Here is a 288,358-nt window from a genome sequence, read left to right as displayed (position 1 = left end):
TCCAGAGACAGTAGTGTGATTCTCTTCTACAGGCAGTGGTGGTATTCTCTTCCACATTGAGTGGTGGGATTCTCTTCTACTGAGAGTGGTGCGATTTTCTTCCACTGGGTTTGATGTGATTCTCTTCTACAGAAATTGTTGGGATTCTCTTCCACAGAGCGTAGTGGGATTCTCTTCTACAGTGAGTGGTAGGATTCTCTTCTATTGGGAGTGGTGGGATTCTCTTCTACAGAGAGTGGTGGGATTCTCTTCCACTGGACGTGGTGGGATTATCTTCCATAGTGAGTGCGTGGGACTCTCGTCCACTGGGAGTGGTGAGATTCTCTGCCACAGGAAATGGTGGGATTCTCTTCTACAGACAGTGGTTGGATTATCTTCTGCAAAGCAAGGTTGGATTCTCTTCCACTGGGAGTGGTGGGATTCTCTTCTACAGAGGGTGGTGGGATTCTCTTCCACTGGGAGCACATGGAACTCTCTTCCACTGGGAGTGGTGTGATTATTTTCTACGGAGACTGGTGGGATACTCTTCCAGAGGAAGTGTATGGAATTCTTTTGCACTGGGAATGGTGGGAATCTTTTCCTGAGAGAGTACTCTGATTCTCTTCTACAGAGAGCGGTGGAATTCTCTTCGACAGGGAGTGCATGGAATTCTCTTCCACTGGGAGTGATTTGATTCTTTTCTATGGAGAGTGGTGTGATTCTCTTCCACAGGGAGTGTATGGAATTCTCTTGAACAGGGAGTGGTGGGATTCTCTTCCACAGAGAGTTGTGTGATTCTCTTCTACAGAGAGTGGTGGGATTCTCTTCCACAGGGAGTGTATGGAATTCTCATCCACTGGGTGTGTTGAGATTCTCTTCCACACGGATTGTTTGGAATTCTCTTCCACTGGAGCGGTGTAATTCTCTTCCACAGAGAGTGGAGGGATTCTCTTCCACTGGGAGTGGTGGGATTCTCTTCCACAAGGAGTGTATGGAATTATCTTCTGCTATGAGTGTGTGGGATTCTCTTCCACAGGGAGTGCATGGAATTCTCTACAATTGGGAGCATGTGGGATTCTCTTCCACTGGGAGTGGTGGGATTCTCTTCCACAGAGAGTGGTGGGATTTTCTTCCACAGAGAATGGTGGGATTCTCTTGTACTGAGAGCATTGGGATTCTCTTCCATTGAGAGTGGTGGGATTCTCTTCCACAGGGAGTGGTGTGATTCTCTTCTCCTGAGAGTGGTGGGATTCTCTTCCATTGCAAACGGTGGGATTATCTTCTACAGAGAGTGGTTGGATTATCCTCTGCAAAGCATGGTGGGATTCTCTTCCACTGGGAGTGGTGGGAATCTCTTCCACACGGATTATATGGAATTCTCTTCCACTGAGAGTGGTGGTATTCTCTTCCACATAGAGTGTATGGAATTCTCTTCTACAGGGAATGTGTGGGATGCTCTTCCACTAGGAGTGGTGGGTTTCTCTTCTACAGGGAGTGGTGGGATTCTCTTCCACAGGGAATGTATGGAATTCTCTTCCACTGGGAGTGGACGGGATTCTCTTCCAGTGGGAGTGGTGGGATTCTCTTCCACTGAGAGTGGTGGGATTGTCTTCTACAGAGAGTGGTGGGATTCACTTCCACAGGGAATGACGGGTTTCTCTTCTACAGAAACTGTTGGGATTCTCTTCCACAGAGCGTGGTGGGATTCTCTTCTACAGTGAGTGGTAGGATTCTCTTCTATTGGGAGTGGTGGGATTCTCTTCTACAGAGAGTGGTAGGATTCTCTTCTATTGGGAGTGGTGGGATTCTCTTCCACACGGAGTGTATGGAATTATCTTCCACATGGAGTGTGTGGGATGCTCTTCCACTATGAGTGTATGGAATTCTCTTCCACAGGGAATGTGTGGGATTCTCTTCCACTGCGAGTGTGTGGGATGCTCTTTCACTAGGAGTGGTGGGTTTCTCTTCTAAAGGGAGTGGTGGGATTCTCTTTCACAGGAAACGTATGGACTTCTCTTCCACTGGGAGTGGTGGGATTCTCTTCCAGTGGGAGTGGTGGGATTCTCTTCCACTGAGAATGGTGGGATTCTCTTCTACAGAGAGTGGTGGGATTCACTTCCACTGGGAATGGTGAGTTTCTCGGAGTGTATGGAATTATCTTCCACTGGGAGTGTGTGGGATGCCCTTCCACTATGAGTGTATGGAATTCTCTTCCACTGCGAGTGGTGGGATTCTCTTCCACTGGGAGTGGTGGGAGTCTCTTCTACAGAGAGTGGTGGATTTCTCTTCCGCTGGGAGTGCATGGAATACTCTTCCACTGGGAGTGGTGGGATTCTCTTCCATAGAGAGTGGTGGGATTCTCTTCTACAGTGAGTGATGGGATTCTCTACCACAGTGAGTGGTGGGATTCTCTTCCACTGGGAGTGTGTGGGATTCTCTTCCACTGGGAGTGGTGGGATTCTCTTCCACAGAGAGTGATGGGATTCTCTTCCACAGTGAGTGATGGGATTCTCTCCTATAGAGAGTGGTGGGATTCTCTACCCCTAGGAGTGGTGGGATTCTCATCCACTGGGAATGTTTGGGATTCTCTTCTACAGAGACTGGTGGGATTCTCTTCCACTGGGAGTGCATGGAATTCTCTTCCACTGGGAGTGGTGTTATTCTTTTCTATGGAGAGTGTAAGGATACTCTTTCACGGGGAGCATATGGAATTCTCTTCAACTGGGAGTGGTGGGATTCTCATCCACTGGGAGTGTTTGGGATTCTCTTCCACTGGGAGTGGTGGGATTCTCTTCCACAGAGAGTGGTGGGATTCTCTTCTACAGTGAGTGATGGGATTCTCTACCACAGTGAGTGGTGGGATTCTCTTCCACTGGGAGTGGTAGGATTCTCTTCCACTGGGAGTGTGTGGGATTCTCTTCCACTGGGAGTGATGGGATTCTCTTCTACAGAGACTGGTGGGATTCTCTACCTCTAGTAGTGGTGGGATTCTCATCCACTGGGAATGTTTTGGATTCTCTTCCACTGGGAGTGGTGGGAATCACTTCTACAGAGAGTGGTGGGATTCTCTTCCACTGGGAGTGCATGGAATTCTCTTCCTCTGGGAGTGGTGGGATCCTCTTCTACAGAGAGTGGTGGGATACTCTTCCACTAGGAGTGGTGGGATTCTCTTCCACAGGGAATGGTGGGATTCTCTACCACTGGGAGTGCATGGAATCCTCTTCCACTGGGATTGGTGTGATTCTTTGCTCCGGAGTGTGGTGGGATACTCTTCCACAGGGACCGTATGGAATTGTCTTTGACTTGGAGTGGTGGGATTCTCTTCTACAGAGAGTGGTGGGATACTCTTACAAACGGAGTGGTGGGATTCTCTTCCACAGGTAATAATGGGATTTTTTCCAGTGGGAGTGTTTGGACTCTCTTCTACAGAGAGTGATGGGATTCTCTTCTGCAGAGAGTGGTGGGATTCTCTTTTACAGGGAATGGTGAGATTCCTTTCTACAGAGAGTGGTGGGATTATCTTCCACAGGGAGTGGCAGGATACTCTTCCACAGGGAATCCTGTGATTCTCTTCTACAGAGCGTGGTGGGACTCTCTTCCACAGGGAATGGTGGGATTCTCTTCCACAGAGTGTGGTGGGATTCTCTTCCACTGTGAGTGTGTGGGACTCTCTTCTATCGAGCATGGTGGGACTCTCTTTGACTGGGAGTTGTGGGATTCTTTTCTACGGAGAGTGGTGGGATACTCTTCCAGAGGGAGCATATGGATTTCTCTTCGACTGGGAGTAGTGGGATTCTCATCCACTGGGAGTGTTTGGGATTCTCTTCCACTGGGAGTGGTGGGATTCTTTTCTACAGAGAGTGGTGGGTTTCTCTTCCGCTGGGAGTGCATGGAATACTCTTCCACAGGAAATGGTGGGATTCTCTTCTACAGTGAGTGGTGGGATTCTCTTCCACTGGGAGTGTGTGGGATTCTCTTCCACTGGGAGTGGTGGGATTCTCTTCCACAGAGAGTGGTGGGATTCTCTTCCACAGTGAGTGATGGGATTCCCTCCTATAGAGAGTGGTGGGATTCTCTACCTCTAGGAGTGGTGGGATTCTCATCCACTGGGAATGTTTGGGATTCTCTTCTACAGAGACTGGTGGGATTCTCTTCCACTGGGAGTGCATGGAATTCTCTTCCACTGGGAGTGGTGTTATTCTTTTCTACGGAGAGTGGTAGGATACTCTTTCACGGGGAGCGTATGGAATTCTCTTCGACTTGGAGTGGTGGGATTCTCTTTTACAGAAAGTGGTGGGATTCTCTTACAAAGGGAGTGGTGGGATTCTCTTCCACAGGTAATAGCGGGATTTGTTTCCAGTGGGAGTGGTTGGATTCTCTTCTAAAGAGAGTGATGGGATTCTCTTCCACTGGGAATGATGGGATTCTCTTCCACAGAGAGTGGTGGGATTCTCTTCTACAGAGAGTGGTGGGATACTCTTCCACTGGGAGTGTGTGGGATTCTCTTCCACTGGGAGCGGTGGGATTCTCTTCCACAGTGGGTGATGGGATTCTCTTCTACAGAGAGTGGTGGGATTCTCTACCACTGGGAGTGCATGGAATCCTCTTCAACTGGGATTGGTGTGATTCTTTTCTCAGGAGAGTGGTGGGATACTCTTCCGCAGGGACTGATTGGAATTGTCTTTGACTTGGAGTGGTGGGATTCTCTTCTACAGGTAATCATGGGATTTTTTTCCAGTGGGAGTGATGGGATTCTCTTTTACAAAGAGTGATGGGATTCTCTTCTGCAGAGAGTGGTGGAATTCTCTTTTACAGGGAATGGTGGGATTCCCTTCCACAGAGCGTGGTAGGATTCTCTTCCACAGGGAATCGTGTGATTCTCTTCTACAGTGTGTGGTTGGATTCTTTTCCAGTGGGAGTGTGTGGGATTTTCTTCTACAGAGAGTGGTGGGATTCTCTTCCAGTGGGAGTGGTAGGATTCTTTTCTACAGAGAGTGGTGGGATACTCTTCCACAGGGAGCATATGGATTTCTCTTCAACTGGGAGTGGTGGGATTCTCATCCACTGGGAGTGTTTGGGATTCTCTTCCACTGGGAGTGGTGGGATTCTCTTCCACTGGGAGTGTTTGGGATTCTCTTCCACTGGGAGTGGTGGGATTCTCTTCCACAGAGAGTGGTGGGATTCTCTTCCACTGGGAGTGGTGGGATTCTCTACCTCTAGTAGTGGTGGGATTCTTATCCGCTGGGAGTGTTTGGGATTCTCTTCCATTGGGAGTGATGGGATTCTCTACCACAGTGAGTGGTGGGATTCTCTTCCACTGGGAGTGGTGGGATTCTCTTCCACTGGGAGTGTGTGGGATTCTCTACCTCTAGTAGTGGTGGGATTCTCATCCGCTGGGAGTGTTTGGGATTCTCTTCCACTGGGAGTGATGGGATTCTCTTCTACAGAGAGTGATGGGATTCTCTTCCACTGGGAGTGGTGTTATTCTTTTCTATGGAGAGTGGTGGGATACTCTTCCACGGGGAGTGTATGGAATTCTCTTCGACTTGGAGTGGTGGGATTCTCTTCTACAGAGAGTGATGGGATTCTCTTACAAAGGGAGTGGTGGGATACTCTTCCACAGGGAATGGTGGGATTTTTTTTCCAGTAGGAGTGGTGGGATTCTCCTCTGCAGTGAGTGATGTGATGCTCTTCTACAGAGAGTGGTGGGAATCTCTTCCACAGGGAATGATGGAATTCTGTTCCACAGAGAGTGGTGGGATTCTCTTTCACAGAGAGTGGTGGGATTCTCTACCACTGGGAGTGCATGGAATCATCTTTCATTGGAATTGGTGTGACTCTTTTCTCCAGACAGTGGTGGGATACTCTTCCATTGGGACCGTATGGAATTGTCTTTGACTTGGAGTGGTGGGATTTTCTTCTACAGCGAGTGGTGGGATACTCTTACAAAGGGAGTGGAGGGATTCTCTTCCACAGGTAATAGTGGGTTTTTTTTCCAGTGGGAGTGGTGGGATTCTCTTTTACAGGGAATGGTGGGATTCGCTTCTGCAGAGAGTGGTGGGATTATCTTCCACAGGGAGTGGCGGGATACTCTTCCACAGGGAATCATGTGATTCTCTTCTACAGTGTGTGGTTGGATTCTTTTCCAGTGGGAGTGTGTGGGATATTCTTCTACAGAGAGTGGTGGGACTCTCTTCCACTGGGAGTGGTGGGATTCTTTTCTACAGTGAGTGGTGGGATACTCTTCCACAGTGAGCGTATGGAATTCTTTTCGACTGGGAGTGGTGGGATTCTCTTCTACAGAGGGTGGTGGAATGCTCTTCTATAGAGAGTGGTGGGATTCTCTTCCACTGGGTCTGTTAATATATTCAAAGTTGAACATGACAGAGTGTTTGATTACCAGGGGAGTCAGAGATTGTGAAGAAAATGCGTTTAATATAATAATCACAAAGGTTCAAGGTATATTTGATGTGCCTGGACTGGAAACCAGATTAATGCAAACTGATGAACATTTAGTAATTATTTGCCCAATTTCCAGGAACATGGTTTACTAGGATTCCATTTGAAATAGCTTTCCTCAGGTTCCAGTTCCATGTGATCCAATATCATCTGACATCCCTCTTGCTTTTAGCATAACAGCAATTAATCCTTTACAGTACAGGGTTGATTGAATGATGGAGAAGGCTGGAGGAGCTGAATAGCTTCATTTTGTTCCTGATTCACATTTTTGTAAATAGTGATACCATTAGTTGGTGGTACAATGACTAAGGCACACAGATTTAAGGCTTTGGGCTGGAAATGCATGAAGGACTGTGAGGAAGAACCTCTGTGATGTAGCAAGTTGTAATGACCTGGAATCTGTAACCAACGTCACTGGTGGAAACTGTGACAATCAATGATTTCCTGAAAGAAAATGGATGGGTATTTCAAGGAAGTAGACATGCAGAGATGTAAACATTTGGTTGCACTATGTAGTGTAACAGGATGAACATCAGAAACAATCTTGTCATGAGGTTATGAGGATAAAACGATGATGTCCGAGACACATTGAATGGGAAGCTCCGACCTTGCGTGTAGGGAATGTTTGAATAAACAAAGCTGTAGAGAAAGAATTATTGCTGTGGACTCCAGCAGCGATAGCTTGGGGGACTGAATAGAGTTAGGCTTCAAACAACATAATATGATAGGGGTGAAAAAGACATCAGTAAACATCCAAACCACTGAAATGAAACTCATACTGAAGAGGAATGGAGAAAACTTTGCCATGACTCACCAGGAGGTCAGGGAGTTTATGAGAGTAGCAGACACTTGGAAAATGGACCCAGACACCAGGTTGCATCAGGCACCAGCATGAGGAGTGGGACAGCATGAGGGGTGGCACAGTAGCTCAGTGGTTAGCACTGCTGTCTCACAACATCGGGGACCTGGGTTCGATTCCAGCCTCACGTGAATGTCTTAGAAGCGAAATTTAGGAGAGCTTTGGGCAGCACGGTGGCTCAGTGGTTAGCACTGCTGCCTCACAGCACAGGGTCCCAGGTTCAATTCCAGCCTTGGGTGACTGTCTGTGTGGAGTTTGCACATTCTTCCCGTGTCTGCGTGGGTTTCCTCTGGGTGCTCCACTTTCCTCCCATAGTCCAAAGATGTGCAGGTCAGGTGAATTGGCCATGTTAAATTGCCCATAGCGTTAGGTGCATTAGTCAGAGGGAAATGGGTCTGGGTGGGTTTCTCTTCGGAGGGTCGGTGTGGACTGGTTGGGCTGAAGGACCTGTTTCCCTGTAGGTAATCTAATCTAATCTAAAAGGTGATATGAAAGGATACGGACAAAATCCTTTGGACAAGAGGAAGGATGCTAATCTTCTTAGCAAACCATACAAGACACAGAGCCATCTTAAAAACAACCTGGCTCAAATCATATTATACAATCTGCAACTCTTTTCTTTTACTTGAAGAAGTAAAATGGATTAGTATGATTTTGACCAAGAAAATTGACTGCAGTCAAAACGGCGCCAAGTAGCAGTTAATGTGAGTCTTCTGACACAATTAGATTTAATGGAATTTTCAGGTTTGTTCCTTGGCAGATGGACTTTGCTTTTGTCTCGACTCTAGTCTCAGCAATTCAGCTAGACTCTTTTTGATACATCTCCATTGACACCAAACTCATCTTGATCTTTTCAGCAAGAATTCTTATGGTAAGTTCAATTATGCAATAATATAAGATGAACTATAGTATATTCTTTATGAAAATTCTGCCAGTTTGCATCATTCTGTTCCAAAAGTAAGCTCCTGTTTCTTTTTTTCTCAACAGGCACGAAAGTAGCAAGAGTTACGAGAGGAGAACAGTGAGAAATCTATCAACGATCCAAATTAAGCAGGTATTAAATATTCTAATGTTCTAGGTGTGCCTGTCACAATCTTGTGTCATAGAGTCATAGAGATGTACAGCATGGAAACAGACCCTTTGGTCCAACCCGTCCATGCTGACCAGATATCCCAACCCAATCTAGTCCCACCTGCCAGCACCCGGCCCATATCCCTCCAAACCCTTCCTATTCATATGCCCATCCAAATGCCTCTTAAATGTTGCAATTCTACCAGTCTCCACCACTTCCTCTGGCAGCTCATTCCATGCATAGTTCAGAACTGTGGAAACCATTGGAGGGTAATGCAGTGTTCATTTCTTGGTTAAGTTAAATAGCCAGTTATGTGTGTTATGGAGAATCAACAGGTAAAATATACGAAATTCCTAAATTGCTCTACATTAAGAGCAAAAGGATTATGAGGGCTTATTTAGGCCCATTAAAAACCAGTGTGGTAATTTGTGTGTGGAGGTAGAGGATATAGGTAGGGTTCAAAATTAATACTTGGGTCAGTGACCCTAGTGAGAGAGACAATATGAGTATATAGAAATCAATAAAGGGGAGAGAGGTCTGAGAAACAATTAAAGAAATAGCATAGACAGGAAATTCTGAATGTTCTGACAGGCTTAAAAGTAGAGAAATCTCAAGGGTGCATGAAATGTGTCCCAATGTTGTTGAGTGAGGCATGGGGCGTTTGTAAAGATTTTCAATTCTTCTCTGGCCAGAAAAGAGGTGAGGGAAAACTAGAGGACAGCCAATGTAGAACTAATATTCAAGAAGGGAGCAAAGGATTAACCAGGACAACACAGGCCAATTAGTCTAAACTCAGTAGTGGGCAGACTATTGGAAGCAATTCTGAGGGACAGAATTAATCTGCTCTGGGAAAAGCAAGAATTAATCAAGTCGGCCTGGTTTGCTAAAGGGAGTCGAAAAGTGTGGCACTGGAAAAGCACAGCAGGTCAGGCGGCATCCGAGGAGCAGGAGAATCACCGTCACTGGCATAAGCCCTTCATCAGGAATGAGCATCTGCGGTCCTCACTTTCTCCTTTATTAAAGGAAGATCATATCTGACTGACGACTGAATTTTTCAAAGCTGTGATCAGGTATGTAAATGAGGGCAGTGCTATTGATGTAATCTCCTTGGACTTCAGCAAGGCTTTTCGTAAGGCATTGCCTTGGAAACTGATAACAAAGGTAAGAGCCCATGGGATTCAAGGAAATTTGGCAAATTGGATCTAGAATTGACTGAGTGACAGGAAGGAGAGGGTTGAGGAATGTTTTTCCAATGTCTGTGTCCACTCAGGTTATTTGTGGGGGTCTTTGTTGTTTATGTAAATGATTTAGACTTAAATATAGGAGGGTTGTTCAGTAAGCGCGTAGATAATCTAATTTTTTTTTGATAAATAGTAAGGAGGATATAGATGGGTTGGTCAGATGGGCTGTTCAGTGCTAAATGGAATTCAATTTGGATAAATGTTAGGTGGTGCACTAGGGCTGGACAAACAAGGCGAGAGAATATGTGACGAACAATAGGACCAAAGCACAAGAGGAATTATGGACCCCCTTTCGCGGATTACATGAGACATTCCTTGTTCAATCATACTTGGGCTCCTCTGCACAACTCTTTCTCCAGAGTGCATCATCAGTGCAGCTTTCCCTGTTCATAGAAAGATCATGGAACCCCAACAGTGTGAAAGGAGGCCATTCAGTTTGCACCGAACCTCCAAAGACTCTCCCACCCATACCCACCCCCTGACCATATCCCATAACCCCCCACGTTTCCCATGGCAAACCCACCTAGCTTACACATCCCTGAACACTATGAACAATCTACCTAACTTGCACATCTGTGGTCTAAGGGAGGAAACTGCTAGACTCAGAGGAAGCCCGCACAGACACAGAGAGAACACACCAACAGTCACCCGAGGTAGAATCGAACGTGGATCCCTGGCGCTGTGAGGCAGCAGTGCTAACCATTGAGCCACCATGCCACCTCTTGTTTGGAATTGATAAAGATATTCAATTTTGCTTCCAATTTCCACCCTGCTCTCACCTTCACCTGCTGCATCTCTACTATCTTCCCACAAATTCTGCCAGACCCACTGAGTTTCTCCAGAAATTTATGTTTTTTGTTCGAGGAGAATGGGATGTATACCACAACATGCATGTCCACCAGTCCCTTAAAGTATCAAGACAAGAAGATAAAGTAGTCAAAAAGGCATTTAATACTTTATTGGTCAAATCATACAGTTGAAGAGCAGGGATATTATGCTGGAACTGTGTAAATGTTGTTTAGGCTACAGCTAGAGTACTGTGTGCAGTTCTGGAATTCACATTATAGGAGGAATGTGATTGTACTGGGGAGGATGCAGAGGAGATTTACCAGGATGATGTCTGGGCTTTTCCCTGTGCTTTTCCAGCACCACACTTTTTGATTCTGATCTCCAGCAAATACAGTCCTCACTTTCCCCTAGCCGCTGTAACCTTACTGTGACACCTCTTCCAAGGATGCCCACCTTGGAAAAGTTCTCCTCTTCCCTATACAAGGATCTCAGAGAGTCTCTCTCTCTCACTGCACCCCCCAGGTCATCTTCCCTTGCCCCCCGGCCATATTCCCAATGAAGAGCTTATGCTCAAAACATCGATTCTCCTGCCCCTCAGATGCTGCCTGACCAGCTGTGCTTTCCCAGCGCCACACTTTTTGACTGCCCTAACCTGTCCACCTTCCTTCTCCCCATCCACTCTACCCTCCACTCCAACTTATCTCCATCACCCCTCATCTTCATCTACCTTTCACAATCCCACATACCAACCCCCAGCCCCATCTCCTTCTCAGTTATCTCTCAGCCCCCTTGGCCTCCACTACCCCCCCCCCCCCCCTCCCCACCCCCACATTCCTGATAAAGGGCTTATGCCCAAAACATCGGCTCTCCTGCTCCTCGGATGCTGCCTGACTGGCTGTGCTTTTCCGACACCAGTGCTTTTTGACTCTGATCTCCAGCATCTCTAGCAATCCTCACTTTCTTCCTGATGTCTGGGCTAGACTGTTTCAGTTATGAAGAGAGGTTGAACAGAATGTAGTTGCTTTCATTAGAATAGAGGAGATTGAGAAAGGTCATGATTGAGACGTACAAAATTAGAGGGGGCGGCAGAAAGAAACTTTTCCCTTTGATGTGGGGGGGAATCAGTGACCAGGGGTCATAGATTCATGGTGAAGGGAAGAAGGTTCAGAGGAAATGTGAGGAGAAACTTTTCCATGCAGAGTGCAGTAGGAATCTGGAACCTATTGCATGTACAGTGGCAGAGGCAGAAATCCTCATTAGATTTAAGAAGTATTTAATGTGCACTTGCGATATCAAGGCTATGGACCAAGTGCCCAAAAATGGGATAAGATTAGGTAGGCATTTGTTTTTGACAATCACAGATATGATGAGCCAAAGGTCCTTTTTCTGTGCTTTATGATATTGCCCAGTTGAATTCCCGAATTTGTCACAATTCAAGACAGGATGTCCCAAGATTGTCCAAGATCCAGGCTGAGAAGAGAAGAATGCCCGGCAGAGATGCTCACCACTACAGCTGTGAAAAAAAACAGGTTATTTCAGAGGAAACCGTCAGCTTAAAATGCAGGCAACTGGAAAGCAAAAAGGCAAATCCTTAAATTAATAGAATGTTCAGGAAGTTGAAAAATGACAGACACGAAATAAACCATTTTTGGGAGATATCGGATAATCCTGAACAAATGACTAAAGTGTTGATCTGTAAGTGAATGCCCCAAAGAGTTTGAACTCAATCCAGAGGCTAGTGTTATGGTGTTATCAAAACAACCAAAGTTAAATTGCAACCAACTATCCATGAAATTGCAAGGTCCTGGAGGAACATCATTGGAAGTAAAAGGCCACTTCATGATGAAGCCTAGGCTGAAAGGTACAGGAGTGCTGGAATATCTTGATATCATTCAGAATTATGAATTATTAAACTAGAAGGTCTTCTTCCAGTTGAAACTAATCTGGAAGCTTGACAAGATTATAGATACTATAATATAATATACTATTATAGGCATGGTGGCACAGTGGTTAGCACTGCTGCCTCACAGCGCCAGAGACCCGGGTTCATTTCCCGCCTCAGGCGACTGACTGTGTGGAGTTTGCACATTCTCCCCGTGTCTGCATGGGTTTCCTCCGGGTGCTCCGGTTTCCTCCCACATTCCAAAGATGTGCAGGGCAGGTGAATTGGCCATGCTAAATTGTCCGTAGTGTTAGGTAAGGGACAGATGTAGGGGTATGGGTGGGTTGCGCTTCGGCGGGGCGGTGTGGACTTGTTGGGCCGAAGGGCCTGTTTCCACACTGTAAGTAATCTAATCTAATCTAATCAAACAAATCAGTTTCAAAGTGAGTTTGGGTTTGGGGAAAGGAATGACTTAACCCAACAGTATGGTGATAAACCAACCTGATGCTACCTACTAAGCAAAGGGCTTCACCCCGTCTTGGATATCAGAATTCAACAGTTTAGTTTAAGGCTCATGAGACATGACTCCACCCCTGAACACGTACTGGTAGTTCTCTAAGAACTAAGTAGTTGTGTTCCAGCCAAACCTCATTTAATGGAAAACTGTTCAATAGAAATAATGGGACCTATAGGAAAAGTGGGCTTCGGGGCAGACCGGCAGAAAATACCACTCATAAATCACCCAAAGTCGAACGCAAAGTATAGCACAGTGTGAATGAAGGCTTCAATCATATCTATTAACAAAACAAAAGTAAATGTAACACATTACTTTGAAAAAATATTGTTAATGCAGGGACAGAGGGTCAAGACCATCATCACCTTCAGGTGCAATTGTGGTTGCAGAGGTAGATGGCTGTGGTTGATTGTCTTCTGACTGTTTCTTGGGGGTCGGTTCAGATTGCGTGATAGGCAGCTAGTTATTACTGAAGACTTTCTGGTACCTCCACATGAGGGAGAGACACGCAGAGAGAGATTTTTTGAAGTGCTCTGTTTGTAGGTTTGGTGGCTCCCTGGTACATTAGTGCCATGCCAACCATGGTCAGCTGGTCATGTGTCAATTGAAATGTTATTGCCAAACAAATTTGACGTTATGGTGTCTGCTTTTCTCTTACTGTTCCAGTAATGTAACAATATTTATAAATCACAATTTGCTCCAGTGAACATTAATTTTAAAACAGCAGCCAACTCTTTGCATTGCCTCTTGGTTGAAAACAGTATCTTTTTTTTTATTTTACAGTTCAAAACCAAAGCAAAGGAAAATTTGTGGTTCTTTCCATGACTCCACCCTTAGGAACAATGAAATATTATTTCAGAAATTCTTTCTGCAGTATGTGACACACAGACAACAAAACATGAGAATATATCTGTTCATCCTTTGCCCCCTTAAACAAATCTTATAGAACCTTGAGACATCACTTAAATACCTTCCTTATTTCAAGATTGTATAAAGAACATATGATCTTGAAGCAGGTGGAGGTAATTCAGCCCCTTGAAGTTCTCTACCATCTCAGCAACAACTCCATTTTCCTTCCCACTCTCCATAACCCTTCAACCCATTACTAATAGAAATCTGTCTCCTCCTCCTTAAATTTAAGGAGCTAATTTAAATTAAATTCAATTTAATTTAATTTAAATTCTAGCAACGTCTCAGCATCCACTGGGGAAGTGAGTTCCTCAGATTCATGGCCCTTTGAGGGAAGCAATTCCTCCTCATGTCTGTTTTCGGTCCCCTCATCCTAAAACAATGACCTCTCATTTTAGATTGCCCCAGAAGGGGAAACATTCTCTCCACTTTTGGCATGTGACATCTGCAATCGCATTTTCTTCACCCGCAACGTGAATAATCTTTCCATTGGATGGTTGAAGCAATGGGCTCCATTTGAACAGGCTCACATTTTGAGTTTGAAACTTTTCTTGAATGTTAGTGGGTTATAGCTAGTATGGGTTAATATATCATTATAGCCATGTTGAACAGCCAGCAATAATTCCAAAGATTTTTTTTCCCACTGTACAGTGCTTCTTTCAATATTGGTTTGATTACTTTGAAGTCTACATCACTGGATTTTTCTATTCCTAACTCATTATGTTGAAATAAAACTGCAGCATCAACTGACATTTTTAAAAGGTTTGTAAAATTTAGGCAGCCAACATTGTTAGGATTTCCTTCAGCTGCTCAAAAGTTATTTGGTACTCTATTGATCATACCACCTTTGCCTGGTTCTGTAACGAATTTGTTAATTTTATGCCTATTGTGGTGAAGTTGGGCACAAATTTCCAATAAACACGTATTTTCCTAGAAATCTCATGATTTCGCATTTAGTTTTAGGATGAGCAATACTATCAGAGGATTAATTTTGCTGTCCTTGGTCTCACATGCCCCTATTGTACAATATGTTCTAAATAAGTTAATCTTTTATGAATTTACTTTTGGCCAGATTCTTTACTAGGACAGTTTAAATGGCTTTTGTATTTGCATTGCATGTTCTTCCTATGTCTTACCAGGTATTGTGATATCTAAATAACCTACACAGTTATGTACTTTAGCTATGACTTGATTCATCTGTCTTTGTAGCTGGTTTGTAGCTGGGGCATTGTGAAATACAATGGTACAACTCAACATTTATATAATCCATTCACTGTAACAAAAGCAGATATCTCCTCAGCCTCTGATGTTAATGGCACTTGACAGTCCCCCCCCCTCAATACATTAATTTTAGACATTGAGGCATTATCAATCCTGTTGATACAATCTTAAAACTAACGAATCGGGTACAAATCCATTTTTAAAACTACATTTACCTTTCTGTAGTCTTTGCAAAATCTGGGTTTATCCATCTGGGTTTAGGAACTAGCATTATTGGTGAACTCCAGCTGCTATAACCAGGTTAAATCAAAGGGTTTTCCATCAGGTATTAAATCCCTATTTCCAACAAAGCTTGTTTCTCTGGGCTTGGTCAGTAAGGGTATTGTTTTATCTTAGTCTCCTATACCCACATCATGTCCTGTTAATATCAGTTCTGGTGTATCTCTGTGGATTTCCTTATATTACCTAACCTTGCCAGATCATCTTGTTGTCCTACCTTTAAATATGAGTACACAGTGTATCACTGTCCCAGTCTCATTGCCTAGTCAAACTGTAATGATGTGGAAGTGCTGGTGTTGGACTGAGGTGAACAAAGTCAGAGGTCTTATGATTTCAAATAAACCTGTTGGACTATAACCTGGTGTTTGTGCAACTTCTGACTTAGTCAAATTGCAGGCAACTTGCTTTAAGAATGGAATAACTCTCCTCCCCTCTACTGTCTCCATCATCTTCCACTTCTCTCACCACCTGATGCACTTGTTCAGCCTTAACCTCTTCCCAAAGATGACATCTTTTCAGCATGTTCATGTGACATAACTGATTCTTATTCCTATGATCAGAAATGTTTATCAGATAAGTCACTTTACTGAACTTCTAACTACTTTCTATGAACCACAGAATTTCACTTTCAGAGGTTCACCTTATGAGAACATCAATTTCAATAATTTATCTCCTGCACAAAATGTTCTAATCACAGAATATGTGTCCATTCTTCCATGATTGCTTGTGATGTTTCTAAGTGATTTTGAATTCCTTTATGTACCTCTGTGAGTCTCTACAAACATTGAGACATAACCCAACATTGAGGATTCGACATCCTGATTACTATTTAATCAATTTTATTGGCCCTCATATCTCGCAGCAATAGAGTAATTTGAATGACCCAATCCCAGTGGATTCATTTGGGGAGTCTCTGACAGGAAATAATAAGAAATCAAATCCTTTACCACAATCCTGCAGGTATTTGTGGCAGCACACCTGAATTATGTTTCTGAGAGTTTGATGGTATCTCTGCAGAGCTACCTATCTTTTGGGATAATGTGCTATTGACTTCAATTATTTTATAGCCAAACTGCTAATTATGTCCTGGAAAACTTCATATATAAAGTTGTACATTTGGTCAAGGTATATCACAATTAGTGAGCCATAGAAAGTAAAAAAATTGAGTGACTTTTCCACTGCTATTATAGATGTAATTGTCTTTCGAGGAGTAACATTGGAAGTCTCATTGTGTTATCAATAATTATAATGATACACTAGTGACCTGCTTTTGCTTTAGGTAATGGTCCTGCACAACGTATTAATACTCGATAGGATCATTCCCCAAAAACTGGCCAATCTGATTACATGCTGAGGTCTAATTACTGTTTTTTTATTCACTTGTGAGATGTGGTCATCACTAGCTATTGATTGTTCTTATCTACTATCGAGAAGGTGGGGGCAGCTGCCTTCTTGAAACAGTATAGTCCATGTGCTGTAGGTTGACCCACAATTCCCTTAGAAAGGGAGTTCCAAGATTCTGAGCCAGTGACAGAATGGTGATATATTTTCATGTCAAAATGCTAAGTGGCTTGGAGGGAAACTTGCTTTTGGTGGCATTCCCATGCATCTTCAGCCCTTGTCCTTCTAGATGGAAGTGGTCATGGATTTGGAAGGTGCTGTCTAAGGACCTTTCTGCAGTGCATCATGTAGATGGCACACACTGCTGCCACTGAGCATCGGTGGTGAAGGAAATGGATGTTTGTGGATGTGGTGCCAGTCAAGTGGGCTGCTTTGTCCTGGATAGTGTCAAGCTTCTTCAGTGTTGTTGGAGCTGCACCCACCTGTTACTAGCTGCAGCCTCTGACCTACTCTTGTTGCCACTGTGTTTATGTGGTGAGTGCAGTTGAGTTTCTAGTCAATACTAACACCCAGAAAGTTGATAACTGGGGGATTCCCTGATGGTAACAGATTGACACTTTTAGATTTTTAGATTACTTACAGTGTGGAAACAGGCCCTTCGGCCCAACAAGTCCACACCGACCCACCGAAGCACAACCCACCCAGACCCCTACATTTACCCCTTACCTAACACTACGGGCAACTTATTGAAGAAGATCGTTGCCTGGCCATTTGTTTGGCATGAATGTTACTTTGCATTTGCTAACCCCAGCTTGGATGTTGTCCAGATCTTGTTGCATTTAGAGTCGTAGCGTCGTAGAGATGTACAGCACAGAAACAGACCCTTCGGTCCCACTCATCCATGCCGACCAGATATCCTAACCTAATCCAGAGCCACCTGCCAGCATTTGGCCCATATTCCTCCAACCTATTTATATACCCATTCAGATGCCTTTTAAATGTTGTAATTGTACCAACCTCCACCACTTCCTCTGGCAGCTCATTCCATACACGCATCACCCACTGCACGAAAAAGTTGCCCCTTAGTTTCCTTTTAAAACGTTCTCCTCTCACCATAAACCTATGCCATTTGGTTTTGGAATCTGCTACCCTGGGGAAAAGGCCTCGGGGATATTTCACCTTATCTATGGCCCTCATGATTTTATAAACCTCTACCAGGTCACTCCTCAGCCTCCGATGCTCCGGGAGAACAGCCCTCTCCCTATAGCTCAAATCCTCCAAAGTCCTATACAGTCACAACATGACCTCCCAAATCTAATACTCAGTGCTCTGACCAATAAAGGAAAGCATACCAAACGCCTTCTTCACTATGCTAACTACCTGCAACTCTACTTTCACGGAGTTATGAGCCTGCACTCCAAGGTCTCTTTGTTCAGCCACACCTCCCAAGATCTTACCAATAAGTGCCCTGATTTGTCTTTTCAAAAAGCAGCACCTCGCATTTATCTGAATTAAACTCCATCTGCCATTCCTCAGCCCACTGGCCCATCTGATCAAGGTCATTTTGTACTCTGAGGTAACCTTCTTTGCTGTCCACTACACTCCAATTTTGGTATCATCTGCAAACTTACTAGCCATACCTCTTATGTTCTCAACCAAATCATTTATATAAATGATGAAAAGCAGTGGACCCAGCACTGATCCCTGTGACACACCACTGGTCACAGGTCTCCAGTCTGGGAAGCAACCTTTCGCCACCACCCTCTGTCTCCTACTTTCCAGCCAGTTCTGTAATCTAAATGGCTAGTTCGCCCTCTATTCCATGCGATCTAACCTTGCTTCAGTATCTGAGGAGTTGTGAGTAGTGCTGAATGGTAGCTCTGTGGTTAGCACTGTTGACTCACAGCACCAAGGACCCAGGTTCAATTCCAGCCTTGGGCAGCAGTCTGTGTGGAGTTTGCATATTTGCCCTGTGTCTGTGCAGGTTTGCCTCTGGGTGCCCTGGTTTCCCCCCCTCCCCCCCAATCCAAAGATGTACAGGTTGGTTGAAGTGGCCTTGCTAAATTGCCCATAGTGTTCAGGGATGTGTAGATTAGGTGCATTGGTTGGGGGAAATTAGAATTAGAATCCCTACACTGTGGAAACAGGCCCTTTAGCTGAACAAGTCCACACCGACCCTGCAAAGAGTAACCTCACCCAGACCCATTCCCCCACCCTATACCTACCCCTGACTAATGCACATCCCTGAACATTGTGCACAATTCAGTCGGGTCAATCCACCCTGACCTGCACATCTTTGGATTGTGGGAAGAAACCAGAGCACCCCGAGGAAACCCACGCAGACACGGGGAGAACGTGCAAACTCCACACAGTCAGTTGCCTGAGGCTGGAATCAAACCTGGTCCCTGGCACTGTGAGGCAGCAGCGCTAACCACTGAGCCACTGTACCACCCTCTGTGTTGAGTAATAGAGGAGGGGAATGGGTTTGGGTGGGATACTCTTCGGAGGGTCAGTGTGGACTTGTTTCCACAATGTAGGATTCTACGATCTATAATTGTGCAATCATCAGCAAATATCCATCTTAGAATGGATGGATGAGTATTTGAAGATGATTGGCCCTAGGACAATATCCTGAGGGAGTCCTGCAGGGCTGTCCTGGAATGGAAACGGCAGACGTCCAAAAACCAAGACCACCTTCCTTTGTGCCAGGTATGACTCCAACCAGTGGAGAGTTTGTCCCATGACACCCATTAACTCCAGTTTTACTAGGGCTCCTTGATGAAGGAGGGGGAGGGATCTCATAGGGACTTATAAAATTCTAACAGGACTAGATGGGGTAGATGCAGGGAGGATGTTCCAGTGATAGTTAGGGGTGGACCATTTAGGACAGAGATGAGGAGATATTTCTTCACCCAAAGAGTGGTGAGCCTGTGGAAGTCATTACTACAGGAAGGAGTTGATGCCAAAACATTGAATGTATTTAGGAGGCACTTGGGGAGAATGTGATCAGAGGTTGTGGAGAAAGTAGGATTAGGTTATTGAATTGGATGATCAGCCATGATCATGATGAATGGTGGAGCATGTTTGAAGGGCCGAGTGGCCTCCTTCTACTCCCAGCTTCTATGTTTCTATTATCACTGGAAGAGGCTGAGAAAGATCATCTACTCGGCACTTCTGGCTGAGGATTGCTGTGAATGCTTCAGCCTTACTTCCACATTGCTGTGTTGGGCTCTTTCATCAGAAGGTGTGGATATTTGTGGAGCATTGTCCTCTGTTTAATTGTGCACCACCGTTGACGACTGGACATGTTTGTGAGATTGCTTAGCTTTTTCTATCATGTGCTACTTATGCTGTTTGGCACACAGGTAGTCCTGTTTGGTAGCTTCACCAGGAATGACATGCTGAGGACTGATTACGTGTGAAGGTTTACCTACCTCCAAACATGTATGACATGTTGTACAGAACTGCACTCTATCCTTATAATCTGCTATTGTGTTGTTGATTAAGGGATGAGTGTTCTTCAGGAGAATTCATCACCTCTTCCGTGAAGCAGCGCCTTGGGATCTAATACTTCCACCTAGGAGGGCAGATGGAGCCTTGCATTGATGTGTCATGAGGACGTTGGCACCTCAGACAGTGTGGCACTCCCTCAGCGCCGCACGGGACTGTCAGCCCTAGGTCAAGTCCCTGATGTGAATCTTGAACCAATGACCTTACTTGGAGGGGACTGTGCTACAACTGAGCCGTAATGGAACACAATTAAATTTAATAATGAAAACCAGCACCGTAAGCCCGCTATCACTAATGAAAACCAATTAGGTATGATTAACACAATTGCAAACATATTTCTTTACTTTCCTCTGATCTGTAACTTATCTCAATCCACCCAGCTCCATGACTCCTTGGTAAGAAGCCCAAATCTCCAAATAGCACCCTTTAAGGCTGTGTTCCACACTTACAAAAAAACTCCCTGATTTCACTCCTACGCAGGGACAAAGTGTGGACTGTGGACGCTGCCTGACCTGCTGTGCTGTTCCAGCAACACAATCGCGACTCTTCACTCCTACACAGCCCAGCTGTAATTTGAAGTTTTGAGATGGGCCTGTTGTTGGGATGTTATGTTCCGTCTCACGGTTCAGGTCCCTGGTTGTCTGCTCCATATTTCCAGGTTGCTCTATGTGATTGGTGTACCTGGACTGCTCCCAACCCTGGGCTCTTCCTGTCCACCACTCTTTTGACAAATGATTCCCAGGATCGGTCATAAAGCAACAGTCAGTTCCATGACGACAAACCCCAACTACAGTCTTCACCTTGGTTTACTATGGTAACATGAGCAAACTACATTTGTCACCTTGGACATACTGTTCCACACCAGGGACAACATAATGTAGCTACAATCATCAGCATGATAATGTATTCTAAGCTAATATACCTCAGGTATAGTTGTCACCATGATAATATAGTCCAGATACAGTAATCAGCATGGTAATATGCTCCAGTACAGTTGTCACTATGGGTTGTGGATCCTGGGTATGCACTCCCACCAACAGGAAAAAAAGGAATCAATTGCACCAAAAACGAGTGTGTTTTTCAGAAAGCAGTAAAGTCCATCTGAGTGATTCCAGGTGCTGAACCATGGTGAGAAACACAGGCTCGGAACTTGATGTCAGCCTGTGATGCCAATGTCACCATCAGTCCCAGAGAAACAAAAAGGTTCAGTGTCATTCAAAACCACTCCACATTCTCTAAAAAGACAGGCCCAAGGCTAGTCCTGTCCAAGGTCAACAGCCAACAGTAAAGCAATGGCCAAGAGTAATAGACGATTCCAAAGTCAAACTGCCTGTGAGAATATTAAAAAGAGCCAAGGTTTATTTTAACATAAAAACATTCACACTTCAGGCTGGAGTACACTTCACATTGTACCACTTGCACTGTTATGGTTTATTCTGAATACCCCTTTGTACTTTTGTCACCGTGGTGTACGGTTTTAAGTTTTGTTCCTCTCTTTTTCATTTGTACTAGGCAGTTAAATAAATATTTAACCCATATCCTGTAGTCCCCAGTAATGCTTGTTAAAACAGTTCACTGTTTCCTAATTTAAAATAATTTGTCATGGTATTCCCCTTGTTTGTGTTGATACATTAAGTATTTAGCACGATTCAATTTGTACAAGTGTTTATACTGACTTAAGAGATTAATCGTTCAGTTGAATTTGCGCCAAAAGAGCAGGAGTTATATTGCCAAGTTCAGCTCTTTTCTTTCGGAGGTTACCAGAGGCTACCTACACATATTTTATTATATGTGTGCTATCCCATACAATCCATGACATGAATTGGGTGTTTCCCTATTGATCTGTGGTGCACTCATCACTGAGTGGGAAACCGATCCATCCCAAAGTAGGGTTAGGTGAGGAGAATCCTCTCTTATACAGTATGTTGTTGTAATCTAGAACGTTGGGCTGCCTGTGGATACAGATTCAGTCATAACCTTCGGGCAGGTATTTGAAATTGAGAAGCTTGTAGGCCTATAGGGAAGGACAACTCTCTTTCAAAGAGCCAGCACACCTAGCTGACTGACCTATATGATACTATGAAAACATTTATACAGTATCTTTCACAACTTAAAGATGGCCCAAAATATTTTGCAACTACTGAGGTTCTACTGCAATGTACATTGTAAAGGGTGTACACAAAGGTCTGCATGCATTATAGGGGTATATACAAGCGTGCATTACGAAGCATGTCTGTATGGTTGTATACATCACCAAGTATGAAGGATATATAGAATGGTGCATACGATCCATGAGTATAAACGTGGATGTGTAGTTGATAGATATACGGAGTTACAGAGGAACCTCAATTATCCAGCTTTCGTTTATCTGAATTTCGGATTATCCGAACAAGATCACAAGGTCCCGATGCTTATCCGCATTCACTTATCCAAACATTCAATTATCCGAACAAAATATACCCTGCTCGTGTCAGTCGGATAATCAAGATTCCTCTGTATACCCTCTGAAAATCCTCTGTAACATACATATCCTTACATATACCTTTGAAATATGCCTCCTTGGCTGACAGTCCAGAACATCCATTAGACAATGGAAACAGGTAGACCCCAGGGAAAATCTTACTTAAGCCATTGCTCTGTCTCTCTCTCTCTAATCTCTTCCTGAAATTACACCATGCCAATTGACACAACATAAAGAGGGTTCAACTGTTTCCATTTTCTGTTAATGACACTTAAAAGAGTCTGTACGGTTGACACTTTTAGTAACCAGTTGTAAAGAAAGTGAAAAGTGATGAATAAATTAATGTTTTTGTTAAAAGCTTTAATAACACCTCCGACTTTATCTCTATAAGAATCATTGGATCTACACAGAATGTACAATGGGTGTGAATAGACATGGATACACCATGGTGTGGCATGGATAGACTAAGGGCTCATGGGGACTGGATGGAGGGAACGAGTTGGAGGGGTCATGGGGAGTTTGTGATTGCTGAGAGCATGCCAAGAGTGAGGATCTTTTTTATTAAGAATGGGACAAAGTCCCATAGCATGAGACAGGCCCTCCAACCAACTCACCTCTGGCTATATCTGAACTATTCCCTGGGTCAGCTGGATTGGCTGCAGTTCCCATCCCGTACAGACCACAATGAAAATTCCCTGGAGGCAGGCTTGGCAACTTCCCTGCCTTCAGCTACCCACCACAAGGATGAACGTAATGCTACTCTGTTCAGATCTGGGCACCATGAAGGATGTGAAAGCATTTGGGAGGATGTAAGTAAAATTCATGAGGATGGTTCTAGGCAGGAGTGCAGGGTCACAGTTCCTTGAAAGTGGAGTCGCAGGATGTTAGGATAGCGGAGAAGGCGTTTGGTAAGCTCTCCTTTATTAAGTACATAAGTTAGCTTGCTGAGCTAGAAGGTTTATTTTCATCACCATGACTAGGTAACATCATCAGTGAGAGTCTCAGTGAAGCGCTTAATAAATAGAGAAGCAGGACATACCACTAGTGCTTCACCAGAGGCTCTCACTGATGATGTCACCTCATCATGGTGATGAAGCGTCTGAAACCAAACTTTCCAGCTCAGCGAGCTAACTTACATACTTCGCATCAAAATCGAGCTATAAATCTTCTCAAAAATCACTTTCCTTTATTGGTCAGAGCATTGAGTCTCAGAGTTGGGAGGTCATGTTGTGGCTGTACAGGACGTTGGTTAGGCCACTTTTGGAATATTGTGTGCAATTCTGGTCTCCCTCCTATCGGAAGGATGTTATGAAACTTGACAGGGTTCAGAAAAGATTTACAAGGATGTTGCCAGGGTTGGAGGATTTGAACTATATGGAGAGGCTGAATAGGCTGGGGCTGTTTTCCCTGGAGCATGGGAGGCTGAGGGGTGACCTTACAGAGGTTTATAAAATCATGAGGGGCATGGATAGGGTATATAGACAAGGTCTTTTCCCTGGGGTGGGGGAGTCCAGTACTAAAGGGCATAGGTTTAGGGTGAGAGGGGAAAGATATAAAAGAGACCTAAGGGGCAATGTTTTCATGCAGAGGGTGGTGCATGTATGGAATAAGCTGCCAGAGGAAGTGATGGAGGCTAGTACAATTCAAACATTTAAAAGGCATCTGGATGGATAAATGAATAGGAAGGGTTTAGAGGGATATGGGTAAAGTGCTGGCAAATGGGACTAGATTAGATTAGATATCTGGTCAGCATGGACGAGTTAGACTGTAGGGTCTGTTTCCGTGCTGTGCACCTCTATGACTGCATGAGGAACGTATGAAAATAAGAAAATGGACATTACTGGAGAAACTCAGTATGCGTGGGGAGAGAAGCAGAGTTAACGTTTCCAGTCTGGAATGACCCTTCTTCAGAACTCATATGAAGATAGACTGGAAAAACTGCTCTCCTCCAACAAGAGATGGTTGACGGGAGGTTTGTTAGAGGTTTTCTAAATTATAAAAAAGCACGTTAAATAGGGGAAAATGTTGCTGGAAGGATCAAGAACTAAAGATAAATGATTTAAGGTAATGGGGGCAAGAGAAGCAATGATAACAAGAGGATAAACCACACACAATGAGTGGTTAGGGTCTGGAATGTATTGTCTGTGAGTGTGGTTGAGGCAGGTTCACTCGAGTGGTTAGGGTCAGGAATGTACTGCCTGAGAGTGTGGTGAAGTTGGGTTCACTCAAGTAGTTAGGGTCAGGAATGTACTGTGTGCAAGTGTGGTTGAGGCAGGTTCACTCAAGTGGTTAAGGTCTGGCATGTGCTGTTTGAGTCGAGTGTTCCAGCTGTACCTCAACCAACATCACATAAGTAATACCGATTATCTGGCTGTCATCAGTTTGTGGGCACTTGCTGTGCATAAATGAGGTTTTTTTAATGTTGCTTGAACACCTATACTTCAGAGGATCCTCAGCATCTGAAAGGTACTTTCGCAGCATAGAGGTCGGGTGAGGACTACATCCTGTGAATGGGTTTGTTGTGGTAAAGCCACTTTCCCATTTTCTGCCATCACCAGCAGTCCTGACCCCTGCCCTGTTCCCTCTCTCACCCATATCCTCGTACCCCTTTTCACCAAATTACCACCAGACCTAACACCTGAAAATGAAACAATTACATCAGGACAGCATTCTAGAAAATGTGGAACTGGAACTGAAACCACCGCCAAAGGAAGGAGTTTTGAGAAGAGCTTTGAAGAATGGAAGAAGGGAGAGGGAGAGAGATGGAGCTTCCTGTGGGACTATAATTCCGGTCAGGTGTGCAGTGGTCTCTGTGGGAAGTAGGAGTTTTGCTGGTTTTTTGAAACACCACAGCTTTGAAGCTCCTCAATAATCTTCTGGTCCTACAGCAGCCAATCTAGCCCACTATTTCCACCACCCTCCCCTCTTCCAGTCATTCTCCAAATTCTCACCATCCTTCTACTAAAGTATTGTCAAACTTCCTCTAAACCATTTGTAGAATGATAGATCGGAAAAAGAGGCTATTTAGCCCATCATATCAATGCCAGCTCTGTGAAAGAGATATCCAATTTGCCCTCTCATCTGGAACGCTGTGAATCGCTCCTTTCCCAATGCACACCCAATTCTGCTGGGAGCGTTCCTGATCAATCTGCTTTCCCTTTCCAACAGCGTGTTCCAGTTTACAACAATCCATGAAAAAGAAAGGGCCCCCTGTCCACGAAGCTGATAAAGATGGCCATCGGAAGCCATTTGCTTGGAGGGACCCAGTTAACGTGGGTCTCCCACACCCAGAATCTCAGCTGCCAGTCTGCGCCTGTGCATGTACAGGTGATGTCACGTGGTCAAAAATGACCCTGAGATTCATATCCATCATCTAACAGGAATGCTGGGAAGGACTGAATCACAGATAAATCAGCCTCAAACATGGAGTCAGGTCTCAGGTCACACAATGGCCCAGCTTGTAGCCTCCCAGCCCCGCACTGACTGCACAGGAAGGCTGAGGATTTACCATTTCAAACTTAAGCTGAATTAAATCAACACTTTATTAAGGCACATGGGGCATTAATGGTTGAGAAAGAACCAAGTTCCATTGAGCCATGCTGTTGTTGCCAAGATGTAACAGTGGGATTGTCAACTAATCTCAAGTATCAGCTTTGAAAGTGTCGTTTCCTGAAGCAATCACAACATTCACCGCTCTAGGGCTCTAATGTCACTCCCTGGAAAATTTCAACCCTTGTGATCAGAATATGTAATGTTACTCTGGAGCGTTTGCACTGACAATGTGTGGGCATCATCATCTTTATTCTTGACCGATGTTAGTCTGCTTCTCCTCATTGCCCATAGTAGATGGTTCGATACCTACTGAAAAATGCCCACAATCTATTCAATCATGGCTCATCCTTCTCTATAACTCCCTCATGGTGAATTTTACATGGTGGCATATTGCTTGTCGTTCCATCCCCCGGTCAGAGAAAGGCTGCCCACAAAACAATTGTAAAGCAGCTGAATCCAAGACCAATCAAAGCAACTGCTGCTCCCCAGGAACCATTAGCCTCTCTGACTGGCTCTGCATATTCCAGCCACATCAGAACTTGCTATTGGCTGCTTTTGAGAAGGCAAGAGAGCCACCAAGTCACCAGTAAGTTCAGGATCATTGGACGTGGAGGGATGGGGCACTCTTGAAAAGGGGGCAGGAGGGGAGGGGAGTTGGTACTGGGGCTTTGGAGGCTGGGTGGAGGCACAAATAGGAGGACCATCCTGGGGCAGTGGGCACATACCCCAGACACATGCAAAACATTCCCTCAAATGTGATATCCCCCGTCCTGGAATTGGGGTGAAAAGCCCTCTTCTTGCCCATCATCTGCTGTAATGGAGATACAATGGAGCCATGGTTGCCCCTTCATTGGGCAGTTATGAGCCCCAAACGGGCTGACGTAGGTTGAGTTACTCACTGTCTGCCCCTTTTATCATACCTTTCCACCAGCTGAACACTTCAATCAAACCTTCAAATTCAAAAGGAGAGTCTAGTAAAGCGACATGTCCCCATGACTTAACCCTTTCAGCCCTGTTCTCATTCTGACAAACCTGTGATTGAATATGGTGGCTGGGATGACAGCCCAGAGCAGAATGCAGTGCTCCAGCTAGGGTTGGAGCACAGTTACAGATGGATAGGTGTATTGAAACCCCTTCACTCAGCCACTGCTCCTGCTTTATCTTGGAGAAAATAACCCAACTGGTCTTTTCTGGATCCAAAGTCTCATACCTCCCCAGATAACCATTTGCAAAATTCATTTGATCTCCCAATATTGTTCTGTACATTCCTGCTCATACCATCATTACCTACTGTGAGGTATATAGCTGTCTGTGCCTTCACATAATCCATTGGTAAATATTGGAAATGCTGGGGCTGCAGTACAAATCTCTAGAAGACAATGAACACGGAATTGATGTGGTGCAGAAGGAGGCCATTGGGCTCCATTGCTCTTTAAGTGAATACTGTTCCATAACATCAATCTCCTGCCTTTTCCCCAAATTCCTGCAAACTGTTTTGATCCTAATAATTATCCAAGGTGCTCCTGAATGCCTCAACATAGACAAGGTCTTTTCCCTGGGATGGGGGAGTCCAGAACTAGAGGGCATCGGTTTAGGGTGAGAAGGGAAAATTTAAAAGGGACCTAAGGGACAACTTGTTCACACAGAGGGTGGTTCGTGAATGGAATGAGCTGCCAGAGGAAGTAGTGGAGGCTGGTACAATTTCAACATTTAAAAGGTATCTGGATGAGTATATGAATAGGAAGGTTTTAGAAGATAATGGGCCACGTGCAGGCAAATGGAACTAGGTTACATTAGGATATCTGGTCGGCATAGACAAGTTGAACCAAAGGGTCTGTTTCCGTGCCATACATCTCTATGACTCTAACTGAAGCTGCCACCACTACATTTCCAGGCAGTGCACTCCATACTGTAACTACTCACTGGGTAAAATAGTCTTTTCTCACATCGCCTTTGCTTCTTTCATAAATCTACGTCCTCTTGTTCTTCCTCCTTTTACAGGTAGGAACAGTGTCTCCCTGTTGACTCTGTTGAGCCTGATCATGATTTTGAAATCCTCTATCAAATCTCCTCTCAGCCCACCTCTGTCCAGAACAACTTCTTTAATCTGTCCTCATAGCAAATGTTCCTCTTCCCTGGAACCATGCTTGTAAGTTGCTTCTGCACTCACGCCAATACATTCACATCGCAGGGCGGCACGGTGGCTCAGTGATTAGCACTGCTACCTCACAGTGCCAGGGACCTGGGTTTGATTCCATCCTTCGGTGACTGTCTGTGTGGAGTTTGCACGTTCTCCCCACGTCTGCACAGGTTTTCTCCCGCAATCCAAAGATGTGGGAAATCCATAGGTGAATTGGCCGTACTAAATTGCATATAGTGTTCAGGGATGTGTTGGTTATGTGCATTAGTCAGGAATAAATAGAGGAGGGGAATGGGTCAGGGTGGGATACTCTTCGGAAGGTCAGCGTGGATTTGTTGGGCCTAATGGCCTGTTTCTATGGTGTAGGGATTCTGTGATGTGGTGTCCACAACTGGACACAATAGTCCAGCTGAGGTGTAACAATTGTTAATACTAACAATACAACTAATATTGGAGCTTTCAGGTGGAGAATGACTTATAGAGTGGTAACGTCACCAGATAGGTCATCTCAAGCTAATATCCTTGACAGAAGGGTTCACATCTCACATTGACAGCTGTTGGAATTTAAATTCAGATAAGAAAATTGGAAAAAGATGACCACAAAGCTATCATTGATTTTCATAAAAATACAACTGGCTCACTAATATCCCTTCAGGATGGAAATCTGCCATCCTTATCTGGTCTGGCCTACATGTGACTCCAGTAATGTGGGAGACAACAAAATGCCTTCTGAAATGGCCCAGCAAGCCAGTCAGCTGAAGGAAAACCAAGGATGGGCAATAAATGATGTCCTTGCCCATTCCTGTGAAAGAATTCTTTCAAAAACCCTGTCAATTTGAGTACATGCTCATGATTCCTGTTGTCAGATTGCTCCTTATCAACTAACTTCCGACCTGCAGCATGAAACTGTATCCAATGAAACAATTACAGAATGCTGGAGAAATTCAGCAGGAAATTCTTCAGAACAGTCACCATGGGCTTAGAAAGTTAACTCTGTTTCTCTCTCCACAGAGGCTGATGGATCTGATGAGTTTCTCCAGCATTCTCTAAATTGGTTTCGCATTTCTAGCATCTGCAGTATTTTGTTTTTTATGTCAATTCTATGAACTCACAGCCTTGTGAATAATTCTCTGTGTAAAACATTACCAAGCGTTTTCCATAAGTCTGCGTACACACATCTATACCCACCATATCGGTGACCTCCTGAACTGTTCAGTTTAATCAGAAGTGTCTTATCCAAACTTGGATTACCTTGAAATCACTCATTTACACGGATCCTAAGTTAAAAAATCACACAACACCAGGTTATAGTCCAACAGGTTTATTTGGAAGCACGAGCTTTCAGAGTGCTGCCCCTTCATCAGGTGGCTGTCTTCACCAGGTAGCACTGCTTTCCCATAACAGTTATTAAACTGACCAGGTGGAAATTCCCTGGTTCCCCTTTCCCATTTTTCTTAAAAAATGGGGAGACAGTTGCAACTTTCCAATTCGGTCGTGAAATTCAACACAAAGTTTCAGATGATTATAACTGGTCTTTCTGCATTGACCTTGCACACTTGTAATTTTCTTGTGAAAAAGATAATGTCCTGGAGATTTATTTACCTTCAGACTCATTACTTTCTCCACCACCATTCTGAAACTTTTGAACTTAAATCCAACCAATTCCTTAGCTCGTGGTATTTTTAGTTTCTCTCTGCTCACTGGTATTCTGTTCACTTCTTTGACTGTGAAAATGAATACAAACTACTCAAATATCATGTCTGTCATTTTCTTTTGATCACTGTGTCTGCTTAATGAGTCACATTTCCCTTAGCCACGCTCCTCCTCACAGTACATTCAGAACACTTTTTACTGTTGGTCTGAAGTCTCCTGCAAAAACTATTTTGCCTTGCTGTTTTGCTCCTCAGAGTATTTTCTGGAGATCATTTGGTTATATTTCATTTGCCCTTGGATTCCCCGTTGTCTTTGGATTTTGTGAGTCTTTGCTTTTAACTTTTCCAACTCAATTGTTTTTGCTCAGAGTTCTTAATTCATGGAGGCTCAGGACAAATAAATCAGACAATTGCACAGATTTATACTGCACATTGTTAACGAGTTAAAATTCAATGTCAGAAAGACATTAGCAATAGGCAGTGATTCCAAGGGCGAAAGGGTCTGAGATGGTGTAAAAGAGAGCAGAGGACAGGAGGATAAAGACAGAAGAGGAGAGGGTGAGGGGGTGGAATTAATATATGCCAAGAGACAGACACCAGGCAGAGAAGGAGGGAGGATAAATCAGGGGCAGAGACAATGAAGGGAAAAATACAAAGGGAGGAATGAGGGAGAGATGGGGTGGTGGGGTAGAGAGGAGGATAAAGAAGGGGGGCTATATGAGAGACAGGGAAGATAGTGGCATTGGGATGAGAGAGGTGGGCGTGGGATATAGAGGGGCAGAATAGAGAGAGAGTAGACAGCTGGAGGAGGAGAGAGGCATGAGGGACAATGTCAGAGGGAAATGGAGACAGAAGAGAGGGATAAAGATGGCATCCAAAGACAACTGGGAGCATATTTAAATATCACATCAATGACGTCAGCGGATTGTCATTCCAAGGTGAAGAAAGATGAGCGAACAGTGACAGGGATGAGGACTGGCAATTTAAGATTTTTGATTTACTTTTCTCTGTCCAAACCAAATTCAGCTAAATCTTTGCCAATATTAATTATTCCTAGTGTATGAATCGGGTGGGGAGGTAGGGAGGGGATTAAAACTTTCCCCATTTTGTTGGTGTCTTCACAACAATGCACAGGTTTTGAGCAGGAGGCCATTCAGCCCTTCATGTTTATCCTCTCATTCTATCAGCCAGTGGTTGATCTATCCTTTGCCTCTAATTTGTCTGGGATGCAGGTCCCAAAGTGATAGACAAAAGCCAATGGATCTCGATTTTGGAATTTCCCGCCGGCTGTGAGGTGAGGGACTCAGTTCTCCCTGTGTTTCAGCTCTACCCCACAGTAAAACAGGAAGTCCCAAATCTTTACACAGTGTCCTTTTCGCCCCTTCAACACAACAAATGTAAAATTGATTAGAAGAACCTGAATTACTGCATACCAAACACCCCCCATGAATCCATCGGTCTGTAAGTGGTCACGCGGCGATTTGAGTTTGCAGCGGATTGTATCAGTGCTGAGCGTCGATGTTGGTCAGCGCCAGGGACCCAAGTTCGATTCCAGCCTCAGGCAACTGTCTATGTGGAGTTTGCACGTTCTCCAGGTGCTCCAGTTTCCTCCCACAATGCAAAGATGTGCAGGTTAGGTAAATTGGCCATGCTGAATTCCCATAGTGTTCAGGGATTTTTTAGGTTAAGTGCATTAGTCAGGGGAAATGTGCTGTAATAGAGTAGGGAAATGGATCTGGGTGGGATACTCTTAAGGACACAGATTGATAGAGAAATACAGCACAAAAATAGACCCTTCGATCCAACTTGTCCATGCTGATCAGATATCCTACATAAATACAGTACCATTTACCAGCACTTCCCCCATATCCCTCTTTGGGCTGAATGAGTTCTGTGAAAGATTCAGGTAGAATAGGGAAAGCAGTAAAGGGAGCCTGTGTGAGCTTGATGTTAATGCAGTAGAGACGACCTTTATGCATCGGCTCAACATGTTCACTCTGAAACACTTCTGAACACCAAACAGACTGAACTCACCATTCCTGAAATAGGCTCAAGAAAAGCACAGCAGGTCAGGCAGCAACCGAGGAGGACGAAAATCCGCATTTCAGGCCAAAGCCCTTCATCAGGATTTGGCCTGAAACATCGACACTCCTGCTCCTCGGATGCTGTCTGACCTGCTGTGCTTTTCCAACACTTCTCTAATCTTGACTCTAATCTCCAGCCTCTGCAGTACCCACTTTTGCCATTCCTGAAATAGGGAGTGGTCAATTGGAAATTCTTTTCCTTAAATATAAGCATCAGCAAGTTTATTAGCAAGCGTGGGATCAAAATCTGTCAGAGGCTGCTTTCCATCCCTTTAAAAGACTCGGGTCTGGTGACGTGAACGGAATAAGCAGCAGATTGTGTTCATTTCCCTTTTCAGGAGGGGGTGCGGCTGGGGGAGGGCTGAAATAACCTCCCATTCTAGACATCATGTGTCCTACACAGAGTATAACTTTCCATCCTTTTGTCAGTCGGTTAGCAGCCGATCACTCAATTGGACAGAGTTCAAATTCGATCTGTTTACCGAGGTCACGGGCCCTGATAGTCCCACCTGTTCCTTTCAAACCCTGAAACTCCCGGTGGAATACTGCGAGGTTCATAACAAGTTAAACACATTCCAGACGCAGAGATTGAGGTCCACTAATGGGGGAGAGTCATGATACTGACCCTGAGTTGCACACATAGTGTAAAACCTAAAATGCAACAGGTACAGTAGAAACATAATAAATAGGAGAGTAGGCTATTCGGCCCATTGCGCGTACTCCAACATTCAATAGGATCATCCAACTCAGTACCCTGCTTTCTCCCCATACCCTTTAGCTCTGAGAAAGATATCTAACTCCTATTGAAAACATTCAATGTTTTTACCTCAACTGGCAGAGAATTCCACAGGCTCACCACTCTCTGAGTGAAGACATTTCTCCTCATCACAGTCCTAAATGGTCTACCCCTGTATCCTTTTGTGCAGTCTAAGGAGTATCCTTAGTCTGTAGAAATCAGGTGAAACATAACGTTCCACAATGCACCCCTCCTCCCCTGAGCAGCTCGCTATTGGAGTGGGTCTTTGCTGCATTTACTGCTGCTTCCCCAGATCAGACACTCCCGGAGAGTGGGACTCAAAGATCCTACTCAAAGCCCTGCTCGTATTGAGCAGGATACGTGCATCTTGTGAGCGTGGATGCTCATCCTCTCCCCCCCCATCCGCTCCACCATCGGCACATTGCCCACCCTCCCACTCCCCCACTGCCTCCCCCCATTGGCTGTGCTCATTTCTGAAGGGCTTGACCACTTTAACAGCTGGTGTAAAGATGGTCACCGCTGTCGCATGAGACTCCACGTTGAGGTGTTTCCGGATGTTTCTCAGCCTGCAAACCGCTCCAATTCTCCAGCACAAAAGGCAAAGATGTGAGAGACAGTCTGGGTGACCAGCAGCCCACATCCTCCCCGGGGGACGTGAACACGATAAAGGGCACCTTTCTGGGCCACTTCATCCTCTCAAGGTCTTATTCTGAAGCCCAGTCACACTTTAGGGTGGGCACGAAATCAGTTAATACACCTCACACAGAATGCAACTCAGGCGTGGCATGTTCTTGTCTGGTGACTGTTGTTCCTCAGTTGCTCCCATCCTGGTGCCAACTGTCACCGGTCTCAAAGTCCCATAACGAACCAATGATCTTCTGGGTCCACTGACTCTTTCAAGGGCAACTGTGCAATCTGCACATTCTGCAGAACCCTTTGGATCTCCAGAACCAGAAGGATCGCTGGAACATTCGCTCCGGTTGGATTTGGGGCTTCCTGGTTTGGCTGCAAGATTCAGGAGCTACCACCAAATTGTGTCTGCCAGTGGCACCATTGGCATTGGCTTCAGGTTGGACTCTTGCCCCACAGAGGCTGCATTCTACCTACCACAGTCTGGAGCAGGCAGCTCGCCCATTTGTTGTCTCCAGACCCACTCTGGCCTCCAGCCTGGTCAGCACACCTACTCCACGGCATCACAGCAAGTGTGACCCCAGTAGACAGTGGACAAAACGGGGTGGGGTGGGGCAAGGGCAGTGGCTCACAGATAAAGACCTAGCTCCTACTGCTGCAATCTGCTTCCAGGGCCTGGGTACAGCCTTAAGGAGATGGTGAGGTGTTGGGAATAGGACTGCACTCGCATCCCAGATTCTGGTTCATTTATACCCTCTGGGAAGGACTCCAGACCAACACGACTCACTCGTAACTGCCCCCTGCAAAGACTTAATGAGCCAGGCAGTTCAAGGGGCAATTAGGGATAGAATCACAGAATCCCTACAGTGCAGAAAGAGGCCATTCAGCTCATTGAGAAGCATCCCATCCAGACCCAATCCCTGTAACCCTGCATTTTCCATCTTCCGGATGGGAACAACACCCACATTCCATGAAAGATTCTGTTTTAGAAATTACCTAAACCATCTAACCATTCAGGGGGTGCCTATTTATAATATCACTAGGTCTCTACCTTTAAAACCAATAGAAGAGGTGGTTCCAAAAGATCATAGAGCACAGAGACACCCCTTCAACCCACGTGACTGTACTATCCATTCGGAAGTGCTCTCCAATTAGTTCCACAGCCTTGTATTTGTTCCCTTCATTATCCTGCAACTTATTTCTTCCTTTCCTAGTATTTATCCGGATGTGATTCGAAAGCTGCTGTTACATCTGCTTAAGACCATAAGACCATAAGACCATAAGACATAGGAGTGGAAGTAAGGCCATTCGGCCCATCGAGTCCACTCCGCCATTCGATCATGGCTGCTGGGCACTTCAACTCCACTTACCCACATTCTCCCCGTAGCCCTTAATTCCTCGAGACAACAAGAATCTATCAATCTCTGCCTTGAAGACACTTAGCGTCCCGGCCTCCACTGCGCTCTGCGGCAATGAATTCCACAGGCCCACCACTCTCTGGCTGAAGAAATGTCTCCGCATTTCTGTTCTGAATTTACCCCCTCTAATTCTAAGGCTGTGTCCACGGGTCCTAGTCTCCTCACCTAACGGAAACAATTTCCTAGCATCCACCCTTTCCAAGCCATGGGTATTATCTTGTACGTCTCTATTAAGTCTCCCCTTAATCTTCTAAACTCCAACGAATACAATCCCAGGATCCTCAGCCGTTCCTCATATGTTAGGCCTACCATTCCAGGGATCATCCGTGTGAATCTCCGCTGGACACGTTCCAGTGCCAGTATGTCCTTCCTGAGGTGTGGGGCCCAAAACTGGACACAGTACTCCAAATGGGGCCTAACCAGAGCTTTATAAAGTCTCAGTAGCACAATGGTGTTTTTATATTCTAACCCCCTTGTGATAAGTGACAACATCGCATTCGATTTCTTAATCACAGACTCAACCTGCATGTTGACCTTTAGAGAATCCTCGGCTAGCACTCCCAGATCCCTTTGTACTTTGGCTTTACGAATTTTCTCACCGTTTAGAAAGTAGTCTGTGCTTTTATTCTTTTTGCCAAAGTGCAAGACCTCGCATTTGTTCACGTTTGCTTCCACCGCCCTCTCAGTTAAACATCACACAACACCAGGTTATAGACAACAGGTTTATTTGGAAGCACTAGCTTTTGGAGAGCTGCTCCTTCATCAGGTAACAGTGTCCAACCCAAGTCCAACCTGGCTCCTCCACAGCATGACCACCCTGTCAGGCAGTGCACTCCACGTCACACAGATTGATAAATATTTGATTTCGCAAAGAATTAAGGGATACGGGGAGAGTGCGGGTAAGTGGAGTTGAAATGGCCACCAGCCATGATTAAATAGCGGAGTGGACTTGATGGGCCAAATGGCCTTACTTCCACTCCTATGTCTTACGTGTTACAGTCTTAACCCTGCCCTGCTTCCTCACTGAGGGGAGTTTGAAATACCGAGTGGGGAGAGAAGGTAGACTTTGCCAAAACAACCTGATGTGCCAAGCCCAATACTGTAGCGGGAGTGTGGGGCGGGGGTGGTGGAGAGCTCAGCAGGATCGAAATACGACAGTGAGCACCGAGCCAGAGGCCAGGGCAGCCTTTCCAAGTGCCACACAGACTGCCTCACTCTACTAGGCTGGCATTTTCGAACCAAACTGGGCAGAGGGGGAGGCTGAGGAGCAAGCCTCTGCTTGCTGACTTTGGGGAGGGGGGGACACGGGACAGTCACTTCTTTGGGACGTGGGGAATGGGGTTCAACGAACTCTCCGGGACATCTCTCTCTCCCTCCCCAGTTGTGCCTGCTTGCAGCTTTGCCGGATTACCTTCACCCCAGAGCTGAAGCTCTGGAATTCCCTCTCTCTACCTACGCCTCTCCCTTAAAGCACTTCCTAAAACCCCCCTCTTCAACCCAAACTTTGACCTTGTATGTGGCTTGGTATCCAATTTGGTTTGATGGCAGTGCCGCCTGGGATGCTTAATCACGGCGAGGCAGCTACATAAATGCAAGGTGTTACTGTCAGCCCTTCTCTCAGAGGGAGAGATTATAGAATCCTTACAAGTCCACACCCACCCTCCGAACAGTATCCCACCCAAACACCCTCCCTTGCATTTCCTCTGACTAATGCACCCAGCCTACACAACCCTGAACTCTATAGGCAATTTCCCATGGCCAATTCACCTGACCTGCACATCTTTGGACTGTGGGAGTAAACCAGAGCACCTGGAGGAAACCCACGCAGACACGGGGAGAACGTGCAAACTCCACACAGTCAGTCACCTGAGGCTGGAATCAAACCCGGGTCCCTGGCGCTGTGAGGTAACAGTGCTAACCACTGAGACACTGTGCAACCCCAATCAAGGTTGATATTTTGAGTGAAGTGGTGGAGGGAGCAGGTAGAGAAAGCCAGGTCCATTTCAGAAACAACTAGATTCAGCAATGATGGGCAGAGGACAACAGATTGGCACGTTGAATGGAGAATGAAGATGGGCTTGAGGAGCTCCTGGGTCTGACCCAGCAACCAGTCCAGGAGTTACTGTGATCGACTCACTAGAGCTGCCTTGACTCACTGGCCTTTTGTGTGGCTACAGCAGCAGCACCTGGTGAAAGCTGGAGAGAGTCCTGGCTGCTGCACTGAGGACAGACCCTTCACCAGGAAGGCACTGAAACCCTGCTCAGGCAGTTCCAGGGTTATGTGTTTGCCTGGCATTGTACACACTGCTGGGCTGCTTCAGAAATGGCTCCCACCTGAAGATGACGTTCTGACAGAGTTCAGAAGCAAGAAACAAGGGCCCAGAATAACAGAACCTGAGACAAGGCCCGAGGTCAGCATCACCATAAGAAACAAACACATTCTCGTCTTCTCACTCTCGGCTGGGACCTTTAGCAGCTCCAAACGTTTGTGATCGCGAGGACTGCGACTCCAATCCAATACACACACACACACACACACACACACACACACACACACACTTCCCCCAGACATGTAAGCACACACACTTACACATGCACATACTCCCCCAGACACGTAATACGTATACACACACACACACTCCCCCAGATATGTACACATACACTCACACACATACTCCCCAATACACGTACATATATATACACATTCACACCCCCAGATGTATACATACAAACACATACCCCCAGACACACACATTCACTCCCCCAGACACGTACACACACTCACATACACATACTCCCCAATACACATACATATTTACACACACAAACTTACATACATCCAGACACGCAAACACACATATACGTATGTACGTATATATCATTATTGGAAAAACACACACACACACATACACACACACAAACACAAACACAAACACACACTCCCCCAGACATGTACACACTCTCTCTCGCTCTTTCTCTCTCACACATATACAAACTCCCCCAGACATATTCTCTCTCACTCTCTCTCACACACTCTCTCACACACAGACACATACATACACACAGACACACATACAGACACAGACACACACACACTCCCCCAGACATGTACACACACACTCTCTCTCTCTCACACACACATACACACACACTCCCCAGACATGTACACTCTCACACACATACACACACTCCCCCAAACATGTACACACACTCACACACACTCCCCCAGACATGTACACACACTTTCACACACACACTCCCGCAGACATGTACACACACTCTTGCACATTCTCTCACACACAGACACACATACACAGACACACACAGGCACACATACACAGACACACACAGACACACACACACTCCCCTAGATATGTATACAATCACACACACTCTCTCTCACATATACACACTCCCCCAGACATGTACACACATTTTTACAAACATAAACCTCTGCGGACATGTACACACATTCTCACACACTCTCTCACACACACACACACTCCCGCAGACATGTACACACTCTCGCACATTCTCTCACACACAGATACAGATACACAGACACACACAGGCACACATACACAGACACACACAGAACACACACACTCCCCCAGATATGTATACAATCACACACACTCTCTCACACACACACTCCCCCAGACATGTACACACATTTTCACACACACAAACTTCTGCAGACATGTACACACACTCTCACACACCCTCTCACACACAGACACACATGCACAGGCACACAGATACACACACACTCCCCCAGACATGTACACACAATCTCATAGACACACACTCCCCCCAGACATGTACACACACCTTCACACACACACACACACACACACACACACACACACACGCAGACATATACACACACTTCCTCACACACAGACACTCACACAGACACACATACACTCCCCCAGCTCTGTAAACACACACACTTACACGCGCACATACTCCCCCAGACACGTACATACATACACACACACCCCCAGATGTATACATGCAAACACACCCCCCCCAGACACACACATTCACTCCCCCAGACACGTACACACACTCACATACACATACTTCCCAGTGCATGTACATATATACACACACAAACTTACATACATTCAGACACGCAAACACACATATATGTATGTACGTAAGAATCATTGTTGGAAAAACACATCTGCTTCAATAACGTTCTTCAGGGAGGGAAATCAACCATCCTCACCTGTTCTGGCCTACTTGTGACTCCAGACACACAGCAATGTGGTTGATTCTCAATTGCCCTCTGAAATGACCTAGCAAGTCAATCAGTTGTAGCAATAAACTCTTAAAGAAATGAAACTGGATGGATTACCTAGCATTGACCTGCACACTGGAAAAGACAACAGCAGAAGAACAGCCCTGTTGACCCTGCAAAGTCCTCCTCACTAACATCTGGGGGTTAATGCCAAAATTGGGAGAGCTGTCTCACAGAGTAGTCAACCAACAGCCTGATGTTCCTGAAGAAGGGCTTATGCCCGAAACATTGATTCTCCTGCTCCTCGGATGCTGCCTGACGTGCTGCGCTTTTCCAGCACCACACTTTTCAACTCTGGTCTCCAGCATCTGCAGTCCTCACTTTCTCCTAACTGCCTGACATAGTCATACTCACAAAATCATACCACAGACAACACGATCACCATCCCTGGATACGTCCTGCCTCACTGGCGGGACAGACCAGCAGAGGTGGCAGCACACTGGGCTACAGTTGGGAGGGGGTTGCCCTGGGAATCTTCAGCATTGACTCTGCACCCCATGCAGTCTCATTGCTTCAGGTTAAACATGGACAAGGAAACCTCGTGCTGATTACCACATACTGTCCTCCCTTAGCTGACGAATCAGTACTCCTCCATGTTGAACAGCACTTAGAGGAAGGACTGATTTTGGTAAGGTCACAAGATGTACACTGGGTGACTCGGCTGCAGCATTACTGATCAAGCTAGTTTCGTCCAAAAGGACATAGCTGCTAGACTGGGTCAGTGGCAGGGGGTGAGGAAATCAACAAGAGGCAAAAATATACAAAACCTAATCCTTACCAAACTGTCAGCTGCAAATGTACCTGTCTATGACAGTATCAATAAGAGTGGCAGTCCTTGTAGAGGCGAAGTCCCGCCTTCGCATTGAGAATGACCTCCCTCATGCTGTGTGGCACTATCACTGTGCTACATGGGACAGATTTCACACAGGTCTAACAACTCAAGACGGGGCATCCATGAGGTGCTGTGGGTCATCAACAGCAGCAGAACTGTACTCCAACACAATCTGTACGGGATGGGACCATTCGCCACAGCAGGTTTGCCGTTCCCGATTAGCCACTGCCCTTTCACCACCGAGGACACTTCGCCACTGCCCATTGGCCACTGAAGACAATTCACCACCGCAAGTGTTTGTAACTCATTTTTATATATAAACCAATAAAATAATATTAATTTTACTTTTTTTTATCAATATGTAATATGTAGTTGTATAAATAAAGGGGACTGAGAAGTATGAAAGAACAGGCGGGAGGGAAAACAATCACTACATATATAATATATATATATAATTTCCGGTGGTGAGTAGTCTCCAGAGGTCAAATGACCCCAGTGGAGAAACGCTGGTGGCGAACCAGCAGTGGCCAATCGGCAGTGGCCAATCGGCGGTGGCGAATGTGCCGTGGCGAATCGTCACCAACCCCAATCTGTAACCCCAATGGCCTGGCATATCCCTCAATCAACCATTACCATCAAGCCAAAGGATCAACCCTGGTTCAATGGAGCGTGCAGGAGGGCATGCCAGGAGCAGCACCAGGCATACCTGAAGCTGAGGTGTCAACCTGGTGAAGCTACCAAACAGGACTACTTGCATACCAAACAGCACAAGCAGCAAGTGACAGACAGTGCTTCGCGATCCCAAACCAATGGATCAGATCTGAGCTTTGCAGTCTTGCCACTTCCAGTTGTGAATGGTGGTGGACGATTAAACAACTCACTGGAGGAGGAGGCTCCACAAATATTCCCGCCCTCAATGACAAAGGAACCTAACACATCAGTGCAAAAGATCAGGCTGAAGCGTTCACAGCAATCTTCAACCAGAAGTGGCGAGTGGATGATCCATCTCAGCCTCCTCCAGTGGTCCCCAGCATTGCAGAGACCAGTCTTCAGTCAATTCAATTCACTCCACTTGATATCAAGAAACAGTTGGGGTCACTGGATACTGCAAAGGTAATGGGCCCTGATAACATTCTGGCAATAGTACTGAATATTTGTGCTCCAGAACTTGCCACTCCACTAGTCAAGCTGTTCCAGTACAGTTACAACACTGGTATCTACCCAATGATGTGGAAACTTGCTCAGATAGTCCTGTACACAAAAACCAGGACAAATCCAACCTGGCCAATTACCACCCAATCAGTCTACTCTCTATCATCAGTAACGTGATGGAAGGTGTCATCAACAGCACCTGCTCAGCAATAACCTGCTCAGTGACACCCAGTTTGGGTTCTGCCAGGACCACTCAGCTCCTGATCTCATTACAGCCCTCATTCAAACATGGACAAAAGAGCTGAATTCCAGAGGTGAGGTGACAGTGATAGCCCTTGATATCAAGGCTGCATTCGACCAAGTGTAGCATCTTGGAGCCCTAGCAAAACTGGAATCAATAGATATCAGGGGGCAAACTTTCCACTGGTTAGAGCCATACCTGACATATAGGAAGATGGTTGTGGTTGTTGGAGGTCAGTCATCTCAGCTCCAGGATATCTCTGCAGGAGTTCCTCAGGGTAGTGTCCTAGGCCCAACCATCTTCAGCTGCTTCACCAATGAACATCCCTCCATCATAAGGTCAGACGTGAAGATGCTCACTGATGATTGCACAATGTTCAGCAATACTCGTGACTCCTCAGACACTGAAGCAGTTCATGTTTAAATGCAAAAAGATCTAGACAATATCCAGGCTTGGGTTGACAAGTAGATAAAGCGTGGTACTAGAAAATGCACAACAGGTCAGGCTGCATCCACAGAACAGGAGAGTTGATACTTTGGGCGGGGCCCGTCATCAGGACACAGCATCTACAGTCCTCACTATCTCCTTGGGCTGAGAAGTGGCAAGTAATATTCGTGCCACACAAATGCCAGGCTATGACCATCACCAATAAGAGACAATCTAACCACCGCCCCTAGCCATTCAATGGTGTTACCATCACTGAATTCCCCAGTATCATCATCCTGGGAGTTAGCATTGATCAGAAACACAAATGGACTCACCATATAAACACTGTGGCTACAAGAGCAGCTCAGAGGTTAGGGATACTGCAGCGAGTAACTCACCTCCTGACTCTTCAAAGCCCACCCACCATCTACAAGGAGCAAGTCAGGAGTGTGATGTAATACTGCCCACTTGACTGGATGAGTGCAGCCCCAACAACACTCAAGATGCTTCGCACCATCCAGGACAAAGCAGCCTGCCTGCCTGGTACATCCACAGGCATCCTCTCCCTCCACCACCAATGCTCAGTAGCAGCACTGTGTACAATCTACAAGATGCACTGCAGAAATTCACCAAAGATCCTCTGACAGCACCTTCCAAACCCACAACCACTTCCATCGAGAAAGTCCAGGGCAGCAGATACATGGGAACACTACCCCCTGCAACTTGCCCTCCGAGCCACTTACCATTCTGACTTGGAAATATATTGTTGTTCCTTCACTGTTGCCGGGTCAAAATCCTGGAATTCCCTCCTTAACGGCATTATGGGTCAATGGCAGGTGGACTGCAGTGGTTCAAGAAGGCAGTTCAGCACCACCTTCTCAAGGGCAACTGGGGATAGGCAATAAATGCTGGCCCAGCCAGTGATCCCATATCCCATGAAATGAATAAATTTCAAAATGTCACTTATCAGACCATAGGGTGGCTCTCTCATTAGAGAGAGACGACTGGTGGGGATTTAACCTGAGGGTCACCACACATCAGACAAGGATTGAGGTTGAGAAGGAAAGTCCTTCCTGCTGGTGTATAAATATATAAAACACATATGCTGGGGGACAAGGCGATTAAGTGACAGGCTAGACACTGGCTAGGAGGCTGAGAATTAAGGATTTTTTTTTGTTTTATTCATGCCAAGATTGTGGGCCTTCCGCCCGATGTGTGGAGCTGCTGGTGTTGGTGCTGGGTGTGGTGTTCTACAGACAGCGTGGTTAAGGTGCTTGGTCTGACCCTGAGGGCTGAACTGAAGCACTACAGCAATGCAGCTACTGGCCAAGCGGCTGGGAGAGTCTGTAGAGTTACACGAATTCTTCACAAACCACAAAACTGCTTCACACGCTTCCTTTATCCAGTGGAGTCGAGTTGTGAAATATTTATATTTTTTGGAAATTTGACTTCCCGTGTGATTGCGCCAACCCTCACCACATCCACACCCTCTGAGTGAGCCAGACGCCGGGGTGGGGGGGTATACCAACAGAGAACCATTTCAATTTTTTCAAGAGAAAGATACTATCCAGACTTAATGACCATCCTGGACTAGACTAGACTACAGGAGTGGACAGGCCAGCTGGGATTCCCATCTGGAAGGATAAATCCTTTTAGACCAGTCGGAATCCTGTATGAAATGGATCAACCTAATAGATTTACAAGGATGTTGCGAGGATTGGAGTATTTGAGCTATAGGGAGAGGCTGAACAGGCTGGGGCTGTTTTCCCTAAACCGTCAGAGGCTGAGGGGTGACCTTATAGAGGTTTATAAAATCATAAAAATAAAAGACAAAGTCTTTTCCCTGGGGTGGGGCAGTCCAGAACTAAAGGGCATAGGTTTAGGGTGAGCGGGGAAAGATATAAAAGGGACATAAGGGGCAACTTCTTCATGCAGAGGGCGGTACGTGTATGGAATGAGTTGCCAGAGGATGTGGTGGAGGCTGGTACAATTGTAACATTTAAAAGGCATCTGGATGGGTATATGAATAGGAAGGGTTTTGAGGGATATGGGCCAGGTGCTGACAGGTGGGACTAGATTGGGTTGGGATATCTGGTCAGCATGGATGCGTTATTCTGAAGAGTCTGTTTCCATGCTGTATATCTCTATAACTCTATGGTGGTCTGGTCAGATCTGGATTTGTACTTTTGGGGGATGTGATGTCAAAAACTATTTGTTTTGTTGGTCAGGAATCTGGCATCAGTAGTTTCCAGAGGAATTGAAACATCTTATCATCTTATCTCATTCTGTGTGCTCCAATATAAAATCCACACATGTTCCATGTTTGTTATCACATGGTGTTACAGTTTGTGACCCTGGACTGGGAGTGTACTCCCCACTCAGCTGGCCAATACTGTATTGGTCTAGAGTTGTGATCTGTACACCAACTCTAGACTCAGTGTCGATGTGAATGAGAGACATGAGCCCTGTATCTCCAACATCAATCAGACGGTCTCATCCGGGACCTCACACCCATCAGGCAGTTTCCCATAAGCTTCTGCTGATGCTGCTGCACAGAGCCATTCCCACGGTCCAAATACAGGACACCTTTCCATTCCCACCATCATTCATTGCTCCTGTTCTTCACAATTCCCTTTCTGCACACAACCTGCCATGCAACCCCCAACTGATTCCCCAAACACCTCACTCCACCATCCAGCCCTCTCACAGCTCCACTCTCATTGGGAGCGAAGTCAAGCCAACACTGGACAGATTCCTGATAACCCTCAACATGACGATTCTGATCATTCTCACTGATTTGCTGCGTGTGAGAGAGTATGTGTATGTGAGTAAGTGTTTGTATGTGTTTGTGTGTTTGTGTACATGTGTGTTCACTGGGGTAATCCAAAATCTTTCCTTTTTCGAACACAGATGCAGGTATAGGCCATAAAATATTTCTCCCCATCTCAGTCCTAAATGGCCTATCTTGTACCCTAAAGGATTGGCACAGTGGTTCAGTGGTTAGCACTGCTGCCTCACAGCTCTGGGTTCAACTACAGCCTTAGATGATTGTCTGTGTGGAGTTTGCACATTCTCCCCAAGTCTGCATGAGTTTCTTCTGGGTGCTCTGGTTTCTTCCCACAGTCCAAAGATGTGCAAGTTAGGTGAATTGCCTATAGTGTTCAGGGATATGTTGGTTAGGTGCTTAGTCAGGGGTAAATGTAGGCGGGTTACCCTTCAGAGGGTCAGTGTGGATTTGTTGGGCCAAATGGCCTTTTTTCCACACTGGAGGGACTCTATGACATAGCAAAGCTGTGACCCCTGATTCTGGACATCCAAGTCATTGGGAACATCCTTCCTTCATTTACCCAATCCAGCCAAATTAGAATTTTATAGGTTTCTATGGGATCTATCCTCGTTCTTCTAAAGTCCAGTGAATATAGCCCTAAGTCAGCCCTGCCATCCCGTGAATCAGTCTGGGAAACATTTATTACACTGCACGCGTAGCCAGAATATCCTTCCTCAGATAAGGAGACTAAAACTTCAGACAGCAGTCCAAGTGTGGTCTCACCAAAGTTCTATACAAATTCAGCAAGGCATCCCTTCTCCTGCACTCAAATCTCCTCACTACGAAGGCCAACATATTATCTGCCTCCCTCACCAAATACTGCAACTGCATGCTAACTTTCAGTGACTAGCATACAAAAACATCTGAGTCTCACTGCACCTCCCCCTTTTTTGTATATTTATCCCCATTCAGCTAATCATTTGCCTTCCTGTTTTTGCCACCAAAGTGGAAAACTTCAGATTTATCCACATTATACCTTGCATGCATTTGCCCATTCACTCAACTTGTCCAAATCACACTGAAGCATCTCTGTGTACTCCTCACAGTTCACTCTCTCACCTAGATTTGTGTCATCTGCAAACCTAGAGATACTACATCTAGCTCTTCCATCTAAATCATTAATATATAGCTGTGGTCCAAGCAATGATCCCTTTGGTAACACATGGGTCATTGCATATCGCTCAGAAAATGACACTTTTTGTTTCCTGTTTGCCAATCAGTTTTCTATCCATGTCAGTACACTACCCCCAGTTCCATTCACTTTAGGTTTACATGCTAATCTCTAATGTAAGAGCTGATCAATAGCCTTCTGAAAATCCAAGTAAACCACCCACTGGCTCACTGTAAACCCTGTGATTCCCCCTATGGTTCCCCCTTGTCAAACTGCTTACATCCTTGTAAAATATTCCAGTAGATTTGTCAAGCAGGATTTCTCATTTGTAAATCCATGCTGACTCTGTCTAATCCTGTCAACTTTGGCACGGTCCTTCATGGTCAAGAAGGTAAGAGCCCATGGGATCTAAAGCAAGATCCCATATTGGATCTAAGATCACTGACAGACAGGAAGCAGAGGGTGACAGTAGAGGGATGTTTCTGTGACAAGAAGTCTGTTTCAGTGGAGGTCCTCAGATGCTGCCTGACCTGCTGTGCTTTTCCAGCACCATTCTAATCTAGACCCCGAAGATCAGAGGGCAGCAGTGTTCATATCCACAGAAACCTGAAGGTAGCAGGGCGGGTCGATAAGGTGATTAAGAAAGCATATGGGATACCTGCTTTTATTGGCCAAAGCATAGAATACAAGAGCAGGGAGTTTATGCCTGAACTGTATAAAATGCTGGTTAGGCCATAACTGGACTATTATGTGCAGTTCTGTAAAGCACATTTGAGGAAGGATGTGATTAATTCAAGAGGGTGCAGAGGAGATTTATCAGGATGGTGTTGGGTTGGAGGGTCTACTGCTATTATGCAAGCTTGGATAGGCTGGGGTGTTCTCCTTGGAACAATAATGATTGAGAGGATTCTTGATAGAGGTGTATACAATTATAAAGGCATAATTGAGTAGATAGGAAGGTACAGCTTCCATTAGAAGATGGATCAGTAATCATGGGGTGTAGACTTATGGTAAGAGGTAGAAGGCTAAGAGGAGAGTTGAGGAGTAGATATTCCACTCAGTGATTGATGGGAGTCTGAAAGAGTGGTTGCATCAGAAACTCTCATAGCATTTGTCTCTCAGTCAGCTCCATTGACTAGACAGTTAGCTTATGATGCTATCAGCGTGGGTTCAATTCCTGCACAGGTCAAGATTATGATGCAGGACTCTCTTTCTCAATCTCCTCCCTTGTCTGAGGCATGGTGACCTTTCAGTTAAAGCATCGCCAGTTGTCTCTCTTAAATGAGACAGTAGCCCTATGGTCCTGGTAGGACAATGTTGATGTTCCTCATGAAGGGCTTTTGCCTAAACTATTGATTTTCTTGCACCTCGGATGCTGCCTGGCCTGCTGTGCTTTTCCAGCACCACACTCCCCCCTCAATGTTAATGTTTCCAAGGCTATGAGCCAAGAGCTGTATAATGGGATATGTGTGCGCAGATCCTCGTTTATCTGCATGAACATGACAGGCCAAATTATCTCTTTTAGTGTTGTAAATATCCAAGGAGTCTTCCTCCTGACTGAGTGAGTGTTCAGAATGAGGGCACAGAGTGACTGTCGTGGCCTGTCCCCTAGTGGTGTGGTTGTTAATTGCCTCTTGTCAGCCCAGAGCTGGATGTTGTTCTGGGTGTAATGGAGTCAACCTGTTCCTTCAACACCACAGTCTGTACCCTGTACAACTCCCTCCCCAGTAGCAAGGGACAGGACATGCAAGTCCTGGGCCTCCTCCACGGCCAAATCCAAGCCATCCAATACCTGGAAGAAGAACATCTCATCTTCTACCTTGTGACCCTGCAACCACAAGGGATCAACATCAATGCCACCAGTATCCTAATCTCCCCTCCCCCACCTCATCCCAGATCCAACCCTCCAACTCAGCACCGCCCTCTTGGTCTGTCCTAACTGTCCATCTTCCTTCCCACCTATCTGCTCCACCCTTAGCTCCGACCTATCAACTTCACCCCCATCTTCATCTACCAATCGCATTCCCATCTACCTTCCCCCCAGCCCCACCCCCTCCTATTTATCTCTCAGCCCCTTTGGGCCACCCCCTCATTCCTGATGAAGAGCTTATGCCCAAAGCGTTGATTCTCCTGCTCCTTGGATGCTGCCTGACCTGCTGCGCTTTTCCAGCACCACACTTTTTGACTCTGATCTCCAGCATCTGCAGTCCTCACTTTCCCCCAAGCAACAGGTTCAGCACATGGACTGCATTGAAACGAGGAAATGATCTATTTTCATCTTCTCAAGAGCAACATCCTCACTGCCCCTACTCCAATCCCCCATACCCCAGTTATACCATTGTGGGAGGAGGCGGTGGGGGTTATAAATGATTATGGGGATGATCAAGTGAAGTCACCAGCTGTAAGAAATATTTTACTGCGATAAAGATCACCTTTGAAATGATCTATAAATGGTCAAAGTCTCCAGTCATGTTGGAAGCTCAGAATTATAATGAGCTCCCCATTTTGTTCTGATTATATGTCTCCCTCTAGTGATCTTCTGCCTCAAATTCTTGTAATTCCTTCTGTCTGTTGCTGTGTTAAAGGGTGATTTGTCTCAACGCTCAATGTTTTATCCTTTTCCCCGACTTGACAGACATTACAGCAGACACTGGTTTCTGCACCTGTTTTTAACACTGACCCTTTCTCTTTGCTTGGAAAAGGTCGGAATTAGTTAACCCAACAGTCCACAACATTCCTTCAGCATTTGTAACACATTACCTGCTTTAATTTTGAGACAGACGTTTACTGCCACCTTCAGAGAGAGATCAAGCATATATTTTGTCATCAGGCAAAGCAAGACACAGCCCTATAAAGATAGTTCATTCCTGATGAAGAATCTTTGCCCAAACGTTGATTCTCCTACTCCTCGGATGCTGCCTGACCCGCTGTGCTTTTCCAGCACCACTCTCTCGACTATACATGATAGAAGCTGATGAATGGTGAGTAACATTTACCACAACACACGAGGGAAATTGAGTTGAACCAGCTCCCCTGAACAGTCAATAACATTACCATCTCTGACACCCCTCTGTCAAACCCTTGGATCTCTGACTGAAATTGACCAGCCATATAAATGTCTCAATGGCTAACAGAGAAGGTCAAAGGCTGGGAATTCAGAAGCAAGTGACTCACCTCCTATTTTCCCATTGCCTCCCTGCCATATTCAAGATGTAACATTCTCCAAGTCCCTGGATGAGCGCAACTCCAATAACCAATAAAAGTCCAAGACAACCCCCGACAAAATAGCCCGCACAGTTTCTGACTTCAATCGAGATTGAGATTGTCAGTGATTGAGTTGCTGAAGCTTCCTTCGACCATTGGCCTGCGTGGTGGCTCAGTGGTTAGGACTCCTGCCTCATGTGGCTAAGGTCCTGGGTTCAATTTCCAGCCTTGGATGACTGTCTGTGTGGAGTTTCCTTCAGGTGCTCTGGTTTCTTCCCACAGTCCAAAGATGTGCAGGTTAGGTAGAATGGGAAATGGGGAAGGGGGGGGGGGTGGATATGAAGGCACGTGCTTTGGAGGATTGCTATGAACTTGATGGGTTAAAGAGCCTGCTTCCACACTATAGGGATTCTCCCAAGTCAGTGAATTCTTGTGCCAAGAGTTGAGCCTGTTTTATGGAGTCAGAAATTTTTTTAACAAGGCATTTAAGATGTGCTGGCAACTTCAAATGTCATAATTTGGTGGTTTATGAACGGTTTAAATGAATTTTCCAAGCAAGTGATTGAGGAAGGGGAACAGCCTGTAAAATGTAATTTCTCGTGTAATACTCTGCTCTTCAGCACATTCTGATCCTCTCCCACATTGAGGCCACTGACATTTACAAATAAGTTGCAATTTTAGAGAATCAAATGGCTTTTTTTCCAAACTTCACTCACAAATCACCAGCTCAAATCAATCTCTCAAAGTACAAATGGCCAATTGTGAGGAAAATCCAATATCCCGGAAAATGGCGTTCTGGTTGTAGACTAACTGCCATAACTCTCTTTCTTAAAATACTGTTGTCTTTGAGGAAAGGAAACTGCCTTCCTCGCCTGGTCTGGCCTACAAGTGACTCCAGACCCACAGCAAAGTCGGTGACTCTGAATAGCCAACCGAGCCACTCAGTTGTTCAATCACTACAATGTCTCAAAAAAGAAATGAAACCAGTCAGACCACTTGGCATCAACCTAGGCACTTGAAAAGGAATAGCGTTAACAGCCCTGTCAACCCTGCAAAGTCCGCCTCACTAACATCTAGGGGCTGTTGCTAAATCTGGGAGAGCTGTCTCACAGACTAGTCAAGCAACAGCCCGATATAGTCACACTCACGAAATCATACTTTACAGACAATGTCCCAGACACTATCATCCCATCCCTGGGTTTGTCCTGTCCCAATACCAGGACATACCCAGCAGCAGAGGTGGCAGTACAGGGGGTATACAGTCAGAGGGAGTTGCCTGAGAATCCTCAACATTGACAATGGACCCCATGAAGTCTCATGACTTCAGGTTGAAATGGGCAAGGAAACCTCCTGCTGATTCCCAAATACTGGCCTTGCTCGACTGATGAATCGGTTCTCCTCCATGTTGATAAACATTTGGAGGAAGTACTGAGGATGGCAATGGCACAAACTCTGGGCGGGGGATTTCAATGTCCACCATTAACAGTGACTCGGCAGCTGTACTACTGATCGAGCTGGCTGGGTCCTAAAGGACATCGCTGCGAGACTGGGTCTGCGGCAGGTGGTGAGGGAACCAACAAGAGAGATAGTGTCCATGACACTCTCGGTAAGAGTAACCACCACATAGTCCTTGTGGAGATGGAGCCCCTCCTTCACATTGAGAATACCCTCCATCCATGCTAAATGGGACAGACTACGAACATATCTAGCAACCCAAGACTGGGCATCCATGAGGTGCTGTGGGTCATCAACAGCAGCAGCATTGTACTCCAACACAATCTGTAACCACATGTCCCAGCATAACCCCTATTCAACCATTCCCACCAAGCCAGGGGATCAACCCTGATTTGATGGAGAGCGCAGGAGGGCATGACAGGAGCAGCACCAGGCAAACCTGAAGCTGAGGTGTCAACCTGGTGAAGCCACCAAACAGGACTACTTGCATACCAAACAGCACAAGCAGCAAGTGACAGACAGTGCTTAGCGATTCCACAATCAATTAATCAGATCTGAGCTTTGCAGTCTTGCCACATCCAGTTGTGAATGGTGGTGGAAAATTAAACAACTCACTGGAGGAGGAGGCTCCACAAATAAACCTGTCCTCAATGATGGAGGAGCCCAACACATCAGGGCAAAAGATCAGGCTGATGGATTTGTAGCAATCTTCAGCCAGAAGTACAGAGTGGATGATCGATCTCGGCCTCCTCCAGTGGTCTCCAGCGTTTCAGATACCAGTCTTCAGTCAATTCGATTCACTCCACATGATATCAATAATGTTTGTTGGCACTGGCTACTGCAAAGACTTTGGGCTCGGACAACATTCCAGCAAAAGTATTGGAGATTGTTCTCCAGACGTTGCCGCTCCTCTAACCAAGCTGTTCCAGTACAGTTACAACCTGGCATCCAGCTGACAATGTGGAAAGTTGCCCAGGTATGTTAGATTAGATTACCCACAGTGTGGAAACAGGCCATTCGGCCCAACAAGTCCACACCGACCCGCCGAAGTGCAACCCACCCATACCCCTACATCTAACACTACGGGCAATTTAGCATGGCCAATTAACCTGATCTGCACATCTTTGGACTGTGGGAGGAAACCGGAGCACCCGGAGGAAACCCACGCAGACACGGGGAGAACGTGCAAACTCCACACAGTCAGTCGCCTGAGGTGGGAATTGAACCCGGGTGTCTGGCGCTGTGAGGCAGCAGTGCTAACCACTGTGCCACCGTGCTGCCCAAAAATAAAGGGCGCTGTTCTTGAACAAAAAGCAGGACAAATCCAAGTGATAGAAGGTGTCATCAGCAGCAGTATCAAGCAGCACCAGCTCAGCAAGAAGCTGCTCAGTGATGCCCAGTTTGGGTTCCGCCAGGGCCACTCAGCTCCTGGCCTTGGTTCAAGCATACAGCGAAATTCCAGGGGTAAGAGCCCTTGACATCAAGGCCAGATTTGACCATGGGAACCCTAGCAAAAGTGGAGTCAAGCATCTCTCAGTCGTGCACTGTACATCCAGCCCATAATATTCACTCAGGAACAGAAAACCAGGGTCTTCTGGTTCAGACGTAGGTGTAAAAGTGAAAAGATGAATAAAGGTAAATTACTCTGCCAACTAAATTATTGTGTCTTTATCTTTAATTAAAACAAAAAAAGACATTTGATCAAAACAATTTGACAGCTGACCAACAAAAACATGACATTTTAAAACACAACAACAAAAGTTGCTTTGGAACAAAAAGGCTGCATTAAAAATCCAACAATGTATTTTGTTGTATAAACATTGTGTTTCTCACCGACGATTGAAGACTTGTGATCTGATTGAGGTGTTTGAAATGTTAAAAGCTTTAATAAATGGCATCAAAAGCACAACAAAGAGGCAACTTATCACCACCTTTTCAAAACCAGTCAGGAAAAGGCAATAAATGCTGGCATAATTAGGGACACCCATATTCCCTGAATTAATTTTTAAAAACTCTCTTCACACACACAGTATTGGTGTAGATTCAGTATCTAACCCTGTGCTGTACCTGTCCGGGGAGTGTTTAATGGGGACAGTGTAGAGGTAGCTTCATTCTGTATCTAATTCTTGTGCTGTCCCTGTCCAGGGAGTGTTTGATGGGGATAGTGTAGAGAGAACTTTATTCTGTATCTAACCTTGTGCTGCCCCTGTCCTGGGAGTGTTTGATGGGGACAGTGTAGTGGGAGATTTGCTCTGTAATGAGTCACTGTCCACCTGCTATTGTCAGTGCTCGTTAGTAACACTGGGTATCCTGTTGGTAAAGGCTTCCATTCCTCAGAACAAGCTTTCAAACAATTTGTTTTCGTTCTAAAACAGAGAATGGTATTTGGGAGAGAGTGCAGTGGTGAAAGGAGGCTGGTGGAAAGAGTGAGAGCAGCTTGCACTGGGAAGCTGCCAAACTGCTGGAACACTGTGATACAGATAGATGTCTTCATGGGAGCTCTCCTATTTGCTTTGGGTTGACTTTCTGTGCCTGAGTCCCTGGTGGCAGGAGCATCGTGAGTAAAGGTCGGCCTGGCGTGTTCTACAGGTAACTACAAATGATATCATACCCAATGTAACATTTGCAAGCCTTGTAAAGCTGTCTTCTGAGATCGCTTAATGGGATTACAGCACTCGTTCGGAACTCACTGGGCCCCAGTGTCAGACCACAGCCAAGTGCAGGCCTCTCGAGGCTGACTGTCCTGAGAATACCCTGCTCTAGATTCATTGCTTCCTACTCAGTAGAGGATGAAGCAGAGACTGCTGGGGATCGAATTACTAGCAAATGTTCCAATCACACTGAATGCCTGCAATCCAACAAGCAAACATGCTGCTGAGGGAAGCAACAATTTTAGCTCTGAGATGCATAGAGATTGCAGGAGAATAGCCCTAGACACCAAATGATTAACATCACTCAGCATCCACCTTGGATCGGAATGAATAACCAGTTTCAGCAGCATCACTGTCAGGGGGCTCTGAGGACAGGGAGGGGATTGTGCAGTGAGTCTTTAGAGAGATGGGAGATGACGTTGAGGACTGCAGGAAGTTTGGAGTTAGGGAGACTTTGGGACAGAACATTTGTTGAAGGGATGCGGAAGTGAGGGAGCAGTGGGAGCGAGGGGGTGAAGGAGTGAGGTGGCGGTGAGAGTGAGGGGGTGGTGAGAGTGAGGGGGTGGTGGGAGAGATGAGGTGTGGGAGTGAGGGACTGTGGGGGAGTGGGGGGTATGAGAGTGAGGGGATGTGGGAGTAAGGGGCTGCAGGAGAAAGGGGAGAGTAGAGTGAGAGGGAAGTGGGAGTCAAAGGGTCAATGAAGTCGAGGATGGAGTGAAGGTGCATGGCAGTGAAGGGGGGTATGAGAGTGAGGGGCTGTCGGGGTGAGGGGCTGTGGGACTTTAACTGTCATCTATCTGACTTGGAAATGTGAGAGCGACTGGGAAACTGGGGTCTTCTTCCACTGATGAGCTTAGCAGCAGGAGCTTGGATAGACTGTGGTCTTTCCTTATCACTCACTGACTGGCTGGGACGAGACTGTCTGGGACTGTGGTTAAGAACATCAGAAACAGGAACAGGAGTAGGTCATCAGGCCCCTTGAGGCTGCTCTGCCATTCAATAAGATCATGGCTGATCTGTTCATGGCCTCAGCTCCACTTAACTGCTCTCTCACCATTACCCTCACCATCTGGGACTGTCTGTGGCTGCCCGCGGCTGGGGCTGTGTGTGACTGTCTAGGACTGGGTCTGCTGGGGCTAGTCTGTGCTGTGAGAGGTCTTTGTAACTTTGTGATGGTCCTGTGCAGAATCATACAGCTCATTCTGTAATTTCACACACACTCACTTCATCCAAACAATAAAGACAGTCAAGAGGGAGGACTTCACTCAGAGAAATCACTTCGCAAGTGGAGATGTGAGAATTCCACAGTCCAGCATTTCAAAGGATGTGAAAGGTTTCTTAGGAACAGCAAATACTGTCAGGGTGATAATTCTCACTGCACACTTCTCACAATTTACAGTCATGAGGATAGGGAATGAAAGAAGATTCCCACAAGAACTATGTTACAACCTACACCTGCAGTGACTGCTCCACTGCTTAAAATCATAGAATCCTTACAGTGTGGAAACAGGCCACTCAGCCCATCATGTCCACATTGACCCTCCAAAGAGCACCCCACCCAGACCCTCTCTAAAACCCTGCATTTCCCAATTACCCAGCCTGCAACCTTCTGGATAGCTTGGACAATTTAGCATGGCCAATTTAGCCAGCCTGCACATCTTTGGACTCTGAGAGGAAACTCACGCAGACACGGGGAGAATGTGCAAGCTCCACACAGACAGTCATCTGAGGGTGGAATTTAACCCAGTTCCCATGCACTGTGAGACAGCAGTGGTAATCACTGAGCCACCATGCCACCCATGTGCTTATGGACTGATGTTTAAAAGTAAAATATTGTAAATATTGAAATAAAATCAAACCTGACTGTATCAATAGAGAAAGATACTGAGGAAATAACTCAAGTCAAGTTGCAGTGTTGGAGGGGGAAGATGACAAAGGGATGCTGCAAGGTAAAAGGAGGTGACAAAGAAACACATACGGATACAAAGAGAAACCCCGAGGAACTGGGGAGGCAATGGCAGTGTCAGATTACCATTGGGGTCATCATCCTGAGGCCCAGGGTAATGATCTGATGCCACACTGGTGGAATTTAAATTCTATTCATTAATCTGAAATTGAAAACCAGTCTTAGGTGTGGTGACTCTAACTAACACCAATTGCGGTGAAAGCTCATCAGGTTGATGAACAATTTTTGGGGAAGGAAATCTGCCGGCCTTACCTGGTCTGGCCTACATGGGATACCAGTCCCACAGCAGTGTGGTTCCCTTTATACTGCCATCTGAATTAGCCCAGCAAACAATTCAGTTCAATGGTAATGGAGATGAACAACAAATGCTGACCTTACCAGTGGCACCCACGTGTACAGAATCAAGAGAAATATGGCAAATGTTGAGAGGACAAGTGGAGGAAGATGAGAATGCTCTCCACTTTCCTTATCACTCTCATGGAATGTGGGCATCACTGACTGGGCTAACATTTATTGCTTGTCCCTAGTTGCCCTTGAGAAGGTTGAACTGCTTTCTTGAACTGCTGCAGTCTATGTGCTGTAGGTAGGTGGACTCAATGCCATTAGGGAGGAGTTCCAAGATTTTGACCCAACGATGAGTCTGCATGTGACTGTCCCACAATATTTAGACACATGAGGTAGGACGTCCCCCAAGCAAATGGAATTGGGAATGCAGGATTTCTTTTCTTTTATTTCCTTTCTGCTAATGCCCTCCCTCATCATGAAAGCTTTTGGATTCTGAACTCACTGCAGCTTGACAGACAAGTCATCATCCTTTCGGACAATTGGTAGCACACTCCCTCTGGCCATTAAAGTCGATGTTGTCTCATCTCATGGGGGTTTTCCAAGTGTGTTTGTAACTTTTCTTTCTCCTTCCCTGGAATGTTGGCCATTTACGAGTTGAGGGAATAGGGATAGACACCTTTCAGCCATCGGGACAGTGTCCAATCCATCATTGTTGGTTTTCCAGAAATACAGCCAGATTTCTCATTTCAGCTCAAGAGTCCCTCTGATTGAACTCCCAGAATGGAGGGGAGGGAATTCCTGCAGTGCTCAGTTGTATGTCACTGATACACAGTCCCAGTCTCACACAGGCCTTTGGTGATAATTACTCTTTATACAAGGACTTCTGTTGACTTGTTGTCGAACACTCCCTCACTTCTCTAGTTTGCAGTAGGCTGAGCTGATCACCTGCCATTTCATTGTCAATGGTGCCCTTTGAGAGATCTGGCTGCCAAGGTCAGGGGAAAGATCAACTCTTGCCAGAATCTCTCCTTCAACATACATGGGAGCTGGACTACACGAGTGACTAGCTCTCAGTTGAATTGAGAGTTTTGTTTTAGATTCATTGAAGGACAGACTGAATCTCTTGCAAGCAGAATTGAAGACATGAAACTCTGGTGCAGAGTGGTCAATGACACTGCAGCCATCCACGCTCTGTAGGCCATGTCTATCTCTGGTGATCACTTTAGACAAGGAGGCAACTAAGGTTAAAGAAATTTCCATCCAAGCTGACACAACAGGGCAGTTAGTCTTTGATGAGGTAAATAATCACTATCCTAATAGATTGTAAATAGGGTAGGGACCACCACACAGCCTTGCTTGACACCAGTCCTGATTTTGAAAGTGTTTTTTGAGATCAGAAATTGGTTTAGCTCAGTTGGCTGAACCATTGGTTTGCAGAGCAATGTGATGCCAACAGTGTGGGTTCAGTTCCTTGGTTTGAGGTTACCATGAAGGACTCTCTTTCCCAACCTCTTCCCTTACCTGAGATCTGGTGGCCCTCAGGTTAAGTCACCATCAGTTGCTTCTCTCTCCTATGGTCTGGTAAGACTATGTCAACACAACAACAGTCTTTCTTCAGATGACTCACTCATGACTGTCCTCTAATGGGGGGGGCTAGCAATCCATTCAGATTGCGAGAATGTGGCATCTGATTTTAAGAATTTTATTCTGTCATCTTTCTGCAGTCAGCCGTGGGAACAGTGCAGCCTTGAACAACTCTCCCCAAGAACATTCTGAGAATGGATTAAAACTCCGCAATGTCAAAGAGTGAGACCACACCTGGGATTGCAGCAGTTACAATAGCTTCATCTCCAATTACCATTCAGGGAAACCCATTCCCCCTTACCCCAGAACAGAATGTGGTGATGACACACAGCACAGCAAATGGCACTGAGTGCAACTTACCCAAAGGAATGATCTGAGTTTACACTAGCTCTACTTTAACCTAGGTAATGTGATTTCCTCAGGAAACTAACCTTCCTTTTTGGGGAAAGAATTGTGTATGATCTGATTGATAAATAATTTTGGTCCATATTTTAATCTGCTTATATAGGAAGAACCACTTGAATATTGTGTGTAGTTTTGGTCTTTTTATCTGAGAAAGGAAATGCTGTTTATGAAGGGAGTGCAACAAAGTTTTCCCAGACTGATTCCTGGGATGACAGGACTGATACATGAAGGGAGACTGAATCAATCAGGACTATATTTACTGGCGTTTAGAAGATCGAAAGAGCATCTCATAGAAACCTGTAAAATTCTAACATAATTGACAAGGTAAATGCAGAAAGAATGTTTCTGATGGGTCCAGAGCCAGCAGTCATATTCTAAAGACATGGGGTAGGCCATTTCGGACTGAGATAAGGAGAAAACTCTTTGCCCAGCCAGTGGTGAGCCCATGGAATTCTTTGCCACAGAAAGCAGCTGAGGCCTGAACATTACATGTTTTCAAGGAGAAGTTAGATGGCTAAAGGGATGAAAGGATACAAAGTGGGAAAAAGGTACTGTGTTCCATGATCAGCCTTGATCGTGTTGAATGGCAGAACGAGCTCAAAGGGCTGATTTGTTGACTCCTGCTCCTACTTTCTATGTTTCTAAGTTTAATATCCTAAATTAATGTCAAAATAATGCTAAAGGATAGGAATTCCAGGGAAGAGGCAAGTTGTGAAGACTCTTATAAAGCTACGACAAATCAGAGAGAAAGCCAAAGTAAACCCAATACTCCCCTCCATGGCAAGGAGCTGGATTACCTGGATGATCTGTCACGCTGCTGTAGGCTTTCCCTCCAGCAGGGTGTTTGTGCTTGATGATGGAAGTCTTGTGTTGGCTCCTGTAGCATAAAAACACGATGTGGGTAAAGTGGTATTGAAAGTTGCAAAAGACGTTTATTGCAGCTTCTGGTTCATACAGTCAGAGGCACTTCAGTATCTGGGTTATTCAGTTACAAACAGAGGCACACCCACCAGAAATTAAAGTTTCAAATGGACCTGGTTAAGATGGATTCTGAGATCTTTATACCCTCAGGACATCTGCCACGATAAGATGATAGCATGCGTGTCTCTTAAAGATGCTCTGCCTGTTAGCTGTGAGACATAGCACAACACTGGATGATTGTAAGCTCACTATCACAGAAGCGTTATGGCGCAGGAGGCCATTCGGACCATTATGTCAATGCCTGCTTTCCGAAAAAGCACCACAACATAGTTTGATTTCCCTATATTTTCCCGTTAATCCTGCACATTGTTTCAGGTGAATAGCCAAGGTCTTTAGCCCAGGGTGGGGAGACCAAAACTAGAGGGCATAGATTTAAGGTGAGACAAGAAAGATTTTAAAAGGGACCTAAGGGGCAATGTTTTCACGCAGACAGTGGTGCATGTATGAAACGAGCTGCCAGAGGAAGTGGTGTAGGCTGGTACAGTTACAACATTTAAAAGGCATGGGTATATGAATAGGAGGTCTTTAGAAGGATATGGGCTGGGTGCTGGCAAATGGGACTAGATTAGGTTAGGATATCTGGTCAACATGGACGAGTTGGACCGAAGGGTCTGTTTACGTGCTGTACATCTCTATGACTCTATACTCATCCTGAATGCCTCCACCACAATTCCAGGCAGTGCATTCCATACCCTAACCACTTGCTGTTTGTAACATTAGCTTTGCTTCTTTTGCAGGACTCTTTAAATCTGTGCCCACTCGTTCTTGTTTCTTTTCCCAAGCAGGGATGGTTTCTCTCTGTCTGCTATACCTAGCCCATTCGTGATTTCAGATCTCCTCTCAACCTTCTTGTCAAGGGTAACAGTCCCAACTTAAGACCATAAGACCATAAGACATAGGAGTGGAAGTAAGGCCATTCGGCCCATCGGGTCCACTCCGCCATTCAATCATGGCTGATGGGCATTTCAACTCCACTTACCTGCATTCTCCCCGTAGCCCTTAATTCCTCGAGACAACAAGAATCTATCAATTTCTGCCTTGAAGACACTTAGCCTCCACTGCACTCTGCGGCAATGAATTCCACAGGCCCACCACTCTCTGGCTGAAGAAATGTCTCCGCATTTCTGTTCTGAATTGACTCCCTCTAATTTTAAGGCTGTGTCCACGGGTCCTAGTCTCCTCACCTAACGGAAACAATTTCCTAGCGTCCACCCTTTCCAAGCCATGTATTATCTTGTAAGTTTCTATTAGATCTCCCCTTAATCTTCTAAACTCCAATGAATACAATCCCAGGATCCTCAGCCGTTCCTCATATGTTAGACCAACCATTCCAGGGATCATCTGTGTGAATCTCCGCTGGACATGTTCCAGTGCCAGTATGTCCTTCCTGAGGTGTGGGGACCAAAACTGGACACAGTACTCCAAATGGGGCCTAACCAGAGCTTTATAAAGTCTCAGTGGCACAATGGTGCTTTTATATTCCAACCCTCTTGAGATAAGTGACAACATCGCATTCGCTTTCTTAATCACGGACTCAACCTGCATGTTGACCTTTAGAGAATCCTGCACTAGCACTCCCAGATCCCTTTGTACTTTGGCTTTACGAATTTTCGCACCGTTTAGAAAGTAGTCTATGCTTTTATTCTTTTTGCCAAAGTGCAAGACCTCGCATTTGTTCACGTTGAATTCCATCAGCCATTTCCTGGACCACTCTCCCAAACTGTCTAGATCCTTCTGTAGCCTCCCCACTTCCTCAGTACTACCTGCCAGTCCACCTAACTTCGTATCATTGGCAAACTTCGCTAGAATGCCCCCAGTCCCTTCATCCAGATCATTAATATATAATGCGAACAGCTGTGGCCCCAACACTGAACCCTGCGGGACACCGCTCGTCACCGGCTGCCATTCCGAAAAAGAACCTCTTATCCCAACTCTCTGTCTTCTGTCAGACAGCCAATCCTCAATCCATCCCAGTAGCTCACCTCGAACACCATGGGCCCTCACCTTGCTCAGCAGCCTCCCGTGTGGCACCTTATCAAAGGCCTTTTGGAAGTCTAGATAGACCACATCCTCTGGGTTTCCCTGGTCTAACCTACTTGTCACCTCTTCAAAGAATTCCAACAGGTTTGTCAGGCATGACCTCCCCTTACTAAATCCATGTTGACTTATTCTAATCAGACTCTGCTCTTCTAAGAATTTAGAAACTTCATCCTTAATGATGGATTCTAGAATTTTACCAACAACCAAGGTTAGGCTAATTGGTCTATAATTTTCCATCTTTTGTCTTGATCCTTTCTTGAACAATGGGGTTACAACAGCGATCTTCCAATCATCCGGGACTTTCCCTGACTCCAGTGACTCTTGAAAGATCTCAACCAATGCCTCCGCTATTTCCTCAGCCACCTCTCTCAGAACTCTAGGATGTATCCCATCAGAGCCAGGATATTTATCAATTTTAAGACTTTTTAGCTTTTCTAGCACTATCTCTTTTGTAATGGCAACCATACTCAACTCAGCCCCCTGACTCCCTTTAATTGTTGGGATATTACTCATGTCTTCCACTGTGAAAACTGACGCAAAGTACTTGTTAAGTTCTCCTGCTATTTCCTTATCTCCCATCACTAGGCTTCCAGCATCAGTTTGAAGTGGCCCAATATCTACTTTTGCCTGTCGTTTGTTTCTTATGTATTGAAAGAAACTTTTACTGTCATTTCTAATATTACTGGCTAGCCTACCTTCATATTTGATCCTCTCCTTTCTTATTACTCTCTTTGTTATCCTCTGTTTGTTTTTGTAGCCTTCCCAATCTTCTGATTTCCCACTGCTCTTGGCCACTTTATAGGATCTCTCTTTTTCTTTAATACATTTCCTGACTTCCTTTGTCAGCCATGGCTGTCTAATCTCTCCCTGGATAATCTTTCTTTTCTTGGGGATGAACCTCGGTACAGTGTCCTCAATTATACCCACAAACTCCTGCCATTTATGCTCTACTGTCTTCCCCGCTAGCCTCTGCTTCCAGTCTATTTTTGTCAGTTCCTCTCTCATGCCCTCATAATTACCTTTATTTAACTGTAACACCATTACATCCGATTTTGCCTTCTCTCTTTCAAACTCCAGACTGAACTCTACCATATTATGATCGCTGCTTCCTAAGGGTTCCCTTACTTTAAGATCTTTCATAAAGTCTGGTTCATTGCAAAGCACTAGGTCCAGAATAGCCTGCTCCCTTGTAGGCTCCATGACAAGCTGTTCCAAAACTTTTTTCACCTATCCTCAGAGCTGAAGTTTCTGATTCCTGGAACCATTCTTGTAAAATACTTCTGCACTCTCTCCAATGCATTCACATTTTTCCTATAATGTGGTGCCCACAACTGTGCGCAATACTCTGGCTGAGATTGAACAGCTGTCTTATGTCAGTTCAACATCGCCTTCTTGCTCTTGTACTCCATGCCTCCATGTATAAGTTCAAGGACACTGTATACTTTATTAACTGCTCTCTCCATTTGTTCTGCCACCTTCAATAATCTATACACACATACACCTAGGTCCCTCTGCTCCATCAGAAATGTACCCTCCATCTTTCAGTGTTCTTCTAACTAAAATACATCAACCTCTCACTTCCCTGCATTGACCCTCATCTGCCACCTACCTGCCCACTCCGCCAACTTGTCAATGTCCTTTTGCTATTCCACACAGTCCTCCTCTCAGTTTCCAATTCTTTCAAGTTGTGATTCCTGTATCCCTACGTCCATCCCTCAACACAAGGAATTTTGGTATCTCCATTGAAAACTAACACCTTCCTACAAATTGGGCCTCCCATAGCCATTCATATTTTCTTGCCCCAAAGGACTGTGTCTGCATTACTTGCAAAACCTCCCAGGTCTTGAGGGATTGGTTCCCCTGTGTCTTTTTAACCCTTGCAGTGTGGCCTCTGCTAGTCTGTCAAGGTCAGGCTCCATATACACTTTGTTATCATGCAACATCCATGAAAAATAATACAAGTTTACAATACGGAGGAAGGTCATTCAGCCTATCGTGCCTTTTCCAGCCATGAGAAAGAGCCATCCAGCCTAACATCACTTCCCAGTTCTTCCTTTGTAGCCATTTCAGTTGCAAAATTTCAAGTGAATATCCAAGTCTGTAAACATAGTGACGACTTCTGCCTCTAATGCCTCCCTGACACTACACTCCCCCTCCCCACTCCTTTTGAGCAGTGAGCTCAAATCCTCTGAGTCACAACAGGACTCCTCAATTCCCCTGTAATCCTTCTACCAATTACTTTAAATCACCTCTGGAAACTTCCACTCTATCCTCTTTAGTACAATCACATCCTTCTTGCAATATAATGGTCAGGAGGCAATACAGCTCTTCAGCTTTCAACTAACCAGAGTGCCATACAGCTCTAAGACATCTTCTCTGTTCTCATGTACCATTACAAAGGCAAGTATGCAATATATCTTTATACACCCCTTATCCTGCTACCTTCAGGGATCTGTGGACGTACATTCCACAAGCTCTCTGTTCCTCTGCCCATCTCAGTAACTTGCCTTGCCTCGTTCGCTGTCCCTGAACGCATTACCTCCCCATTTCTCTGAACTAGAATCCATCAGTCATTTATCTGTCCATGTGAATAGTCCACTGAAGACTTCCTGAAATTTACAGCTGCAAGCTTTCAACTCAGACTCAACGTTCAATCATTGATGTATATCACAAAAGGTGATGGACCTGGTACTGAACCATGTGGAACCCCACTAGAAACAGTCTTCCAGACACACACAAACAAAACACCCTTTCACCATTGTCCTTTACTTCTTGTCTTTGAGCCAATTTTGGATCCAACTTGTCACTTTCTCATGGAACTCACGGCCTTTTACATTTCTAACCAGTCTGCTAGACAGGACCTTGTGAGAAGCCTTGGTAAAACTCATACAGACTGCAGGAAATGCGCCAGCCTCAGAGCTTCCTCACTACCTCCAAACCAATCAAGTTAATCAGACATGACCTTCAAGTTACTAATCCACCCTGACCACCTTTGATGAATCTATATCTTCAGATCCATCCCATCTTTCAGAAAGCTTTCTAATGTTCTTTCCACAAAGAAGGTATTATTTGGTCTATCCCTTTTTAAACAACACACACTCATTGCCATCTTCCTACATTTGCAATGAATTGAAAAATCATGGTCAATATCACACTATTTCTTCCTTTGCTTTTTTTAACAAACCTTTCCCTCGTTCTGATGATCTACATACTTTCAAAGCTAAACACTCCAGACTTCATCTTTTGCCAGTGTTATGATCCCAGCTGTTGCTATTATCCAGATTCCTGATGAAAGGCTTATGCCTGAAATGTCGACTCTCCTGCTCCTCGGATGCTGCCTGACCTGCTGTGCTTTTCCAGCACCGCACTCTTGACTCTGATCCCCAGCATCTGCAGTCCTCACTTTCTCCCTGTTGCTACTATCTGACAAGTTCGATCCCAGAATAAAATCTGGCTTGATGGATCATGTTTTGTTCTTCACTAGTTTAACATGGTGGTCTCTCACTACACACTTTCACATACAAGGCTGCAGATTTGGCTTTAACAATAAAACAGAAGGTGATTGCACAAAATACAGCAAACCAGGCTATCTAAATTTAACAGAGTTTGGATCATTTCAAAACAAAATCTCACCTTAACCTAACCCTTAATCAAATCCAGGGATAATTCGTACCTGTCAATTGCTTCTTCTCCATTCCAGTCCCATGAGTTGTGAGGTTTTTCCCTTGACCACTCACTCTACTAACAGCTTGAACTTTGTAATAGCGTATAAAGTTCTAACCAAACACTACTGGCCTGGAAGTTCCATAAAATACACCTTTTTACAAGATTAATTTATCTCCTTTACTGCACTCAAAAGTTTTCTAGAAGAATCTATATTTCCTTAAGACTTCAGTCTGGTCTTCATTGAACTTGCCTAAAAGTTCTTGAACTAATTTTCAAAAAAACATGTTCTTCCTAAATTCTGCTGCAACCAATGGCTTAATGATTACTTTTTTCGGTTATAATCCCCCTGAATACAAACATCCATTAACAGTCCCAAGCCATGCTCCCTGACACACACACACGTCTAAAATTGTGATTCTGAAGAAACCGGCCGTGTTCAGTTTTAAACCTCTTCCCAAAATTAAACTGACACCCATATGCCGCTAGTTAGAAATTCAAGCTCTGAAAAAAGCGATATTAATATAATAAAGCACACCCCTTTAATCATAATATTATCCCATTTCACATTCCTCCTCCTCAACTGTAATCTCACATCAATCCCTTCTTTTGTGAAGACAGGCATAATTTATTCAATTGAGACAATTTCCACATTTTCTACCTCTATGTGCAGGTTAATTTCTTGTTCTCAAATAGATCCGACTCTCACGTTGCTATCACACTTCTCTTGATGGATTTATTGAACATATTTAAGCCTTACTCAATTTTACTTGTCAAGTTTTATTTTCACCTTTCCTTTGAATCCCTAATCTCCTTTTGAATTTCATCCCGGCACATTCTAAACTCCCAAGATTTACGACAGTACCAAGCGCTCCCTAACAGCTGTAAACTTTGCCTTTTGACCCAATCCTACCCTGTCCTCCTGTTAACTGAAAGGGTTCATGCTTTTCTGGTTTTATCCGTTCCACACTTTCTCTTTGTGGGGTCATACTTGTTCACAGCCCTTTCAATTGAGTCTGTGAATACCCCTGACTGCTGTGACACTGAAACACATGCTCTTGATTTTGTTTTTAATTAAGGCCAATTTCCCATGCTCCTCCTGGATGTTTCCTGGACATGAACAAAATAGCAATTGAGATATCCTTCTGCAACAAGCTCTATGTCCAGTTGACTTAAATTACCTTTCAACTGGCACAATGTTTTGTCTCAAAAGATCTGTCCACATTCGATCATTTGGACCAAGAATGTGGTCTGGTAGAAGTGCTGTCCTTGATGGGACATTGCTTCAGTCGGAGTACCTCATTTGACCATAAATGGGGGTCACAGAAACCCCAGCCCCCACTCTTGTGTACATGTGATACTGCATGACACATCTTCACTCAGACAGAACGAGACCTTTCTGTTCCATGTTGAAACTATTACACACGCTCACCACAACATACTTTCCAGCTCTTGACTTTCACCCCATTTTCCGACTCAGCAGCTGTGAATCCACTTGACCAAAATTCCCACATCAATTCAGGAATGATTACTTTATGTGTAAAATAACAGAGTTCTGATGATTTACAAATTTGTTTAACCTGATTGCCCATGACAAGTCCTAAAGAGGCTCACAAAATGTTCCCTAAATCATTATCACGAACTTGCTTTGACTTGTCTTTCCCAGTAGGATTGGCGGCTGGGCTCCTCCGAAAACATGGAGAGCCAATGGATTGCTGTGTGTGGAGTCACGCAGGGGAATCGGGAATTTTACTCACCTGACCTATCCATGGTGGAATTTTTACTACACAAAAGAAGGCCATTTGACCCATCATGTCCATACTGACTCCCAAAAGAGCTCCCCAGCTGGTTCCACTCTCCAGCCCTATCTCCATCGCCCTATAAGTTTGTCTCTTACAAATATATATTCTCTTTTGACACCACCTGTGGAATCTTCTTCCACCATTCTCCCAGGCAGTGTATTCCAAATCCTAACAACTCTGAGTAAAGGAGTTTGTCTTCATCTCACTCCAAACTCTCTTGCTGATAATCTTGAATATTGTGACCCTTAGTTACTGATATACCATCTTGCAGAAACGGATTATTTTTCCTTATCCTGTCAAAAGTGTTTATAATCTTTACAGGTCAATAAGATCACCTCTTAATCTTCTCTGCTTCCAATCTCTCTCATTTTTCCTTGTGTGTAAAAAACTTCACTCTAGGTTTCGTTGTGGTAAATCTCCTTTGAAGTCTATCCAGGGTTTTAACATCCATCCTTAAATAAAGTGCCCAGACCACAATACTCCAAATGTGGTCTGACTAATGATTTGTAGAGGTATAGTGTCAGTTCCTTGCCTTTATACTTTACGCGTCTATTTATAAATACAAGGATATTATAAGCTGTTACAACAACTGTCCCAATTAGCTTGGCCATCTTTCACACAATTATGCAGGTGAACCCCATGGTCCCTCTGCTCCTATAATCCCCTCAGAGTTGCACCATTGAGCTTGTATTGTCTCTTTGTGTTTCTTCGACCAAACTGCATTACTTGGCATTCCTCCGCACTGAAATACATCGTCCAGGTGTCTGTCCATTGGCCATTGTGTCAGGGTCCCTCTGCAGTCATTCAGCATCATCCTCACAATCCACTATTCTCCCCAGCTAAGTATCATCTGCAAAAGCTTTTCCTACTGTACCTGGTATTTCCAGGTAGTCCCCCATTCAAGTATTGGCCAGGCCTGAGTCTGCCCAGCTTCTGAGATCAGACAAAATCAAGCATTTTTTCCTTCAGACTAGCATGACTGTTGGCTGGTGTCCTGGGAGAATTCTACAGTAATACTGGTGAGGAACACTGGAGAATGGGATGTTAATTGTATCCAGCGTCAGTAATAAGCACGCCCAAGTCAGGTTCAGCACAGTGTATCCCAGATCCAGACCCAGAAGAATACTGACTCATCTTCCACTTCTCACATCAGTCACGGCCTTTCTGAATGAGATCACTAACTAGATGCCAATCGAGTCAATGCTTCATGCTCAGTAATGCCTCAAAAATATTATCCTCATTCTCCTTGTTGAGTATCAAGACTCCCAATCTGTGTTCCCTCCTTCATTCTGAGAAGATTACATCCCTTCAGTGCTGTCCCCTCTCGCTCAGCCTACTATCTCCCTCACCCTACCAATAATCATTGTGCTCTCAACTGCATCAACCTTCAGTTTAGAAAATTCCTCCCCAGATCACTTTGCATCTCAATGTCACTCTCCTCCCTTAAATACTGCTTAAAAGTAACCTCTCTGATCAAATCTCTGCTATCATGTTCAATTATAACTCAGTGATTTACCACCTCTGTTCAGAGATGACCATGTTGGTGTGGCAATGAGGTCACCCTTTAGGCCAGTCTGGATAGGCACTGCAGATTCCTGCCTGTAGATTATGTCAATGTACAGTTTTTATTCATTCATTCATGGGATGTGGGTATCAGTGGCTGGCCAGCATTTATTGCCTGTCACAAGTTGCCCTTGAGAAGGTGGTGGTGAGCTGCCTTCTTACACTGCTATAGCCTATGCACTATAGTAAACCCACATTGGCCTTAAAGCAGGGAATTCTAAGATTTTGACCCCAGCGACACTCAAGGAATGGCAGTATATTTCCAGGTCAGGGTTGTGAGTGGCGTGAAAGGGAACTTGCAGATGGTGACGTTCCCAAACTCATTCGCCTGGTTGAGTGACACCATTCCCAATTTCTGTTATCTCCTTCGTTCAGAAAAGACTGCATCTCTTTAATGGCTGCCCTCTTGTTCAGCCCTCTATCTCTGTCATGCGACTCAGGCGACTGTCTGTGTGGAGTTTGCACATTCTCCCCGTGTCTGTGTGGGTTTCCTCCGGGTGCTCCGGTTTCCTCCCACAGTCCAAAGATGTGCAGGTTAGGTGGATTGGCCATGCTAAATTGCCCGTAGTGTTAGGTAAGGGGTAAATGTAGGGGTATGGGTGGGTTGCGCTTCGGCGGGGTGGTGTGGACTTGTTGGGCCGAAGGGCATGTTTCCACACTGTAAGTAATCTAATCTAATCTCCTGTTGGTGATGTGCGTATCTTTGCTGCCACCATCTTCTCCTTCGGGGATCTTCGGGGATGAAGTCTTTTTGCACTTCAGATTTCTGAATTTTCTCCCCATTTAGAAAATAGTCTACACCTCTATTCTACTGGAGTGCATGACCTCACACTTGCCCACATTGTATTCCATCTGCCACTTCTTTGCCCACACTCCTAACCTGTCTAAACCTTTCTGCAGCCTCCCTAACTCCTCAATACTACTGACCTATCTCTGTATTATCTGCAAACCTAGTCAGGAGGCCCTCAGTTTCTTCTTCCACATCATTAACGTTGGATAAGGAAACCTCAGTGCTGCACACCATGTTGGATAAGGAAACCTCAACACTGTTCACCATGTTGGATAAGGAATCCTCAACGCTGCTCACCATGTTGGATAAGGAATCCTCAACGCTGCACACCATGTTGGATAAGGAAACCTCAACACTGTTCACCATGTTGGATAAGGAATCCTCAACGCTGCTCACCATGTTGGATAAGGAAACCTCAACACTGTTCACCATGTTGTAGAAGGAATTCTCAACGCTGCTCACCATGTTGGATAAGGAAACCTCAACACTGTTCACCATGTTGGATAAGGAATCCTCAACGCTGCTCACCATGTTGGATAAGGAAACCTCAATGCTGTTCACCATGTTGGATAAGGAATCCTCAATGCTGTTCACCATGTTGGATAAGGAATCCTCAACACTGCACACCATGTTGGATAAGGAATCCTCAACACTGCTCACCATGTTGGATAAGGAAACCTCAACGCTGTTCACCATGTTGTAGAAGGAATCCTCAACGCTGCTGACCATGTTGGATAAGGAAACCTCAACGCTGTTCACCATGTTGTAGAAGGAATCCTCAACGCTGCTGACCATGTTGGATAAGGAAACCTCAACGCTGTTCACCATGTTGGATAAGGAATCCTCAACGCTGCTCACCATGTTGGATAAGGAAACCTCAACGCTGTTCACCATGTTGGATAAGGAATCCTCAACGCTGCTGACCATGTTGGATAAGGAAACCTCAACGCTGTTCACCATGTTGGATAAGGAATCCTCAACGCTGCTCACCATGTTGGATAAGGAAACCTCAACGCTGCTCACTATGTTGGATAAGGAATCCTCAACACTGCTCACCATGTTGGATAAGGAATCCTCAACGCTGCTGACCATGTTGTATAATGAATCCAAAGAAGCCAAGGGAGTCCAAAGGTTAGTCAGAAGAAAGATTCATGACGAGAGAGAGAGGGAGACAGAGAGAGAAACAATTGCAGAATTTGGAGCCAAAGAAGAATCTCCAGTCTCAAAGCAGTTAAAATCAGGGGTGTTGATGTCAGTTGAATGACTGGAGTTTACATCCCTCAGAGAGTCCTTGGAGCAGCTTACAGAGTTAGGGAGGAACAAGGCAAAGGAGGCATTTCAAACCTGACAATGTTAAAATCTGGAAGTTGTTTGATGCAGAGATTATGTCGATCAACAAACCCATGGGGAAATTAATGAACAGATCCACTGCAAATAAAGATGCAGACGGCATTAAATTGGATGAACCCAAGTGTACACAGGGTAAAAGGTGGGAGAAAGTCAGGAGTGTGAGGCAGCAATGTGAGGATTTCAACAATGGATCAGCTGAAACAGGGGCAGAGTCTGGCAATGATATGGAGCTGGAAATGGGTGGTCATTGTCATGGCTAGAGTATATTGTCAGAAACACATCTCAGGGTTAAGTAGAACATCCAGGTTACAAATAGACTGGTCTAATCTTGGAGTGCTGCCAATTGAGCGAGAGAAAGAGAGTGCAGATAGCCAGGGATCAGCGAATGAAGGCAAGGACTGAATAATATGATTACAGTGTCCCAATATATAATCAGATTAAATGTCTGTTCATTCAATACTGGACATCAGTGAAATATTCTAATATTCTGGACTGAGCGGAGGAATTGAGAGAGATGATGTTAAGGTAAAGGTGGGTATTGCAGTGTATGTGTAGAGTGACACTGTGTTTTTGAGTGGTGCTGCCAAAGCGGTTACATGTCAGTGAGAAACTGGGGAGAGACAAGGAGGGATCTTCAGGGGAACAGGGCCAGAGCAGCAAGAGGAATCATCATTGCAAGGGAACCTCTGGTTCTCTGAAAAGATGAGAGTGGAACGAGGTGAGAGCAGTTACACCCAGTTTTTGGTAGAGTATTGAGCTGTGTTGAAAGTCATAGACAGGTTTGGTCAGAGAGTTATAAGGCTGGAAGAGGTTCAATGGATGAGAGAGCTAAAGCCATCTAAAAGCAAGGATGAAAATGTAAGCTTTAATATCGATGTAAAATTACACAATAGCATCAGTGAACTTGAAAATTGCAAAGACCCAGGCAGAGGTGAGAATATCAATAGCCTCTTAACATTTGCCATTTGAATTTCTTTGAAGTTTTAGCAGACATTGACCACAGAAAATTCAGGATATAACTCAAGGAGCAAGCTGACATGTATCTTCTTTGAAGGCTGAGCCTGTGTACCTTGAGCTTGATTTCCTAGAATAATTTAACACAACGCTTGGGAATATAAAGTGCCAGACAAACACCCCACCAGTATTTAATCTGATTCACTACCACGCAACTGTGCTGTATCTTTCAGGGTGGACATTGCTATAGAAACAGGACGTCAGGCAGCACCAGCTGATATCTGGATTTAAATAAACAACATATAACATAATTAGAACATAGAACATTACAGCGCAGTACAGGCCCTTCGGCCCTCGATGTTGCGCCGATCAAAGCACCCCTAACCTACACTAAGCCACTATCCTGCATATACCTATCCAATGCCCGCTTAAATACCCATAAAGAGGGAGAGTCCACTACTGCTACTGGCAGGGCATTCCATGAACTTACGACTCGCTGAGTGAAGAACCTACCCCTAACATCTGTCCTATATCTACCCCCCCTTAATTTAAAGCTATGCCCCCTTGTAATAGCTGACTCCATACGTGGAAAAAGGTTCTCACTGTCAACCCGATCTAACCCCCTAATCATCTTGTACACCTCTATCAAATCACCCCTAAACCTTCTTTTCTCCAATGAAAACAACCCCAAGTGCCTCAGCCTTTCCTCATAGGATTTTCCTACCATACCAGGCAACATCCTGGTAAACTTCCTCTGCACCCGTTCCAGTGCCTCCACATCCTTCCTATAGTATGGCGACCAAAACTGCACACAATATTCCAGATGCGGCCGCACCAGAGTCTTATACAACTGCAGCATGACCTCAGGACTCCGGAACTCAATTCCTCTACCAATAAAAGCCAGTACGCCATATGCCTTCTTCACTGCACTATTTACCTGGGTGGCAACTTTCAGAGATCTGTGTACATGGACACCAAGATCCCTCTGCTCTTCCACACTACCAAGTAGTCTACCATTAGCCCAGTAATCCATCTTTTTATTACTCCTACCAAAGTGAATCACTTCACACTTAGCTACATTGAACTCCATTTGCCACCTTTCTGCCCAGCTCTGCAGCTTCTCTATATCCCGCTGTAACCTGCCATATCCTTCCTCACTGTCTACAACTCCTCCGACTTTCACTGCATTAGGGCTCTTGTGGTGCAGTGGTAGTGTCCCTATCTCTGAGCCAGGAAACCTGAGTTCAAGGCCCACCTGCTCCAGAGGTGCATCTTAATTGCCTTATTATAGGATACTGAGGTACTTAGAAAGTTCACGGGGTAGATCATGCAGTGGAACGGATTAGTGTGACCAAAACTGCAATAAAGTTGTGCTGGCTGACTAGATCATGGGATAGGAAGCAAAGATGCAATAACGGTGACGAGGCACGTGTCAGCCATGTTGGGATAGAATGGTGGGGCAGGCCAGAGGGAAATACACTGTTACCCTCCATTCCACACGTCCTCACCCTCCCTCTTCCTGCACGTTCTCACCCTCCCTCTTTCCACACGCTCTCCCAAATGCCCTCACCCTCCCTCTCCGCGCCTTCACCCTCCCTCTGTCCCTCTCTCCACGCGCCTTCACCATCCCACTCTCCCTCCACATGCCCTCACCCTCCCTCCCTCCATATGCCCTCACCGCCCGTTCCTCCCTCTACATGCCCTCACCCTCCCTTCCTCCCTCCCTCCCTCCACAAGCCCTCACCCTCCCTCCCTCCCTCCATACGACCTCACCCTCTCTCCCTCCCTCCCCATGCCCTCACACTCCCTGCCTACCTCCACATGCCCAGCTGTGAAATCTCTTATTTTAAGCAGTGCTTCCTCACTCCAGTCTCTTCCACACAAGGAGATATCTTCTCAGCTCCCATCCTGTCAGATCCCCTCAAAATTGCTTCAGTCAGATCACTCTCATTCTTCTAGACTGTAAGAGGTGGAAACTAACCTACTGAACCTTTCTTTGTGAGATGATCCCTTTGAACCTGGAATCATTTGAGTGACCCTTCCCTGAACTGCTTGCTAAATTGCCCGTAGTGTTAGGTAAGGGGTAAATATAGGGGTATGGCTGGGTTGTGCTTCAGTGGGGCAGTGTGGACTTGTTGGGCCGAAGGGCCTGTTTCCACACTGTAAGTAATCTAATCTAATCTAATCACTTCTCTCCTTCCATAAGTATCGAGACCAAACCAGTACACAGTACTCTAGATGTAGTCTAAGATGCTGTACAGCTGCAGCGAAGCTTCCCTAACGATACTCTTTGTGATAAGCACCAACATTTTATTTGCCTTCAATAACTTGCTGTAACTGTGCACTAACTTTTCTTTCAGTCATCTTCTCGACAAATACAGTTCTCTCCATGATTCCTCTCAATTTAAGTCAGATGCTGCTTTTCACTTTTTCCTGCCAAATTGGACATGTTCACTTTCTCCCATATTATATTCCACCTCCCAAACTCACCTAAACCGACCTACATTCCTTGGTAAGATCCTTCATGTCCTGTTCACAATTTACTTTCTTACTGAGCATAGTGTCATCAGCAAATTTAGCAATTAATCATTTCATCCAAATCACTCTCCTGCTTGTAAAAAGTAGATGCCCCAGCATAGATCGCTTTCTCACTCCATTAGTTACAGCTTGCCAACCAGGGAAAGAAAAAGATTATTTTAGCCCTACACTGTGCTTCCTGTTAGTTAATCAAGCCTTTACTTGTATCAATATTTTTAAAGCATAACTGGATAGATTCTGCACAAGCAAGAGGCTAAAGGTTATTGGGGATGTATATGAATGTGGTTGCAGTCAGATCAGCCATGAACCTATTACATAGCACAGCAGCTTGAACAGCCTGCAGTTGCTCCTTACTCGTATGTAATAGATTACACCCAATGCCATCAGCTCTTATTTATATCTTAAGCTCCGAGATGGCATCTTATCAAATGTCTTTTGGTAATTCAAGTACACCACATCGATAGATTCCCCTTTATCCACCTTATTACTTCCTGACAAAAAATTCTGATATCCTAGTCAAACACAATTTCTCTTTCTCTAAACCACACTGACTCTAATTATAATATCATTTATGAATGGCCTGCTATTTACCTCATTCATTTATAAATGACTTGGATGAGGAGGTTGAGGGGTGGGTTAGTAAATTTGCAGATGACACAATGGTTGGAAGTGTCGTCGATAGTATAGAGGGCTCCTGCAGGCTGCAGCGTGACATAGACAGGATGCAGAGCTGGGCTGAGAAATGGCAGATGGAGTTCAACCTGGATAAATGCGAAGTGATGTATTTTGGAAGGTCAAACCCGAATGCTGAATATAGGATTAAAGACAGGATTCTTGGCAGTGTGGAGGAACAGAGGGATCTGGGTGTGCAAGTACGTAGATCCCTCAAAGTTGCCACCCAAGTGGATAGGGTCGTTAAGAAAGCAGATGGTGTTTTGTCTTTCATTAACAGTGGGATCGAGTTTAAGAGCCACGAGGTTTTGCTGCAGCTCTACAAGTCCCTGGTGAGACCACACTTGGAATATTGTGTCCAGTTCTGGTCGCCCTACTATAGGAAAGATACAGAGTCTTTGGAGAGGGTGCAAAGAAGGTTTACCAGGATGCTGCCTGGACTGAAGGGCTTGCCTTACGAAGAAAGGTTGAATAAGCTCGGACTTTTCTCTCGGGAGAGAAGGAGGAAGAGAGGAGACCTGATCAAGGTGTATAAAATAATGAGAGGAATAGATAGAGTCAATAGCCAGAGACATTTCCCCAGGGCAGGATTGACTGGCATGAGAAGTCATAGTTTGAAGATACTAGGAGGAAGGTCAGAGGTAGGTTCTTTATGCAGAGAGTTGTGAATGCATGAAATGCGTTGCTAGTGGTGGTGGTGGAAGCAGAGTGATTGGGGACATTTAAGTGACTGCTGGACATGCACATGGATAACAGTGAGTTGAAGGGTGCGTAGGTTAAGTTACTATATTTGATATTAAGATTAAATCTCGGCACAACATCGTGGGCCAAAGGGCCTGTTCTGTGCTGTACTTTTCTATGTTCTATAGTGTATTCTGGCATTTTCTAAAGGAAAGATATTAATTCAACTTGCCTATAGTTGCTTCCTTTCTGTATCCCTCCTTTCTTGAACACAGGTGCCACATTTACAACGATCCAATCTGCTCACTCTTTCGCAGAATCTATGGAATTTTGGAAGCTTACAACCAATGCAGCCACTTCCTTTAAGACCCAGGATGCGGGCTAGGGGAAATGTGTACCAGATAAACATAGAATCACAAAGTATAAAGGAGGCCCTTCAGCCCATCAATCTGCACCACCTTGCTTTCATTGTTGCTTTAAGTTCCTCTCTCCTTCCTCCTTTTTGCTTTTTGATTTTCATGTCTCCTTGGCTGGTTTGTGTGCCTTCCACAAAATACCTGTTCAGTTCTTCTCCCAGAAGAATTGTTTCCTTGTTTCCTATTATTTACTCTCCATTCTCTCCCTGTAAGGGACTAACCCTTGCTTTAGTTACTTTTCTTCTTTTTAAATATTTGCAAAGATTTTTTTTTAATATTGAAAGCCATAGAGTTATAGTTTTCTCTTGTACTCTAAATTTTTTCTCTTTCTTTAGTTATTCTTGGACAGTTTCTAAAATCTGCCCAATCTTCTGGCCTACCACTAACATTTGTTCCAAATACACTCTATGAACTCATCTTGCAGGCTACCTTTCCCAATCTGATTCTCCTAGTCTAAATGATGATCTGAACTCACCCGTGGTCATTGCAGAATCTTTCCTACAGCCCTTATTGTTTCTTCCTGTGTACTCTGTCCTACAGTTAAACTACTGTTAGGGGGCTATAGACTACTCTCAAAAATGACTTCTGACCTTGGCTACTGCAGTAAGGTAGCTCAGTGGTTAGCATTGCTGCCTCAGAGCACAAAAGACCCAGGGACCCAAGTACACACATTCTCCCTCTGTCAGTGTAAATTTCCTCCGACAATCCAAAGATGTGCAGGTTAGGTGGATTAGCCATGCAGTGTGCAGGCTAGGTGGATATTGGGTAGGGTGCTCTTCAGAGGGTCAGTGTAAACTTGATTGACTGAATGGCCTGCTTCGACAGTGTAGGGATTTCTATAATATCTTTACCCAAATGATTTTCCAATGGTCTCTCATTAGAGATGATTTAGTTTGCTGCCCTTCTAAAATGTCAAATACTGATGAATATTTAGATCCATCATTGGTCATCTTGCAACTATGTCTCTGAAATAGCTATCAGGTCATACATAAATATTCCTACTGAGGCTAGTGATTCAACTTTTTTGTTACAAATGCATTGCACAGATACAGAGCCATTTTTTTGTATCATCCTTGCATCCCTCATGCTATTTGCTGATATGCCCTTGTGTTATCATGCACTGTTCCATTCTGTCACACTCCAGTTATGTAACTGGTACCACAACCCTCTGCACGATTGCCTTGTCCTCTCCCTTGAACTTTCTAAATCTCCCATCACTGTGAACCCTTCCCCTCTCACAATTTAATTTAATTTAAGATCTCCTCACCAGACTGGTCATCTGACTTGCTGGAACATGGCTGGAACATGAACCATTGCCAATTCACAGTTCCCACCTTTCCCAGTACTGGTACAGAGCAAAACCTATTTCTCTCACACTCCCCTTTGAGCAACATACTCAACTCTCTTATCTTAGTGATCCAGCGTCAATTTGCTTACAATAATCCTGAGATTATGACCATTGAGGTTATGGTTTCCAATTTAGTGCCCCTCTGCAGAACCTCTTTCCTTGTCTTATCTACGTTAATGACACCAGCATGCTATACTGTCCCCAACTACCATTACATTCCTATTTACTCCCTTGACTTGAATGGCTCTTTGCACCGTGGTACCATTGTCAGTTGTCTCCTCCGCCCTGACTCCTCGACTCCATCCCTACTCTCACCCACACAAACTCCAAGAGTTTGTCCTTTTGGTCAATTGCAAAACAGGAGGTTCCTCCACCACTACTTCCTTAATCCCCATTCCACCCTGACTCGCACCTGCCTGTTCCTGTGGACCAAATCAGGTGACCCAATCCTAAGGGGTATGACTGCCTCCTGGAACAAAGTCTCCAGATCACTTGCTCCCTCTCAGTGTCTGAAGCTTGAACTCACTATTTGGAGCCAAAGTTCCTCAAGCAGCAGGCCCTGCAGATGTAATTGCTGTTGATCAAGCTGGTGTTCAGGAGCCCTCTCACGTGCAGGCTTTAGAACTGGAATCCCTACAGTATGGAAACAGGCCCTTCGGCCAACAAGTCCACACTGACCCTCTGAAGAGTAACCCATCCAGACCCATTCCCTTACATTTTATCCCTGACTAATGCACCCAAGCTACGAATCCCTGAACACAATGGCCAATTCACCTGACCTGCACATCTGTGAATTGTGGGAGGAAACAGAAGCACCTGGAGGAAATCCACACAGACACAGGGAGAATGTGCAAACTCCACACAGACAGTCACCCGAGGCTGGGATCGAACCCAGATCCCTGGTGCTGTGAGGCAGCAGCACTAACCTATGAGACACTGAGCCACCGTGCCACCCTCTGTTTGCGATCAGTAATTTGCTGGTTCCATACTGGTTCTGATACTGGTGAGTCTAAACACTTCTACCAACTCCAACCCGACCCCATCACCCAGCACATCTTCGCTTCCCCACCCCTCTGCCTTCCACAATGACAGTTCCCTTCGACAGTCCTTGGTTTGTGCCACTCTCCCCATCGAACACCATCCCCTCACCCTGAAACTCGAGGTACCTTCCCCTGCAACCGGCAAAGATGCAAAACCTGCCAGTACATCACCCCCCTCACCTCCATCCATGGCCCCAAACAATCCTTCCAGGTGAGACAGAGGTTCACCTGCATCTCCTCCATCCTAGTTTACTGCACCTTGTGCTCCAGATGTGGTCTTCTCTACATTGGGGCGACCAAACGTAAACTCAGGGCACGTTTCACCAAGCTTCTCAGCCGGGCCCACAAGGACCAACCTGATCTCCCAGTCACAACCCCTTTCAATTCAATTCCCACTCCCTCTCCGACATGACCATCCTGAGCCTCCTCCATTGCCACAGTGGATTGGACTGTAAATTAGACGAACAACAATGTAGACAAGCAGGAGGCTGGAAGAACACAGCAAGCCAGGCAGCATCAGGAGGCGAACAAACCAACATTTCAAGTCTTAAGGAATGGAGGTGGGTGTAAGGGGAAGCATAGTGGCTCAGCAGTTAGCACTGCTGCCTCACAGCACCAGGGACCCAGATTCGAATCCAGCCTCAGGCAACTGTCTGTGTGGAGTTTGCACATTCTCTTTGTTCCTGCGTGGGTTTGCTCCAGGTTCTCCAGTTACCTCCCACGGTCCAAAGATGTGAAGGTGAGGTGAGTTGGCCATGCTAAATTGCCCAGAGTGTTCTGGGAGGTGGAGGCTAGGTGCATTAGTCAGGGGAAATGTAAACATAATAGGGTGGGGGAATGGGGGGGTTCTGGGTAGGATACTGTTCAGAGGGTTGGTGTGGACTTATTAGGCCAAATGGCCTGTTTCCACACTGTAAGGATTCTATGAACACCTCATCTTCCACCTGGGCAGCCTACAGCCAGGAGGAGTCAATATTGAGTTCTCCAATTTCAAATAACCTCCCTTTCCAGCCCCTCCCCCTCCTTTCCATTCCTCTGACCAACCCTTCCGTACAGCTTGCAACTGGATTCATTCCTCCCGTCAACCAACCAGGCCATACCCTCTATCTGTGTTCACCTATCCCTACCTCACCACTCTGCCCCTCCCCTCCCCCCCCCCCCCCTTTACCTGCAGCTCCCCTCACACTCAGCCCCTGTCCTGAAGAAGGATTGCACCTGAAACGTTGAGTTCTCCATCTCCTGATGGTGCCTGGCTTGCTGTCCTCTTCCAGCCACCTGTCTGTCTAGTTTGGATTCCTTCATCTGTAGTTTTTTTTTAATCTCTTACTAATTGCGTTGCTGGTGTTCCCTTTTGAGGTGAATTGGCTTCCTGATAGTTAAGAGTAAGTGTGAATGTATTTTGATTAAGTGGAATGTCTACTATCTCTGTGCATGAATATTGGTGGAGATTGATCTACTGAGACCCTGTTCAGACTGGGTTGATTGGGTTTGAGCCTGGCTGATTAGTCTTTCAGAGAAAATGTGGGATTTGAATTTTTGGGCTAAACGATTGTCCCAGGCAGCTATCTTTGTGTCTATGTCATTTTCCTAGAAGCTGCCTCTCTTGTTCTTTTACTTTTAGAAGTTATTTGAAAAGTCCAGGATTTTGGTTGAGTATTTCAGAATATGGGGATTTTTGCTCAATCACATTCGTCACCTGCTCTGCCTTTTTTAAATCATTGTGATCCATTTAAATCATTAGGTTTATAAATAGGACTCAATGATTACCTGTAGATGTAGTAAGTTGATTAAATAGTTGTACTATAAACTTAATCACATATGTAGATCTCCCCAGCACCAGTTTAAATTATTGAACACATTCACAGAGGAAGCACTGAAAACTCACCAATCACTCACCTATTTATTCACCAAATCAATGCTTCCTGATTTCAGCTGTCAAGTCTGCTCTTTCATTCCCTTTCTTAACCCACTCCTTTTCTTTAGAAGGCAAAAACAATATCCTGCCTCTCACTGCTCCAAAATGCCTCACTCACCAAATTCCCAAACACACACATACAGTCTTCAGCTGCTTATCTCAGCGCTTTTTAATTAAGAATTTGAACCCCTACAGTGCGAAAACAGGCCCTTTGGCCCAACAAGGCCACACCGACCCTCTGAAGAATATCCTACCCAGACCCAGTCCCCTAGTACTTCACATTTACCCCCACTACTGCATGTCCCTGAACACTTTGGGCAATTTAGCACATTAAATGTGCGCACATTTAATGATAACTGTACAAAGGGTTGCTGTATGATGAGGCATATTATCCTGTATTGATCGACATGAGCTGACAATATACCTCCCATCTGTGATCAGCTGCTCACTCACTGGAAAGACTGAGTGGAGGCCAGCTCCTCTCATTCTGCACAGAAAACAGCCACTGAAAGGGTTGAATTATTGTCAGATATTTAAAGGTTAAACTTTAATAGTAAAAGCAAACAGGAACAGATGTGTGAAGGCGGGCTCAGAGTGCAGGAGCTGCACCATCAGCAAAATGAAACGGGCCTTGAATGGAATATGGACAGTTCCTGTGAGAACTGTATGCAAATGTAAGACACCCAGAGAGGAAAGTGTAGGAATTGTAATGTGTATGCTGAAATATTTTGTATACAGCTTGGAGATGTGTATAAGGCAGCAGAGTTGATTTTATGCTTCAGTGATGAGACTAGCTCTCCTTACATACGCAAGATATAAAATATTGTTCAATGGGATTTTCCTGAGTCCTCTAATCAATTTGTCCCGTACTCTGATAAGACTTCGATTCTCATCAGTCTGACCTCTTGGCCACTAAGCTTCAAGCAAGACTGAGCTCTGGTGAAGAACGTCCAAGCCCTTAGTTTCTCCATGTCCTATTTCCCAGCCACTGTGGCTCATGCACAGTTTAGAGTGACTGCTTGTCCAGCTTGGCTGAGCTGCAGGGTGACCCAATGTTCCCAGCTGCAATGTTTGCTTTACTTTGGTGAGAGGCACATTGGTTAGCCTGATGTCTCAAAACATTCTGAAGGTGGACAGTGAACAACCAGCTGTCATGGTGCATATAGGCATAGATGATATAGGTAAAAAACAGGATGAGGTCCAACAAGCAGAATTTAGGGAGTTAGAAGCCAAGTTAAAAGGTTGGTCCTCAGAGGTAGTAATCTCAGGATCGTTACCAGTGCCACATACTAGTCAGAGTAGAAATGAAAGAATAGCCAGGATGAATGAGAGACTTGAGAGTTTGTGCAGGAGGAAGGGGTTTAGATTTTTGAGACATTGGGATCGGTTATGGAGGAGGTGGGAATATTCGGATAGTCTATACCCTGGCAGGACTGGAACCAATATCCTAGGGGGTGCTTTTGCTAATGCTGATAGAGAGGGTTTAAACTAATATAGCAGGGGAATGGGAACCAAATGAGGAAGTTAGTGGACAGTAAGAAGGTAATAACTAAAGCCTGTGAGGAACTAGATAATGAAGTCAGCATGACTAAAGGAAGAGTAGGCAGGGAGCAGATGATGAATGCAAAGTGACAGGTGGCCTGAGGTGCAATTATCTTAATGCGAGAAGTATAGTAGGTAAGGCTGATGAACTTAGGGCTTGGATTAGTACCTGGGAAAATGATGTTATTGCTATTACTGAGAGCTGGTTGAGGGAAGGACATGATTGTCAATTAAATATTCCAGGATATCAATGCTTCAGGCAGGATAGAAAGGGAGGTAAAAGTGGTGGAGGAGTTGTATTACTGGTCAGAGAGGATATCACAGCTGTGCTGAAGGAGGGCACTATGGAGGACTCGAGCAGTGAGGCAATACGGGCAGAGCTCAGAAATAGCAAGGGTGCAGTAACAATGTTAGGGCTGTACTACTGGCCTCCCAACAATGAGTGTGAGATAGAGGTACAAATATGTAAACAGATTATGGAAAGATGTTGGAGCAACAGGGTGGTGGTGATAGCAGATTTTAATTTTAGAAACCCTACAGTTTGGAAATAGACTCTTCAGCCCAAACAAGTCAACACCAACTCTCAGAAGAGTAACCCACCCAGACCCATTCCCCTACCCTATTATCCTACGTTTACCCCTGACTAATGCACCTAACCTACACATGCCTGAACACTATGTGCAATTTAGCATGGCCAATTCACCCGCACCTGCACATCTTTGGATTGTGGGAGGAAAACGGAGCACCTGGAGCAAAACCACACAGACACAGGGAGAATGTGCAAACTCCACACAAACAGTTGCTGGAGGCTGGAATCAAACCCAGGTCCCTGATGCCATGAGGCAGCAGTGCTAACTGCTGAGCCACCATGTAATTTTCCCAACATTGACTGAGATTCAGTTCGTGTTAGAGGTCTAGATGGCACAGAATGTGTAAGGAGCATCCAGGAAGATTTTATAGAGCAGTATGTAAATAGTGCAACTCGGGATAGGTCCATACTGGACCTGATGTTGGAGAATGAGCCCGCCCAGGTGGTTGAAGCTTTTGTCGGGGATTATTTTGAGAACAGTGATCACAATTCCATAATTTTTAGAATACTCATGGACAAAGACGAGAGTGGTCCTAAAGGAAGAGTGTTAAACTGGGGAAAGACCAGCAATAGCAAAATTCGGCAGGAGCTGGGGAACTTGGATTGGGAGCAGCTGTTTGAAGGTAAATACATATTTGATATGTGAGAGACGTTTTAAAGAGAGGTTGATTAGAGTGCACGACAGACATGTCCCTGTGAAAATGAGAGATAAAAATTGCAGGATTAGGGAAGCATGGATGAAATTGTGAAAAAGGAAACATACACAAGGGTTAGGCAACTGAAAACAGAAGAAGCTTTGGAAGAGTATCGGGAAAGTAGGACCAAGCTGAAATTAGGAATTAAGAGGGCTAAAAGGAGTCATGAAATATCTTTAGCAAACAGGGTTAAGGAAATCTCAAAGCATTTTATTCATATATAAGGAGCACAAGGGTAGCTAGAGAAACGGTTGGCCCAATTAAGGACAAAGAAGGTTATGTGTGAGGTCAGAGAAAATGGATGAGATTCTTATTGAGTCCTTTGCATTGGTATTCACCGAGGGAAGGGAGACAATGGTCATTGAGGTTAAGGGATAGATGTTTGACTACTCAGCATAAGGAGAGAGGAAGTGATGGGTATTCTAAAAGGTATTAAGGTGGTCAACCCCAGGTCTGGATGGGATCTATCCCAGGTTACTGAGTGAAGCGAGAGAGGAAATAGCTTAACAGATATCTTCACAGCATCCTTGAACATGGGTGAGGTCCTGGAGGACTGGAGAATTGCTAATGTTGTCCCCTTGTTTAAGAAGGGTAGCAGGGATAATCCAGGTAATTTAAACCAGTTAGCCTGACGTCAGTGATAAGGAAGTTGCTGGAGAAGATGCTGAGTGATATGGGCTTATCAGTGATAGGCAATATGGTTTTGTGCAGGGAAGGTCACATCTTACCAATTTAATAGAATTCTTTGAGGAAGTGACAAAGTTGATTGATGAGGGAAGAGCTGTAGATGTCATATTCATGGACTTCAGTAAGGCGTTTGGTAAGGTTTCCCTTGATAGACTGATGGAGAAAGTGAAGTCGCATGGGGTCCAGGATGTACTAGTTGGATGGTTAGAGAACTGGCTGGGCAGCAGCAGACAGAAAGTAGTAGTGGCAGGGAGTTTCTCAAGATGGAGAACTGTGACCAGTGGTGTTCCATAGGGATCAGTGTTGGGGCCACTGTTGTTTGTGATATACATAAATGATCTGGAGGAATGTGTAGGTGGTCTGATTAGCAAGTTTGCAGATGACACTAAGATTGGTGGAATAGCAGATAGTGAAGCAGACTGTCAAGAGAATGTAGCAGAATATAGGTAGGTTGGGGAGTTGGGTGGAGAAATGACAGGTGTAGTTCAATCCGGGCAAATACGAGGTGATGCATTTTGAAAGATCCAATTCAAGAGCAAATTGTACGGTAAATGGTAAAGCCCTGGGGAAAATTGATGTACATAGAGATCTGGATGTTCAGGTCCATTGCAACCTGAAGGTGGCAACTCAAGTCAATAGAGTGGTCAAGAACGTATACAGCATGCCTTCCTTCATCGGATGGGGTATTGAGTACAAGGGTTGGCAAGTCATGTTACAGTTGTATAAGACTTTGGTTCAGACACATTTGGAATACTGCATTCAGTTCTGGTTGCCACATTATCAAAGGAGGTGGATGCTTTGGAGAGGGTGCAGGCGAGGTTCACCAGGATGTTGCCTGGTATGGAGGGTGTTAATGATGAAGAGAAGTTGAATAGATGAGGATTGTTTTCATTAGAAAGATGGAGGTTGAGGGGAGACCTGATTGAGGTCTACAAAATCATGACAGGTACAGACAAGATGGATAGAAAGAAACTTTTTTCCCACTGGGGGGTTCAATTACTCAGGGTCATGAGTTCAAAGTGAGAGGGGAAAAGTTTAAGGGAGCCATGTGTGGGAAGTTCTTTACGTAGAGGTTGGTGGGTGCTGGAACACATTGCCAGCGGAGGTGGTAGAGGCGGGCACGATATCGTTATTTAAGATGTATCTAGACAGATATATGAATGTGCAAAGAGCAGAGGGATACAGATCCTTAGAAAATAGGCGACAAGTTTAGATAGAGGATCTGAATTGGCGCAGGCTTGGAAGGCTGAAGGGCCTGTTCCTGTGCTGTAATTTTCTTTGTTCTTCTTTCTACTGCTTCATAGCACCAGGGTTCTGGGTTCAATTCCAGTCTTGGGTGACTCGCTGAGTGGAGTTTGCACATTCTCCCTGTGTTTGCGTGGGATTCTGGGTTGCTGTACAGAGGGTTAGTGCAGACTCAATTGGCCAAATGGCCTATATCTATACTTTGTAATTCTAGGACATTTCCCAGTTATGTAGCATTGCTTTGTGTATAAGGATAGCCCCCAGAACAGTCATAGAGATCAAACTTTCAACTGCTAAGGAATGTGATCAATGTACTGAGAGAGGTCAGCCAGTCTGGTGTTTCAGTTTACTTATCCACTTCTCAATGATTGTAATCTTTAAGCTGGGGGCATTTCCATCCTGGCTGACAGTCCGTTACCATTGACTGAAGCCAGACCAGCTTTGTCCCTCCACAGAGCCTGACTGTGTGGGTTTGTGGTGAGCAGGGCTGCCTGCACCCCTTTCTCTGACAGACTCATACTGTCTTAACACCCTGACCTTTTAGAGGTTCCTATCCATGTCTGCTTCACACTGACCCTTGTGATAACGGGGAGAAAGTGAGGACTGCAGCTGCTGGAGATCAGAGTCAAAAAGTGTGCTGCTGGAAAAGCGCAGCAGGTCAGGCAGCATCCGAGGAGCAGGAGAGATGACGATCAGGAATGAAGAGCTTATGCTCGAAACATTGAATCTCCTGCTCCTCAGATGCTGTCTGACTGGCTGTGCTTTTCCAGCACCACACTTTTTGACAATGATGTCCAGTTGCCATGGCTGCAGGGCATGTGGGAGATTCTGAGTTTAAACCATTCAATATCCAACCAGAGAGTTGGCTCTCTCTGCAGTCACCCAGTTCCTGTCCATTTGGGGATAGGGTCTGAAAAGGCACGGTATGCACGATGGGCTGAATGGCCTCCAGGATTACTCAAAGAGGAAGTCTTTTTTTTTGGTTCCCTGTGATAATTATCGATTCAGAAGGTGGGGATGGGAGAAAAAACAGCATTCTCAAATAGTTCATTAGCTGATTGGGCTACCTATTGTTTTATAAAGAGAATGCACAGGGCTGATTTAGAGATCGGTTTAGAGATCGGTTTAGAGATGTTCACTCAGAAACCCAATGCACAATCTGCAGATTCTGCCCCGTGAGGGGCAAGTAGTACTCAGAGGGTGAGGCAGTGATTCCAGGTTCATGCAGTTCCTGCAATGCTTCAACCCCAACATGTCCCTGACAAAGTTTCCACATGTAATCAGTCCCTCTCCTGAACGACCCTTCTCGGCTCTGGTTGCTCACAAGACAGGTTCTCCCATAAGTCAGCGGGCATCATTTGACCTCTTCAGGCAAGTTTTGAGGACATCCCTGAAGTATTCCCTACTGTCATCCTGTAAACCTCCTGCTGAGACTTAGTTCAAAGTCAAGGAGTCTGGTGTTGGGGACACAAGTACAGTTCCCGCCGAGCAGGGGAGGTGGGTTAATATCTCTATGATGGGCATGTTGTTTTGGAAGGGGCCATAGCTGCCTTTTGTGCCTCTGGATTCGGAAGGTCTTAGGAAGTCACTGCCGGTGATGCTCTTCCAGTGTTCTGAGGTACCTGCTGATGGTTAATAACAGTTAGGAACACAGGGATCACTACTGCCCAGTAAACCGTGAACTTAGTCTCAGGTTGGAGATTCTTGTCCTTAAATAATCTCTTTCTCAGTTGGACAAAGACTGAGCTGGCATCATCTAACTCCCCAAAGCCTGTTCATCATCTAAAGGCACACGTCAGGAGTGTGATGGAATACTCCCCACTTACAGCTCCAATAACACTCAGAAAGCTTGCCACCATCCAGGACAAAGCAGCCTGCTTGTTTGGCACCACACCCACTTCCTGAACCACTGGCACTCAGTAGCAGCAGTGTGTACCATCTACAAGATGCACTGTAGAAATTCACCAAACATCCTTGGACAGTACCTTCCAACCCCAGAACTACTTGCATCTAGAAGGATAAGGACAACAGTTATACGGAAACAGCACCAGCTGCAAGTTCCCCTCCAAGGTACTCACCATCCTGACTCTAAAAATATCACTGTTCCTTCATTGTCGTGGGCCAAAAATCCTGGAATTCCCTCCCACATGGCATTGTGGATCTAACCTAGCAAATGGACTGGAGCAGTTCAAGAATACAGCTCACCATCACCTTCTCAAGGGGAACAAGGGACAGGCATGGCAAGTGGTCCCCATATCACATGAATTAATGAAAGCACGTTCAACTTATAGAAAACTCAACAGGAGCACTTTGCCAAATCTGGACACTACTCTTCAAATTGTGTGGCATTTGGAGGTGGTAGATTTACAAATAAGTTTTTTTTAAGAAAAGAGATCATTGTAGTTACATGGAGAGACTGCAGCCATAGATTTCAGAGAAGGGTCAGAAGGTTTGCACCCATAGGGTGTTAGGTGCAGTGAGGTGTTTCTGCAAGGCGAGTCCAGCCAGAAACCCTCATAACATTAAAGGATTATTTGGATGTGCACTGGCGATCCCAAAGGCTATAGGCCAAGTAATGGAAAATGGGATTAGAATAGTTAGGTTGTTGCTTTTCACCAGTGCAAACATGATGGGCCAAAGGGTCTTTATCTGTGCTATAGATTTCTATGATTCTTAAGCTGTTGGTGGGACAGATCAGCCGAGTGTCCCATCAACACCACAACGACAGGATCTCCAACATTCATGTCCCGTTGAAACATTTGGCCAATCAAAACCCAGCACTGTTCTCCAATTAGCTCATGAAATTGCCCTTTGATGTGAAGGGCACTGCTTGTCACTGGCCACTTGGGTGTTTTCCTATGTTCCTGGTGGTGGAAATTGAATAAAGATTTGTGCGCCTTGTGTCTCTCACTGTGTCTCACACACACACATACACACACACACCCACCCACCCACCCACCATGGCTGCTGGGGAAAAAATAAGCACTAGAAAAAGAGAAAAAAAAAAGAAAAAAAAATTAGCTCATGAATGTGTCCATTATTGAATACCATTTCCTGTGTTTAACAAGTCAGAATCACACCCAGTAGCAGTTGCACTTTTGATTTAATCCAGTTAAACCCTGATAACTCAGGCTGACACAGCAACCACAATCAAGAGGAACTGTGAAGGATAAGATTCCAAATGGGCTTCCCTGCCTAGCCATTGCCCAGCCAAGGCAAAACATACCTGGGGACACGATGGTAGCTATGGTTGTGTCAGTAGTACTGCAGCCTCAGAGTGAGGTGGTTGTGGGTTCAAATCCTACTCATAGACATAATCCTCGGTGACAGAGGGAGTATTGCATGGCTTTTTCGATTATATATTAAACCGAGGGCAAGACCAGCCCTTTCAAAGTGGACAGAGAAGTCCAGTGCTCAACTTGAAGAATAGGAGAGTTACCCCTGATGTCCTCACCAATCGACAACTCATCAACATTACTGAACCAGATTTTCTGGTCATTATCTAAATGTTGCTTGTGAGATCTTGCTGTGTGTAAATTAACAACTGCATTCCTTCCATTACGTGAGGAGAAGGAACAGGAGTAGCATTCAGTACCTTGAGATATGCCATTTAATAAATCATATCTGATCTCATCATAGGCTCACCTCCACTTCACACATTCAGGTTACACTTCGGAAGTATCTCATTTTGCTGTAAAGTATAGAGAGTTGCTTTGTCCAAATACAAGTTGCTCTTTCTTTGGCACTATGTAATAAACTGGGACTTGAGTTTTAACTTGCTGGTCACAATTGCAATTCTTATATAATTGTTTGCTCAGCTCAATTGATAACGTTGAATTGACTTTACTGATGAAGGGCTTATACCTGAAATGTCGACTCTCCTGCTCCTCAGATGCTGCCTGACCTATTGTGCTTTTCCAGCACCAAACAATTGATAATGCTCTGATCTCGGAGTCCAAGAGCAAGATCTCACCTCCTTCATGATCAGGCAGATGGAAAAAGGAGAGGATGATGAAGGACAAGAGATGGAGTTAGCTATTAGCAAAACAGTCAACTCTGTTTATTTAATTAATATCTGTTCACTGTTACACAGGTACCACTGTAAAATTTTTATTTGTTCATTCACAGGGTGTGGGCAGTGTCTAGGCCAGCATTGATTGCTAATCTCTAATTGCCTAGAGGGCAGTTCAAGAGTCACATGCTCACTTTTTAAAAATAACAATCAGCAGTACAGTTTCCAATCTAAAGGAACCTGTTCACCTACTTTCTTCGAGTCCTCAAAATGGAAACCAAGAGGTTTATGGAATTTGTCACTTAGTGCCTTTCATTCCTCAACTGCTGATATTTCATTTACATTAGATTTGTCCAATCCTTGATTCAGTATCAGTCCCCTTAGAATTTCAGCACATTGTATGCAGTAATTACAGAGCAATCAGCCATTTGCAGATTGCCATTTGCAATGTCACTTTTCTCGATTGCTCCTGATGTCTCACTTCTTCTGAGCATCATTGTGGAAATGTTTGCATTGATCCTGATATTCTTTGCAAGTTTCTTTTTGCAGCCTTTACTGCTTTGTTACTTTTTACACTTCTGATTTGTCAAGGTTGTTGCAACTTTCATTTATAAATGGTTCCCTCACCCCACACCCACCAGTTTACTGTTTCTCACCTCGCTTATTATCCAATGTTCTCTTCTCTGGCAAATAAAACTCTTTGCTCAACAGGGCTCCAAATCACCGGTTTTTTTTAATATTCCCTGCTGATGTTCTGTTGTTTTATTCACGAACATATTTGTCCTATTTACTGGAGATGACTCACTTAAATCTCAAATAGCTTTCACAGTATAATCTTAATTATCTGAACATCTATTTTGTAAACTGTTGAATACTGGCCTTTCACTCTTCAACTGTCCCACACTAAGTTCTAGCTTAACCTGACTTTCATTATGAATATGGCAGGAAACTCCAGAATGACTTGATGGCCCAGAGATGAACACCATTAAAATATCACAAACTAATACAGAAAGTAACCAAAAGGTAGTGAAAGGAATGCTGTCTTTGCATCAGAGAAATAGAGGATGGGGTGGAATGTGTTAGGAAATCCTGATTTGATCCTGCCCCATCAAGTCAGATTCACCAGAATGATAAAACAAGGAACCAAAAACAGAAATTACTAATGAAACTCAGCCGGTCTAGTAGCAGGAAGAGCAAAATTAACATTATGTATGGTGACTTATCAGAACTGTAGCAGCTGGGAAAAAGTTGTATTGACGTTGAAAGTAGGTTTGGTGGGGGGGGGGGTGGGGGTGGTGAGGAGGGTGCACAGCAGGGGAAGTAAGTGGATACATACTGCCCACGCTGGACTCTCAGATCCAGGACAGACCTTTGACAGATCCATGAGGGCACTGACCTGACCTGTGACTCTGCAGTGACCGGAGCACGACCCAAAATGGAATCGGCCCTGACACCTACTCAACTCAGGGGAGGTCCAACCAACTGATCAGAGATTGGCAGCAGCACAACCCTAAGAAGGCTGAACCAGCCAAGGCCCGGTCCCCAGACCCTGTGAAGGCCCAGTCCGACCGATCCTGACTCACTAGCCTGTAGGAAAAGATGATTTGCTCCACCGACCCCTGGGACTGTTGAAGAACAGAAATTCCACCACTGCAACATGCCCATGAGGAGAGCAGCCCAGGCCCGACCTACGACCTTCTGTCCTGGGGGAGGCCTGACTCACTTAACTCAGAGCAGCAGACTCACACCGCCAACTCCTGGGACTGCCCAGATGCAGGAAACTTACAAGGAAATGGGGGAAACGTTGAAGATGAAATTGATACAATGTGATTTCAATTCCCCTTCCTCTCCCTCCCCAGGATTCTCCTCACAAATGCCCAACCCATCAAAAACAAAATGGATGAAATTAGATCTAGACTTAACTACCAGAGGGAATAGAAAATCTGTTGCCTGCTCCGTTCATCTGTGCCATTCATGTATGCACCCTACAAGCTGACAGGTTCTCCATACAATGCATGGTCCACATGGTATGCTCGGGTAAGGCAAAGGGCAGTGTAGTTTGCTGGCAGCACGGTGGCACAGTGGTTAGCACTGCTGCCTCACAGCGCTAGAGACCCGGGTTCAATTCCTGCCTCAGGCAACTGTCTGTGTGGAGTTTGCACATTCTCCTGTGCCTGCGTGGGTTTCCTCCAGGTGCTCCGGTTTCTTCCCACAGTCCAAAAATGTGCAGGTGAGGTGAATTGGCTATGCTAAATTGTCCATAGTGTTAGGTGAAGGGGTAAATGTAGGGGAATGAGCCAGGGTGGGTTGCTCTCCGGAGGGTCGGTGTGGACTTGTTAGGCCGAAGGGCCTGTTTCCACACTGTAAGCAATCTAACCTAATCTAATCTAAAAACATGGAGACAGAGCTGAGAAAGACAGCGGGGGAGAGAGATATGTATGAAAGGGGCAGGTCAGGACAGAAGAAAAGCTGAATAAGTGTTAATAAGAGCTAATAATAGGAAAGAATGGGTGAGCTGCAATTCATATCATGTGATAAAATGCCTAGGAACAGGTGAGAATGGGTGACAGTGCTAAGAGCAGCTGCTGTCATGACATGAACAGGTATAGGGTGAGTAACAGCACATGGAAGAACGGAATCAGGCTCTGACGTTATTGAATGCAATGTTGATTCCTAGAGGTTGCAGGGTCCCAACTGGAAAATTAGTTGTTTGTCTTTGAGCTTGCACTGAGGTTCACTGGAATACTGCAACAGGCCTACAAACAGACATGTTGGTGTGGGAACATGGTGGGGTTTGAAGCAGCAGACAACTGGAAGCTCGGGATCACTTTTGCGGACAGAGCATAGGTGTTATGCAACTCACTCACCCAGTGTGCATTTAGTCTCCCCCAACGTAGAGAAGACCCAGATTGTGAGCAGTGAATATAGTAGACTATATTGAGTAAACAGGTGAGGCAGCAATTTACTGAAAAGGTGTGGTGAGCGTGGAGTAAGGAGAAAGGTGTGCTGAGTAAACCAGAGGGTGTTACACCACCTACGATTGCATGGGAAGGTGCCGTGGGGGCGTGAGGAGATATTGGGAATGGACGAGGAGCGGACCAAAGTACCCCACAGAGAATGGTCTTTGCAGACTACTGACAAGGGAAGGGAGAGGACAGTGTGTCGAGTTGTGGCATCCCATTGAAGGAGACGGAAATAACAGTTAATAATCCCTTGGATACAGAGGCTCGTGGTTTGATGAGGACCAGGGAGACTGTATCATTGTTAAACCTGCAGAGTTTTGCAATAACTCCTGTTTTTGATTCACCAGAATGATACCTGGATACCAAAGCATAAACACCAGGGACAGGTTACACAAACTAGCATTGTACTGCATGGACATTTTAAAGTTAAGGGCCAATTTGATCAATGGTTTCAAGGCATAAAGAAGAATAGATAAACAGAAACCATGCCCCTAATTTGAGGAATCATTAAATTGGTGGGAGCAAACATTTTTGTCATCCCATGGCATTAAGGTGGAGAAAAAGTGGGTAATTGCATATCAGCCATGATTATGCTGAATGACAGGTTTGGGGGGCTGATTGGCTATTCCATTCCCCAATGAAAAGTGAGTTGATCCACAAACATTGGCAATAGGAGACAATACTTGGCTTATCCAGTTATTTCAGAATGGAGGGAGGAGTTAGGTAGAAAAATGACTGCCAAGAATAGTACACGACTCAGCACTAGATAGGTACATTGTCATCTGCATATCTCATGGGAACTTGCTGCTCTCCATATCATCCTAGTCCATTTTCACTGGAATGTGTACAGTATCTGGCTGAGATGGGACAGGATGGGGAGAGATGATAATCTGATTATTCAATAAAAGCCCAGTTGGCTGAATATACATTACTTACTGCCAGGCACGTTTTCCTTGAATGTGTTGCACTGGGGTTGTGTGTTGGTGAGATGTGAACATTATCATGTGTCTCCTCTAGTAGAAAGAAATACTGTATTCTGTGTATAGCAAGTCTAGATGGTGTAGGTGAAGGGGACATTCATGTGATACATTTCAAGCATCCAGATCAAGACCTCTCTACCTCCTCACCCTTTTTAAATAATTTGCAGGTGGTGAGTAATATTTACTCATCGCAAGTAGATCTCCAGCTCTGGTTTGTGGTGGCAGTAGACTTTCTATAAAATCACACCCTAAAAGTCTGTGAAATCTCAAATTAAAACATCAAATTTAATTCGGAGTGTGGGAGGCTAAGAAGGAAATTGCAGAGGTTCTTGCAGAGATTTTTTTCATCTTGAGGCAGTGGTACTTTCAAGATAATTTGGTATGAGATCGTATAAACAGAGCAGGAGCAAATGCCTAAAACATTGGTCACTGTGGCAGGCAATGAGGAGCATCACAAAGAAGGGAGAGAGAGCTTTCGAGGAGGAAATTGCAGTGTGCTTGGTGCTCAGGCAGCTGAAGAGAGTGTCTCCAGTAGTGCAGCACTGATACTCAGGGATCAGAAAACTTGATTTTGGAGGGATGCAGCACTGGCAGACCACGGTGGAGACTGAAAGGGGAAAAGCAATTGGAGAAGTCGTAGAGTAATACAGCATGGAAACAGGCCCTTTGGCCTGAACTGCTCAAGGCTGATTATCGTGCTCAGTCAGCTAGTTCCAATTGCCCGCAGGCTTATGGCCAAAACATAGCCTCTCCTGCTCCTCATATGCTGCCTGACCTGCTGTGCTTTTCCACAGCCACACTTTTTGAATCTGCCAGACAAATTGGTTGGGACAGGTACAATAGCAACATTTAAAAGACATTTGGAGAGATACATGGATGGGAAGGATTTTGAGGGATACAAACCAAATGCAGGCATGATAGTCAGCCTTGAGCAGTTCAGGCGAAAGGGCATGTTTCCATGCTGTATCACTCTGACTCCACCAATTGCCTTTCCCCTTTCAATCTCCAGAGTGGTCTGCCAGTGCTGGATCCCTCCAAAATCAAGTTTTCTGATCCCTGACGATCAGTGCTCCACCACTGGAGACTCTGTCTTCAGCTGCCTGAGCACCAAGCATAATGGAATTCCCCCCTTGAAAGCCCCCTCTTTCTTCTTTGTGATGCTCCTCATTGCCTGCCACAGTGACCAATGATTTAGGCATTTGCTCCCTGCTCCCATATCAAATTTTCTTGAAAACACCATTTGTTGTGGCAGAAAGCTGTTCAGTGAAGAGTTCTGGATTTGTGACCAAACAGCAATGACGAAAGGAGTCATACAGAGAACAGCATGGTACCCCTCACTCTGCCAGATAACAAGAGTCAAGGGTTGGCATGTGCTACCAAAGGATTTGGATTAAGCTTGCCTCGAATTATTTTAATTTTAAATAGAGGCACAAACACTTGAGGGAAGACTGAGGATTAAACCCCAATTTATACATTGGTTCAGGACAGGTTTGAGCTTCTATTAAAAATGGACTCATGACGTTGGTTCTGGATGACCCTGACATTTGTGAAGCAAAGCAATGGAGTCGGAATTTCTCACAGCTGCTGAAGACTGTGAAATAGACCCAGTGGGAGCTATTGATCGGTCCTCCTGACCCTCTGTCAGGCTGCTGAATTCTGAGAGTCTCTGATGAATCTGCAGAGTTGCTGGCCTCTAATTGCTGATAGATCAAGGCCCAACTCATCAGCCCATTACCCCCTGGACCAGAACCCCTGGCCAAATGAAGCTCACACTACAGCCAAGACCAGCTGAGTATGGATAGCAGCTTTTGGAACTGGCCAAACACTGGGCCCCGCCACATCCTTTCCAACTCAGCCTGGATTAACCTGAGTCCTTAAAAAATCTCAAAAACTCAAAGATATTTTAATAGACTGATGTTTTCACACAGAAACTGAAAAATTGTCAATGCCAATGACTGAAATTTAAAAGAAAGGGAAGTTGGAAATCACAGTCAGCACCTAAAAGTGTTGAAATAAATTCAGTCAGGCTTGGACGAATCTAACTGCTGAAATGTTAACCTCTTTCATCCCATTACTGCTCTATTAGTTAGACAGCCACTTAGAAATGGATCAGATGGATTAGAAATGAGAGAACAAGTTAATTGTTGTTTTAGGACCGTGAACTAGCTTACAGAGTATGAAACATTTCTACTGAAACAATCAGCATGAACTCTCCACCACCCCCAGGACAAGCACAGCACAGGGTTAGATAAAAGTAAATACAGTGCCCCCATCAAACACTCCCAGGACAGGTACAGCACAAGGTTAGTTACAGGTTTGTTTTTATTCAATCAGGCGATATAGGAGCCATTGGTTGGGGCCAGATCATGCTTTGTCAGTTTAGCAAGACTTCCCTATTTTTAAACACCATGCCCTTTGAAATTAAAGCTAACAGTCCATTTATCTTCCCAACTACCCACTGAACTTGGATGCATTTTGTGATTCAATCATGCACAAGGATCCCCAAATCCCTTTGTGCTGTAGTTTTCTGCAGTCTATTCCCACACAAATAATACTCAATTCCTCTATTCTTCCTGCCAAAAGTGCACAAACTCACATTTTCCTACCCTATATTCCACCTGCAAAGTTTTTGCCCATTTACTGAGTCTGCAGAAGGATATAGACAGGTTATCACACTCACTACTTACCTTCCCACCTATTTTTGTGTCATCCACAAACTTGCTGCTGGTACATTTACTTCCTTCATCCAAGTCAGTAATACAGATTATAAATAATTGCGGCCCAATTCCTGTAGCGCACTAGTTATAGGTTGCCATTATGAAAATGGCCCCCTTATACCAACTATCTTCTGTTAGTTAGCTAACCCTCTAACCAGGCAAATGTATTGCTCCCAACACCTCAGGCTCTGTTAATAGCCTTGTGTAGTAATTTACTGAATGCCTACATGCTACATTTACGGGCTCTCTTATCTATCCTGCTTGTTAGCTACTTCTTGAATGGCTGTAGCCCATCTGGTGAAGACAAACCAAAAGCTCCCTCTGACAGCCCCAAAACATAATGACATCTCAATCTCAGGAAAGTGCTTAGATCAGCTCGAGATCTTCTATCTCGACTATTTTAAGAAATGGACAAAACTCACCACAATTCTCTACCCTCGAGTTCATTATTACTAGGGGAGTTTTACTCATTAACAGGAGAGCTGCCTCATTTGGCAGCTGAAGCAATTCACTCCAATCACCAATGAAACATTACAATGGAGGACCGCACAGGAACGGGGAAGATCAATTAGTCTCAAATTAGTCTCAACCCATTAACAGATGCTAGCTGGCCTGCTCATAGTCCTATCTCTGGTTCTGTATGCCTTAATACCCTCACCTAACAAACATTTTCATCAGAGAGAGATCCAAATCTCCTTTCTGTGAATGATTGTTTTTGACATCCCTGCTACATGGGAACACCAGCACCTGCAAGTTTCCTTCCAAGCCATTCACCATCTTGACTTGGAAATATATTGCTGTGCCCCGTGGGTCAACCTACAACCTATGGACTGACATGGTTCAAAAAGTCAGTTCACCACCACCTTCAAGAACAACTAGGGACGGGCAATAAATTGACATCCACGTTCGATGAGTAAATAAAAGATACATATGCTCAAATTTTACTATACTTAACTTACCCCCACACATTTCTTTAGCAGAGGCAAGATTTTCCTGTTTGACAAACTGCTCTCATCATCATAAACACCTTCATAAAATCATCCTGTAACCATTGTCACACAAGGGAATCCAAATCAGATTTTTATGTATTGCAGTATTATACTTTCTCTGTATTGCTGATAACTAAATGGAACACAATGAATAATTTATTTATTGTCACTTGTATTTTAGCGAATAATAGTGGAGTGGCACAGTGGCTTAGCACTGCTGCCTCACAGCACCAGGATCCCCAGGTTCGATTCCAGCCTTGGGCAACTGTCTGTGTGGGAGTTTGTACATTCTCCCCATGGGTTTCCTCCGGGTGCTTCAGTTACCCCTACAGTCCAAAGATGTGCAGGTCAGGTGAATTGGCCATGCTAAATTGCCCATAGTGTTAGGTGCATTAGTCAGAGGGAAATGGGTCTGGGTGGGTTACTCTTCAGAGGGTCGGTGTGGACTATTGGGCCAAAAGGCCTGTTTCCATACTGTAGGGAACCTAATCTAATAAAGTAAAATACAATGAAATGATTCAACAGATGCCACAACCTGGTGCCATTTTGAATAGTTTCTGAGGGATACCTTATAGAGGTTTATAAAATCATGAAGGGCATGGGTAGGATAAATAGACAAAGTCTTTTCCCTGGGATAGGGGAAGTCGAGAATTAGAGGGCATAAGTTTAGGGTGAGAGGGGAAAGATATAAGAGACACCTGAGGGGCAACATTTTCACACAGAGGGTGGTGCATGAATGGAATGAGTTGCCAGGGGAGGCTGGTACAATTGCAACAATTAAAAGGCATCTGGACGGGTATATGAATAGGAAAGGTTTGGAGGGATATGGGCCAGGTGCGACTAGATTGGGTTAGGATATCTGGTCTGCACGGATGAGTTGGACCAAAGGATCTGTTTCCGTGCTGTACATCTCTATGACTCCATAACAATGAGGATAAAAGATATAATTGAAAGAGTTCTGAACTCTGAGCTGGCTTAGTAACATCATTGGTGTTCCCAACTCTCCTCAACCTGCTGCCAGACCCACCAACATAGGAGTTGCAACTCTTTAGGTGCCTTCTCTTCACCACTGGAGCCACTATGCCACTACTGATGTCAGAACCTACACAGGCCCCACAACCAGGAGACGGCAGTGGAGCCGGGGACTCTTTTACACCAGGATTCCCTGCTCCCGCCACCACAGCAGCTGCCTTGCCAACATCAGGAGTCCGGGTTCTGAGCCTACTGCAACCAGGAATCCCTAGCTCCCTGCCAGACCAAGCACTGCTACTGTCTCCCAAGAGTCCCAACTCTGGCTGCAATCCTCAGAGATGTTGCCTTGCTGGTGCCACCATCTTGAAAAGTCCACTGCCACCAATTGCTGGAGGAGCTTTGCCGCCAGCCACAAACACAGGGAAGGTGGCCTTGCTGCCAGTGCCACCTCCAGCCACCGTGAGGAGCCACATCCACCAATCCCCCTGAGCGCCAGGATTTGCCATCAATCCAGGCATGGTCCACTCTATTTGCCACACTGACTAATCCACAGCAAAAGGCTCCAAAGAAAAGAAATTGAAAGAAAAAAAAAAGAATCAAAATGGAAAAGCAAAAGAGAAATTAAAACAAGAAAGCATGTGGGAGTGGAGGAGTTCCAGACAAGAGACTGCACGCAGTCCTGCTACTCTGCTGCCATGTTGAATCTGCGACAATACCTCAGAAGAGTCACTTACTTCTTCCTCAGTGACACACACCATTTCTGTGCCCACGTTTGTCACCACGTGAGCTGAGTCTATGGTTTGAGAGAAGATCTGCAATAGGCTTCATATTTTGTAACTGAAGTAATTTATTAAGCACATTCCACGTTAAAAGCTTGAACTGATAAACAATTTTCTGTACATTTATAACAGTCTTTATGAACTGTCAAGACACACATACTTATTTCCACTGGAAAGTAGGCAGGGTTCAGAGGTTGCAAACATAATTACATGATATAATCATCGCATCCCAGCGCTTCCAGAGCATCAGTCGTACGGTCTCATAACAGGGTCCACAGCTGTGAGCAGTAAACATACTCGCAGAGTACAGCCAATGTCAAAACAGCTCCTTAATCCTCAGATCCTCGCATTCCTGCTACATGGTTCTGCAGCTGACAACTGAAAAAATTCCTTTGCAGTGACATACTGGGCACAGGACTTCAAAACAGGTCTTTAAATTAAAGCATTACAAAATATACATCTAAACACAAACAAGACACCATCTCTGTGTGACTGCACACCTTGTGTCTCAACCAGATAAAACACAAGCAGCTGCTCCCCTTTCTCAAAGGGAGAGATAGAGGAAATAAAACAGTACAGAATCTCAGCTTTGGCCATGACAATGTTATATCCTAGTTGCCAGTTTTCGATATACACAAACCATTGAGGCAATACTTACAGGTAACTGCTTGTGCAAAGATAATTACGTTAGTTGAGATGTCTTAAAACAAAGCTTTCACTTTTACAAAATGTGTGCTCCAGTAAATCATAACGTATGTTATTTTGAGGGCAATGGGAAAGAGGAGGAAATATTTTTAAATAATCTGAAGCTCGTCTTGCAGATGGGTAAAATACAAGGAAGGATATGGAATATATACAAAAACAAAGAAATTTAACAAATACTTGGGCTAAGAGCTGCACCTTGGACTACTTGGAAAAGCAGGAGATGGGAAGAGAGAAACAAGAACAACTGGTTATTAAATAATTTTGAATTCAAACTTGACTTTTGAGTCACAAATTAAAATTTCAACAGGCCCATTACACTTTTAAAAAAGGGGAAATCTTTTAAAGAAGCAGAGTAGCAATGTTAATGAACTGGAAATAAAATGCATTTTACTTTAAATCACAGTAGTGGCGTTGGTTCAAAAAGGGATTGGGACAGGGGCACAGCAATCTATGCATAAATACAAGCCTTTCACAGTTAGTGCAATATAGCCCTCCGTTAGTTCAAGAACATTTGGGAAAAGGAAACAAAATCCCATGAGAAGATTCAAATAGGTTACTATACAATCAACACACAATGTTATGTACAACTAGCTACATTCGACACAGCTCGAATTGCATGTAATCTTCATATATAAGCAGCTAACACTATTTACTGTTAGTTATATATATATTATTATATATATATGTAAAAAAGAAACCCCCCTTTTCAAAAAGCTTACATTTTAGGAATTCATTTGATGCACTGTTTCCTTGTCAAGAACGTGCATCCATTTGTAATCCGATTGAGAGACACAGAAAGACAACCAATGATAGGCCTCTTCCGAAATTTTGACAAAACGACGCTTCCTAATACATATCGAAGCTTTGAGAAATTCAGCTCGTTGTCCTACAACAATATGGCACCAAAACAAAGAAACAAACGCCCAACAAATGACTTCTTCATCCCCTTTCCTCAGGGTAAAAGTGCAAAGCGATACTGAATGAGCCAAATCCTTTCCTCTCCAAGATTTGGCAGCATTGCCCATTTAGAAGAATCCATTTCTGAAACACTTAGCTTTGGGAACCAGAGACTGCTCTTCACTGTACAGGGCATTGCAGGTGGCCAGGCTCCTTAAATGCAAGTTCTACTGTAAATGTCATTTCAGAGTTCTCTGAGGAAAGGAAATACAGGAACAAGGGGGAAAATAGTAAAGAAAGACAGAAGAGCGGAAGGTATGATGTACTATACTGATAGCTTGCTGGCTCTGATCTGTCCACGCCCACAGAAACCAGGTCACCACAACTAAACATGGCTCTTTGAGCATAGTCATCTTCAGGCTGTATGTAGCCAACATCCAGTAGTAATTCCAGCCCCTGTTGAGTAAAACAGAAATGCAGATTGTAAGAATTTGGGTTTGATTGGTCATCTCCTCTCTCAAAGCTTACTTCCCTTCCTCCGCAAAGGATAAAATCAAATTTGATATTCTAACACAACATTGAGCGAATGCAGCACTATCAGAGATGCCATCACTCAGCTAAGACAAGAAGTTGAGGTCCTGTCACCCTTTCAGGGGAAGTAAAGGGTCTCCTGGCAGTATTGTGCAGTCCAGCAAGTGAGTTCTGATGCCCTGTTATATCAATCAGTCGGTGATGTATAGACGTTATCTGGTTACTTTCACATTGCTGTTTGGTAGAGCTTGCATTCAACAAACTCCTTGTTTTTGCTACACTGCAACAATGACTATTCTTCAGAAAGTAATTTATTGGTTAGTAAACATTTTATAATGCCTTGAAGTTATGAAAGGCCCTGTATGAATTGCAAATCTTTCATTTCAAAAGAGAGTAATATATAAGGCCATCTGATCCTGCAAGCCGACTCTGCCATTTTATAACATTGCGGCTGCTCAATCTTAACTCGACATTTCCATGATATGCTTTCACCATCCTTTTTTTTTTGCCAAGTATCTATCCATCTCTGCCTTCTAAATATTCAAGGACACTGCTGCCAGCACATTTTCAAAATGAGTACGGCTCTCCTCCCCTTTTTAGGATCATAAAATCCCCACAATGTGTTAAGAGGCCATTCGGCCCATCAAGTCCGCAGCAACCCTTTGAAGAGCATCCCATCCTGACCAAGAGCCCCTCTCCCCATTAGCCTACATTTACCCTGGCTAACCAACCTCACTTGCACACCCCTGGACACCATGGGCAATTTAGCATGGCCAGCCCACCTAACCTGCACATCTTCAGGCTGTGGGAGGAAACCAAAGCATCTGGCAGAAGTCCCAGCAGACATTAGGGAGAATGTGCAAATTCTACACAGCTGGCCAAGGCTTGAATCCAATCTGGTTTTTATAATCGTCATCTCCTCAAAAATCCCACCCTTGATCCTACTGACCTCTATCACCAGTCTCACCTTCCTTTCCAAAGTTGTCTGGGTGGGATGCTCTTCCCACAGCTCACAGGAAGATCAGAAAGAGAAAAAAGGACAAAAACTACAAGAGGCGAGTCTCTGGTTGGGTGTGAGGGGAGATCAGAGAAGAAATAAAGTAAATTGCAGTGTCGGGGACTAGGACAGAGGTGCCTACAGACAGCTATTAAATGTAGTACAGAGGAACCTCAATTATCCAGCATTCGATTATCCAAATATTGGATTATCCAGCAAGATCGCAAGGTGCCGATGCTCGGTTAAACTGTTATCCGACAATTGATTAACTGAATGGAAATACTGCCCACCCGTGTCCTTCGGATAATCGAGGTTCAAAGTTTGTGCGAAGATTTGTTGCTCGGGTGCTTGTTGTTGTGGTTCTGTTCGCCGAGCTGGGAATTTGTGTTGCAGACGTTTCGTCCCGTCTAGGTGACATCCTCAGTGCTTGGGAGCCTCCTGTGAAGTGCTTCTGTGATCTTTCCTCCAGCATTTATAGTGGTTTGTCTCTGCCGCTTCCAGTTGTCAGTTCCAGCTGTCCGCTGCAGTAGTCGATATATTGGGTCCAGGTCGATGTGCTTATTGATTGAATCTGTGGATGAGTGCCATGCCTCTAGGAATTCTGTTTGGCTTGTCCTATAATAGTAGTAGTACAAAATCCCATGCAAGGACTGCACAAAACACTACATAGGGCAAACAGGAAGACAGCTAACAGTCCACATCCATGAACACCAACTAGCCACGAAACGACACGACCAGCTATCCTTAGTAGCCACACACGCAGATGACAAGCAACATGAGTTCGACTGGGACAACACTACTATTTTAGGACAAGCCAAACAGAGAACAGCCAGAGAATTCCTAGAGACATGGCACTCATCCACAGATTCAATCAATAAGCACATCGACCTGGACCCAATATACTGACCACAGCAATGGACAGCTGGAACTGACAACCGGAAGCAGCAGAGACAAACCACTATAAATGCCGGAGGAAAGATCACAGAAGCGCTTCACAGGAGGCTCCCAAGCACTGAGGATGTCACCTAGACAGGGGACAAAACATCTGCAACACAAATTCCCAGCTCGGCGAACAGAACCGCAACAATCGAGGTTCCTCTGTATCGAGATAGAGGTGGTTTCAGCTTTATACAGAATGAAGCTTTGTGCTGATAGTCCTTTCAGACCATCAGCTTCATACTTTTGACTTACATTGATTCTGGATTAGACAATGTCTCATGTTTAAAGTTGGCATCTTTGCTTTCAAAGCCCTCCACAGCCTTGGCCACTGCCAATTCTAATCTCCAGTCAAACAACCCTGTTATCCCAGTGCTCCTAAAAATCTGGCCCCCATTATTCTGATTTTAATTGTTTCCTCTTTTACTGTTGGAACCACGACCATCCAAGCAGCTGGACAGTATTCAATCACACTACTGACTTATGCATTGCAGGTAGTGGTCAGGCTTTATTGCAAAATTCCTGGTTTCTGACCTCATCTTGTAGCCACGGCATTTATATGGCCGAGTTCAGTAAACTCTTTTCTCTCTTCTCCATCCCTACCAAAGGCTGGAAATGGTGGTTTTAGTGATGGTAATTATATTGAATGTTGAAGGGAAATGGTGATGTTCTTTCTTGTTAGTGGTAGTTACAGCTTGCCCACTCTAGTAGCAAGAAACATGTGTGCCACACATCAGCCCGAGTGTTGCTGGGGTCTTAATGCAACTTGAATATTGTGCAATCAGTAAACTGATCTTATGGAGGGAAGGTCATTGATGAAGCAGCTGAAAATGGTTGGACCTCTGGCACTCCTGCAGAAATATCGTGGAGTGAGATGACTAACCTCCAACAGCGACCACCGTCTTATGTGCCAGGTAGGACTCCAACCAGCAGACAGTTCACCCCCTTGACTTACTAAGACATTTTGATGCCATACTCTGTCAAATAGGGCCCTGATGTTAAGGGCTGTCACTCATACCATCCCCCCCCCTCCCCCCACCCCTAGAGTTCACACTGTGCACCCAGCTGCTTCAAATAGTCACTATTAATGCATGAGGCTCATAAATGAGGCACTCTTTGCAAGAGCCAAGATTTCTTTTTCAGGTCTCCTAATATGTCAGAAATGCCATTTTCCAAAATGCTGGTTTCCTAATTGATAACTTTGATGTTTAGGCCTTTTAGCAGTTTCTGACCCAAATGGATGAGTATTAGTCCGACTGGGACCATTGAAACAGGAGCAAATGATACTTGTATGAGAATATCAAACTGCTCTCAAGGTTTTCTTTTAAAAAAAATTCATCTCAGAACTGAGTGAACAAAGAGCCTTTCTGTGAGCTGACAAATGAAACCCTGTGTAGTTTCACACCTTCACCATTCTCAAATACAGCTGCCACCAACACTGACATCCCTCATTCACAGCACTGGAAACTGTGCACAATACAAAACCACAAAATGTTACATCCTCTCCTCCAGGTGTATCTCTTTATAAATTCATGGTTTGAGAACTCCCTATTAGTTCAGCTGGCAAGTGTCTGACCTGGTAATGAACTGCAGAGAGTTAAAAAGACCCCAAGCCCTTTTGTAGGACCATGGCCAGGACAGCAGTGGGGATGTCTCAGCCTGTTTGCTCATACTAGGAACACATGGGAAAAATGTAGAATTCGACCAAGTGTTCAGACATTCAGGAACTCCTGAAAATAGACAAACAGGATACCTCAATATTGTAAAACTTACACACATTCAGAATATCAGCTTTCATTCATAACCATTAGCCCAACAACAGAAAGGGTGATAATAATTACATGCCAAAGTTCCAGCACCATCCTGATCACACCATACCAACAAATGCCCACTCAAGGCTTCAGTGCCCAATCCATGCTGACACTCCAGTGCAGCACAGAAGGAATACTGCACAGTCACCAATACAGTCTTTCAGTGGAGATGATGAACAGAGGTTCTGACTGTATCCTCAGGTAAATGAGAAAGATCTGATTAAACTTTGTGGCCTCTTTGGCCAATGCTGTGGAAACAAATGATCCTATCATTATCTTAATGCTTCTTATGGAAGCTTACAGCTTGCCATATGGTTTCCACACTTCCTACAGGGCAGTCATTGTTTTAGTGCAAGAAATAAATCATCTAACCTGTAAACATCAAGAACCCCAAGACTGCAGTTATGCTGACAAAGTTATTTTAGTGGATGTTGGCTGAAGGATAAATATCAGGCGGAACACTGGGGAATAACTCCCCCTTTCCTCCCTCTAGCTGTGTCATTGGAATCTCTTCTCTGCACCCGAGAAGCCAAATGGGGTCTTAGTTTATTACCTCTTCCACACACAGCATGTCCTGACAGTGCGGCATACCCTCAAGCACTGTGACATTTATAGATTAGGTTAGATTAGATTACTTACAGTGTGGAAACAGGCCCTTCGGCCCAACAAGTCCACACCCCGCCCCGCCGAAGCGTAACCCACCCATACCCCTAACCTGACACTACGGGCAATTTAGCATGGCCAATTCACCTGACCTGCACATCTTTGGACTGTGGGAGGAAACCGGAGCACCCGGAGGAAACCCACGCAGACACGGGGAGAATGAGCAAACTCCACACAGTCGCCTGAGGCAGGAATTGAACCCGGGTCTCTGGCGCTGAGAGGCAGCAGTGCTAACCACTGTGCCACGGTGCCACCCACTGTGCTGGAGTGTCATCTTAGATCATGTGGTCAAGTCTGTAAAGAGGATCTTGAGCCCACAATGCTCTGCCTCAGAGGGGAGTGTGCTACCACTAACTCTCACTTAGCAGTAAATGAAAAGATATTAAGATAAAATCAAGATTAAGTGGCTTCTTTGCTACCTTTCACCTACACAGTAGGGACGTCATTTTTTGATCCAGTGATATTGCAAATCATCTAATATTCTGAACAGAGACTTCACTGCTATTTTCTGAAGCAAACCTGTGCAGATTCAGCTTCAGTTAACTGCCCTTGTCTCAGAAACTAAGACAGAGCCAACTGCACTCATTAACATGGCTCCAAGTGCAACTTTTGAGAGAGGAGGGCTTTGCAAAATCATGAAATCAGACAGAAATCATCCCCCCCAGTAGAATTAACAAGTCTATGGTAACACCGCAGACACAGCATGTACTATCTGCACACTGTTAGCAGACAAGCCCAACCCTCTCCTTCCCCACTAATGAATGCAACTGTTAAGTTTATGCCATAATGGCCAGACTGGCATTAGATCAGCTTTGAAGATGATGTGATGGAAAATGGAGTCATTTATTGCTGGCTATGAAATTCTACACTAAAAGATCAAAGTTAAGATGCAAGGTGGGATAAGAACTACATTTCTGTAGGCCTATGATAAAATAATGCCGTTTACTATTATTTTTATTGGCCATGCTCTATTCTTTGAACTTATTTTTGGCTGGTAATTAATTGGGCAAGAATCCATCCCAACAGTCTGTACTCAAAAGGAAAGAAAATACTGTCCCAGTGTTTCAGCATAGACTTCAAAATAAATTGAAATTGATAAGGGATCAGATGAGTAACGTCTTCATTCCTGAAAATTGAAGTACCCACTAAAACACCACAGGAATGGACTGAATCAGTCAGTATTGTGCTCCAAGGGATAATTCGCTGCAAAGAACGATCTTGTTTTAAACAGCACTGTGCTGTTTACTTGAACACAACAGAAGATGTCATGTGGAGTTCATTTACATCCAGAAACCCACATTAAAAGAAAACGCACTCCCTAGCGATGACAGGATGGCATGCCATCCTGTCAATGTGAATGGTAAATCTTCCTTAATCTTTGCACTTGCCACAAGCAGCAGAAGATGGCTCAATTAGAGAACTTGTGTGGCTCAAATCTTTGTGTGAATGCTTCAAAAGTTTCATTTCTCACAAACGTATGTTAATTTTGGAAGCGTAGCAAGATGAAACCCCCCTTAAACAAGAAGGCTTACATTGTCTACATTTCAAGAGAAACTGTTATACCATCTTTCCAAAAATAGATAGGATGAGCTTGAAATTGATTGCCCTGCTTGAAGCTTGGGTTTGGTGTGTCAGGCGCATTCACACTTCATAAGTTGTGGTCATCGATTTCCAACTTGCCCTACAAGCACCAAACGTGAAGCAGCAGACAAAAAACCAAGTTGCTACTGCAGACAGATGACCTGAAGACCATTAAATACCTCAAGTCATTGACTTAGATCTTGAACTGAGGCTTATTATAAAGCAAAGGGAGCACATAGAAAACAGTAGTTAAGAAAAGTAATTTTAAAAGTAGTGAGAATGCAGTAGTTGGTTACAATGCAGGGCATCTCCGAAACCTTACAATGGATGGGGGTTCCATAACCAACAGCTGCTAGCAAGCTGTCTTCTCTGGGTAGCGAAAACTCCAGATGTGAGAAAATTACTGGAGGGTAGTGCTTTATCGGATGGCTTTACAAAAGATGATCTACAAAATTTTGCATTAGGCTTCAGGTTAGATTTCTGCATTGCCAAGCTCACTCCATGATAATGTGACGCGACTGGATCATCATGTAAACCACCTCTCCAGATGAAGTGTACACGTAGAAGATCCTGTAATGCTGGATGCATCAAAAGATGCAACTATGAACCAACACAAGGTGGAGGAAAACCAGAAGAGAAAACAAACAAGGACAGTGAAACTTTGACCTAAGCAGTGACTCCATGAATATGAGCTGCACAAGGCTGTCGCCTGTAACTTGAATGAATTGAAGTAATGTAGCCAACTTGACTCGTCTTTGACGAGTCTACTGGAGAATCTGATAACTACCTAGGAGATCCCACTAAATATTCTGGGGCTACAAATTAGAACATAGAGAATTTCTGTCAACCTCTTCCAGTTCCATAACCTGAGATCCTCGCATTTATCCAACATGAGCATTTTGGGCATCCCAGGAAAGCGTGACTTCAGCTGCCTCGGCACTAAGCTCTGATATTGCTATCCTAAACCTCTTCATCCTCAAAAGATAAAACCTAGCTCTTGAACTCACATTTGAGGCACCAATCTGCCACAATATCTCCTTATGTGGCTCAATATCCAATTTTAATTTGGCAACACTCCCATGAAGCACTCTGGGCAGGTTTACCATGTTTCAGGCATTACAAAAGTGGAAGTAATCCTGTCACTGCAAAAGGCAGACAGCCAACTGAAAACACAATAGGTGTGCATGACCCTGCCTCTTAATAGAACATGCAGTCTGTAGGAGTAAATTACTGTAGATGCTGGAACTTGTACTCAAAACATGAGCTTGCTCGCTCTTCATGGATGCTGTCTGACCTGCTGTGATCTCCAGTATTTGTTGTATTCAGAACATGCAGTCTGCCTGAAATACTGTTGCAAATTATGCTGACATTTGGAAAGAAGACCAAGTTGCTTGTGGGTTGAGTCTGTTACCATTAGAAATAGGCTCAGATGCCAGGTTGAAATTGATACGACAACACACTGCACTTGGAGAAACGAGTGAAGTTTGATTTGGTGCAGTTTTGAAGCTCAAGAATGTTTTGCTGCTCATTTTGCCCATGAAATGACAAGTGGGACAAATCTTCAGTGGAAACAGTAACAGTCCTAAACAATGGCAATGATAATTTGGTGCTTCAATGTCTATAATCCACTGCAAAGTTGGGAGGACTCATACTGATGACATCAGAGCAAATTAAAATATCAAAGGGAAAGGTCAGATACTGAAGAACAGTTTGTCCTTTTCAATTCCTTTTCCCTGGTTTGCAGAATGTTGAATCAGCTTTGTCTATTGCCAGTGTGCAGGACGTCAAGAATGAATAAAAGTAATTTTTTTTCATTAAAAGGCACAATATGTTCTTGTACAGTCCTATGTCTACAGTGTATTGTTTTCATTGGAGGCACCACAAAATAAGAGTGTGATGATTTTGAACACGTACTGTACAAACAACTGCAAATGAGCAAAGCATCTGCAATAAAGACGTATTCTGCACTGAATGGTGTTGAATTGAACATCCACGACAGGCATGCAACCACATTTGCCCTCCATGACAGAGAAAAGCACAACCATATATCAATCTCCAAAACTCATCACAACCAATGGCTCTTCAATTTAGTCAGTGCAGTGTTCAAAACTACAATTTGGAGCATCAAATGAGCTAATGAACTTCACTAAATTCTGATCAATTACATTTCCTGAGGTTCTTTGATTTATTAACCAGTTTAGTAGAAAAACTACTTGTAGTTGGAGAGATCAAAAGTCAAGACCCCTTATATCCAGCAAATCAGCCACACCTGCCTTCCCACATCTTCTACACATACAAGTCAGGAGAGTGATGCAATACTCTCCATATATCTGCATGAGTGCAACTCCAAAAACACACTGACACTATCCAGGATAAAGCTTGATTAGCACAACATCCACATTTACTCTCCTGACCTCAGTATCAGCAGCATGCACCATTTATAAGATGCACTGCAGAAAATCTCCAAACATCCTTCAACCGCACCTTCCTAATATACAACCACTTCTATCCAGAAGAATAAGGGCAGCAGACATGTGAATACCACAACCTGCAAGCTCCCCTCCAAGGCACTCTCTATCCTGTCTTGGAAATATATTGCCATTCTGTCAGTGTCATTAGGTAAAAATCCTGAAATTCCTCCCTAATGGCATTGTGGGTCTACCTACAGCACATGGACTGCAGTGGTTCAACAGGCAGCTCACCGCCATCTGCAGGGGTAAGTGGGACAGGGAGTAAATGCTCCCTCATCCAGCAAACTCACATCCCATGAATGAATTTTTAAAAAGTGTTTTCCCTGTTAAAGCACAATTTAGGAGTGCCAGAGTAAAAGGTTAAAACAGCCAGGTTATCATATGGGAACAATTTTAATCAGGTTACAGCAATGAAAATGAATTCAACAGCAAAGAATGAAGAATTTGTTCCAGGCCAAAAGCTGTCAAAAAGTATATTCCAAACTACATATTACTTTCTTTGACGGCTAAAGGCGAGCAGCAAATGCAGTCAGTAGTGCTGAGCTGTGACTGCTAAAATTGAAGTTTCACTTTCTATGAAAACGTTTTTTGACTGCAACCATAGCCCATATCAGTTTCTGCTGGAATGCAATGCACTGTACATATTACCACCCATATCTTTACCCAGATTAAGACTCATCTGACCAAAGAAAAAGCCATCGGTTCAACTTGCTCCACTGGAAGCATACATTTGACAGCTCATTTAGTAAGAGTGGCCTTGAAGTACAGAGCGAATTGAAGTATGTTGGATGTTAGTCAAGTGGGGAGCAATCAACCAGATTCCATTCCTCATCATTATCCAGCTAATGCTTCCTGAAGTATCTGCAAGGAAACCAGACTCACCTACCCATTAACTTTCACAGTTGGCGCTCACAAAGAATGGTCAACTTTGACAGGCTCACCAGGGCTTTTGGATCTGTATGCTAGCACTGATAATAGGAAGGCTGATAAGCTTACATGCAAGATGGACAAGGAAACTTAGTGGATATATTATGCGGTCCTATGAAATGTGCTTGGCAAACTCCATGGCAGTTTACGTATGTGCAACGACAGAAGCCTTTTGTGGAACAGTTCTAAATTCTATGATTGTAACTTTTGATTTCAAATCTGTTTTTAGTTTTGTCAATCACAGAGGTACTACATTATAGCCAGTGTTTAGGGACATGTTTGTCATCTAAAACAAGAAAGAAATTTTAAAATATCCTTTACACCAAAATTCAGCTTGATTTGTGGAGATAAGTGTTGACTTCTTTAAATGCTCATGTCCAATTAAACTGAAGTTGTTTTGATGTATTAATTTACATCCCTTTACAATGCTGCTTATGAACAGGTTTGTGGCAATATCTTGGAAGGTGGCTAGTGCTTTGCATGGAGATGTAATGGATTCAGTTGGCTTTAATAGTTCTTATATCCCATGTGAATAGAGAATGTTCCACAAACCCTTGGTTAAGTTGCAATCGTATCCTTTCATTGCCAGGTCTTGCATTCACTTCCAGTGTGCGCCCCTACAGGATTGTAAGGCTATACTGAGGGGTTTGGTATGTACATCTATATACACTAAAACACAAGTCATCTCAGGCTGCTTGTATTCCAGGCTGTTTCGGGCTTTTTCATAAGTTATTATTTTCAATACAGAAATCTAGAGGGGAGAAGGGACAAAATTGAGAGTGCCACAATTTGAAGTTTGGAGTTAATTGATCACATATGACAAAGCAGTAACTGAGTAGACTGGCATGTTCTAAAGACACAAAAAGTGAAAGAACACAACTGAAAGAACACAAAAGACAGACACCGGACACATGAGCTGATACGAGGAACAGATTACTGAACTACAGCTAGGATATGTAAGGAAGTGTCTTAATTGCTAATCTGTTATAGAGGTCTCTGATCTCTGAGAATAAGGTTAACATGGTGGCCTTCATGTGAATTTGAGAGATTTCTGTCCAGTGAAGGTGTGGATGAAGATACGACCAGGACAATATAACGTTCATCCGCTTTGGACCTGGACTGCCAATCACTAGCATCGATGCAGATAGCACTCAAGAGCACAGGCAGGCCAGATCTGAGATTCAAGACCCAGAAGGTTCATCTGGTAGAACAGGAGCTGGGGGAGCGCTGTCAGAACGTGGTGTAGAAGGAGGAAGATTAGGTGATACAGGTACCGTTCTTTAGGGATGGTTTCACATTTACTTTGAAAATACAGCAAATTATGGAGGAAAGAGCATACTGTTGGCTTGAGCATGTGACATTCGGTTTCACTTGGGCTGGAGGAATATCGATATTTTATGGTGACCCATTTCCCAAAACAGCTCTCTCCTGATCAAAGATTCTAAAGAAAGAAATAAAGCGCAAGCCTGGAAATACCAAATCATGTCAGGCATATAAGCAACAAGAAATACATTACCACTCTAGAACTATGCTCCACACGCTAAACTCCATCAATAAACACATCGACTTACATTCTATCTATCTTTCCTTGAAAAAAAAAGGACCGGAAATGACATCACCTACCTTAAGAAACCAAGACCTATAAATAGAGAGGCGGGATATACCACCAGCGCTTCACCAGAGACTGTCTCTGATGATGTTACCTAGTATGGTGACGAAACATCTGAAAACAAACCTTAAAACCCAGCGAATTAACTTATAGATTTAACACTAAAACAGACTAAAAGGATAAAAATCCAATACAAAATGAACTTGGATTGTTTTCAAGGGCCGTCTCTCCATTTCACATTAAATTGACATCTCTTTCAGGAGGAGAGGGCTGGCTGGCACAGAAAGAGGAAACGTTACAGTAATGTATAAGATTTTTATTTTTGCAGACTGGAGTTGAAGTGTGCTGTTGGACAGAATAAAGAGCATCCACAATGAATCTGAGCCATGCCGCATTGACTAGATGCCTGAAGTAGCTCCTGAAGTGTTTTGTTTAGCCTTAATGGGCACAAAATAATATCATCTGAAATAAGTCACTAAAAGTCAGGATCTTTCTGCAGCACAGAGCTCATCAAAAACCCCAAAGGTGAAAATTTGGTTTCTGTCCTAGAATTGTCTTATTTCAGCAATTCTGCATTTAAGTCATACCAGTAATTCATTAGGAACAAGAACTTATGGTGTACAGCAGCCAAGCTCACTGGGAATGCAGCTGAACAACTTAGCCAAGCTGCGAGACCTTCTGCAGCTTCTGCTAATATGGGTTAGTTGATTTCAGGTCTCTGAAGATGAGTTACACAGGTAGTCAATCATCCCTCAAAACTCAAGCAATGTATACTGCTGGTTCATACTGCTTTGGGAACTTAGGGAAATCTTATAGAATGGACTGCCTTCACTGAGCAGTAAATGTAACCAAGACAGCTTCCTTTTTGGAACTCCAGGGCCTGTATTGAAACCTTAAAAGCTTTCTGACAAGATATATAGCAAACATGCCTGTAAAATCAGTGAGATCCAGAACACCTCTAATTTCACTTGTATTGCTTGTCAGCATTTCTGTTTAAAGCTACTCTGCTGCAAGAAAAGCTCCAAGTTGTAATTGTACTAAGATCACAAGAGGCAGGAAGTAGAGATTTACTGCTGTGGATACACTTTTAGGGCAACTTCAAGCAGCAAGTATTCTGTACCATCCATCACTCAAATCACACAAGCTTACAACTGGTTAATCAACATCTCTCAACTGACGTTAATCTGCTCATTCACACAGTAAACCAGCCCCCATGTTACTCACTGTAATTCTATCAATGTTATTGCAAATTCTCTCACACTTATTGATCCATGCTTGCATTAACTCCTCTCCTATAGCACCCTATGTTACTGATTCTATGCCTACTGATGTGATTCCAACTCCTTCACTATCACTGAATAACTACTTTTCCTCAGCAGTGCCTTATCGACTGTACCTCTACCTGATGTAATTCCAGATCCTCCCACTGTCATTTAAGAACTCCTCTTGCACTCAGCACTCTTACTAATATCGTCCAACTCCCTCACAGTGTTGCTCAGCAATCACTCTCCACAGTAGCCCTTACACAAACAGGGTCCGGTTACAGAGCAGTACTTGATGAAGTTGGGTTCTGGTCAGCAAAAAAAAGAGGATGTTTGGTTAACATGGATTAGTTAAAATGTGAACTCAGCAGCACCTGCTCCAGGTAGTGGCCACGTATCCCGTTATCTGGAGATGTAAGTGTACGTCCTCGATGGAGAGCGTGTTTCATTCTGGTTACTTGATGGCACATTCAGGAAATCCCAGATCAGAATGGTATCATCATGGGAACTACTGATGATCTGAAACTCATCGAACTGCAGTCGAAATACCCGGCCAGAGTGCTCCTGCAAATCAAACATTGGGACAAAGACATATGAACGTACAGTAGCTTTCACTATTGGAATCTAAAGAGATTTCTCTCATGCAGTATGTGCCTACTTAGGGATATTGTACTGAAACAAGACTATCTTCTACTTAACATGCAACTGATATTTTGCACTTGCTACAATATGGTTGACACTTAACTGTTGTCAAGGAATATGGAACAACTTTGTCAGTGAAATCCACACCTCATGAACAAATTAACAAACAAGAAACCTTTCAAAACATTTTTATGGTGAGAACATACAGCTGAAAACATTTATTGTTGATAAAAGGCACGTTTTGTCAAAGCATTTCCTCTTGAACTCATCAGGACATTAAATTTAAACTAAACCTAGCAGTTAACGGTCATCTGCATTAATGGATGTGCTCTCCATGGTACGTCTCTTCCAGAGCTCACTTGTCAACCGAGCAAGCACTCTTCTTTCATACAATAAATTGGTATTTCTTCAGAAAAGTACTGATGAAAGCAAGATGAAAACTTTGGATTTTTTTTTCAGCATACTCTAGTTCTGTACTACAGAATCACTATTTGATAATGTTATTTGATAATGTAATTTGATAACGATTATGTTGCCCACATGACCTGTTTAAGGGATATAGCCTGCAAGCCTCTGGAATTTTAAATCTTACTGCACAGAAGGTGACAATGCAGATATCTGAGCTTATCTAGTTTTGCCCCTCTCTCCTGCTGTTTCCCTATCACATTGCAAATTTTCCAACTTCAACTATCTATCCAATGCCCTTTTCAAGTTACTGCTCCATTACCCTTTCAAATGATGCACTCCAGATTATAACATCACTGTTCTAACAACTCTCTGCACCAGATTCTTTTGCCCATCGCTACAAACTTGTTTCCTGTGATTATCAGATTAGCAATGATCTCACTGAATGGCAGAGCATGGGCTGAATGGTCTACTTCAGCTCCAAAAGCTTATGGTCTTATGATTGGTGAGAAGGGTGCTAACCAGTATGAGGTTTCTGACAGACATAGTTCTCCTAATAGGCAAAAGTGATTACTGCAGATGCTGGAGATCAGAGTCAAGATTAGCATGGTGCTGGAAAAGGTCCAATGAAGGGCTTTTGCCCGAAAGGTCGATTTTCCTGCTCCTCGGATGCTGCCTGACCTGCTGTGCTGTTCCAGCACCACTCTAATCTTGACATAGTTCTCCTAATGACAACCCCAAGCCTGATGTCTCCTCTGGTTTAATTGGATGGGTAAGTGAATGGGCAATAGTTTAAAGGTCGAGGGGATTGGGGTCCTGATAAAAGGGCAGACAAAGTGACACAGTGGAGTAGTATGTGAAGCCTCTCTGCTCAAGCATACTTGCTCAAATAATCACATGCAGCCACAGCAACCCATGTTGTAGGCAAAAAACAGTAAGCTTCAAAACTTTCTGCTGTGCTTTTCTTGAGTAATGATGGGTTATCTACATCTTTCCAAAGCTATAGAGACTTTGGCACAAAGCAGACTGTCATCTTCCAGCCAGCAATCAATTTACTTAGAATGTTCCAACTTAGTCTTTAACCTGTCAACGTGGTTATAACATTGAGAAAAAAAGCAATCATAACTTTCAGCAACTCTGTTTTACAAGATGATCATTGAAAACTGTAAGCTTTTGTTTACAACTCTGAACTGCATCTATACTTTCATCCACAAAAATAAATTATCTTGATGAGTGGTGGAAGAATGGGCCACGGTTAAATGGTTACTAGACATTTCTCTTTTGCTGCTGGGTTTTGAGACTTAAATTGAGCCCACACTGAAGGAATGGAAACTGCTTTGCTCAGCATTGTGTGACAGCCTTGCATGATATAGGTAGTCAGTCAAAGCCGCGATAGACATGTATCTATCAGCTGAATTTATCTCTAATTCACACATTAAACAAACAATTTTGCTCTGAACTAATAGGATGGCTATTGATGCAGAGTCAAGTAGTATAGAGCTGAAAAAGACCTGATGAAAAGCTTATTCTCAAAACGACAACTCTTCTGCTCCTCAGATGCTGTCTGACCAGCTGTGCTTTTCCAGCACCACACTCCAGCATCAGCAGTCCTCACTTTCTCCCAGCCAGAGATGCACCAAACTTGGTGCATTGGGGTACTAATCTATAACTGGATGGAGATATTTTGCTGGAGTAATGGAGAAGGACCTTTACACACATGTAACTTTATGATAACTTATTTGGATCAAGAATGGAGACACAAATGAACATGCAAAACTGTGGATTACTTATTATTTCTGTGACTTCCTTAACAACACAGCAAATTTAGAACAAACAATACAGCGCAATACAGACCCTTCGGCCTTCAATGTTATGCAGACTTGCGAAACTGATCTGAAGCCCATCTAACCAACTCTATTCCATCATCATCCATATATTTATCCAATTACCATTTAAATGTTCTTAAAGTTGGTGAGTCTAATACTGCTGCAGACAGGGTATTCCACATTCTTCCTACTCGGAGTAAATTTATACAGTGAATCCATAGAATCGCTACAGAGTGGAAACAGGCCCTTTGGCCCAACAATTCCACAATGACCCTCCGAAGAGTAACCCACCCAGGCCCATTCCCCTACCCTACTACTCTAAATTTTACCCCGACTAATGCACCTAACCTACACATCCCTGAACATTATGGGCAATGTTGTTTGGCTAATTCACCTATCCTGCACATCTTTGGATTGTGGAAGGAAACCGGAGCACCCGGAGGGAACCCACAATCAGGCAGTAAAACATTAAAGTACAGCCAATCCTTGCATACCCTTGTAGACATTTGTTAGCAAAGATGGGCATTAGAAATGTGCATCTCCTAACTTAAACACAGTTTTAGTCTGCTCCTATTCATAGGGGTGCAATTAACCCCCAGTTATTATCCAACACTTGTAGACAATGAATATGAATTAACAAGATAGACTTGAGAGTCCTCTTGTAGTGCACTGGTAATGTCCCTGCCCTGTACCAGGGAGGCCCAGGTTTAACTTCCACCTGCTTAAGAGGTGTGTAATGACATCTCTGAATAGGTTGATTCGAGAAACAGGTTAATTAAAAAGAGAAAGAGACTTGGAAAGTTCCAGGTTGTGCTCTCATTTCTGTGGTAATGGCATTAAGATCACATAAGATCAGTACATTTAGATAAGTTTATCTGGCAGCTTATTGGTCTCTTGCACTGCTTTTTGTTTTTGTTTGTAAACAGAATTCAAGTTTTCAAACAGCCTCACAGTGGTGGGGTTCAAACTCCAAATTCTCTGCTCCAAGTCTCTGGATTACGAGTTCAACATCATAAAGTACTGAACTACCTTATGTATAACTACACTGCACAAAACTGCCATTGAACAGGACACCATTCAGCCCCTTTGTGCCAGACCAATTCATGAATCATCGATCCCAATGCCTCACTCTTACCCGAAAGCCATGAAAATCTTTCTTTACTAACCCCTTGTTGAAAATCATTGTTGAAGTTGCTTCCATCACCCTTTTAGGCAGTGCATTCCAGATCACTATTTACTATATCAAACATACACAGTTCAATAACTCTATTAAAAATTACTTTCCATTTATGAGTCAACATAGACAGTTCAGTACACCCTTTCCCACTGAAGAAATACTGTTAGACTAGCAACGCTGAAGTGCAGATACATACCACCAAAGTACGTAGACATAAAGTACTTGCAGGGGCTCGAGGATCAAGAGCAGCTTGCAAGTCCCATACTTTGATTTTGCTGGAGGGAGAAAGGAAGACAATCATATACATTTTCACGTAAAATTATTATTCAGCCTGGAAAACATTGAGCTATGAAGGGTAAATTTAAACCACAATGCATTGTGGATGGCAACATTTTAATCCGGACAACTGTGCAGGCACATACCTACTCTTTAACACAGTAGTAGGGCCTGTGAGTGATGAATGTTTGCCATTATTGTAAGCACAACATTAAATGTCAGCCATGGTCCCATGAGTCAAAAGGTCACAGGTCGAATACTACTCCAGAAAATCTAGGCCGATGCTTTCAGAGGTATCAGACCTTGAAAGGAACAAGATCACAACACCCCTCTTAGGTGAGTGCAAAAGATCTCATTGCACCACTACATGAGTATTAGAGCAGTTCTCCTCAGACTCCTGGACAACATTTATCCAACAATCCGTGGCACCAAAACAGATTAGCTCATCATATAAATCACTGCCATCTGTATACAATTTCAACATGAAAGATGCTAAATAAAATTTTAAGTTCTTGTTTAAGAGTTTGGTTCTGGGAAGCTTCAAGGCATATATTACAATGCAGAAGTCCTGAAAAAAATTATATAATAGTGGGTAAGGGTTTTAAAGGGCTGTGGAAACAGGGTCCACACATAAGGATTAGGTAATTGGTATACCTCTTCTGCACAATGTGGAGAGAATATTTTGAGATTTATGTGCAATTCATGTAAAAGTGATTCTCAGAGAAATAGAGAGTTATAAAACTCCATCATAAACCCTGTCTGCTTAACTCTTTGCCATCTTTTTGAGTATTTGAAATAGATAGTTAAAACTATACCAAACATGATACCAAATAATTAGGTTAGAAGTTAGGAAGAATTCCTTTTGCAAAGCAGTTAAACCCAATGACTTCAAACCCTGAATTATAAGATTTCTTACTGGCATTTCAAATACAATTCCATATCATTTTTCAGAGCTGCACAGATTTTATAGAAGAGGCGAGTAAGCCATGGATTAGAAGGAATTTGGTTATATAAGCGGCAATGGAGGGCAATTTGCTAAAGTCTGCCCTTTGGTCTTTTTTGCCTTTCTCAACAGATTGAGACACCTGGGGAGAGAAGAGGAATGGTACACAAGCCTTCACTGTATCATAGCTTCCAGTCATCCTTCCTTAGGTCACTGCAGGCTGCCAATATCACCAGATTGAGACCTTCATCTTTGGCTTTTATTCACTGAGACTGCAGCACTCTGTAGCTCCTGGCTCACATAATTCAAACATATTAAGCTAGCAAAAAAACAGAAAGCCAAAGTTTGCAGAAGTGTTGTAGAACAGGTAGGCAGGACCTGCATGGGTTTCCTGAGCCATTTTCCAATATTACAATACTGGCTCCACCTTAAAATATTGTAAGAGTTTTAGACATCCCAAAATAATGAGACACAATATAAATGCAAATCTTCAAATACTGTTCAGAGTTATACGCACCCATCATAAGCTCCACTCACAATCCTCTTGTTATCAAATCGAATGCATCGTACTAATTCCTCGTGGCCTTCTAAAACCCTCAGACAGGCACCACATTCTATGTCCCACAACCTGTAAGAAGGAGTGCCAAAATGATAGACATTTGCTATATTCAGTTGATGCTTCAATTATATTAGTAAATGGATGTGCTCCTCTAAATACTAGTGTCATCGTAAAGTGAGAGGCGTCAGTTGTGAAGAGAATTCTTCCCTGTTTGGGAACCACCTGTCCTCAGTACCTACCTCTCACCGAGTGATCTACAGGATATGTTCCCAACATCATATGACCCTCTCCACAATCATTGGTCTAGACAGCCGGCTCATAGCAACCATGACTTCCTACAGAGCCTGCTCAGTGATACCAGGACAGCAGCCAAGCTGTGAGAGACTCGAGCCATTTCACAAAAATAAAACTGGCATTTGTACAAGGTCAAATCTAATGGTAACCTTTCACATGAGAAAGTAAAGAACAGGATGAATAAATGCACCCTAAGTTCTCTTACTTACAGGTGTCCATTTGTAGAGTTCTCTCTCATTTGGTGTAACTTTATGCCCATTAGGAACAAGAGGATTACCAGACTGGAAACAAAAAATCAAAGTCCATCTCGTTCTCCTTTCACAATCTGACTAACTGCATGAGTCATAGAGATGTACAGCATGGAATCAGACCCTTCGGTCCAACCGGTCTACGCCAACCAGTTATCCCAACCCAATCTAGTCCCACCTGCCAGCACCCGGCCCATATACCCATCCAAATGCCTCCAAAATGTTGCAATTGTACCAGCCTCCACCACATCCTCTGGCAGCTCATTCCATACATGTATCACCCTCTGCGTGAAACAGTTGCCCCTTAGGTCTCTTTTATATCTTTCCCCTCTCACCCTAAGCCTATGCCCTCTAGTTCTGGACTCCCCAATCCCAGGGAAAAGACTTTGTCTATTTATCCAATACATGCCCCTCAATTTTGTAAACCTCTATAACGTCACCCCTCAGCCTCAGACACTCCAGGGAAAACAGCCCCAGCCTGTTCAGCCTCTCCCTTTAGCTCAAATCCTCCAACCCTGGCAGCATCCTTGAAAATCTTTTCTGAACCCTTTCATGTTTCACAACATCTTTCTGATAGGAAGGAGACCAGAATTGCATGCAATATTCCAACAGTGGCCTAACCAATGTCCTGTACAGCCGCAACATGACCTCCCAACTCCTGTACTCAATACTCTGACCAATAAAGGAAAGCATACCAAATGCCTTCTTCTACCTGCGACTCTACTTTCAAGGAGCTATGAACCTGCACTCCAAGGTCTCTTCGTTCAGCAACACTCTCGAAAGACCTTACCATTAAGTGTATAAGTCCTGCTAAGATTTGCTTTCCCAAAATGCAGCACCTCGCAGTTATCTGAATTAAACTCCATCTGCCACTTCTCAGCCCATTGGCCCATCTGGCCCAGATCCTGTTGTAATCTGAAGTAACCCTCTTTGCTGTCCACTACACTTCCAATTTTGGTGTCATCTGCAAACTTACTAACTATACCTCTTATGCTCACATCCAAATCATTTATGTAAACGACAAAAACTGGACGACCAAGCACCAATCCTCGTGGCACTCCAGTGGTCACAGGCCTCCAGTCTGAAAAACAACCCTCCACCACCACCCTCTGTCTTCTACCTTTGAGCCAGTTCTGTATCCAAGTGGTTAGTTCTCCCTGTATTCCATGAGAACTAACCTTGCTAATCAGTCTCCCATGAGGAACCTTGTTGAACGCCTTACTGAAGTCCATATAATTAATTAGCCTGCAATCACTTGGACAGGATGTGAGGAAAACTTTAATGATGGGAAGTTTCAGGAATAAGAGGTCCAAAGACAATTGTTCATCCCAATTACATTATACCTAACCACATCCCATCTTAAACTACTCAGTAAACAAAATGTTATTTTCTGAAAGAAATTTAATATGCATTGATTTTCAATTGAAAACTCATTTACTGAAATAACTTCTCTGCAAATTCAAATTACCTCAAAATCCAACCAAGGTCCTAGGAGATGGTGATTTGGTGATAATGTCACTGGATTAGAAATCTAGAACCTTAGGCTAATATTTTGTGGACATGGGTCCAAGTTTCATCATGGCATTTAGTGAAAGTTGAATTCAGTAAAAAATAAAATACCAGGATTAAAAGCTATTCTAATACCACATAACTACTGTTGAATGTCATTAAAGCCCATCTGGTTCACTAATGTCCGATAGAGGTGGTAATGTGTAATCCAGACCTGGTCTGGTCTACATGCAACTTCACACCCACAGTAATGCAGCTGACGTTTAAATGGCCCAGCTAGATTAGTTGAAAAGCAATTAGGAATGCAATAATGCCTACATCTCATGAATAAATAAAATGTATATTTCTAATGTCTTAGATAAGCTGGGACAAATCAACATAGTCTACATTATTTTACTATGTTCAAAATTGCAATAAATCCTCAATGTGCTTTTTAAAACTATTTTCAAGCAACCTACTCAGACATGTATTTAAGGTCTGGCTCAGATGGAGGGAAACTATCATGCCACGAGACCCTCTTATTTAAACTTCTCTCTGCTTTGGCATGCCCAATTTACAGAATCACACATGATCAAATCACTTGTCCTTCAAGCACAGTAATTCTCCAAGAACCCATTGAATATTCCCCACTGCTCTTGCTCACCATCCCTTGAGAACAGCTGTCACACTGGATTGTGTATGCTGAGTCAAAGTGGAACAGATAACTACCTGAACAGAGGTTAAGGCTCTTGGCGATTAACCAACAAACTGGTGTAGATGCCAGGGAGGGGACATCAGTTGGCTTATCAATAATACCCTTGTCAAAGTTAACAGGCTGTCGACACTCAGTTTCTACGCTTGCAAATAAAACATGATCACTTCGAGTAAGGCACCAGGGAATACAATGTAATCACAGTACTAATTTCAGTGGACAGAAAGGATAGGCAGACTGAATTATGTTCTTAAGTACTTGTTTTAACACAGTGCAGACCTACAAGAAACATAACATAATGGTAAATTAGTGTTATGGATGTTAGATCAAGTCTGTCTGAATAGAGTGGCAAGCACATTTGGTGCATGACAAATTGATGTATCTTTTGCAGTATAGTGACACGTAGCAAGAGGATGCATTGTGGCCCACTTTGCCTCTGCCACCTCTTTAGGGGTTATCTAATTGGTTCCACAGCTCTGCTGCATGCCACAAGCCTTGTAATTGGTTAATCGTTGCATATACACGGTCAGAGATTCCGCAGGTCAAGACTCTACCTGATGGTATTGTCAGAGGAACCACTGACAACCAGTCGGTCCCGATACTGAAGGCATGCTATTCCTCGCTTATGGCCATTCAGGGTACGCACAAATTCACAAGTGCTTGTGCTCCACACCTGCAAGGATAAACACAAAAGATGCATCATGCCCTGATAAAGGCAATGAAAACAAAATACAATCTCTGCTTTCAGCCACAACCTCATAGGGATTCAAAACAATCTCCAGCTTCTGAAGATGAAGACGACGACAAATGGAGAAAACATATCACTATTCAGAAAAACAGCTTGCAAAAAGCACTGGCGAGAGCGAGCGTCCAGCACAGGTCTCCAGTCCTCATCATAATCCAGTGACTTCTACTGGAAAGGTAGAGTGACATTGAATACCATAAGACAATCTGCCAATACACTGTGCTATGTGTCAAAGTATAACCATTTGGGCACATGACAAAAGGCCAGTCGCACAAAGTCATTCTATCAGAATCGTTATGGAGGAGGGAGGCCATTCAGCCCCTATATCTGCACTAGCTCTGAGTACTAACTTGGTGCCAATCTCCTGCCTTCTTCCCTTAAATAATCATCCAAGTTCAGAGTTAAATAGAAAGAAACAACACCAATCAAACCTGCCTCAAATCACACTTTCAGGAGGTGGAGAAATTGACTTTTTGAATGTAACCCTTCTTCAGTCCTGAAGAAAGCTTACACCTGAAATGTCAACTTCACCACTTGATGCTGCCTGGCTTGCTGTGGTCTTCCAGCCTCTTGCCTGTCTATTTCAGATTCCAGCATCTGCACTTTTTTTTTTGTCTCCATCACACTTCCAGGCAGTGTAGTCAGGACCCTGGCCACTTGCTGAGTGAAAATGCATGTTCTACCTCACATTTGCAGAGAATATCAGAACACTTAGGCAAAAGGGAAAGGAACACAGAAAACTAGAGAACTATGTCACAAAACCATGGAAAACTGGGGAGCTCACAGCATTAAATATATAAAATGAATACTGAACACGTGATCAGAATCTAAATATCTTGCCACTTTAGAGCTCAAACATGAGAGATTAAGGAAAAACTGGAAACACAAAAATGATGATGCTGGAAGTTACCAACAGCTCATCAAGAATCAAAAAGGAAATATTTCAAAGGAGGATTTTTTTTTATTGCATCTTCGATTGAATGTTCACTACCTCCAGCACTTCAGTGCCTGGTCAGTGGCAGCAGTTGTGCACCATTGATAAGACATTGAAACCACTCACCAAGTACATTCCAAGCCTGTGACCTCTGTCTCCCAAGTGACTCCTGATTGTTGCTGGCTCAAAACTTGAACTCCCTCCTAAACATCACTGTGGGCATACCTACACCATAAGGATTACAACAATTCAAGATGACACCTCACTGCCACCTTCTCAAGGACAATTCAGGGTGGGCAACAACTACTGGTTTGGACAGCACTACTCACACCCTGTGAAAGAATAGTAGAAAGAAACAGCTTGCTGCAGCAAATTGATCCAGTTGAGAAGTCTAGACTGTTGAATCTATCCTTTCCTGCCCTGGAAACCCATTTAAGTGTCATGTGGCTCGGCCCCTGATCGGAGTTTGATTGATCAGGCAAGCATCAGACACATCGCTGTACAACCTAGAGTGGGTCGGAAGATTCAAATCTTGTCTTGCTAAATTAATGTCGACAAGGGCAATTTTAGAAGTCCTGACAGCGTTTATGTGCACCAGGTCTAACAGTCCAAGAGAGAATATAATCAAAGAGAAACTTTGGGATAAAAATTTAACATTATAAAATGATGATGATCTAGGCTTCTTTTCATGAAAGACTGCAGCTATTTAAAACATTAACATTAGTCATGCAGTTCCTTATACACAAAAGCAGTGATACAGCAAACATAATAGAGGGAACAAAAGCAAAAACTGCAGATGTTGGAAATTTGAAACAAGATCAAAAGGTGTGGAAACACAGGAGGAGGTCAGGCCGAATTGCTGGAGGAAACAGTTGATGTAAAGGGTGTAGATGCTCTGCTGGTGCTAGAATAAAAGCAGCCCATAAATTCTCCAAGCTGCCAGGGAATGGTGGGAACAGAGACAACAGAGCAGAGACTCTCATTCAGGACAGATACACGCACACAAGCAAGAATGAAATTGAGACAGGGTGGGGAGGATAAGAGAACATTTAAACTCACTTTAATAGTCCGGTCCCCTGATGCTGACACAATGTATTTGTCATCAAAGTCGACCACATTGACCGCTGCCCGATGGCCAACTAACACCCTCCTCAGAGTGATGTCAGTCGGCGAGGCCATGTCCCATACAGCTATAGATCTGTCCTTGGAACATGTGACCATCAGTCCATTACTGAAACGAAGATGCAACACTGCCTCATTGTGATGAATTAGTGTGTTCAAGACCTCTGCTGTATTAACATCCCAGACCCTAGGAAAGAAACAAATTCCGTTCGGTTACTGTCTCCAAATAATTTTACAATGGGCATATCCCATAACATTACTCTGGATGAAGAAAAGTCTAACTGCATAAAAATAAACATGAAAGGGCTTTTTCATCTGCCCTGTAGAAAGTCCCTTCTGTTACAGTAGTGCAATGTTGCACAAAGAGAACCTGATCTGTTACACTGTTGATATCAATGACCGGTTTTCATGTAGTAATCAAGTCCATAAGCATCCACAGTATGGTCTACCATAGAGGAGGCAGAATCATCATATGTCGCAGTACATTTGCTCTATTATTATTATTGATGGGGAATTGAACTGTGTGTAAAAACTATTTCAATACCCTAGTCATAGGACCCTTGCTGTGGTTCAAATCCCACTCCAGGACTCTAGTTGCTCACTTTGGTGAATGTCCTAGTGTAGTACTAGAGAAATGTTGCAGGGTTTGACATTATTTGGATGAGATGCCAATTGCAAGAGCTCGGATGGACATAAAGCCTTTGCAAAGAAAAGGAGGAAGTTCTCCTGGCAGACTGGCTAACAGTAATTCTTGAACAAAAAAAAACAGAAATCAGAACCAGCAACAAAAATTGCCAGAAAGAAATTCAGCAGGTTGAGCAGTACAGTTAACCCTTCAGGTCCAGTGACCCTTCTTCAGAAATTCTGAAGGATCACTAGACTCAAAACATTAACTCTGCTTTCTCTCCACGGATGATACCAAACCTGCAGAGTTTTCCAAGCAGTTTGTTTTTGGCACGACTTCAACCTTCAGTTACAACAGTGCATCAACTGGTCATTCATTTCATTTGTTGCCTGGGAACCTTGGTGGGCAGAAGGAGGACACTACTCTTCATCTTAATCAGCTACGATCTTGGGGAGAGCTAAGTGGCCACTTATAAAAGAGATGATTGTTCCTGCTGAAGCACAGGTTGACTAAGGGCTAAGGCACCCACCCTGAGGTGGTTGTAACAGTTCTCAAGGTACTTTGGGAAAAAAAAAGCAGCAGGGTTCAGGGTCTCAACCAACATGATGCAAACAAATTATTTGATTATTTATTTCAATCAACCATGATTATATATCAAAACTATGGGAAGATGGTGATGCAGCAGTAATGTTCCTAGACTAATACAGGGGACCTTGGCTAATTATTACTAGGGGGTTATGTGTTCAAATCCCACCAGGACAGCTGGTAGAATTTAAAGTCAATAAATAAATCTGGTATTGAATGCCAGTCTCAGAAATGCCATCCATGAAACTTCGTAATGGTTATAAAAACCCATCCGGTTCACTATTGCTCTTCAGAGAAAAAAACTTGCCATCCTTATCCAGTTTGGCCTACAAGTAACTCCACACTCAAAGTAACATGGGTGATTCTTAACTGCTGTCTGAAATGGATGAGCAAACCATGAGCTTTAGGGCAATTAGAGACAGGTAACAAATGCCAGACATGCTAGTGACAAAAACATCCCTCGAAAAGAGATTTTTAAAATAATCGATCACAAAACATTTTGGAATACCCTGAAGTCATTCCTGGTCCAACAGGAGATAAATTCTGCCTCTCTTTTACAATTAAATAGTTTGTTGGGTGATGGCGAGAATGGGACAATAAAGGAGAAGCATTCACCGTTAGTGGACAAAACAGCCTTTATTATCGGAATGAGACGGGCAGGGAGTATTTTGTTCACGTAACAGAGTTCGGATAATGGATCGTTCAGATAGTGGATAGCATTTTTACAGGACCTTGAGATCTTGTTCGGATAATCCAAAATTTGGATAATTGATGTTCGGATAATCGAGATTGTTCTGTAATCTCCTGATAGTTGATAAATCACCTCAGCATGTACAGGGAACAAATATCGAAGTCAAATAGAGTCAGAGTCATAGAGATGTACAGCATGGAAACAGACCTTTCGGTGCAACCCGTCCATGCCGACCAAATATCCCAACCCAATCTAGTCCCACCTGCCTGCACCCGGCCCATATCCCTCCGAACCCTTCCTATTCATATACCCATCCAAATGCCTCTTAAATGTTACAATTGTACCAGCCTCCACCACATCCTCTGGCAGCTCATTCCAAACACGTATCACCCTCTGCGTGAAAATGTTGCCCCTTAGGTCTCTTTTATATCTTTCCCCTCTCACCCTAAACCTATACCCTCTAGGTCTGGACTCCCCGACCCCAGGAAAAAGACTGTGTCGATTTACACTATCCATGCCCCTCATGATTTTATAAACCTCTATAAGGTCACCCCTCAGCCTCCGACGATCCAGAGAAAACAGCCCCAGCCCGTTCAGCCTCTCCCTGTAGCTCAAATCCTCCAACCCTGGCAATATATTGCTAAATCCAGATAGTGCAGCCCTAATAGGCTGGTGTACTGCTGCACCTCACCTTACTGTAGAGTCTGAAGACCCAGTAACAATGACATGCTCATCATATTGAAGACACAGCACAGAGCCTGTGTGTCCAGTCAGTATCTTCAAACACTCCAGCGATTGTTTGTCCCAAATCTGTAGCAAATAAAACCAGACAAATCAAAACAGATCCTGGTTTCGATGTAAAAACCGCAAGAACTGTAGCTGAAGTCCTGAAGGGTCACCAGATCCGAAACTTTAACTGATTTCTCTCCACAGATGCTGCCAGACCTGAAATGTTCCAGCAATTTCTGTTTTTGTTTCTGTTTTTGATTTTTTCTCTTCCTAATCCTTCTTGCCTTAACAGCAGCACAGAAATTGTTCCTATAGTCACTACTATGGGGAGAGAAAAATAATTATTGATCAAAATGTTTTAACGAAGCATTTTGTTTTGTACTCTTAAAGCCATCCAAAATTGCATCAAACTGATCGTATCGGAGGTGAATCGGCGTTTAATAGTGTCCTCATAATCCATCAGCTCCTCTGCTGACTGAAAGAATAGATTCCTGATTTAACTAATCCAAGCTAGGTTGCTGTAGTGTATTTCTCTAGGGAAAGATTGACTATGGCCTGCTGTTCCTGATCACTGTCGAGCAACCCTTAAGTGTAGATTTGGGTTCCTCCTTGGTTTCCAGAGTCTCCCAGGAAGAAAAGCTAATCTTCTGGGAACTCTTGTGGGCAATCAGGGAGAAATATCACAGGGACATTTCAACCTGAACTGCTATAAACAGTAGGTCCACACAAACCCAGGAGTCCCACACATAGCTTTATCTTTAAACTAAGGGCTGATGCACTTTGTGAACAAAGCATAAGAATCAGCATGTCATGAAATCAACAGCAGGATCGATTCAAGCAGGTCTTGAAATGAAACTTTTCAAATTTGATAGAGTTGGAGATTGCAACTATTCTTTGGCATATATTTGTCAGCGTAGCACTATCTAGCATTTTTGTAAAGCTCCAAGTTAGAAGCTAACTTGTCCATCATAAAGCTCCTAATCCCTTCATAGAGCATTTATCCCTCAATCCCATTCTAGAGACTCCTGCCTTGGTATAAAAGTTAACTTGGCAGAAGTGAGTACTGCAGAGGGTGGAGATTAGAGTCAAGATTAGAGTGGTGCTGGAAAAGCACAGCAGGTCAGGCAGCAGAGGAGCAGGAAAATCGACGTTTTGGGCAAAAGCCCTTCATCAGGAATGAATAAGTCAATTTTACAGTTCATATCAACTGGACTGATAATAAACGCAAATTCAACTACCTTGACAAAGCAGGCAGCTGAACATGGAGTGAGCAACTCAAGCGAGATTAAAATACTAGAAAAGGCTGATTATTCATAGCAGTATTTTGCAGGGGAAATAAAAACATACTGAATATTAATATTCATATATAAGCAAAGTGCTGGAAAGACTCAGCAGGTCTGGCAGCATCTGCTAAGAAAGAAACAAGGCTACCGTTTCCAGTTCAACATAATTTTTCAGAACTGGCAATGTATATGCTAGTTTTATTTGTAGGAGTTGCCATTTTGCCGGACAACAGAACACATTGATGAAAATACTCACTTTGATAGAGTTATCTCTCAGACCACTGATTATTTTCTCATCATCGTACTGCAGACAGTAAACTCCTTTGCTGTTTTCTGACCGACACTGGATTCTCTGTAGGTTGTGCCTCCCACACCTCCAGTTTGATTCTATGGTCTGCGGGAAGACAAAGTGTGAACAAAGTCAGCACAAAGTGCCATGGACGCATATTGTAAAAGCACTGGCTATCATGACAAAACTGGAGAAAACAGTGGCTGTCATGATTTATAATAGTTGGCAAGTTGGATTTAAAACAATCCATTCTTAGGTCTGGATGAATTAATTACTTCACTATCAATAATAACCTTACAAACAACTGGACGCATAATTACATTGGCAATTGAAGATATGCTCAAATCAGATATTCACCATTTGTGCCGATGCTGCTTCAGAAGTTCATTTTTTAAAGATCAAGACTAGCCACTTGAAACGAGAAAAAGTGTGCTTAACAGATTGGAGAATAATTATTCTGGCTGCTTATCTATGGAAGTGAAAATTGGCAGGAAAAAGGCAGCGCCAAGATATTAACGCCCAACTTCACAAGTTGCAGGTTTCAAAAGCACAATCACACACATAAAAGTAATCCCATGGCACGCCATAAACCTTGTTATTCCAGTTCAGACTTGTTTGGAGATCCGAAGTCTGAACCTGAAATTTGTACCACCCATTTTAATTTTATACCAAGGAGGTCTGAAAAAGTTTGCTTGATGCAACAGTTCGGTCTAACTTGTGCAAGAAATAAATATGTCCCCAAAAGGAGTGGTTTTAAAATCTTTGGTACATTCCTTCCTTCAATTATTACATTTTCAGCATCTTTTATCATCTTGCTCTTGTGAGAAGAAATCCATTAAATTTAGTCAGAATATTTTGGTCCAAAGGTGTGGAGGTTTATTCCTTTCAGAACAGACAAAATCAGAACCTTGCTTGAACTTCTTAATGCTTAACACCATAACGGGTTGGCAAGTATCATTTGGCTGCTATGTATACCCAATACCAAGAAAACAAGATCCTGCTCATGGGAGAAACAGCTTCACTGTGGATAAGGATTATATTTTGCCACGAACACAGAACAAGACAGATCAGAAGTGCCAAACTTTAATATCTGCATGTAGCTGAAGTTCTATGGATGGTGGCATTCTGTCACCTCAACTCACAACCACATTGTACCTGCAACTCAAAATTGCAGAGTTTTCAATAACGGCTGCATCTCTGATTGCATTGCTAAGCATTTCTCTTAGTAAAGCAATTCCCCACGCCCACCATATATTTCAGTAATGTTTCAACATGTCCCAATCATCAATTCCTCAACATCACAGGCAGTGGTGAGCAATTCGGGTTATCATGGTTTTAATTAGCACTAATCCAAAGTCCCCATTGTGGCCAGCTTCAACTTTGAAAGAGACAGAAAACAGATTGATAGTGGGGCAGCTGGATGCTACTGACATGCTAGGCTTATTGGTTCATGGAGGCAGAACGATCCACACTGCACCCACCAAACAAATCACAACATGGCCATTGTAAGGGCCAAAGTCTGCAGCAGTTTATGGAACAACTTGGCATTAATTTACCTTTGCCTTGAAGCTTAATATGACCCAGCTACCCAAAATTACACATGCCAAAAATCTCAAAATCCAACATTAGATGTAATTTTATGAATAATTCTGTACTTATTCCTATGCGAGTATTGCCAGCTGGACAGAAATTGTGCATGTAGGGTGAAACCACGACTATCAGGTGATGGAAAGAAAGCCAACTATGCCAAACTTTGTTTACGTTTGAAGTAAAATTAAATTCTACCCATTTTTGGCATCGAGTCAGGTCCCTCTTTTCCTGTCAAGTTGGACAGTGCCTCCCTTCTGATGCCTTCACTGGGAAAAGGGAGTGTCTGTTCCTGGAGTGAGGGTCAGTACCGCACTGTCTCTACGCACTGAGGTCACTGAACACCTGGTCCTGGAGTAAGGGTCAGTACTACACTGTCTCTATACACTGGGGTCAGTGAGCACCTGGACCTATTGTGTCAGTCAGTGCCACACTGTCTCTATACACTGGAGAAAGTAAGCGCCTAGTCCTGGAGTGGGGCTCAGTACAACACGGTCTCTACACAATGGGGAGAGCGAGTGCCTGGTCCTGATGTGTCAGTCAGCACCACAATGTTTCTTATACACTGGGGACAGTGAGTGCCTGGTCTTGGAGTGAGGCTCAGTACCACACAGTCTATACATTGGGGACAGTGAGGCTCTGTACTACACTGCCTCTATACACTGGGAACTGCGAGCACCTGGTCCTGGAGTGAGGGTCAATACCGCACTCTCTCTATACACTGGGAACTGGGAACTGCGAGCGTCTGGTCCTGGTGTGTCGGTCAGTACCACACTGTCTCTACACAGTGAGGACACTGAGCACCTGGTCCTGGAGTAAGGGTCAGTACCACACTGCCTCTATACACTGGAGACAGTGAGCACCTGGCCCTGGAGTGAGGCTCAGTCCAACATGGTCTCTATACATTGGGGATAGTGAGGCTCAATACTACACTGCCTCTATACACTGGAGACAGTGAGCACCTGGCCCTGGAGTGAGGCTCAGTACTGCACTGTCTCTATACACCAGGGACAGTAAGCGCCTAGTCCTGATGTGTCGGTCAACACCACAATGTTCTCTACACACTGGGGACAGTGAGCACCTGGTTCTGGTGTATCAGCCAGCACCGTAATGTCTCTATACACTGGGGAAAGGGAACATCTGGTCTTCGTATGTCAGCCAGTACACACTATTCATTGTGGGGAAAGGGAGAACCTGGTCTGTGTGTCATGACCACATCATATGGTGTATGTGCACTGAGTCATTAGCCAAATCTATGCAGTTAAAGTCTGGCCTCCTATAATTATTCCATGAAGCTCTGCCCCATAAACTGCATGTACAGTTGAGAAGTCAGTGTGCAAAGGTCGTGCAAATCTAGCTTTGTTGTTGATCAAAGCAAGAATATCATAAATAGGAGTAGACAATTTGACCCAGTGATTCTGTCCTACCATTCAATTGATCGACATTTGAGTTTGGGCTTCAACCCCACTTTCCTGCTCGTTCCCATATCTCATGATGCTTAGAAACCAACGATTGGTCTTTCCTAGCCTCCCAGGTATTCAATGATGAGGCATGCAAAGCCCTCTGACACAGAGATTTCCAGAGACTCAATCATCTGAGTGAAGAAATCTCTCTTCGTCCTAGTCTTCAATTTGATCATGAAACTGTGCCCCTGGTCCCAGGTTCCACAGGATGAGGAACCACAATCGTCAAGTTTGGTGCTGATGTGAGGAGGCTTTGAGGAGTCAGTCAAGGTTGAAAATTTTTAAGGCCACTCTTCCAATTCTAGGAGTACTGTGGCCACCTCTGCTGGTTCAGTCCTCTTGTGGGAGAGAACATATCTAGTGTTGTTGATAGAAGAGTCCAGGACATTTGTTGTAAGCTACGATAAAGATGAATACAACTTTGTGCTTGAACAGTTTATACGACAGTTCTCTCACTTTCAGCTCAAACCCCTCAATGTTAGGAGGCCTGGGCAGGGGTGCCTCTCTACAGATTCTAGTGTCGAGCTTGATGCCGAATCATAGAATCCCTACAACGTGGAAGCAGGTCATTCAGTCCATCAAATCTGCACCAACCCTCCAAAAAGCATCCTATGTAAACCCATCCTTCTACCCCATTCCCATAACCCTGCATTTCCAATGATTAATCCACCGAACCTGCACATTCCTGGACACCATGGACAATATTAGCATGGTCAATCCACCTGCCCTGCACACATCTCCACTGTGGGAGGAGACCCATTAAGACACAGGGACAATGTCTGTGTGGAGTCTGTACTGTTGCCAGAGGCTGGAATCGAACCCAGGTCCCTTGCGCGATGAGGCAACAATGCGAACTAATGAGCCACTGCCAGCCATTGGGTGATTTGGTCAGTTGTCTGAACGGAGTTTTTTTGTGGCAGTTTAATACAACTGAGTAGTTTGCCAGACCTTGTCCAAAGTCAGTTGTGAGCCAGTCATACTGGAGTCACATATTAGCCAGACTGGGTAAGGATGGTCGATTATCCTCCCTGAACTGAGCCCAATGGATTTATATAACAATTCAGTAGTTTCACAACCATCTTCAATAAGATCAGTTTTTCATTCCTAAAATAATTGAATTCAAACACGCTCAGCCGCTATGGTGGGATTTAAAGTCTTGTCTCTGGAGTACCAGCCCACTAAAGTTACCAATATAATAGCCCAATACTACTAATTTCCCTAAACAGGAAAGCAGTAAGAATGGATGGAGTGTAGAGCTAGTTAAAGAACCTGGAGAGGCAAGGTGTTTTAAGGGTCTAAAACATAAAGATGAGAGCTTTTAAAACCAAACGAGAATTGATTTGGTGCAAACTCTGATCCTGGAAGTAGTGTTTTGAATGCAAGTTTATGGAAGACAACGGAAGGCTGGTAACAAGCAAACAATGAACATAGGGATGAGGGATAAGATGCCCAAAAGGAATACTAGTTCCTTACCCACTACAACACATTCCAAGGATTGAGACTTTTGAGTCTAATTATAGAATTTTACAGTACAGAAGGCAGCCATTTGATCCATGATATCTCTATCGGCTGCTCAAAGAACTACGTAGCTAATCTCCATAGCCCCCTAACTTCATCACTTTCAAACATATATACAGCTTTCCTTTGGAAGCACATTCCAAATCCTAACAACTGAGTAAAAATATTTCTCCTCATCCCTCTCTTGCTGACAATCCTGAAATTGTTGGTATGTCAGTAACTAGGAGAATCAAGTGGAAACAGAACATCCTTCTTTACCTTGTCAAAATTGGTCATAATTTTGAACATCTCAGTTAGGTCACCTCAATCTTCTCTGATGCCACATACTGTGCAGAGTACAAAACACACTCATTCTCAAGAGATACATAATTGGCACATGGTCACTGTTTGACAGAGGGATAATCTTCGCAGTCGCTACTTCCATTGTTAATGAACCTAAAATCAAATTTCTGGACAGTGGACAGACCAACCATAAACCAGACAGTCCAGTGAAGTCAGACAAATGACCACCCTTCCCCTCCCATTTATTCAACAAGTCCTTCGAGTCACAGAATCAATCGATCTTGTGGCTACTACTTTGGTGCCATACTACAGACAGCAGTATGTGATTGACTAATCTCCACTGGAAGATGAGCTTGGCACAGCCAAGATATTTTAGTCTTACTGAAACAAAGCAAGATCTTCAAGGTGAGGTTGAATTAAGGACTGGTCCTTGGGCCAGTCAAATCACTTGCGATTTGGAATTGCAAGGAGAACAGCACGATCTAAAATATACTGGGGATGGTTAATCAGTGAGTGGAACTTCGAGTTCTCTGGGGTCCATGATATAAAATTAACTGCTCCAAGTAGCCATGGGTAGACCATCACAAAGTCCCAGGCTTAATTTCCGATCTAGATTCCAACGCCAGGACAGGAGCTCATATACAATGATTCAGTCTCATTTTAGAGTGCAGAAATGGGGAGAAAAGCAGCAAAAGGCAAAACCAGCCAGGACTTTGTCATACTCCAGTCTATGACACTGAACAAGGTGATGGTCAAACTGATCAAGAATTGTAGCGATCAAATAGTTGATTCGCAGTCACCGTCCATGTCTAGTTAGGAAGATAACTTGCTGCCTTCAAGCTTTGGCAAAGTCCAAATTTTCATATCAATGGGGGTGATCATTGGAAGAGTGTGAAAAACATTACTACAGACAAAAGAAAGAAAGAAAAAGAGAATGCAAACTGTAAATGTGAGGTGCATTAAAGGGACTGAGACCAGGGACAGCTCTTATCAAGGTGGAGGCATTGAAAGCTCCTGACACATTTTACATTGTTCTGACTGTAATCGTCATGATGGTAATTCTATGACAATGTAGTTTGCTTCTAGATTAACCCACGTTTAATTGGCATACATCAGTCAGGAATCTAAACATTTTACAATAAGCAATAATGCTGTTATTACATATGATGCAATAACCTGCACTACAGATTAAAAAGGTGTGTGAAGTAGTCATGTGTTAAAAATGGTTGTGTGCTATAATTTGGTCAAAAATCATTTTGTTTACCAATTGTGCACTCAAAGTGATGCACTGCAGATGTGAACAAAGGCCATAGATAACATTGCAACTTTGAAGGGGTGCCCCATCCTGGCGATTTCTAGGGAAAAAAAATTAGGAATTTGGAAAGCAGAATCAATCAGTCAAGAACTTCCAATTGATGGCTCTTGAGATATCAGAAGAGTGAGCTATCCAATGTGATTGATGTAAAAGCCTTTGTAAATAAATAAGTTGATTATTAATCAAGAAACTTTGTAAAATCATTAAACCTATCGGCTAATAACTCAATATAAGTACAATCATGTTTTACAGGCTGCATTTACCTGCAAAGCTGTCAGGCACAGCACAGCTAATGTAAGCCACTCATTAAAGTGAGACAACTGCCACACACACATACACAAAGTTGAGACCAAGGTATGAAAAAGACACTACGTAAACAATGGGGAAAAGGGCTTCAATTTCAACACTAATGCCACCCTCCCTGAACTCTTATCAACACCTTGTGACAGGTCAATGCAAAATACAATACTGTGGTTGCTGACGACCTGAAAGAAAAACAGTGCCCGAGAAACTCAGCAGCTCTGGCATCTATGGAAAGTGAAACAGGTAACATTTTGAAGTCCTCTTTCAGATTCATTTTATTTTATATGCTGTTACTAGAATAAATTGACTGAGAAAAACCTGCATCAGAACAAGAGCAAGTGGTCTATGCGACCTTCAGGTCATCCCCACGTCATGAGCTGATATAACTATACCAGCAACTTTTTCTGAAAAATATCCAAGTCCAAGCTGTCCGTTTGCTAGCTGTTCAGAGATTCAGACCGACAGTCTCTGACTGAGCCCCAGAGGCAGTTAAGAGTCTACATTTTACTTGTGTGTGGGGAAATCAATTTTACTATATTCAGCATGTTATTGATTGTGCGGTGCAGTAAAACGAAAAAAAAAACAAAACTTGCGAAAGTAACTGGTTTAGTAAATAGGTTTTTGTATCCCCATTTTCCTCATGCACCCAAAGCAGGCTGTTCCAAATACCACTGACTGTTCTTTGACCCCCCCACATACACCTATTTTAAAAGAACTTGACAATAATAGCTTACTGAATGAATAACTTAGCTCCTGAACATAGGAGCTGATTTATCAGCAAACAGGGAGACGCAGGTGCACATTTCAATCTCATGACTGGATGTAATTCTATTTAGCCATCATTTGGTCTCAAGCATTGTAGGAAATTGCATGAAGTTTTGCGCAACCAAAAAAATCTCTCTGCACTGTAAATTAACACAGTAATGGGAAGAAAGCCCGCATTTCACAAAGGAGGAGAGGCATTTTTTTCGTCAAGCTGAATTTAGATTGGCAAAGGAGAGAACACAGATGTTACAACAAAGAAATAACATTAGTTTAGGTTAAACGAATCAATCCTGGGTGGGCAGGATTGAAAGGGATGGATCAAAACCACTAAAACCTCAGACATCTTTCAAGATTCAGGTTTTTTTTGCAACAAGTTTATTGCATACCCAAGGACTCAAAAGGTACAAAACATGCCTTGCAATATAGGCCCTGAACTCTTCCATTATTTAATCGTTCAGAAGGAGGAAACAAATACCTTTATTATCCTATCGTGCATAAACTATCTACAAACACTCACCATAAATACAAAGATTCTAGATGTTTACCAATGATTTCATGTATTTAACAAAACCTTCAGCTCAATAAACTGGTGGTAAAAGCAGTTGTTACACTTCGCAGGACGGGAGCTGTACATGAACAAGGTGCAAGAGTAGAGCATTCATCCGCCCGCTATTCAATAAGTTCCTGGTTGATCTGACTGTAACCTCAATCTTACCTAAACTGGATAATCTTTCACTCCCTTGCTTGACAAGTTTCTATCCTCCTCTGCCTTGAAAATATTCAAAGGCTCTGCTTTCACCACCGTTTCAGGAAGAGAGCTTCAAAGACATATGACCCTCACAGGAAACAGATATGCTTCATCCCGGTTTTAAAAGAGCAATTCCTGATTTTTAAAGAGTGACCTCCAGTTCTAAGAGGAAACTTTTAGAAGAGGAAACATCTTCCCAGAAGAGGAAACATCTTCTCCACATCTACCTCATCAAGACCCTTCAGGATCTTATCTTTCAATCAAATCACATCTCACTCTTAAATTCCAGCAAGTTCACCTAGCTTGTCTAACTTTCCCTTAATTCACAGTTCCAGGTATTAGTAAACATTTAAGTAGAAAAACTAGTGACCACTTTTACAGACTCACAAGTCAGATGTACAGCACAGGTGAAACACATGAACATCAGCACATCTGAATCAGACCATTCCAGTCTAACTTATTTATACCAACCAGATATCCTAAATTAATCTAGTCCCATTTGCCAGCATGTGTTTCATATCCCTCAAAACCCCCCTCCCCCCCATTCATATACCCACCTGGGTGCCTTCTAAATATTGCAATTTTATCAGCCTCCACCATTTCCTCTGGCAGCTCACTCCATACATGCATAGATGGTATCTAGATCTGTGTGTTTGTTTATGGCGTTGTGGTTGGAGTGCCAGGCCTCTAGGAATTCTCTGGCATGTCTTTGCTTAGCCTGTCCCAGGATAGATGTGTTGTCCCAGTCGAAATGGTGGTTGTTTTCATCTGCGTGCAAGGCTACGAGGGAGAGACGGTCATGTCTTTTTGTGTTCGTGTATCCTGGTGGCTAACTTTCTTCCTGCTTGTCCTACGTAGTGTTTGTGGCAGTCCTTGCATGGAATTTTGTAAATGACGTTGGTTTTGTCCATGGGTTGTACTGGGTCTTTTAAGTTTGTTAGTTTTTGAGAGTGTTGGTGGGTTTGTGTGCTACTAGGATTCCGATGGGTCTTAGTAGTCTGCCTGTCATTTCTGAAACTTCTTTGATGTATGGTAAGGTGGTTAGGGTTTCTGGCTGTGTTTGGTCTGCTTGTCGTAGTTTGTTCTTGAGGAATCTGCGGACTGCATTTTTGAGTATCCATTCTTCTTGAATATGTTGTATAGGTGGTTCTCCTCTGTTTTCCGAAGTTTGTCTGTGCTGCAGTGTGTGGTGGCTCGTTGGAATGGTGTTCTGATGCAGCTTCGTTTGTGTGTGTTGGGATGGTTGCTGGTGTAGTTAAGTATTTGGTCAGTGTTTGTCGGTTTTCTGTATACGCAGGTTTATAGTTCTCTATTGTCCTTTCTTTCGACTGTGACATCCAGGAATGCGAGTTTGTTGTCAGTTTCTTCCTCCTTGGTGAACCTTATGCCTGTTGTTGATGTTAAATGTCTCTTCTATCTCGTTTCGTTTTGTGATGACAAAGGTGTCGTCTACGTATCGGACCCAGATTTTTGGTTGACCAAAGATTCCTGGAGAATTCCTAGAGGCCTGGCACTCCAACCACAACGCCATAAACAAATGCATAGATCTAGATACTATCTATCACCCCTCAAAAAACAAACAGGAAATGCAATCACCACAAACCCCAGGAACCCCATCCAGGACAAACGTATAAATAGAAAGCAGGAGACAACAGCTTCGCTTCACTTGGAGGTCACCACTGATGATGTTACCTAGCCAGGTAATGAAATGTCTGGATATCAAACCTACAGCTCAGCGAGCAAAGCTACACCCTAAGCCTCAACCTGAGCTACAAACCTTCACAAACTTTGCAAAAATCTTTGTAAATCTTTTCTGAACCCTTTCAAGTTTCACAACATCCTTCCTATAACAAGGAGACCAGAATTGAATGCAGTATTCTAAAAGTGGCTGAACCAATATCCTGTACAGCTAAAACATGACCTGCCAACTCCTATACTCAATGCACTGACCAATAAAAGCAAGGGTACAAAATGTCTTCCTTACTATCCTATCTACCGCAACTCCACTGTCAAGGAACTATAAATCTGCATTCCAAGGTCTTTGTTCAGCAACACTCCTCAAGACCTTACCATTAAATGCATAAGTCCTGCCCTAATTTGCCCTACCAAAATGTAGCACCTCACATTTATCTAAATTAAACCTCATTTGTCACTCCTTGGCCCACTGGCCCATCTGATCAAAATCCTGTTGTACTCGAGATAACCTTTTTCACTGTCTACACCTTTTTTTTATTATTATTATGTGCAAACCTACTAACCTTATCTCCTATATTCACATCCAAACCATTTGTAGAAGATAAAAATCAGTGGACCCAGCACCAATCCTTGCAGCACACCGCTGGTCTCATGCCTCCAGTCCAAAAAGCTACCCTTTACTCTCTTCTACATGGAGTGAAAAGTTTATATGCCTTAGCCTTCTGATAGGGTGCAACACTCAGCAGAAAAACAGACCACAGAGCATCAATACAGATTTGGGTTGAACCAAAGCACTGTGGGATCATGGAGCTGGATATCATTGCAGAGGCAAGAAAAGGAACCAACTAAGATTCAGCAATGTGGACAGATGGGAAAGGGCATAAATTGGTAATTTTTCAAAACAATAATTTGTCATCAATTTCAACCACTTCTGGTGAAGGGTTGCAGTAGTTTGTTTTTTTCTTAAAACATAAGTAATCAGTTGACCATGACTCTCAACTGCATAAAATTAACTTCACATACAATGAGCTACTCAAATGTAGTTACTGTTATAGAGGCAAATGTAAAATACAGCAAAATTCCACAAATAGCAATGAGTTGAATTACTGTTTAATATACAGATGTGAGATTGTTGGTTGAAGGAAATGATACAAATAATACCATGGGATTGTTAACATGCTGCCTGATAGACAGTACCTCATTAAGTACAGTCCCAAAGCTTGAGCATCAGCCAGCAATTATATAATTGATTCCACAATGGTGGCCAATATACTGGGATAACTCCCATGATCATCTGTCAATTTGTTTTGCCGATTTGAGTTGAGGGATAAATATTGAGCAGGATGCTGGGAAGAATCCCCTTCTTCTATGAATTAGCATCGTGAGATCAATTACATAAACTGAGGAGGCAAGGATCATGTAACTGACAATACTGACAATGCAGTGCAACACACCCTCAGTACTAAAGGGTCAGCCTAGATTATGTGCTCAAGGCTATGGAGCTTCAGCAGAGATGACACCACTAGTGCTTATTCAATCCGGCAAATACAGCATTGCCAGGCAGACAGACCACAATGCCTTCAAAGATTGTAGATTCCTATACAGCTTCTGTAATGGATAGAAATAGTTTAATTGAAGAAAGAATAGATTTTAGTCTTGATAACACCACCCTAGCACACAGAGACACACCCACAGCTGGGCTTCAAAAATGTTTAAAGCAGCTGGAAAAATTGTATAATTTGCCTTTGAAAAGAAAAACATAGCTCTTTACGTAATACATTTTTCTTTTGAATGGATGGAATGTCTGTGCAGCAGCCAAAAAGACCATTGCTAATATTTCTGAACCACATCAAGAGTTTATAGGCTTATTCACATCATAAAAGATGTATTTTTCTTTACAAGGTGTGTCTTTAAGGACAAAATGTGTTCACTTACAGTTATGTGTATGGTGTAGCCAACTCATTATGACAGAACAATAAAGTCTACAATGAATTTCAGACAATGGCTGCGCTTTGAAATTTAAAAAAAATCAAGTCAATGACAAATGAAGATGGAGCATTTTACGGGAATGCCTGTTATCAAACTGTTATGAATTGGAACCATCTCATGCACTGCTTAAAATCTCACCATTTAGTTTGCAATGAAGAATTTATGAAGATGACATTCAGCATTGATAGCACAAGTCTCTCCTCAGACATGCTAAATTATATTAAACTGAGGTTAGAGTAGATGAATTCCATTCCAGCACTGACAATACTGTCTCTGAACTAGTTCTCCGATACTGGTGTTGATAGGTGGGATCCATATACTGAATGAAGAATTTGGGATACCAGCGCAGGCAGGAAAACACTCAGCAGAGATACCAGGATGTCAGTGCAGGGTTGTGGGTTGTGGAAACGCGCTTGAGTGGAGAGTTGCAGACATCAGTGTTGAGGTTGAAAGACTGAGTGGAGAGAAGCAAACATCAGTGCTGGGTTCAGATATACTGAGTGAAGAGTTACAGAAATCAGTGACGATGCTGAAATACTGAGTGGAGTGTGGGGAATACCAGTGCTGAGGTTGGATATACTTATTGAAGATTCACAGATCAGTGCTCAATACCTATCATAGAGCCAGAGAAATGTATAGCCTGGAAACAGACCCTTCAGTCCAACATGTCCATGCCGACCACATATCCTAACCTAATTTAGTCCCATTGGCCAGCACTTGACCCATATCCCTCCAAACCCTTCCTATTTATATACCTACCCAGATGCCTTGGAAATAATGTAATTGTACCAGCCTCCACCACTTCCTCTGGCAGTTCATTCCAAACACGCACCACCCTCTGCGTACAAAAGTTGCCCCTTAGGTTCCTTTTATATCTTTCCCCCTCGCACTGAACCTATGCCCTCTAGTTTTGGACTCCCTCACCCTAGGGAAAAGACTGTCTATTTATCCTATCGATGACCCTCATGATTTTATAAATCTCGATAAAAGGTCACCCCTCAGCCTCCGACACTTCAGGGGAAATGGTCCCAACCTATTTAACCTCTCCCTATAGCTCAAATCCTCCAACCCTGGCAACACCCTCTTAAATCTTTTCTGAACCCTTTCAAGTTTCACAACATCCTTCCGATAGGAAGGAGACTGGAATTGCACGCTATGTTCCAAAAGTGGCCTAACCAACAGCCGCAACATGACCTCCCAACTTCTATGCTCAATGCTCAGACTAATAAAGGAAAGCTATCCTATCTACCTGCAACTCTACTTTCAAGAAACTATGAACCTGCACTCCAAGGTCGCTTTCCTCAGTGCTGGACAAATATTGAGTGGAGAGTGGTAGATACCGAGTGGAGAGCTGCAAAAATCAGTGATAGGAGATATCCTTAGTGGACAGTTACAGATGTTAGTGCTGAGGTTAGACATACAAAGTGAAGTGTCACAATATCAGTAGGCATGTTTGATATACTCAGTGGACAGTCACAGACATTATTACTGGGGTTGGATATTGAGTGGAGTATAGTGGAAATCAATACTGAGATTCGATATACTGAGTGGGGAGACCCAGATAGCAGTGCTAGGGAGATTAACTGAGTGCAGATTCTGGATATCAGTGTCTCGGCTTATTAGTGGTGAAGTGTTATTGGGTGATGAATCTTGAAGAACTGAAACATGGCTACATTGAGAAACTCAATAAGAATAGTTAAACTTGAAGATAATTCTAAACTGTGTGCAGTGACAGTAAAAATGGAGCATGTGTGCAATTAGAGAAGACCTAGGACAATGAGCTGGTGGGCTGGAACTGTGGCAAATTAAACTCATACAGACTAAGTATAGATAATAGATTTGAAAGATAATGGGTGAGGGGAAATGCAAGGGGTAAACTTCCTAATGAATACTGCTTGAACAACTTGGGAAAAGCTGAGAAAGATGCAATGGTGATCAGAATTGCATACCAGTGCAGTTTAGTAACTCTGTAGCAGCTGTGAAGAACACTGAGGCACACAGCTCAATCAGCAGAGATTCAGTGCAAAGCATGGAGCTGAAGCTGAATAGATGGTCTGATCAGTTGGATGTCACATCCAACTACAGTCATGTAGGCACAAGGGAAACTTTGAAAGCTGTACAGTGAAGGATGGCAAGGTTGACCCCTAGTGTTGAGGTTTAAGTTATGAAGTAAAGTTAGTAGAATCTGAACCCAGTTAGAATAATGTGTACAGTTTGGGTGTCCAATTTTAGGAAGAATGTTAAGGCCACAGAAATTCAGCCAGAAATGAAACCTTTGGGAACTCTTGTTGAGAACAGAACTGTAATTGCTTTGCAAAGATTACATTACATTGTGAAAAGATTTTCTTTTCTCACCCTAGGGACATTTTCAGCAGGTTTTTTGCATAAGAAAAATACATAAAAAGGTGCCACATCTTAATGAAAAATATTCTGCTTGGCAAAATGATTATTTTATCACATGGTGAAAGGTGTTGGTGACTTAATGCAACATTAGTTTGAACCAAATCAATCAAGCAGCTTAGTACACTGGAATCTCTGAGCTAAATAATCAACCTTTCAAAAGGAAGCCGCCTTATTTAAAGGAAACAAAAACGTGTATAGACATGGATCAAGAGCTGGAAAACGAGATTAGGACAGACAGTTCTTTTTCACACAGCACAGAGATAATGAGCTGAATGGCCTCCTGCACCATAAATTTTCTGCTTTCCTATGTGTAAAAGTACAACATTACAATCACTTGGATGCATTGGTTACCTTAAGACTTTATAGTCAAACACATTGTAACTCCTGCTGTACTATCGAAACAGCAATGTGCATTAGAAATGATCAAACAATATTACAACCAAAGGAGTACTGGGGGCAGTGATAGAACAGAAGAGAACAGTGATATCTAAAGTTCTGTTACTAACAAACTAGGCAAATTTGGATTTGTAAAGCACTTCAAAATTTAGCAGCCTGTTGTAAATTCAATTGAAGAACAGAGAACATGACAACGAGCTTCATGCGTGATTGGGTAGCTTGGACATACCTCTATGTCCTGGATTATCTTTGGATATAACCCTCTGTAAAATGAATTGGGTGGACCATCCGCAGGCCTATTTTTAAATAGATATTGTTCCCTAGGAAGAAAGGGCAGAGACATGAGTAAACAGGGAAAAGACACATAACGTCAGTGCTTCCACATTTTTTTTTAATTAAAGACTGCCTCATAATATTAGACTCTGTACATTGTTTTGTTGCTAATCACCACCTCAACTTCATTAAGGGACACAGGTATTGCAGTAGGCCAGTGAAGCACTCACACCTTTTCCATAGCTGATCTTTGGCCTAGCTCCATATGCCTGCCTTGGCCCATATCCCTTAGTACCTTTGTTAATGAACTTTTATCTCAGATTTAAAATTACCAACTTATGTAGCATTCACTGCTATTTGTTGAAGAGCATTCCAAACATCGCCCGCACTTTTGATTACCTCTCTTGAATGGTCTGGTCCTAATTCGCAAACTTGCTCCCTAATTCTAGAATCTCCAACCAGTGGAAATAGTTTATCACCTCTGTCTTTTCCTGTTTTCCAATGCTTAATATATTTTCAAACTTAGGATGCATTTCTATATAGTAAAAGTAATACAGGTAATTTGTTTCTATGGACAGAACAAATACCTTCTCAAATTTGGCAATCAACATAAGCTGACAATTTACAAATCAATTCAGTGGCTCATTCATTAAATTGGATCTATTCCCTTGAATATTTGTGGGATTGTTACTCTCAGCTGGAAATGATAAAACAGGTAGGTCAATTTTCGTGCCAGAGTTAATTTGAGGCTCGTAAGGAAACTAAAGGATTGTGGTGAAGATTCACAATTCGTGAAGGTAGGACACAGAGACAGTTAAGTGACAGTGCAGTATTGTTACAACAAAAATTAATTCCAAATTACTTATTTTTAACAAGCTTGACAATGAGATGTGGACATCATGGGCTAGGTCAGCATTTGTTGCTCATTACTAATTGTGTGGAGAGCAGTAAAGAGCAACCTACATCACGGTGGGTTTGGAGTCAAGTGCAGGCCAGGTAAGGATGGCAGATTTCCTTCCAGACACTTGATCATGTTTTAATTTCAGAATTCAAATCCACAGTGTCCCCAGAACATAAACCTGGGGCTCTGCATTACTCGACCATTGATATTACCATGATGCTTTGACCTGACAATGTCATTAGGAAAATTCAAACAAAATGGATAATAAAGCTGGAGGTTGGCTAATGTGGTGCCAATAAAGTAAGGTGGCAAGGAAAACCCAAGGAACTAAAGACAAGTGAGCCTGACATCAGTGGTGGGCAAGTTGCCGGAGGGAATCCTGAGGGAGAGGATTTACATTTATTTGAAAAGACAAGGATTGATTGGGAATAGTTAATATGGCTGTGTGTATGGGAAATTATGTCTCACTAACTTTGCACAAACTTGAATTTAAAAGGGACCCAAGGGGAAACTTTTTAAACACAGAGGGCGGTGTGTGGTTGGAATGTGCTGCCAGAGGAAGTGGTGGAGGCTCGTACAATTCTAGCATTTAAAAGGCATCTGGTTGGGTATATGAATAGGAAGGGTTTAGAGGGATATGGGCCAAGTGTTGGCAAATGGGACTAGATTAGGTCAGCATGGTCAAATTGGATCGAAGGGTCTGTTTCCATGCTGTACATCTCTATGACTCTAAGTCAACAAAGGAATAATCGGGCTGATGATCACAGGCTCTGTCAAAGAGCTGGGATAGATTTCATACCCAATGTAATGATTGTAGAGTTTCTCTTTATAGAAAGAGGGGCAGCTGGGATTGGTCTATTTTAATTTATGCACTGCATGTGATTAAAGTAACTCACCACCCCCTCCTCTCTGCGAGGCCTCGCCACAGCGGGTCTGTGCGCACCATCCGTTCAATCAGCTTTTTCCACAGCATTCCCTCGCCAATAACCCGCTGCCATTCTTTACACACCACCTCAGCAGCACACAGTGACTTGGCATCCAGGTATGACAGGATGTTCTCTGCTATGTGATCCAATCCTTGGGCTATGGACATAAAAGAACACACCGATTAATAATCTATCCAACAGGCTGCAGTTAAGGCATCATGTAGTAAACCTCTACGTAACTCAAGCTGTGAACTCTTTTAAAGATCATTGCATTTGTCCTTCGTCACTCCATGCCTAGTGGCTTTACGGGTGAATATGATGTGTGACATAACACCAAAGCACAGCAAACCTCCAAAGTTAATACTTGAACTGCACTAGTTGTGTTCATCTCAAGTAGTAAAAATAGGCAGTGGCATTCCTTGACTCAATTGGTGTCAGGGACAGAAGTCAGCCAGAATACCTGCACACTATTTAGTGGATCTCCTAAGCTTCTGGATCTCAATATTAGGATCAGACTCAACTGTGATTGCACTCTCCTTCCAGCACAGTCTGCTGTTCCTGCTTGCCCATATCACAACATAGCTACTTGGGCCAGAATGCTTACTAAATAAGAACCAGAGAGATTTGATTCCATTTTTCAACCAACTATTTTGAATACACAGTAACTCATCAATAAGGAATCACTGGACAAGAGGCATCATTTCCAACTTGAAAAAATACCTTTCACTTAGGAGCATGGATAGGATAAATAGACAGTCTTGTCTCTGGGGTGGGAGAGTCCAGAACTAGAGGGCATAGGTTTAGGGTAAGAGGGGAAAGATATAAGAGAGTCCTAAGGGGCAATTATTTCACACAGAGGGTAGTATGTGTATGGAATGAGCTGCCAGAGGAAGTGGTGGAGGCTGGTACAATTGCAACATTTAAAAAGCATTTGGATGGGTAGAATAAGGAGGGTTTGGAGGGATATGGGCCAGGTGCTGGTAGGTGAATGAATGTTCTCCCCCTGCAAGGTATCATACTTATTTCACTCACTCTAACAGAACACAGCCATTATTGAAAAGGCCAGCATTTATCATCCAACTCTAATTGTCCTCAGGATAGTGATGGCAAATTGTCTTGTGGAACCACTGCAGTCCATTGGCGTAGATACATCAACAGTGCTGTTCAGATGGAGTTCCACAATGTTCACCACAGTGACAGTAAGAGAAGAGCGATATAACACAGTCAGGATGATGTGTAGCTTGGAGGGGAACTTGCAAGGGCAAGGCTCTTTGTTCTTCATTTGTGAGATGTGGGCATCGCTTGCTGGCCAGCATTTATTTTCCTTCCCTCGCTGCCCTTGAACAGAGTGGCTTGCTCGGCCATTTCAGAGGGCAGTTGAGTGTCAAGACATTGCTGTGGGTTGGGAGTCACGTGCAGACCAGACCAGACCAGGTGAGGAGGGCAGATTTCCTTTCTTGAAAGACATGAGTGAACTAGTTGGGTTTTTCCAATCATCGCCAATGGTTACACGGTCATCAGTACATCCTTAATGCCAGATTTTTTTTTTAAATGAATTCAAATTCCAATATCAGTCATGGTGGGATTCAAACCGGTGTCCCAAAAATATTAGTTGAATTTTTGGATTAATATTCTAGCAGTCATAATACCGCTAGGCCATTGCTTCCCTGCTCTTATTCCTCTAGGGCTTCTCTTAACCTGCTTGATAATGCAGCTTGAGAGTTGGGAAAATATGTTTAAGTCTAGTCTTGACGACTTAGTGGTGCATCTTGTAGATGGTACACTTGCTCATATCTAGCAGGAACTAAATGAGATTTTCATTGTGGGGTTCCCCATCGTGGCTAAAGAAAAAAATGGCTAAATCTAACAACCCACAAATTTACAAATAAAGTTCAACTGATCTATGCTGCCAGTGATTTAGCATTGCATGTTTGTTGTGCTATACATTCAATACAAGTTCATCAACAGACGAATGTGGAATGAAACGTCTCGAGAAACAAACACACCCACATATGAGACACACACGAAAGGTGAACTGGTTCACTGAATCCTCCCTGCCCAGACACAGAGTAATCTGGACCTGTTCATTTCAAAACATTGCAGAAGGAAAGTCAGGTAGTCCTCATTGCACTTTAAAAGAGAAAGACATTAACGGGGTGACATTGTTTAATCTTTTAAGATCTGGTTCCTTAAAATGAATGTTTGTTTCAAAGTTTGTGTGGTTTTGCCCATCATTGCATGTCATTGAAACTCAGCAGAGCAGTAGACAGAGAGAGGAAAAACTTATGAAAGGTCAAAGTGAGAACCATCACAGAAAAGGCAAAGCAAGACACACCATGGAAAGGGCAAAGCAAGAATGAAACAGAGCAGAAAAGACAGAAGAGACAGACAGTGGAAAGACAATGCAAGAAAGACACGTCATCTGACTGAATTTATGCAGTATTTCTGATATAGGTGGCAATTTACTTTCTAAGTTACTCCAGCTCAAGAGTACAGTGCTGCACAAGTACAGTAGAGTGTTTCAATTTGTACACAGGGTTTTCAGCTGTTTGTGTCACAGACCCAATCTCTTGCTTTAACATGGCTTTTCCTTAGAAATCAACGATTCAATCAATGTTTTTCAGGAATGCGATCTTATTAAGCACATCTGTACTATGTTTTCAATGCTGTTTCTAAACTCCCTTAATCGTAATTTCCCAATACCAACAAAAGCTCGGAGCAGATCATGATAATTTGGCTGTTAAGCCTATTCCATCATTCAACAAGAACTTGTTTGTATTGGAAATTCCACCCATCTAAGTTTCCTGTCCCAACAGAAATCTACCCAACGGTCATACAAATGTTCAAAGACCCCACCTCCACCACCTCCTGCACAACCCTCAAAACATTTATTCTCCTGTCTTTTGTCAAATTCATTATAGCTCAGTGGATCTCGTCACAAATGCTTGTATAAACAATCTAAAAGTAGTCTTGCCTTTCCAAATTTGGTGGCAGCTGGACTTGTACCCAATCAAGAGCAAACTGCCAACTTCACAGACAAGAGCAATACTCCAAAAGTCAGTGAAGTGGACCTGGGTACATTTTAGTGGAAGGAAGTGGACTTACAAAAGCCTTGCAACATGTGTGTCAGAGGAACAGAAAAATCTCATGCATAAATAATAAAGTTCCAATTGAGACAAACAAAATCAATTTTTAAAAAGCAAACCAAGCACTGGAGTTCATTTATACTCAGATGTATAGCACAGAAACAGACCCTCCGATCCAACTTATCCATGCTGACCAGATATCCTAACCTAATCTGGTCCCATTTGCCAACACTTGGCCCATATCACTCTAAATCCTTCCTATTCTTGTACCCATCCAGATGACTTTTAAATGTTTCTGGATGGGTGGAACCGAAAAGCAGGACCAATATTTATAGAACCTTGGTTTGACCACACTTACAATTCCCATATTTTAAAAATGGCAATCTGGAGAAAGTACAAAAACAAAGATTTACCAGAATTATGTCAGAACTGAGAGGATATATAGATATCAGGAATGATCAAGTAGGCTAGGGTCTTGCCTGCAGACAAGAGGAGAATGACATGACCTGTTAAAGGCCTTTAAGATTATTAAAAATATTTAATCAGGTAGATGCAAAGGCCTTTCCACTTGCAAGGGAAAACAGAATTCGGGATCATAAATAGAAGATGGTCATTATTTCATTCAATGAGGAATTCAAGAGAAGGAGGGATTAGAATGTGCAAGGAGTATCTGAAGTAATCAGCACTGGAAAGCTTGAGTTATCACAAAATGGGCTCATGTGGAGCATAACTACCAGCAGAGACCTGTTGAAACAAATGATCTGTTTCTTTCCTGTAACTACGCCACAGAATAAAGTACATGTGCAGCTCACACTGTAACCTACTTCACTTCAACACCATCAGCTGTTTTTTACTTTTTGCAATACAGTAGATCCAGTTAAATATGGACCAAACAAGTTGAAATTTTTCAAACAACTGCCTAATTATAGCCCAGTCTGCCATGAATACCCTTATGTTTCGGAATAGTAAGATAGCATGCATAAACAAACAGCTTAGATGTTAGCCATGTTTCCAAGCAGCACTCCTGCCAGAGGTTCAAATACACACCAGAGACAGGAACACATAATCTAGACTGGAATTCTATTTAGAATAGAGAGGTCGCTGTAACAATCAAAGTGCAGTCTTGTGGACAAGATATTAAACCGAGGTCCCGGCCCCCCCTCAGACAGAAAAGATCTCTTAACACTCCATTGAAGGACAGAGTCAATCCAGTGTCCTAGATAAAAGCTATACAAATAGTATCTTGGAAGTTTTTTGACAAAGTATAGTCATTATTTCATGCTTTTAAGGGATCTTGATACAATTAAACTGGGTGCCATATTTCAGACATCAGGATAGACATTATGTTTAAAAAGTGTTTTATGGCTATAAAGCACTTTGGAAAAGTGGGTTTTGAAAGCTGCAACATAAATGCAAGTCTTCTCTGTTGCACTGTCATGCCAGCTCTGGCAAATTTCCTGCATTATAAATCTGGCTTGAACTTCCTTTAAAACTGGTGCAGTCAAAATTATCACTTTGTAGCACAGGCTTTATGTGCTAAACACTTTACAATCTTTGATATAATTAGCTTCAGATTCAGTGCTGTCACTGCCTGTTGGCAGCAAAGCATTCTAAATAAATTTCACTTCAATAAAAACACTTCAATCATTTCAACACAAATTATTTCTGCAATTCCACCAGCAGTAACAGACCTGTCACCACCAGACATCCTACGCAGCACTCTTCAGTATAAAGTAAATTTCTAAAGCTTGCCAGATTTTGTTTTGCAGGTCATATGGTGCATAACAGCAACCTATCCAAGGGTCAATGGATGCAAAACATTAACTCTTTCTCGCTCTAGATTTGGTGCTGGAAAATGTTGAGTTGCATTAGCACTTTGTTTTCATTTTAGAATTCCAGCATTTGCAGTTCTTGTGTTTCATATTATTCACTATGGGGTATGATAGAAATCTAGTCAACGATGTCCAAGATAATCTCTTGGCCACACCAAAGGTAGAGTTTTAACAAATCAGCGTGGACACCGGGTATGCTACACTCACTTGCTGCTCGATCTCAGTTCGACAAGATTATCACTCCACCTTCTCTGGCTGCAGTGAGGGGAGGTTCTGCCCACTAAAAGAGGTTTCCAGTCAAGGGCATCACGGCACCAACAGATGAGGGATCATGCACAAAGTAACTAAGTCCCAGACACCACAATAAGTGCTGTTACACAAGCCTTACTGGCGTCCACTAAGCCGTGAAGCAACTTCAGTAAACAAGATAAATTCAGAGCCCAGTGGAGTAGACAAGATTATGGAACACCATCCACAGAAACGGACAGTTCTTGCTGTGACCAGAATGGTCAGAGGTATGATTGCTCATTCCCCAAGCATTAATATCAATGGGGTAAGCAGTTATATTCTTACAATCACTGACAATGTATTCATCACTGTCACCTGACAATGTCTGGAAATCTGGTTTGTACCTAAACAGAATAGTTTGAGCTCAGTAAGATTGAGGCATTTAATAGAATAAAACATATTTTAAATAATTGAAGCATAATACAGCCACTGGCAGGAGAGACCCAACTGAAAGGACTTTCTCTAGCACTGGTCTCTGACTTCACGAAATTCTGGGGGACGTACTGCCCATCAAGAGTGGCTCAGTAACATAACTACTGACTGAACTGGACAAGTCCAGAGATCATAGCTGCTAGGCAGGGCTTTTAACTTGAATGCTGTCGGTCAATGGTGCAAGAGGAGAGGTGAGTGTTTGTTCTTGACATCATGGCTGCAACTAACTGAATGTGGTAGCACGGAGTCTTGGCAAAACTGGAATCAATGGGAATCAAGGGAAAGCTCTCCAATGATTGGAGTCCTATCTAGGAAGATGGTTGCATTTGCACACAGTCAACCATTGCAGTTGCATCCTGGGACTGAGAAGTTCCTCAGGGTAGTGTCTGCTCCATCAATGCCTTTCCCTTTATTATAAGATCAGATAAAGAAATGTTTCCAATGATTAGATTTTGCAATTATATTCATGGATATAGAAGCAGCCCCTGTCCACATCTGGATGCGATATCTGGTTGACATTCAGGCTTGGGTTGATAATGGAAAGTAACATTCACACCCCCACACAATGGACAATGACCATCACCAACAAAACAGAGTTTACTCAATCATTGCTCCTTGGCCATTACCATCATTGAAAGCTCCACTATCAGCATCCTGGAGGTCATCACTGACCAGATACTAAACTGAAATTGCCATAGAAATACTGTGGCTACAAAAGGTCAAAAACTAGGAATCCTGCAACAAATAACTCACATCTTGATTCCTCATTTCCTGTCCACACATACAAGTCAAGACAAAACTATGATGGAATACTCTGCATTATTTTTTAGATTGACACAGCTCCAACACCTCCGAAAAATCTCAACACTATTCAGGACAAAGCAGTTAACTTGACCAAGAACCCTATGCACTGCCATCAACATTGTTCCCTCCATGTAGGATAGGGTTCTCTTACTTCGAGACAACAGCTCACCACAATACTCTAAAAGGGAAAATTGAGAATTAGTGCCAAATGTGCCTGATGTTTTCAAGTTGGATTGACGGATGGATAAATGAACAAAGGAGTAGAACAAAAGGGTTTTCATTTTAAAAAATGTATGAAGCACAACAGAAAAGCATGTTCGTTAAAATAGGATTGCACCCTCAGAAGGGAATGTTGCATTGTCAGAGCTGTGAAATTAAATTGTGATGCTGTCTGCCTTTTACGTTTGATGCCAAAGGCCCCCTGGCACTTTTTGAACAGAGATGTTCCTCTGGACCCAGAGTCAAGAGTCCTCAGATAATCCACACATTAGAAACATATCAACAATTAGGTTGTTGATAACTAGGTATTATGTGAGCCTGTCGCTCACAGAGTAGCCTTAAAGTAGAATATGTTACAGAAATGGTAAATGAGCTTCCTTTCAGCTGAGGCACTACTCAGATACAGCTAATTTCAGCAATAAAAAGCAAGATACTTTTCCAAACATACTCTTACAATGCACCTATATACTCTCACCTCGACTTTTGAGCCAAACTCTTATCTTAATTAACCTTGAAACACCAATGACAATCAGGATTGACTAAATTCTTGCACTCTCTAAACTTGAAGTAAGACCCACCCCAAAATAGTTAGAAAAAGACAGCTCAGTAAAGGAATGTACAACATAAGTTTAGCGGGAAGGTGCATCAGGGGCATTATAATATTCCGATTACCATCTGTAGCAGGGATACTTTTATTCAGATATCAAATGCACATCCTCAAAGTTTAAAAAATAGTACATTATGCTCAAATGGAGAGTAATATTTTATTTAAATTACTCCCTCAGTGCACATAGAAAAGGCATAGGGATCCAAATATATTTCAGTCAAATGCCCTTTCAGTTGAGTCAGACTAACTTCTCTGGCATGTACATAGAAAACCCAGCATGCAACATACCTTCCCCATGGTCTCGCAGGCTTTGATCAGAGCAGCTCCATGTAGAGCCAGCTCACCCAAGGAAACCACAGTACCAGCTGTGTATGTTGAGCGCACATCAGTATCATCAAATCACCCAAAAGCTCAGTGTCCTAGAAGTAAACATGGTGTTCAACTGGAATTCACTCATGTAAAAGACTGTACTTTCTGAGTCTGTTTCTTAATTTGCTCATGGGATGTGGGCGTTGCTAAGCCAACATTTATTGCCCATCCGTAATTAACCTGGAAGTGATGACGGTGGGGGTGAGTTGCCATCTTAAACTGCAATAACTCTTGGAGTTTAAAAACACCCACAATGCTGCTAAGGAAGTGGGTTCCATGATAGCAACCTTTGGAACAAAGCTACATTTTCAAAAATAATAAATTGTGAAATGGAAAGAAAACCAGAAGCTAATTAATGAGCAAAGTTTCACCATTTTGAAATTAAAATTATCTGAAATTGTATCTAACTTTGAAAATGAAATTACTTAAACTCTAAATAATTATTAATGTCCTTATTTTCCCCTTTACTCCATGAGATTAGACATACAAATATAGTACCAAAGTGAAATTCTACATTTGACTGGCCAGTGTATTATGAAATTAGACATTTACAAAACTTTATTTTTGCTTGTCAAGGATATGGGGTGATGTGAAGGCAGGTAAAGGGAGTTGAGGCACAGACTTGGCATTATCAAATAGGTCTAAGGGGCTGAATGGTCAAATATATTCAACTTTCTTCTTGAACCAGTGCAGTCCATGTGATGAAGACACATCAGTGTTGTTAGGTAAGGAGTCCAGAACATAAAAGTAGAAGCAATAAAAATGACCTTGCCATGAATTTCGTCTTCCCCTTTGAAGTGATAATTATATCTGAAAGGCTACCCTGAGGCATTTAAATCTTTCACACTAACTCCCTCACCACTAGAATTTGATGCTTTTAACAAGGGCACTGGCACAGTACAATCATAGTACTCATGAAATCTTGAAACCACATCCCTTCATTAGTTGCTCTACCTGGAATGGCTTACAGGCAAGGAATCCTAGTCTAAAAAACTAGGATGAAATGTCAGCTTGAAGGGGGGAGGCGCAAAGAAGGGAGAAGGGAGGAGGGGTGATGCAAGCAAAGAGAAAGACTAAACAATTGATTATTTCAGAGACAGGATCAATAGCATCTTCAGCAGAGAACACTGTAGCAGCTGATAGCTTGAAGTAAGGGAGCGTATGATCTTCCGCAGCTGGTAACACTACCTTGGACCTCACCAATTACCCTTTCGTTACACTGCATTTGGTAGATTTAAGCCATTAATTTACTGAAATATCACAAATGCAATCTATGCAAAGTCCTTATTCATAATGTGCCCTCTACTCCAACTACTAAAACAGAATACTAATTATTCAATATACTACGGACAGCAAGGGGTAACAAAGCATGAAAAGTTACTAAGCAATCTATCGGTATCCAAAACACTTCAAAGAGGGCAAAAAGCTCAGGAGTAAATCAGATTAGGAGTGCGGTTTTCTCAGACACTCTTAGCATTAATAGGTCCCCTCAATTTTCACAAGGCCAATCTCAGAACAGAGTAACCAAAAATCTCAGTCTCAAAACCCACCCACCCCACAAACCCAGCATCATAACAGTGTGACCAGAAACCCCAAAATAAACCATACGCCAAACTCAACATCAGAACAAGATGAACGGAGATTCTCAGACTCACCCCAGACTCAACCCGCTCAACTTCCCCAGTGTGACCTGAGATCCCCCAGACTCAACTCCACCCCAAATTCACCATTACAGCAAGGCAACCAGACAGTCTCCAGAACCAACCTCACCCACTGAACCCCAAACCTCAGCGTGAGAGCTTGGTGGCTTACTGAGACACCTAGATTCAATTCCACACTCCACTTGTCAAAAGCATGACACAGTTGGGGCAACCCCAGCCCCAAAACCCAGCAGATTTATACTAGACACCCAAAAGAGTACAGCCAGATCCCAAAAGTTGAGATAACATATCAGAATAGACTTTTAAATGTGCTCTAGTAAACACTGATTTACATTACTCTCTGCATACCCAATTTCATGAATTATCATATATTTAATCATTTTGTAGTTTGAAATTCTGAGCTCCACTTTTAAACAATACACCCTGTTAAAGGTCTTGGCAACCAGGCAATGAATAAATGTGACCACTAGCCCACCCAACAGATAGGTATCTCAACATTTCCACATGTCCATTGGATTTCATTTAAGGTACAACACACACAAGAATGTGTAACAATTTCTAACAGACCTTAATTATAAAGGGATTTAGAGTGTTCTTTAAAAAGTCAAAGCTTATGTTTCATGTTTAACTTTTCTCTTTCCTCCAGATCAAAATACTGATTATGGTGTTAACATGAATCAAAGAATGATAAGAGCAAAAGAGGTTATTCAGCCTATCAGGTCCCTGCTGATTCTTCGGATGAACAACTCCATCAGTCTCTTTGTCTGCTCCCTGTAAACCCCTCATAATTCTGAGCATATCTATCAAATCACACCAGATTTAAACTAACTAGTCTGTATACGCAGCCTCCTGGTATCATATCCTGCACCCAAGAACAATTAAGGAGATTAAGGATAAGGTCACATACAAGTTTGGCACTTACTTCCCTCAGGATCCTTCAATGCGTTCAATTTGGTCCGGTCATTTTAGACCCATAAAATGTGGCCTACTCTGCCACTCAATAGGATCACGGTTGATTCAACATTCCTCATGTGCACTTTGCTCCATTTTCTGTATTACCTACGATTTCCCCCAGATCAAGAATCTATTTATCTCAGCCTTAAATATACACAAGAACTTTGCCCCCACAGCTTTCTGTGGCGAGTTCCAAAGACTCCAAACCCTCTGAAAAAAATTCCTCCTCATCTCAATCTTAAATTGGCGCTCCTTTATTCTGAAACTGTCCCCTTGGTCTTAGACTCAAACAGGAGAGGAAACATTGTCTCAGCATTGACCCTGTCAAGTCCCTTAAGAATCCTATACATTTCAATCAGATCACCTCGCATCCTTCTAAACCCCAGTGAATAGTCATAATTTATTTCACCTTTGTTGTTAAGACAATCCCTCCATACTGGGGACCCTGGTTAATTCCTCTAAACTGCCTCCAATGAAATAATAGCTTTCCTTAAATAAGGGTACCAAAATTAGGGGCGGCGTGGTGGCTCAGTAGTTAGCACTGCTGCCTCACAGCACCAGGGTCCCAGGTTTGATTCCAGCCTCGGGTGACTGACTGTGTGGAGTTTACACATTCTCCCCGTGTCTGCGTGGGTTTCCTCCGGGTGCTCCGGTTTCCTCCCACACTCCAAAGATGTGCAGGTCAGGTGAATTGGCCATGCTAAATTGTCCATAGTGTGAGGTGCATTAGTCAGAGAGAAATGGGTCTGGGTGGATTACTCTTCGGAGGGTCGGTGTGGACTGGTTGAGCCAAAGGATCTGTTTCCACACTATAGGAAATCTAATCTAATCTAATCAAAAAATGCTCACATTGCTCTTATACTCTGACTCCCTTGATATAAGGACCAACATACCATTAAGCCTTCCTAATTACCTGTTGAACCTGGTTGCTAGCTGTGTTTCATGCAGAAGCACCATATTCTGAAAATGCCCCCTCCCCCCTTAACCTAACTGTCTTCCATCAGTTTTAACCAATCCTCTATCCGTGCTAATATATTATCCTCAACACTACGGGGCTCTTAAGTGGTTTTATGTGTGGTACCTTCATAAATGCTTTTTGGAAATCCAAATATATAATACATATTGGTTCCCCATTATCTATCCATTTTGTTATTTCAGCAAAGAATTCTAATATTTTTGTCAGGCATGATTGCTCTTTCTTGAAGACATGCTGATTCCGCTTGATAAAAGGAATAGATTTTCAAATGCTGTAAACAAACTCAAACATTTTTCCAATGACAGATGTCAAGCTATCAGGTCTATAGTTTCCTGTTCTTTTTTACCTCCTCTCCTCGGTTAATTAAGTATGTCACAGGGAGCGTTTGCCAACTGGCTGGGACTGATACAGAATCTAAAGATTTTTGAAAGATTATCACCAGTGCATCAATTATCTCTGTAATACCCCTTTAAATTCCAGAATGCAAGTGGAGTTGACAATTAACAGATCAACTGTTGTCTCACTGGATGACAGTGCAGACTCAATGAGCTAAATTGCTTAGTCCTATTCCTATGCCTTGTGGTCTAACTCATCAGTTCCAGGGGGCTTGTCTGCCTTTAGTCCCATTAGTTTTCCTTGTACTTTTTCTTTAGTGATGGATATTGCAATTATTTCCACCTCATTTCTGTAGCGCCTTGATTATTTAGTACTGGAATGCTGTTAGTGTCCTTGACAGTGTTCTCTGTTCAGTCCCTTTTTCTGTGTCTACAGTTTATCAATCTGATTTTACATCAAGTATGTAGACACATATTCTGCACACAGTTTAAACCTTACAGCATTCCTACTTCTGACCTCACAACACCTTGCAGTTTTTCTATTCTGATCTATATGCCTCTTGTGTACCATATTTGTCCTTTCCAATGCTACACCCTGCTTACCAACCCTTGGCCAAGTTCAACAATAGCAGCATAATATACCACAAAGTCACAGCACTGTCTCTATTGAAGGGGAGGTGACGACAGAGCGATATTAATTGCAAGAATACTAATTCAGAGACCCAGGTAATGTTCTGGGGACACTGGTTAGAATCTTGCCTTAGCAGATCGTGAAATGTGAATTCATTAAAAATCTGGAATCAAGGATCTAATGACAACCATGATATCATCAATTGCCTGAAAAACCCATCTGTTTCACTAATTTAGAAAAGGAAACATCTGTCCTTACCTGGTCTGGCCTATATATGACTCCAGACCCACAGCAATGTGGATTATCTTAACTACCCTCTGGGCAATTAAGGACAGGCAATGTATGCTAGCCTAGCCAGCGACACATCTTGAGAATGAATATATAAAGTACAACTCACCCAGCCTATACGGAAACCACTCCTTCTGATTTGAACCCAAACATTAAAAAGCTCTTCCTTCTACATTGGTTCTCTAGCCACAGGCATCTGTTCTAACCTCCTGTTTTTGTATTCACCAGTGTGGGGACCTGGGGGCGATCCAGAGATTACCAATGAAGCACTTCTAGTACTCTCCTTTCCAGCTACTTAAAATCAACTTGTAGATCCACATCCTCCTTTTTATCTCTTTTGTTAGCACCGATATGGACCACGACCTCAATCCTACCCCCTTCAGTGTGCTATGAAGTGATAGTCCCAATCCGGGCACCAGTGGAGCAATACAACATTCAGGAACCAAATCTTCAGCTGTAACAATGCCAGTTTGGCCCTTTAAATATAAAATGCCCAATTACATTACATGGAAATAAGATGCCTTGAAATAAGTATAACAGCACTTAAATTGAGAAATAAGTGCAAAACTTAAAAGCTCTCCAGCTGAAAAGGAGTTTATGTACATTTTTCACTATAAAAGGGACACTATAGACATACAAAATTAATTATAATTTGATTTTATTTAGCTGACATGGTAATGACCTAAGCACTCTGCCACCTCTGAAGCTTTGAAATGCAAAATCTTTTGCAGCAGTGAAGAAAAACAGAAATTTTCCAGATTATTTTGAGGAACGTGACGGGAACCCATTAACTAAAACTCACTGACGGGAAACCTATGAGCATCAACGGTGTCATTTATTTGGTTGCCACTTTTTATTGGTCAAATAAGGAGAAAATGTAGGAGTTAGAAGCTGGAGTAGACCTATCCTGGAGGGGAAGAGTATAAGTGGGCCGTGATTGTACCAGCAAAACTTCCTAAGGACATATCTATCATTGACTTTTATGTAAGTTACAACATCACAGAATACCTCAATAACTCCATCTACTGGCTGTAAAAATGGAGTTTCAAGCAAGGTGGGCCATTATTCACTCATTTAAATAATGCTACAAATTAGACTTTGAATCACATCCGAACTAATCATCAGGATGAACCTCTCTGACATTGTTGCCTTCTTTTGCAGTATGAGTACAGTATCTGATGTCTTACCCAAATGACCATCTCTTGTAAGACACTTAGAAAACCTCTGGTATTTAATGGTTAGAGGCATCACAACCAAGGACGTGAGGCAGAAAATAAGTATGGCAATAATTTATCATTTCCCCTAACAGTGGTTATGCTACTGGAGATAGATCATTAGCAAGAAGTAATAGGAGCTTGAAACAAAGGCAACGTTATACTCGCGGGAGATTTAAATCTTATAGACTGAACAAAGGAAATTGGCCAAGATGGTGTGGAATATGAGTCTGCAGAATACTTGCGTGACAATTGCCTAGAACACATTGAAAATCACAGACAACATATTTTAGATTTAGTTCAGTACATTGAGATGGGTTTAGTTTGTAATTTTGTTGTAAATGTTTCTCTTGGCGAGAGTGATCAAAATACATTTAAATTCCATTTCAAGTTTGAGTGTGACATACTCCAGTCACAAACAAGAAACCTAAATATAAACAAAAAATTATATAGGTATAAGGTTGTTAAAGTGGCTAACAGTTTCAGTAAGAAGTTAAAGAGAGCATTAAAAGAAACAACTTATTTATAATATTGAGAAGAACAGTGAGAATCCTGAATTTTAGGAGAGCTTTAGATATCACCAGACAACCAGAACAAGGATAAAATGGGAAAAGTAGTGCAAGATGGCAAGGAACATAAAAATGGATTGTAAGGGTTTTTACATGTATATAAAAGGAGAGCAGTAAAAGTAACTGATGGTTCCCTTGGAGGCAGAGACAGGAGACATTATCACAGATGAAAAAATTGTGGAGACACTGAACAAAGTGCTTTGTATCTGTTTTCAAATTGGAAGAAACAAGCTACAAAGCAGATATAGAATGCAACCTATATAAGAGGGAGAAATCGAAGATCATGAACAGGAGCAGAGAAAATGTACGAGAGACAAAAACACAAAACACTATAAGATTCCAACTTTGATCCCAGTAGCTAATGACGTACTTGTACGGGGAGGCGATCGAATACCTTGATAAAATTCGCCATGAGCAGTAACTCATTGATGGCTTGCTATTAAATCTTGCTAAGCAGGACTTATACTTAATGGTAAGGTCCTGGGGAGTGTTGCTGAACAAAGAGACCTTGGAGTGCAGGTTCATAGCTCCTTGAAAGTAGAGTTGTAGGTGGATAGGATGGTGAAGGCAACATTTAGAATGCTTTCCTTTATTGATTCAGAGCATTCAGTATAGGTGTTGGGAGGTCATGTTGCATTAGTTAGGCCACTTTTGGAATATTGCTTGCAATTCTGGTCTCCTTCCTGTTGGGAGGACGTAGTGAAATTTGAAAGGGTTCAGCAAAGATTTACAAGGATGTTGCCAGGGTTGGGGGGGTTTGAGCTATAGGATGAGGCTGAATAGGCTGGGGCTGTTTGCTCGGGAGTGTCAAAGGCTGAGGGGTGATGTTATAGAAGTTTATAAAATCATGAGGGGCATGGATAGGATAAACAGACAAGGTCTTTTCCCTGAGATGTGGGGGAGTCAGAACTAGAGGGCATAGGTTTAGGATGAGAGGGGAAAAGATATAAAAGAGACCTATGGGACAACTTTTTCACGCAGAGGGTGGTGTGTGTATGGAATGAGCTGCCAAAGGAATTGATGGAGGCAGGTACAATTTCAGCATTTAAAAGGCATCTGGATGGGTCTATGAATAAGACGGGTTTACTGGGATATGGGGCAAATGGGGCTAGATTAGGTTAGAATATCTGGTCGGCATGGACGAGTTAAACTGAAGGGTCTGTTTCCGTGCTGTACATCTCTATGACTCTAAGTCACAGCTCAGACATTAGCTGTACCACAATGAGAACTAACTAACTATTAAAACAAATCTCTTACTGGGAACAAACAGAACTGAAGCAACGTGACCAAGCAAACACGCAGAAACATTATTATTTCAACCACAAGAATCTCCTTTTTAATGTTAAGCCCTTTGCATACATTCTGCTGCCTGAAACCAGAGATACCCAAGATTTTGGTGGCAAAAGCCACACCCATAAAACAACGCAATGCTATAATTCCCATTTATATTACCTGAAAGTAGTTTGAGCTGCTAATATCAATAGAGGAAAAAGACTTGCATTTATAGAGGTGTTAAAGTGCTTTACAACCAATTCAGTACCTTCGAAATATCATTTCTATTGGAATGTAGGAAGCACATGCAGCCAACACAGCAAGCTCCCACAAAAGATAACTGGTGTTCTTGCAATGTCTATTGAGGGATCAAAATTTGAAAGGCACCAGGAAGAAATTTCCCTCCTCTGTGAAAAAGAATCACAGGATCTTTTACATCCACAGGCACCTAATGGTGTCCAGTTCCTAAATGCAAACCATTTGTGATTAGGATCAGCCTTGTCCAACCTCAAAAAACTCAATAACGGGACAAGCTGAGAAATAAAAATCAAATGTAAATAGAACCAAAGGCCTATGTTTTGAGGAGTAAAGCGAGTGCCATGGAAATGCAGGTTAGATATTCTTGCCTGAAGCTACTCACACTGACTGATGGCACTGCAGTGAAAATGCCACTCCATCCTTTGATACAACCAAAGTCCAAGACAGCAAACAAAAATGTGATTAAGAATTCTTATTTCTACCTAGTACTCACTGTGAAGTAACTAGCAACATCCATCAAGAAAATTAAATGGCCACAAATCAAGAAATGTCACAGATGAAACTGGAACAATTTTCTATTTCAACAACTTTACATTGACCTCAAGAGCTCCCAAACATTGACAGTGAATGCAGAGTAAAGCTCCTCGAATTTTACCTATTGCATTTAATGGCAACTATCAGGTGGTTTTGGGTTTTGAATCAAGGCCTACCTGAATGCAAAAGGTTTTCATTTTGGAAATGGTCCATGCAGATAATGGTTACCTCTATTATCCAGCAATCCACTGCAGTCAGCACCATGTTTCTTTTTAAAGATACAGGCAGTACTGAATGTAGCTTGAATAGCTTCTCTCGGCTATCCCACAGCTTGATCAAGATGGAAAGTTTGCAAGTCATAAAACATCTCTCGGAACAGGAAAAAGCAACTAGACAAATGTTCCCTTTATTGCAACAGATCAATTCCCCCCCCCCCCCCCGGGAAATGCATCTAATGGCCTGCTTTCTTTGCCATTCATTCATTATCAGGACGAGAGCTCACAGGCAAGGCTAACATTTATTGTTGTAACACTTCAGAGGGCAATTAAGAACTAACTATATTGGTGTGCATTCAACCAGAGTCACGTTATAGGCCAGACAGGAGGAAGGAAGGTTTCGCTCCTTAAAGGATATCAGTGAACCAGCTGGGTTTTATGACACTGTCACTTGTACCAATACTAGTTTTCATGATCAGATTTATCAATGTATTAATATCTTAAAAATCAATTCTAATATGCCAGAGGAATTTAAAGCTGCGTTCTTTGGATTATTGGGGGGTGCTCTAAATTACTAGTAGTGCAACATTACCACTACCCTGCTATACATGGCCCTTATTACGGCGGTCTTTGATCAACCCTGGGATGAAAAACCTCTGTTCAGCTTCAATGTACACTCCTACCTTACCAGTTTTTGACTGAAGCAATATAAAGGTTTTTTTTAAAAACAAAAATATGTGCAGCCTGAAGAAAAGCCCTGTGAACACAGCAGTAGCAAGTCTTTTCCTTACCCAAGAAAACAGTTCACAATATTTCAGTTTATATATACAGGAAATGTAGTAATTTAAGAAATGTTCTATGGTTCTAAATGTTTCTCTAGTCCCACTCTTAATATTCAACATCAGAAATGTTTCCATTGATATAAAATATTTCACATGCGGATGCTTATTCTGGCTGGTCACCCGTTTTCCTTTGAGAATATTTGCTTAATGTCAATGCTCCAACGCAGTGGAGTAAATATTCCATAAGCCTAAACGCATCAAGATGGTAAGTGTGCAGGCGCCTCCATTTGAGAACATAAGGAGGCTGCATGGCACCTTGCTTCATACCAAATGCTCAATCCAACATCTGTGGGGCCATCTGCTTGTCCATAATACTGCACTCCTGGTTGACAGGAGCTGAACCAAGGGGAGCTGAGGGAGGTTCAGGTCCATTTTGACCATTAGATCAGCCTGACACAATGCTATGCCACTGACCAGCAAAGAAACTCTTCGTGATTCAAGAGTATCTATTTGGGGGGAAAAAAAACCTAGGGAAATGGGAGAAGGCTGGTTAAAGCAAGGGTTTTCATCACATACAAGCAACTTGCCACATTGAAATCCAGGACACGATCATTTTTAATTCTGTTGACTGCGCCCTCTCGAGGTCAACTGCCTGAGCTACGATGCACTTTTATGATGTTCTAAAATATTTAATTTGTTTTCTTATGGGTGGGGAAGGGATAAAGCAGCCAGTTGAACCCAGATGTGGGTGTGCTACAATCAGCTCAAATGTGGCTTTCATTTGTTATTCCAGCCCTGTCCAGTCAAAGCAAGTAACCAGCCTCACACTATACTCCAAATGAAGTTAATTCAACAGAGCTCCTTGCAGAAGACAAGAATCCCATATGTTGCGGTGAATATTAAGCTGGAAGGTTCTGGAGATTCCATCGTGCATACCAGCTTAAGCCCAAGCCTAGTAATATCATTCCTTTCCATGGCAGGAGATGAATGAAAAATTTAAAAGGCTGGTTCAGGTTGAACTATCAGCTAATGCTGCCACCTTCTGGGTCTTTAAAAAAGTGCAGCCTCAACTGGACAAGCTCTCTGCTCATCGAGTCCACAATTCCAGTCAGCTGTCACTGGGACATAAACCAACAGGTGAGAGGTTTTCTTACAAAACGATGGTGAAGAAACATCCAGCAATACAATTAAGCAATGCGTTATCACAAAGTAGAATTGTGGCTGGAGGGAACATTGTGAACAGTACAAGTCCCATCTTCAGTGAGGATACACTCCATTGTGCTGGGTGACATCATTGTGCTAAAAGGATAGATATCAAACAAATCTAGCAGCTCAAAACAAGGCATCAGAAAAATGTTGTGGGCCATCAACAGCAGGGGCAGAATCATACGAGGTTCCACATAAGTGATGAGTAAGGAAAATTAAAGTTCATGGCATCAGAAATAATGTATTGACATAGATAAAGAACAGATTGGCAGACAGGAGGCAGAGAGTTGAAATAAACTTGTCCTCTTCAAGAGTGGCAGGCAGTGACAAGTGGGATACCACATGGTTCAGTACAGGGACCTCAGCTGTTCACAATCAAACATTAATGATTTGGATGAAGGAACTGAATGCAATATCTCCAAATTTGCAGATGACACTAAGCTGGGTGGCAGTGTGTGTGCTGTGAGGAGGATGCTAAGAGGCTGCAGGGTGACTTGGACAGGCTGGCTGAGTGGGCAAATACTTGGCAAATGCAATATAATGTGGATAAATGAGAGGTTACCTACTTTGATCACAGATACCGGAAGGCAGATTATCTGAATGGTGGTTGTTTAGGAAAAGATGAGGTGTAACAAGACCTGGGCGTCATGGTGGAACTGTCGCTGAAGGTTGACATGCAAGTGCAGCAGGCAGCGAGGAAAGCTAATGGCATGCTGGCCTTCATAGCAAGAGGATTTGAGTATCGGAGTAAGGATGCCTTGCTGCAGTTATACAGGACCTTGGTGACGCCACACCTTGATGATTGTGTGCAGCTTTGGTCTCAGTCGGAGGAAGGACATTCTTGCTGTTGAGGGAGTCCAGCGAAGGTTCACCAGAACTGATTCCCTGATGGCAGGACTGACATACAAGGCAAGACTGGATCAAATGGGTTTGTATTCTCTGAAGTTTAAAAGAAGGAGGGGACATCTCAGAAACACAAAATCCTGTTGGGACTGGACAGGCTAGATGCAAGAAGAAGGTCCCCGATGTTGGGGAAATTGAGATCTAAGAGTCACCGTCTCAGAATTAGTCAAAGTCAAAAGCCATTCAGGACTGAGATGAGGGGACTTCTTCACTCGGAGACTTGTGAACCTGTGGAATTCTCTCCCACAGGAAGCTGTTAGGGCCAGTTCATTAGATATAGTCAAGAGAGAACTGGATGCGGACCCTTGCGCTAAAGGGATCAAGGGGTATGGGGAGACAGTGGAAATGGGATATGGAGATTGCGTGATCAGCCATGATCGTATTGAACAACAGTGTAAGCTTGAAGGGCCAAATGGCCTACTGCTGCACCTATTTTCTATGTACTCCAGCACAATCTGGAATCTCTTGGTTAACCCTGGCTCAATGGAGTGCAGAGTGCATGCCACAAGCAGCATCAGGCATACCGAAAAAAATGAAGTGTCAATCTGGTAAAGCTACCAAACAACACTAAATATAAACTGAAAGAACTGCGAATGCTGTAAATCAGAAACAAAAATTGAAATTGCTGCAAACGCTTAGGTGAGCTTTGAGGAAGGGTCACTTGTCCCAAAACATTAACTCAGATTTCTCTCCACTGATGCAGCCAGACATGCTGAGCTTTTCCAGCATATTTCATTTTTCAACAATTAAGCATCAGTATGCCAAACAGCATAGGCAGCAAAAGAGCTAAGTGATTAAATAATTAACGGATCTGATGCAAGTTCTGCAGTCCTACCACGTCCAGTCGTGAATGTGATGGGAGAATTAAACAATTCACTGGAAGAGGTGGCAGCACACATGACCCTCAATGGTGGGGGAATAGAGCACATCAGTATAAAAAATGAGACTGAAGCACTCACAATAATCTTGAAGCCAGAAATAGAGTAGATGGCCCATCTCTGCCTCCTCCAGTGATCCCCACCATCATGGATACCAGTCTTCAAACCAATTCATTTCACTCCACCACATGAACAAACATAGAACATAGAACAATACAGCACAGAACAGGCCCTTCGGCCCACGATGTTGTGCCGAACATTTGTCCTATCTTAAGCACCTATCCATGTACCTTTCCAATTGCCGCTTAAAGGTCACCAATGATTCTGACTCTGCCACTCCCACAGGCAGCGCATTCCACCACTCTCTGGGTAAAGAACCTACCCTTGACATCCCCCCTATACCTTCCACCCTTCACCTTAAATTTATGTCTCCTTGCAACACTCTGTTGTACCCGGGGAAAAAGTTTCTGTCTGTCTACTCTATCTATTCCTCTGGTCATCTTATAAACCTCTATCAAATCACCCCTCATCCTTCGCCGTTCCAATGAGAAAAGGCCTAGCACTCTCAACCTATCCTCGTACAACCTATTCTCCATTCCAGGCAACATCATGGTAAATCTTCTCTGCACCCTCTCCAAAGCTTCCACATCTTTCCTAAAGTGAGGCGACCAGAACTGCACACAGTACTCCAAATGTGGCCTAACCAAGGTCCTGTACAGCTGCAACATCACTTCACAACTCTTGAATTCAATCCCTCTGCTAACGAACGTTAATACACCATAGGCCTTCTTACAAGCTCTATCCACCTGAATGGCAACTTTCAAAGAGCTACGAACATAGACCCAAGATCCCTCCACTCCTCCACCTTACTAAGAACCCTACCGTTAACCCTGTATTCCACATTCTTATTTGTCCTTCCAAACTGGACAACCTCACACTTGACAGGGTTGAACTCCATCTGCCACTCCTCAGCCCAGCTCTGCATCATATCGAAGTCTCTTTGCAGCCGACAACAGCCCTCCTCACTATCCACAACTCCACCAATCTTCGTATCATCTGCAAATTTACTGACCCACCCTTCGACTCCCTCTTCCAAGTCATTAATAAAAATTACAAACAGCAGAGGACCCAGAACTGATCCCTGCGGAACTCCACTTGTAACTGGGCTCCAGGCTGAATATTTACCATCTACCACCACTCTCTGACTTCGACCGGTTAGCCAGTTTTCTATCCAACTGGCCAAATTTCCCTCTATCCCATGCCTCCTGACTTTCCACCTAAGCCTACCATGGGGAACCTTATCGAATGCCTTACTAAAATCCATGTACACTACATCCACTGCTCTACCCTCATCCACATGCTTGGTCACCTCCTCAAAGAATTCAATAAGACTTGTAAGGCAAGACCTACCCTTCACAAATCCATGCTGGCTATCCCTAATCAAGCAGGGTCTTTCCAGATACTCATAAATCCTATCCCTCAGTACCCTTTCCATTACTTTGCCTACCACTGAAGTAAGACTAATTGGCCTGTAATTCCCGGGGTTATCCCTATTCCCTTTTTTGAACAGGGGCACAACATTCGCCACTCTCCATTCCCCGGTACCACCCCCGTTGACTGTGAAGACGAAAAGATCATTGCCAACGGTTCTGCAATTTCCTCTCTTGCTTCCCACATAATCCTAGGATATATCCAGTCAGTCCCGGGGGACTTGTCTATCTTCAAGTTGTTCAAAATGTCCAACACATCTTCCTTCCAAGTATCTCATCTAGCTTACAGCTTGATATCAAAGTAGTCAGAGGCAGTGGATATGGTGAGGCTATGCACCCTGATAACATTCTGGCCATAGTTTAAGACTCGTGCTTCAGACTTTGCCACACTCCCTAATCAAGATGTTCTTGCACAGACAACACCAGCATCTATCCTACAATCCGCAAAAATATCCAGATTTGTTCTGTACACAAACAGCAAGATGAATCCAACCCAAACCAAATACCATTCCATCAGTTTATTCTCAATCATCAGTAAAGTGACGGATAGTGGCAGCAGTGACATCAAGCAGCACTTGCTTATTTGAAATTTGGTTTGGGTTCCACCAGGCCACTCAGCTCCTGACCTCTTTATAACTTTAATTCAAATTTGGACACAAGAGCTGAAGTCCAGAGGTGAGATGCGAGTGACTGTCTTGACATCAAAGCCACACTTGGCAAAGTATGGCATCATCATGGAGCCACAAGCAAAAGGTACAGTCAAAAAGAATCATTCCTAACTCAAAAAAAATGCAAGCATTTTCCTATAAAAAGTCAGTCACCTGAGTTCTGAGACATCTCAAGTGTTCCCTAAACCCAAACATCTTCTGTTGCTTCACAAATGATCTTCTCTCCATCATAAGGTAAGCAGTAGGGAGGTTCACTGTTTAATGCACAATCTTCAGCACCATCCGTGACTCCTCAGACACTGAAGCAGTCAGTGTTCAAATGCAGCAGGACCAGGACAAGTAACATTTGCATCACAAAAATGTCAGGCAATGACCATCGCCAATTAGAGACAACCTAACCACCACCCCTTGACCACCCAGTGTTACCATCACAATCTCCTGCTATCAACATCCTGAGGGGTACCATTGACCAGAAACTCAACTGGACCCACCGTACAAATACATAGCCTATAAAGGGGCAGCACGGTGGTTAGCACTGATGTCATACAGCATCAGAGACCCAGGTTCAATTCCGCCCTCAGGCAACTGTTTGTGTGGAGTTTGCACATTCTCCCTGTGTCTGAATGAGTTTCCTCCCACAGTCCAAAGATGTGCAGATTAGGTAGATTGGCCGTGGGAAATGCAGTGTTACCAGGAAAGGGTAGGGGTGTGGGGCTGGGTGTGATGCTCTTCTGAGGGTTGTGGACTTGATGGGCTGAATAGCCTGCTTCCGCACCATAAGGATTCCATGAAGAGCAGGTCACTGGCTAGGAATCTTACAGAAAGTAGCTCCACTTGGTTCCCCAAAGCCTGACCAGCTACAAAAAGGCACAAATGAGGAAAGTGATAAATACTGTCCACTTGCCTGGATGAGTGCAGCCCCAATAATACTCCAAATGGAATGCAGTGGTTCAAGAACATATCGTACAACCAACTTCTCAATGGCAACTAGGAATGAGCAATAAACACTGGCTGCCAGCAACACCCATGTCCCATGAATGAAAGAGTGTTACTGGCCTCTAATAAATCAGTAGTTATTATAGCCAGTGGAAACCATTTGCATGGAAAAATAATAAGAATTTCATGAAGAGCATGGTAGAACATGAAGAATTTTAGATGAACTGGAATTATATTTTTGACTATCGAAACCAAAACTGTAAATGTCCTTTGTCAGCACAAACTGTTAAAAGGTCACAACGCATGTTGTATGTGTGTTTTATCAGAAAAATGGTCAGACTTTCAGGAAGTTTACTATTTTATAACTCTGACCTTCCTTTGACCCCAACATATCATTAGAACAACACACGGTCATGAAATGAAAAACTAGGGAACAGGGTGTTGTGGTGTAGATCTGGGTCTTTAATCTGTGGAACTGGAGCTAATTCAAACTGAGGCTAATGGGAAGAACATCTCCTCACCCTGTTGACCACAAAGGCTGTATATGAAACAAGCCCTGGACAGAATTAGTCCACTTTGTTAGGCTGGACTGTATGGCACAAATCTTTCCCTGACCGTGAAATGGCCTAGGGACCAAGTTTAGGAAATGTCACTTCACTGGTGTACTCTAGAGGACAGGCTTGAAATTTTTAACCTGTGCTGTCTGGAACTGACCTGGCACTACTTGGAGTTGATAACAGATCTGCCATTTTTCCATTTCAGGTGTTTATTTAAAATGATAGTACTGACTTTAATAAGCTTTTAAAAAGAAAGTAATGTATAAACATTTAAGCACTTTGCAATTGATGTGGTGGTTGTCCAGAGAGGTGGCCCTGCAGCTCTGTTTCCAGACTACAGGGTTTAGTAGCATAATCCTAGAAGTAAAGTCTTCATCAAAATGCCAAAAGAAAGGCACGAATTGCTGGGTATTTTTATTATGATTTTGGAAATTTTGAATGCCGCAAGCTTTGTTCAGAGATGAAACAAACATCTTCCACAGCCAGAACAATAAGGAAGACTGCTCAATAATAACGTGCTAAAATTAAATCAGGCCCATAATTTTAGGGGTATCAAAGTTAAACCATTACAATGTACAATGTTAAAACCTGATATTAAACCACCAGTTAACCATAAATATCTTTAAGCACCACTATTAAAGAAATGGCGATGGTCTTGTGGTATTATCGATGGACTGGTAATTTAGAGACCCAGGTGGTGTTCTGGGATCCTGGGCTCAAATTCTACCATGGAATTTTAAAAAATGGAAATTAAGAGTCTAATGATGACCCTAAATCCATTCTTGATTGTCAGAAAAATCCATCTGCTTCAATAATGTCCTTGAATGAGGGAAACTACCATCCTTACTGGTCTGGCCTACATGGGACTCCAAACCCACAGCAAAATGTTGACACTCAATTGCCCTGTGGGCAATTAAGGATGAGCAATAAATGCTGGCCTAGCCAGCGACACCCACATCGCCATGAATAAAAAAAACAAATAAACAGTGAAATATTCCATAGAAAATACTTAGAAGCCTCACCACAAGTGGCCACTCAATCAAGATCAAAAACAAAATTGAAAAGGGAATTGGACAAGAATTTGAGAAGGAATTAAAAACAAGTAAAAGGTCAGTGAAATGATGGTGAATGATGATTTGGAGGTGCCAGTGTTGGACTGGAGCTGCTGAAGTTAAAAATCTCAACACCAAGTTATAGCCCAATAGGTTTATTTGGAAGCACTAGCTTTTGGAGCACTGCTGGAGCAGCACTCTGAAAGATAGTACTGCACTTCCAAATGAACCTGTTAGACTATAACCTGGCGTTCTATGAATTTTTAATGATGTTGAAATAGGCAGCTCAAATTGAAGGGCTCATATGCTGAATGATGTTCTGAGCCCAATATTTAAGTATCACAAAATAAAAAAAAAGGAGTTGCTTGTTAATGATATTCAGTCTTTCAAACCCAAAGCTAAGCTTCAACCAACCACTACTTCATTCACCTCATCTTCCAGCTGTCAATTTAATAAAAATGCTTGTCAAAAGCCATTATAAAAATGGGATTACCGAAGCGGAAGTCTTTAAGTAAGATTTTATCTCAATCTTCTGATGCTTTGGGAATTTTGTTTTTTAAAAATGAAGCTCACACATGCTTTAAAAACCAACAGTCAATTTCTCAAAATGTGACAAACTAGAATTTACTGCATATTAGCATAGTGTTATCCAAGTCACGTCAGGAGCTCAGTGGATTGCTTGTACATTACAGAACACAACACATCCTGAAAGTGTTTCTTCGCTATCAACTTCTTGCTTTTACCAAGTATTGTCACTGCTCTTCCACCAAAATGTGGAAAAGTCTCCTTCATCTATCAGCGCCCTGAATGCACCAAGCAACATGTTCTTCCTGCAATATGTTTTTCAAATTCTTTCATCCCCGTATTCTCAAAATGATTAAGCTCATCTCCTTCATTCAGCCTTTCCTCCAGTGACCCTTCTCACTGGAAACAATACATGTAATGCTGAGAGATCATTTCATAACATACTTTTCTAGTTAACGCTTTGTAAACCAAATTGTGCTCTAGGCTTTTGACCTTCATCTTGGTTTTTGAAGTTTCTATTTCTTTAAAAAGAGAAGACCATCAAAAGGCCACACCCAGGAAACCTCCCACCCAGCTCATGTACGATAGGGTTAAGCCTATCCCATGCACATTGTTGATTCCTACCTGGTAGAGCAGTGATGAAGTCCCGTTGCAACATTGGTTTCAGATAGGAGTTAATATGCCCATGCTGATAATGGCACATCCGGGATATCAGGTGCTCCACGAACTCCACCTGATCGGACTCAGACCACTGGTCAAAATATTTAATACACAAATCCTTCTCTTTCTCGTAGTTCCCAGAGGGTCGCTTTCTGGAGACGATCATAGAAGGGGGCCCATTAGTGATCTGGGTTTGGTAAAGCGGAAAAGGAAATAAAAGAAACAGAAATATTATAGATACTTGAATTCAAGTTACAGGTCAAATCAATAAAGACATGTCAATGCTAAACCATTTAAAACACTGCAGCAGACTTTCTGCACATAGCTGGGAAAGGTGGCCAGGGCAGAGAAAGAAGCAAGAAAGCAGCATTCAGATGTGTCAGAGCACACAGGCTTTTAGGAAATATTCTATACATCTAAGCTCAATAAATCAGCAATTCTTTCTTTGCAAAACATTTACTTGCCAGAAAACATGCACAACACAAAAGACATCACAAATCAAGTAAGTGCAATATAGCCAAAGCAAACACGCTAAATTGTTTTTAAAATCATTTTGTAATCTTGGCCTACATAAGCTTTAAGCAAAAAAAATTAAATCCTACCTACATTTATATTTGGTGCATTTGGTGCCTTATAGGTGTTAACTTAAGAAAAAAACACGACAGTAGCAAATCATCAAACAAGTCATCCTAAGTGAGGCAAAGAGACCAACATGATATTGATTTGGTCATGTATCTCTCTCCATAGTGTTATACCGGGAATCTAGGTCAAGCAGCAGTAGAGGCAAGACCGCACAGTACAGAAAATGAGATTGAAATATCAGAATCAGACTCAGCTAATCTCAGTCAGGACAACATTAATTATCTTACCTACTTCTGCACTTGAAAAAGCAAAACTTGAGTGGTGACTTCGCAATATCCCAAACACTAAATTATGCACTCAGCTCTAGAGTGGGGCTAGCCAATGACCCCGTGTTCTGATTATTGCCTGACTCCTTTTATAGATGTGCATTGTGGACAGTGAGGGAGTGCAGGACGATGGTCAAACAATGTTCTAATGGGGTTGTGCACGCACTTGCAAATAACGTTCATAGGAGGAATAACCTAATTTCTCGTCCTCATGGAAGACGACTCCACCAAATTAAGGCCTTCAGAATAATATGATGGGGGAAAAGAAATTCAATGACCAGAATCTGTTCCTTCATATTGAACAGTTTGACACAGTACAGTTGAATCAGCAAGGCACCGAATCAGTGAAAGTTTAGAAGGTTGCCGGATATTCTTTGCATGCATAAAGATAGGAAGATTCAAATTGGGTAGATACGGATGGCTATCAGGAACAGGGAGACCTCATCTCAAAAATTAGAGCCAGACTTACTCGCAAGCTGGGTAGGAGTACCACAGACCAATTTCTGCATCTTTATGCAGTTTGCTTACATCCGTGTCCTTTCATTAAGTGTTGCTTGAGCAAAAAAAAGTCTCCTGGTCTGAGTTGAAGCATTGGCTAAAAACATTTATGGAGGGATTGTACAAAATGCGATCTTTGAGAGGGACACTTTTGCAATGAGTTGGGACATGATTTCAGTATTGGGTCTCCTCATTATCATTATGGAGATGGAGTTCATAGGGCCAGAGTCCACGTGGGTGTTTTTTTTTTAGAGCAACCTAATCGGCCCCTCAAAGCAGGAGAAGTATGGATAGGGTGAATACCAGGGTCTTTTTCCCAGGGTAAAACAGTCCAAAACTAGAGGGTATAGGTTTAAGGTGAGAGGGGCAAGATTTAAAAAGGGACCTGAGGGGCAACTTTTTTCACACAAAGTGGTGCATGAATGGAACGAGCTACCAGAGATGGTAGTGAAGACAGGTACAATTACAACATTTAAAAGGCATCTAGATGGGTACATGAATGAGAGTTTAAGAGGAATATGGGCCATATGCTGGCAAATGGGACTAGATCAGTTTAGGATATCTGATCAGCATGGACCAGTTGGACTGAAGGGTCTGTTTCTATGCTGTACAACTATGCTATTTAGAAGTGAAAGCATGAAGCACTTTTCATGCATAGGGTAACAGGAATCTGTAACTCCTAAAAGGTTGCTGATGATGGGCCAATTGGAGCTCATGAAACTGATACAGACAATAGTTTGAAAGATGAGAGAGACTGAAAAGATTTAGAATAATGGAGTAAATGGAGTTAACGCACAGATCACCTGTGAATACTGAATAGGTACTGAACAATCTATTTCTGTTCCCTTGATCCCAGCACCAAGGCTATCTTATAGATTTTGGTGCAGACTGTCCAGGTTCAAATTCTGAATAAAAACGGCCAGATTGCTCATGTTGAGATTATATGGGACCCCATACACCACCTTTTACTGGTAGGTTCCTCCAGCCTGAAACCAAATTTTGCCATTTGTTGATAGAGGGCCAAACTACAAAGTGTACATTATCTTATACAACAAACACCTAAAACACTTGAACTAACAAAAAAAACCATTGGTGACCAGAGCAAGTAGGTTTAGGCACAGTAGCTTCAGTGCTACAATTATGCTGGAGGCATCTATTGAGGCTGGAATGGAGACACCTCATCAAGTCAGATATATGCACAGCTTGGTCTGGATCTGGTCAGTTTGATGCAGTCAGAAGGTACCATGGAAGACTTCCACGCCCTGACATCACCACCCTTCATCTTCAGCACAGAAAGAAACAAAACTAAATGGAGAAAAAGAAACATTTTCTAAGTTTATGGAGAAGTTAGCAGCACCATGGACAGAAAGCAGGGCACAGTACACAATACTGTCAAATAAACAATGTGCAAGTTTTTTCACAGGACAGAACATATGGGTGGTTTCTGCCTACTTCACAACAGTGGGCACATCATCTTTTGTCACTGTATCGAATTAGAGAGGCTGCCTTTTAACTAATACTGGTCAAGTTTGAATCTGTATTAACATGGATGTGGGTAAGTTGCATGCTCCCTTCTAGCCAAGTCTAGTACCACTGGCTTCTCTCGACCTCATTCAAACAAAATTGACAGCAGGTGCACTGTGGCACTGGTGAAAGGAAATGACAGATCTATGGTTGGTGCTTAATCTAAGATATCAAGCTAGTCCAAAGGAAAGAACAAAAGTCTAAATAGATGCACTTAGCCAAAACAATGTTAAATTTGGTTCATTCTTTCATAACAAACTTGAAAAAGGTTAAGACCAAGGAAACATTATTTGGCTTATTTTCAGCAGGGTGTTGCTGGTGAATACATGAACAAGAGTAGGCCACTTGGCCCTTAGATTCTTCTCCATCTCATGGCTGATCTGACTAACCTCAACTCTGCATTCCTGCATATCCCTAATGATTTTTCATCCCCTTGGGAATCAAAATTCTATTTACCTCTGCCTTAAAATTTGGAGATTCTGCACTACTACCTTTGAGGAAGGGAATTCCAAAGACTGTCAATTCTTAGCAAAACACAAAAGGTCTTAAATAGCAAACCTCAATTTTTAAACAATTAACCCTAGTTCTAAATTCTCCCAGAAGAAGAAACATCCTTTCCACATCCACCTTGTCCAATCATTTCAGGGTTCTATATGTTTCAACTTAGCTCCCCTCCCCAGGCTCTTCTAACCTCCAGAGGACATAGGCCTAGCCTATCTAGGCTTTCGTAAGGCAATCCGCTCATTCCTGATAATATCATGTATTACCAATCCCTAGGTGCCCCTCAAAAAGTGGTGGTGAGCACAATGCAGAACCTCTGCAGCTCACGCAGTGGAGGCACGTCCAGAATGTTGTAAGGTAGAGCGTTCTCAGGTTTTGATCTACAGACCGGAATAATAGCAGGATGCTTCCAAGTTAGGGCTTGGAGTTTCGATGTGTTTGCTGTCCTTATCCAGGTAAGTATTAGAAATCAGGGAGTTTGGTTGAGGCCGCTATCAAAAAAGCCATGTTGCATTATCACACAGCCATCACCATATCTCAACTACACATCGATGGACGTGGAGAAAAAAAGAGAGGGAAATGAGCAATGAACACAGATCCAATTTAATAAGCCGTGATATAGGATTGATAGCATTGACTGGAAATGTTTGACGGAAAAGTGGGACACAGTGTGCTATATTCTTTATTATCTTCATTCTGTACCTCTTTTGGGAGTCATAGAGATGTACAGCATGGAAACAGACCATTCGGTCCAACCCGTCCATGCCGACCAGATATCCCAACCCAATCTAGTCCCACCTGCCAGCACCCGGTCCATATCCGTCCAAACCCTTCCTATTCATATACCCATCCAAATGCCTCTTAAATGTTGCAATTGTACCAGCCTCCACCACATCCTCTGGCAGCTCATTCCATACACATACCACCCTCTGCGTGAAAATGTTGCCCCTTAGGTCTCTGTTATATCTTTCCCCTCTCACCCTAAACCTATGTCCTCTAGTTCTGGACTCCCCGATCCCAGGGAAAAGACTTTGCCTATTTATCCTATCCATGCCCCTCATAATTTTGTAAACCTCTATAAGGTCACCCCTCAGCCTCCGACGATCCAGGGAAAACAGCCCCAGCCTGTTCAGTCTCTCCTTGTAGCTCAGATCCTCCAACCCTGGCAACATCCTTGTAAATCTTTTCTGAACCTTTTCAAGTTTCACATTTTTCCGATAGGACGGAGACCAGAATTGCACGCAATATTCCAACAGTGGCCTAACCAATGTCCTGTACAGCCACAACATGACCTCCCAACTCCTGTACTCAATACTCTGACCAATAAAGGAAAGCATACCAAACGCCTTCTTCACTATCCTATCTACCTGCGACTCCACTTTCAAGGAGCTATGAACCTGCACTCGAAAGTCTCTTTGTTCAGCAACACTCCCTAGAACCTTACCATTAAGTGTATAAGTCCTGCTAAGATTTGCTTTCCCAAAATGCAGTACCTCGCATTTATCTGAATTAATCTCTATCTGCCACTTCTCAGCCCACTGGCCCATCTGGTCAAGATCCTGCTGTAATCTGAGGTAACCCTCTTCGCTGTCCACTACACCTCCAATTTTGGTGTCATCTGCAAACTTAGTAACTGTACCTCTTATGCTCGCATCCAAATCATTTATGTAAATCACCAGTTGACAATGATGATGTAGAAGGAACTTTACTCTGCATCACAGCCGGTCATTAAACTTCTCAGGTTATACGTGCCCTCTGCATATTCCAGGCTCTAGTTTCATATTTTCATCAATTGTTTTCTTAATGTCAACATTCATCTCCATGCACAGAAAGTGTCAGGTTTTAACAAATATTTTTTGAAATTTCCAAACTGGCAGATGTGAATAAATTTTATTTGAATGGAGTAAAATCTACTCAAACGTAGATTTAGAAGCACTGAATTGCTACAGAATGGTGGACTATAGACACGAATGCAATGATTTTATAACAAATGTCTAAATGATCACACTCCACACTAGTTTGAACATTTTACATTACTGAACTAAAGATATACAACGCTTCAATCCACTAGCATTACCGTGCTTATATTCATGAGACCTAATGCCTAAACTAACAGGAACAAAAGGGAACTGCTTAAAGGCAGCACTACTGATGTCCCCAAGCAGCAAAATGTTAGCCTCATTCAGTTAGGAATGAATTATGCCTAATAAGAACATAGGATATAAAATATTCATTTTGGATTGAACCTATCAGCAGCTACTTTTCCAAGAATCCATTTTCAACACATCTCAGCCCACAAGCAATCTAACAAACTAACATGGAAAAGTAGACCCCAGCTCCAGTGACGGGCTTGTTTAATGTTCAGCCACCAATTTGCGATTAGCTTTGGACCCTGATCAGCAGCCACATGCCGGATCTTGAACAGCATAAGGATGCAGTCAGCCAAGCTATGACCATGCTTCAATAATATCAGGCCTCAGGCTTTCTCTACCTCTAGTAGGCTCTGGACTCTTCACATTGAATGAGGTGTTCAAATTTCTGCCTGTCAATAGATTTCAGCTTAGCACTGGGAAACAGAAAGCAGCCTGGTGCTATTTTCAGATTCCTTGGCCTTGTTCAGCACTTGCCAGACACATGGGCACAAACACATCCCCTTCTACGAGGACCGCCTTCTTGAAAACATTTCAAATTCAATTTCAGAATCCTTGTCCTTCATCTGCAAAACCCTACAGGCGCATGACCTCACCCACTCCCGATTTCTGCCACTTTGTCTCCATTGCCCTACCTTTCACTGGCTTATTCTCTCAGTACATGACAAACCCTAAACTTCTCTTTTCTAAACCTCTGCTCAAACATCATTCTTGGATTGTACCTTTGAAAACCATTACAAACCCTTCTCTCACTGTCGCTTTGAACCAGGTTGCCTCCATCAGAGCCATCTTGGATGATTTTACTGTGTTGAACAAGTGAGACCATACAACTGAACCCTTTACAAATCCACCTGCTGATAAATTGTACTAACTCTAATATACTTTTATACTGGGTGGTTTAGACAGCATCCTACCCCCAGCCAATAACCCACCCCAATATAAAACTTCATTGATAGGCCAAATTTAGGAGGACAGAATTTCTCCCAACTTACAGATGCCGGTGGGATTTCAGTATTGGTAGCGGTGTAAAATAGTTATAGAGCCAAGAGTACAATTATAGATACTGTCCTAACTGGAAAAGCACCTTGAATTGTATAATTTGAAGGTGAAGCACTAATCGGCAAAAGGAAAGCCTGGAAATGGCCAATGCTGTACAAGTGCAACTTACACCTGATAAAATTGCACTTACGCTAGTACGTTTTAATGTTGGACAGCTCTTGATCTGCATACTAACAAACCTAAACTGAAAACACTCAGCAAGTCAGGCAACATCTATGGAGGGAGAAACAGAGATAACATTTCAGGTCATTGACCTATCAGGCTAAATGAGTTTGACTGTAGAACTGATCTGTACATAAGTACCATCCACAATTTAAACGCTCATTCAAGGGAAAGATCGCGTGTCTCCTTGATGTGCTTTACACCTATTTTCTACAGACAATTTTTACCTGCCATACTGTATTCTTCTTTGGAGACTCATCTTCATTCTGATCCTCCATCCCCGATGTATTCTGTAATGCAGGAAACAATGTGTCACCAATGAAGACTTGCTCAGAGAAATATATTTTAAGTGCTTCTGAGGAATTGCAGACAATTCAGCATCAAACCTATCAATACAAAGTTCATTGTATGTTCAAAATCCAGATTATTTGCTTTGGGCATGGGAAGGGGAGAGGGAAGACAAAATGATTACATGGAAAAGAGCCAGTATTATGCCGAGGCTTGCTAAAGACAAATTCGTAATGACTTACTAAATAATAATAATAAACAGTCATGATTTGGAGATGCCTGGGGTGTACAAAAAGTTAAAAATCACACAACAGCAGGTTATAGTCCAACAGGTTTAATTGGAAGTACTAACGTTTGAAGTGCTGCTCCTTCATCAGGAGAACTACCTGATAACAGAGCAGCGCTCCGAAAGCTAGTGCTTCCAATTAAACCCGTTGGACTATAACCTGGTGCTGTGTGAATAATAAACAGGATAGATCCATCAGATTACAGGTTCAAAACAACAAAACTGGTTTGATGGTGAGAAATCTGTGGCCCATCACAGTCCACATTACAAGTCCAGGATTAGAATAAATGAGGACCCCTACATTATACTGCCAACTATACAGTGTGCCTGCACTATACTACTAACATAGCAGTGAACACAATAGCTATAATCTGACTTGGGAGACACAGACAAGAGTTATACAAGAGGAAATTCCAGCAAGGTAAATTCATAAAAGCAAACTCTCAAATGACTTCAAGGCATTCTCCAGAACCGTCATAAGAGCAAGTTGAAATTTTGAATGCTACGCTGGTCAATTTGCAAAGTATTTAGAAACATACTTTCCTGTCATCTTTCTCAATGGCTAATGGAATTTGACAGAGTAACTCCAAACTGGTATGCCAGCTGACTCAGTCTGAACCACAAGACTCCACGTTCAACCCCTCCCCTCTCCATACCAGACACTCATCAGAAAATTCAAGGATGACATTCCAGTGTAGGACCGAGGGAGTTGGTGTCACAGCTGCTATTTTTCAGATAAGCTCTTAAATTGAGGTCCTATCTGCACGTTCAGGTCTACATAAAAGGTCTCAACTATTTCTCAAAGTAGTTATCCATGGTGTCCAGACCAGTATTTACCCATCACTCAACATCAGAAAAAAAAGATTATCTGGTCATTATCACATTAATATTTAAAAGGAGTTTGCTAAGTGCACATTGGTTCCTGCATTATTTACAATGACACCCATGATTACATTTCAGGAAGCATTTAGGGACATCCAGTGAACATTAACTTAATCATAAATGCACGTCTTGTGGTTTAGAACTCCAAAAGAATTTTTCAACTTGGCTTGACTATGGGAATAGTCAAAGTGCCTTCACCAAACTTGGTCACATCTCAAGTTAAGAGTTTTTACATGGACACTTGTTTTTACATCCAACTCTTTCTCAAAAGGTTCCATTTCCAGAAGTCAATTTAACTACTTAAACAAGAACTGAAGTCACAACAAAATGACAACCCGGCATCAAGATAGAAACTTTAAGCCCAATCTTCACATGACTGATGGTTTCTACGTCATCCATGCTGAAGCAATTTTTCAATTTTTATCAAAGTGTTTGTTCCCAGATGTGGACATTGCAACATTGATCAGGATTTATTGTCCATGCCTAAATACCTGGATAGAGTGGTGGGAACTGCCTTCTTGAAGCGCTGCAGTCCTTTTGGTGTATGCATTGACATACAATGCTGTTAGAAAATAACTTTCAGGATGTTGACCCAGTAACACTAAAGAAACAGCCTCATATTTCCAAGTCATGATAGTACTGCCAGAGGATCTTTGGTGAATTATTGCAATGAATGTTGGAGATAGTACACACTGCTGTTACTGAGCGTTGGTGGTGGATAATTGTGAATATGGTGTCAAGTGGGCTGCTTTGGCTTGGATATTGTAAAGCTTCTTGAGAGCTGGTGGAGCTGTATACATCCAGCCAAGTAGGGAGCATTCCATCATACTCCTGACTTGTGCCTTGTAGATGGTGGGCAGGTTTTGGAAGTCTGAATTTTCCTTTCTGATGAACTCAGGTAAACAGAAAACACCGACCAGGCTTCTGTACTTAATAAGAAACTTCTTATTCCAAAGAAATCAGTTCTTCCAACAGGTAAATGCAAGTATGGATCGTATAACTGCTATGTGAAAGTCTAACTCCTTATTAAACTGTTATCAATGTATACAGATAGACAGTCAAATAAACAAACATATTATAGGCAGAAGGAAAAGTATTAGAAAAACAGTTCAATAGTACTAGTCCACAGAATTTGATGAATTGGCCCTTGTGTTTTTTTTTTCCTAAGGTCTTCCTTCTGTTCTGATCTCCTTCATTCCTGAGTCTCAGCTATTTACTGAAAATACATGGCACTCAGCACATGACTTGTAGAATCCTTCTAAAACTGGTTACATGCAGCTGCTGGTGGGATGGAACAGCTATTTTCCAAGTTTTTGTTACTTCTGTGGAGAGACCTTGGATGCTCTGCAGTCTGGAGGGATCCCTCCCCATATCATAAACACACAAGCTGTTCACCTGCCCAAGAGCCAGAATTGGCATCCAGAACTGAGCCCGATGGCATAAACCAAATCAGCAATCTGTCACTAGGCAAAGCTTGCTGTGCACATGCAGAACATACATACCCAGTGCAAGTCTGCCTGTGCAAGGACGGACACACTCCCCACGTGCAAGGATGGATGTGCTGGCCTTAAAAGGGGGTCCAGAGGAGGTTTGCAAAACTGAGTACAGGAATGTGTGGCTTGTCATATGTGGAGCAGTTCATGAGTCTGCACTCAATGCAGTCTAGGTGGATTTAATGGTGCTTGTGCGATTTCATTAAAACTTACGGAATACTAAAAGCCTGGATAGAGTGAATATTAAATGTTACCACTTGTAGAAGAGACTAGGACCAGAGGACAGAGCCTCAAAACACTTTAGGACAGAGATGAGGAGGAATTTCTTCAGCCAGAGGGTGATGAATCTATGGAAGGCATTGAGTGTCTAAGATAGAGATAGACAGATTTTTCATTATTAAGGAGATCAAGTGTTACAAGCAGGCAGGAGAATGGAGTTGAGAAACACATCAGTCATGATCAAATGGCAGAGCAAACTCGATGGGCCAAATGGCCTAATTCTGCTCCAACGTCTTAGGGTGCCATCTTAGATCTCTTCCCCCACTGCTTGAACAAAGCAACAACTCTCACCGAGTTCCAAAATCTTTCTATAGTCCTTCATTCAAAACAGTCCTTTTCCCATGTTGGTCCATCATCAACAGCAAAATAAAATATGTTGCCTTTACAAAACGGTTTTGTAGATAGAGGGGCATGGTTAGTTCGGAGTTCAAGTCTTCTGTATTAGTGCCAGAATGCTGTCAAGGCCATAGCCTTTGCAGTAGTCAGTGCCTTCAATCAATTCTTGTTCTCACACATGAATCAAAATGTCTGAAGATTGACAATGGTGATGCTGGAGACATCAGGAAATAACCAAGATGGATCAACCACTTGGCACTTCTGGTTGAAGATGCTTGCACATGCTTCACCTTTGCACCATCTGCTGTGCTCCACCATCACTTAGATGGAGTTAAACACAGACACATGGGATTAGTTCAGTTTAGGAAATCTGGTCGGCATAGATGAGTTGGCCTCAAGGGCAAGTTTCTATGCTGTACAACTCAATGACTTATGTACGACTGGATGCAGTTCTGTGGAGCTGAGATTTGATTTGTTGGTTGGAACATCACTTTGCTGTGTCACATGCTGCTTACATTGCTTTGCACTTAAGCAGAGTGCATTGTAGCTTCACCAGTTAAACCCTGACTTCAGGTGCTACTCCCGACATGCTTACTCTCTGACACTCATCAATGACTCTTACAGAGTAATGAGAGTTTTGTCACTTTGTATTCTGAAAGGTAATGTAGCCTATAGTTCCTCAAGTTGTGTGTTACTATCAGTTTTACCCACTACACGCCTTGTGAAACTCATGGCAGGATGGTGAAGGAGAAAACAAGTCATCCATTATTGCTCTATTTTGGATTTATTCAAAAAAGTGAAAGATTAAAAAGGTACAGCTCCAAAGTGCTGCAGTGTCAAGAAATGTCTATTTATGACTTTCTTTTTGAAATTAACCTGTTTGCATATATTTGACATGATAGGACTTGAACTCTTACTAATACATTCTTACTAATCAACTTGTTCGGATGTGTTATAAACATTCTCTGGGGGTTAGATTTGAACCCAGACTTCTGGCTCAAAGGCAGGAACTGTAGCACTGTGCTATAACGGTCTCTTAATGTCTCTTCATAACATGCTCGGGCAAAGATCCAATTTTTAATTTATACAATTAAAATTCTGACTCTTGTCGATAATCTGTTTCTGTGTCACTGGTTAAAGAAGAAACAGGAAGCCAAACACCGGTGAGAACATTCCTATCACACTAAATAATGCATGGTATCATTCTGAAGTTGAAAATGTGTTGCTTGAAAAGCGCAGCAGGTCAGGCAGCATCCAAGGAACAGGAGAATCGACGTTTCGGGCATAAGCCCTTCTTCAGGGATTCCTGAAGAAGGGTTTATGCCCGAAACGTCGATTCTCCTGTTCCTTGGATGCTGCCTGACCTGCTGCGCTTTTCCAGCAACACATTTTCAGCTCAGATCTCCAGCATCTGCAGTCCTCACTTTCTCCTCGATCATTTTGAAGTTCACCTGGGAGGGCAAATGGGAGACTTATCTAATGTTTCATCCTAACAGCAGTAGTTCCCACAATGCAGGACTACTTCAGGACTTTAAATTGTATTTTCCGCTCAAGCCTCTGATGTAGGAATTGAGTCCAGACTCCTGATAGAGGGGAGACTGCAACCTGTTGAGTAACAGCTGACATCCTATCACCAACATTCATTCAATATGCTGGTGTCATGCTAAAGGGAGAAACCTCAATACAAGTGTATGTAATACATACTCCAGAAGTTATCCTATAGTCCCTTTTCAGAGATAGTAGCCTGCGCGAGTATTTCTGAAATAGCAACATGGTCTTGTTGCCAGTGGCATTATAGCAATAAGTTACAAGTCAATCAGCCCAACAGGACTACATTGGAGTTCATACTGCACACAAGACCATCACTACATCATTGAATCTCTCTCATCCTTTCTCTGTGAGTCCATCCAAATTCAGTGAAAATGCATCGATACTTTTCACTTCAACTGTGCCTTTTAGAGGTAAGTTTCACATTTTATCCATCGGTGAGTTTCTCCCGAATTCTCTACTCCTTAGAGACTATTTCGTATTCATAACAGTTCTGGTATCATCCATAAGTGCAAGCATTTTCTCCATATCCACCACAAACACAGAATTTTAAGGACAAGGTCTACTGATCTTCTCTTTCCTAGAGGAAATAACCAAAACCTGGTCACCTTTTCTGACAGGCTTACCTGCTTATTGTATGCCCTTATTAACCCAAGTTGTCACTTATGATTTCTATACCCCCTAGCTTCTCCACCCAATTTCATCATGTACTTTACTTTTCCTATCAAAATACATTATCATCAACATTGGGCGTATAATTTAAAGATGACCTTCAATCCACAAGTTCACTCATGTTTTAATGAAGATAAAACCATTCTATCCAAAATCTCTGGACTGTGATGAGCAGTTTCAAGTCGTACATGGGCTTGGTGTGATCAATCTGGACCAATGATTTTATACTCTTTTCAAAAGGCAAAGCTTTGCTCCATCAGAAACTGATATTTCAGAACTTAACGGCACAATCATTCTTAAAGTCTGATTTGCTGGGCTCTGGCATATAACAGTGCTCAGGTCCCTGTAACATAAGGCCCAAACTGTGCTTGCTCAGCATCAAACATATTACTTGCAGTACTGCCTTTATCCTCAGGATACTTAAGTATTGGAATACAGCACCAGGCACTGCTCTCGTACAGTGCATCTGCGCAATTACAACAAACTAAAGCTTAAAATTCCACCTTTTTCCCAATGACTCTGGGGTAAATGTATCTCTTGCCAGCTCATACAGAAGGTCGCAAGATGGATGCCCAGTCCATTATCTCAGTCAGGGCATTATAACTGACCTGGGTCAAATAGGAGGAGTGGCGAATCATTTCAAAATACTAAATCTTGCACTGGTTAACCAACAGTCTTTGCTGGAAGATGAACTTACATGGATATCAGATGGGGAAAAGACTGGATTTACCAATTAATTCTCTATCATGATCAATATCTGTACAGGAACACAACACGCAGATGACCAAACTTAGATTATGGCTCACTCTGATTTTTGGAACAATGCCTCAGTAAGACTCTGCATTTATTTTTTTGTTGTGTGGGCAGGGGGCCCTTTGTAATTGCGATACTGGCAAAACAATAAAACTTTCTTGATCTACACATCAGATTATGAACTTCAGTCAGTCAGTCATGGATCTGTTCAACAAAACAATTTGGGAAAACATTTCAGTCAATGACCAATGCTACACAATCATATTTGCGGTCGCACAGAATGAGCTGAAGCAATAAAATAATCAATTCCTTCCTACCCCAAAACATCACAAATACTGGACTAAAACAGAGCACTGTTAAAGCATGTAGACAGGAAATATTACCTTATTCCCCCATTGGCTAAAAGATGAAGTCACCAGATTGTGTCATACAGGAAGTGCTTGTTACGTACTATCTTGATTTATTTAGTTATTAGAGATAGAGATGTACAGCACAGAAACAGACCCTTTGGTCCAAATCATCCATTCTGACCAGATATCCCAACCCAATCTAGTCCCATACCCTTCCAAACCCTTCCTATTCATATACCCAGCCAGATACCTTTTAAATGTTGCAATTGTACCAGCCTCCACCACTTCCTCTGGCAGATCATTCCATACACATACCACCTTCTGTGCGAAAACGTTGCCCCTTAGGTCTCTTATATCTTTCCCCTCTCACCCTAAACCTATGCCCTCTAGTTCTGGACTCCCCCACCCCAGAGAAAAACCTTTGCCTATTTATCCTATCCATGCCCCCCATGATTTTGTAAATCTCAATAAGGTCACCCCTCAGCCTCTGACGCTCCAGGGAAAACAGCCCCAGTCTATTCATCCTCTCCCTATAGCTCAAATCCTCCAACCCTGGCAACGTCCTTGTAGATCTTTTCTGAACCCTTTCAAGTTTCACAACATCCCTCCTACGCAATATTCCAACAATGGCCTGACCAATGTCCTGTACAACAGCAACATGACCTCCCTACTCCTGTACTCAATATTCTGACCTATAGAGGAAAGCATAGCAAACTCCTTCTTCACTATCCCATCTACCTGTGATTCTACTTTCAAGGAGCTATGAACGTGCACTACAAGGTCTCTATTCAACAACACTCCCTAGAACCTTACTATTAAGTGTATAAGTCCTGCTAAGATTTGCTTTCCCAAAACACAGCACCTCACATTTATCTAAATTAAACTCCATCTGCCACTCCTCAGCCCATTGGCCCATCTGATCAAGATCCTATGGAATCTGAGGTAACCTTCTTTTCTGTCCACTACACCTCCAATTTTGGTATCATCAGCAAACGTACTAACCATACCCCCTATGCTCACATCCAAATCATTTATATAAATGACGAAAAGTGGACCCAGCACAGATCCTTGTGGCACTCCACTGGTCACAGGCCTCCAGTCTGAAAAACAACCCTCCACCACCACCCTCTGTCTTCTACCTTTTGAGCCAGTTCTGTACCCAAATGGCTAGTCTCCTTGCATTCCATGAGATTCAACCTTGCTCACCAGTCTCCCATGGGAACCTTGTCAAATGCCTTACTGAAATCCATATAGATCACATTTACCACTCTGCCCTCATCAATCTTCTTTGTTACTTCTTAAAAAAACTCAACCAAGATTGGGACACATGATTTCCCACACACAAAACCTTGCTGGCTATCCTTAAATCAGTCCTTGCCTTTCCAAACCCCGTCCCTCAGGATTCCCTCCAACAACTTGCCCACCACCGTCAGGCTCACTGGTCTATAGTGCCCTGGCTTGTCCTTACCACCTTTTTAAAACAGTGGCACCACATTAGCCAATCTCCAGTCTTCTGGCACTTCGCCTGTGACTGTCGATGATATATATACTTCATTAAGAGGCCCAGCAATCACTTCTCTAACTTCTCACAGAGTTCATGGGTAGACCTGCTCAGGTCCTGAGGATTTATCCACTTTTATGCATTTCAAGACATCCAGCACTATTTCCCTATAGTCTATATCTTCCATGTCCTGTTCCACAGAAAATACTGATGCAAAATACTCATTTAGTATTTGCCCCATCTCCTGTGGCTCCACAACAGAACTTCTCAAATTTAAGTAGTGTGCATGAAAATTAATAATAGAACTATGTGTGCATTACTGAGCCATACAGGCCCAAATGTCCAATGTTCAATTTGTACTCATTACCAGGTTAACAGAGCAGAATAACCGCAAATGGCTTGGCATTTTCCAACACCAGGAAAGTGAAGGACAGAGCTCTCCACTTCTAATCAAAATCCACTAGCCCCAACCAGAATTTGGTTTTCCATAGTTACTTTCAAAATTAGGAAATCACAGATTATCACCAGCAAATTATTTTATTGACATGTAAAGTAATTTACAGGAAATGTAAAGAAAAAATGGCCAGTTTTTGCAAACCATATTATCACAAACAATACAAATGTACTAGAAAAACAGTTTTAGTGGTATTAATTGAGGATAACTAGTGCCAGGACAGCCAAAAAGAGCTGCCCTGCTCTTCTACAGTATAAAGCCAGGAGACCACAGAGTGCAGATGGACCATGACAATAGAGTACTCCTTCATACTCCACTGGAGTGTGTCAGCCTGGACCTTTACACTGAAGAATCCGGAGTGGGCCTTGGACATGTATTGAGAAGGGAGCACGACCTAGTGACCTACATATTCCTATGTGGGGGAAATTAGATGAGGAGATTTTTCCAATACAGCTAAGAGTAATACAGAGGAGGAAAAGATTCAGAGAATGCGTGTGACACAGAGAGAGGCATGCATGCAAGCAGTTGGAGGTGCGGAAGCAAGACGGAGTGAGAGAATATGTGAGAGGGGTAATTGAAGAGAGAAAGGAGAAGGGGGAGAGAAAGAAGGAGGGAGGAGGAAATAGTGGGAGAGCAAGAATGAAGGAGTCAATAAAAATGAAACAGGAAGGGGTAAAAGAGGTGGAAGGGGTAAAAGAGGTGGAAGGGGTAAAAGAGGTGGAAGGGGTAAAAGAGGTGGAAGGGGTAAAAGAGGTGGAAGGGGTAAAAGAGGTGAAAGGGGTAAAAGAGGTGAAAGGGGTAAAAGAGGTGAAAGGGGTAAAAGAGGTGGAAGGGGTAAAAGAGGTGGAAGGGGTAAAAGAGGTGGAAGGGGTAAAAGAGGTGGAAGGGGTAAAAGAGGTGGAAGGGGTAAAAGAGGTGGAAGGGGTAAAAGAGGTGGAAGGGGTAAAAGAGGTGGAAGGGGTAAAAGAGGTGGAAGGGGTAAAAGAGGTGGAAGGGGTAAAAGAGGTGGAAGGGGTAAAAGAGGTGGAAGGGGTAAAAGAGGTGGAAGGGGTAAAAGAGGTGGAAGGGGTAAAAGAGGTGGAAGGGGTAAAAGAGGTGGAAGGGGTAAAAGAGGTGGAAGGGGTAAAAGAGGTGGAAGGGGTAAAAGAGGTGGAAGGGGTAAAAGAGGTGGAAGGGGTAAAAGAGGTGGAAGGGGTAAAAGAGGTGGAAGGGGTAAAAGAGGTGGAAGGGGTAAAAGAGGTGGAAGGGGTAAAAGAGGTGGAAGTGTAGTGGAGAAAAGGTGAGCATGGTCCAGATAGGTCACCTGTGAAATAGATTTTGCATCATTAAACTGGTTGAACTTGCAAGTGCTAACTGCAAGGCTTCAGTAATCATCTTATGATACAAAACCTTTTACTTCAGTTATCTTAAAAAAAAATCAAAGAACCTGAATTCAGTTAACGAAACCCTCCACGAAAAGGAGAGAGATCGGATTTTAACATTCAGCATCTATCACAGTGATTCAAAACTGTGACAGAATAAGTTTTCATTGCAAACCATTCAGAATTTCAACACATTCTCCCATAACAATTGGAACTTCACAGTTATTTGGTCTTGAATTGATTAAGATTCTGCTTCAAAACGTAATGAGCAATAGACCACTCAGTACACAACCGGTGATCAATAACACTGCTTTCTAGCTGGTTTCTCTGCTCTTGGCACTGAAAAAACTATCCCTATAAGCAACAAAGAGAAAATGAAAACTTCTCATGTCTTTCCAACATACATGTTGTAATTACTCACTACAATTCACCAGAAATTTAAAATAAATGATCAGCACTAGTTGTAAGCTTTGCCACACTCATGGTTGAATACTTTGAGCTACAAATTGAACGAGAAAAAAAGCTGAGTCAACATAGCAATGAGAAACCAATACTCTCAGTGCTGGAGGGAAGGCCAATGTCTGAGTGTTACTAATACATATTAAGAGTGTGCGTCTGCATATGATGGGATAATATATGTTCCAGACTAGTAACTAACCAGCCTTGTTACTTTCCAATGCATTATTTTATTTCTGGTTCATTCAATTGTCTTTATAAAAAGAATGTTGTGCTGTAAATGATTTCTTCAAACATGGCACTCTACAGACAGCAGAGCTCAAATGATTCACGTACAAGAACCAAATGGACAGCCCAATAAGCTTCATTCTAAAGATTTCTTTGAGGATTGGAGGAGCTTGCCATCTTATTCAACTTTTAAGACATACGTTTCGAAAAGCATAGTTTGATTCGTCATAAATCAGATGTGATTTGCGTGCAATTCTGGTCTCCTTCCTACTGGAGAGATGTTATAAAACTTGAAAGGGTTCAGAAAAGATTTACAAAGGATATTGCCAGGGTTGGAGGATTTGAGCTATAGGGAGAGGCTGAACAGGCTGGGGCTGTTTTCCCTGGAGCATTGGAGGCTGAGGGGTGACGTTATAGAGGTTCATAAAACCATGAAGAGCTTGGGTAGGATAAACAGACACAGCCTTTTCCCTGGAGTGGGGGAGTCCAGAACTTGAGGGCATAGGTGTAGGGTGAGAGGGGAAAGATGTAAGAGACACCTCAGGGGCAACTTTTTCACACAGAGGGTGGTATGTGTATGGAATAAGCTGCCAGAGCAAGTGGTGGAGGCTGGTACAATTGCAACATTTAAAAGGCATCTGGATGGGTATATGAATAGGAAGGGTTTGGAGGGATATGGGCCTGGTGCTGGCAGGTGGGACTAGATTGGGTTGGGATATTTGGTCGGCATAGACAAGTTGGACCAAAGGGTCTGCTTCAGTTCTGAACATCTCTATGACTCTATAGTCAGCATGGCTTTGAAAGGGGCAGGTCATTGCCTCACAAGCCTTACTGAGTTCTTTAGGGATGTGACGAGACAAGTTGACAAAGGTCGAGCAGTAGATGTGGTGTATATGGATTTCTGTAAAGCATTTGATATGGTACAGAGTCAAAAAAAGTGTGGCGCTGGAAAAACACAGCTGGTCAGGCAGCATCGGAGGAGCAACAGATTCAACGTTTCAAGCATAAGCACTCAGGTTCCCCAAGTAGGCTCATTCACAAAGTTAGAAGGCATGGGATACAGGGAAATGTAGCTGTCTGGATACAGAATTAGCTGGCCAAAAGACAACAGTGAGTGGTAGTGGATGAAAAGTATTCCACATTGATGTCAGTGACCAGTGATGTCCCAAAGGGATCGGTTCTTGGGCCTCTGCTCTTCGTAGTTTTTATAAATGATTTGGATGAAAAAGTGGAAGGGTGGGTTAGTACGTTTGCCGATGGCACAAAGGTCGGTGGTGTTATAGTGCCAAGGGCTGTTGCAGGCTACAACGTGACATTGACAGGGTGCAGAGCTGGGCCGAGAAGTGGCAGATGGAGACTGCTTCCCTAAGTGACATTAGTGAAACAGGTGGGTTTTTTTTTAAATGACAGTTGAGAACTAGCTATTGGGTAGCTTTTAATTCCAGATTTTTACTCACTCCAAATTTCACTACCTGCCGAATGGTATTCGAACCATATATTCAGGACATTAACCTGAATTCTGGATGACAAGTTCAGTGACATTGCCACGATACTGCTGCCTCCCCAGGATCAAGCATCAATAGATATTACAGTTAAATACAAAGCATCATTCTGCCCCAATATGGTGGTTATAGCTTTTCATTCTCCATACCAATTATCCAATAGCTTTTCTTTTTCCTTTGTACACACAAGCAATTCAATAAGACTGCGCGAAATCAGCTCATACAGGACTCTGAGCCAGCAGACAGGAATTCCAAGTCATGGAGATTGAATCGTGGCCTGTATATTGTATTGTTCATATACAAAATGTGCATGGCCTTTTACAGAAGGGTAACCAAGCAAAACAGCCAAAAGGTGGAGCTAATAGAAGTGGTGACAAATCCTCAGTATCTTTCTGGAAATGTAATGCTGTATTCCTCTTTTTGTCACATCTTCAGCTCTCTAATCTGCCTGTACAGACATAGTGAAAAGCTGAAAGCAGTGGAGATCCACAAAGCTGGGGGCTCAGGTACACAGACCATTAAAATATCTTGAAAGGAACAAAAAGTAATCAAAATGTCAAAATGAATGCTGACAATTATACCTAGAAGGATAGAATACAAAGGGGCAGAAATCCTCTCTCAGGCATGCAAGACCCATCATTGTTCTTAACTCAAAATGATGAGCAAAGATTCCAGTTATGCAACACTAAGCTGATCATAACATTATTGCACACTTGTTTCCTGGCTTCCTACTTCAATTATTAACGAACATCTCTGAGTCCCCACTTGTTTTTCTGCCCTGAATGTCCAACTCGTACAACCTTGTGTCACAATTACATAAGGGAAAAAATTAGTGTAATTCTTACAATGTGGTTTATGCTTGCATTCATTGTAAACTGGGGCATGTTTTTCAAACAAAAATGTTAACTTATGGCCACTGTGACACTGCTCTAGCCACATGCACACATTTTAGTAGAACCCTCTTCCAACAGGGAAATGTTGGCTCACTTAAATGCTCCAATCATCCAATAATCCCAACAAAATTTAAATGCTTAATAATCAAGTATAGTGTTTTTCACCTTGCTATTTGCACAAAAGGTTTATGTTCACATACACTGGCCATGTGAATGAGCATTGAGAAAACATGTCAATGACTAATTTTCTCATATCTTTTACACTACCCAAAGGAATATGGCACTTCTGAATTCCCAATTGGCTACATGCGGCTAGTGGCTAACATACTGAATTAGGCTGGTATAAATAAATGTAGTGTCATCTTCTGAAGTCTTGGTTAAACACCTGACAACTTTAAGAAACACTTCGTAAATCTGTTTACTTGTCGACTCAGTAAAGAAAAAATGATATGGTGGTAACCAACTTGTATTGAGCCAAAATAGAAGCGCATTTAGAAAGGATTATTTTTTGAAAATCAATTTTTTTTCTATCCACTTATGTTCTGAGCTAGTAGCTTTGGAAAGGAAGGTAGCTGGGGAATTCTAATGTTCTGGGACGTTAGAACTCAGTGTTATAAGTGCAGATAAAAATCACTCCTATCGAGGAACAAGGGCAGGGCTTGTTGCCAGGTTTTCACTATGTCACTCAGAATAATTCAAGGTCACTGAACAGTTAATGTTAGTCAGTTTGTTAGAGCATTTGGAAGCAGAAGTACCTTCAGGATGCTAGTCAAACACATACTTGGAACAAAGAATGGAAGCTCCTTGCCAAAAAGGTATTGTTGCAGCAGATTCCAAATAATTAGCATTCATAAGTTCTAGTAGCAAGTAGGTACAGCTGAATGTTAGAGTTAGGATCAGGGAAAGCTCTGGGAGCTCAAAAGACATCATAGAACCATTTGTAGTTCAGCACAATTAAAAATGGGGTTGAAGGAGGTGCAGATAAGAATGATTAGAGCTCAGACAAGATTAAGGGCAAATACCAGCTCAGCAAAGCAAGCTACCTGCAGACAAGCTAGATCTGTGGTGATTAATTGCTGCAGCGCAATTTCTAAAGTCTAGGAAGCAATGATCCCAGGAAATGAGAGAACCATCACTATGGAAGCAATCACTGAGGCAGTCCATGATAGAATTTCTTTTGGAGTTTCAGTTCAAAGGCACTGGAATTCCTTGTCAAGTTTTAATAGTATTCAGTGACTAAAAGTGTAAATAATGTCTAGGCATTTACTGAGAAACCTGTGGAGTTTGTCTTGACTGCATTTACAATTTGTTGTGCTCTGTGCAGTGCTCAACCATGCTTCATCTGTTATCTACATCTACTTCATGCTCATTCTAACCACCAAAATATAAATTGTATGTAGTGTGGATTGCATTTACTGTTCCAAATTTACACAATTCTTTCTCCAAAACAGAAGAATATTGTGGATTTACTCTTTTAGTAAACATTAGGTATTGCACATTTTGTCTATTTTAATAATAGTTACTTACTGGTTTTGAGGCAACTTTAGTGGTCTGTTCCAGTGTTGTAATATACAGCTGACTTTGGCACACATTTTTAAGGTTTTTCTTCACCACGACACTACATTCATAATTAGATATCAAATATAAAGTAGCCCCATACAGAGAACAAGATATTGCTCAATGAAGGCTATAGTTGATAAGTGGCATGTACCATAGCCACACAAAGCACATGAACGTATGTTCCACCTGCAGTCTGCACAACAGTTTAGAATCATACTTCTGATTGTGAAGGGGGAACACATATTTTGAACTTGATTCTTGTCCCTTGCCAGTAATGCCTGTTGGACAGTCACACAGGGAAACCAGCAAATCAACACATTCCCACCCCGCCCCCACCCAAAGAGCAGGCTTAACTAGATTAGGACCTCAGACAGAGGAACCGGATCCCCCAGAGCAAATAGTGGAAGGCAGCAAATCTAACAGAATTATGACCCAGTAAAATAAAATCACAGCTTTCTTAAGAGAAGGCAAAATTAAGAAGGCAAACCCGACATAAGATCCAAACATCCTCCAAGAGAAAATATGAGTGCACTTGATATGTTAACCACAACTGGACAACTTTACCTGGCAATTCTTTCATGACAGAAAGCAGAAATCCCACTTAAGATTCAAGTGAACTTTTGATTTTGCTACAGTGTTCCATCAGGGGCTCACTAACCTGGTTAACATTTACTTTAAAAAGAGTAGAAATTATAAATAGGAAAAAAAACAACTGAATGATTCGAAGCTAATATTTAATCTTACAGTTCAAAATTAACTTTATAAACAAGAAACTACATTCAGTACAACATTCTTTACAAGTCATTATTAATTCTGTTCACACCAACTCATTAAAATAAATAAATATAAAGCTGCATCATTGTGAATTTCCTTTAGTTTATAAAAAGATTCTGCACAGCCATGTGTACTACTTGTTTACATTTTAGTATATGGTACTTAGATGGCATCTAAGAGAAAAATTTAACACCCATGCCGCGTTGAATAGTTAACCAGTCTCTGGAACATCTTTTGTTCATTTGAATGAGGCAAAAAACGTTCCACTAGACCTATTTATAACACTGGGCTCAGAAAAGTCTAAAGGAATGCATTTCTTGCACCTACCTCTGGAATAAATAAATGATGCAAAATTGATATTGAAATACGCAAATATATTTAATGCAGTGGAAGCACTCAACCCTATCAGCTCATTTTAATAACAATTCAATGAATAAAAATTGTAAGTATGCTCAGTTTTGGTTTTGTTCTCCATTATCTTCTCCTATCCAAAAAAAGACATTTACCAGCTTTTTAGCCTGCTTTATTAGCTCATACAAATTGCCAGTTGCAATATAATTCCTATACACAGATCAGTAAAGGTTTTGAAACTCACTTCAAACTTAATAACTTAAACTCATTTAAGGAAGAACCACAATATTCTTCTGTAGGTGATAAAATTGCACAAAAGTAGTCCTAGTAATCTGGCCTTTAAAGGTGCAGGAAAAGTTTTTTTTAAAATCACTGATAGGCACAATTTGCATTTGATTACCAGGGGGTGGGGTGGAGTTTGGAATTAACAGTGCTCAATCCTACTGCCTTACTGGGAACGTGCCAGAGTTCCTGTCAGCAATAATTCAGTTGGTGACATTCTTGCCTCTGACACAAAGATTGCGGACTCAATCGCACTCCAGAACTACAACACAAAAATAAACAAAATTGACAATCCATTGCAGTGTTAAAGGAATGCTACATTGTCAGAAACCCTGCCTTTTCCAGGTCCTGTATGCCCCTCATGGTATTCCTTCTAAAGAAGATCAGCAACGTTCTCACCACTGCCTTAGGCTATATTGTACCCCTTAGTCAACATAAAAACAGATTACCTGCTCATGAACACAGGACTGCTAGTAGGAGTTTATATTATGCAAATTAGGGGCTGAGATTCTTACCTTATAGTAACTTTATTAGTTGTAAAATGCTTCAAATAGTCCTACAATCATGCAAGGTACGATATAGAAGCACATATTTCTATTTGGAAGACCTTCATGCCCAGAAGTGATTGGTGTACCCAATGAATGAAGATACCTCCCCAGTTGTCCAAATAATCACTGTTCTGAATTAAAGGATCAGCCAGCAAACTAATTTATTTCTGTGCAGTCCACACAGGTGCTTGGAAAGGATGCTCCTCAAAAGGTCTGTGCATTCTTTGAGCATTACATCCCAAAAAATGTGGATCTGGAGCTGGCTGGACATTTATCAACTTATGAGTTATCACATCATACTTGGATGCAGATCAGCTTGTAGTATGTGCTTCAGCGTGGAGCACGTAAAATATGAATTACTAAATATATATCAGAATGGAACAAACATTCATAGAAGTTTGATAATTATCAATACAAAAGGACAGCAAAAAAACTCCAAGTCTTTTCCTTTCTCCCCCTACCCAGAGGTCAAATTTGTACAGGCAACATGATTGAAGATCAGTGCAGCTCATGACTGCGCACCTTTATAGAAGTTAGTAGAAGAACAGCTGGCACAGAATGGTACAGGACCTTGTGGAATTTTCCTACTGACACCCTCATTCACTGAAGGAGCCCTACAATTAGAGATGCTATCTGTTGGATGAGACCCCCTTCCCCCACCTCACCTTAGTTCTAAACTTCCAGCTCAGTAACTGTCCCCTTGACTTGTCCGGACTTGTCCTACCTGCCTATCTTCTTTTCCACCTATCCACTCCACCCTCTCCTTCTTGACCTATCACCTTCATCCCCTCCCCCACTCACCCATTGTACTCTATGCTACTTTCTCCCCACCCCCATCCTCCTCTAGCTTATCTCTCCATGCTTCAGGCTCACTGCCTTTATTCCTGATTAAGGGCTTTTGCCCGAAACGTCGATTTCGAAGCTACTTGGATGCTGCCTGAACTGCTGTGCTCTTCCAGCACCACTAATCCAGAAACTAAATCAAGTGTGCCCTCTCAAGTGGATGTAAAAGACCCAATTATACAATTTTGAAAAAAATTAGGGGAGGAAAGCATCACGGCCAATATTTGTTTCTCAATCAGTACCACAGATTATCTATTGTTACGTTGTTGCTTGTGGGAGCTTTACTGGTTGTCATGTTTCCTGTATTAGGAACAAACCAGAACATGCAGACTGACCTTTCACAACTACTGCTCTGGCGACATTTCAAAACACACTTCACTGAACGTCAACAGAGACATATCTGGTGGTCATGAAAGGAGCTATCCAAATTCAATTCTTTTTTGCTCCCTTTAGCCCTCTTGCCCGGATATTATCTACAGCCTGGTTAAGATGAATTAACGCAGCGCAAACTACAGAGAAAACGTGGAACTTTCACAAGCTACAAGTCAGTGAAGTACCAGATTGTGCTTTTATCAACTGGGCATTCGAGGTAGTCATAAAATGCAAATACCAAATAGGTTACTATCATGAATGGAATGCAAGAATACCACTGGCAAGAAGAAACACGTTCTGAAGGGACATATCAGAACATGTAAACTGTTGACTGTTCAAAACGACAACATAACAATGCTCTAACGACAGCAGGATTCAACCAACTTTTAAACGACATGGAAATTTAAAGATTGCTGAGGTGTAATTAGGACATAGAACGTTGCAACTCTCTTCCACATACAGCAGTGTGAGATCAACTGTTCACACTAAAACGAAGATTGACCATTTTTTAAAATCAACGGTATTAAAGAATTTGGGATAGCAGTGAGTAAATGGAGATTTATTGAAAATGAAATAGGCTCAGAGGCTAAACAGCCTCTTCTTCCTTCTCCAAGCACCTTCCTTAATCATGCATTGAAGAAATGTTCAATTCCTGAACATCTATGTACGCTCATTCACACAGTAACATGACAGTACACTGTGATGCCATGTGAAGAGTCTTACCAGCAAAAGAAACCCTGCTCGACATCCTCCATCATCTTAAAGCACTTGCCTCCTTTTATAGGCCCTTTCTGCAAGTGCAGAGAGTCATTTAAACCATTCGCCCACTCTTTACATTGAGCACACACAGCGAACATGAGCAAACTCTGAAGACTTCACTTTCCACCAGGGACAGTGATCAGGGGCACACACCCTCTCGGTTAGCTCATCCTGCACTAAACGCAGCTAAAGCTAGCTAGTTAAACACAGAATCAAACCTCAGACTTTCTGGTCCATGTGGCTTAATGAGACACTAGATAACACCTTCACACAAAAGGCCAGGACTTCAAAATTAGATCAACGTAGAACAGAACAGCAAAAAGAGTTTCCATATTGACCAAAGGGAATATGAGAAATTTCAAAGAATTTATAGATTACAGAAGACTTTACATCCTCAAGGGGTGAAGGAGACAATGGACTGTTCACATTTTGTACATCAATTTATGACAAGGATGTTGAAAACCATCAGGATGTCGAACTCTTACAATAGGGGCAAAAAGAATGGCTGAATACAAACCCCATAAAATTAAAAGATACATAGATCTCAACCCTATCTTTCTATTCTCTTCAAGTTCTCCTGAACAGTCACTGGGGTTCTTGACATATGTAATATCATTCCAAATGTTTGAGTTCTTCCATAAAAAACTTCCTGCAATTCATACAAAAAGAAAGTGATGCTTTGGCTAATTTGCAGCCCAGATTTTTCAACAAAGTGTGCCATCAACCCAATAGTTTAACATGATAAACAGACTTAACCAGTGAAGATCAGTTAACTAAATCACCACCATGCAGTAAGCTCCAAAGAGAAGCAGAGGCATTGAGGTAGCAAGTTTCAATATGGCACTATGCAAGACATATGTTTATGTCGTAAAGAAGAAAAATCATGATTTGTGCTGAATGGTGATTTCTATGTTCAACTACAGATTCTCTTCGAAATAAACTTGGTACCACTACCCCTTCCCCAAAGTACCAAGGTTTTCTCAGTCAGGACTAGCTGGGAAGTAGCATCTAAATAAGGCATGTGTGCTTCTGAGCAGCAGCAAGTCTGTGTTCTCATTGACACATTTGAGGATTCTGTTATAGACTCCACCTATAACAGGAGGACAACAGCATCTAAAACCCCAAAACAGAAGTTGCTAGAAAAGCTGAGCAGATCTGAAAGCATCTGTGAAGAGAAATCAGAGTTAACGCTTCCAGTGACCCTTCTTCAGAGCTAGATCCAAAACATTAACTCTGATTTCCCTTCACAGATACTACCAGACCTAGAATCATAGAATCCCTACAGTGTGGAAACAAGCCATATGGCCCAACAAGTCCATACTGACCCTCTGTAGAGTAACCCACCAAAACCCATTTCTTACCCTGTATTTACCCCTGACTAGTGCATCTAACCTCCACACACCATGGGCAATTTAGCATGGCCAATTCACCTAACTTGCACATCTTTGGTTTGTGGGAGGAAACCAGAGCACCCAGAGCTGAATGTGCAAACTACACACAGACAGTTACCAGAGGCTGGAATCAAACCTGGGTCCCTGGTGCTTTGAGGCAGCAGTGCTAACTATGAGCCACTGTGCCACTCTGCTGAACTTTTCCAGTAACTTCAAAAAACGGAAGTCCCATAGTTCCTTAAGTTGTTATTTAGCACCTTAGACTTTTCATTAAACAACACTGACGAGTCGAAGATAGCTCGAACATGTTTGAAAAAAGATTGCACAATTCTAGTTGCGCAGAATCTGCAGAATACAAACAGGCTAAGTGATTTACATTGCAGAGACCTTGATTTCACTTAATTACATATTCCCACCCTGCTCCTACATAACTTTATTCCTTTCTCCTCCCCCACTCTGGCACACAAATCCTCCTCATAAAACATTATTTTTGCCATTCCAATTCTAAGACTTTGTGATAGCAAAACTCCAAGAGGAATAGTGAAGCGAAGGACAGAAAGAGCCAGATCAGAAAGCAGTAAATCATGTGCAGATTAGTCAATAGTCAATTCATTAAAGCTGGTGAAACAGCTCTGCCTCTTGAATGCTGAAAAGCATTCCATCAAAAGTGGGCAAAATTATATTCCTTGGAATTGGCTTCTGTATATTTCAAATCGACATTCTTCATAGTCATTAGTGTTTGGTGAACCATTGCCAGGGATTCAAACACTGCGTTCATCATAGAACATAGAAAAATACAGCGCAGTACAGGCCCTCGATGTTGCGCCGACCGAAGCCCACCTAACCTACACTAGCCCACTATCCTCCATATGCCTACCCTATGCCTGCTTGAATGACCATAAAGAGGGAGAGTTCACCACTGATACTGGCAGGGCATTCCATGAATTCACAACCCGCTGAGTAAAGAACCTACCCCTAACATCTGTCCTATACCAACCTCCCCTTAATTTAAAGCTATGTCCCCTAGTAACAGCTGACTCCATACGCAGAAAAAGGTTCTCACTGTCAACCCTATCTAAACCCCTAATCATCTTGTACACCTCTATCAAATCTCCCCTAAACCTTCTTTTCTCCAATGAAAACAGCCCCAAGTGCCTCAGCCTTTCCTCATACGATCTTCCTACCATGCCAGACAACATCCTGGTAAACCTCCTCTGCACCCGTTCCAGTGCCTCCACATCCTTCCTATAGTATGGCGACCAAAACTGTACACAATACTCCAGATAAGGCCGCACCAGAGTCTTATACAACTGCAACATGACCTCAGGACTCCGGAACTCAATTCCTCTACCAATAAAGCCCAGTACGCCATATGCCTTCTTCACAGCACTATTTACCTGGGCGGCAACTTTCAGAGATCTGTGTACATGGACACCAAGATCCCTCTGCTCATCCACACTACCAAGTAGCCTACCATTAGCCCAATAATCCATCAGTACTCCTACCAAAGTGAATGACTTCACACTTAGCTACATCATAGATGCCCAACCTCATATCTCCCCAAATGAAATCACCTTATACCCTTTTTCAATTCATAGCCTCCTCACCATCCCCCTCCACAAAAGGGGCACCTTCAATCTTCTACTCTTACGGTTCTCACCAAGGGTCACAACACAATGAGAATGAATTTGGGAAATCCCATCTACCGGAGAGAACATTTCAGCTGTACATTTTTCACCCCATGCCCAAAGGAGACCGCCAATCTTGATATACCAATCATACCAATAAAGCCTGAGGAAAAGACTGTTAAATTACTGCACACCCAATTCTTCATGCTATGATGCACTTTAGCAACGTAGCAGGGGCGTGAAAGACATTATACTATGTCTTTTTCTTCTTGCCTCTTAAGGCTCCATCACCATTCAGTAAGTTACCTCCATAAATCCCTAGTCACTTGCCATTTTATTTCTGTCCAACCTCAGCGCATTATCCTCACAATCCAAAACTGTTCCAATAAAGCTCAGCACAAAGTCAAGGAACAGAACCCTAACTTGCGATTCTATTATAGACATTGATCTAAACTCAACAATGGGTTCAATAATTTCAGATCTCAATCACTGCACACGTACTTCAGAATGCAGGTGGTGGTAATAATTCTGCCTTCTACTCAATCCAAAACTACTCCCTTTTTATAAGATATTTCTGGTTGTTGTGTTTTATTTTGGAAACTTGTTATACTCAAATCAGCTGCCAAAATTCCTATGTTACAACAAAGGAGTGTTTCAATGACGGCAAAACTCTTTTGAATAGCCTAAGAACACATGATAGAAGGGCAGGTAGCTGCTATTTGGCCCTTCAAGCCTGCTCTTCCATCTAGCATCATCAGATTCAATATGATTGTAGCCTGAACTCCATATTCATGTCTGTCGCACATAATGCTCAACTCATTTGTTGATCAAATAAATTTTCACTCAGCCATGAATATATTCAATCATTCAGCGTCCACTGTTCCCCAAGGAAAAGAACCCCAAAGATAATGATCCTTAAAATAAATTCTTCCTTTTCTCAGTCTTGAATCAGAAACCTTTTATTTAAAATATATACTAACATGACAGCCCAATGGTTTTAAAGCTAGACTATTAATTCCAAGACCTCGCTAAGATACTGGGGAATGAGGTTCAAATCATACCATGGCAGAATTTGAATTCAATAAAAATTTGGAATAAAAGGTTTAATGATTGCCGATTGTCGGAAAAACCGATTTAGTTCACTGAAACTTCCTTTGGGAAGGAAACAGCCATCCGACCTGGTCCGGCCTACATGGGACTTCAGAACATGGTTGACTTGTAACTGCCCTCCAGACATTTGGAACTGGGTAATAACACAAGGCTGAGCCAGTGATGTCGACATCCTCTGAACAAATAAAATAAACTTGCTCTATATTTTTGTAAAAGGGGAAACATCCTCTGTTCCACGCCACCACATCCCCCCCCCCCCCCCCGCCACCCCATCAAGTCAGTCAAGAGGTGTAAGATGTCCTACCCAGGTTTGTCTATAAACAACAAAAGTGTCAATATTAATAGTTACGTAGACCACTAAACAGAATCTCATCCTTTCTAACAGGACATTAAAAAAAAAAATCAGGAGAATTAAACTGTACAGACTTCCAAAATATGAAACCAGATGGATCCAACACACCACACATCTACAATTACCAAAAATACAAAAGTCTGGGGCACCTCTCAGACCTATAGTTTCCCTACCTGGTACATCAACATACAGACTAATCGAAGAATTCCACCAAAAACTAAAACACCTAATTTGAGATTCACACCACCCAAGAATTCCTGAACACCAAAGATACCAAGATAGAAGAGGACAAAATAATGGTCTCCTTTGACGTTAAAGTCCTTTTCACATCAATTAACATGGACTTGGCCAAAGAAACACTGACATCACTACTAGGTAAACCAGGACCACGAACACCAGATAGCACAAACCTCATCAGCAAAGACAACATCCTCAAGCTAGTGGACCTGTGCCTCACCATCCATTTCACATTCAATAACAAAACCTACAAACAAGTCAATGGAACACCCATCGGATCATCAATATCTGGGCTCAAAGGCAGAAACAGTAATGCAGAGACTTGAATAAGCTGCTCTCCCATTTATCCAACCCAAACTTGGGGTCCACTGCATGGATGACACCTTAGTCATCAGAAAATGGAACATACAAGGGGAAACATTCAACACCATCAACAAGATCCTGACAGGCATAAAATTCACAAAATAGGAGGAGAACGACAACCGACTCCCATTCCTAGACGTGACGGTTGAATGTACAGTTAACGGGGACCTTCAAACCAACATCTGCAGAAAAACACCACACACGGACCAGATACTTAACTTCAGAAGCAATCATCCCAACACCCACAAACAGAGCTGCATCAAGACATCATTTCAACAAGCTACATCACACTGCAGTACCCAAGAACAACAAAAATAAAACTTGTACAAAAATAAACCCAAATAAACAGACAACTCAACCAAAAACTATACCACATTACCTTGCAACAAAGGCATATCAGAAATGACTTCCAGACTACTCAGACCCCTGGTATCATGGCAGCCCACAAACCTACTAAACACTCAAACAGTGAATAATGAACCTAAAGGATCAATTAGACCCTACCAGCAAAACTAAATGTCATTTACAAGATACAATGCAAGAACAGTTTAAAAAAAACACTACATTGGACAAACCAGCAGGAAACTTGCCACCAGGATGCACGAACACCAACTGGCCACCAAAACACACAATCCACTATCACTAGATTCCATACACAGACAAAGAAGGATACCACTTTGACTGGGACAACACACACATCCTAGGACAGGCGAGACAAAGACAAGCATGATAATTCCTAGAGGCATGGCATTCTAACCAGAACTTCATCAATAACACATCAATTTAGATCCTATCTACCTTCCCTTAAAAAAAACAGAAATGACATCACCCACCTTAAGAAACCAAGACCCATTGGCGAGTTTTGAGAAGATTTGTAGCTCAGGTTGAGGTTTTGGATGTAAGCTTGCTCGCTGAGCTGGAAGATTCAAGGCCGATAAATTGAGAGGCAGGACATACCACCAGCGCTTCAGCAAAGACGCTCACTGATGGTGTTACCTGGTCATATTGACAAAACGTCTTAAAACAAACCTTTCAGCTCAGTGAGCTAACTTACATACTTATCAACCTGAGCTACAAATGTTCTCAAAAATCGCTAGTCACAGACTATCAATGACATAATTCGTTACCTGTTGGAATGGTGCTGGTGCAGGTGCAGTTTACATTCCAAACAACATGACATTACATTGATAAAATCCATCCAGTGTTACAAAAGGCAATATTTCTTTGGCACTACCAGTCTACAGAACTTACTAGTTTCCTTTTGGCAACAAATTGTGCATGTCAATGCAGTCCTCCAGTCACGGGATAGGGTATCAGCTCACTTTCATCACTACGTTGAGTTTTTGATGATCAATACAGAAGAATCCTTTAGACGCATCTGGTTTTTGGTACCATCCTAATAGGTGAGCTCCAATTACTACAATTTGGATCAATAATGACATTGCCCATCTACAACTTAAATCTCCTCTCTCACCTCAGCTACTCTCTCTGGATTGGATCCATAAGGGTCTTGTTGTATAGATAACACATCCCCCAAATTAACAGCATGAACAGCCAAGTCTATTTTCCTAACCTACCCCCTCAAATTGATTTATAATTCTGTAATAACCTTCATTATTCACCTTGATAGATTTCTGGAAAATAAAACATGATCTATTTAATCTTTTACGTTCCTCTGATTTTCCCATTCTGATTGTTGGAGGGCCAATTTTTGAATTTCTATTTCATTCTCCAATTCTTCTGATGTTTCTGTTCCACTCAAGTATTTTTTTCTTCTGTCTGGAGTACTCACTACATAAGACATCCAAGTTTCTTCTTGACTTGATAGATCCAATGAACCTTGCTTTTGATGGTTTATTGACAAAATTCCAATGCATCATGAAACTATGGGTAATAAACAGAAGACGCTATGTTTCAAGCTGTTTGGAGTACAAGAGTAAGGAAGCCTTCCTGTAACTGTACAAGGTTGCGGCAAGACCACATCTAGAGTACTCGCCGTGCTTTTGATTCCCTTATTTAAGAAAAGATATCCTTTCACTGGAGGACGTTCAGAGAAGGTTCACAAAGATGATTCCTGGTACCAAAGGATTGCCTTCTGAAGAAAGGCTAAATAGATTGGAACCTCACTCACTGGAGTTTAGGCGAATGAGAAAGACTCTCATATCAAACATAGAATTCTTACAAGGATTTGACAGGTTAAATGCTGAGAGGATATTTCCCACTCGTGGGAAAGTTTAGGACCAGAGGATATAATCTCAGAATAACGGGGTGACAATTTAAGACTAAAAGACAAGGATGAATTGCTTCTCTCAGAAGGTTGACATCTTTGGAAATCTTTGCACGGAGAGCTGTGGGGGCAGAGTCATAGAGATTTACAGAGTCCTTGAATATATTTAATGCCAAGATAGATAGATTCTTGATCAGGAGGGGAATCAAGGGTTTTGGGGGAAAAGTGGATGTGAGTGAGGATTATCAGATTACCCATGATCCTATTGAATGGAAAAACAGGCTCAAGGGGTTGGACAGCCTATTCCTGCTCCTATTTCGTTTGGTTTTGTAGTTTTATTCTCAAACTAATTTCTTTGAATATTTCAGACATAAAATTTGAGCCTTGAGCTGATTTGTTTTACTTACTTAATTACTTAAGGAAATATTAAAACAAACTAGCTGCCCTACAACTTTTATTCCAGTCATTTTTACAGTGAAATACCCATTAAGATAAAGATAGATTCCCATTCCTAATTAGAGACCTACACAATCTCTTCAGACCCTGCTAAATCAGTACTTCAAAAGCTTATATTAGAATTAAAGGTGCACGTTTAATTGAGGATTGCGGTTTCTCAACTACCTGAAATATATTGCACGTCTGGCAAAATCTGACCACATTACTATGTAATCCTGGCCAATAAAAACATTTTATTGGAATAGTTTGTGTTTTCCTAATACCCAATATCAAACAGGAGGTGTAGTGAATGCTGAGGCACTCTAAATTTAGTTACAATATTCCTTAATGGCAGCTATTTAAGATGACGTGCACTACCTCATTAAAACTGTTCCTTTCAAATAATAACTCACTATGTCAGAGTGAATCCAATGTATGTTTGAGAGAGGATGGGAGAGCGAGCGTGAGCGCGACAGGGGGCAAGACAGAGGGGGGAGAGAGAGTGTGACGGGGGAGAGAAGGGCAGGCGAGACGGGGGGGGGGGGGGGGGAAGAGAGCGAGCGCGACAGGGGGCAAGACGGGGGGGGAAAGGCAGAAGGGCAAGCGCGTCAGGGGGCAAGACGGGGTGGGGGGGGGGGGGGGGGAGAGCAAGCACGACAGGGGGAGAGACAGAGGGGGGGAGAAGGGCAAGCGAGACGGGGGGGGGGGGGGAAGAAAGAGAGCGAGCGTGACAGGGGGCAAGACGGGGCGGGGGGGGGAGAAGAGCGAGCGCGACGGGGGCGGGGGGGGAAGAGAGCGAGCAGGGGGGGGGAGAAAAGACAGCGAGCGAGGGGGGGGGGAAAGAGAGCGAGCGCGAGCGATGGGGGGGGGGGGGAAGAGAGCGAGCGCGAGCGATGGGGGGGGGGGGGAAGAGAGCAAGCGCGAGCGATGGGGGGGGGGGAAGAGAGCGAGCGCGAGCGATGGGGGGGGGGAAAGAGAGCGAGCGCGAGCGATGGGGGGGGGGGGGAAAGAGAGCGAGCGCGAGCGATGGGGGGGGGAAGAGAGCGAGCGCAAGCAAGGGGGGGGAAGAAAGAGCGCGAGCGAGGGGGAGAAAGAAAGGGGGGGTGGGGAGGAAGGGAGAGATTGTGTTGAGATGTCGAAACCCCCCTTTTCTCAGATCTCCTTCACAGCTCCGTTCCCTTCCTGCTCTGTGAATGAATAGGGCTGTGAGCTGATGGACCAGGTGGACACACACAGCACCCTTTTCTCTCCCCTCTGCATCTTTTCCCTGGGGTGGGAGAGTCCAGAACCAGAGGGCATAGCTTAGGATGAGGGGGGAAAGATATAAAAGATATATGGGGCAGCGTTCCCATGCTGAGGGTGGTGCGTGTGTAGAATGGACTGCCAGAGGAAGTGGTGGAGACTGGTACAATTACAACATTTAAAAGTCATCTGGATGGGTATATGAATTGGAAGGATTTGGAGTGATATGGGCTGGGTGCTGGCAGGTGGGACTACATAAGGTTGGGATATCTGGTTGGCATGGTCGAATTGGACCGAAGGATCAGTTTCCCTGCTGTACATCTCCATGACTATGACTCTGAGTCAGTTGTACAGTGCATCTCTTTCAATTCCAAACCAATTTGCTGCATTTCTATTTAAAAAAGGATGGGCTAAACACATTAGCCACATTCTCTTTCATCCTTTTTGCGTGAAGCTTTCCCAAGTTGGATTCAACAACTGAATTTTCACATCTATTGTTCACAAACTCTTTCTTCCTGCGTAATTCTACCAGCTTGCGATTTAATTACAACAGTCAGGTGACAATTTAGGATGCTCCTCTCATAACATTTCTGTTTCTTTTACCTCCTCTGATTATTCCAACTTCCTTGGTAAGGCTAACATTTTTGAACACACCAGGTCATTTCCCAAAATAAAGTCAATTCCTTCAATAAATATTTGTTTCACTACTTCTGTTACAACTTCTCCATTTACAAAATCAGTCTAACCCAACCCTCTTTAATGAGATTCTGAGGGATCACCTGACCCAAAACATTTAACTGATTTCTCTCTATAATGCTGCAAGACCTGTTGAGCATTTTCAGCAATTTATATTTTTGTTTCTGATTTACAGCATCTGCAGTTCTTTCTGCTTCTCCTTAATGGTGTGTAACTTTGTATATAATCCCAATTATTAGTTTCTCCAATAATTAACCCCTCTGGAAGACAATAGAATTATCAGACAATATCACTGACTGACTTATTCCAGAATCAGTCAGTCAATAAGTTTATATTGGTTTACATTCTTGACTCAAAGCATAAGAAAAAACCTCCAGTAGTTCAACTCACCTTGTCAACATATGAAAATTCATTTTCATGACTGTCCTGACCCATTTATCATTTCTTCATACATTTAGGGAAACATGTTATAGTACCACTAGTTTTAATACCCAATTCATTTCCTGAAGTTTTGAGGATTCCTTTAGTATTCCTAATACTGTAATAGGTCTCCCATTCAAGATCCAGCATGTGTTAAGTCCAACCTTACTACAATGAGGGTCAGTTAGCTGGTTTGTGATGCAGAGTGATGCCAACAGCATGGGTTCATTTACTATACTGGCCGAGATCACTGAAGAATCACCTCTTCAAGCTCACCCTTTCTCTGATGACCCTCAGGTTAGAGTCACCATCAGTTTACTTTCTCTAACAAGAGAAAGTAGCCAAATATCCACTGGGACGATAGTGACTTTACATTTTATCTTATTATAATGGAAGCATATTGAATTCTTTACATTATTGATTCTAACCTCTCTCCTTTCTTACTGTGGTATCTTGTATTCCCTCTTTTTCAAGGCTAACTTATGTTCTCCATGTTCCCCTCCCTCATCCCATCTTGCTTTCCTGTTGATGTTTCTGAACTCTGTCACTGTTTTACTGTCTCCTCCATTTCCATTATCTTCTGTTTCTCTTGAAGTCATATTCTTTCTTTTCTAACTGTATCTCAGTTATTTCCAGCTGTGAAATCCCAATTTTCTTTCTTCAAATTCAGAATGTTGAATGATCATTTGAAGCATTTTATCTAAAGATCCTGCTTCTATGTCTAATCTTTCTGCTAACTTTCTCTGGTTATCTTTTGAAGAGTCCAAACAATCTTCAAATTCCCATGCAATAAACTTCACCACAAAACTTCTATGTCCAGAATAACCACATAGCTATTGCTTTAAGAAAGTAAGACACAGATCTGTCTTAAATATAGTGAATTCAAAACCCCAGAAGCACTTCAATTGATACAATCCGAGATGATATTACTACTGAACAGGTCAGGTCCCAGAGTGAAACCTGGATTGTCAGGTCATAATTTATTTTTGTTTTAAAAATGTGGTCTTCCACAAGCTCTCAGAGCACTGTTCCTTCACCAGATAGCTAATGGGACAGGATCATAGGACACAATTTATAAGATCAAAGTGTCATACAACCGATGTGATAAAGCAAGCTTGTTAGTTTGTTTGCAGAGATCTTGGCTGAAGATGAATGTATAAACAGTTGCTGTTGAAGGCGGCAGACAGTTTAGAACTTTGAGAAATAGTTTACGTCAATTTCAGGAGTTGGCTTTAAACTTCTGACTTCTGTTTGGTAAAACCCTGAAGGGGTTATTTGAAGCTGGGATATAAAGACTCACGACACTTCGATCATTTACTATAAATCTTGTGTCCTATTATCCTGCCCCACTAGCTACCTGATGAAGGAGCAGCGCGCCTAAGGCCAATGCTTCCAAATAAACCTGTTGGGACTGTAACCTGGGGTTGAGAGATTGTTACCTTTGCCCATCCCAGTCCAATACCAGCACCTCCACATCATGGATTCCATTGAAATGCAAGCATACAATCCTACAGATTTGGTTTTAACAATAAATTGTAAAAAAAAAATGAACATAAAATACAATAAGCTGAACACAAATATAACACAAAGTAAAGATGTCAAGCCACAAAGTAAAATACAATCACATTAATGCCAACAGCACTCTTTCATGGTATTCACACCAGAGAGAATCCCATCTCTCTCACATCTACACGACTTAATTGAAGTGTGCTCCAGTTAAGAATCTGATTACTTCTTCCTGGAGTCTTTATATAGCTGAGCTTAGATTTTCTCAGCTTCAAATAACCCCTTCAGCATTTTAACCAAACAGAAGTCAGAAGTTTAAAGCCATTTCCTACAATTGAGGTAAACTATTTCTTAACAGTTCTAAACTATCTCCCTTCTTCAACAGCAACTATCTTATACATTTGTCTTCAGCCAAGATCTCTGCAAACAAACTATCAAACTTTATTCAAGCTGCAGGTGGTTCCCAAGACCAAAAAATCTGAAAGCTTCTATCTGAAACTTCATGCACTGCACTGTTTACTTGTAAAAAAAAACTCTCAATGCAAACAAATCGCTATTAACCTCAAAGAGTGCCTCAATTTTTTTTTAAAGACATCAACATGGCCATGGAATTATCTACACATAATTAATAAACATTGAAAATAAAATCCAAATTCTAAATTAAATATTTTTTAAACATATACATAAAATAACATGCCTTACATCACACTGGTGTTACATATTTTTGGGTTTGCCTGGTGCTGTTCCTTATATGCTGTCGTTCACTCTTCATTGAACCAGTGCTTAATTTCCGGCTTACGGTAATGGTACTGCACCATGAGATGGCAGATTATGGTAGACAGTATTCTGTTGCTTCATGTGTGACCAGTCTGGAGTTACTAATTCAGTTCAAAGCAGTTTTCTCTCATTTCATTGCAGTATTGCCACACAACATGGAGGGTATTCGGAAACGTGGGACTCTACAAGGACTGTGCAGTAGTCATGCTTGCCAATACTATAATTGTCAGATGCATCAGTGACAAATAAACTGCTGAGAAGATTAACTACATTTGTCCCTCTTTTTGGTTCCTTCACTATCTGCTGCAGGCCCAGTTAGCAGTTACATCCTTTTTGACCCAATCATTCTTGGTGATAGCCACAGAAGTCGCCCAACCCCATTACATTCTCCACTTTTGCTACCCTTAGTGTTTCCACCAATTGCCGTTCAACAAGGAGTACTGACTCATCAGCTATGAATGTGTACTTAGCAGACTCTCTTCCTTGCACATGTTTTACCTGCTGCCACCAGAATCATGGAATCTGAAGTCAACGAAGAGGGTTCTCAGGCTAACTACCTCTTGACTGTGTACCACAGTACTATCACCTCATGGTGTGCAGTGGTGGTATCTGGGCCACAGTAATTCTTATGGAAATGTATCTTGCAGACCATGTCAGGCTGCTACTAGTCTTGTTTTGGCAGTTAAGTAATGACCATAACGTCGTTGCGCTGGAGCCAGACGTAGGACAGTCGTGAACTGAATAGGTTTTTATGACAGTTGACAACAATTGTCTAGATTAGAGTGGTGCTAGAAAAACACAGCAGGTCAGGCAGCATCGTAGCAGCAAAATCAACGTTTTGGGCAAAAGCCCTTCGTCAGGATTGAAAGCAGGGAGCCTCTAGGGTGGAGAGATAAATGGGAGGGGGGTGGGGCTGGGGAGAAGGTAGCAAAGAGTACAATGAGTGGATGGGGGTGGGGATGAATGTGATAGGTCGGAGAGGAGGGTGGAGCGGATAGGTGGGAAGGAAGATTGGCAGGTAGGACCAGTCATGAGGATGATGCTTAGCTGGAAGGTTGGAACTGAGGTAAGGTTGGGGGGCGGGGGGGATGTGGAAACTGGTGAAGTCCGCATTGATTACCCTGGGGTTGAAGGGTTCTAAGGCAGAAGATGAAGCGTTCTTCCTCCAAGCATCGGGTGGTGAGGGAGTGGCGGTGGAGGCGGCCCAGGACTTGCATGTCCTTGGCAGAATGGGAGGGGGAGTTGACGTGTTGGGTTATGGGGCGGTGACGTTGATTGGTGCGGGTGTCCCGGAGATGTTCCCTTAAGCGAGATCTTCCGCCTCGGAACACTTCAAACCCATGGCATCAATGTGGACTTCACTAGTTTCCTCATTTCCCCTCCCCCCACCTTACCCCAGTTCCAACTTTCCCAATCAGCACCATCCTCACGACCAGTCCTACCTGCCAATCTTCCTTCCCACCTATCCGCTCCACCCCATCACCTTCACCCCCATCCACCTATTGTACTCTTTGCTACCTTCTCCCCAGCACCACCCCCCTCCCATTTATCTCTCTACCCTGGAGGTTCTCTGCCTTCAGTCCTGATGAAGGGCTTTTGCCTGAAACGACGATTTTCCTACTCCTTGGATGCTGCCTGATCTGCTGTGCTTTTTCAGCACCACTCTAATCTAGACTCTGATTGTCAGCATCTACAGTCCTCACTTCTGCCTAGCTGACAACAGTTGTATGGTTACCATTAAGCTAAATATTCTTTTCAATTCCACATTTATTAATTGATTGAAATTTCATCGTCTGCCATGGTGGGATTGAAATCCAAGTCATCACAGCATTAAGACTCGAAATAATATCACAACTCTCTGCCTTTGCAATTGTAGACATAAGAAATCTACTTTCAAATCTCACAACCAAGTGTCAACATCAAACATTCCAAAAGCACATGCGAGTAGAAAAGCTAATGCAAAATATGGTGCACGCTAGAAATCTGAAACAGAACAAATGGCAGAAGTACCCAGATCTGGTAGCATTTATGGACAGAGTGTTAACTTTCAGATTAATGGTCCTTCATAAGCACAGAACATTTCTTCCGGTGAAATTTGATTGATGTGAAATGTTAAATGTTAATGTCTACGTGCAGAAAATAATTAATCTATTCTGTGCCAATGGGATTAAAATCTAACCTTATACCAGCATCCCTGTTGCGCCATTGTTCTTCCCCCCCCCGCCTCACACAGCATGGTCTGGTTATGGTTATGCCTCCTACACCTTGAAGAGTTGTGCTCATTTGCATCTGGGTTTAACATCTAAATAGATAATTCCTGAAAAGTGACTCACTATTTTCATCTCCTTAATCTGGACTGATCTAAAATAAACCTACAAAAATGAGTTAATTGACTGCATCATTAATTACTTCCTCTGAGCTTGCTGCACCCATCAGTCCACTGAAGCGGTAGAATATTGTTTAATACAATCTAATAGGCTTGCCAACCTGCTTTAATGACTATTATTCCGGTAGTTGCTGGGATGGCAAGTATGTATTAAGTACTGAAACGCAAGAAGCATTTCAGCATAGACTGATCTGTCATCACCTGATAATGGGACATGCCTCTCAGGCAATGTAGTCACTCATATGATTTGATACGCATTAAATTTTTTACACAAAAAAAACTCAATACCATCTGTCATACCAAGAAAACTTTCAGTCATGAACTAAACTAAAGTGAGACAGACTAAGTGACTTCATCCACAGCTTCCCTCCCCCTTGGTAGGCAACTTCATTAAGCGACCTGCTTCGACCAGTCTCAGAAGCTGGAGGGGCTGAAGCATTCAATATGACACAACTTGCAGAGTGCACACTTACTACAGTATGGATTCAAAATAATTTCCAGATATCTCAAAGAACTTCAAAGCTAATGGAGTACTTTGGCTGCAGAATCATAGGAACTCTATAGACAATTTGTGTCATCAACATCCCATTAACAGCAATAAGGTTTTAATGATGATGATTGAAGGATAAATATTAGCCACATTACCAGGGAGAATTCCCCCTTCTCTTTATCAAATAGCACAATGTAATCTTTATCACAGGACAGGGAAGGAGATGTAATCTACAAATCTGAAATATGCACCTTTAACAGCACAGCACTCCCTCAGCACTAAAGAGTACGTGTCGGGAGTTGGGCTGGAACCTGCAAGCAGTGCTCCTCACCGAAGGTACAGCTGACAAAAATGGAGCCCCCAATATATGAAGCTAGCACAATACAGAAAAAAAAATTACCAGTCCTCATGGAGGGAAATTGAACCAGTCCAAACCCACCGAAAGTTGTTTTAGACTTAATTATTTACACTGAATTCAGACAATAACAGAGTATTTTCTTCAGGCTAAGGCATGGTGTCAGGTTTGCAATCTCCATTTGACTGTTTAAGAAAGGTGAAGCCATAAAACATTCATATACCTGTTAGGTCACCCAAGGTCTTGAACAGAGATTTGTTCCTGTCCAAAATTACAATTTATTCAGTTAACAAAAAGTCATGCTGAAAGTAGACACCAGACCATGACTTGAATTTATTCTGGGCTGAACTCTTTTACATCCAATTCTGGCCTGATAAAGATTGAGAAGTTGTGCTATAACAAATAGCCTCAGAGGACTACTGCGCCTTCTTACAACTGAACAGATGGAGTATTTACAGGAAACCACAGAAAATCCTCAAGAAAAAAGACTTGCTTTTCCGAGAATGCATGCACAAATGTAGCAAAGCCACATGCGTGGAATAAAGTTTAATAGTAACTGGTGCATGTGTTTGGGACTGGGTTGTTGTGCCGTCGACAATGTCTGAGCCTTTGGCATGGTGTGCTAGCCTGAAATTAGTGCATTTCAAACCATCTTTAGTGTCAACCACCAGTGAAGGTTGGCAACATATTACCGTTACAAAGATTAGATTAGATTAGATTAGATTAGAATCCCTATTGTGTGGAAACAGGACCTTCGGCCCAACAAGTCCACACCGACCACCCAAGAGTAACCCACCCAGACCGATACCCCTATCCTATATTTACCCCCGACTAATGCACCTAACATTATGGGAAATTTAGCGTGGCCAATTCACCTGACCTGCACATCTTTGGATTGTGGGAGGAAACCAAAACACCCGGAGGAAACCCATGCAGACATGGGGAGACTGTGCAAACTCCACAGACAGTCACCCAAGGCTGGAATCGAACCCGGGTCCCTGGTGCTGGGAGACAGCAGCGCTAACCACTGGAGCCAGCCCCAGTGTATAAAGAAAGCCTTGTATTGATATTAATCAATTTCTAACCTCAGAATGCCACAAAGCATCTAGCAGCCAACTTTATATTTTTGTCGGGTCAACACCAATGTTAGAACCATGGTGTCAGTTTGCAATGTTCCACAAACAGCAATATGATGATAACCAAATAATCAATTTTAACACTTGTTGAGAAATAAGTATTTTCCTAGATCCTGAGGAGTAATCCCAGCTTTTCTCCAAAATGAAGATGTTTACTGCTACCCAAGAGGGTAGAGGACCCCAGTTTAATTAATTAAATATAACTCTCCCTCAGTGCTGCAATGAAATGTTGGTAATGGAAAGGTTTTCAAGTCTTTGGAGTAGAAAAGTTCAACACTGAGCCACTCCTGATGCAAGACTTATGCCAAATACTTTATGATGCAAATCATTATTAAACTCATTGTTACTGTGGGATCTGGCTATGTTCTCAGTGGCTGTGTTTTACTCACAAAGCAACAGTGAATGCACTTTATGATACCGTAAGAATTTTGGAACACGATGAGTGTCTCAAAAAATGTAAGCATTTCATTTGTATGATTTGCAATTCACCTCACATTGCTCACCATTATCTATAGCAGTGGCAAAATAAGCCACTAACTGTTTATCTTCAAAATACACTCTCCAGTCATGACTGTTGTAATGACAACATTTTGCCCTACTCCAGATTCTGGGCTTTGCTGATTTTCCACTAATTTTAGGTATAAAAATTATACTCCGATCTCTGTTACTTCATTTCCTCACACAAGTGCATTACCTTATTTAAAAAGAGCACATTTAATAATTTAAACTCTGGCTTGTTGCACATCCACAATTCTAGGTGGAAGAGTAACAGCTGACACTACAAACATTAGAGGACTTTTTTAAATCACAAAACTGACTAAATAATTTCTTCTTTGAAGCCTTTATTAATTCAACAAGCTCAAACTAACCAACCATGGACACAGTCAAAGTGTGGAAAAGCACAGCCGGTTGGGCAGCATCTGAGAAGCAGGAGAACCGACGTTTCGAGCACAAGCCCTTTATCAGGAAGGAGCTCATTCCTGATGAAGGCCTTATGCTCGAAACGTTGATTCTCCTGCTCCTCGGATGCTGCCTGACCCTGTGGCTTTTCCAGCACCACACTCTTCGACTCTGATCTCCAGCATCTGCTGTCCTCACTTTCTCCTATCTATGGACACAGCATGCTGCCAATGAGAATTATTTATATCACGTCTAGCCAGCATTTGCAGAAATCTACCATAAACTTTGCAATTATATTTCAACTCAACTTTAAATTACTTTGAAGTGATCTTTTAAGATATTCAGTCAATACATTTACAATTACATGCATAAACCAGGGGATGGGGAAATAGAGCAGATGACTTTCCACCATTTACTGCAGGAAAATATCAAGTACACACATGGGAAACTGGACAAGACAAGGTCAGGGCAGACTGCAAAAGCTCCTCGCGAGTCAGATATCTAAATGGTTACAGCACCTGGGCAACCATATCCTACATATTTTTTCAAACAGGATAAGGAAAATTAGACATGGAATGGCAAGAGGGGAAAAAGCACATTCCCAAGGAACCTGTTAAAATTGGAAACTGCAACAAGGAGTGGCAATGCCTCTATCCGCTTCCTACCCCATCTCCACCGTTACATGCATCCCAATAAAGAACCCTCCACCCTGCAAAATTGGGCTAATGTGCCTCAAGATAATTCTCCGTAACCCCCTATACTGGCAGCCTGACCTCAAGCCATTTGACAAGATCAGAAACTGGCAACAGAAGCTCTGTGCTGGATTGTTTCGCAGGGGTGTGCAACTGAGCAGGTAATCATGGGCTCAATTACCAATCTCATATGGATTCACTGTCAAAAGACAGTTAACCCTAGCTCCCACATCAAGGCAGGAGGAAAATCAGTCAGGATTCTTACTCCTTGGATAGAAGGCAAGTACAGGTGAAGTTAGACAGGTTTCTCACCAGCTACAAAAACTGGCAACTTAAGGAATTTACAGAAGGCAGGAGGGCAACCAGTGTACCATACATCATCAGACACTGCTTTCAGAACACAATAGGACTTTTTTGATAAGATGAACAAGGGCAGGCCTTATATAGTTAATCGTGGGGCCCTGGATACTTAAGATTAGAATAGATTCCATAAAGTATGCAAACAGGCCTTTCGTCCCCACAAGTCCACACCAACCATCCGAAGAGTAACCCACCCAGACACATTCCCTATCCTATATTTACCCTTGACTAATGCACCTAACATGATGGGCAAGTTAGCCTAGCCAATTCACCTGACCTGCACATGTTTGGATTGTGGGAGGAAACTGAAGCACCCGGAGGAAACCCATACAGACATGGGGAGAATGTGCAAACTTCATACAGACAGTCTTCCGAGGCTGGAATCAAACCTGGGTCCCTAATGCTGAGAGGCAGTAGTGCTGATCTCTGAGCCACTGTGCCACCCTACTTTTGTCAAACAGAAAGACCTAGGTGGTTAGATACATAGTGCTTTGAAAGTACTGTCACAGGTAGACAGGTTAGTAAGGAAGACATTTAGTATGCTTGCCTTCATTGCTCAGACCAAGAGTTGGGATGTCATGGTGCATGGTGCGGTTGTACAAGAAGTTGATGAGGTCACTTTTGGAGTACTGTGAACAGTCCTGGTCATCCTGCTAGAAGAAGGATATTATTAAATTGGAAAGGGTGCAGAAAAGATTTATAACTATGTTACTGGGATGGGAAGTGTTTGAGTTACAGAAAGGCAGGATAGACTGGGACTTTATTCAGTGGAGTACAAGAGTTTGAGGGGTGACTTATAGAGACATATAAAATCATGAGGGGCATAGAAAAGGTGAATAGCAAAAGGTTTTTTTTCCTTCTAGGGTAGGGGAGTTTAAAACTAGAGGGCATAATTTTACGGTGAGGAGGAAGAAGATTTAAAAGTGACCTGAGAGGTAACTTTTTCCACACATAGGGTGGTTTGTATGTGGAATGAACTGCCAGAGGAAGTGGTAGATGTGGATACAGTTACAATATTTAAAAGACAATTGGACAGACATATGAACAGAAAGGTTTAGAGGGATATGAGCCAAACACAGGCAAACAAAACTAGTTCCATTTGGGAAACTTGGTCAGCATGGACAATATCGTAGGGTATGTTTCCATGCCATATGACTCTATGGCTGTCTCTCCTAACCTTTGCAAAACATTACTTATTGGCCAGACTTTGGGACATATATCATTATGGGGCTCAAGAAATTCCTTCCTCCAGAACACCCAGCTCAGCCTCTCCAACATGTTACCCATATGCAAGAACCGTGCATGAACCCACACACTGCAACTCAATAGAAATGGTCTACCACATCCACTTGTGCTTCCTGAATGGAATGCAAACAGACAATGTTTAGTGGGAAACATGTCAGTGCTTATGTAGCAGATAAATTAAGTGGTCAACAAGGTGTCAAATTCAAGACAGCATGATTTCCAAAAAGGCATCATGTAACAGGGGGAGAAATTTCCAAGGAATTGTTGCTGAACAAACACCTTGGAGTGCAGGCTCTTAGTTTCGTGAATGTTGTCACAAAGCAAGTCCCTTTTTTCCCTAAAGGTTATTCCTTGGTTCAAGAAAACTCTGTCCTTGATTTTTTTCAGAGGGGCAATAAACCAGGGCAGACTCCGATCAGTCTGGTTTAGTACAGAAATGAAAAGAATTTTGAGAGGCCTTTCGTTTATATGTAAACAGATGAGAATGCAGGCCAAAGTAGTCATGCTTTAGAAGTGACCACCTGTATAGTGAAAGGGGAGTGGTCAGCTCTCTAGCTAGCCGAGCTGAGCGTGTGATGCTGAAAAAGCACAGCAGTTCAAGCAGCATCCGAGGAGCAGGAAAATCAACGTTTTGGGTCGGAGCCCTTCATCAGCCTTTTCAGATGAAGGGCTCCGGTCCGAAACATCAATTCTCATACTCCTTGAATGCTACCTAAACCTGCTGTGCTTTTCCAACACCACAGTCTCAATTCTGATCTCCAGCATCTGCAGACCTCACTGTCTCTAGCTAGCTGAGCTAAGCAGTTTTAGTTCAGTCCTGAACTGGCAAGTTCAACAGGGAGCTGTGTGGAAACTCTTTTCTGCCCTTTAACTTCAACCTGTAAGCATATGTTCCATTTATACTTGTTTTTAAAGGGAGTTTGCTTATTGGGACTGTTGTGTGTATTTGGAACAGCATCATTAAGTCTACTGGAGAGGTTGAGTTCTGTAGGGATTCCTTATTCTGTTGTGTTTCATTGTGTAATTTTGCAAATAAATTTTGTCTGTTTTAAAAGCTAGTAGTCAACCTAGCTAACTTACTCTGGGTAATTGTTACTGTACACTCACCAAAACAAATTGCAAATTTAGCTCTAGGGCTGCCTGCTTAAGAATGTTTTGAGTGGCCTGGCCTAGTCCATAACAATGTTGAGTTGCAGGCAGTTAGGATTGCGAAGAAAGCATTTGCTATGTTTGCCTTTATTGGTCAGTGCATTGTGTATAGGATTTGGGATGTCATGTTGTGGCTGTACAGGGCGTTGGTTAGGTCACTCTTGGAGTAGTGTGTGCAATTCTGGTCTCCCTCCTTTCAGAAGACTGCTGCAAAATGTCAGAGGGTTCAGAAAAGGCTTACAAGGATGTTGCCAGGATCATAGAACATAGAACATAGAACAATACAGCACAGAACAGGCCCTTCGGCCCACGATGTTGTGCCGAACTGCTAACCTAGATTAAGCACCCATCCATGTACCTATCCAAATGCCGCTTAAAGGTCGCCAATGATTCTGACTCTACCACTTCCACGGGCAGCGCATTCCATGCCCCCACCACTCTCTGGGTAAAGAACCCACCCCTGACATCTCCCCTATACCTTCCACCCTTCACCTTAAATTTATGTCCCCTTGCAACACTCTGTTGTACCCGGGGAAAAAGTTTCTGACTGTCTACTCTATCTATTCCTCTGATCATCTTATAAACCTCAATCAAGTCACCCCTCATCCTTAGCCGTTCCAACGAGAAAAGGCCGAGAACTCTCAACCTATCCTCGTACAAGCTACTCTCCATTCCAGGCAACATCCTGGTAAATCTTCTCTGCACCCTCTCCAAAGCTTCCACATCTTTCCTAAAGTGAGGCGACCAGAACTGCACACAGTACTCCAACTGTGGCCTAACCAAAGTCCTGTACAGCTGCAACATCACTTCACGACTCTTGAATTCAATCCCTCTGCTAATGAACGATAATACTCCATAGGCCTTCTTACAAACTCTATCCACCTGAGTGGCAACCTTCAAAGATCTATGTACATAGACCCCAAGATCCCTCTGTTCCTCCACCTGACTAAGAACCCTACCATTAACCCTGTATTCCGCATTCTTATTTGTCCTTCCAAAATGGACAACCTCACACTTGGCAGGGTTGAACTCCATCTGCCACTCCTCAGCCCAGCTCTGCATCATATCAAAGTCCCTCTGCAGCCGACAACAGCCCTCCTCACTGTCCACAACTCCACCTATCTTCGTATCATCTGCAAATTTACTGACCCACCCTTCGACTCCCTCATCTAAGTCATTAATAAAAATTATAAACAGCAGAGGACCCAGAACTGATCCCTGCGGAACTCCACTTGTAACTGGGCTCCAGGCTGAATATTTACCATCTACCACCACTCTCTGCCTTCGACCGGTTAGCCAGTTTTCTATCCAATTGGCCAAATTTCCCTCTATCCCATGCCTCCTGACTTTCCGCATAAGCCTACCATGGGGAACCTTATCCAATGCCTTACTAAAATCCATGTACACTACATCCACTGCTCTACCCTCATCCACATGCTTGGTCACCTCCTCGAAGAATTAAAGATCGGAGGGTTTGAGCTACAGGGAGAGGCTGAATAGGCTGGAGTTATTTTCCATGCAGTGTCAGAGGCTGAGGGATGAACTTATAGAGGTTTATAAAATCATGAAGGGTAAATAGACAAGGTCTGTACTCCAGTGGTAGAGTCCAAAACTAGAGGGTATAGGTTTATGGTGAGAGGGGAAAATTTATAAAAGGGACTTAAACTGAGATTTTTTTATGCAAAGGGTGGTGCGTACATTGAATTAGCAGCCGGAGGAAGTGTTGGAGGCTGGTACAATTACAGCATTTAAAAGGCATCTGGATAGATATATGAACAGGAAGCATTGAGAGAGATATGGGCCCAGTGCTGGCAAATGGGATTATATTTAGATAGGATATCTAGTCAGCATGGACGAATTGGCCCGAAGGGTCTGCTTTACATTTCTATGACTCTATTTACCAATTTCTGAGTAAATATTTATAGCCTGCATTATTAATGCACAATAGAAGCAATTAACAGCTTCCAGCATATTGTACTTTCAAAACAACCTGATATTTAAACAAGTGGCAATTGTGTTCTTCCTCCGAAACTGTCCAAACCAAAAGTCAGGTGAGATCAAACTTTTGCGACAAATGACTTCCAACTCAGTTATGATGCATCTACAGCATTTTCAGAATCAGAAAGAAACAGTTTAATAAGTGTCCAGTTTTAAAGGAGGAGACAAACTTGAACCAAAACTGCAGCAGTCTAACAGAATACAGTGGTCCAACTATCCAGGTCCAGTTTGCTCTAAAGTATCTCAAAAAATTTCAACGGATATAACAATAAAACATTTATTGTTCACTTCTAATTGCCCTTCAATTGTACTGACTGCTCTCTATGCCATTTGAAAGTGCACCAGTTTAGAATTAAGAATGTTGCAGACTAGACTAGGTAAAGATAGCAGATTTTCTTCCCTAAAGGGCATTGCTGAACCAAACACTTTTCTTAAAAAAAGCTACAATCACAATTAGACAAGTTTAATTCAGATTTATTGACTAAATTCAAGCTCGATCAGCTGGCATGGTGGAAAGTGAACCCTTATCACCACAGGATTATTCTGGGCATCTGAATTGTCCTTTAAGTTAGCAGATGTTAGACTGAAGACATTACCGTTGAAACATCTTTGGGTAAGTTACTGCAGTGTAGCTTGTAAATGGTACATACTGAGGCTAGCACAGAGTGATGGAGGGAGTGAATGTCTAAGGTGGTGGCTGGGGTGCCAATCAAATGGGCTGCTTTGTTCTGGTTGTCATTATACTCAAGTGTTGTGGAAGCTGCAATTATCCAGCTGAGTAAAGCACACTCCATCAGACTCCTCACTTGTTCCTTGTAAAGGATAGAGGGGAATTTCAGAGAAGCTGATCACAAAGTCCCATCCTTTTAAGCAGCTCAAGTTTGGTTTTTGGTCAATAGGAACCTCCCTGTCAACAACACCCTTGATCATTAGCAAATTGATGCAAGGTAAAGTAATGGGGTGATAATTGATTGAATTGGATTTCTTTCTTATGGCCAGGACATGCCTAGGCAACCTTCTATTTGTTGAACAGATGTCAATGGCATAACTATGTGGGAATTGCTTGGCGAGGTACACTGATGTTTCTGAAGCACGAATCTTCAGCACTGTAACTGGGATATTGTTATATCAGGAGTGATTACTATTCCTTGATGTAACAGTAAAATGAACTGACTAAAGAACAAGAACGAAAACAAAAGAGAAGTAAAGCACACCAACAGGTCCTTTGACTCTCCTAGCCTGCACTAGTGTCCCGAAGCCAGTCCCTTTTTTTGCCTAAAAGCTGTTACTTGGCTCAAGGAGGCTCTGTCTTTTTTTTTTAAAAAAGAGAGGCAATAAACCGGGCCAGACTCTGATCAGTCTGGTTTGGTACAGAGATGAAAAGGATTTTGAGAAGCTTTTTATTTATATGTAAACAGATGAGAGCTCAGGCCAAAGTGGTCATGTTTTAGAAGTGACCTGTATAATTAAAAGGGGAGTGATCAGCTCTTTAGCTGGTTGGAAGTTCAACAGGGAGCTGTGTGGAAACTCCCTCTTTTCTGCCCTTCAACGCCAACCTGTAAGCATGTGTTCCATTTATACTGGTTTTTAAAAGGGACTGTTGTGTATATTCAGAACAGCATGATTAAGTCTAGTTTGGATAGACTGAGTAATGCTGGGGTTCTTTATTCTTTGTGTTTTATGGTGTAATTTTGTGAATATATTTTTTGTCTGTTTTAAAATCTAGTAGTCAACCTAACTCCAGGTAATTTTCACTGTACACTTACCGAAACAAATTGCGAAGTTATGGTCTGGGGATCCCTGCTTAATAATGTTTTGAGTGGTCTGGCCTAGTTCATAACACCAATCATCCATGCCCTAAACAAAACTGAACAAACAAACCAACCTTCTGCCCTTATTCGGTCCATATCCCTCTCTTCCCTCCCTATTCATGTGCCTCTTAAATGTCACCAATGTGCCAGCTTCCACCATCTCTTCTGGCAGTGCTTTCCAGGTTCCTACCACATTCTGCATGAAAAACGTCCATTGCATATCCTCCTCTCATCGTGAACCTGTGCCCTCTTCTAATTGAAACTTCAACCCTGGGAAAAAGCCTCTGATTATCCACTCTAGCTATGCCTCTCAATTTTGTAGATCTCTATCAGGTCATCTCTCAGCCACCGTCTTTCCAGTGAAAACAATTTTAGTCTTTTTGACCTTTTCCTCTTAGCCAATGCTCTTGAGACCAAGCAATGTTCTGGTGAACATTCTCTGTACTTTCTCCAAAGCTTTTACGTCCTTCTGGTCTTGTGTGCTAAACTGCACACAATACTCCAAAATGTGGCCTAACGGGTTTTAATAGTGGCAACATGGTTTGCCAATTCTTGTACTGCATGACCCAGCTGATGAAGGCAAGCATGCCATATGCCTTCTTCGTCACCTTGGCCACCTGTGTTGCCACTTTTTGGGAACTGTGGGCCTGCACGCCCAGTCCATCCGTACTGGAACGTTCCTAATAGCTCTGCCATTTACAGTATAATTCGCATCTAAATTTGATTCTCCAAAATGCACCACCCTGTGTTTGTCTGGATTAAACTCCATCTGCCATTTCTGTAGCCAAGTCACCCAAGACTGGCATCTGTGATGCTACGGACTGGTGGAGGAAATCAAGATTGTTCAATCCATCCAGCACTTCTGGTGGACAATAGTTCCAAATGCTCCTGCCTCGCCTTTTGTATTCACAAACGGAGTTTCATTAAGGATAAGAATACCCATGGAGAGCCACCTCTTCCCATTTTTGCTCTTGTCCACCATTCCTAGTTAGATGTAACGCAAGTGCAGGCTTTATTTTGATCTGATCATGTAACTTGACAGTTAAATGAATCCCTGTGCAGCCAATGTACTGCAAATCTTCAAGTTTGCTGTCTTCACTTTCTCCTTACAACAAAGGTTCTCAACCCCTCCATATTTGCAAACTATTACCATGTTTAATCTCCCTTCCCTCCCTAAAGTTCTTGAATGCATTGTTATTTACCAAATCTGTGCCCAAAACTATTGATCTGAGAGTCTGACTTTAGTTGTGGGTAAGTTATTGGAGGTGATTATAAAAGATAGGATTTATGGACATTTAGAGGGGCAAAATTGATTATGGACAGTCAGCATGGTTTCATGTTTTACAGGGTCTTGCGTAGTGTTGTAGAACACAGGGGTAAAGGTACACAATTCTTTGAAGCTTATGTCACATAGAGAGGGAAGTTAAAAAGGTATTTGACATGCTTGCCTTTATTGCTCAGTCCTTTGAGTATAGGAGTTGGGACTTTTTTTTGAGGTTGCACAGGACATCGGTGAGAGCTGTTCTGGAATACTGCGTCCAGTTCTGGCCAGCCAGTTGTAGAAAGGATATTATCAAGCTGGAAAGGCTTCAGAAGAAATTTACCACAATGTTGCCTGGTACAGAAGATTTGAGTTATAAAGAAAGGCTGGCTAGGCTGGAACTTTTTACACTGGAGCAAAGGAGGTTAACAGGCAACCTGTTAGAAGTTTAGAAAAAATGAGGGGTATACATAGAGTTGATTTTCTCCCCCAAGATGGGAAATTTCAAGACCCAGGAGGTACATTTAAGATCAGAGGAGAGAGATTTTAAAAAGACACAAGGCAAATGCTTTTTTTTTTAAAACAGAGTGGTTCGTGCGTGGAATGAACTTCCTGAGGAAGTGGTGCATTTGAGTACAATTATAACATTTAAAAAACATTTGGGTGGATAGATGAATAGGAACGGTTTGGAGGGACAGGAGCAGACAGTTGGGGCTAGATTAGTTTGGGTTTGTATTCGGCATGGCTGGTTAGACTGAGGGGGTCTACTTCTGTGCTGTATGACCCTATCTTTCCTACAATTCCATGTATGACACCTGCCATCAGATTATTGACCTTGCCACAGTATTGAAACAACCCATGTCATTCCTGGCATTGTCTCTGAATGACAGTGATAAACTACCCCTCAGCATTCTCTACTTAGCAACATTGTTATGCAACCTCCTCCAATGCCATTCCTCAGTGAGCTTTGGTTCCTACTCATGCACTGTTACCTCTGAAATGCCCAAGAACCTAATTTCACTCCTCCCATCTATCCCTCATTTTGGGAAATGGGTGTCCATTGGCTGGCCAGCATTTACTGCTCATCCCTAGTTGCCCCTTGGGGTGAAGGTAATGAGCTGTCTTCTTGAACTGATGCAGTCCATGTGTTATTAGTTGATCCACAATGCCTTTAAAGGAGGGAATTTTATGATTTGGAACATGTTCCCCTTCCATGATAACATCCAAATATACAATATCAAGTTCGAAATCTCATTCTTCCAGCACTCCTGTACTTGGTGATTTTCACTGACTCACGGTCTGATGACACTTCAATTTTAAAATCCTCACCGTCTATTGTCTCTGCACACTCCAATGCTGATAGCTTATGAATCCCTGATTTTAATTAGGCCACCACCTGCAACACAGCTGCTCAAGTAGATAGCTGTTGGCTCTTTTACCATCTGCACAGGTCCGGACTGGCAGGACTCAGCTGGCTCAGTTAGACGTAGTATTACTGAGCCATTACTATAGAGCCACTCTTACTACTGGACTTCGATATCCCTTCACCCTATACCCCAACCACCCATGCTCAGTACTTATCCTCAGGACTTCTGTGATTCTGGTGTTCAACATGGAGTATTAGTCCATCAGCTGAGGGAGAAACCAGTTAGAGATAATCAAATTTCCTTGCCCAAGTTGACCTGATGCCAAGACATTTCACAGTCTGGAATCAGTGTTTTGAGAGTCCCCAGCATCACTCCCTCTGAACTCTATTTACTCTCATAAGCAGTCAATCAGGACATTAACTGAGTAGCATTGGTTGAAAGGTAGAATTCTAAAGTGTTTTATTACATCTGTGGGTCCACTATTACCACAAGTCCCAGATATCTGGGAAGATAATTCTGCTGGGTTGACAAGGCTATTACCTTCTTTGTCACATCCAAATACACTGCCTAGGTCTATGCAGCATCGTTTCTTAGGTTTTATATTGATGTTCAGAGGATCGACACAACTGGGAGGTTGTGTTTGCCAATTCCAGAGCACAGAGTTAATCACACTGCTGATTCCCAACCAAGTGTAGCAGGTTTCTTTCGGTAATGGACTTTAGTGATCCAAATGAATATTTATGACAATCTCGTAGCTTCAAGGTCACCATAACGGTGAATGTTTATTTTTGCAAAGATTTTATTTAACTAGACAAATTCAAATTTGCCAGCTTCTGTCAAATTTGAATTTATCTCTCGTGTATCATCAGTCAAAGCCTCTAGATTCTGAGTCCAGGAACTTAAGCATTATGCTACCATGCCCTGTGATGATAATTGTACATTCAGCACGATTGGCAATTCCACAGATGTTGAAGCAGTCCAAGTACAAATGCAGGAAGCCTGGACAATATCCAGGTTTGGGCTGGCAAGTGGCAAAGTAACATTCATTCCACATAAGTGCCAAGCAATGACTATCTCCAACAAGATAATTGAGCAATCTCCCTTTCACATTCAATGGTTTTACCATCACTGAATTCCCTATCAAAATCTGGGAGTTACCACTAGAAACTAAACTGTTCAAGAATATGAAGATCCACATGCTCCAGAAGCGCTTACTAAAATCTCTGAACAAATCGATTATAAAGTGTCTATAAATACGATGGCTTCAAAAACTGGTCAAAAAGGTTAGAAAACCTGCCAATAACTCACCTCCTGACTCCTCAATGCTGTCCACAATCTAAAAAGTACAAGTCAGGAGTGTGGTGGAATATTTTCCACTTGCCTTGGGAGTGCAGCTCCAACACCACTCGAAGCTTGACAACAAAGATGAAGCAGCTTACGTGATTGCAAGCACACCCACAAACATTGACGCCCCATACCACCAATGCTCAGTAACAACAGTGTGCGCCATTGATGAGAAGCACTGCCGAAATTCACCAAAGCACAGCACATTCCAAAACTCTCAAATCACTACCATCTAGAAGGACAAAGACAGCAGATACACAGGAACACCACCTAGCTCCTCACCATTCCAACTTGGAAATATTTCAACTTGGAAATATATCACCACTCCTTCAGCATCATTGTAACTTAGAAAAGACACTGCTGCTTAATCAACATTTATCACAAGCAAACTGCACAACCGAGCAATCTAGTTAATGGCAGTGTTTCCACTGACTGGTTTGATCTGTGTACAACTACCAAGTAATTAAACCAAGACAAACATTTGCACCACCTTAAGGAACTGAAAGCAATATCTGAAAATGCTTGAACTTCACAGCACAACAAAAAAAATACATATACCAGTGAGGTGAATCCAATACGTTAGCAAACCTACCTTCCAGAAATGATCAAAGCAAGTTCCCTGCTGCTGATACAATACAATTTATTCATGTAGTTGAAACTGCTGAGGACCAGCAAGACAGAATATACCAGTCCTGTCCCAGTCTTTTGAACATAGCCTGATTGTACATGAGACAACCATTTTAAGTGCCAGAGGTAGACCCAGGCATTGAGCATCAACAATGTGCTGGGCTAGATGCCACACAGGTTACTGGTTAAAAAAAACAAAGAAAATTTACAGCCCAGGAACAGGCCCTTCAGCCCTCCAAGCCCAAGCAGATCCAAATCTACTGTCTAAACCTGTTTCCCAATTCCTAATCATCTGTATCCCTCTGCTCCCCACCTACTCATGCATCGGTCCAGACGCATCTTAAATGAATCTACCGTGCCTGCCTCTACTACCTCTGCTGGCAATGCATTTCAGATGCCCACCACCCTCTGGTGTGAAGTACTTGCCGCGTGTATCCCCCTTAAACTTTTCACCTCTCACCTTGAAAGCGTGACCTCTCTTTATTGAATCCTTCACCCTGAGAAAAAGCTCAGCTGTATCCACCCTGTCTATACCCGTCCTGAGTTTGTAAACCTCAATCAGGTCCCCCTTGAATATTTTTTTTTCCCCAAACGAAAACAATCCTAACTTACTCAACATCTCTTCATAGCTAGCACCTTCCGTGCCAGGCAACAAGCTCGTAAGCCTTCTCTGCACCCTCTCCAAAGCATCCACACCCTTTTGGTGATGTGGCAACCAGACTGTACAGAGTATTCCAAATGCGGCCGAACCATTGCCCTGTACAATGTTAACATGACTTGTCAGCTCTTATACACAATACCCCACCCAATGAAGGCAAGCATGCTATATGCTTTGGTGACCACCCATCCATCTGGGAGAAAGTGAGGACTGCAGATGCTGGAGATCAGAGCTTAAAAGTGTGCTGCTGGAAAAGCGCAGCAGGTCAGGCAGCATCAAAAGAACAGGAGAATCGACGTTTCAGGCATAAGCCCTTCTTCAGGAATGAGGAGGGTGTGCCAAGCAGGCTAAGATAAAAGGTAGGGAGGTGGGACATGGGGGAGGGGTGTTGGGAATACGATTGGTGGAAGGAGGTTTAAGGTGAGGGTGATAGGCCGGAGAGGGGGTGGGGGCGGAGAGGTCGGGAAGATGATTGCAGGTCAAGAAGGCGGTGCTGAGTCCGAGGGTTGGGACTGAGAAAAGGTGGGGGGAAGGGAAGTGAGAAAGATGGAGAAATCTGCATTCATCTCTTGTGGTTGGAGGGTTCCTAGGCGGAAGATGAAGCGTCATGTTGCTATGGTCTGGCAACGGAGGCGGCCAAGGACCTGCATGTCCTTGGTGGAGTGGGAGGGGGAGTTAAAGTGTTCAGCCACGGGGCGGTTGCGTTGGTTGGTGCGGGTGTCCCAGAGGTGTTCCCTGAAATGTTCCGCAAGTAGGCAGCCTGTCTCCCAATGTATAGGAGGCTACATCAGGTGCAGTGGATGCAGTAAATGTGTGTGGAGATGCAGGTGAATTTCTGACTGATATGGAAGGATCCCTTGGGGGCCTTGGAGGGAAGTGAGGGGGTAGGTGTGGGCGCAAGTTTTGCATTTCTTGCGGTTGCAGGGGAAGGTGCTGGGAATGGAGGTTGGGTTTGGAGGTGGCTTCTGAGGAGAAATTGCGGTCTTTGACGAAGTGGTTGACGATGCTCTCCACCGCATCTCCTCCACTTCCCGCCCCTCCAATCGCCACCAGGACGGAACCCCACTGGTCCTCACCTACCACCCCACCAACCTCCATATACATCGTATCATCCTTCGTCATTTCCACCACCTCCAAACAGACCCCACCACCAAGGATATATTTCCCTCCCCACCCCTATCAGCGTTCCACAAAGACCACTCTCTCCACGACTCCCTCATCAGATGCACACCCCCCCACCAACCCAACCTCCACTCCCGGCCTTACTAAAGTTCACGTATATGACATCTACAGTCCTTCCTTCATCTATCAACCTGGTCACTTCCTCACAGAACTCTATTAAATTGGTAAGGCACAATCTCCCCGGCACAAAATCATGCTGCCTATCACTGATAAGCCCATGGTAATCAGTAGCAGGAATGGCTGGTCAATTTTATGAGGAGCAAAGGTCTGAACCACAGGGCATGGAGTCCCTTCTGATTTGTGCAACCTTGTATCGCAGCAGACCTCCAATAGAGGTTTTTAAAATACAACCAAGCTGATTTTCCCCACCCAGACTGTGCATGAGTGAAACATCACTTAACTAAACCAATGGAATTACAAGGTGTAAAATAACAGAATCTTCTAAGGTGAGAATCAGAGCTTTCAAAAAGGTAACAGTAAGCTGACATTACTAGATTCCTTATCTAGGTGCTACCAACCAAGCTTCTCATAAAAGCAAAAATTGTCACCAATAATCCATATTTCGTTCGGGGTGTTCAAATCTAAGATCCCCAAGTTTACCAAATCTCTAGGAATGTCCTGGAAATGCCTAGAACTTTTTGCCACTGCTATTAGCAACCAAAAAGAACAGAAGCCCTGCAGAGAGACATCAATGCTGTTTGTAGACCAACATTTTGGAGCTGCAAGAAAGAAGGCTATTTGATTGGAACAGATAGATGGAAAAGCAGATGCCTGGGTGAAGCCCTCAAAAATAATGTCCAAGCAAAGTTGACAAGATGAAATCAGGATTTGTGTGTGCCTTTTCAAGGGTTGAGGAAGAAGCGAGGTCAGAACCTACTGACTGAGCAAAATGCATTTAATTCGAACGCCCAAGCAGACCCATCACCATGTTTTTTTAGATCTTTCACAGTCTAAAACTTGAACTCTGCATCTACTGAACAGGAACTATGCTCTAGTGCATTCTATAATAATATATACTGATTTAAAAAAAAACAGAAGAGGCAAGAAATCACATCCTTAGATATAAGGAACTAAAACTCCGAAACGCATTATTCTCCCATGCATATTGCAATTTTCAAAGCATAATCACAGAAAGAATACGACACATACACCCAACTCAAATGGAAACTCCAAAAGCCAGGTTTCCTTTTCTCATCCCACAACTCTCCTATGTGTGTCCACACCAAGTGGAAGATAATTACAAAGAACCCTCCAGTCCCTGAGCATACATGCATGTGCAGGCCAAGTGAACCGACCACTATTTGATGGTGGAGGGTAATGAGACCAGTAACCATACTCTTTCTGCCAAAACATGCACTCACGCTCTTCAGCTGACGTTATTGTGCAGGGAAATTCTTGTCATGTCTCATTCACTCTCTATTTAGTTATTTCTTGACAAAATGGCCAAGACATTCAGGTCATTTCAAGTTCCCAAGTCAATTTGCTGGTCTGGCTGATAGAATACACTGAGGCATGGCTCACTTAAGAAAATTGTGCAAGCCCACAACCTTAAGTTTCTAATCCTATTTTCAAAATTTAGGCACAAGACCTAGGCAGAAAGTCCAGTTAAGTACTGCAAGAGTACTGTACTGTCAGAGGTGTTCATCCTTTGAATAAGGCATAAACTGAGGCCCTACCTTCTCAGGGTGGATGCAATAGATTCTAAGGTACTATTTGAAGAGCAGCAGGGAAATTCTTGTGTGTTCTGGTTAATATTTATTCATCAATAAAACAGGTTACTTGCTGTTTATGTAATTTGCTGTGTGCAAACTGCCTGCTACATGACAGCAGTGACTGCTGCTGGGGCTGCCTGAAATTGCAAAAGGCCATTTATTTTCAATATAAAAGCCAAATACAAATTTTAGTTCAAGTACACACTTCCTTTTCCAGCTTAGCCAGCAAATAGCTCCACGCGAGTGTTAGTGCAGTAGTCTGTTAATTGACAAACGACAAGTTAATTGATTAAACGCAACAGGTGGCCAACTCCCAACTCATTTCAACTGACCCGAAGACATTGGTTCCTAAAGGGGGTGCAACTCGGCAAACATTCCTGATCCTTAGAATTCTGTCAATTCAGGTTCTATGCAACACTGACCTAAGAATGCACATAAATGAGCTATATCAATTCTTCCAGGCAATAATTTAAGTCTAGCTGGCGCACACTACACAATTAATCCGAAAGCTACATGCCACCAAGCTATATAGCAAATGACATCAAAACATGCCACATGCAGACACATCTAATATTTAACATTCAATATTATTGTAGAACATGACAAATGTACATATTAGCACACACAAATACAAAGCTATACAGGCAAGAACCAAAAGGGATTTATCAAAATAAACTTAACCCTCTGAGTGCTGAACTTCATTTTAATGTTCAAGTGACAGAATGCCAAATCGTCATCCATCCTTGGATTTTAGCCGAAGAGCTCTAGAGAATTTTCTTCTGGTCTTTCTTTCGCCTAATGCAATGGCCGAAGAAAGTGAAGCAATTCAAATCCCCAAGTGGTTAGGATCTTCATAGCTTTCTGTGGTATACTTGTCCTTGAAAGGAAAGGCTATTCTTGTTTCAGGAACTGAGACTCAGATGGCACCCACACCTCTCTGGTTGATAACAGAACCCCTCCAAAACTACTCAACTACCTCCAAAGAAGGGTCGCTGGACATGAAATGCTAACTGGCTCTCCACAGATACTGCCAGACTTGCTGAGTTTTCCCAGCAATTTGTTCTTGTCACTCCAGACACTTTCCCACCCCCAAAGTGTGCAAAACTGTTTCCCAGCTAAATTTGATAGAGAAGGAGGAGACGAGATCAGTTACACGGTCCCCGTCACAAACTGTAGATTATAACCTTACCCTTACAGCCATGATGTGGAGGTACCTGTTTTGGACTGGGGTGGACAAAGTTAAAAATCACACAACACCAGGATATATTTGAAACCGCAAGCTAAGTCACAAATAGCAGCAAGGAGCCACCAGGTGATTAGCATATGACCAGCCCAAGGCAACAAGACATGCAAAACATCTGGCAATACTTTCAGCCCCCTCCATCTACCTGGCCACTGCATGGGCAATGCCCGTAGTCCCTGCCCCCTGGCCCCCAGCTATTGGGGCATGAATGCCCACAGACTGCTGCCCTCCCACTTCCCCAGACCCAACCACTGGACTGTCAAGTTCCACAGATTCCTACCCAATTCCCGCCATAGGACCACTCATGCCCACAAGCTCCCTCCCACCCCTGCGGTCATGTGTCTGGCAATGCCCAAAACTGCCCATACAACAGCCCCCTTGGGAAACGTGCGGACACACCCCTCCCCCAGCAGCTGCCAAGGCAGCACCAAAAGCTCCATGATCCATTTCCAAATTTAAAATTCATCCCTTGATGGCACCAAGCTAACGTGAAATAGGCACAGGCAGCCTTAAGATACAATACCCAAATGGTGTTTCATCACGTGTCACTTTGGAAAACAAACAGTCAACATTCAATTTGGCCAAAGATTGCAACATTTCTGAGCCCACACTCATACACTCACCTAGTGTGCATACAGGCACACAGCAGAGGTGACAGAATGGTGATGCAGGGCTTCAGATGTTTCCAGCTTGTAGCCAAAAGGTATCAGAGGTTAACTAATGCAGCACAGGCTGGTGTGCCTTTCAATCTTTAAACCGACTGGTTCACATAGACACAGGATCAATCCTTCCCTTCCACCCAGCCACTGTCCAACATCAGCACAGACAGACTGTAACTAGAATGTGTCAGTACTCAGAGGGTTACAAATACACAGTCACAGAACCATAGCAAAAAAATAAAAACACAGTAAGTAAAGAAGATAAGGCACCTGGAGACATCTGACACTGGGCATGCTCTGCAGGCATCTCAGTGCGCACATGCTCTCTACCAGGTTGGAGCAGCCTAGCCACAAAGACCTGGGCACAGAACACTGCAGGATAACAAAAAGGAAGGAAGAGAAGCAGTTAGAAGCCAGACACGATCACATTGAAGTAGACAGCTTTATTTGTTAGTACTATAAGCACAAGACTTAGGTTGCATTAAGACAAGAAGTTGAAATGTAACAGCAACAAGCAATGAACCATATAAGTTGTTTCTTGAGAACTAAACGTGAACAGGTCAGCTAAGAAAAGTCAAGTCAAGCAAATTTATGCTGTAAAAAGGGCATTATACATAACAAGTGAATCCTTTTCTCAGAGACTGACTGTCCATCCCAAATTCCCCAATCTCCTTCCTCAAACTTCTCAATTCCACTTTCAAGATTTCACAATTGTTCCATACACACATGGTTAAACAAGTAAAATCTGAAGTGATTTCTCTTCTCATTTCTATTTTTAATCCAATAACCCCCTCAGTAATCATTTTACTTCAACTGAGGACTGCCCCAGAATGTCTATATATGGATAGCAGGCTTCGTATGTATGCTATCATCAGTACATATTGTAAGCGTCTGCACTTGTGCACATGGATAAATATACAGATGTACAATAAAGATGAACAAATAAAACTCTCATGATGAAGTCATGGAAATTCCTCTTCTAAAAACAGCTGCCACTATCTAAAAAGAAAACTGTCAGGTCTATCAATGGCCCAGTGAATAAATAAAACTCCTGCTGCAGCTATGATTCAATCACATACTCATATCCCACAGCTTGATCAAATCCAGTAACTGTCTGCAGCTGGGGTAGCACAGCCAGCCTCAGTGCCTTATTTTTTAAATAACCTCCCCCAAAATAAAAGGCAGAAAGAGAGAGAGTGCACCCGAGAGCACTAGTGTGCACAACAGAGCACTCAGACCCAAATCTCTCCAAGGGAGAGCAGCTCTCAACAGAGTCTAGTTGGAAACGGCCATTGGAATACTTAACTAAAATTAGTGTGACATTTTAGGAATTCAAAAAAACCATTAGATGCAAAAACATTGCCCTCTTTTTCGCAGATTAGTCACTGAGCCCATTTAGAACATAGAACAATACAGCACAGAACAGGCCCTTCGGCCCACGATGTTGTGCCGAACTTCTATCCTAGATTAAGCACCCATCCATGTACCTATCCAAAAGCCGCTTAAAGGTCGCCAATGATTCTGACTCTACCACTCCCACGGGCAGCGCATTCCATGCCCCCACCACTCTCTGGGTAAAGAACCCACCCCTGACATCTCCCCTATACCTTCCACCCTTCACCTTAAATTTATGTCCCCTTGTAACACTCTGAAATTTGATATCAGGCATTCGATTTCAAGAACTTGAACACATCTTTTTATCACAATATGCAATGCTTCATGTACTATGAGAACCTGGCCTCAATTCTTCCTCTTTGTAATCCACTGCAGCCATTGATCATCCACTGTATAAAGTAGCTATCTCCTGATATCAAATCTAAACCATTTTATCACAACCCAAAACACAGCAGCTTTTCCAGCATGCCGGAATATAGCGCTGAATGCACACTCCCTCACATACTATAGTACTTTGTACGATCTTGAAGAACAGTGATGTTGAAGGCTGGAGCACCACTGCTTAACAACTCAATCTTATCTCTTCACTGACACTGGCTTTAAGGACTGGGCAGGCAATGAATACGATTAAACAATAGTGCATAAAGTGCACACTGACCAAAATGCTTTATCATGACTTTCGGTTCTAGGTTTCTGAACTAATTTGACAATTGAAACCAGTATTGCATGCATTTTTTTAAATCGCTCCCTCAAGTAAATATTTCCCAGTGTCTCATCATACGTACAGTCAAATACTCTTCTACTGATGTCATTAGGGCAAAATGAACAAAGCTACAGCTCTGAACACTATAGCGCTCCCAAATGCATGGAAGGTATGACAGATGAATGTGTGGCTAAAGAATTGGTGCAGGGAGCAGGAATTCATATTTTGAGATCATTGAAATCATCTCTGGGGCAGAGGCGATCTGTTCAAAAGGGATGGGTTGTAGCTAGAGGGGAACCGATATCTTGGCGGCCAGATCTGCTAGTGATACAAGGGAGGGTTTAAACTAGATTGGCAGGGGGAATAGGATTCTCAAAAGCAGGGAGGCATGTCTGAGGCTGGAAAGAGATACAGTAATCAGAAATAGTAAGTTGAAGAGACAAGTCAGACAGGAATACGACTGGAAGCAAGGAATGCCTGTTGGATTAAACTGCATCTATTTCAATGCTGAGGGCTGACAGGTAAGACTGATGAACTCAGGGCATGGATAGGTACGGGGGACTGGGACATTACAGCCATTACAGAAACATGACTAAGTGAGGGACAGGACTGACAGTTTAATGTACCAGGGTACAGGTGTTTTAGACAGAACAGAGGTGGACAAAAGCAAAGAAGAGAAATCGTATTTTTGATTTAAGGTGAGTATCACAGCAGTAGTCAGATGAAATGACTGAAGGATCATCCAGTGAGGCTTTGTGGGTGGAGCTAAAAAATAAGAAGGGATTGTACTATAGGCCCCCAAATAGTCAAAAATGAACAAGTATGCAAGGATATCAGAAGACTTTCAGGAGTAGTAAGATAGTTATAGTAGGAGACTGCCATAGCATTAAGGGCTTATTTGGGTGTAATTTGTTAACTTGCCTGAAAGCACTTTCCTCAAGAAGTATAAAGGGAGCCCTATTCAGGAAGGGGCAAAACCTGACCTACTCTTGGGAAATAGGTGACAGGTGACGGAGGTGACAGTGGGGGAGCACTTTGGGACTCGTGAACATAGTTCTATTAATTTCAAAATAGCTATGGATAGGAACAAAACTGAACAACAGGTTCAAGTTCAAATTGGGGCAAGGCAAATTTTGATGGAATCAGACAGGAGCTTGAAGAGGTTGATTGGAGTAGCTTGTCTGCAGGCAAAGGGACTTCGAGCATGTGTGAGGCCTTTAAACATGAGATAGGTAGAGTTCAAAGTCGATATGTTCCTGAGAGGGTGAAAGACAAGTTTGGCAGGAATAGGGAATCCTGGAAGACAAAAGATATTGAGGCTTTGACCAGAAAAAAAAAGAAGAGGCATGGTTCAGGTTCAGGCTCAGGCAGCTGTGATCAAGGGAATCCCTGGAAGTATATAGGGGACACAGGAGTTTACTGAAGGAGGAAATCAGGAGGGTGCCCCGAGGGCAAGAGAAAGCCTTGGCTGAGAAAATTAAGGTGAATCCAAAGAGGTTCTTTAAGTATATTAAAGAAAAAGAATAAGTAGAGAGAGAATAGGACCCCTCAAGGTGGACATGCATGTGTTGAACCACAGGAGATGAATGAGGCTCTCAATGAATATTTCTCCTCTGTGTTTATGGTGGATAAAGACATGAAGACTTGAGAACTTAGGGAAGTTAGTGACGATATATTGGGGACAGTCCATATCACAGTAGAGGTGCTGTTGGACATATTAGAACGTATGGAGGTGGATAAATTTTCTGGCCCGGACCAGATATATCCAAGAACACTGCAAGAAGCTAGAGAAGAAATTGCGGGGGCCGGGCTGATATTTTTGCATCATCATTAGCCATGGGTGAGGTGCTGAAAGTCCGGAGGGTAGCAAACATTGCACCTCTCCTTGAATAAGGGCTCAATAAAAAACATGGGAACTATAGATCAGTAAGCCTATCAACTGCGTGGATAGGTCAATTGAGAAGACCCAGAGACAAGATACACATGTATTTGGAAAGACAAGTTTTGATTTAGAGTAGTCAGCTTGTGAAATCATGCCTCACAAATTTGTTAGAGTCCTTCAATGAAGCGACCAGGAAGATTGACAAAAGACAGGTTAGTAGTGGTGGTCTATATGGATTTCAGTAAGGCCTTTGATAATGTTCCACATGGTAGGCTGCTCTGGAAGGTTAGATTGCATGGAATCCAGGGGACCTGGCAAATTGGATACACAAATGGCATCATGGTAGGAAGCAGAGGGTATAGTGGAAGGACGCCTGTCAGACTAGAGGCCAGTGACTAGTGGAGTGTTTCAGGGGTCAGTGCTGGGCCATTGTTGTTTGTTATTTATATCAATGATTTTGATGAGAATGTGCAAAAGTATGATGATTAAGTTTGTAGGTGACACTAAAATAGGTGGTAGCGTGAACAGTCAGGAGGGTTATCCGAATTTGCAGCAGGACCTTGATCACCTAGGGAAATAGGCAGAGAAACAACAAATAGAGTTTAGTATAGTTAAGTGTGAGGTCTTGCATTTTGGCAAGTCAAATCAAGGTAGGAGTTTCATGGTGAATGGTAGGGCCTTAAGGAATGTAGTGGAACTGAGGGACCTTGAGTTAAGGTGCACGGTTCTCTGACAGTACAGTTACAGGTAGACAGGGCAGTGAAGGCAGCTCTTGGCACACTGGCCTTCATCAGTCAGGGCATTGAGTCTAAAAGTTGGGAAGTTATGTCGCAGTTGTGCAGGATGTTGTTGAGGTCACACTTGGAGTATTCTGTTCAGTTTTGGCCACCTTGTTAGAGAAAGGATATTATTAAACTGGAAAAAGTGCAGAAGAAATTTACAAGGATGTTGCCAGGACTCAAGGTACTAAGTTATAGGGAGGGTTTGAACAAACTAGGATTTTCTTCTTTAGAGTGTGCAAGATCACGGGGCATGGATAGGGTGAATGTACTCACATCTTTTTCTCAGGATTGGAGATTCGAAGACTAAAGTTTGAGGTTAGAGGAGAAAAAATAAAAGGGAACCTGAGGGACAACTTTTTTTGTTATACAGAGAGTGGTACACATGAGCTGCCAGAAGAGGTTGAGACGGATACATTTACAACATTTTAAAGATATTTGGACAAATGCATGGATAGGAAAGGATTAGAAGGATATGGGCCAAGTCCAGGGAAATGAGGTCAGGGTAGATGGGCGTTTTGGTTGGCATGGACCAGTATGGGCCAAAGGGCCTATCTATTACATACATATTTGTCTAAAGCTTCAGCAACACCCATTATGAGATAAGTGCCTTGTGACTGAGGCTCAAGTTCGTAAAGATTTAACACGCCACTATCGTTAGCATAAATGCTCCAACACTCTAGACAACAAACAAAAATACAAAGATTTACAGTGACCTTGAGCAATTCTTTGCCCAAGTGTCAGCAGGTAAAGAAAATTATCTTTGTTAGGAATTTCAATACCAAAGTCGAGAAAAATACAAATCTATGGAAGGGTGCGATAGGCAAGAAAAGGGGAGAAGCTAACTCTAAAGGGGTCATGATTTGGAGATGCCAGTGTTGGACAGGGGTGTACAAAGTTAAAAGTCATAACACCAGGTTATAGTCCAACAGGTTTAATTGGAAGCGTATTAGCTTTCGGAGTGCCGCTCCTTCATCAAGTAGTTGTGAAGGACAATTGTAAGGCACAATTTATAGCAAAAGTAACTGAAATTGTACATTGAAAATTACTTTGACTGTTGAGTCTTTCATTTGTTCGAATACCATGGTAGTTTCACTTCTTTCATGTGTAAATCTCAAAACTTTTTTTTTTAAAAGTTACATTCGCAGGTTAACTGTAACATTTGGTGTTAGCCAGACAATATGTTGAAGGTATTGGACCCATGTTATCTGTCTGTGCCATATTTAGCTGATTCTAACCTAAAAAGAAAGATAACGGAGTCTTACATGAATTCATGCTGTTTTTGAGCAAAGTACAATGTAGCTCTGCAAGTACAAATTCACCCACAAACGTATATGTATGTGTGCATGTGTGCGTGCGCATGTATGTGTGTGTGCCCGTCCGTCTGTAGGAGTGTCTGTGTGTGTATAGTGCAATGGTGGTCACCTGAAATGTGACATGAACCCAAGGTCCCAGTTGAGGCCTTCCCTATGGGTACCGAACTTAGCTATCAGCCTCTGCTCGGCCACTTTTCGCTGCTGCCTGCCCCGAAGTCCGCTTGGAGGATGGTCACCCGAAGGTCCAAGGTCGAATGTCCTGGACCGCTGAAGTATTCCCCAACTGGGAGGGAACACTCCTGTCTGTTGATTGTTGTGCAGTGTCCATTCATCTGTCGCCATAGCCTTTGCTCAGTTTTCCCAATGTACCATGCCTCAGGGCATCCTTGCCTGCAACGTATAAGGTAGACAACATTGGCTGAGTCACATGAGTACCTGCCATGTACAAGGTGGGCGGTGTCCCCAAGTGTAATGGTGGTATCATTGTCCACACTCTGATAAGTCCTGCAGCACGTACCGCGACAGGGTTGTATGGAGTTGTCTGAGAGCCAGGCAGCTTGCTACGAACAATGATCTGTTTGAGGTTTGACGGTTGTTTAAAGGCAAGTAGTGGAGGTGTGGGGAAGGTCTTGGCGAGGTGCTTATCCTCATTGATAATGTGTTGCAGGTCACAAAGAACATGGTGTAGTTTTTCAGCTCCTGGGAAGTACTGGACAATAGAGGGTACCCTGTCGGTTGCAGCAAGTGTCTGTCTCCTGAGGAGGTCATTACGGTTCCTTGCTGTGACAGGTCGGAACTGGTGGTTGATGAGTTGAGCATTGTACCCAGTTCTTATGAGGGCATCCCTGAGTACTTCCCGGTGCCTGTCACATTCCTCATCTGAGCAGATCCAGTATATGCGTAGGGGTTGTCCATAGGGGATGGCTGTTTTAAGTTGTTTTGGGTGGAAGCTGGAGAAGTGTAGCATTGGGAGGTTGTCTGTGGGTTTGCGGTAGAGTGTGGTGCTGAGAATGTAACTTTTTTAAAAAAGTTTTGTGATTTACATATGAAAGAAGTGAAACTATCATGGTATTCGAACAGATGAAAGACTCAACAAACAATCAAGGTACTTTTCAATGTATAATTTCAGTTACATCACACTGTAAACTTTTGCTATAAATTCTGTGTCTTACAATTGTGCCCTCCACAACCAACTGATGAAGGAGCGGTGCTCTGAAAGCTAGTGCTTCCAATTAAACCTGTTGGACTATAACCTGGCGTTGTGTTGATTTTTAACTCTAAAGGGTCCTCCTCCTGCTGAAATATGTAGAACATAACCAAAACCCAGTTTCCCCAAAAAAAGGGAAACCATGATCTAAACACTGGCATCTGTTCAATTACATTGCACTCAAGCAAAAATAAGTCCATCTCACCTGCAATGTGACAGACACTGCAGGACCAATCACCACCTTGTCTGATCTACTATCTCCATCTGCCTGGCCACAAAATAAATAGCTTGAGAAATATGTTTACAGCTGGTCAAACCTTCAGTGCCTTTTACTCACACTAGCCCCATAATCATTTACACCATTAGTGATCAGAAATCAGCCCCTTCTTTCAACATACTCCAAGACTGAGCTTCCACAGCCTTCAGAGGTAGAGAATGCCAAAGACTCTCAAACCCTTTGATACTCCTGATTTACGACTCCCCAGCCAGGGGAAATGCCTTACCTGCATCTACCCTATTTATCCCTTCAAGTACTTAATGTCACCTTTCATTCTTCAAAACCTCAGAGATTACAAGCCCAGTTCAGCCAATCTCCCTTCAGAGGACAGTCCTGTCATTTTGGGAAAAAGTCTGGTTAACCTTTGTTGCACACCCTCTAGCAATAATCTCTTGCCAGAGCTAAGATGATTGATGAGAGGAAGCCAAATGCAGACTTTGTCAAACTTCACTGTATTCTAAAAACTTGCATTAGTTATAATGACAGTCGCTTTATAATGTTTTTTCTTTTTAATTTTGTATAATCCTTCACTTTCTTTGTCCACCACTGTTGACAGAGTTTTGAGTTTTTGTACCTTGAAGGGATGTGTAGTTTAAGCTTTAGCTTGTGTAATACTGGTTTAATGGCTGTACATTGGCAATATATTTTCAAGCCAGCTCAGCTAATTTGTGCCTCATACCTTCACACGTTCCCTTATTCAACTTTGACATCCTGGAGATTAAACCTCACTTTCAAATCGCAAAATTCCATCATATTGCAGTCACTCATTCATAAAAGATTCTTTTCTAAGATTAATTAGCTCTTCTTCATTAAATAATACTAAATGTATATTGGCCTGTCCACTAGTTGGCTTCTCAACATACTGATCTAGACAACCATCGTCAGAACAATCCAGAAACTCATTCACCACAGCTTTAGTATTCTGTTGGTCTACCCAGTATATATACAGATAGAAAGCACCCATGAATACTGCATTGCACATGCTACAAGCTGGTCTCATCTCCTGATTAATACCATGTCCCACACTATTATTTGGTAGCATATAAATAACTTCAACAAATGTCTGTTGTGCTTTGCAATTTCTTACCTCCACCATCCAATTAGTTCCATTAATATAAAATAAAACAAAGTACTGCAGATGCTGGAAATCTAAAACAAAAACTGAAATTTCTGGATAAATTCGGCAGGTCTGGCAGCATCCATGCTGTCTCCACAGATTCCACATTTTGTTCTTCCTGAAGTCCTCCCTTATTAATACACCAATTGCATCCCTTTAATTAGGGCAACCTTACCTGCTTTGCCTTTTTGTCTGTCCTTCCTAAACAATACGTTTCCTTGAATATTTAGTTCCCAGTCCTGGTCAGCACACAGTCACGTTTCTAGAATGGAAATTATCTCTGACTGGAAACTTGACCACACCAAGACAAAAGCAGTTAAGACAAAAGGGAACAGAGAAAGCATGCAACATGAAACACTTTACCGTCTTCCCTTCTGCTAAAGCAGATTTGCAATAACTCACTAACCTAATCCTAAATGTCCCTGAATCAAGTTTTTGCTCGGCCATTTCAGAGGGAAGTTCAAAGTTAACCACATCACTGTGGGGTTGGAATCACATAGGACAGACCAGATAAGAATGGTAGATTTCTTTTCCTAAAGGACAGAAGTGGTTCAGTGTGGAATGAACTTCCTGAGGAAATGGTGGATGTGGGTCTAATTACAACATTTAAAAGACATTTAGATAAATACATGAGTAGGAAAGATATGGAGGGATATGGGCCAGGAGCAGGCAGGTGGGACGAGTTTAGTTTGGGACAATGCTCAGCATTGACTGGTTAGACCAAAAGGTAAAAACAATGACTGCAGATGCTGAAAATCAAATACTGGATTAGTGGTGCTGGAAGAGCACAGCAGTTCAGGCAGCATCCAACAAGCAGCGAAATCAACGTTTCGGGCAAAAGCCCTTCATCAGGAGACCAAAGGGTCTGTTTCCATACTGTATGACTCTAAGTGAGCCAACTAGGTTTTTACAACAAGAGTTTTGTTGTCACAATTAATGGGGCTTGTTTTATATGATATACTGAACTTAACTTCCTGCAGCAACTGTGGTAGGATTCACTAGGGTATTAATCTGGATTACTAAACCAGTCACATTACCACTGCATCAACTCCCCAAATATTTGTCCATCTGTATTATTCTAGAATCCTAGAGTCCCCAACAGGCTACTTAGCCCATTAAGTCCACATCCGACCTTCTGAACAACATTCCACTTAGACTACCCTACCCCTGTAACCCTGCACTTCCCATGGTTAATCCACCTAGCCTGCACATCGCTAGAGACTATGGGCAATTTAGCATAACCAATTCACCTTACCTGCACACTTGTGGATGATAACAGAAAACTGGTGCACCCAGAGGAAACCCACACAGACATGGGGACAATGTGCAAACTCCACACAGATAACTGCCCAAGGCTGAAATTGAACCCAGGTTCCTGGCACTGAGAGGCAGCAGTGCTAACCACTGAGTCACCGCGCCACACATCATGTAGAATCTCATCAAAAAACATTAAAACTGGCATGTATGCCTGCCTGTCCATAGAAAGCTTTATAGATTTTTATAGGTTACAGAGGCCAAGTGTAATCTTCAGGAGAACCAGCCCAGAGCATATGATGTAACTCAATCCCCATTTTAGGGTTACATTTTTCACCACGTTTTAATATTTCCATGACATGCAATATCTATAATAGAAATTGCTTACCGAGATTTGTCATGTTGTAACTACACCTTCCTTGCAATGGTAGCACTTCTACTGATTAGATCATGACTACAACACTTTATACAGATAAATTTTATTATAAATATGAACAATGGACTACCCTAAAAATTAATCAGATAAGTGCATAAAGGTTTGAGTATTTACATGAGTTTCACAAAACAATGTTTATATTTTGAGCTGCCATCTTCTCCTCATTGCCATTGCGTGTCTCAGCATGGTTAGTTGGTAAGTTCATTGGTATGCACCAAAAGCACAAATAGCAGCTTGCCTGCAGAATATGGCACACCACAGGGTTATCAGTGCATCATTTAACACAGGCAACAGACATTGGGAGCTACTACAATTTGATCATCTTCACCTGTCCCAGCTTGATTGAAACAAACAAACAAACAAACTTCCCCTCCCCTGTCCAGTCACCATTCAGCATGCGTCATTCACTCTACAGCATTGCAGTCCACTCTTCACACCTCTTAACAGCCCTCCCTTCCCTCTGCCACCTTTCAGAGCAAGTGCAGGAGAGGCAACATCTGTCCTTTCACCTCTTCTCTCAAAGTCCCCAGAAGCCAGATAGAACAGAACAGTTCAGCACAGCTCAGCACAGCCCTTTGGCCCATGATGTAGAGTGTGGTGCTGGAAAAGCACAGCAGGTCAGGCAGCATCCAAGGAGCAGACGAATCGACACTTCAGGCATAAGCCCTTCATCAGGACCACACACTCAACTCTGATCTCCAGCACCTGCAGTCCTTTCTCCCATGATGTTACACCAAACATGATGCCAATTTCCACCTGCCCATGATCCACATGCCTCCATTCCTTCCTTACTTATGTGCTTATCTTAAAGCCCCTGAAATGCCTCAGAAATATTTACCTCCACCAACACTCTTGATAGCACATTCTAGGCACCTACAGCTCTGTGTAAAAAAACTTGCCCCTCATTCCCTTCGAGCCTTCCTCCTCACCTTAAATGCATGCCCTCTAGTATAGGCATTTCAACTCTGTCCGAATCTTTTCCCCAGTCACCACTACCTTTTAAAATTTATTCATTTGTGAGATGTGGGTGCCAGTGGCTGGCCAGCATTTGTTGTCCATCTCTAGTTGCCCTTGAGAAAGTGGTGGTGAGCTGCCTTCTTGGACTGCTGCAGTCCACTTGCTGTGTGTTGACCCACAATGCCATTAGGGAGGAAATTCCAGGATTTTGACCCAGTGACAGCGAAGGAACAGCAATATATCTCCAAATTAGGATAGTGAGTGGCTTGGAGGGGAGTTTGAAGGTCGTGGTGTTCCCATGTATCAGCTACCCTTGTCCTTCTAAACTGAAGTGGTCATGGGTTTGGAAGATGCTGTCAGAGGATCTTTGGTGAGTTTCTGCAGTGCATTTTGTAGACAGTACAAACTGCTGCTACTGAATGTCAGTGGTGGAGGGAGTGAGCGCTTGTGGATGCAGTGCCGATCAAGCAGGCCGTTTTGTCTTGGATGGTGTCAAATGCCTTTAGTGTTGTTGGAGCTGCACTCATCCACGCATGAGGTGTATTCCATCACACCCCTAACTTACACCTTGTAGATAGTAGACAGGGTTTGGGGAGTCAGGAGGCGAGTTACTCACCACATTATCCCTAGCCTTTGACATTCTCTTGTAGACACTGTTTATGTGGTGCATCCAGTTGAGTTTCTGCTCAATGATAACCCCCAGAATATTGATAATGAGAAATTCATTGAAAGTCAAGGGGCGGTGGTTAGATTGTCTCTTATTGGTGATGGCCATAGCTTGGCATTTGTGTGGTGCGAATGTTACTTGCCACTTCTCAGCCCAAGCTCAGATATTGTTCAGATCTTGTTGCATTTGGACATGGACTGCTCGGTATCTGAGGAGTCACGAATGGTGCTGAACACAGAGCAATCATCGGTGAACAGCCCCACTTCTGACCTTATGATGGAGGGAAGGTCACTTATGAAGCAGTTGAAGATGGTTAGGACAAGGACATTATACGGAGGAATACCAGCAGAAATGTCCTGGAGCTAAGATGACCGACCTCCAAGAACCAAAACCATTTTCTTGAATGTCAGGTATGATTCCCACTGTGCTCGAGTTTGCCTCCTGATACCCATTGATTCCAGTTTGCAAAGGTTCCCTGATGTCACACTCAGTCAAATGCAGCCTTGATGTTAAGGGCTGTCAATTCTCACGTCTGGAATTCAGCTCTTTTGTCCATGTTTGAACCAAAGCTGTAATGAGGTTAGGAGCTGAGTGGACCTGGAGGAACTCAAACTGAGCGTCACTGAGCAGCTTACTGCTGAGCAGATGCTGCTCAACAGCACTGTTGATGACATCTTCCATTACTTAGCTATGCCTCTCATAATTTTAACAACTTGTATCATGTCTTCCCTCAGCCTCTGTTGCTCCAGAGAAAACAATCCTAGTTTGTCCAGCCTCTCCTTATAGCTCATATCCCTTAATCCAGGCAGCATCCTCTCCAAAGCCTCCACATTGTTCCTGTTGTGTGGCGACCAGAATTAAACAACACCCTCAGTACAGCCTAAACAAACTGTTATAATGCTGCAACATCAGTTTCTGACTCTATGTGACTGACTGCCAACGTCACCTGATCTAACTCATTATTATCTGGAACCTGGGTAAGTTTCCATCTCCTGGAGATGACTGGGTGTCTTTGAAGTAGAGGCAGAGATAGGTGAGGCTGTGGGCTGGCAGTTTTCTTCTTGGGATGGGCAAGGGTTGTAGTTGGATGGAATGGGTTGATTGAAAATGGAGTTGGAGGCTGCATCCAATGTTTAAGCGAAGACTGGCGAAGTGACTGCTGGAGGAGTGCAGAGGTAAATGCTGCTGTTTACACAGAAGATGCCCGAAATATAACGCCAATATGAGGAAACAATCGAATAGTCATTGGAACTCCAGGGGCTGGTTCTGATCTTGTCATCCTTTTTCTTGCTATGGTCTCAGTCTGCCATTGGTTCAAATCTAGCATTCTCATTCTCTTTCTCACCTAGAATCACTAACATATCTTAGATCTATGCCCTGTCTGAGATCTGCATTCCTGTTGATTTTGGTCTCTTGTACATTTCTGATGGCAATCACCCCCTCAATTGAGTGTCTGTGCCTCAGCTCTAAACTGTCTGCCCCGCCCTTGTTCTAAAAGGAAAGGCGTTCCTTGAAACTGCGATCTGAACCGAAGCTTTCCCTGGCCCTATTGATCTCATCTTTTTAGCTTGGTGATTTTGTTCTGGTATTGTTTGTTTGCACTTTTTTAAAAAAATATACCTTTGTTTAAAAGAAAACAATTGAAGTGCATGTGAAAATTTTCAGGTCTACCTGAACTGGCAGATAGAGATTAATGTAGATAAATGTGAGGTGCTGCATTTTGGAAAAGCAAATCAGAGCAGGACTTACATACTTAATGGTAAGGTCCTAGGGAGCCTTGCTGAACAAAGAGATCCTGGAGTACAAGTTCATAGTTCTTTGAAAGTAGTGTCGTAGGTAGATAGGATAGTGAAGGCAGCATCTGAATAGATTTTTAGATTAGATTCCCCACAGTATGGAAACAGGCCCTTTGGCCCAACAAGTCCACACCGATCCTTCAAAGTGTAACACACCCAGACCCATTCCCCTACCCTATAGTTAGCCTGACTTGGCAATTTAGCATGGACCATTCACCTGACCTGCACATTTTTTCAATTGTGGGAGGAAACTGGAGCACCTGGAGGAAACCCACGCAGATACGGGGAGAATGTGCAAACGCCACTCAGTCACCCAAGACGGGAATCAAACCTGGGTCCCCTGGCACTGAGGCATCAGTGCTAACCAATGAACCACCGTGCACAGAAGGTCAAGCAACAGGAGGAGAAGGGGAGTCAACGATTCAGGTCGGAACTTTTCATCAGGACCAGGGGGAGAGGAAGTGGGCTGTGAAATAAATGGAGGAGTGGAGCTTGGGGAAAGGTGTGTAGAATGGTGATAGGTGGATGCAGGTGGGAGATGGCTGTGACTGAGTAGGAAGGGTGGAGCCGATAGGTGGGAAGGAAGTTGGACAAGTCGCATTAGGTTAAGGGCGCTAGGCAGAGAGGGGGGTACTGGACCTGGGATGAGGTGAGGGCTGGGGAGATTTGGAAGCTGGTGAATTCCATGTTATGGCCGTATGGTTGTAAGTCTCCTGAGGTGGAATATCAGGTGTTCGGCCTCCAGTTTAAGTGTGGCTTTGTGGTGACAGTGGGAGAACCTCAGATGGACATATCAGGGGAGTTGAAATGGATGTTGTGGCTCTGTTCGCCGAGCTGGGAATTTGTGTTGCAGACGTTTCATCCCCTGTCTAGGTGACATCCTCAGTGCTTGGGGGCCTCCTGTGAAGTACTTCTGTGCTGTTTCCTCCGGCATTTGTCTCTGCCGCTTCCAGTTGTCAGTTCCAGCTGTCCATTGCAGTGGCCGGTATATTGGGTCCAGGTCGATGTGCTTATTGATTGAATCTGTGGATGAGTGCCATGTCTCTAGGAATTCCCTGGCTGTTCTCTGTTTGGCTTGTCCTATAATAGTAGTGCTGTCCCAGATGAACTCATGATGCTTGTCACCTGCGTGTGTGGCTACTAAGGTCGTGTCGTTTCGTGGCTAGTTGGTGTTCATGGATACGGATCGTTAGCAGTCTTCCTGTTTGTCCGATGTAGTGTTTTGTGCAGTCCTTGCATGGGATTTTGTACACTACATTGACCAGCATGAGCAAAACCATCGGGTCCTTTGTCCTGGTGAGTTGTTGTCTGAGGGTGGCTGTTGGTTTGTGTGCTGTTATGAGTCCTAGTGGTCGCAGTAGCCTGGCTGTCAGTTCGGAAATGTTCTTGATGTATGGTAACGTGGCTAGCCCTTTGGGTTCTGGCATGTCCTCATTCCGGTCTTTCCCTTAGGCATCTGTTGATGAAATTGCGCGGGTATCCGTTTTTGGCGAATACATTGTATAGGTGTTCCTCTTCCTCTTTTTGCAGTTCTGGTGTACTGCAGTGTGTTGTGGCCCTTTTGAACAGTGTCTTGATGCAACTTTTTTTGTGTGCATTGGGGTGGTTGCTTTCGTTGTTCAGGACTTGGTGCGTGGCTTTCCTGTATCCCTTTGTGGTGAATTCTCCGTTTGGTGTTCGCTGTACCATCACGTCTAGGATTGGGAGTTGGTTGTCCTTTTCTTCCTTTCTAGGGAATCGGATTCCTGTGAGTGTGGCGTTGATGATCTGGTGTGTGTTCTCTAATTCTGTGTTTTTAATTATTACAAAGGTGTCATCTACATATCTGACCCAGAGTTTGGGTTGAATTTGCGGCAAGACTGTTTGTTCTAATCTTTGCATTACTGCTTCTGCTATGAGTCCAGAGATGGGTGAGCCCATGGGTGTTCCGTTGATTTGTTCATATATTTGGTTTTTAAATGTGAAGTGTGTTGTGAGGCACAGGTCCAGTAGTTTGAGTATGCAGTCTTTGTTGATAGGTTCCCCATCTTGTCATCTGTTCTGTATGTCCAGCAGGTTACCTATTGTTTCTCTGGATAGGGTTTTGTCGATAGAGGTGAACAGTGCTGTTACATTGAATGAGACCATAGTTTGTTCCTTGTCTATGTGTATATTTCTGATTATGTCCAAGAATTCCTGTGTTGACTGTATAGAGTGTCTGCATCCGCTGATCAGTTGAAATGGATGGCAACCAGAAGATGGGGTTGATTTGAGTGAGTGAACCATAAATGTTCTCTGAACTGGTTTCCCAAGTTTGTGCTCGGTCCCTCTGATGTAGAGGAGACCACATTGTGAACAGTGAATGCGATAAATCCTGTTAAAAGGAAATGCATGTGGATCTCTGCTGGACTTGGAATGATTCTTGGGGCCTTGGACAGGTGAGCAGGGAGGTATGGGGACAGGTTTTGCACCTCCTGATGCCAGAGGAGAAGGTTCTAGGTGTGAAGGAGGGGTTCATGGGGAATGCAGACTGAACGAGGGAGTCATGGAATGAACGATCCCTGCAAAAAGTGGATAAGGTTGGGGGGGGTCGTCAGACTGCAGGTGGAAGTGGCAGAGAATGATGTGTTGGACTTGGAGATTAGTAGGGTGGCATATGAGGAAGGGGAGGATATTTCCATGCTGTGGTTGGGGGGTCTTTGTTTGAGGACAGAGGTGCGGGGATAGGAGGACATGCGGCTAGGATATCCTGGAGTGGAATTGCTCATCTTGGGAGCAGATATGGCGGAGGCAAAGGAACAGGGAAGTATGGGTTCACAGTTTTGCCAGGCGGGGTAGTCAAGGTACTTGTGGGAGTCTGTGGATTTGTCATAGATGTCAGTGCTCGATTGGTTGCCAGAAATGAAGATGGAGAAGTCTAGAAAGGGAAGTGTCAGAGATAGTCCAGGTGAATTTGAGGTCAGGGTGGAAGAGGTGGGCCAAGTGGATGAACTGTTCAAGCTCCTCGCAGGAGCATGAGGTAGCACTAATATAGCATTGATATAGTAGAGGAAAAGGTGGGGGATGGTACCAGTGTACCTGCAGGAGAGAGACTGTTCCACATACTCTACGAAGAGGCAGGCAGAGCTTGGACCCATGCAGGTATCCATGGCTGACCCTCCTGTTCGTAGGAACTAAGAGGATTGAAAGGTAAAATTGTTAAAATGTAAGGAGCAGTTCTACCAGGTGAATGAAAGTGTCAATGGAGGGAGATTGGTTGGGTTAGTGGGAGAGGAAGTGATGGACAGCCTTGAGGCCCTCCACATGGAGGAATACAGGTGTAGAGATACTGGATGTTCATGATGAAGATGAGGTGCTGAGGGGGCAGAGAACTGAAACACTATCTCACATTGATATAATCTCTAATTTATGAAGGAAGCAGACGCTTAAATGCAATACTGTCATTGAAAAAAATGCCATGTTTCTAACAAGGCAATTTGGATTTTTCCATCCCAGTAACTTTCATTGGGCATGAAGTGCTCATGGTCACACTACAACACTACTGAATTATTCAGATCTGGTCCAGCACTAGAGATAGCAGTGCAGTGAAAGGGGAAAGTGGAATGCAATAACATATAAAGTTTCACAAGTGTTCAATGGTTCTATTAGCATTGCCTTATGTCACTGAGCCACACAGGGCAGGACTGTTTCAAGTTCAATTCCCAGTCTCGGCTGAGTTTCTTGATCTCCATCAGTATGGTGGCGAGGCACTAAAAAACTGGCCCATGCATCTTGAGGTTAGGAAAGGGAAATAAAATCAGCTATGATTCCTACTCCTCACCCACTGGATGTCTGTGGAAACACAATGAACGTTGCAATGATCCTAGCTCGTGTCTGTCTGACTTATGATCTATATGGTAATTAACAAGGCTTATTCAAACAGAACACAGTTTACTGAAGGGAAGAGAAACAAAAAGGTACAAAATAGTACACCAATCAAATTTAAAACTACCCCTTCATATAGTGAGGAGTTGTCACAGAATGGTGGACCACATGGCCTCTTCTATTTAAAGACATCTATGTGTGTTCACGATTATTTGCTTCCCACTAATTATCTAAGGATTTCTTAGTCACTGAATGTACACTTACTCACTGGCAATACTACACTTTGAAAGGAAATGAGAACTGAGTTATTTCCATGGTATTCTAACAAGTTGAAAGTTGACTTAAAGAAAAATTAGTTGCTTTTCTGAAGCAAACTAAACCAATGTTCTCAATAAGCTAAAGAACAAACAAATAGATGTGGCTTAAACTAGGTTGACACACAAACAGCATGTGCACAGCAAGTGCCCAGCTCAGTACAGTACTGTTCTGGACTCTGTCACAGAAATTGATATCCTTTTCTCTCTCTATGAAAATTGATTATATAGCTATGTTCGAAATCTCACTTGGGTTGCCATGGCCACTTAATAGATTACAGCACCAAAACGCATCATTACAGGGTGATGGCTTTCAGCAAAGTTCTCTGCTTTAATAATACTCTGAACTGGTATTTGAACCAGACATTTCCACACAGCAAGTTAAACCTTGTCACTGGGAAATACTGCAGAGACATTTCAATAGACCAGCCTACATTACAAACTATGTCTTTTCTTAATTTCAGCTCTACCTTCACCCTCACCACTTGAGCCCCAGTTCTCCCACCCACACTGCGTCTCCCCTCAAGCCACAAATTTCCAAGCCCCTACACTCTGGATCCAGCTCTCCCCATTCCTGCCATCAAACGTCAAAACTCCGGTTGTCCACCTACCCTCCCCCAGTCCTGTTACCGAGCATCACGATTGATTATAATGCCTCGCACTAGTTCTCTACCTGTTCATCCCATCCTTCAATTGTCACAATTGATATCCTTCAATTCTCTCTCATTCCAAAATGCCTTCATTCTGGCTCCAAATTCAATGGCTCACTGTTACTCAGGCCAGTAATGGCTCAATTGGAATGCATCCAAAACTATATAATGCAAAGCATTTATACAGTAATCAGAAAAATAAAAATTGTTTTTCAAAAACAAGAATATGATAAAATACTTTCAACTTCTGAGGAAGAAAAATGTACAAAATACATCATAAATGATTACTGTAGGTCAGTAACTTACCAGAATCCAAGAATCCTTTCAGATACCATTTCTTGACATTTCAGTCATCTCTGCAGGACGCCACGATATCTGTTCTTCCAACTCAAACTAAATAGATCTCAGCTTTTAATTCACCTGACTGTGCGGTCAGGGAGGTGCCAGACTACAAGTCAAATAGCACCAGTAAACTGTTTGTACAGGAGAAAATTGCCCCTAAACTCTCACCATCTTTCATGCAAGCAGTTCAAAGTGGGCAACTTTTGAGCAATTTCTCAGGTTGTGAGGAAGAGCTGAACATTTTTTGAGCCATAATTGGAAGCCAGGGCACATCATGTTAAACATAATGCATAACTGCGCCAAAAGAGAAGACCCTGACTGCTAATGTGGCTTTGCTCAATTCAGAAGGCAAAAATGTCTCATCGCCCAAGTTAGGAAGTGGTTAAAAATACCAAACAGCGGAGGCTCAGACACTAATCTGATCTTTTAGTGGTTAGGTAGCTTGCTGACATTTACCATCAATTGTCACACCACAGGGCAGACAGTAGCCCCCACTGAGGAGTCAACAGCTTCCTCTTGAATAGAGGTAAAGGTGGTGCTGACAGTGTGCCATGAATAAAATAAATGCAGATAATAAGATACAGCTCCACATTACCTAAAGATCTCTGAAGGTCAGGCTCACCTTTAACACATTTCCTGACTTAATTGGTAGGAAATGCTGGATGTAAAGTTACACCCATGCTGCAGTACTGCAGCTCTAGAGAATTGAGGACATCTCCCATTACGGAAGTGGTGGGAGGGGAGTTATTTACTGTAAGCTGCTGGAGCTTGATCGATTGCCTCCAGAGGTCAGCTAAATTTTCCCAAGATCCTCCCCTGTCATCTTCTAAAGTGGTCCAAGGTTTATGCTCTTGATTTTACGTTCGTGTCTGAAGACTACATGTGAGATGTTGCATGCAGCATGCATCTACACAAATCTGGGGGCAAGGTAATCCTGTTGGACCATTCACATAGTTCACCACAAGGAGCACCAAACTGATTCAAACAGCTCATAAGATACAATTTAATTGCTGACACCAAGTCAGGTCAGCACAGTGCGAGTTTGCACCTCAAGTCGCACAAACAAACCAAATGCTCTAAAGTCGACAGCTGGTTGCAACAAAAGAGAGGGAATTGAAGGGGCATAGGGAACAGGAAGGGTAAACATGGTCAAGATACAATATGAATATTATATTCAGTCTGTGTCACACCATAATTTGTATGACTTATGGAATCAATTACACTGCCCCCTTGCCCAAATTCTTTACAGAATTGATGACAAAATCTCTTTAGAAGTCTCCAACTGCATCACTCAGCTTGTCCAACCCTGATATCTCACAGCAGTGAATTCCTTATGAGGCTGTACAGAAAATAAGTCACTTATGACACCTAAATCATCCAAGATATAAACCAATTAAATAGCGGCTAGGAGAAAGCGATGACTGCAGATGCTGGAGATCACAATCAAAAAGTGTGTACTGGAAAAGCACAGCCGGTCAGGCAGCATCCGAGGAGCAGGAAAGTTGATGTTTCGAGCATTAGCTCTTCATCAGGAATTTGGAGGCTGGGGTGGGGAAACAAGGGGGCTGAGATATAAATGGGAGAGGGGTGTGGCTGGTGGGAAGATAACTGGGAACATGATATGCAGATGAAGGTGGGGGGTGATGTTGGTAGGTCAGAGTGGAGGGTGGAATTGTTCAAGAGGACGGTGCCGAGTTGGAGGATTGGGACTGGGATAGCATGGTGGGAGGGGAGATGAAGAAACTGGCGTAATTAACATTGATTCCTTGTGTTTGGAGGGTCACAAGGCAGAAGATGAGGTGTTCTTCCTCCGATGGCTAGTATTTGGCAGTGGAGGCAGCCCAGGACTTGCATGTCCTTGGTGGAGTGGGAACAGGAGTTGAAGTGGGCTGCCACTGGGCGTTAGAGTTGTTTAGTGCCTGTGTCCCGATTCCTCAGTTTCCATCATATCTGCTCCGAGGAGGATCAATTCCACTCCAGAGCATCCTAGATGGATTCTTTCTTCAAAGATTGTAATATCCTCTCCCACGTGATCAACAATGCCCTCAGCGCATCTCCTCCATTTTCTGCACCTCCACCCTTGAACCCCACCCCTCCAATCATAACAAGGACAAACCTCCCAGTCCACACCTTTAACCCCACCAATTCCAGATAAGACACATCATCCTCCGCCATTTCCGCCACCTACAGTCAGACCCCACCACCAGAGATATATTGCACTCGTTCTTAGCCATGTGAGGAAAGGGATTTTCTGGTGAGAATCTCAGAGAGAGACCGTTTCTGAGTTTTGGTCAATATTCTTTGTTGCTAGGGATGATCTCAAAAGGTAGCTGGGAGCTCAGCACCTGCCACTTTCGCAAGGTTTGGGAAGATAAAAGAGGAGACAGGTTGAGTCCCCACTCTGAGTGGAAAGTATTGCATACAGATGCTGATCAAGTGTGGAATTAGGTTCAGCTGTGATGCACTTAAGGGTTGAGGCCATTGCCTGAACTCTCCAAGAGTAACCACTTAGCAAGTCTGCAGGTTATGCAGGCACAATAACATCTATCCATTGACTCTAACGGACTTCTTAGAACAAAAGGCTCTATCAGCTATATTAATGAAGACCCAGAACAAGTCATTAAATAAATTTGCATCAGAGTTTAAAACTGCAGCTTGGCTTCTTTCAAAAACTGAACACTATTTAGACTTTAAATATTGAACTGATCAGTTTTGGGGAAGAAATTTGCAACAAATTTATTTTACATGTTTTGCATAGCCAATATACCAGGTATACCTTTACTTTTAGGCATACATCTTGACCTTTTGCCTCTAATCTTATTAAAATAGTTCATCAGTACTCATTTGTCGTTTCAGTTTATGTGCCAAATTGAGAGGATTGAAGCTTTTCTGAACTTGCCAAGTGATCATCTAGCCGAACGAACGATCAGCAAATAAATTTTTCCTCAAGTTTTTCAGAAACAAAACAAGATGACATGACATGGTGCAGAACTAAAAGAGTTTCAATCATAATTCAAGCAAACCTGAATGCTCACTATGTTTACAATGTTGAGGACCAAGCAAAATTAATAAATTCTGTTGCAAACCTTCAGCTTCCAGCGGGAAAGACTCATCGGTTCAAACTTGTTGAATAGATGTGGCATCGTACCTCCATTTTGCCAGCAAGAGGGGCCAAAATAAAAAGCAGCCAAGTAAAATTAAACTGAACAAAAATAGAGGAAGGAAATAAGTGTGAAAGTCTGGAAGGTAAGCCTGTAGAGCAGCAGAAAAATACTGCACCAAAACAATTCAGTATAAAGGAGATTCCAGTGACTCTCTAATACTTTAAAACTCATACATAATTTTCACCCCTTATCATAAACACTTAAACAGGAGTAGGTCATGAACTCAGATCCATTCTGCTATTCAATGAGATCACAGCTAACTTATAACTCAATCCCAACTCCATTTTCCTGCCAGGATCTTTGTTAGTCTCAGATCTAAAAAACATTTTGTGACAGCAACCTCAAGCAGACCCAGCAACTCTCCAATAACGATTCTTCAGATGGACAGTGAAATTTTATTGTGGGTTAATGATGGTGAAACTTAATGTGCTTCTTACCAGATCCCTATCTACACTACATTCGATGGACAGTAATGATGATTATCCTTCCCACTAAGCCAGTATAACACTCCAGTTCAGAGTGAACATTGCACCTTCCTGTTATGTAAACATAATTTTAAAGAGTCCAAGCCATTTTGCCAACTGCTAAATTGTCAGCTTTGATCCTTCTTTGATCCTCCTTTAATATCAAAAATATATACTGCATTGAATGTATGAACGATCCCTATTTTACTCAACACAGAAGTTTATATGGTGGATATCACTGGCTGGCCTGCCTGGTTCATGTACTTGCCTTTTAATAGATACCTAATGGTATTTTAAAAAAGAAAACAGCATAAGGAGGCAGCTCTCAAGCCACAGCCAAACAGCATTCCACATAAGCCACTCAACCTGATTTTGAGTGACACTTCATCTTCCCAGCTGGAAATTACCAGCTAAGAAGCACACATGTATGTTCTGCCAGGGGACAAGATGATGCCTCGTTATACCAGTCAACAACACATGATGACCAGCAAAAAAAACACTAATTTATAAATACGCTCTCAGCCAGATAATGTCAGCTGTTAAATAGACACTTTTCCCAATTTGCATCATCCTTTCATTATTTCACTCTTCTGTCTGCTTTTACTGCTCATTACTCCAGCTCCTACAGGTAGGATCATTGAAGGGAGAGATTTCAAACATCCCAAACAGACATTGCCAACTTCTCCATGTACTCAGTGCCATCAGCACACTCTACCAAGCTGACAGTTTGCAGCTCAGAAACAGGCCATTCAGCATAAAGTCTGTGCCAGTTGTTCACGCTCCACAAGGATCCTTTCACACTCCTTACTTCCTTTCTCCCTCATAGACTGAACTGAATCTACAAGATCTGCCTCAAATACGGTGTTAAATATTCCACATTGTCATTTTTTAATGTAAAAGCGGGGATGCTCTTCTGAGGCTCTGGTCAGACCACATCTAGCGTATTGTGTGCAGTTTTGGGCCCAAAATCTTGAGGAGGATGTTCTGGCCCTGTGGTGTATTCAGAGGAGGTTCACGAGAATGAGGCCAGGAATGAAAAGCTTAGCACATGAGGAACGTTTGAGGACTCTAAAAGGATTGGCGGAAAGAGACCTAATTGAAACATACAGAATACTGACTGGCCTGGATAAAGCGGACATTGGGAAGATGTTTCCGTTAGAGGAGAAACTAGGACCTAAGGGAACAGTCTTATAGTAAAGGAAAGACCTTTTAGAAGAGAGGCAAAGCTAAACTTCTTCAGCCAGTGAGTGGTGAATCTATGAAATTCACTGCCACAAAAGGCTGTGGATCTAAGTCATAGAGTGTATTTAAGATTTAGACAGATAGGTTCTTGATTATCAAGGGGTTACGGGAAGGCAGGAGAATGGCAATGAGAAACTTATCAGTCATGATTGAATGGAGGAGCAGACTCAATGGCCTAATTCCTGCTCCTATGTCTTATACTGTGTAAAGTAGTCACCAAATAATTTTGTGCACATATAGAATTGCTAACAACTAATTTAGCTTTGTCAGTAGGCTTGCAGCATGGCACACTGACATACACTGGTATATTAAATGTGGAGATATTTTAATATACAAAGCTCTGCTTTTTGCAGGTAGGTTACGGACACAAACTACGTGTCTCAGAGTCATGCAACATGAAAAGAGACACTTCAGTCCAGCTAGGCCACACTGACCATGCTCCCATACTAAACTAGATTCAATTGCCTGTGTTTGGCCCATATCACTCAAAACCATTCCTATTTATGTACTTACCCAAATGTCTTCAATGTTCTAACAGTACCTTCACCCATCACTTCCTCTAGCAGTTCATTCCACACATTAACCACTGTGTAAAAAGGTTGCCCCTCGTCCTTTTTCAGGTGACAGGAGAAAAATTTAAAAATATGCCCCCTTGTTTTGAACTCCCCCACCCTAAGGAAAAGACACTTTCCAGTCACCTAATCTGTATCCATCATTATTTTATAAACCTCAGTGAGATCATCCCTCAACCAATTAAAAAGGTCCTAGCCTTTCCAGTCTATTTTTATATGTCAAACCCTTCATTCCCTACAACATCCTGAGAAATGTTTTCTGACTCTCTCCAGTTTAATAATATCTTTCCTATAATTGGCTTGATGGTAGGAGACAGAGGGTGGTGGAGGGTGGCTTTTTAGACTGGCAGCCTGACACCAGCAGTGTGCCTTAGTGATCGGTACTGGGTCCACTGTTTTCTATCATTTATATAAATGATTTTGATGAGAATACAGAAGATATGATTAGTAAATTTGTAGATGACACCAAAACTGATGCTGTAATGGACAATGAAGATAGATTACAGCGGGACCTTGATCAGATAACCTGAGGAGTTTAATCTAGACACATTTTGTTAGGGGAAAATCAGGGCAAGACTTATATACCTAATCAAGGCTACCTCAACGTTAGCTTTTAATAATGGTAAGGTCCCAGGAAATACTGCTGAACAAAGAGACCTTGGAATGCAGGTTCGTGGTTCCTTGAAAGTGGAGTTGCAGGTAGACAGGGTAGTGAAGGCAGTGTTTGGTACATTTTCCTTTATTGGTCAATCCATTGACTATAGGAGTTTGAAAGTTACGTTGGGCTGCAAAGGACATTGTTTAGGCCACATTTAGAATATTGCATCAATTCTGGTCTCCTTGTAATAGGAAGGACGCAGTCAAACTTGAAAGGGTTCGAGAATGTGTATAGGGTATAAACAGTTGGGGGAAAAAAAAGACGACCAAGGACTCACGTCTCAGTGCACACAGACAACCGTTCTCTCTCTTCACGGCCCGGAATAAAAGATGGAGGAGGTAGCATGACAGGTTCAGGAAAGATTCACAAGGATGTTGCCAGGATTGGAGGGTTTGAGCTATAGGAAGAGGCTGAATAGGGTAAAGCTGTTTTCCCTGCAGCATCAGAGGCTTAGGGTTGACCTTATAGGGGTTTATAAAATCATGAGGGGCGTGAATTCAGGTAAAGAGACAAGGTATTTTCCCCAGGGTGGGGGGAGTCCAAATGTAGAGGGCACAGGTTTAGGATGGGAGGGGAAAGATTTAAAAGGGACCCAAGGTGCAACATTTCACGCAGAGGGTGATGCATGTGTGGAATGAACAGCCAAAGGAAGTGGTGGAGGCTGGTACAATTACAAAATTTAAAAGGCATCTAGATGGGTATATGAATAGGTAGGGTTTAGAGGGATATGGGGAAAATGGGACCAGATTAATTTAGGACATTTGTTCAACATGGACGAGTTGGACTGAAGGGTCTGTTTCCATATTATACATCTCTATGACTAACAGGGCAACTGAAACTGCACACAGTACTCCAGAAGAGTCCACACCAACGTCCTGTACAATGTCAACCTAATGTCCCGAATCATACTCAAAAGGAGCAATGAAGACATGCATGCTTTCATAACCACACTGTCCATCTGTGACACAAACATCAATGAATTATGTACCTGAACCCCTAGGACACACTGTTCTACAACACTAGCCAGGGCCCTATCATTAATTGTGTAAATTCTGCCCTTGTTTGTTTTACCAAAATTCAATACCTGACATTTATCCAAATTATACTCCCATCTGCTATGCCTCTGCCCATTGATCCAACTGATTAACATCTCTTGTAATCTTTAGATAACCTTCTTCATTGTCCACTATACCAATATTAGTGTCATCAGCAAACTTACTAACTATGCCTCCTACATTCTCATTCAAATTGTTTGTATAAATGACAAGCAAAAGTGGACCTAGCACCAATCCCTGTGGAACATCTCTGGTCACAGGCCTGCAGTCCAAAAAACAACCCTCCACCACCATCTCCTACTGTCAAGCCAATTTTGCATCCAATTGGCAAGTTTACCCAGAATCCCACGTGATCTAACTTTACTAATTAGTCTGCCATGTGGAAACTTGTCAAAGGCTTTACTGAAGTCCATATAAACAATATTATTGCTCTAACCTCAATCGTTTTTGTTACTTCATGAAAAAACTCAGTTCGTGAGACACTCCACTCTAACAGGAACATATGTTAAGTTGTTTTTCTTGAGATTCTAACTCACTTGAACTGCAAAAGCCAAATTCTGTGAACAACCAAAATTTTATTAATCAAGCACAAGTTTTTGGAGGAATCCTTTAACACTCTTGCGAAGCTGTACCTGGAGACCCCTTTGAACAAGGGGTCCTTGTCCAAGGGTCCTTCCTTTATATAGTACAAGTGTTTCACCTTCCAGTCAGTAACGTCCACAAGACAACACTCAGCCATTCTCCTATGCCACTCAAGCCACAATGTAGTGATCACGTCATTTCCAAAGATAATGTAATGTAAATCAACCCTTAGTGACAAGATCTGTTGCAAATCGTATTTTTAACCACTTGGCCCTTATCTCTCTAAACCTTTCTTATTCATGCACATTTAACAAATTCCTCACCATCCAACACTACGGCAGTCCCAGTCAATGTTTGAAAACTTAAAATCTCCTACTATTACAACCCTATTATTCTGACAAATATCTGAGGTCTATGTCAATATTTGTTCCTCAATTTCCCTTTGGACAATTGTAGGGTCGAAAGTACAAAACCATTAAGGTAATCGTCCCTTTCTTATTTCTTCCCATATAGTTTTACTGGACAATCCTTCAGAAATATCTGATTTAATTACAGCAGTAAACTTTCCTTAATGAAAAATACCACTCTTGCCCCCCTTTCCATCCTTCCTATGGCATCTAAATTCAATTCAAAAATAGGTGATATCCATTATCTGGTTTATTTCACAGGGCAATGTCTTGACCAGAGCCAATTTACCCAATTTAAAACTTAAAAGCTTGACAGTTATTGCCAACCATCTCATTCAATTGGTGCATTCTCAATGGCAACACTTCGACCAGAGACCAGCTGTCAGCCAATCAGCACTCTCATACAGCACAAATGTTCATTTCCCCTTTATTATGGCATACTGGATTGTCCTGATGAAAACAAGACAAAAGGCTTTGCAAAAATGTTTCTCATGTGGGCAATTCTCAAATTAATTTACAACCAAACAATGAAAGACATTTTCCCTGAATTCCATTTTGGATTTACCTGTATTTGTGACTCTTATTTTAGTCTCCTGTTTTTCCACTCCCAACTTGAGCTGAGTGCTGCAACCAGAATGACTAACAACTAGTTAGTCACACTAGCTTAAAGTGGAATCCATGGCTTGTGGCCCTGACATGTGAGCTATACCAAACTTAAAATTGGTCTCATTAATCACGCCTTGATGGGAATTACAACAATAGCTAGAAAGAGGTCGTTGCAGCTGGTAAACATTCCTTGTATGCCAAAACTATTCAAAAGATCTGAATCATAATTCTTTAAGTTATTGTAGTTTTATACTCAAACTACATCAGAGGGTGTGGTTCTCAGAATAAAACAGGGTGTGGTGAAATACTGGTAGTAACAAAAATGTCCTGGACCAATAATTCGGAGGCCTCAACTAATACTGCAGATGCATGAGTCCAAATCCCAGGACAGATGGTCAAACTCAAATTTAATTTGTTGACAAATTCACAATAAGAACAGTAATGATGATCATGGTATTAACAAAGTGGCACGGATATCCTTTGGGAAATAAAGTCTGCCATGCTTGCTCGGTCAGACCTACATTCACCTCCAGACCAACAATCTCTGAGCTGTCTCCCCTGAAATGGCTTACCAAACCAATCAATTGTATCAAACCACTACAGAATAGCTGTTGATTAAAACTGCCTAAAATCTAATCACAGTGCCAGAGACCCGGGTTAAATTCCCACCTCAGGCAACTGTCTGTGTGGAGTTTGCACATTCTCCCCGTATCTGCGTGGGTTTCCACCGGGTGCTCTGGTTTCCTCCCATAGTCCAAAAAAAAAGTGTGCAGGCTAGGTGAATTGGCCATGGGAAATTGCCCAGTGTTAGGTGAAGGGGTAAATGTAGGGGAATGGGTCTGGGTGGGTTGCTCTTTGGAGGGTCAGTGTGGACTTGTTGGGCCAAAGGGTCTGTTTCCACACTGTAAGTAATCTAATCTAATCAGCCAGAATCAAATCTAAGAACTGGTAATTTAAAAAAGCTCACCCTACCCAATCGACACAAAATCCTCTTCACACACAACTGGGAATTCTGTCAAAATTAGGAGAACGAATTAAATTAACTAATAGGACATAGTGGGTAGTTAGGGAAGAAATTGCCGGACACCTAGCAGAAATATTTCTGGCTTTCTACAAATGATGATGCCAGACTCAATTATCATCCTGCATTGAGGACTGATCTCACAGGAACTCCAGCTCCATCAAAAGTTACTTCATTCGAGGCCAATTTCAGACTTCAAGCTCCAGTTGGGTTGGCTTAGCCAGCAGGGATTCAGATGACTCTGGAAAGGGTTTGCCAATGGCCATAAACGTGAAAATCCTATACCTAAATAGCCAATATGCATTGCTAACAAGTGGGTATTCCTCACTCAAATGTCTCACATCGTTACTCTGTCATGAGTTGGACTTCCATAAGCTACTAGGCAGTTAGGGTCCTTCCTCGCATTCTCATTTGCCAGTGGAAATCTATGCATCCAATCTGCTCTCCCACTTGTCCCACTGAAAACCGATCCCAAAATTCCAGGATATTCCTACTAAAGGTTTTGCCTTCACTCATAAACCTCTGTAAAAGGTCACCCCTCAGCCTCTGACACTCTAGGGAAAACAGCTATTAAACTTGCCCCAATAGGTCATATCCTGCAACCCTGGCAACATCCTTGTAAATTTTTCTGACCCCTTTCAGGTTTCACAACATCCTTCCGATAGGAAAGAGGCCAGAATTGCACACAATATTCCAAAAGTGGCCTAACCAATGTCGTGTACAGCTGCAACATGACCTCCCAACGCCTATACTCAATACTCTGACCAATTAAGGAAAGCATACCAGAGCTTCACTATCCTATCTACCTGCGAGTCCACTTTCAAGGAGCTATGAACCTGCACTCCAAGGTCTCTTTGTTCAGCAACACTCCCTAGGACCTTACCATTAAGTGTATAAATCCTGCTAAGATTTGCTTTCCTAAAATGCACTGTTTCAATGATTGACAGAGAGTCAGATGTACAGCACAGAAAATGACCCTTTAGTCCAACTCACCCAAGCCAACCAGTTATCCTAAATTAGTCTAATACCATTTACCAGCACTTGGCCCTTATCTCTCTAAACCTCTTATTCATACATCATCCAGATGCCTTTTAAATGTTGTAATTTTACCAACCTCCACAACTTCCTCTGGCAGCTCATTCCATACACGCATCATCCTTTGGGTGAAAAAGGTGTACCTTTAGGCTCCTTTTATATCTTTCCCCTCTCACCTTAAACCTACGCTCTCTAGTTTTGGACTCCCCCACCCTAGAGAAAAGACTTTGTCTATTTACACCTCCAATTTTGGTGTCATGTGCAAACTTGCTAACCATACCTCCTATGCTCACATCCAAATCATTTATATAAATGACGAAAAGCAGGAGACCTAACATCGATCCTAGTGGCACACTACGAGTCACAGGCCTCCAGTCTGAAAAGCAACTCTCCAACATTACTCTCCATTTTCTACCTTCAAGCAGTTCTGTATCTAAATGGCTAGTTCTCCCAGTATTCCATGTGGGCTAAACTTGCTAACCAGTCTACCATGAGAAACCTTGTCGAATGCATTACTGAAGTCCATATAGATCATGTCCACTGCTCTGCCTTCATCAATCCTCTTCAATACTTCTTCAAAATACTCAATTGAGCTAGTGATATGCGATTTCCCATGCACAAAGCCATGTTGACTATACTTAATCAGTCCTTACACATCCAAATACATGCCAGGAGACAAAATGTAAATATACTACAGTATCTGATCTCTTTTGCTTACTGCTTGTAGCGAGAAACCATAGGCTATATTAATCCATCAGCAGCACAGTATAGAAGCTGTAAGGATATCAAAATTATATTACATGCAATTCATTCTCTCCAGACCTTATAGAGGTTTACAAGATTATGAGGGGCATGGATAGGATAAATAGACAACGTCTTTTCCCTAGGGTCGGGGAGTCCAGAACTAGAGGGCATAGGTTTAGGGTGAGAGGGGGAAGATATAAAAGAGACCTAAGGGGCAATATCTTCACGCAGAGGGTGGTACGTGTATGGAATGAGCTGCCAGAGGAAGGGTGGAGGCTGGTACAATTGCAACATTTAAGAGGCATTTGGATGGGTATATGAATAGGGGGAGGAATAGGGGTATATGATTGGAAGGCTTTGGAGGGATATGGGCCGTGTGCTGGCAGATGGGACTAGATTGGGTTGGGATATCTGGTCAGCATGGATAGGTTGGACCGAAGGGTCTGTTTCAGAGCAAGGTGCTCTGAAATTTGGAAGAGGTGCAAGCCAGCATTGAGATGAGCAGTATCAGAAAGCAAACTGGTAATATAGTGATGGTCTGTATTTCCTACAAAGAAGGAATCCCCTACTACAATTTCTTTTTAGAAACTGTCATTTCTGAAGCCTCTGTATCTTTGTGTTTTAGATTTCAGTTTTCTTCTCAAGACTGGGCTTTAGTTACATCCATGTAAGCATGGGCATAAGAGTAATGGAAGATTACTCAACTGTACAGAATATTCAAACATGAACCAATCATTTTTGAGATGGTGCTGGGTACCGCAGGCAATGTACCTGCTGTCAGGGGATGACAGCATACCAGTCAGAAGAAAATAATTCAAGTTAATTCAAGTAGATTATGCTCCTGCACATTCTAGGGCAGACAGGTGGATTGTAGTTCTCAACACATTGCTTTGTCCAAGATCAGCTAACGAAATACAAAGCATCACCCAATCCTCTGATTTAAGTGGACTGACTCAGGATCAAATGAACTAATGGATCAACAAAACTTCAGGTGTCCCTCCATATCTAACAACTTAACAGCAATTGCATTCTGGATCCAATACCAGTGGTTCAAGCTCCAAAACGAGTATTTAATCTTGGCCGAGTACCAAAGCTCTGCATTGTCACAGCTGTCATTCACGTAATAAGACACTCAAGGCCATCATTTTGCTGGAACAGCCTAGCTTTATTTTTCAGAATCTGCCCTAGAAAATCCTTGAATAACTCTGAAGTCAATTAAATTGACCAACTCCTGTGTCATTCGTTAAATAGAAGATGGTAGTGGCCTGCGACCCTTAAATTCTCGGTCTCTACTCAGGGTAATGAGTTCTTAGCAGCGCCATGGCCAACATTCCTCTCTTAACCACTATCCCAAGGAGATATCATCTCACTGATATTTGACAGCCATTACTTGTAACAGAGTGGTTGCAACACTGCACTTCAAGGCTTCATTACACAAAGCACTTTGAGGTACTGAGACATGTGAAAGCACGACAGAAAATGCAAGAACTATCCTGACTGCAGTGTCATCTTTACCCCTAATTCCATACGCGCCTTTCCTCTCGACATAACTGCTGAGAAACAGTTTGCACTCTCCCACTGAATTCATTTTGCAAGAAAAGGAGCAAAGTGCTTAGACAGGATGGTGACAGGGAGTAGGAATTTCTATCCTGTCATGCAAGTCTTGCCTTACAAGGAAATGACTGCAGATGTAGTAAACTGATATTACACAAAAACCACTCTGTACAAGTGAAAGACATTTGTAAAACACCAACAATATTTCCAAGATGAGTCACAAGTGTGTGACGTGACTCCATAATAAAGGTGTGCAGCTGAATATTGGTACAGATATATACCACCCAAGGAGGAGCCAAGTATCAGGGACACTAGTTAAACCACTATGAAACTTAACTCCCTTCAGGTTTTTAAACAAAACCTTCCTCTTCTCACGCCCTGAAGGCTTCGAATAGGATTGTTCCAAATGATCTGGCTAAAAAAGTAACTAAACCACTCAGAGTAGGAAAGGCCCTTTATCAAATAAATGGCAGACTATCAGCATTGATGTTCCTAGACTATAGAGCATTAAAACAAACTGTCAAAAACTTGAAGTAGCTTGATTCAATGATGGATACACCTTGACGCGAGTTGCTTGACAGACCAGCATCATCTCTTGAATATACATTTTAAAAAGATAACACAGAAACACACACTTCCCCATATGCACTATAAACCCTAGACAAACGTGGATGGAAGAACAAGGAATGGGAGTAAACTTCAAATGATCTGATTCTAAAAAACAAAAGGTTTAGTTCAAATATGTTCTCTAGGCACATAAATGAACAAATCCATTGTGTGCTGTGATACCAAGTTTAAGCATAATGGAGTAATCATTTATTGTGCTCATTAGCCAGCTCTATGTGGGGAAAGTTCTGATTAGCTTATGGTAGAAAGGATGTGAAAGCATAGACTCACAAGGATGATAACAGGGATAGGAAACAATGCTCATGAGATGCCATTTGAGATAATAAGACCAAGTCCTCTGGCGGCGAAGGCTAAAATACTTCAATTATTGGACCATGCTTTAGGAAAGTAAATAGGAAAAGACTATTTCCTCTGGGTGGGGAGTTAACATCAAAGAGTCATTAATTTTAAATGGTCACTGGGGATAGAAGAGAGGAGTATGGAGAAACTTTTACACAAGGAGGTTAGAATGTAGAATGGTTTGTCAAAATGGAGTACTTTAAATGGATAGCGCTTCCACTTTTAAGGAGTCATGACTGGGAGATGCCAGTGCTGGACAAAGTTAAAAATCACACAACATCAGGTTATAGTCCAACAGGTTTATTTAGAAGTACTAGCTTTCAGAGCGACTCTTCCAAATAAACCTGTTGGACTATAACCTAGTCTGTGATTTTTAAATTTTGAGGGGAACATCATAAATATTTGAAGTGAATGAATGTTGAGAACCATAGCGGAACAGCATAGGATTAGCAATGGATTAACCCCGAAAAGATCATATATAAACACAACAGGCCGAACAGCCATCTTTCTATGCTGTAAACATTGTAGTTCTGTGGACAAGAATGACGACATATACACCCATACTTCCAAATATCCTAGAAAGCTCAACACATTTGAATCAAACCTGGAAAATTCCAGGTCTCTTCAGCTTAACTGTATACCTTAACACCATACATGGAGATTGAAAGTTCAAAACATTCATTGCAAAATGTAAAAGACTGTACCAGTAGAATTAATACAGTTGAATAATCAGTTAAAAATCGAATAGCTTTCTTGTCTGTGTGCTGTGCTTGGTTTTAAACAGAGAGCAGGCAAACACTGCTTTTGACAGGTGGTCGTTCAATCGACTTCATCTATATCAACTCTCCAAAATAACATCTCCTTAAGCCCCTTGCCATTAACATTCTTCATACACTGATTAATTAATTTCCCAATTCCTTGTCCAAGGTTGTGACAAGTTATAGTAATTGCTTCTGACATAAATCTAAATAGAAAAATAATTTAACTTCTCTTTTGACAGCGATCATGAGTTGAACTTCCGCACATAAAGAATTGTATGATTTTTTTTCATGACTGGCTATCTGAAAGTACTTCACAGCCAATGAAATACTCTAAGTGTTAAAACCAATGTTTCATTTTTGCATTCTAAACTGTAATAGAAAGGCCAATTTAGCACAGTTGGCTGGATGGCTGATTTGTGATTTAGAGTGACACCAATAGTGAGAGTTCAATTCCTGCACCAGTTCAAGTTACCATGATGGGCTCCCCTTCTCAACTTCTCCTTCCGCCCAACGTGTAGTAACCCATAGGTTAAATCACCAATCAGCTCTTTCTAATGAGAGCACAGCCCCTAAGGTCTGATAAGACTATGGTGACTTAACCTTTTAGACTATATTTGGAGGTGCCTGTGTTGGACTGGTGTGGACAAAGTTAAAAATCACAACACCAGATCATAGCCCAACAAGTTTATCTGGAATCACTAACTTTCGAGACCAGTGCTTCCAAATAAATCTGTTGATCTCTAACCTGGTATTGTGATTTTAAAGCTTTTAGACTACAGTGCATCAAGACTGAACAGATAAATGATTTGGAGATGCCAGTATTGGACTGGGATGTACAAAGTTAATAATCACACAACACCAGGTTATAGTCCAACAGGTTTAATTAGAAGCACTAACTTCCGGAGCACCGCTCCTTCATCAGGTCAGCACAACCACCTGATGAAGGAGCTGCATTCCGAAACCTAGTGCTTCCAATTAAACCTATTGGACTATAACCTGGTGTTGAACAGATAAGTCAAGCCTAGCCACATGCTCATCATGTGAAGAGGTTCTTTGAAGCCAGTTTTTGAAGATGCTGGTTCACTCGTGGTAAGTTACATGGAGATCTACCAATCAAGTGTGGTAAATGTAGAACTTGAGAAACAGGCCAAGCTCTCATCATTCTTTACTTCATTTTCCAACATGTCACCAAGCTAATTCCACAATCCCTCAATACCTGAGCCTTACCTCCAACTGCATCACTAAGTATGAAGATCTTCACCTGTCCTCTGAATATGTAAATCAATTTTGGTACCAAACATTCAGAATTTGACATTTGGTTTACAAAATCCCATCCCATGATAGACCAAATGACTCTGCATTTGCACTGAAACACACAAGATAGGCTCCTAGGAATTTCCAACCAAAGCTGGAACTTTAGAATCACAGAATCCCTACAGTATAGAAACGGGCCCTTCGGCCCAACAAGTCCATACCGAACCTCCGAAGAGTAACTCACCCAGATCCATTCCCCTACCCTATTATCCTGTATTTTCCCCTGACTAATACACCTAACCTACATATCCCTGAACACTATGGGCAATTTAGCAATTCACCTAACCTGCAACACATCTTTGGACTGTGGGAGGAAACCAGAGCACCTGGAGGAAATACACGCACACACGTGAAGAATGTGCAAACTCCACACAGGCAGTCACCTGAGATTGGAATTGAACCCAGGTCCCTGGCGCTGAGGCAGCAGTGCTAACCACTGGACCATCGTGACAGCCTGAAGCCTCTCCTTTCCCAGCAGCACAATGAGAGATGTGCACTTTTCATTTCCACAAAACCATGGCGATAAACACCACATTCAACGAGTGCAAAAGACCAGGGAGCAGGGCTACAACCAGATCCACAAGTACAACAAACCTTTTATTAACTGGCACCTATGGAACCAGGTGTGTGCCAATTGACCAAATATGCTGGATACTCAAGAGGTATGCCTCACCACAGTAAACCTGACCAAGCAAAGCATCTAGACAGATTTTTTTGAGGGATGTTGCAAAGTAAAAACATCAAACATACCTGCTAAAATGAATGCAAAAACACAGTAAGTAACAGAAGTGCAATGCCGCACACACACAATTGTTATACATTACTTACCGCATAACTATTCACACATTATGGTAGAGTGCAGTATTTGAGGCATATACTTTTTGCCAGTTTATCAAGAGTGCTGATTATAACAAAGTTTATTGTATAGCAAAAGCTGCCAAAAGAATATCTGCACAAATCACTGGACTTCATTCTGCTGCAACCCAATTCCTCACAGACAGAACTGCGAATAATTTACTCACCACAATCCAAAGATGTGTAGGTTAACCATGGTAAAAACGTGACTTTATGGAGATGGGGACAGGGGAGCTGAGTGTGATGCTGTTTGGACGGTCAAATGGCTTCTTTCTGCACTGTAGGGATTCTATCATCCTAACAAACATTTACATAGGGACCACTACATCAGATACTTCGAAAACATTAATATCCTGTTCAAGTATAGTGACTTTGATCATGTAGAACACCAAGCAATTGCACACAATATCCCACAAGCGGCAATATGGCCTGAACACTTGAAAACCTTCCTTGTTCAAATCATGCCAAGGGAGCTTTTGCATCCATCTGAAAAGATGGGTGAGACCATGGTTTAATAGTGTCATCCTAGATGACACCTTTAACAGTTATGCACTGTAGTGTCAAAATGGATATGCTCAAATCTCTGGAGTGAGATTTCCATACATTGTCTTCTGACTCGTGGCAGAAAGCCCATGTTGATTTATAAACGGCTTATGAAGCAACTGTGCAGATGGAAGCACAAGGACAGGTACAGCTGGCTGTTGTCAGCATCCATATGAAAACCAATGCTGGGTTTTCTGTTGTCATTGCTACAGGGCAGCAAGTAAATGAGAAAAGGTATCGAAGAGACTCTCATAGCACTGACACTTCTCACATGCAAAATCCAGCCATGTGTCTTGTCTCCTCTTGTATAGTTTAAACCAGCAATTTGCTCAAGTTTCTAACTGTTCCTTTTATTATTTGTCTCCTTCTGTAGTGGTACCTTCTCAGTGCCATGAGCTGCATTTTTCTTTATTAAAAATTGCTGACACCTGCCAACCACAACCAACGATCAGACTGCTCACCATACCTTAGACACTCACAGTTGAACTTACTGATTCCCTCACACACGGGGATAGTTCCACAGACACACAACTCAAAATACTTAGTTGTTAAATTCAACTCCAGGTATCAACAGCTACCCATCAGAAACCAGTGGGTAGAAACCTTTTCAATTCCGACCAACTTCTTGTAACTCCAACAAGCACCTAGGAGAAAGTGAGGACTGCAGATGCTGGAGATCAGAGCTGAAAAAAGTGTTGCTGGAAAAGCACAGCAGGTCAGACAGCAGCAGGAGAATCCACGTTTCAGACATAAGCCCTTCTTCAGGAATGAGGAAGGTGTGCCAAGCAGGCTAAGATAAAAAGGTAGGGAGGAGGGACTTGGGGGAGGGGCGTTGGGAATGCGATGGGTGGTAGGAGGTTAGGGTGAGGGTGATAGGCCGGAAAGATGATTGCAGGTTAAGAAGGCGGTGCCGAGTCCGAGGGTTGGGACTGAGATAAGGTTGGGGGGGGGGGGGGGGGGGGGAATGAGGAAGCTGGAGAAATCGGCATTCATCCCTTGTGGTTGGAGGGTTCCTAGGCGGAAGATGAGGCGCGCTTCCTTCAGGCATCGTGTTGCCATGGTCTGGCAATGGAGGAGGCCAAGGACCTACATGTCCTTGGTGGAGTGGGAGGGGGAGTTAAAGTGCCTCCAACCTCATAGTCCCACAACCCTGCACCACCCCTCTCTACCTCCTGCCCAAAATCCACAAACCTGACTGCCCCAGCCGACCCATTGTCTCAGCCTGCTCCTGCCCCACCGAACTCATCTCTGCATACCTCAACACGGTCCTGTCCCCCTTAGTCCAAGAACTCCCCACCTACGTTCAGCACACCACCCACGCCCTCCACCTCCTCCATGATTTGCGCTTCCCCGGCCCCCAACACCTTATCTTCACCATGGACATCCAGTCCCTATACACCTCCATCCCCCATCACGAAGGCCTCAAAGCCCTCTGCTTCTTCCTTTCCCGCTGACCCAACCAGTACCCTTCTACTTGACACCCTCCTTCGACTGACTGAACTGGTCCTCACTCTGAACAACTTCTCTTTCCAATCCTTCCATTTCCTCCAAACCAAAGCAGTAGCCACAGGCACCCGCATGGGCCCCAGCTATACCTGCCTCTTCGTTGGATATGTGGAACAGTCCATCTTCCGCAGCTACATTGGCACCACCCCCCCACCTTTTCCTCTGCTATATCGATGACTGTATCAGCGCTACCTCGTGCTCCCACAAGGTGGTTGAACAGTCCATCCACTTTACCAACACCTTCCCACCCCGATCTCAAATTTACCCGGACCGTCTCAGGCTCCTCCCTCCTTTTCCTAGACCTCCCCATTTCTATCTTGGGCGACTGACCTCAACACGGACATTTACTATAAACCAACCAACTCCCACAGCTACCTAGATTACACCTCCCTCCCACCCTGCCCCTGTAAAAACACCACCCAATATTCCCAATTCCTTTGCCTCCGCCACATCTGCTCCCAGGAGGACCAATTCCAATACCGAACAACCCAGATGGCCTCCTTCTTCGAAGACTGCAATTTTCCCCTCAGACGTGGTTGATGATGCTCTCCACCACATCTCCTCCACTTCCCGCTCCTCCGCCCTTGAACCCCGCCCCTCCAATCGCCACCAGGACAGAACCCCACTGGTCCTCACCTACCACCCCACCAACCTCCATACACATCGTATCATCCGTTGTCATTTCTGCCACCTCCAAACAGACCCAACCACCAATGATCTATTTCCCTCCCCTCCCCCATCAGCGTTCCGGAAAGATCACTCCCTCCGCAACTCCCTCGTCAGATCCACACCCCCCACCAACCCAACCTCCACTCCCAGCACCTTCCCCTGCAACCGCAAGAAATGCAAAACTTGCGACCACACCTCCCCCGTCACTTCCCTCCAAAGCTCCAAGGGATCCTTCCATATCCGTCAGAAATTCACCTGCATCTCCACACACATTTACTGCATCCGCTGCACCCGATGTGGCCTCCTCTACATTGGGGAGAGAGGCCGCCTACTTGCGGAACGTTTCAGAGAACACCTCTGGGACACCTGCACCAACCAACCAACTGCCCCATGGCTGAACACTTTAACTCCCCCTCCCACTCCGCCAAGGACATGCAGGTCCTTGGTCTCCTCCATCGCCAGATCATGCAACACGACACTTGGAGGAAGAGCATTTCATCTTCCACCTAGGAGCCCTCCAACCACAAGGGACGAATGCAGATTTCTCCAGCTTCCTCATTTCCCTCCCCCCACCTTATCTCGCCCCAACCCTCAGACTCAGCACTGCCTTCTTGACCTGCAATCTTCTTCCCGACCTCTCCACCCCCAACGCGCTCCGGCCTATCACCCTCACCTTCACTTCCTTCCACCTATCACATTCCCAACACCCCTCCCCCAAGTCCCTCCTCCCTACCTTTTATCTTAGCCTGCTCCAACAAGCACCTACACTGCAATCCATTCTATATAGCGTAATATCAAACCTACTTATCCATAGGAAGACACAGGACAAGTGAGTCCCTTTTCAATGTAATCCCGTCAGTGTCTGCTTCTCACTTCTCTTGCACAAGCCCACCCACAACCAGCCTTAAAAGAGCTCAGCTCCACAGTAAACTCAGCAAAGTCAGCACTGGCTGTCACTTCAAATAAAAGTACAGAGGCCAAAATTATACAAGAGGCAAAATAAAAAAGGTTAGAAGCACTTCTATTTTGAAGTCGAGCAGTAACTTCAGAAATACAATGCCATTCAACGAAATGTCTTGTTGACCCTTGTCTTCAAGGAGGACTGGATCACTTCCTAACTGGTGCAAAATCAAATCATGGGTGGCAAGGGCAACACACCACCCCAATGATGTCCAAGGAATTGAGTCTTTCCGTCTCAGAGTGAAATGTTGAGCTTTCAATTATCCAGCCATCCCAAGGCATAAGGCAGGTTAGACAGAACTATAATTGTTTCTCTGCCCATTACTGAGTAATACTCCCAACACAACACAACCTTATAATAAACTGGTGAGTCTTGTTTCAATACGAGAAAAATCAGCACTGAGAATGGAAGATGAGACACTTACTCAAAGGTAAACTGCTTGCCCCAACAAACCACCCCAAAAATGCCCCATTGCAAAATTTACCCATTCTGATTCTCTCAGCTAGTTTGCAAACCCACATTATGTGAAGTTGAGGTTACACAAAACTTCCATTGAAGCTGAACGCACAAAACATCCTAACCACAGCCCAACCGGGAACACTGAAACATACAGCCATTCCTGTACCACCCACGCCACTCTGCCCTGCTGTCTCATGGTGCTCACTTCCACCGTGGCAGTGAACCTTTGAACAAAGTATCTTGCCCTCTTTCTGTACTCCAAGCCCCACTGAACATTCCTGCACTCCTTGCATCCACCCACATTCTTGATGCCCAGAGCCACTGCCCTCTCTCAAATCAAAGATCCCCCCCCTCAACTTCCAGACGACCCTACTCTCGAACGCTCACTTAACCCCAGTCCCTTCTTTTACCCTTCACCTCCTGCCTGTTCCTCTAAGCCTCATCCTGTTCTCTAAACCCGACCCCCCCCCCCACCTTCCCTTGACATGCTCCTGCCCCCCCCCACCTTCCCTTGACATGCTCCTGCCCCCCCCACCTTCCCTTGACATGCTCCTGCCCCCCCCACCTTCCCTTGACATGCTCCTGCCCCCCCCACCTTCCCTTGACATGCTCCTGCCCCCCCCCACCTTCCCTTGACATGCTCCTGCCCCCCCCCCACCTTCCCTTGACATGCTCCTGCCCCCCCCCCACCTTCCCTTGACATGCTCCTGCCCCCCCCCACCTTCCCTTGACATGCTCCTGCCCCCCCCCCCACCTTCCCTTGACATGCTCCTGCCCCCCCCCCACCTTCCCTTGACATGCTCCTGCCCCCCCCACCTTCCCTTGACATGCTCCTGCTCCCCCCCACCTTCCCTTGACATGCTCCTGCCCCCCCCCACCTTCCCTTGACATGCTCCTGCTCCCCCCCACCTTCCCTTGACATGCTCCTGCTCCCCCCACCTTCCCTTGACATGCTCCTGCCCCCCCCCCACCTTCCCTTGACATGCTCCTGCTCCCCCCCACCTTCCCTTGACATGCTCCTGCCCCCCCCCACCTTCCCTTGACATGCTCCTGCCCCCCCCCACCTTCCCTTGACATGCTCCTGCCCCCCCCCACCTTCCCTTGACATGCTCCTGCCCCCCCCACCTTCCCTTGACATGCTCCTGCCCCCCCCCACCTTCCCTTGACATGCTCCTGCTCCCCCCCACCTTCCCTTGACATGCTCCTGCCCCCCCCACCTTCCCTTGACATGCTCCTGCCCCCCCCACCTTCCCTTGACATGCTCCTGCTCCCCCCACCTTCCCTTGACATGCTCCTGCCCCCCCCCCACCTTCCCTTGACATGCTCCTGCCCCCCCCCCACCTTCCCTTGACATGCTCCTGCCCCCCCCCCACCTTCCCTTGACAAGCTCCTGCCCATCTCCAATCCGCCCTTACCCCCTGCTCCCCCACACTGCCCTTTTCCACTCCTTCTCCTGTATATTTATCCTCCTCGCCCGCACCGACTGGATTCTGGGACGTTTTCCCTCCCGCACTTGGTGCTCAGAGCCGAAGGGAAGGACTGCAGCCTTTCCGATGGGAGCGCACTTGGCTCTCCGGCAGGATGTGCGGCCTGTGCCGGGGCGGGCCCCCCCCCCCGGCCGCGCCTGAGGCCGGGAGCACAGCCCACACACCGCCTTCCCCGACCCCCAACCCGACCCCGAGCTCCGAGACTCACTCACCATCAGCTCAATACTTTTATCCTCGATCACCGCGTCCGCCTCCATCGTGAGCCACACACAAGGAGAACAGAGAAGATCAATCCCCCGCCCCCCCCTCCCTTCCCCACTACCCCCTCAGAACAGGCCCAGTCCCAACCCACAGCCTTGACGAGAAACGTCTGACGCAATCACGCCGCGCCCATTGATTTGTAACGTGATCCGCATCTGACATCACACGTTCCACGCGATGATACCAAACCCCCCCCGCCGACTGACCGATGATCAGGCCCCGCCCCACGCTGCGCAACGCACGTCCAACCACGCCCTATCTCCAGCCGCGCCCACACAAGTAACCGCCCCCCCAAACACTAACCACGCCCATGGCCACCGACGGTGCCCACTCCACTAACCACGCCCCACACCACTATCCCCGCCCACTCCACTAACCACGCCCCACACCACTATCCCCGCCCACTCTACTAACCACGCCCCACACCACTATCCTCGCCCACTCTACTAACCACGCCCCACACCACTATCCCCGCCCACTCTACTAACCACGCCCCACACCACTATCCCCGCCCACTCTACTAACCACGCCCCACATCACTATCCTCGCCCACTCTACTAACCACGCCCCACACCACTATCCCCACCCACTCTACTAACCACGCCCCACATCACTATCCCCGCCCACTCCACTAACCACGCCCATGTCCCTAATCACGCCCTCATCACCAAACGCGCCACTTCACCAACCGCGCCCACATGAACAATAAGGTCCCGCAACACTAACCACGCCCCACTTTTCTAGCCACGCCCCACGCCCACTAACCACGCCCCCATTACTCAGCTCGTCCCCGTCCGGCCCCGCTCGCTCCCTCCCACACAGGGAGACCCCCCCATCTCCAATCCTGCTCATTAGTAAACAATCCCAAACTCGCTCGTGCTTCCTATTAAACCTGTTGGACTATAACCTGGTGTTGTGTGATTTTTAACTTTATACACCCCAGTCCAACACCGGTATCTCCGAATCAGGTTGATTTGGAATCACTAGCTTTCGAGGCGCTGCTGCTTCATCAGGAGCAGAATTATAAAACATAGACTTTATAGCAACAGGATTGCAGTGTAACGGAATGTAATATTAAACAAATTTAGTTTCAGTATTTCACCTTTTAGAATGACCATGTTAGCCTCGGTGCCTTCATATGTAAACCTCAGAACTTTTAAAGTAACATTCTCAAGGTAGTTTTAACAGTAGATGTCAGCTCAGATCATGCATTGAAGGTGTTGCAGTTTTTGAGCAAAATGAAATGTAATTCTGCAAGTACAAATTCACCCCACAAATCTGTGTGTGTGTGTCTGTACTGGTGCTCAGGTGAGACCAGGGTGCATGTGTGGGATGCGTGTGTGAGAGCACGTGAGAGAGAGCTTGTGTATGAGAAAGCATCTGAGTGTGTGGGTACAGTGCAGTTTCAAAGGGGGTCGGTGTTGGGAATGGGAAAGATGGTGGGGTTAGGATGGTATGGGGATGTGATGGGAAAGGATCTTCCTGGAGCTCAGAATGGGAATGGGGAAGACTTGGGAAGACAGCGGTGAGGAGTTGGGAAGAAGAAGCGGAGGGGCAGGGGATGAGGACTGATGGGTATGTGGGATATAGGTAAAGTAGTGTCACTTCTGCAATCATATTTACTTATGCAAGGTAAATGAACTCACACCAGTGTGTAATTGTTTCAGCCAAGAGCTGAGTCAACAAGAATGGAAACTATGTGGAGGAAATACATAATTGTTTTTGTATTAGCTAAAATTGTATACAAGAATGAAATGTGACTGCAAAACAATGGTAGATGTTACAGACAAATAGATAAGGTGCTGTAAGGATGTAGGTGAAGCCAGATATGCTTGCACAAACAGTAGTTATAAGCATCTTTTTCCCACTTTTGCAGAAACACAGGAACAAACCCCAATTAAAAGGTCATAAGGATCAGTATGGTTGGGGAAAGCACAAATGGAGGGAGTAGATAATGGTGAAGAAAGGATATACCTAACAATGGGCCACAGCAGGATGTGGTCAAACGGCCTTGTGAGGCCAGAAATAAGCATTTTGTCACAGACAAGGCCGGATAAGACAAGAGATAAACAGGAGTAATGGGTGCCGGTCTTAGAGAAGTGAAAGATGTAAACAGAGGAGGAGCAATGGGAGGAAAGAATAGGAACCAAATTACATAAATATCGTGTATTGGTTGGATTCAGTGTGTGTGTATCCCTGCCTTGTAGACAGTGGACATCGCACCCTCTTGCAAGAGTAAAATAAATGACACTACTGATTCAGATCTTGTCTCGGACTGAAATTATTGAAGTGTGTGAGCTTTGTTTCTCACAGGTAGATCTTGTTGTGGTTAGCAATTGGGAAGGAATGGGGAAAGTTGTGAAATACATGAGAGGGTTGGAATAAGGACGCAATGGGGAAAGGTTTTTATGGGTTGGGAATAGGGAAGGGATGGGAAAAGATTATTAAGCGATTGCGCACTTGATTTATTATGGTCACATTTACCAAGATACAGTGAGAAGTATTGTTTTGGGTGCTATCCAAACAAATCATTATCTTACATAAGTACATCAGAGTAATAAGAACATAAGAACAAGGGGCAGGAGTAGGCTATCTGGCCCTTTCAGCCTGCTCCGCTATTCAATAAGATCATAGCTGATCTTTTCATGGCCTCAGCTCCATTTACACACTCTCTCACCAAAACCCTTAATTCCTTTATTGTTCAAAAAAAATCTATCTTAGCTGTAAAAGCATTCACTTAAGTAGCATCAACCACTTCACTGGGCGGGGAATTCCATCGACTCACAGTCCTCGCTGTGAATAAACTCCTTCTCAATTCAGTCCTAAATCTGCTCCCCCTAATATCCTAGTTTCACCTGCCAGTGGAAACATCCTCTCTGCATCTATCTTATCTATTTCCTTTATAATCTTATATGTTTCTATCAGACCCCCCATCATTCTACTAAATTCCAATGGATATAATCCCAGTCTACTCAGTTTCTTCTCAACTCCAGAATCAACCTAGTGAACCTCCTTTGCACCCCCTCTACTGCAAGTACATCCTTTCTCAAGTAAGGAGACTAAAATTGCACACAGTACGCCAGGTGTGGCCTCACCAGCACCCAAGACAGCTGCAAGAGAGCTTCCCTGCTTTTAAACTTAATCCTTTTAGCAATGAAGGACAAAATTCCATATGTCTTCCTAATTACCTTTTGTACCTGCAAACCAACCTTCTGTGATTCAAGGACACCCAGGTCCCTCTGCATAGTTGCATGATGCAACCTTTTACCATTCAAGTAATAGTCTTTTTTACTGTTATTCCTACCAAAATGGATAATTTCACATTTACTAACATTGTATTCCAGCTGCCAGAGCTTTGCCCACTCACTTAAAGTATCTACATTCCTCTGCAAAGTTTCATATCCTCTGCACACTTTGCTCTGCCACTTATCTTAGTGTCATCTGCTTGACACACTACACATGGTCCCCAACTCCAAATCATCAATGTAAATTGTGAATAATCACAGTATCAACATTGATTTCTAAGGCACACCACTAGCTACTGATTGCCAACCAGAATAACACTCATCTATCCCCATCTTTGCTTCCTGTTAGTCAACCAATCCTCTATCCATGCTAATACTTTACCCATAATGCCATGCATTGTTATCTTATTCAGCAGCCTCTTGTGCAGCACCTTGTCAAAGGCCTTTTAGAAATCTAGGTACACCACATCCACTGGGTCCCCATTGTCCACGCTGCTCATAATGTCTTCATAGAATTCCAAAAGATTAGTTAAGCATGACCTGCCCTTAATTAACCCATACTGCATCTGCCCAACTAGCCAATTTCTATCCCGATGCCTTGCTATTTATAGAGTCATAGAGATGTACAGCATAGAAACAGACCCTTCGGTCCAACCCGTCCATGCCGACCAGATATCCCAACCTAATCTAGTCCCACCTGCCAGCACCCAGCCCATATCCCTCCAAACCCTTCCTATTTATATACCCATCCAAATGCCTCTTAAATGTTGCAACTGTACCAGCCTCCACTACATTCTCTGGCAGTCCATTCCATACACATACCACCCTCTGCGTGAAAATGTTGCCCCTTAGGTCTCTGTTATATCTTTCCCCTCTCACCCTAAATCTATGCCCTCTAGTTCTGGACTCCCCGACCCCAGGGAAAAGACTTTGCCTATTTATCCTATCCATGCCCCTCATAATTTTGTAAACCACTATAAGGTCACCCCTCAGCCTCCGACCCTCCAGGGAAAACAGCCCCAGCCTGTTCAGCCTCTCCCTGTAGCTCAGATCCTCCAACCCTGGCAACATCCTTGTAAATCTTTTCTGAACCCTTCCAAGTTTTATAACATCTTTCTGATAAGAAGGAGACCAGAATTGCACGTAATATTCCAACAGTGGCCTAACCAATGTCCTGTACAGCCACAACATGACCTCCCAACTCCTGTATTTCTTCCTTGAAAATAGGCTTATGCATCTTCCCTACTGCAGAAGTTAAGGTAACCAGCCTATAATTCCCCATCTTTTTTCTATTGATCATTTTAAACAGTGATGTCACATCTGCTGTTTTCCAATCTGCTGGAACTACCCCAGAGTCCAGCAAATTTTGGAAAATTACCAAAGTGCACTTGCTATTTCTCCCCTGCCATTTCTTTTAGTACCCTGGGATGCATTCCATCAGGGCCAGGAGACTTGTCTACCTTTAGCCCCCATTAGCTTGCCCAAACTTCCCTCTTCCATGATAATGATTGTGCCCAGGTCCTCACCTACATTTGTCTCTTTGTCAATTACTAGCATGTTATTTGTGTCCTCCACTGTGAAGACTGACACAAAATACCTATATAATGCCTCGGCAATTTCATCATATCTCATGACTAAGCACCCTTTCTCATCTTCTGAGGACCAGTGTTTATTTTAGCCACTCTTTTTCATCAGAACAGAATGCAGAATATAGTATTACAGATACAGAGAAGGTGCAGGCAAAGATAAACTAATATATGAGAGGTCCATTAATAAATCTGAAAACATTGGGGAAGAAGCTGTTCTTGAATTTATTGGTCTGTGTTTTCAAATTTTTATATCTTCTGCCCAATGGAAGAGGGTTTTAGCAGGATGGGAGGGATCTTTGATTAGGTTGGCTGCTTTCCGGTGGTGGCAGGAAGTGCAGACAGAGTCAATGGAAGGAAGGTTGGTTTTCGTGATGGACTTGGTTGCATTCACAACTCTATGCAATTTCTTGTGGTCTTGCTCAAAGCAGTTGTCATATCAAGCTGTAATTCATCTGGGTAGGCTGCTTTCTCTGGTGGATCTTTAAAAGTTGGTAACAGTCATTCTGGAGATGACAAATTTCTTTAGCCTCTTGAGGAGGTGGAGGCATTTCTTGACGAACAATGTGGAAAGCATGGGAGAGTTGGTGAAAAGATTGGAAATGGGGGAAGGAATAGACACAGATTGGTGAAAGTTGGGAATGGGAAACGGATAAGGAATGGTTGGAAATGGCGATGGGTTGGAGAGAGGTTGGTGAGGGGATAGAAATCAGGAGGGAATGGGGCAAGGTTGGTGAGGGCTTGGGAATAGGGATGGAAGAGGGAGAGGATGGGAATGGGATGGGGTGGGTTTAAGGGTGGTTACTGCTGGGGGAGTGATGGGGAGGAGTTGGTAAGGGTTTGGAAATGGGGAAATGATATGGAGAGGTTGATGGGTTGGAAATGGAGAAAGGTTAGGCGGAGCTATTGAGATGTTGGGAATGGGGATAGGATGTGTAGAGTTGAAGGAAGGATTCATAATGGGGAGGGGTTAGGAACAGAGGAGCAATAGAGGAATAAATTACTGTAGATGCAGGAATCTGTACTGAAAACAAATGCTGGAGATCACCAATGGTCAGACAGCATCCATGGAGAGAAGGCAAGCTAATGTTTCGAGTCTAGATGACTCTTCAGCTCTGATGAAGAGTCATGTAGACACAAAACATTGGCTTAGTCTCTTTATGGATGTTGTCTGACCTGCTGTGAACTCCAACATTTGTTGTTTTCAGAGCAATAGATAGAGTTTGATGAGGTGTTGGTAATTGGGATGGGAAGAGTTTGGTGAGCAGTCAGAAATGGGGAATGGATCAGGAGAGGTAGCTGAGCATAGGGAGACATTGGTAAGGTGTTGAGAATGGACAAAGGATAGAGAGAGGTTGAAGAGAGGATGGTGAGTTATAGGGAATGGGGAAAATTACACAGAGTTTGGGAAGGCTTGTGCTTGGGGAATGGATGGGAAGAGTTTGGGGTAAGGTTTGAAGTAGTGAAGTAATTAGGAAGGTATGGGAAAGGCATTGTGCATTGGGAAAAGTTTAGAGGAGAGTATCATGAGGAGTTGACAACAGGAAAGGGGGATGGAGAGGTTGGTAAGGGGTTCAGAATTGGGAAGTGTTGGATAGAATTCGATGAGGTGTTGGGAATTGGGAAGGGACAGGGAAAGAATGGTAAGAGATTAGAAATGGGAAATTGATGGGTAGACGTTAGTGAGGAGTTGGGAATGTTGAGAGGATAGGAAGAGGTAAGTGCGGTTTTAGGAGTTGGAACAGGATAGAGAGCGAGGTTTAGGAGAGGTTGATGATGAATTGGTAAGGGATATGGAGAGGTTGCTGATGGTTGGGAATGGAGAAAGGCAACTGAGACATTGGTGAGGGATGGGAATCTGGGAGGGATGGGGTGAGGCTGCAGAGAGATGGGTAAGTGAGGAGAGATGGGTCAGTGCTTGGGAGTGGGGAAGGAATGCTGAGAGGTTGGGAATGTGAAAGGGATTGGCAGTGTTTGGGGATGAGTTTGTGAGGATTTGGGAATGGGATTAGGGCAAGTTGGAGAGAGGTTACTCAGCGGTTGCAAATGCGAACAGACTGGGAGAAGTTGGTGGAGGGTTGGAATAAGAAGACACTGGGAATGAGATATGCTTTTGCAAAGGTTGCAGAGGGGGTGACGGGGAGAGTGTGGTGAGGCCTTAAAAATTGGCAAGGAATTAGGAGGATTGGTGAGGTCCTGGTCATGGGGTCGTGATGGGGAAGAGATTAGGGCGGAGTTGCTATGGGTTTTGAAATGAGGAGAGGTTGGTGTGAGGGTGGAAATGTGACAGGGATGAGGATTGGTGTGGGATTGGGAATGTGGAAGGGATGCAGGGGAGGTCGGTGTGTGCCTGGGAATGGTGAGACTTTGGTGAGGGGTTTGAAATGGGGAAGGGATTGGGTGAGTTTAAAGTGGGATTATTCTCTGGTTGAGAATGTGGTAGGCAAGAGGAGAGCATGGGGAGGGATTGGGAATGAAGATGAGATGGGGAAAGGTTTGAAAGGATTGGGAATTGGGGATGGAGCGAGGTTAGGGATAGGTTGCTGTTGAATCCTAGAGGCTGCAGCATCCCCAAGTGGAAAACAGGATATTGTTCTTCAAGCTTGTGCTAAGGCTTGTTGGAGCACTGTGGCAGGCCCAAAACAGAAATGTTGCTGTGGGAACATGGTGGCGTGTTGAAGCGGCAGTCAATAGGAAGCTCAGTCACTTTTGCAGACCAGATGTAGGCGGTCTGCAAAGTAGTCACCCAGCCCGCGTCTTCATCTTCACAGTTTAGACGAGAGTCTACAGAGTAGAATTGATCGAGTAAAGTGCAGATATATCACTGCTTCACCTGGAAGTTATGTCAGGGACCTTGGAGAGAGAGGAAATAGGAGGAGGTTGTGGAGACTTAATCTTTGAGTGTGATTGATAGATTTCCGATTACCAGCAGTCTACAGGGTTATGGGGATGGATGGGTTAAAGGCATTGAAGTGTTCATTCAGGTATGATCTTATTGAATTCTACAGGAGGCTTCACGGAACTATAGAAATTATAATGGCCGAAGGTGGCTATTCAGCCTATTTTGTCCATAGCAACTCAAAGACACCCAGATGTCGTTTCTAATCTGATCTTCCTGAATACAGTTGGTGTGACACCTTTTGCGATTGCGAGGAAGGATGTGGGAAGATGTTGGGACTGGAGGAGGAGTGGATCAGAGTATTCCAGAGGGAAATATAATACTTACAAATCTGTGGATGATATGAAGCTAAAAGGGCCCGTGTGTCGTGAGAAAGATGTAAAATGATTTTAGGAGGATTTGCACAGACTTGTGAAGGGGCAAAAATTAGGCAGATGGAATATAATGTTTAAAAAAAAGTAAGGTTATCCACAATGGTAAGAGAAACAAATATACAGAGTATTTTTTAACTGGTTGGAAATTGCAGCAGTACAAAGGTCCCTAGGTTCTTGTCAATAAGTCACTTAAGATTAAAATGCAGATGGAGCAAGCTGTCAGGAAGGCTAATGGAATGCTAGCATTTAACGCAAGAAGGTTTGAGTGCTGGAGGAGTAAAATCTTGCTTCAATTGTATGAAAGTTTGGTTAGACCACACCTGGAGTACAATGTGTAGTTTTGGTCTCCTTAGCTCAGGAAAGATATGATTGCCACAGAGACAGTGCAACATCTGTTCATCAGACTCGTTCCCGGGATGGTAGGACTCTCCAATGAAGGGAGATTGGGTAAAATGGGCCTGTATTCTGTCAAGTTTCGAAGAATGAGAGGTGATTTCATTGAAACTTACAAAATACTTAAATGGATAGGTAAATGTTCCTCTAATGGTGGAATCTAAAAGCAGGGAGCACTATTTAAAAACAAAGGAGATGTCATGTAGGTCCAGGATGAGGAGAGATTTATTTTTACTTAAAGTGTAATAAACCTTTGGAATTCTGTAACACAGGCTGTGGAGGCTTAATCTTTGAGTCTGTTTAACATTAGATTGATAGATTTCCGATTACCAGCAGTCTATAGGGTTATGGGGATGGATGGGTTAAAGGCATTGAAGTGTTCAGTCAGGTATGATCTTATTGAATTCTACAGCAGGCTTCATGGAACTATAGAAATTATAATGGCCGAAGGTGGCTATTCAGCCTATTTTGTCCATAGCAACTCAAAGACACCTAGATGCTGTTTCTAATCTGATCTTCCTGAATACAGTCCATAGCTCTGCAGTATACAGTATTTAAGGTACAGATCCAAGTACTTTTTTAAGAGTTTAGGGTCTCTGCTTCCACCATCAACTTCGGCAGCAAATTCCAATCATCACAATTCTCTGCTTAAAAATTTTTTCCTTCACATCCCTCCTAATCTTTCTGCCATTTAGCTTGAACCTTTAACCCCGGTTTTTGTACGGTCCACCAAGGTAGTTTGTCTACTCTCTCTCTCAGTTTTGTATACCTCAATCAAATTTCACTCCTTCGCTTTTTTCATCCCAGGAAAACAATCCCAAACTCTCCAATCTCACCTTGTAATGACAATTCGCCAGTTCTGGTAGCATTCTAATAAATTTTCTCTACAGCAGTTATGTTCTTCTTGTAATGTAGTGACCAGAACTGCACCCAGTTATGGCCTCACCAGCGTTTTATAGTTTCATTATAATAATCCCTACTTTTGTACTCTATAGCTTTGTCAGTGAATAAGAGTATTCCATATGCCTTCTTTACAACCTAATTTATCGTTACTAATAGGGACCACTTGCACACCAAGATCTCTCACTTCACCCACCACTCTCAGTATATTCCTGTTTACCGTGTATTCCCTTTTATTATTAAGTGCATTACCTCTCACTTATCAGAGTTGAACTCCATCTACTTTCCTGCCTACTCCACCAACCAATTATATCATTTTGGAGCTTACAGCTATTCTCTACACTAACCACTACACAGCCAATTGTGCCATCTGCAAATTTTCTAATTGTGCTCCCCATGTTCAAGTCCAAATTGTTAATGCATAAAACAATCAGCAAGGGTCCAAAAACTGAACCCTGTTCAATATTACTTGTAACAACTTTTTATTCACAAGGGCAGCTATGGATCATTATCCTTTAGTTATTAAGCCAGCTTTGGAACAACTTCGACACATTACCCTATATGCTTTGGGCTTTTATTCTTTTGACCTGTGTGCCATGTGGAATCTTGTCAAATGTCTTACTAAAATCCATGTAGACAACATCCACTGTACTAGCCTCATCAATTTCACTTGTCATTTCCTCAAAGAATTCAACCAGATTTGGAAGGCATGACCTTCCCCTAACAAAACTATGGTGTTTATGCCTTTCTATGTAACAGTTCATCCAATCCTTCAGGATTGATGCTAACAATTTGCCCAGTACCGAAATAAGACTAACTGACCTATAATCATTCACATTTCCTTCGTACCTTTCTAAACAATGGAAACACATTTGCAGTCATCCAGTTCTCCTGCACCTCACCTATGTCTAGTGAAGATTGGAAATAATCCTCAGAGCATGTATTTCCACCCTGACCTCTTTCAACATCCAATGCAACAATCCATCTGGTCCTGGTAACTTATAGACTTAAGGTTTCCAACTCCTCTAACATTTCCTCTCTCATTATGACTATTTTAATCAATATTTCACACTGCCCTCTTGGATTACTATATCCACATCATCCCTGTCCTTCTTGAATATGGAGACAGAAAAATCATTTAAAGTTCTTCCCATGTTCTCCGCATCTTCACACACAAGTTCCTTTCTTCATCGGTGACAGGTCCCACGTTTCCCTTAACTATTCGTTTGCTCTTTTTATACTAGTAAAACATTTTCGGGTTTATCTTATCTCAATTGCTTTTTTTTTTAAATGCCCTCTCTTTGATTTCCTTTTTTCTTTTTAAAACTTGATCCCTGCACTTTTTATACTCAGAGGGTATCCAGTGTGGATTTTTTGTGACTATCATAAACTTTCTTTTCCTGTTTAATCTTACCCTATGTTTTTGCAGAAGCCATGGGTGTCTAAATTTGGCAATGCCCATTCTTACTTTCAGAGGGATCATTGCGTTGTGCCCCAAGGACCTCATGTTGTAGTGCCTCTCACTGGTTTACCACAAATTTATTCTATAGCAGTCCTGTTCAATTCACCTTAGCCAAATCACTTCTCAGTTTTATAAAATTTGCCTTTACCCAGTTCAAGACTTTTAGTCCTGATTTATCTGTATTTTTCTCCATACTGGTACTAAATCTATCCAAATAGTGGTCATTATCCCCAAAATATTCAACCCTGACACACTTGCCCACCGTCGTTCCCCAAAGCTAAATTCAGAATTGCATCTTCTTAATGGACTGGTCACATACTGTTTAAAGAAAGTTCCTGGTCACAGTACATGGAATTTACATTCCCAATGCCCCTATTTTGTTTGAAATCCAGTCAATATTGTGATAGTTAAGTCTCATATTATAAATGCCCTCCAACAGGCAGAAATTTGTCTACACTTTCTGTTCCCTTGATTATTTGGGGGTGTGTAGAAGAGCTCCGGCTAGAAACGTCGATTCTCCTGCTCCTTGGATGCTGCATGACCTGCTGTGCTTTTCCAGCAACACACTCTCAACTCTGATCTCCAGCAGCTGCAGACCTCACTGTCTCCCAGTCTGTAATATAGTCCTCGTTGTGTGATTGAGCTCAAAAGAGGGAACCCTTCTCACAACTGTGATTAATGCCTCAATACTGCTACCCTCATCCCAGAAAACTGTACATCAATGGATATTGAGCTGCCAGTTTTGGCCCTTTAGTCAGGTTTCTGATATAGCAACAGCATGTTGCCATACTGCACTTAGTTCATCTGTCTTGTTTATAATAGTCCTTGTATAAACAGTTCAACCCTGTCAATTTCATTTGCTGAATGCATTTTATTTGTCTCTTTTGTCTTTTTGTCACTGGCTACATCACTAATCAATGTTCTTCCTCCTGTTTCTTGATTTGAATCTGACCCATCTAAGCTTACACGTTGGTTCTCATCCCCCTGCCATACTAGTTTAGAACCTCAGCAATAGGACTAGTAAAAGCCTCCGTGAGGATACTTGTCCCAGCTCTGCTCAGGGGCAACCTGTCAGGCTTGTAGAGGCCCCACCTTCCTTAGAAACAGTCCCAATGCCTCAAGAATCTAAACCTTTCCCCAGCTCCAACATTTCTCCAGCCTCGCAATTCATCTGATCTATCATCTTATTCCTGCTTACACTGGGAGCAATCCAGAGATTATATGTGACATTTTGTATTTTATCTCCTAACTTCCTATAATTAGCTGTCAGATCTTCATCCTTTAGGCACCAACATAGGTTAACAATGTGTAACATGACCACTAGCTGTTCTCACTCCCACTTTAATATCCTGCAGCTGCTCTGTCACACCTCTGACCATTGCATCAGATATGGAGCATACCACTCCTTGGATTCACAACTGCAGTCACTGAAGTACCTGTCTGTACCCTTTGGTGTTGAGTCCCCTGCCACTCATTTTCCTCCCCTTCTGTACAGCAGAGCTACCAGTGTTGCCATGAACTTGGTTGATCTTGATTTCTCAGGTGTCTCCTACACTCCCTTCCTGAGCCTTTTACTTTGTCTTTAGGTCATCCATTCCCTTTCTGCCTGGGCAATCCTCACCTGGGTGTGGCCACCTCATTATACATGCTACCTACAACATTCTCAGCATCTCATATGCTTCACAGTGAGTCCACTCCAAAGATTGGTGAGCCAGTAGCTGCAGATGGACACGTCTTGCACACGCTGTCAACGAGGGCCCTAGCAGCATCTCTTATTTCCCACACTGCACAAGAGGAACACACCATGGGCTTGAGGTCTCCTGTCATGACAGGAAAACTGTAATACTCAGCTTAACTTACCAACTGGCTGTTTCCATTGATCACTTTATGAACTGCCCTGACTGAGACTGACTACCAGTCTTTCAGCTCCACACATTCATCTCAACCAACTCCTGGTTTTCACCAACTTCAAGGCACTCTCATTTAGTCATGCAGCACTCAGTAAGCAGCATTGGGTTGACCTCCTTTGCATTGGCCCCAAAAGCAATACTTCTGAACTGGATCAAACCAGTTGACTCAGCAAATTCCTGTTCCAGAAATGTAACAAACTACAGTCAGGGGGTGCCTCCTGTCACACAGTAGTAGTATTCCTACCCCTGTTCCAGCTGGCACAGGTTCGAGTCCTATTTGCTCCAGGTGTGTAATACCTCCAACCAAATATAACTGCTTTTAGTTAAAAAACTAATTTAACATTGTAATCAGCCCTGAATTCAAGTTGAATTACCATATACATCTTTATATTCTGTTTTCGCTAAACCCCAAAGCACTCTCATTTAGCAAAGCAGCACTCAGTGCAGCCAACAGGCTGAATGGCTTGCTCCAGTTCCTATTATCAATCAATGAAGAAAGTTATTCCTCATGTCTTCTTTTATTGCCTTTCCCCTTCTGCACCATCTCACATGTAATCTGGATAGGAGCTGGCTATTCAACCACTCCATCATTCATAGGATAACAATTCCTCTTTGAGCACAATAACTGGACCACCCCTGTCCTACTTCACACATGACCTCAAATCAATCTCCATTCGTGCGCACTAGGTAGAGTAGGATTTAAACGCATAATCTATAGCTCAGTTGTGATTTTACAGCACTGCTTGAACTTTAGCTAACTAAAGACACCAAAAAAAAATCAGTGAGCTGCAGGATCTGGCCCCAAATTGCCATTCCTCCACTGATGACTCATCTTTTCTGAAAGAAAATAGCAGCCAAAACCTATCTCGAGGTTTAACTTGGTGTATTTACTTCAAGCTTTACTGATTTTCTATAAAACTCAAAGGTGCAAAGATAAATAAATGCAGCAATCAATAGGTGTAAAAGTAGTGCCATGATTTCTTGAATCGGTCAACTATTTAGCAAAAATCACAAACAAAAGCAGAAGTTACTGGAAAAGCTCAGTACGTCTGGCAGCATCTGTGAAGAGAAATCAAAGTTAACGTTTTGGATCCAGTGACCCTTGTTTTGTTTTTATTTAGCAATGTTCTTGCCTAATTTGTCAGTGAAACAGTAGAAACAATAACACAAATGGAGGCTGAGGGCAAGGACGAAATGCAAAAAATGGAGCTTTCCTCACTAAAACCAAAGTGATTAAAGGAGATTTAAAGTAATTGTTCCACAATGCATCACATTAGGTTGATCGCAAAACTGAATCCATAGGATTACAGAGCTATGTCAGAGGGACAGAAAGCAAAGAGCACTGTACACAATGGGGATCACTGCTCATTTGGTGATCTATGACTTGGGGATAATTTCAATGTTCATGAATGATAAAACTCAACTGTATTAAATACTGAGGATAACTACAGACATTTGATGGGCAGAAATGGACAGACATGTAGCAGCTAAAATTAAATACAAGCCAGAAACACTGCCAACTGAGCAATTAAATAGCAAACGGACCATGGAGCATTGTATGCAATTCTGCTTTGCTGAGAGCTGGAATTTATTTGACTTGTTTCAAAGATGCAGCGTTGGTTTAGTGGACAGACCAAAGTTGTTCCAACTGCTCTTGCAGTAAAGAAAGTCAAAGACAAACGGTGGTTTAAACCATTAAAGTTGAGAGAACATAATGAGAATTTGTTTCTAATAGCTGAAGATACAGGGAACTGATTCAAAATAACTAGAGACAGCACCAAGAAATTGTTGACATACAAAGAGAGATTAGCATAGAGTGGTCAAAACAAGCTCATAAGCAAACTTTACAAGGACTGAATAGTTTACGAAATGTATTGGTGAAACAACGAAGCACACAAAGATAGCTTGAACAATCAGTGCAGATTCAATGCTGTCAACTAGTTTGTGTAATAAATGTGGGAAGAATGTTTCAATTTGCTCAACATACCAAAACCAAGGTCATAAATACATTGCAATTAATTAATTTACATTTGATGGTCCATGGAATGTAGGTGTTTGCTAGCTGGACCAGCATTTATTGCCTGAGGTGGTGATGACCTGCCTTCTTGAACCTGCTGCAGTCCAAGTCTTATAGGAAGACCCACAATGCCCTTAAGAAAGAGTCCCAGAGCTTTGACCCAGAGATACTGAAGGAATTTCTCCCGCACCACCCACTCATGATATCAAGAGCTGAAATTTATTTCTTTGGGGAAAGTCAAGTGTTTGCAAAGATCTGACTTAAATGTATTGGTAGAATCCATCTGGGAGAGCAGGGATCCAAGAGATCTCAACCCCAATTTAACTTAAATGCAATATTCTGGGGCACAAAGGCAAGCTGGAAGGTCCCATCACAACTCTGGATGACACTGGAGAAAATTCCAACTCCCCACCCTTCTTTACTTGTTGATTTGGTTCCTCTGTCCAAACCCAGCAGAACCTCTATAGATTGCAGGCAGGAGACAGATTTCGGTTGAAACACTACAGCTTAAGAATCAATGGTTACAGTGAGATGAGGGGAAGATTTATGCTGTTGCAGTTGGGAGTAGACTGGAACAAGGGAGGCCTAAGTTATTTTCTGGGGTCTGGAACAGCATTGATGCTGCACAGCCAGGTTAACTTTTCCTGATTATCATAGAATCCCTCCAGTGTGGATTTGGCCATTTGGTCCAAAAAGTTCACACCAACCCTCCAAAGAGTAACCCACCCAGACCCATTCCCCTACCCTTCTACTCTACATTTTACCCCTGACTAATGCACCTAACCTCCACATCCTTTTACTTTCGACTATCAATTTCTGACTCTGCCAGTATACCTTGTCAGACATTCACGTTGGATCCAATCCTAACATAGCCCATGTTTCAAACTGACATGGTATAAATGACAGACCGTTCCATCTGTTCTTTCTTACGGTCTGTCAGAAGCACTTCCCTCAACTTCAAAATCATTTTAAATGTGTCATAAAAACATTTCAAATGACAGGATCCTGCAATCAATCAGAATAACCTAGAATAAGCCTCATCTTACACCAAGTGCCCATTTGGACCATACAGAAACTTTATTTTGCGAATCACAATAATGACAACTTTGGCAGAGATGTTCAAATATTTTCCTGAAGAAGGGCTTATGCCCGAAATGTCGATTCTCCTGCTCCTCGGATGCTGCCTGGCCTGCTGCGCTTTTCCAGCACCACACTTTTCAACTCTGGTCTCCAGCATCTGCAGTCCTCACTTTCTCCAAATATTTTTCACTCCAAGGTAAAATTTGTCTCAAAGGACTTCAAGTCACAAACTCTCAATAGTTCCAATATGCTTTGAATACGTCAGGTTTCTGCTGTTGCTAAGTTTTGTTGTAG

General features: G+C 43.2%; 1 protein-coding gene across 5 annotated transcripts; it reads right to left on the bottom strand.

Annotated features, from left to right (window-relative positions):
- Positions 1-97,167: 97,167 nt before the first annotated feature.
- LOC140492203 (F-box/WD repeat-containing protein 11) lies at positions 97,168-272,238 on the bottom strand. Of its 5 annotated transcripts, XM_072591084.1 has the most exons (14): positions 272,150-272,238; positions 230,648-230,749; positions 176,875-176,937; positions 169,810-170,032; positions 143,615-143,801; positions 141,774-141,864; positions 127,048-127,185; positions 125,471-125,589; positions 122,816-123,065; positions 120,632-120,750; positions 117,294-117,404; positions 115,754-115,832; positions 111,882-112,071; positions 97,168-99,175 (listed from the first exon to the last, which is right to left on the bottom strand). In XM_072591084.1, the coding sequence occupies exons 1-13, from the start codon at positions 272,192-272,194 to the stop codon at positions 111,910-111,912; spliced, it is 1,689 nt and encodes a 562-aa protein (XP_072447185.1). In that variant the 5' UTR covers positions 272,195-272,238; the 3' UTR covers positions 97,168-99,175; positions 111,882-111,909. The 5 variants fall into 5 exon arrangements, with proteins under 5 accessions (XP_072447185.1, XP_072447186.1, XP_072447187.1 ...); XM_072591085.1 differs by lacking the exon at positions 230,648-230,749 and having other exon boundaries at positions 272,150-272,231; XM_072591086.1 differs by lacking the exons at positions 230,648-230,749; positions 272,150-272,238 and adding an exon at positions 214,669-214,687.
- Positions 272,239-288,358: the final 16,120 nt, after the last annotated feature.

This window comes from Chiloscyllium punctatum, chromosome 20 (assembly GCF_047496795.1).
Source record: "Chiloscyllium punctatum isolate Juve2018m chromosome 20, sChiPun1.3, whole genome shotgun sequence".
Classification (NCBI taxonomy): domain Eukaryota; kingdom Metazoa; phylum Chordata; class Chondrichthyes; order Orectolobiformes; family Hemiscylliidae; genus Chiloscyllium; species Chiloscyllium punctatum.
This window is presented reverse-complemented; position numbering and strand designations above follow the sequence as displayed.

Excerpts from the sequence above, each read along its gene's own strand:
- LOC140492203 (XM_072591084.1), bottom strand. The coding sequence starts at position 272,194 with ATGGAGGCGGACGCGGTGATCGAGGATAAAAGTATTGAGCTGATG. Across the intron at positions 125,590-127,047 it reads TGAGAGATAACTCTATCAAA|ATTTGGGACAAACAATCGCT; the intron begins GTGAGTATTTTC and ends TATTTGCTACAG. Across the intron at positions 123,066-125,470 it reads TCTTCAGACTCTACAGTAAG|GGTCTGGGATGTTAATACAG; the intron begins GTGAGGTGCAGC and ends TTTCTTTCCTAG.